A 246845-nucleotide genomic window follows, 5' to 3' on the forward strand; every position below is an offset into this window, starting at 1 on the left:
TTGCCTTCAAGGCACTAATAAAAGCCCGCATCAGTAATAAAACTGCCAATTTTCGTAATACATCACGCGGATACGTGTTGTGAGTTGGAGCGAAGAAGGCACGCAAGGCAAGAAAAAAGTAATCTCATTGCAATTGATTTGTTTTTCTTTACGCTCGAATGTTGTTTGTTCTTGGCTTTATGTCTCACATGTAAACTATATCATTGTTTATGGAGGTATTTTTTTGAACAACGACATTTTTTCTGCCAATGTATCATTATTATTATTACTGTTCGTTTTTTTTTTGCTGCGTGAATCGGTTATCGTTGTCTTTTTACTGTTTCAGGGAAGGAAAATTCCTTTCTTACCCCGTAAATGCTTTCATTTTTCGGTTGTTACCTTCTTTTCCTCCATTTTACGGTTGACAACACATTTATAAATATGTCTCTCTAGATAAAAAGTAAAACGAGTAACACATGAACGCCTCTTTTTACTTTTATTCGTTTTTATTACCGTTTCTCCTGAAGATAGATTTCTCATTCAGTTAGTTGATTGAAGGGTTTTGCACAAAAATTTTTTAAATTAAGGATCGTTAGTTGTTGGTAAACACACACAAAAACTCTACTAAATCAGAGAAAAAGGATTTGTTTCTGCTTGTTTGCATCTCAACAAATAAGAAGATTGGAACTATATTGAGTAACGAGATAAATGGATGCACAAAGGAAAACATAAATGTTTAAAGAGTCGACATCGAGCATCAAAGGAAGACTTTAAGTTTACCTTTTTTGTCCTTCGTCGTTGATATTGTTACTTATCACATCCAGTACATTTGCTAAACTGTCTGAAACAGAAGTCTGGATATCGATCTGATTTTTCGAGTTATTCTTCCAAATATATCAAACACATTATTTTTCAACCCATTAAGCACTTCAACTTCATTTAATCTCTCATACAATATTTCATACTTTTATCAATTGCAGTATTGTAATTTACTTGATTAAATTTTCCTTTGATAAATTTCCTTTTTATATTTTTTTTACCTTATATTTTCACATTTCACAAGAAAAATTATTTTATTTAATGTAAAAAGATGATAATGATGTCTTTACCGTATTAACAGAATTCAAAAAGCTTATTTCAACTTTCACCTTGTAATTATAATTTTATTTAATTAAAGACCTTTTTTTCGCACAGACAGATCCTCTTTAATCCTTTTTCACTTTTCTCTTTGAATTTTTATCAAGAAATTTTTTAAAAGTTTTTTTTTCTTTCACACCCTTTTAGATCCGTTTGCCTGAAAATCAACAATTTGTGCCGGCTCAACTTCGTAACAGAAGAAAGAACGACTTTTTCTTGTTCACGGACTGACGATAACTGAATGGTTGATCAAGCAGCATCCTGTTACTCATTTCACAGAAAAACAGAGGGGAAATGCAAAGAGTGACTTTTTCCTTGTTTTTCGCAAAAAGAGAAAGAGAGCGACGTGTCAAGAGAAGAAAAACATCAATTTTAATTTTGGTCTTTGACATGCAGCACGTACGATGTCGAAGTCGAACATCAGCCAGCAGGCAGTATGGGAAAAGAGATAAATAAATAAATAAGTGGATATTAAGTGCATGTTTTTATAAAAGCAAACAGGTGTTTTGAGGGGAGTTGTTGCATATTTGCTATTTTTGACATGTATACGTGATGTTCCATTGTTATCTACCGCGTGATGTGTAAAGAAAAAGGGATGTTTGTTAAAAGTATAAAGGAGTTCATTGAATGATGGTTTATGATTTAAACTCAAGATTCAAAATTAACAAAAGTTTTTTTTTTTCATTGAACTTTCAACTCTATTGAATTTTATAATAATTATTATTTTTTTTATTTAACGAATTACGTTGAAATTTTTAAACATTGTTGAACTTTATTGAATTATTACGAGAATTTTTTATTATTTTTTTTTAATATTTTTTGATTTTTTTTTATGAATTTTTGTTTTATTTTTTTTATTTAAACTTTTTTTAAATTTTTAAATCAATTAATGAACTAATGTTTTTAGATGTCTTGAATAACAATTTGTTCATAAAATATTGATAAATTTTTCTCTTTTTTTCTAAAATATGTAGGTTTAAACATCAATTTAAAAGTTTAAACCGTCACAAAAAAAGATACAATTTGAAAATTTTTGAATCAACACAATGAAGAACAAGTACGAGCGAATACACTATTGAGACGAATGAAAGTGATAATTGCAATTACCAATTGAAAACCAAAACAAAAAAAGACAATTCGTGCTCGTAAAAATCGATAAAAATTGCTGAAAAATTCGAGAAAAGCCGCGTAAAATTGTGAAATTCCTGTATACGAGACTCATTATCATGTGAACACAAAATATAAGGTATGAAAAAACATTTTAACATGAAAATTTATCGAATGTCCTACATTTAAAAAAATATCATTGAATCTTGTCACTCATCTGATTGATAGAGAATGTATCTTTTTTTTTTGTTATAAAACTAGTTTTTAAAATGGCATTCGATTCTTTCTCTTTCTTTTTATTTGTAGAGGAACGCAGAACACAGTAACAAATTGTACTAATAGTTGAATAAAATTAATTTTAAGCAAAAATAACTTTACATCACAATCAAATCACACACAAAAAGAAACACCCACAAATTAATAATTCGCATGAATCTAATTAGAATCCCACATCATTCATCATCGCAGCTGCTCGTATCTCGTCGACAAAACTGTTAATTAGTCTTTAGCAACAATAAAACGACAAGCGAGCGACAAGAAGGAAAAAAACAAGTTTCGAGCGAAAAAAAATTGAAGAAAGTGTTAGAAACACGAAACCTGAGGTCACACCTAAATATTTGTCCAATGCACATCCACGTATGAACGCGAGAATTCACTCATCATCAATTAAGTAGATAGGTAGTTAAAAATAACAAAAACAATAACTTTGTAAATATAGTCGTTGTGAAAGTGTGTAATGTTGTACTGTTGTGATTGTGTTAATAATCGTACTAATGGAAGTAAAATTTACTACTGATGATCCGTACGAAGAGCGATTATTTGAGCTGTTCAAAAACCATCAAAGTAAAGACGAACCGCAACAACAATTAGGTCTTGATCGCGATGGACTCGTTAAATTATGTCAAAGTTTGGAGTTGCGCGATCGCGGAGAAGCTCTCGTAAAGTTACTAACATCCAAGGCAAATGACGGAACCGAGAAAAAATGGTTGGTGAGTTTTCAGGACTTCCGTGCGGGACTCTTACAAATCCTCGGAGAGGAAATGAAAAGTAACGAAGGTAAGTTGTGTTTATGTCATGGCATTTCTCATCGAATTTAACCGTAACGCTAAATATAAAACACTCCTTTAACAATAAAATAACGGCTTTATGAGACAGTAGAGACATCGTGAAATACTGCAAAAGTCTTCGGAATTTCAATATTTCGTGACAAAAGTGTATTTAATTGCTCGGTTGTCCTTTAAAGCACTTTGCATGTTCATGAAATCAGTGAAATTTTTCAAACAAATGCATGATAAGCTAATTTTTACGACGTCGCTGTCTCGAGTAACCACAATAAATTGCTTTTTCATTTCATTTACTACTAAAAAAGCATAAACAAAAATAACATATTTATAATTAAAATTGATTTTTTACCTCTGCACTCCAATTTTCCGTGCTATGCGCTTATTGTTGTTTCTTGCAGCGAGACACACTCGTAAATTTTTGTGTACACGTAACGGAATGATTAATGATTTTCCATGCTATCGCGCTTTTCCATATTTACCGCGGTTTTTCTTTCACACATTGACGTTTCTCTTTTCCTTCATTCGTTTCAGGACAAGCAATGAGTACCGAGCTAAAAACGGAAAAGAAAAGCGATTCTGATGATCCCGAAATGTCAGATCGCGAAATCAAACCAAAATTTGTTGTTGGAAGAAAAAAGTATGGAAGACGATCTCGTCCCTTGGATGATGTTCAAACATTTGCGAGCGGAGGAACACAAAGCGAATCTGACGACGAAGCAGATGAAAGTAGTCTTTCGTTGTACGATAGTCCGAGTAGCGATCAAAAGTTACGGAATCAAAGTTCAACTGAAACATCGAGCAGCAAAAGTAGCAATAATAAGGTTAAACGTTCTGTGTCGCAAAGTGAAATGCAAGAATCGAAGCGACGAAGACCCATATCGGCAAATCATCGATTGAAGCGATGTGCTTCGTTACCGCCACAAAGCAGAAATATTCATGGAAGGCGATTTGTGAAAGCAGGTAAGAATTTCGCTTTTCTCTTATCAGTGTGGTTGGATCACAGATGCGACAGAAAGAGAGATTTATTGTACTTTTTTATGGTTTTCAAAGAAGAAAGAGGATTAATATGCAAATTTTACCTGAAAAAAGGCTCATTATCCGAACATTTTTCGTTTTTTGACCTGAATTCAGGTCAATTTAGAAATTCCTTTCGTAATTCGTGTCATTTAGAATATAATCTCTCACCTGCCAACACGTATCCTTCTTCCTAAAATTAACAAAAAAATAAATAAAAATGTGTTTCATTAAAATAAACGTTTTCTTGAAACTTGCAGGAAACCAAGCGAATGTCGAAAATTTGTCAATCAACTTGCAAGAAATTTGGAAAAGCATCAGTACAGATACAAATCGTGAAGAATTGAAAGTTACGTTAGATCAGCTCGAACAAGTTTGTGAAAAACTCGGTTTACACAGTATTGGAGCGAAACAAGCTGCTATCGAGGCATTTGACAAAATATCAATCCCATTGGAAAGTACGATAAGTTATCAACAATTTGTCGATTTGGTGCAAAATGATTCGAATGTGCTTTCATCGAGAGAAAATAGTATGGATACAGTTGCCATGATTGATCAAAAGACACCCACAGACGACGATTCGTACACATTGTCGACAATAACGCGAGAAGCGGGATCTGTTGGAAGCGACATCATCATCGAAATGTGGGAAAATGCAGGAGTTGTGAGTGCAAGTGCCTTATTAGTTGGATTAGGATTCTACGGAAACGAGATTCAAATTGCTGAGCTTATAACGACGCTCGAGGAAGAAATTCAACGAACGACGAACGAAAAGGAAATCTTACCGCTTGTCAAAGCTTCGTTAACGTTACACAAAGCAGAAGTCGGCGCATTGAGACACGCATTCAAACAAATTATCGAAGAGAACAAGAAATTGTACAGCAACAATAAGGAAATGAACAAACGAGCAGCTCTTTTGGCACAAGAAGTCGACGAACGACACATGAGTATGGAGAAAACCACAAAACGGGAGATTCAAACGATGGAAAGTCGACATTCGGAAACGATTAAACAACTAACTGATCAATTGCAACAAGAACGAGATCAATATACAGCCATAAATGTGCGTCTCGAGAATCGTATTAAAAATTTAGAATCAGAAGAAAACAAATTAAAAGCAGAATTGTCAGCAGCTTTGGAAGAAAATAGTGCATTAGATGCGGAAAAGTGCGATTTACAGAATCAAATTACAGATTTGTACGAACAAAATATAAAATTGAATCAGGAAGTTGCTGAATTGGAAGATCTGAAGGCTGTTGAACTCAAAAAAGAAAAGGAAAATGAAGAAATTCTCGAATTGATGGACAAAGTATCATCGTTACAGATCGAAAACTCAAATTTAAGAGACAAAAATGACGAGTTAACGACAGAAATTGAAGGTTTGAATATTGAACTCAACCGTAACAAGACATTACGAAAAGCTTTGAGTCGCGTAAATGATGCATCAAGTGAAATAGGCAGTCAAGATGAGATTTCGGGTACAATTGAGCAAGAAATGAATGGAACAGGAGCGATAAAACGTCGAGGAGATTCTCCAAGTAAAATTCGATTGCCTGAAGAAAGTCCTCGTCAAGGAAAATTACGCAAGTGTCATAATACCGAAGGCGGAAACGAATCTGAAACGAGCGGAGAATGGATGGCATTGAACTCTGAGCTGAATGCAAATTCAATGCCAAGTCAACAATCCACAAATGTTACAACAACTTCGGGATTTTCGCAAGAATCTGACAGTATGAGTGATACAGATACCGTAAAATTGTTAAAACAAAAAATCAGTGAGTTACAAAGTAAATTAGATGCAATCCCGAAAGACAAAGAAGAATGGATCAAAGAAAACGGAGCTCTTAAGCAGCGTTGTCAAGACTTGGAAGCAAGTCTTGAACAAATGCGCAAAGAGTACGAAGATTGTGAGGATTATTGGCAAAATAAACTTTCGGAGGAGCGTATTTTGTACGAAGAAGAGCAGCGACAAAGTGACGATAAATTCACAGAACTTTTGAGCAAAATGTCTGAATACGAAGAACAATTCGCAAGTGCCACAGAAAAAGACGGAAAACTCTCACCGATTGCGGAGAATTCGATGCTTGAACAACAATATACAGCACTGGAGGCTGAAATGGAAGAAATGATCGAAAAAGCACGCGCATCTTTGGATGAACGTGATAAAGAAATTGACGAACTGAAGGCAAAAATTAAACAAATGCGCTCAAAAGATTATAATACGCCTCCAACTCCGCCGCGTGTTGATACGCCAGATAGTCCTGCAAGCAGCACAATTAGTTATCTCTTCTGGAATCAAAGCTCAATTCATGGTCCGGCACGAGATTATCAAAATCCCGTGTACAAACAGAAACCCGCTGTGAAGGAAGGCATTTCGTTCAAAGAAGAAGAGGAAGCTAATATGCGGAAATCCATTTCTCCGATACAAAAACCTGTCAAACAAGGAGATGACGATGGAAAATCCGTTAAAAGTGTTGCGACAACTCACAGTGTGTAAGTTACATTTTTTCTTTTATTTTTTAAAAAATTCTAAAAAAAAATTTTTTTCAAATAGACATCATTCAACAAGAAGTTCAAGTCCTATTGATTACAATGACATCCAATTGAAAGAACGAAACTTGAAGGAAGAAGTACAAATGTTAGCATATCAAAGAGATTCACTTATCTCAGAATTGCAACAACTTCAAGAAGCAAAACCCATATTAGCTCAAGCTTATACTGTAAGTCAATTTTTTTTTACCTTGAAAAAAAATTTTTTAACATTGTTTTTTTGAAATTTTAGCACACACCGCATCCAAATCTCACGAATCGTATCCAATATTTGGAACAGAAGAACAAACAATTGCAAAATGTTCTCAAACAACAACAACAATACATGGAAACTGTCGTGCATCGTAAGTTCAATTCAATTCTTTCTCCTTGATTAATTTTCTAAATTATTTTTTTCACTTAACAGAAGCTTGGAATCAACAACGTCTCGAGATAATCGAACTGCGAAATCGTTTAGAGGCCCAAACTGTTGTTATCACAGAACAAGCACAACGTCTCGCAAACGCCGATTTGCTCGCAAAGGATCTTTTCGTGGAAAATTCGCATTTAACGTCAGCCATACAACGCTTGGAACAACAACGTACTCGTCAAGCCTTGCTACAACTAAGTCAACATTTACCCCATTTAAATCAGCAGGGACTTGGCCATTTGCCTTAAAAAAAAAGAAACATGAAAAAAACATTAAATTATATATAGAAAGACTTTAATTTATAATCTTAACTTCTTTATTATGTTTTATCTTTAGTTTAATTGTGTTAGAAAATTAACAAGAAAGGAAAGTTACCTAAGTATTTATTGAATGTCGATAAGTCACAAGCATTTTTTGTTAATGAAACTGTGAAGCAAAAGACACAAAAGCACGAAAACTCACTAAAATTGTTAAATATAAGCCTAAATGAAACTAATCTAAACTAATAAAAAAAAATAAATGTTAATAATATATTTTGAGTGAAAATAAGAAAAAAAAATCAAATAAAAATAATCAAGAAATAAGAAATTGAAGTTGCTTTAAAACAGTAAATCATCCTAAATTTATATGTCAAGTGTTCCAAAAATAAGTTGCCTTAAATATTTTTCTAAATACATAATTGCTCAATAAGCAAAATAACCTCGAATTTTCGAACCCTTGTTCCATTACAACATTCTCTCTTTTACCATTTCTCTCTCTCACGAAGGAAAAAAACGCGAAATAAAATATTCTGAATTTTAATTGTAATCATCAATAGAACATCCGAAAAAAAAAATAAAAACTGTCTCAAGGCTATAAGAATTTTGTTTGTACAATGTGACATAGATTAGAATTATTTGAAATGATAACAAAAAAAAATATTTTTATCGAAAAATTGTTCAGATGTTTTCTGAACGACAAAATATAGGTCGACTATGATCGATCAGCTGATATTTTACTAAATTTAATTTGACGACGTTGAACTGTTATGTCACCGAAAATATCAAAAATAATGTTGTACAAAAAGAAAAAAAATGAATAAACACACATTCAAAAAATAAATTAATTAAAGAAAAAATCTGATGCAATTTTCTTTTTTTATTTCCTCATTTAACTTTTTTTATTATTTTTTTTTGTTGATATCAAACACTTTTATCAATTATCTTATCTCTCGAGGAATTAATGAACTAATTAACGGTTAATAGCTTCAATTTTATCATCAGAACGATTTTAGAACGTATCTTGATCGTATTTACTCGAGTGTAAAAAAAAACAATTTCTCATTGTTGTTGTGTTAGATTTTTCACGCTGAAGGCCAATATCTACGTTGACATAACAACGTGACACTCCCCCGTTAGTTTTGTCGTCGGTAAACAGTATTCGCAATAATTTGAGGAATGAGACGATAAGTTGGTAAACAAGAAATTACGATGCAAATAAATGCAGTTGCATTTTTCGAAAACGAAATGAAAAAAAAAGATTGTGACGAATGAGTAAATAAGGCATGAAGGCGAACGACAACGACGAGCCAATAAATGAATGAATGAGTAATGGTTGTTTATGTCGGTAAGTAATATTTAATCAACAAGTTGTTATTGTCTTCCTTATTATTTTGAATTTAGTTGTAATGCACTGAACGCTGTAAGAAAGGTCAGGAACGAGTTTTTCATGTGTGCGAAAAATCAAAAGTTAAAAATTTCGTTCCCTGTTGCTGTTACAGAGTTCATTAGTATTTGCATACGTGATTGGGGGCCAATTACACAGTCTCGCCATCATCGCAAACATACGACGAAGTAGACAAGTGAGATTTTTTCTCGTACAGTTGTAGTAGTTTTTCAGTACATAAGACATAAATATTGTCAACAACAACAAAGAACGATCTCGTATGTGATGAAAAGCACGCACACTATTTTTTTTATTTCGTTCGTATATATTTTGAGTTTACGAAAACATCAATATTTATCAAGATTTTTTTGGCTTCTGTTTTCGATACTCGACGTATTTACCATGAAAATTGTTTCTTTTTTTTCTTCAGATCACGTAGAAACACTTCACAGGAAAACTGAAGAAGAACGTGAGACGACGTCATGTCATCAAAATCGTAAAAAAGTGATATCTTAAGTGCGAAATTGTTAAATGAGGGCGACACACGTGTATTTTTAACTATCAAATAGTATCACACAAGACGTGATTCTTGTTCTGACGTCAAAATTCTTCGAAATTGCGTCAGTCAAATAAATAACCAGACGTCTCCTTACACCTTTGAGTTTTATCTGCCTACATATCTCATCAAAAAGTGTCTGTAAAAGATAAGAAACATCTTTTTTATTGAATATTTTGTAAAAAAATTCTAATCTACCCTTCATCTCGTGTCCTTCCTGATATAAAACTCGCAAAAATCTTGAAGAATCAAGGTTGAAACAATAAAATTTCGTACGTCTTTTGCTGTTTAAAACAAGAATCACACGCGTCACAACAAGAATTGTTCCAAAGTAGGCGTTTAATACTTTATTATTTAATTCCGTAAAGTGATATGATCACGATGCGTATGGCAAGTTCAATGCCCATGCGAATAATTTTACATTAAGCAGTTCAACAACTGAATATTTCAAAGGAAATGTATTTCGAGACATAAATTTCATTGAAATTTTGCCAAAACACGAAGATTTAGATGTCACAAAGTTTACTGACTTTTGATAATGAATGAGGTTGTTATCAAATTAGAGTGCGAGCGATTTACGTCAATCAATTTTTGTTATTTTTTTTCTGAAAAAATTGACAAATTTTCATCAGCAAATTTTTTTTTATTATTCAAGGACGTTCAAATTGCACTCTTTTTAATCTCGATCGTTGACACTCGGCATTGTGTTTTTACAGTTGTTTCATCATCATCATTGACTTTATCAATTTTTCAGCAAATATTTTTTTTAAATAACGAAGTAGAATATTCTGACAAATTATTAAAATATTTTCGTTGTGTCTCATTCTTTTAATCTTGCGAACGAGACTTTATTCTTCTTCTAATGAAAACTTGTTCAAATAAATTTTCTGTACTTTCCGTTGTTGATACAATTGCATGCTCTCGATTTTTATTGTCGCTATGCTATGCTGAAAAAGTTGTAAGAAAAAAAAATAATAAACAAAGTCTTCGGGAAATCAACTTGTTATTTATGAGTCATTTAAAACTTTGAGGCGCAATTTTCTAAACAAGTGTGTTTTTATTATTTTCATTCTCGTGGAAAAATTTGTTTTCGATAACAAAGTAACGATACGATTTCGCAAGAGAATTAACGATAAATATTTTTCAAGTTTTTTTTTCAACAACAAGAACCTGTTTAGTCGTCATTCTGCCTTTAAAATTTAAGAGATGAGTAACGTCTCGAGATGTTACGAGCCCCCTTTTACGTGAAAACGTGATTAAAACAGGATTCTTGGAGGTCGTATATAAAGTTTATCTTTCTTTATGAGTCAAGATGCTTCAAAAAAATAAATTTATGACTCGATCATGGCGCTTAAATCTAGATATTCTAATTATTTTTTTTTACTTTTAACTTTTTCAGGTCCAATGATGAAAAAAAGATCACAAAAAGTAGAAACTACTTTTCTAACGATTAGCATATTTAACGTTTTTGTCATAAAATGGAATAAAAAATCGCCAACACATGTGTTTTTGCCGGTAAATAGGCAAAAGCGACGAATACATAATGACATGATACAAAACATAACAACCGGCATGACGAACAACGACGACGATGTTCATTCGCGAAATGAGTAAATAAACAAGAAATCTATTGTACTTGATTGTTTTTGGCAATCATTCCAGCAGGCAGGCAAATTTGTGATAAGAACGTGTTTTGTTTATTTATTTTGTAGTTGCGAGAACGACGCGACGTCAACAGCAAAAAAAAAGGTAAGCTTACTGCTACAAAGACATTTTTATATTCAAATTAATTTGAAAGACGCAATTCGAATGAACTGAGCCGAACGGAGGGATCGTATGTTGTTTTGTTTATTTATTTTATCTAACGAACTATTATCACACAACACATACTTGCGCATAATGTGTGCTACTATAAGAATTTAGTATGTAAAAAATTAAGGGTTTGAACTTTGTTCTTGCAAAATTATCTTAATTTTTTTAAAGAAAAGAAGAAAAATTTTAATATTTTTATTCAATAGCTTAAAAGTCAAATAAATAAAATTTCATAAAAAATTAGATTTTTCAAAATTAAAATAAGAAAAAAGATGAACTTGAAAAAAAAAATCTTCAAAAAAATGATTTTTTTTTTTATTTTTCAAGTTGATATGAACATTTCTTTAAAAATTTTAAATTTTTCTTAATTTTAATGAAGGAAAAAAAAAATAAAATTAAAAAATTTTTCGTAACAATCCAAAAATTTTCGTTGCCCCTAATGTCAAACATGGGTGTGCTCTGTGTACGAATCCCTCATATAGAATATCGAAGTAAATAACACAATTATGTATTACTACTACAACGATTTCTTTTCGTACGGTACAAGAATATGCGCCGCGAACACATCATACGTCGTCTCTGTTATTGTTTATTAAATTCACGTCGCTTTAAATATCGAAGAGCACATTATTTTCTTTTCAGTCCGTGCTTGAAAAACATTCAGAACGTTTGTTGCGCTCCTACAAGTCGTCAAGAAAAGAAGAAGCGGAAGTGATAAAAAAATCTTTTTTTTTCGAAAAGAATTTAAATCATCTTCAAACAACCGTCGAAGGACAAAAGTATTAAAAAAGCAGCAAATTGTTGTTAAATTGACTCATATCTAGTCTTACCAAAAAAATTGTAAAGAACACGTTTCTCTAAAACAAAAAAACACACAAAATCATGTCAGCATCACCAATTGCGAGACAAGCATGTTCTCATGCCCAAGCGATTCCCTCACGGAAAGTCCTGATCACAGATCCGTCGCAAATGCCCGACGTTTATTCGTCGACTCCCGGAGGAACTTTGTTCAGCACAACGCCCGGAGGTAAGTCATTCGAAAAATAAAAATATTACGCAACATTTTTTTTTTTTTATTTTGAGACACATTTGACCGAAAATGCCGCAACAATAAAAATATTACGCAGTTTAGTTTTCGTGGAAGAAATTATGTTGTTACTTCATCGGGAATAAATTGTGTGTGTGAACGTGACTCTGTGCACATACATCAACTTATTTATTCCCGATTCTCTTTTGATTCCTTTCTTTCTACACAAACCCGCAACTTTTCGACGAAACTTCGCAGGGCGCATGCCTGTGTGTGTTTGTTGCTCATGTTTCGGCATATGTTCGCGTAATCTAATCTCACATTGATTATCATAATTGCGACTTAATTTTCGAAAAAAATAACAACTTATTGAAATCAAGCAGCAGACGAAATTCGAGATGGTCAATTGAACTTTTTTTTTAATTTTTTTACACGTGTCATGTTCGTGGTTGCATTTGCGTTTCAGTTTCTTTAAGTTACGTGCGAACAAGTAGGCGTCAATTTATCACGCATTCATTATCGCATCTCAAAGCAACCTTACAAAGTTTACTTTTCATTTACCGGCTTCTTGAAAAATTTTTTTTGTGCAAAATCTACTACGTGTTTATTTAATTTACGAAAAAAAACCTTCGTTCTTATCGATAACGATAAAGCAAAATCGGCGAATGCCCTTCAAAAATCAAATAAATTTTCGTCGACGAATAAAACTCAGCAGAAATTTCGTATTTTTGGGTCAAGAATAACGCTGCGCATGATATCACTCAATTTTTGACGATTTTTATATATAATTTTTTTTTGTGAGGGACCAACGCGGAATGAACAGCATGATAAAGTTTATGTGTGTATTTATATTGGATGCGATGAAAAAATTCGCCTATTTTTAGACTCTCTTAATTTACGTTAATTTACAAATTGTTTATACATTTTTTTTCTCATGCTGTTTCGAGAAGATTTTTACAACAAAATTCTTAATTTTTTGCATTTTTTTTCGTTACAGGCACTCGCATTGTGTACGAACGCGCATTTTTGATGAATCTGAAGAATTCGCCTCTCAGCAGAACACCGCCAAATAACGTACCTCTCGGATTGTTGAAGGGACAACCGAATATTCCGATTAACCGCAAGACGCCTCCAAAGTCGAATCTTGCGACAATGAGCTCACCGCCAAAGCACCAAAATCATCTGAATAACAACAGCAGCAATAACGACGATCAGTTCGATATGGACATGTAAAAACAAAAATTTTAGACGCTTAATTTTCTTTGTTCTTTCCTAGTTTTAATGTTTAATGTTAAAAAATTAATGATTAATATGATTAATGTACTGATCAGTGATTTATAAAAAAAAAGATGAAAATTTTGACTTTCTTTTGTGAAAGTTTTATATTTTTTAAGAATCGACTTTTGTTTAAAGTTTACTATGAAATAAAAATTATAAATAATTTTTAAGATTATTTTATTTTTTTACTTAATTTTTCTTTTTAATTTACGTTGGTAAGTGAAAAATTACAAAATATTTTTTTTATATTTTTTTAAAAAAATTTTTTAAATTTTTTTTTTAATTTTTGCAAAAAAAAATTGATGTTAATGAATGTTATTTCAAACAAAAATATTGATAATCAAAGTTAATGAAGCTCAAAGCACATTTTTAGACCAAATAATTGATATTAAAAAAAATTGTTCAAAACATGTAATTTTTAATAATCAAGCAATATTGCAACATAATTTAATGCAAAATTGTCGCTTTTTATACTTTTTCAATCAAAATTTGAATGTTATAAGGTAAAATAATCTCACGAAATAAAGTTAAAAATTAATGAAAACAAAAAAAAATTTTTTTTTTTTATAAAAATTCGAATAAAAATTAAAAAAAAATCAAAATGTGTAAAATTTCAAAAAAAAAAAAAAACAACCGTTCAAGTTTCATTTTTCCATCGTTCCTGCGTTATGTGCGACATTATTATCAGTCCTTGAAAACATCTGATATTGCTCAGTTAGGTTGTCTCAGTATCTTTGCCCGTTTTTCAAGTTAAACTTATCAAACTGAATTCATAATAAATTTCTTATCTAAATTTGAGTTAAATAAAGAGACACAAATAAGCAAGAGATAAGAAAAATAAAGTAGAGACAATTTAGTTAGAGACGAAATTTACATAGAAACAAATGTCTTATTGCCGTAAGTACAAAAATTCTCGGTTATTTTCGTCGTACTATTTACATTCCATCGACTGAAATTCTCTTTTTTCCTCCGTAGAACATATCAGATGCAAGCAATCAGTATTATTTCATCTGTGAACAGTTCAAGGTTTGTCGCAACATTGTCTTGTTTCGCTCGCAAAATGTCGTCTTCCACGCAAAATTTGCAAAAACGCGTCCTTTCCATCCAAAGTCACGTCGTTCACGGATATGTTGGCAACAAATCAGCAACTTTTCCTCTTCAATTGCTCGGATTCGAAGTAGATGCCATAAATTCCGTGCAATTTAGCTGTCATACGGGTTACAAAGTCTTCAAAGGTCAAGTTTTGAATGAAACGCAATTGGATGACGTCTTTAATGGGCTCGTTGCGAACGATTTGCATTCCAAATACACGCATCTTCTTACCGGTTACGTCGGAAATGTCAACTTTTTGCAGAACATTGGAGCAATTATCAAGAAACTCCGCGAAACGAATCCAAATCTCGTTTATTTGTGTGATCCCGTGATGGGCGATGATGACTTTATGTATGTCCCAAAAGAACTTTTGCCTATTTATCGCGATGAAATTGTTCCTTTGTCGAATATTTCGACGCCGAATCAATTTGAGGCTGAATTACTCACCGATGTGAAGATCAAAGAAGAATCCGATGTTTGGAAAGCCTGTCAATGGTTTCATGAGAAGGGCGTTTCAACTGTTGTCTTATCCTCAACGACTTTGGGCAACGAAAAAGAGCTTTTGGCATATTTGAGTCATCGTACGAACAAAAACGAAAGTCAACAATACATTTTATCGATACCAAAAGTAGAAGGAATTCGATTCACGGGTACGGGAGATTTGTTCGCTGCATTGTTTATGGCTCATGCGAGCGAAAAAGACGTTGGAGAAGCATTTGAGAAGACAATTGCGAGTTTGCAAGCTGTCATTCGTCGTACATATGAAAGTGTCCCCGAAGAAGTGAAGAAACGCGAACGAAAAGCTCTTCCATGGGAACGAGAATTGAAAATTGTTCAAAGCAAACGAGATATTGAAGAACCAAAAGTAGAATTAAAAGCGAGAAAGTTGTAAAAAGTCACAAAAAACGGACAATAAATTATCACAAACGCGATTTTTAAGGGATTTCATTATTTATATTCATAGGGGAAACATTTATTTTCCACATTTTTTTTCATAATGTTCTGTTGTTAATATTTTTTTCTATAGAGATAGAATTAAATTAAACTAAAAAATATAATTCTTTCAAATAATTTGACTTTTCTGCAATCACTTGAACGATCGATTAACGATCATTCGCAATAAATTAATTGATTCTCCTTCGTTCCATTGTATTTTGATTGTAATTTTACATGTTTATCTTTGAAATTTGCAAATCAGCGTTAATTTTTTTCCGCAATTGAAGCATTTTTATCTACAGTTAAATTTCTTAAGATTTTTTTGTCAGTAGAAAATTCGATAGACGAGGATTTTTTGGGTATTGAATCCGTGATGATTGCTTTGAAACTGCTCTTTTTGTACTATTTTCAACTACTTTTGATGATTTTGACAGCTATTAGGTGGTTTTTGTGATTGGGTTCGGAATATCTACTGTGTGAGTGTCTTTTTGATTGAAAATCTGTGTGATGTGAGGTCCCGTTTTATACATATTTATAAAATTATAGTAACATTTAAAATAAAATTATTTTTTTTTTTTTGTAAATAAATTGCTCTTCTAGTCTTGTATAGTTTTAAGTTATAAACGATAATAATAATACAAAAAAGGAATCAACTTATAAGTATCGAAATATTCACACTTTTTTCGTTTGTTTGTTGTTTTCGTATAAAACCTATAAGATTTATAAAGCTAAACTAAATTGTTGCCTTAAGTTTAATATTTTTTTTAGCACGGAATTGTGGTAAATTGAGTGTTTTTGGTTTTCTTTTTCACAACTTGCACAACATATATATCGTCTTATGTAAATATCTTAGAATAGTGTTGAAAAATAGTTTAAATATCATGACTTAGCAATGGCGTATCTCGCATTTTGTGATAATGACTAACGGATGTGCATGGCAGCAACCACAGAAGCGGATGTCCTTTTCCACAGATTTCACGAAGTAGCAACAGCTTTTGGCGATTTGTGCGATACGGGCCCCGATTCTGAATTGCTTCGATCGCTGTCTCGTCTTGGAAGATGGCAGTTAATTGGTCAAACATTATTGCCATCACGAACAAGCCAAAGAGCGCCGATTCAAGTAACAACAAGATACTGTGAAGCATTCGTGCCTGTGTCTCGGGCGTTTCATTTCCGGGACACGTTTCGCAAGGCGTTATCCACGAAGAAACAACAAGACAAACGGAATACGTCGCAAGCCCGCCAACATAGATGAGAAATTGCAAAAAGTACTTTTGATTATTTTGTCCGACGCAATTGTTAATCCACGGACAATGATGATCCATTTTGCGAATGCAACGTTTACAAATCCGACAATGATGCGCTCGCGGCGGGCGATATGTTTCGCAGCGCGTACAAACAGTCCAATCTTCTCTCTCGTAATCTCCCTGTTCGTTCGCATGCAAATCCGAAAAGTCAATTTTGGTTTGTGGCAATGGAACTGTACCCGGATCGCTGAGAAACGCCTTCATGTGTGCCATTATCAACAGGAAAATGATGGTATTGAAACAGACGACATGAATTGGAGCCCAAATGCTGCAATGAAAGACAGGAAATTGTTATTCATTGTCGGATAAGAGTTGAAAAACTTACCTTGTCGCGAAAACTTGCATGATAATGTACCGCATCGTCACAAAATCCGCATAAAGGACAGCCAAGTACGTGATAATAACACAGATAATTCCGCAAGGATCCTTAACGAAAGTCATTTTCTACTCTATTTGGTGTTGTATTTTGGCAACGGAACACCATCAAGACATCAACGTTGCGCAAGTAGAAGCTAAATGCGATCCTTTTCACTTTTCCAAGCGAGATACTTTCATTTTCCTTGAACTTTTTTCCCTTTTCGATGGTCACCAAACTAACTTTTTTCTCTCTCTTTTTTTTTTTGCTTGACAGTCGCTTATGAAAATTGTCGCACATTTCATATCAGCTGTTCGCCGAATACGTGTATATGTTTACATTTTCCATCATCGACCTTTTTCGCTTCGACAAATTTTTTTTCTTTCTTAATAGTTTTTAAGTTTTTGGAAAATGACAAGTTCAGAAGAATCTTCAGATGTTGAAGATTTGTATGCGGGAAATGACGTTAGTTCGAAGAGCAATGTTATTCGACATCGACTAACGAAGAAAAAACGGGATTCAGAACGAAAACCCTTGATACAATTCAAAGGAAGTGACTTTCCCGAAACTGCTCTTGTGATAGAATTCAAGAAAGATGTTGACTACAAAGCGCTTGTCTTTCTCCTTGATAAAGCACGAGCAACTGTCGATGATGGAGGAGCAGAATTATTAATTGCAATGGAGCCAAATAAGGAGTAAGTTCCTAAAAAACTTTTTTAATCGAAATTTTTAACTTTTTTTTTCTTTTGACAGTCATTTGATTCTTCATGTAAGTGCAACGAACGATCGTCTTTTCCAACTTGCCGAAGAATTAGCGCTTATGAAACGCAACAAACGAGGCGATATGACAATCTTCAGTGTTGCTGCCTTATCAGATTTTTACGACAACTCGATGGATATCAATTCGTTACTTACTTTTGCTGAACGACAACTTCTTGTGAAACACGCTTTGGATTCCATCAAGCCACAATTAAGCGAAACAATCGTACCCGGATATCCCAAAATTGCTCTTTGCCAAACGAGGCCTTTGATTCAAACGTACATTCGTGAAGGATTGATTCGAGACTTTTATTCGTTGCACGATGTTGAATATTTGAAACTTTTGCAAGTTGATTGGTATAAACCGTATCGCAAACAGCCATTGGATAAAATTCGGTATTACTTTGGCGAAAGCATCGGGATGTATTTCGGGTTTTTAGGCTTTTACAGTCGTTCGTTGATACTTCCTGCCGTTCTTGGCGTCGTTCAATACATTTTTTCGTACGAAATGATGCCCTTTTTGTGTGCCTTTTATCTCATCTGGATCGCCGCCTTTTTGGAATTATGGAAACGAAAAAGTTCAACATTCGCATATCGATGGGGAACGATCTCATTGACGACTTTAGATGTTCCTCGTGCCGCTTTTGAAGGCGAATTAGGTCCTGATCCGATAACGGGAAGAATGACTCCTCAATTTCCGTATTGGAAAACTTTGCGTCAAATTTATTGTGTGTCCGTTCCCGTAATAATTTTGTGTTTAATTGCCGCAAGTACAATCACAATTAGCCAATTTTGGGTCGAAGATATTTTGAGAGAACTTTACGGGCCTGAATCTTACATCACACTCGTGCCATCGATTTGTAACTCAATTTGGATTGCCTTGTTACCGTTAGCGTATTCGAAATTTGCAACATATTTGACAGATTTGGAGAATCATCGTACACAATCTCAATACGATAGACATCGTGTGAATAAGTTAATTGTCTTGGAATTCGTTAATAACTTTTTGTCATTATTCTACGTTGCTTTTGTGAGACAAGATTTGAAGTTATTGAAGACTTATTTGTTGTGCCAACTGTTGATTGTTCAATTCGTACAGAATTTCATTGAGATTTTATGGCCTGTAATTGACAATAAGATCAGTAAAATTCTTGCAAAAGACGCAAAAGATGAAAAAAGTGACAAAAACAACGATTACCATGCCCTAAATTTGGCAGAACTCGACAATGATGATCCTCGAATCAATCAAGTAAGTAAAAAATTAAAATTTTAAAATAAAAATTTTCACAAAAATTTTTTTTCAGCGTATCAAAGAATCTCAAATGGATGCCTATCTGAGCACATATGAAGATTACCTCGAACTTTACATCCAATTTGGTTATGTTGTCCTTTTTGCAGCTGTTTCTCCGTTAACTGCTTTACTTGCTCTTGCAAACAATATTCTCGAAATTCGAATCGATGCATTTAAAGTAAGTTTTTATCTCTAAAAAAATAAAAAAAAAATATAAAAAAAAATTTTAAAATTTAAAAAAAAAAATTATAATTTAAAAAAAAAAGATTTTTAAAAATTTTGAAAATTAAAAAAAAATATAGGAAAATCATATTGGATTCCCGCGTGAAATTCACTTCAAATTCATTTAAAATGGACTTTGAAAAAATTTTGAAAATTAAAAAAAAAAATAAAAAAAAATAAATAAAAAAAATTAAAAAAAAATTTTAAATTTAAAAAAATTTTTTAAAATTAAAAAAAAAATTTTAAATTTGTAAATTTTTAAAAATAAATTTTTTTTTCAGCTTTGTAAAGCATACCGTCGTCCCTTTTCTCGTCGTGTCAAAAACATTGGCGCATGGCAACTTGCATTTGAATCTCTCGCTGTAATTTCCATCATGACGAATTGCGGCGTAATGTATTTGTCGCCTTCAACACAAGATTGGAGAGAACGTAATGGCGTCGAATACAGTTTGTTGATCTTCGTACTTGTTGAACATTTGTTACTCGGAGCTGTTTGGATAATTCATAAACTCGTGCCTGACAAACCACGAACGATTCGTTTGGCACTCGCAAAGTCTGATTATGAGTCGCGACAAGCGCTCAAACGAGAGGTATTTTCTCTAAAAAAGAGAAAGAAAAGCATTTAAAAATTAATTTTTTCTCTCGTGTTGTGTTTTTTCGTGTTACCTCGACTATTTTTTACTCGAATTATATTTTTCTATTGTTACTAACTTATTGTGTTATTTAATTTTATAAGACAAAAACTGTACTAATCCAAAAAAAAAGTGATAATCACAAAAATAATCAGGGAAAAAGGAATCGGGAATTCTGTGTTTGTATAAAAAAAATAATTAAAAAAAACAAAATTTTTGCACAATTTTTTGCTTTTTTTCTGCATGATCACGTTTGTCCAAAAAATGTGTTCAATGTCAAACTTTTAATGCATATCTCCTTTTCAGAACGCGAAACGAGTCAAATTAACGGGCATTTGGAAGAAGAGTTTCTAACATGGATCGTCAAAGTTTCAAAAAAAAATTATAGTCAAAGTTGTTTAAAAGACTTTTTTCTTGCTAGTCAGTGAATTAATCGAAGTTAAATTATTTTATGCTCAATAAATCTGAGGAATTTATTGTTTGTTTGAACATGAAAATCAATTTTCAAAAATTTTTGGCTTCAAAAAATTTTTTTAAACGTTTTTCTTATTTTTTAAATTTTAGGTGAGTATCTGAATGAACGTTTCTTTAATCAAATCAACACAAAATCTGGTAAGAAATGCTTAAGACAAATGAATGAACAACCGGTATTACAAGTCTATCGAACATCTGAACGAATGAACGGCACACAGGTACAAAGTTACCTACGAAGAATAGGAAGAAATCGTAAAAATAAACAAAAATGCGCAAACGCAATGTACTTAATACAACAAATGAATTAGTGTTCAACATTACCTTGTCAAAGAAACTCGGATTTTTCGTCGTTTAATATTAAAAATTTTTGTTTTGATCGCGAATATGATCAAACATTAGTCACTTACCACACAAAATAGGATATTTAAGTACTCGCAAAAGGTATTTTTCTTCTTGATTTCCTTCGAAACATGTCTAAAGGTGTAAAAATTCCGTTTTATGAGCAGACCTTTTGTCGTTCACTCTACAAATAGTGACTTATTGATGACGTAATAAAATATTTATACACTCTTGATCATATTTAAAATGAGACAAAAAGTGATTCTAAAGCAATTTGCATATAAAATGAGTTTTAATTAATGAATCGCTGCCCAATATGGAAAGCTTGCTTCCCTTAATTTATATTTTATTTTAAAAAAATGTATTTTTCAAAACTAAACTTAGCATTAGAAGTGCTTAATATTCAAAAAAGTATCGATACGAAAAATCTATCGAAGCGTACAATTAAAAACATTTGCAATATAACTCTATACGCTAATTTACGATCTATTTAATTTGTAAAAAAAGCTTCGTTGTGTCGATACTCATTAGAAGAGAAGGCTTTAACCAAATTAACTCTACGGGTGTGCCCACATCATTGACTTTGAAATTCTTTTTTGTGTTGTTAGTTTTGTGTCAGCTGTAACAACAACAACAAGTAACTCAAGGTTCTGCATTGTAAAAATTCTTCAATTTACCTTTTTTTTCCAAAATTAATCAAATCAGTCAGTAATCAATCGTCTTTCGGTAACAGCAGCTAAAACTGAGCCATGCGTGGATAATTTCTGAAACATAAACAAACATTGAGTAATTGGCACGTGTATAAATACAAGTTCCGTTCGAAAGTGAAAAAAAAACGAGTTACAAATTTTAATTATTATGTCGTCGTCGAGAAAACTCATGATGATGGAACGTGATCGCGACGAAGACGAAATTGAAATTTTACATCCAGATGGCTCGTATAGCACGTCGTACAATCCGTATGCCATCACGGATTATTATGGAGAAAAAGTTCACACAATTGTAAGAGATTTTATCAACTGCGACAAAATATTTTGTGTTAACGCAACGGAAATCAAGTCGTCTGCACAAACCAAAAAAATATTGCACAACGCGATTAATTTATTAATTCAACGCACCAAATGGAAATAAAACGGAAGCTAATCGCATGCCGAATCAAACGGAGGTTAATTAACTATAACGTATCATTAAATTCAGTATTTAATGAATGTTTAAAGCTTTTAACAAAATCTTTTGTGTCATTTTGAAGTTCAAAAAATGATCATTAACTTACTTTAACTCCCCAAACTGACCTTCAAAGTGCTCAATTGTAACAAAAATAACACGCATTGCACTCCAACTTGACAATATTTTGCATTCAATGCATCAGCTAAACACACAAAAAACGATATTACGCAAAAATATTAATAAAAACTTACCACACAAGCACCTTAAAAGGCATCCAACAACTTACCATACATTTTTTTCAATGTGACAAAAATTGAACTTGCTAATTTTTTTTTTTAATTTTTAGCATCTCAACGGAATGTCAAGAAAACTCCTGAAATTTTTGATTCTCTTCGACAACACATCTTTGTTGTATTTCCCCGGGCAGTTTTTATCTGGCAGAGTTTTGCTCGAATTACAGGATGAAACACCTGCATTAGGTAAGTAAATTGCCTTGAAGTTGGATTTGCTTCCTTCTTAATCTAAATTTAGCAATCTTGACCCAATTTTTTTTTTGACGTTGAACAATGACCAAAGATTATCTTTTCCAAAATTATTATATATTTTTTTTTGTTACATAACGATTTATTTATCAACCAAAATAGAATTAATTGCGTAGGTGAAAATGTTTTATTCATCGCTTCAACACGACGTTGAATGAATAAAATGTCAAAAAAATGGCAAATGTGATCAATTCTAATAATGTTGCAATTTTTTTTTCAGGTTTGCACTTTCATGTCGTCGGCGAGGGAGTGGTTCGTTCCAAATCTGTGCGTCAAGAACGCGTTTACGACAAAGAAAGTTACATTGACTTTCGCATGAAATTGCTCGGCGATGTCGATCAAGGTTCATTGTCTGTTTTGTCGCCGGGCATTCATAGTTTCCCCTTCAAATTGGGACTTCCTCATGGATTGCCATCAACTTTTCTCGGGCGTTACGGATGGATTCAATATTATTGCAAAGCGGCGTTGCGCGAACCAAGCGGATTGATTCACAAAAATCATCAAGTTTTCATCGTAATGAATCCCATCGATTTGCGACTCGAATTAGGACTTGCGAGTCCCTTCAAATGTCAAATTAAACACAAATTGGGAGTTGCGTGCTTCGATTATGGAACGATCGAATGCAATATTGTACTTGACAGAGCAGCGTATGTGCCGGGAGAGAATATTTTGGTTTCAGGCACTGTTGCGAATCGCAGTAGTATTGCGTGTAAAATGTCACGTGCCGTGTTAATTGAGACAATTCAATATTTTGCACGAGGAAAAGTCATCAAGGTTGAAAAAAGAGAATTAGCAGTTAAAACAAGACCCAAAATTCGCCCTCATTCGATCGATGAATGGATTGAAGAACCGTTATTTGTACCGCCGTTGCCTCCAACTAATTTAGCAGGATGCCATTTGATGAAAATTGACTATGATGTCTTCGTAAGTTTACCTTTTTTCATGAATTTCAAACAAAGAAGTAATTTTTTTATATTTTTTAGTTCATCGTCACGCCAAAATCCTTCGAAAAAGAGATAAAACTGCAAATTCCCATCACATTGGGTACATATCCCTTCGATCATCAATCTAACGACACAGGAAGTGAATTTCCCGAATCGATTCTCAAACCAGAGACTTATTATCCATCAAACTTGCCAATTATTCGACCGTGGATGCACGAAATGAAATCAGATCCATTCCATTAACACATTTTTTTTTACTCAAAAAAAGTGTGATTTGGTGCTCTTCTTATCAATGTGCCTTAAAACCTTATTAAATCTAATAACTTTTTTTTTATACAAAAACGATACGTTATCGAGTTATTGTTGTTTGCTTTTCACATGATATTGACAAATATTTGAATTTTTTATGATATTTTAATCGATAAGACGTAAATTTAAAGGAATTATCTCTGCGCACCTATTTTATTATCGAAAAATTCGTGTGTAATTTGATGAATTTTGTATTTCTTGCCTTATCATTCCAAAGCGAATAATTTCCGTGAATGATTTGTGTGACAGATATTGGTTTTTCCCTGAATTTGTTAACGTGATTACTTACTAACATCCCATTTTACTGCCTTTCTGTAAGATTTCACACTTTCCTTAATAATATACTGAAAAGAAATGTAGTACTAACATTGCTGTGTTAATTATAAAAAAAAATATAAAAATTAATTAAAAAGATGAAAAAATTTATAAAAATTATAATAAAGACAAAATTTAATGAAAAATATAAAAAAAAAATTTTTTCTTCAATATAACTTTAAAACACGTGTCAAGCAAAAATAGACTGATCCATTTTCAGGAAAAGGATTAAAACGAAAACAAAAATAGATGAACGACATGTTAAATTAGCAGAATGGGAAATCAGACAATATTCTATGAAAAATGATTCAATTAAATAAAAATTTCCGAGAATTGAGAAAGCAATGAATTTCAACAGAAACACTCAATAAAATTTTCATTGTTTGCTTAATTCTTATCATGAATTGAATTTTGCCTTATCTTCAGTGTTTCTGACAATCATCAATAAAATGTTGAAGTTTAATTGAAAGTCAAAAGGAATAAAATGGAATTTTTAATCGAAATTCTTACCGAATTTTAATGAATTTTTACAAAATCCCATTAAAAATTTTATTGTTGTTCAGTTTTCATGTAATAAGTCGGAGAAGTTGAATCTCACTTGTAAAAAATTGAAGCGATGAGACCACTACTCCACTTAGTACATTCAACTCAGATTTTTTTTTTCACATTTTTTCAATCACATTTTTTCTCTTCACAAAATTAATTTTTTAGATAACAAAAAAAACGCGTGACTTTTTTTATTGATGATGAAGCCTTTTTACAATGAGTGGGTATTATTTAGATCTGACAAATATTGAATTAATAATTAAATTCTTTTAAAATTTTTGGATGTCGAGGCCTAAAACACCCACGGATAGTAAAAAGCAGGTGTTTGAACTCAAAAAAAAAAAAATTAAAATTTCTCCGAATTCAATTTTTGACAATTTTTCTAAAGTTAATAAACGGCAGAATTATCGAACATGTCGTTTATATACAACTGATAATAAATTTCGTTGCTCGTCTATCTGATATCTGATCGGAAAAACTGACTGACTGATTGGCGCGCCCAAAAACAACTGCCCGATAACTGAGCACGTCGACGATGATCCAAAAAAAAACTGATGATATGCCTCATGTGTGCATTGTTTGACTGTAAGAGAGCTGATAAGGTCTGACGTGACACACTGCAACGAAAAAAATTCAACTTAAAAGGTAAGTTTTAACATGAATTTGAAGATTTTTGTCGCACTGTAACAATGGTACAATATTTGAAAATGCTTATCGCTATTTATTTACCTTTTGATATCACAAGTCGTTCATTCTCATTCTCGAACGCACACATGTAAAAACGTTGAAGATGCTTAAAACTTTAAATATTTATCATAAAATGTACGTTTTTATGACTTTTTACAGAAAAATGTAACAAAAATCAAGTTTCAAGCTTTCTTCAATGATTCAACTTTTTGCAAAAACGGGGCTTGACAACATGAAATATCGATAATTTCGTAATTTTTGAACAATTTTAACGCCGCTGATAAGATAAAACAGTGACGAAAATCAATCAATAGTAACAGGGAACGATCACAGGCTTCATGTCATTTTATACAGTTAACGTTTAATTTCATTCTTGAATGAATTTCAAATCTAATCAACAACGTGTCAAAGTTTTGTTGAAGTAAATATGAGTAGTTCACTTGCATATTTACTTTTAATCACAAAATTGATTAAATTTTAAAATACCGTAAAGTAGATAATTCTTATGGAAAAAAATAATCCGTTATTATCACGAAAGTAGGATTTAAAATTCGTTCTATTAAAATTTTTACATAAAATTTATTAATTTTTACAAAATTTTGAAATTTTTCAATATTTTTTACAAAATATTTGAGAATGAATTATTTTAATTAATTTTTATTAATTTTATTTTATTTTATTTTTTTGAAAAATAACTTAAAATTTGTCTAAAAAATATTCCATTAATTATTTTTTGAATTTGTTACGGATTTTTTCCATAAGAATTATCTACTTTACGTTAGTTTGGATTAAATGAGATAAAATTGTCATAAGAATTTGTAAAATACAAGACACTCCTTTATATGAATTTTGATAAAGTTTGAAGAAAAGAGGAAATGGTAGCCTAATTTCATGAAATTCAAAAAGAAAGAAAGAATTTCAAATGTCAACCGTCAAGTGAAATTTCCCTTGAATTTTTTCTTTTGTTCGTTGTCCAATGAGTTGCCGTGAATTTTGTGCTTTGTTTTCAAAAAGTACGAAAAATAAACACTTCAAGGGTAGTTTTGTTAGCGATTGTCATGCGCAGAAAACAGATGATATGCGTGTGGCACGAATATATGAACGTGTGAGTGACCCGAAAAAATTTCCCTTCATTTTTCCTCGAGTCCTTTGTGTGTTGGCTCGATTGCGTATCGTGTACAGGCACACGGAGTATTAATCAATAAGTAAGATGAAGACTCAGTAGCTCTTCTACACGCGTCTTGTACAGTCCTGTATGGGGTGTGTTTTGATTTGTCATTGAAATTGCCATAATTTCTGACATACATTTTCGGAAAAACGCTAAAAAGCCTCGGAAAATCCGCGAAAAACTGTAAAAATTAAACATTTAGTGATAGATTTAAGGTGTATGACGTAGGAAATAGCAAAAAGGATAACAATGCATTTGTGATAAGAGAATAATTTTAAGTTTAATGAAAAAAGAATCCATACACAAGTACATCGTACGTACATAGCAAAAAAAAAAAGAAAAGGGAAAATTTTTTCAATAAAGAAATGTGTTTGACATGATAAAATGATGAAAAAATGAAACAAATTGAGGCAAATTATTGAAGAATCTCCGAAGTAAAATGGATCTCAGTTGAAAGAAATTTTCGCGAAAAATATTTCTCACATACACACACACACGTCACACAATAAAACACACGCAAGAAGAGAAGGAGTTCGAGTATCGATCGAATCTTCGAAGATTTCAGCTCGCTGAGGAGATTCGAGAGCAAAGTTTTCGGGAAATCGCTCGTGTCAAATGTCTTCGGAGGATGGAGGAAACACGTACCAAAAGCAAACACAAACGGGAAGTTCGACACGTAAACGACATTACAGTTCGTCGTCGTCTTCGCATCATTCGTCGCAAAGTCAGAGTCAATCGCAGCAACAACAATCCTCTCATTACAAGGAAAATTTAGAACGCAATTCGAACGATTATCTCTCGAGCCACGATGACATCCATTCGCATCATTCGCATCCCCCGCATCAATTGGGCACAAATTACAACAGTAATGCATCGCCAAGTCGCTATTACAGCTCCGCTGACACGTACATTCTGGGCAACCGATTGTCGACAGTCTCGCAAGAAAAGTAAGTATCATGGAAAATCCCAAATTCGTCATTCCGATGCAAAAAGTTGTGATTGTGAAAAAAAATATGGCTGCTATCAGAAATATATTTCCCTTTAGTTGCTCTCCGCGTATGTACGAACGAGGAACGTGCACATTAAAATAGTACAGTGAATTTTGTGTTGTGTGCCGTTTTTTCGATGTTAGTGTGGGATCATGTGAAAGTGAAATATACATGGCATGAAGTATTTTTCGCAATAATAATAATAATAATATTCATAAAACACTCGTTCTTCGTTTTTCATACGGTACACAAAACATCTACACAATCGAAATATGAAGCGCATGATAAATGGAAAACTTATTTATTTGAATCAGTTCAATTATTTTATTAGCGTACCTGTATGAGAGGCTGTGTCTCGTGCGCCATGTAGAACGATCGGAAGAAATAATCAAATCACAATAACACGCAATTTATTTGTTGCAAGTTTCAATTAAAACTTAATTCTTTTCAGCTGATGCGTGTTTTCAAAATAATTATGAAAATAATTAATAAAAAGGTTTTTTTTTTTTTGAGAAAATTTAAGTAAACGGAAATTGTTTTTTTAAAAGAAAACTTGACTTGACGTCATCATTCGATGAAAATTGAACAATTTTTCATCTACAATAAAGTAAGTCAGCAGTTACAATGCAAAAATGTAGTGTTCCATTAATCATGAATTCTTGTTGTTTGTGAACAGAATCGAAAACAGCCCACACAGTTTGCTCATATTTTTGCATTTATTGTGATTTGTAGCTTCCGTGCATTTCGTGTGAAAATTCTTCGCTTTTCATCAGTTTAAAGTGTTTTCTTTGCTCATTCTTCTGAAAATTTGCCACAATACGAATACATGCGTCGCGAGAAATTAGCTCAATGTCGTTCATTCTCATTCCTATGTTTTCTTTTGATTTTTTGAGAGCGAGTGTTGTATTCAATTGTGAATAAATTAGCCAAACTGAACTTCAAAAGAAATTTTTTTTTTGTGTGAATAACACTTCACGTGTATGTTTTTTTTCGTGTAAGAAAAGTGCAAAAAAACTCACCTCTTTATTATCTTTTCTTTTCACAGATATGACGAAAACTTGACGTGTTGTTTGCCTCCTCCATCTCCTGCGCCGACAAGTGATCGTTTTATTCTCGGAATGCCATCGCCATCGCCCTCAAGTCACTATCAGGACCGTTATACGTTGCATCATCGCATAATGTCGCCGAGTTCTCGATATCGCACGAGTATTCCAGATCGTTATCGTGATATGCCGCCAAAATGTCCTGATCGACTCGTTACGCCCGTGCATTATTTGGCGAACAGTACTCCGATGGCTTCCAACGACAATTTCGCTTATCTCACTTCCACAGTTCATACGCCCGTAAAGCGTTACATTCCGACGCCTCCAACGCCCGAGCCGCCCGAAAGCGATAACATGTCGACGTGCAGCAGTGTTGGCGGATATCATTTGCCGGGACCCGGAACGCCGCACATTTCGATTCAACAATCCGCAAATTCGTCGCAGCAGCAACAACAAGTGCCCAAATTACTCTCGCAGCAACCCAATAATGCGAATGCTTATGCGTACAGATTAAAATGTTGTCCGAACCCGAATGAACAACCCGGAAATTCGATTTCTCCGCGAGCAACGCCGCCAATTGTGTCGTCTTTGGATCCGCAAGGAGATCATTACGCAACGCCTGCGTGTATAAAACACATGAAGACACCCGTAAATGGATCTGCGACCCTCGGAAGAATGCCGAGACAACAAATTTGTTCCGTAAATATGGCAAGAGCTCCAAGTGTTGAGTATATCGGGAATAATGGCTCGCGTGTTTTAACTCCTGTGAGTTTTGTGAGTGAACCGGCAAATTGTTTACATTGCAGTACATTGCGACGAACGACAGGAATTCATCAAACAACGCAAACAACAGGTCCAATTTCTCCAACTACTCAACCCTTATCGTTGCCTCCGCAATCGACGAATCATCCGCAAATGTCAAGCAACAACGAAGACTTGTGCGACGCAAAACAAATGATCCGTAACACTTTACCTCCCTCAAGTTCCCTCTCATTTCAATCGATTGCGTCGCAGCAAACGCAAAAATCGCAGCAAAGTCAACAGCAACAATCGCAAAGTCAACAAACTAACCAATTAGCGCAATTGCAACAACAAGTAGCTGCCCAAGCACAGCAATTGCAAGCTGTTCAACAATCGCAGCAGCAACAACAAGCTCCCTTATCTCCATTAACGACACAACAGAATCAACCGCAGATGTTACAAGCATCTCCGCAGCAGCCAAATACGCCATCGCCGCAAGATCAAGCTCCCATAATTCAACAACAGCACGGAAATCAACGTTCTCTCGTCATCCAGCATCAATATCGAGAATCGCCAAGCAGTACAATGAGCAGTATGACAACTTTACAACGGGCGGGCGTTCAGCAACGACAACCCGATCGTCAACGTTTGTTCCATAAACAGCAAATTAAGGATTATTTGAAACGAGAAATGCAACGCTTCTTTGGCGTTTATACAGCAGGCGAAGAAGATGAATTGATAAAATGGACAGGAAGATATAATCGCTTTGCATTACGTCGTTTTGGGCGAATGAAGGAAGACAACGAAGAAAATGTGAATCGTCAACAAAATCGACGTCAAAATCCAATCGATCGACCTGATATTCTGCCCGAACAGAGTAATGATGAGCAAACAAATTCGACGGATGATGTAAATGCACGAACAGGCACTTTGTTTTATCGCAAAGCATCTGTACCGAAAATGATGTGGAATGGATTGTCGTATGTCGTGCGGAGTTTGAGTACGAAACGTGTCAAAACTCCCAAACAGTATTCACGAAGCTTTGCTCCGGCTCAAATTCATTCGGCGAACGACGATAGCGATTTGTGCGAAGGTTTGACGCCAATTCAGGACGACGAAGTGTTCTTTGATATTCTAAATACGTCAAATGGCAGAGGAAATCAACAATCGCAACAATACATGAGCGAACGTGTTAACGGATGGCGGATAAAATCTACTGAAGCATCTCCGAGCGGGCGCCCCGGATTACGAGGAACACGAATTTCCTTCAGATTACTCGATGGCGTGTTAGATAATTCACGCAGACCTGTAGCGCATGAAATCAAGTATCATCGACATGTAATTTTAGACGATCGTTACGATCATCGACCATTTTTCACATATTGGATAAACACAGTGCATGTCTTGATCATGATTTTAACACTCGTTTGTTACGGAATTGGGCCCATTGGATTTGGTGTTGAACAGAAAACAGGTCAAGTGCTTGTTACAAGTTTGAGTTTGCAACAAGTAACGCATGCTGAATACAGAAACATGTGGATTGGACCTCGAGATTTGGATTTGGTGCATTTAGGAGCGAAATTTGCGGCGTGCATGCGAAAAGATCACAAAATTCTCCAAGTTATGGCAAAAACGCGAAGGCAGGAACGTGAAACGGCATGTTGTATCAGAAACGATGATTCGGGATGTGTTCAAAGCTCTCAAGCTGATTGTTCTGTGCGAGGTTTATGGCCAACGGTAATTTCTATTTATTGAAAATTTTGTGAAATTTTTTGTAATTTTTTTCGTTTTCAGTCAATTTCAACATGGAAAAAATGGTCTCCGGGCGATTCAGGTCCCGGAGGTCGAATCTCAGGTTCTGTCTGTGGATTAGATCCCAAATATTGCGATGCTCCTGCGTCGATAGCGCCGTATGAATGGCCCGATGATATCACAAAATGGCCTATTTGTCGCAAAACCAATTCATTTTCACAACGCTTCCGTTTTAAGGATCACACTGCCGAACATATGGTATGCGAAGTAATAGGGCATCCGTGTTGCATCAGCATTTATGGCGATTGTCGCATCACAACACGCGAATATTGTGATTTTGTGCATGGATATTTCCACGAAGAGGCGTCATTGTGTTCACAGGTATGGAAAAAATTTACATTTTCTGCGTGAAATTTATTTCTAAATGTTTGCTTGATGTTTCAGATCTCATGCTTGAATGACGTTTGCGGGATGTTTCCCTTCATAATAACGGATATTCCAGATCAGTTTTATCGTTTATTCACGTCCCTGTTATTACACGCCGGAATCTTGCATGTAGCTATCACTGTTGCCTTTCAACACATATTTTTAGCCGATTTGGAAAGACTCATAGGTCCATTGCGCACTGCAATCATCTATCTTGGTTCAGGAATTGCGGGAAATTTAACGAGTGCTCTTTTGGTTCCCTACAAAACAGAAGTAAGATTTTCCTTTTAAGTGTTTTCCAAAAATTTTTCTTGTTTCGAGTTTTTGTTCAATTTCAACCTTAAGAATGAACAAATAAGGCATTTGAAAAAAAAATTTTTTTTTTTCAATTTTCAAGCTTGAGACCCATCAAAAAGACATTCATATCAACCTTCATTAATTTTTAATGAATTTCAAGCTTCAAAATCATCAAATGGGCCTTCAAAATAAAAATTACGTATTTTTTATTTTTCAATTTTCAAGCTTAAGACCCATCAAAAAGACATTCATATCAACTTTCCATAATTTTTGATGAATTTCAAGCTTCAAAATCATCAAATGGGCCTTCAAAATAAAAATTACGTATTTTTTACGTATTTTTTATTTTTCAATTTTCAAGCTTAAGACCCATCAAAAAGACATTCATATCAACTTTCCATAATTTTTGATCAATTTCAAGCTTCAAAATCATCAAATGGGCCTTCAAAATAAAAATTACGTATTTTTTATTTTTCAATTTTCAAGCTTAAGACCCATCAAAAAGACATTCATATCAACTTTCTATAACTTTTGATGAATTTCAAGCTAAACAATCATCAAATGGGCCTTCAAAATAAAAATTACGTATTTTTACGTATTTTTAATTTTTCAATTTTCATGTTTGCAAGTCACAAATGAAACGCGAAACAGAAAAAAATTTCGAATACCCTCATTAAAATTGAAAAAAATTAACACAATTATTTTCAACAGGTTGGTCCGTTATCATCATTGGCTGGCGTAACGTCATCTTTGTGTGTCATGTTAACGTTCTACTATTGGAAAAAGTTGAAAAAACCACACATAGCACTTGTTAAACTCCTTATTGTTACGATTGCTCTCTTCGGCTTGGGCACACTTCCGTGGCAACAAAATTTCGCTTCTCTCATCGCAGGCTCGATATTTGGCATGATACTAACGTTAACGATAGTTCCATTCATGAGTATCACGAAATTCAATAGGAAGAGCAAGGTTCGTATTTTCAACTATTTCTCTCTTTCTAAAAATAAAATTTCTTAATATTTGTTTTTGTTTTTTTTTTCTTCCAGATCAACCTAATTTGGACATGCTTAATATTACATTTAACAATTTACACGACAATGTTGATAATATTCTACGTATTTCCGAATCTCTTTTCCTCATTAGAATTTACAGCAAGCGAAGATCTGAATGCCGATAACAACTTTAACATATTCGGGGGCGGCGGAACAGGCGGAGCAACCGCTATTGCTCGCAGTAGTAATGTAATTTCGTCATCCGCAACATCCTCATCTGTATCACTGTCGTCGGCAATCGCGAACGGCGGGGAAAAAGTCATGCAAGCTATAACAAATAATAATAATCATCATATTAATGGTAATTATAATCTTAACAATATTTACAATAAAATAAATTATAATAATTATTCACACTACATTAATAATAATAACAATATGATTAGTAACAACAACACAAATCCGCATAATCCAATGAGTGCGTTTTTTTATCGAAAGGACAGATATTAGTGAATAATTAAAATCTTACAATATTATTTAGAGGGATAAGAACGTGAAAAAAAACATGTAGGAATATAGTGAAAAGTCAGCGAAATTCGGAAAACTGTAAAACTAATAAAAAAAACATAAACATAGCATAAGGTGTGTCAATAAATAATAAATAAAAGCCAAAAGACGGCGTGTGGTATGGGATAAAAATGTGCAATATTAAGAATAATTTCAAATTTTTTACGGACTCAATTTTTTTAAGCATTAATTATTGAAGACTGTAATTTGTGTCATTTTACATATTTTCCATTTTACTTATACTATAAACTTTTATTAAAACTTTTCTTTTAATAAAAAGTTTAATTCACTTTTATGAACCCTCACACAACAAAAAGACACGCGCATATTTATAAAGAAAAAGAAATAATTGAAAAACTAAAAAAAAATATTAATTTAAATAATTAGAAAGTAAAATCTATAAATACTAAAGAAAAAGGAGAAAAATACTTTGTAACGGAAATAATGATAAAAAAAACTAATTATAATTATAACTAAAACTTAAAAAAATTATAATTATAAAAATTATACAATATATCTTTAAATTTACTATAAATATATTTAACATGCGATTTGTAATTGGATCGATTATTTGTATAGAATTGAAAAGAAAAGTGAGTTTTTAAAAAAAGTCATGTACATGAACAAAAAAATTGTATGATACGTTTGAGTAATAATATGAAAAGAAGTAATAAACAAAACATTTGTAACATAGAAAAGGGTATTCAGGATACAAGTTTTTTTAAAAACTAACTAAAAAAAGTTTAAATTTTTATTATCATTTTTAAAAGAAGAAGAAAAACTCGATTGATGACGATAATGAGAAGAATAGCTGAAGGATATTACAAGAGATAGTGACAGAAAGAAGTAAATTTTTTACTTTTTAATTTTTTTTTTCAATATAAAAGTTTTTATCTCTTCCTCTGATTATAACTTTTGTATTGAAAAGGAAATTAAAAAGTTAAAAATTATTGTGAAAAAAATGATTCAAAATCGCATACATAATCTTAAGTAATGTACTCTTAAAATATTAACTAAAAAAAGGTATATAAATTAATATAGTTGATTATTGATTGAATTATTTACATCTAAATACCTACTTAGCAAAATATGATGATGACACTTGTGAACAATTTTCTGAAAAACTTTAGAACGAAAGGAGCAATAATTGTTAAGTTTTTCGTTAATTTCTAATTTTAAGTTGAAATATTCTGTAATTGTTCTTTTTCTTGACAAAGAGACAATCAACTTACATTTAGTCAGATACTGCTTACGAATGCTATTAACTAGCCTCTATGAATAATTTGAATTAAAACTCGAAAAATCAAAATGTTAAACATTTTCTGTGATGATTTTTTTCATTTAAAACTTTAGTTATTAAGCTCTTAATAGATTCGCAAGTTTTTCAGAAAATTATTAAAAATTAGAATATCCAAGGAATGCATCAAACGCTTATTTATCGCGTCAAGAAAATCGAATCAAGAAAAGCATAGAAAAATATTTAACAAAAAAATCGCAACATTCGATTTTAATAAAAAAAAAATGTAAAACATGAATAAGGTTAATTTTCTATGTTTTAAGGGTACATAAGAAATAATGATAAATATACATAAAAAATTAACTTAAATTAATTGTTAAATAAATTTTTGTGTTATTTATTTGTTTAAGGATATCATAAAAATAAAAATGATGATAAAAATAAACATAAATAAAAAGTGAATTTTTTTTTTATTTTTTCAACGAATGACAGTTTTGAAAAAGTAGCGTTTGAGTTTGCGTTTCAAAAGTATCAATTTTCAATCCTTATTTTTGGTCCTTTTGTCGTACAGGAACGTTGGAAAAATCAAGTCGATATGGAAATGGAGGTTTTGAAGGATGCAGAAAAACTTGAGAGAAAGAAAAAAGTTCGCCCAACAGATGGAATCGAACCATTTCGACGCTAATCGACTACAGCTTTGAAGGCTGCACTCAGGACCACCCAAGCTCAGTTGGGCAAATGATGTTGGAAAACGACCTATATAAAGTGCTTACTAACATTTTTTTAATTTTTCGATTTTTTGACTGAAATATCGTATTACATTATATCTATTCCTCGTTCCTTTTGTAATTCATCAAAATCTTCATCTTCATCGTCTAAATCTTGTCTTTCCCATTCACGACGAAGCAATTCTTGAAAAACTTCATATTCTTCCAAAGTCACATAACATATTTTCGTTGCAAATTTTTTATCTGAGGTGTCAACGATTCTGTTGAGTCTTGGATTTGAATTTTTTTCTGATTTTCTCACATCAGCTCGTTTACTCTTCACTTTATACAGACCCAATCGTTGCATGAAAATATGTCGCATTTTGATGTGTTCCAAATCGTGCAAGAAAACATCCGAATCTACAATTTCTGAAACTTCAACTTGCATCGTTTCGATCAAATACTTGAATTTGGCTGCCAACGTTTCTTCAGATTGAATCGCAACTTCAGGACTACTCATCATTATTCGCCAAACATTTTTCGGGGTTTGAACGTAACCTTGCAAAAATGCCATGCGACGCGATAATTGCTTCTCATTTCCGTGTTGAATTAACGCTGGATGCTTGCAAATGAGATCCTGCAATCGTTTTTCGCCGAATTGACATCCGCGCCATGCTTCGAGTTGCTTGAATGTCGTATCGAGAGATGTTGTAAAGATTTGTGGATATGCCGAAACGATGTTGATACAAGATTCGTGCGGAAAATTCTGTTGATTTATCAAAAAACTAAAAGTCTTTTCCCATTGTAATGGTTGAAAATTCGTGAGATTTGGAAATTGATCCAATGCAGAGGAAATTGTTTCAATATTTATCTTTGGAGAGTGTTCCTTGAGAGTTTTTAGCTGAAAAAAATAAGAATTTTTAAAAGATTTTCATAAAAAACAAATTTTTTTCACTTACGATGTTTGCCTTATTCGAAGCAACGCAATAAAATCGAACAAAAGTTCGACGAAACATGATTTAAAATTAATTTTACAACAGTTTCGTAATGAAGGGCATGTCTTTTATTGACAAACAATGCGCCGGTTTGACATTCGTTTACTACATTCGTATCGTCGACGACTGTCAAAATAAAAAAAACATCTGTCTCCGTCAAATTTTTCAATCGAAATTGCAACTTTTTTGTAATTTACGCAAAAATGTCGAACAATTTGGCAGGATTGGGTCGTATTTTTCGTTACATCCGCGAAAATGGAGGAATTCGTGCTACTATATCCAAATTATATCGGTAAGAACTCGCATTTTATACCAAAAATCATCATAAAACGCAAATTATATAATCTTGTTTTGTTTCTTTCCAATCTTTTAGGATGGACGACGTCAGAACAGGTCGTTTAGTTGGAACCGACAAATACGGAAACAAATATTACGAAGATCCAAGCTACTTTTACAGCAGAAATCGTTGGGTTGAATATGCTCCTCATTTCCATTTGGATTACGATGGCAGTCAAATTCCCGCAGAATGGTTTGGATGGATGCATTACAAGGTAACAACAACTTTGAATTCATATTAAAATAAAAGAAAAATTATTTAAAATTATCATTTTTAGACCGATTTACCTCCAAATCGTGATGGCAACCGCCCTCATTATAAATGGATGCAAGATCATAGTCAAAATTTGTCAGGCACGAAGGATGCTTATTATCCATACTCAACAACTAAGGAAAAGATTGAAGCTTGGGATCCAAAGAAGGCAAAATCTGGTTAAATTTTACGTTTTCTCCTGTAAAATTATTGGAAATTAAAAAAAAGTTGTTTAGAAATGTAAAATATTTGTAGCTAATCTAATGGGAGTTGAATATTTTTCAAGGCAAAAAGGCTTCATATTGTCAAAAATTGTCGAAAAATGAAAGAAAGTGTTTGATTTTTATTTAATTTATTGACTTTATAACGGTTTTCTTTATAAAATCACATTCTATACAAATCTAAATTGTGTCCTTTATATTATTTATTATTTTTTTGTGAATTTTTTACAATGATAACTACAATCCTATCGTAAATAATATTTAGTATATAATTTTTCTTTATAATTTTTTTTTGCTCTTACATCTAAGTTTATCCGACATTTATATATAATTTTTATTTAATTTTAGTACAAATTCATTTATGGTATCAAAAATTTTCAAGGTAGCCTGATTTTTGTACATTTAAAAATTTTGATTGGCCAAAACTTTATTTAGGGGGAAACATTTGGAACTTGGTTCTGTTTTTTTTTTGTCTTATGTTAAATATAAACAAACAACAACATGGCTGTTATAGAAGTCAATTTTCAATTGATCGAGAGAAGAAATCTGATCGACTAGAAATTTCCTTCTCACAAACACTGAATTCTCTAATATCGAAAGAAAGTTGCGCATTTTGATATGACGTAAAATTGAATTATTATTTCTCTTAGCAATGATCCGACCAAACATTCTTCCTATAATTCCTCAATTCAAAATTATTTTCCGCGGAATCGAATGACGTTGGTTCAAAGGCTGGCGTGTACGTGTCTGCTTCAAGATCAGGTTCTTTAGGCAGCTTTTCCGCAGGTTTTCTACGTCGTCGAGAATTTGCGCTTGCACCTGCGGGATTTCGACTTCGACGAGGCGTACTTTCTCCCGAACCTGAAGCATCAGCTCGCGAACGTCGACTACTTCCTGCCCTGCTATTTGTCGTTCGTCGTCGATTGTTGCTCGTTTTTCTCTTGTATCCGTTGACGTTATACTCGAAATCTGAATCCGCATTATCAGCATCATCCATCCCGTCGATGTCGTTCATGTCAATTTCATCGTATAACCAATCTTTGGGCAAATCTTCGCTGTTTTTCGATGTTCCGCCATCCTTTGACATATCGCCTTCGTTCATTAAGCCGCTGTATGATGACGATAACGAGTCTTCAATTTGCATCGGATTTCCGCCTGAAACTTTTTCCGTAAACAACGAATCGCTCGGAAACCCTTCGGGACCATCAACACGCTTGAAACTTCGGAATGGACGAGCATTTTGCATCCGCATCAAGTATTGGCGTTTCGGTTTGCGCCATCGTTGCGACGGATAGCTGTAAATTTGACCTTCTCGCAGCGCTGGCATACGTTGACGTCTGTGGGCATACAGATGACAACTTCGCTGCGCTACGCCGGTTTGTGCATCAACAAAAGGCATTCGTGATTTGCGTTCCATGCAAAGTCTCGCATTGAAATTCGAACTGATCTCGATGGTTTCGCGGTACGACGAATCGTTGAGGAAACTCTCGATTTTCCGCAAATTCGGCACACTTACAATCTCAATATCGACAGACGACATTTTGAAAAAATAATAGTACACACTTCACACTACTTCTGTTTTTTCGCTATTCTCGGTCCCTTGCACGTAATATGTACGCAGCGACAGTGATTACAGCACCGTCTATGCACCGAACGTACGCTGCTCTCTCCTCTCTATGGAATCGTTATTAATTTATTATTATTATCGTCAAGTCTTTCGAATAGTCTTTTCACTATTTTACTAATTTCTGTTCTCGCAGCTTTTTACTTCATTTTGAAGCGCTTTCTCTTCCCTTTTTACTGAACCGCACAAAGACTCCCGCTTATCCGAACGAAAAGTAGCAAAATTTGCAAAAACTTTGAAACCATAAATTTGAAAAGTTTATTTTTTTCTGCATATACCCTACACAATTATTCCGACTGAATTACGATCGAACACTCGTATTCGAATGTCATCTTCTACTTTCCATTGTCGCCAACATTGTCGCTCATAATAGCTCGTTATATAATAAATTTCAAAGTATAAACATTTTTTTTTGACTTAATTTTTCCTTTCTAAAAACTATTTTGAAAAATTTTTCTATAAACATAATCTAATTTAAAAAAAGTTTTCAAAATGGCTTTGACACAGTTTTTGATTTAGTTTTGCTCTTGATTTAGTTTTCAAAACAAAACTATGTCAAAGAAAAAAAATTTTTTCAGTTTTAATTTTTTGGCAGTTTTGAGTTATAAAATGATTAAAAATGATAAATTAGAGCCCTCTGACAAATTTTTATCCATTTGGAGCAAGATTTAACAAAAATGACTTTGACACAGTTTTTGACATAGTTTTGCTCTTGATTTAGTTTTCAAAACAAAACTATGTCAAAGAAAAAATTTTTTTTCAGTTTTAATTTTTTGGCAGTTTTGAGTTATAAAATGATTAAAAATGATAAATTAGAGCCCTCTGACAAATTTTTATCCATTTGGAGCAAGATTTAACAAAAATGACTTTGACACAGTTTTTGACATAGTTTTGCTCTTGATTTAGTTTTCAAAACAAAACTATGTCAAAGAAAAAAATTTTTTTCAGTTTTAATTTTTTGGCAGTTTTGAGTTATAAAATGATTAAAAATGATAAGTTAGAGCCCTCTGACAAATTTTTATCCATTTGGAGCAAGATTTAACAAAAATGACTTTGACACAGTTTTTGACATAGTTTTGCTCTTGATTTAGTTTTCAAAACAAAACTATGTCAAAGAAAAAAATTTTTTCAGTTTTAATTTTTTGGCAGTTTTGAGTTATAAAATGATTAAATCAAGATAAGTTAGAGCCCTCTGACAAATTTTTATCCATTTGGAGCAAGATTTAACAAAAATGACTTTGACACAGTTTTTGACATAGTTTTGCTCTTGATTTGGTTTTCAAAACAAAACTATGTCAAAGAAAAAAATTTTTTTCAGTTTTAATTTTTTGGCAGTTTTGAGTTATAAAATGATTAAAAATGATAAATTAGAGCCCTCTGACAAATTTTTATCCATTTGGAGCAAGATTTAACAAAAATGACTTTGACACAGTTTTTGACATAGTTTTGCTCTTGATTTAGTTTTCAAAACAAAACTATGTCAAAGAAAAAATTTTTTTTCAGTTTTAATTTTTTGGCAGTTTTGAGTTATAAAATGATTAAAAATGATAAATTAGAGCCCTCTGACAAATTTTTATCCATTTGGAGCAAGATTTAACAAAAATGACTTTGACACAGTTTTTGACATAGTTTTGCTCTTGATTTAGTTTTCAAAACAAAACTATGTCAAAGAAAAAAATTTTTTTCAGTTTTAATTTTTTGGCAGTTTTGAGTTATAAAATGATTAAAAATGATAAGTTAGAGCCCTCTGACAAATTTTTATCCATTTGGAGCAAGATTTAACAAAAATGACTTTGACACAGTTTTTGACATAGTTTTGCTCTTGATTTAGTTTTCAAAACAAAACTATGTCAAAGAAAAAAATTTTTTCAGTTTTAATTTTTTGGCAGTTTTGAGTTATAAAATGATTAAATCAAGATAAGTTAGAGCCCTCTGACAAATTTTTATCCATTTGGAGCACGATTTAACAAAAATGACTTTGACACAGTTTTTGACATAGTTTTGCTCTTGATTTAGTTTTCAAAACAAAACTATGTCAAAGAAAAAAATTTTTTTTAGTTCCTTTTTTTTTGGCAGTTTTGAGTTTTAAAATGATTAAAAATGATAAATTAGAGTCCTCTGACAAATTTTTATCCATTTGTAACAAGATTTGACAAAAATTGCTTTGACACAGTTTTTGACATAGTTTTTGTCTTGATTTAGTTTTTAAAATAAAACTATGTCAAAGGAAAAAAATTTTTTCAGTTTCAATTTTTTGGCAGTTTTGAGTTATAAAATGATTAAAAATGATAAATTAGAGTCCTCTGACAAATTTTTATTCATTTGGAGCAAAATTTGACAAAAATGGCTTTGACACAGGATTTCTTAATCGAAATAACCTCTTTCAATTAATATTTTCTTTCAAATGTTTAGCCCAAATAATTTGAAAATTATTCAAAATTAATTAAATTTAAAAAAAATATTTATGAATGTCATTTCTTTTTTTTTATTTTCATTTAATTTTTTAAAATCCTTTAAATAATACTAATTTTTCGAAAGTTATATTTTGCATGGTTTTTCGAAGTGAAATTTTTTGTTGAAACAATTAAAATTTTGACATACAAATTTTGGTAAATTGTGTCGCAAGTCGCTCATTTTTACCTTTCCATTTGTTGGAAGTTATCCTAAAGCGAATTTGTAAAATTTTTGATATTCAAACACTTTAAACGTTTTTTTTAAATAAACATTTTTCATGTAAATACATAAGTTCATGATATATGAAATTTTATGTTTTCTATTTAATTTTAGAATACGAAGCAAGTTTTACAAGATGAAATTTTTAAATCAACAGCAAAACGATTCAGGTAAGTTCTAAAATATCTTGTTTGAGAGAAAAAACATTAAATTTTCACAATTTTCCTATTAAAGTAATTTAAAGTTTTCTTTTTCATCATAGTATAATTAATTTTAAATAGGGAATTTCGGATTAAAAAAATTTAACTCATAAAAAATAACATTTGAAAATATTTTTTTTTAAATTTTTGATAGAAGGAAAATTTTTAAAAAACTTTTTGTCTTCCTTATAGATTTCACACCTTTTTGTCATAACACCCGAATTTCCCTCAAATTCTCAATATTAAATGAATCCAATGGTTTTTTCAACCGCAGACAAATATTGAATACAGTAGTCAAGAATTATAATAATAACAGCTATTGACCGACATAAAGCAAACAGGATTCACCGCACACAGGAAAAAACACAGACAACAACAAAGCATCGTGCGTGTAAAATCAATTATTACAAATTCTTTTGCTATTTTCGTTCGTTCTACCCTTTCCTTCAACTTTGTGGATGTTTTTGTTGTCGTTGAACAAACGAGAGCAAGTCCATTGTACACATTTTTTCCTCTAAAATAATAACAACAAATAGAGAGAAAATAGACAAAACACGCAAATTAAAAAGTTAGCATTTTCCATAGAATTTTCCATACGTAGTGTGTTAACGTAAAACCACAAATTATTCACATCTTCATACAAACATGTGTGTGAGAGTAGGACGATGATGCACATAAGCGACACGACATATGCTGTTCATTTCTCGCAGAAGCAACGATTTTAAAACAAAACATTTAGAAGGGGCAGCTTGCAAGCAAATGATGTTATTTTGCATATATCTGGAAAATGTTTCAGCAATGGGAGAGATATCGGAATTGAAAAGAAAATTGTGCGGTATTGCAACATTATCTCCGTTTCTCTTCGTTTTGAATGAATTGAATGGCATTGGTTTAATGTGTTGTTGCATCATTATATCGCCCGTTTATTGTTACTTTGCATTTTAAATGAGCGGCGCAGAGATAAGAGGCATTTGTTCAAACCGCCAATAAATATTTTCGTGCATGGAAGGAAGAAAGAAGCTGAAAAAGAGACTTGGTTAAACAAAAAGTTGGTAAGAAACACTAAATTAATTACGTATCTGTCAAACCATCGCCTTTATTGCCCAAATTTCCGATTTTTCTCCTGCTCTTTAAATTGTTTCCGGAGATGACATCTGATTGATTTAGTCTCGCTCTCCTTCGATTCATTTTCTAAACAAACCTTTCAAATATCCTGACAATTTTTCACGTTTTTTTCTTCTGACGTCGTCGTACGATGGATGTTGCGATCTAATCATAACATTTGTCTCTTTTTTTTCGATCAACTCGAATGATATGTGACACGAATCAATAATGACCTCCAATTTAATGACAGACTTTTATCATTGTCACTTTATATTTTCAAAACAATTATTTACGTGAAGGAATTTCGAGCGGGACAACATTTTTTATTTTAAAGAATATCCAATTCAAGGATTGTCAAAATAAAAAAAAAAGTTTTTTTTCGTAAATAAAGTACCTCGATCGCATTATAGAGAACTTTGGAGCTTTCAGAAAAATAAATATAATAATAAATGAGAGAAAGAAGGAGATGTATTTTAGTAAAAGAATCATTCAACTGTAATGAAAAGGCTTTTCAGGTGAAATGAGAAAATAAAAGGACATTTTTCTCTACAGAAACGTTACTTTTAGTTACACATGACGTTCGTACAGTCGAAAAAATAGACAACGAGGTAAAAGAGCATCATCATGGACTCGCCTTATAGTCAAACCTATTCATTTTACTTATTTATAACATTTTTGTAGGTAAGTTGGTCGACACACGAACAGAGAGATGGCATTAGAGGAAATCCTTTTACGCGCGTATATGAGTGTGATGATGTGTATGGAATGGTCTCAAAGTGACCATTTGCAATGAAAAGGATTCGATAAAATGTACAGAGGAATTTTTAGATATTGAACTTTTTTGATGAAAACTAAAAATTTTTTCCCAAAAAAAATTTTTTCTAATTTTTTTCTAAAATTTATAAAAAGTTTTGACTTAAAATGAAAATTTTCAAAAGTCAAAAATTGAAAAATCCAATGGGGCAAAATAAAAAAAAGTAAAAATTTCATCAAAATTGACAATTTTTGGGTCTTTTTTATATTTTTCAAGGAATTTTTGAAATTTTCCATAAATATTTTAACATTAAAAATTCAATTTCAAAAATATTTCTAAAAATTTTTTGAAATTTTTTTTTATGAATCTTTAATTTAAAAAAATTATAAAACGCCCTGTTTCCGATTGCGAGACAATCTGGTTGGAAAAGCTTATGTCACATTTTGTGACACATAATTTACACGGGGATTTATGAGTAAAAGCTTGTAAAAATAAGACACATTCACACGATTTTCCTTCATCTTCGTTTTTTACGCCCATGTCCTTCTATCAATACTTATTGATAAAAAAACGTATTAAGACAACGAACTTCTGTGCTGTCCACATAATGACAGACATTTCTTTCGTAAATCAAGCATATCAATTTTCCTCGTTCACACATCTGTGCCGTTTGCAGAAAAATAATTTTAACATTAGGAAATGAAAAAAAAGTTCAGAACAAAAAAAAATTCATTTCAAATTGAAAATGTAATTTCATGTGACTCGGGGAGAGAATAAAAGGAAGACAAAAGATGTCAACGCTTGTACAAATATTTCATATATTTAAGGTCTCGTTTTTTTCATGCGAATTTGAACAACATTCATACATGAAATACTTATCATTATCTCACTCATCTTATCTTTGTTATTAGCATACGACGTCGTTGACAAACAACAGATGAAAAAAAATCTGGAGTACAGAGAAAAGCAGAAAGCAAGCAAAATATGCGCGTTCCTTCCATGTCAAAGACAAAAATTTTCCAACAGCAATTATGTTAAGCATTTTATGTGCAATGTGTATTGTATTATATTATTTGACAAGTTGTACAAGCAAGTAGCAAAAAAAAAAAAGTATTCTGCTTTTAAACAATTGCCTCGAAGCAATTTTTGCTATTGTTCGTTATTATTATTTACATATTTTTGGAAAAACTTATATTGTATTATGTGCTATTAGTATCACATTATCTCGTCTTTCTCGCTCTGTATGGAAAAACTCTCTTTAAGTGGTAGTTATGACAGGATGATAAGCCATTTTCCCGTACATACAAGCATTTTTGTCTTTGGGATGAAAAAAGGCAAGAACAAGAGAGGTACAGTAATTAACAAAAATCTGAAAATCTCACTTTCATGAATAATAATTTTTTATTATATATTCCATAGCTGTGAAATTTTCAATTTTTTTTTTTAATTTTCAATTTTAAATTTTTTAAAAATTGTTTAAAAATTTTTTAAAATTTCTTTTAATTTTTTTTTAATTGAAAATAAAAATTAAATTAAATAAAGTTAAAAATTAAATTGAATTAAAAATTTTATTTAAATTTAAAAACAAAACTTTTTTTTAAATTTAAAAATTTTTTTTTTTAAATTATTTAACAAAAATTTCAAAATTTTTGATGTATCAGTTTAGATTAAAATTCTAAAAATATTTAAATTTTTTTTTTGATAAAAGTTTAAAATTAATTGCGCATCAGTGTAAACATGTCGTCCTGTGAAAATAAAAGCTTAAGATTTATTTGAGTAAAATTCTGTGAACATGCATCCAAATTATTTTGCTGCAAAAATGTTCCTTTAACTAAAATTCCTCAAATAATTATCATCTCTTGTTGTTGTGATATTTTATGTGATGCGATGCGAGATGACGATGTTAAAAGATACCTTTTCACAAAATTTAACAGAAAAAATATTTTTGTTTCTTGCTACTTTTCGTGCACGAAGAAATATTTAACTTGCCTATAATAATTCGCTAACAAGAGTTAAATAAAGTTTGAAATGCAAGAAAAAGTCATACAAAACTTTTATTGCTCAACATTTTCTGAAGAAGAAGAAGAAGAAAAAAGAAGAAGTCACTTTCAGATTTTCAAAAAGATCAAAAGAAAATTTTTATCTCGATCATTCGCGATAAAAAAAACAAAAAAGTCACCTTTCACGTTGCGCGTGGCAATGACAAGGAACAATTTACAAACGGAAATACGCAAAATTCATTTCAAATTAGATTATCTGATGCTGACCGTGTCATGCCATACAAATACTGACCACAGCATTCAAAATAGTTTAAAGCCATCTTTTTGTGCGCCTAAATTGGTTGGGTACCGTTGTTGGTCAAGCTGCAGTTGCCACAAAAAAAGATAAATAAAAACATCATCGCTTTTGATCTATCCTCGGCATTTCGTGCACATTTATCACGAATTCATTCACTTGCACTTCAGTCGCTTGATTCTGTGTAATAATAAAACCATCATCAACAGAAACGAACGCAACTCATTCACACACACACACACGCGTACAGAGACAAAGAGAAGTCCTTTTCACACAAAAGTGGTAAAAAATTGATTGATGTATGTTGGTGTTAAAAAGGGCAACTGCAATCATCTCATCGCTATATACGTCTATTTATTATCAGCACAGCAAATATAAAGCCCAACAAAAAATTCGAGTGTGTGAAAAAAAAATAAAATGTGTGGATTGATATATAAATTTGCGTTTGAATGATGTGATAATAAAAAAATTCTTTTGGGTGCACAAAATATATATCCGCACTTTTTTTTTATTTTTTTAATACGTCACGCAAGCAGCTTATTCCATATTCATGGATGGATAGATTTTTATTTTATTTTATGATCACACGGCATGATTCGAGAAATATTATTTTATGATCGATGGTTTTTCCAACATTTTCGCCGAAAATAAAAAAAAACGTCGATAGAGGGCGCTTCAGACAATCGTTGCTAATTTGTGCCCTTTTGATCTGTAATTACTGTTGAATGTCTCTGATTAACAAGCATCCCTAAAATTCATTGCCAATATGACAAAGTTGAATTGCTTGGTCAACTACATGCAACAGATATAAAACAATTATCCGTATATCTTTTGTTTCTCTCTGGTCAAACTGTTTGGTCAATTGAATTTCATTGAGTTGGAATTAATTAACACATCTACGTTGTCCAAATATATCTATCCCGTATACGGAAAGTTTCAATTTTGGCACGTAGTTCCTCCTTTTGTACACGAATCTCGATGATGTATATTGTGGTTACTTATTATTAAGTCGAGTTTGTCTGATTTTATTGCCTTGCTGCTCGAGATAGTATCCAATTTTGTTGCTTTCTCTCGCTCGGAACTTTTCTATGGGGACATGTGAGCACAAATTTATCTGAATTATTCAAATAATTGGTTATGGTTATTGGGTTACACGCACCTACAGTCAAACACACGAACGGATTGAGGATTCTATTTATTGGTTTTCGTACATCGCTCGAGGCAATATTAATTTAAAGTCACGAAAAGCGGCGAAACATGAAAGAGGAATTGAAAGTTATCTTGTAAAAGTACATTACAAAGCCCATAAAAGTGTTAACTTTCCTGATAAATGTGGCTTGCAAGAAATTTATTATGTTAATGGATTGTGAATGTGCCTCTCCGTGTGTCGTCGACTGAAGGAATTTTTCATTTCTTTTAGAATTTTTATATTCATTTCATTTTATGTACTTTTAAAAAGTGATCCTGCTACTAATATGAACTCCGACGCCTACACACGACGAAAAAGAATTCACATTTACATATGTTTCCGAAGGAAGTCTGTCCCAAATATTCATATTTCTATCGTTTCCGTGTCTCATGCCGTGACAGTTATTGCTTGGAAAGCCTATCCATTCTGCAATAAAATAGAAAAATAGGATCTGGACATTTTGTATCTTGAATAAATGTCAACATTTCTTGTTTTTCACACATTATGCATATGCTTATTTGCTTTTTTGTGTGTCTTTTTGCCTGCATCGCATACTTACACTAACGTCGCAAAGTTAAAAGTGATAAAATTCTTTTGTGTTGAGATGCTGAAAATGAAAAATGCACGACATCCGAGCATTTACTTTGAGAATTTTTAATATCAGCAGCTAATATTGCTGCGAGATTCACAGTAATTTGCCCCTAAATGAACACTTAAAGACCTTTCGCAATGAAATTTGTTTATTTCATGCCCTGCGAACAAAAAATAATTACCGTGGTCTTTAATACTTTATTATGTTTAATTTCATTTTTATTCATTTTTTATGTCTGCCACAAAGAAACACGAGGAAATTAATTCCTTTCTAAACCCGCTGTGCTTCTCTTCACATTTTATCATATTTTATTACATGATCTCTTCTCTGGAATTCGGACAAATTATGTGGTTTTTAAAGGGGAGCATGATATATGAGAAACATCTTTCGTCAAGAGTTTAAAGTTGAAAATTTATTTGTTTTGAAGAAATTTCGAAAGAGCTTCTAATAAATGTCATATTTTCATCAAAACAAAACTTTTGCTAATTAAAAAGGATCTGAAAATTAAAGATAATTAAAAAAAAAGTTCTCTATAAATAAATTTCTACATAGTAAAATGTAATCAGTTATTACAAATTTTCTATTCAAAAACTTTTAAAATGTTAACTTTTCATGTGCTTTCCAAAACTATCATGATTCAGGCTCAGAAAAGAAACAAATTGAAACAAAAATAATATAATGTTTCTTTTTCTGTTGCTTGTTTTACAACATTTCTGTGTATTTTATACGTTTAATAGTAGAACAACAATCGTCTGTTTCATGTCACACACATGTCATAAGACACAAGAGACTTTTACATATGTATGTTTGGAGGAGAAAGGCATGAATAATATGAGAAATAATGAAAATTTTAATCCTTTAATCTATCTCACAGATTAATTTCTCGAGAAAACTATACACACATTTCCATAAATAAAATATAAAATATTGTCGGAGTTGTGTGTCTCCGAGAGATAAAGCGTGAGAGAGGGTTCGTTTTGAGTGATTTTTACTGTTTCGCTGTCACTTGTTCATTATTCTATTTCTATTTTCCCATCTTAATAATAATTTCATGTATGTATGATAAATAAATAATAATAAAACATATGATGTCAAACAAATTGAAGAGAGTTTCCTCTTTTATTTTTGTAACTTTGTGATGTTTTTGTCTCTCTTCATCATCACAAATAATAATCACATAAATAAAATTCATTTAAAAAAAAATTATAAAAAAAAATATTTTAAAAAGATGCTTTTTTATTTAGGGCCCTAAAAAGTTAAAAATAAAAAAGAAAATTTTGCAAAATTCAAGCAAAAGAAAAAAAAACATTCGAGTCCAATAATTTTATTTCAGAAAATTATCATTTATTTTTAAAGTTTTTAATGCTTTTTTCTTTTGCTTAAAATTTGCAAAAATTTTTTTTTAATTTTTAAGACCATTTTTTCATATAAAAGCATATTTGTAAAATATTTTTTTTTTATAATTTTTTTTTTAATTTTTTTTTATAATTTTTTTTTTATATTATTCATTTTAGTTATTACCTATAAAGAGTTACAGCGCCATCTGAATTCTCAGTATGTAACTAAAAGCGTGACACGATGACAGACAACATTGAAATTTCAATAAAAAAGCATATAAAAAAACTTTTGAGCATTGATAAAATATTGACGTCACAAACTTTTACATAAAACTTAACAAAAATCCCTTCAGCAATGCAGACAAGGAAACATGATGTTACAAAATAATAAAATTAGTAAGCTTAGATGAAAATACTTCAGAAAATAATTGACGAGTTTATTAAGTTAATACAGTAGAGCAACAAGAGATGCATTTTTAGAAGTAAATAATAAAATGAAAGTTGATGCATTTCGTACAAGAAAGGAATTTTTCATCAACTTTGAAGGAACATCCTGTACTTGAACAATGTAAATATTGTGTCAATTATAAGAAAGCATGACATTCTCGTTCATTTAACATCGTACTCAATCAATCTTCCGAATACCAAACCCGACAAAATTCCAAAGAAACTTTTCGTTTTGCCAAACAAAAGAAAGAAATTTCGAAACAAATTGTTTGCTCTAATAATAGCAAGCATCGTTAGTCATAAAAGTTAACGTCTTTACGACACAAAATGACAAGAAAGGGAAATAAATAGCAATAATCTGAAGTTTTATGTTAGTTTAAGTTCTAATCCCTCTTTAATTAAATAGATTTTCCTTAATTTTATTGCATTTTGATCACTTTTCAATGTGCCGATGGAAAAGTAGGACATTATTTCTGCATTGCTCGAACATTTTACAATAAAATAAAATAATTATCATAATTATAATCAAATAATTTATAAATAATAATAATAACACAATAAAAGTGTGTGTGCACAATGACCTCAAAACGGCAAATAATTAGAATGCGTTTATTTTGGTGTACTCACACTTCAACACTTGGGCAATTATTATGCCATTGTAGCATGGAAGCACGTGCTTACGAGATAAAACGGAACTCATAATAAACAGATTTTAATTTTGGAAAGCATTTGGGGAAAACCGAGCGATAAAAGCACGAAAATTTGTGTTAATTACATCGCCTGAAACGACGATCAATGAAGTTTGGACTTCAATAGCTGATAACGGAATGCAAATATTTGAACATCTTATAATCTAATTTCAATAAAATCGTTCATTAATCTAAAAAATTTGAAAAAATCTCAACTTCAGTGTCTTTTGATTCATAAAACTATCAAGAAGTATGAAGTTAAATCTCTTAATTTTTGTGATTTTTATAATTCATGCCTGTTTTTGTGCATCTCCTGTACAACAAGATGAACAATTTGTGCATGTACCTCCGGGAATTGTTTGTTACGGGTCTCAATTAATGAATTTCAGACAGTTATCCATCGATGATCAACTCACGATTTGCGATATTTGCGGATTTCCAATGACAAATTCTCATCAAAAGAGCTGAAAATAAAGCAAAAAGATTAAAATCAAAATTTTGTAATAAAGATATAATTTAATGTTACAAATAGCTGATGTTTCTTTGACAAATATATTGATTCGTTATCCCCTAAAGGCAAATATTTGTTCTGTAATTTGATACAAATACAAATTTTGTCCAGATATCCTCTTTAGATTGACGGAAGTGTATTAAATGCGACAAATATTTATCTAACTAATGGTCAATTATTACTTAAAGTACACAAGATTGAGTTACAATTAATACTTTCGTTCCCTTTTAGTTTCATGAAAAATCACTCGTTTGTGGTTTGTAACTTTAAAATTTCCGAAAAAAAATATTCAACTTTTTTATGTGTCTGACTCTGCATGAATGTGTGTAAAAATGAGGCGGTAAAAGTTTTTTAATAAATCATATCACGTACTTTATTTTATTTTTATGGATAAATGAAACCCTTGTTGAAGTGAGAAATGAAAAGATTTAATCATATTCTCACAGGGTTTCCCTTTTACGGCGAGTTATAAAAATTGTTTACATGCAAAAATGTTCAGTCTATTGAGTTTTTCGCCTGAATACCAAAATAATTGAATATAAAACGTTCAATCAAGAATCGCATTCAACGTAAATAATGCACTAAACAACAAAATTTGAACAATCAAAATTTTCACAAAGTATCAATAATAAATGTGACTGTTAAAATTATTATCGGGACATTACTACTTAATATTCGGGCTTTCTTGTATTCGTTATAAATTAGAAACACAGGAGATGTCGCATGTAATGTTTGTCAGGAACATGTTAAACTTGTTTCTCTTGCAATGGTACACAAAAGACAGACATAATTTACAACAAAACACGCACCGAAACATGTCTCTTCCAATTTCATAATAATAATAATAGGAGAAAGTCTGACCAGAAAAACAAAAACTCCTGAAAAAAAATAATGGAAAAGACAAAAAAATGTTGAATTAAAATATAAATGACATGTAGCAGGTGCTTCTTTTGTTCCAGCAGATTAGTTTAATGAAAATTAAAATTTATAAATGTATTTATTTCAATTATAAATATTACTTGCCTGTACGTGAGTACGAAATTTCCTGTTTTTCTTCGTACTTTGTAATATTTTTGTGCATGCGTGTTATCAAAAACTTTGGTTTTTAAAATGCACTTCGGTTTTTCGGCTTTTATAATTATTATTATTGCGGAGACACACAGAAAAGCTTCATTAATAAATTTTCCGCCAGCCAGCCAGCCTAAAAAAAGAAGAAGATACATTTAAGCACTCGTTTAAATTTATTATTAAGAGGAAACTTTTTATTGTCGTTTAATTTTATCATTTTTAAAGAACTTACCAGGCGTTTTGTCGTGCATTTCATGAACAAATGTTCAAAAGAAGAAGAGGAAAAAAAACAATTTGTCTTGAAGAAGATTGAACTGAAATTTTTTGCTTATTCATTTTGTTCCGTTTTCGTCTTTTCCATGTGAAATTATATTCACAGATTCGTGGCATCATTCACTCATGTCCAAACAATTTCCTCGTTTCGATTAAAAAAACGGCAATCTTTGAACAAATCCCATCGCTACTGCTGCTGCTGTTACTTTAAAGCCTGATCATTATTTTCATTTTCTCTCTCTCTCGTGTCTCGTAATCCACTCATTTCGTTCAAACTGCTGCAGCACAAAATGTAATAACAATACACTATCATTCACTCTCGCAAGCTCATTTTCTTCATTCATTCAATTTTCTTTTGTGTCTGCCGAGATGTGTTTCTAAACTTCTTCTTCTTCTTGTTCTCTTTCTTGGATACGTCAAGAGGATCAAGATAATGTTACAATTTATATGAGATGACTGTGTGTTGTGTGGAAGCAGCTTATGAGCAAATAAAGTGTACATTTTATTATTTTAGAGAAATAGAAAATAACGGATTATGAACAACAACACCGCCAATGTATAAGTTGGTCTCTGTTCGTGTCAAGTGAGTGTAATGAAATAAAGTCACATTGTGAGAAGAGAACTTACCTCGATGATTTTTCACGAATTCGTTTTGAAAAATTTACAGAACAATTTTCAAAAATTTGCTGCAAAAAAAAATTTATTAGTTTTTAATTAAAGAAAACTTACCAAATTTTTTTTGAAAAGTTTTTTATATTTTGAAAAAAATAATAATAAAATTAAAAAATAAATTAAAAAAAAAATTAAAATAATAAAAAAAATAAAAAATATATAAATTTGGTAGTAAAAATAAAAAAAATGTGAAATTTTTTCAGAGGAATTTTCGATCAAATTCGATGATTTTTTGAAAATAAAAATTTTGTAAAAAATTTTTAAATCATATGCTGCAAAAAAAATTAATAGAAAAAAGTTGTAATTGTAAAAATTTGAATGAAAGTACAATATAAATTTTGTAAAAATTAAATAAAATAAAATAAAAATGAAATTCATCAAAATTATTTTTTTTTTAAATTTTCTTAATTTTTTCGTTTTGTGACGAAAAAAAAATTCGATATTTTTTTTTTTATTTTTTTAAATCAAATTTTAAGCTTTGCAGAAAATTTTCTTCTCCATGTGCTTCAATTCTCTCCTCTAACAATCATATAAATCTAAATAGATATTGTTCTTTTCTCCTTTTTTGTGTCTTATGATACTTACTGATACATATTATAATCTATCAAGAGCACAGAACACATATCGCATCATCTAAAGAATATCTTCGATCTTTGATAACTTCTCTCGTATAATTTTTGATTACATTCTTTTCGTTGTGCAAACCTCGAGACATCTTACGAAACAAAGATTGCTAAAAAAAAGAAACAATTGAAATAAAAATACATTAATAAATACGAGAAGAGATACATAACAATGGCGTTTAAGGATTTGTTGAAGGATTTACTTGATGTCTGTTTATATGCGAGTGTGGATTATTCGTGTAATATATTGTTCAAATGATGAAAATGATAACACACACACACACACGACTCGAAAGTAGATCAGAAATGATTTTCTGCATCATGAATTTGACGTTTTATTGAAACTATTCTTCTTAACTGCCATCAAGCAGCGAGCAATGAACGAACGACGACGAAAATAACATAATTTTCATTCACATCGTCGAAGTGTACGAATTTCGAGAGAGAGATAACAAATTAATCCGACACTCTTATAATGTGTTTGTTTTCTGTTGTATTTAATAAAGTTTAAAGTGAAAGGCTTAAGATGCCACACAATATTCGGTTTGTTTGTTCTCTATTTAACTTTCTCCTCATCCAGTCAGAAAATACAGAAAACACAGTCGGAGAATTGTTATTTTATCTTCCAACACACATGATTGTTTGTTTGTTTTTGTGTCTCCTTCCACAGAATTTTCGAAATTTCGTACGAAAATTGGTTTTTCGTCTCTTGCAACATGGAACGCATCACAATTTTTAAATAAAGTAACTTCTTCTTGTAACTATCATGATTATTTTAATTCAAACTACATTTCTCGTCCTCTCTTCCACAGCAACGAAGAATGGAAGAAAATCCATTTATGTGTCTGTTTAGCAGGCAAGCCAACGGAGGATGGCATTACTACATGGATTAGTTGTTCCAATTCATTAGAATGACACTACTTAAAGACTCTGGCATATGGGTCCTAATTAAATTAATAGAGAGTAATAAGATGTGCGATTACGGCAAATGTGATTTCGCGTTATTTCTCTCGGTTTTATGGCTAACTTTTCGAAACCCTTTAAAATGAAGAAAAACGCGAACTTTAATTGTTTCCAGCTTTAACTTTGTTGCAAAAAGCGACATCATGATAAATTGCCTGTTTTTGCCTCGAAGGAAATTGTTAATCAAATTAAATTTCACAACATTGAATTAAAGACGGTTGATTGTTGATGCACCAACGAAACTCGACAGAAGCACGCACGCACGAAATTCTATTCATTCACTTGCCATCGTCGTCGTTGCATTTCCAGAGCTTTTCATTTTCTATTACATTACACAAATTTAATAATATTCTCCATAAATTCGTGCAACTGACGAGACATCATTGTCGACGACGACGCACGAAAATGACAACAGCGCGAAGAGAAGAGAGAATTTTTGGTCTGTCTCTACACTGATATCTGCGTTTGTGGTTTCCCGTGCATTTCATTGTTGGCAAATTTTAATAATATTATTAAGATTTTAATGGCGAACAATGAATGAAGGAAGTCGTCTGTGCCTCGAAGAAGAAAATTTCCTTCTCTTCAGAATCCGTGAAGTAATGTGATGAAAAGTCATACATAGATGAATTGTTTACGCGTCAAATAAACACATATTAATCATTCTAATGCATGTAGTCCATCATCAACATATCTCCTCGAGCAATAAAGCAGTGTGTGTGTTAAATTCCCTATTATCTTGTTTGTCATGCGATATAAGATGCACAACACAATGATGACCAACGGAAAGGCAAGTTTACATCGGTTTCGAGCTTGAATGTAAGCGTCGTTGTGATGAAAGATACAACATGAGAAAGATGATTTATTGCTGCAAAATAACATGCGTGTTCACCCCTTATGTATCGTTTTTGACCATCAGTCAAAGAGTAATTGGCCTGATCGAATGACATTGTTTGTTAACATTGTCGTTAAAATAGAGAAAAAAACAAGGCGCCTGAAAAAAAAAATGATTTTATCTTTTAGTAAAGTAATATGACAAACGAAGATTGAAGAGTTTTTTTATTTTTGAAAAATTTCATTTTAGACTTTTTCTTCATTTCACTATAAAAAATAATGTTTATTTTTATTATTTATATAGGTTTAATAATATTATATATAGTTTTATATTATACTTGTATAATATTAAAAATCTCCTTGATTTTTGAAGAAATAATAAAAACAACGATTTTATCATATGAGGAGCAAAAATCGTACTTTTTTTCTCAAGTCACTTTTCAACCAACTTTTGATGGGTTTCAAAGCTAAAATTTAATAAATATTCATTCTAAAGTTGATTTCCATTGATATCTGATCGATTTTTGATGAAATAAAAAAAAAGTACGATTTTATCATATGAGGAGCAAAAATCGTACTTTTTTTCTCAAGTCAATTTTCAACCAACTTTTGATGGGTTTCAAAGCTAAAATTTAATAAATATTCATTCTAAAGTTGATTTCCATTGCTATCTGATCGATTTTTGATGAAATAAAAAAAAAAGTACGATTTTATCATATGAGGAGCAAAAATCGTACTTTTTTTCTCAAGTCAATTTTCAACCAACTTTTGATGGGTTTCAACGCTAAAATTTAATAAATATGCATTCTAAAGTTGATTTCCATCGATATCTGATCGATTTTTGATGAAATAAAAAAAAGTACGATTTTATCATATGAGGAGCAAAAATCGTACTTTTTTTCTCAAGTCAATTTTCAACCAACTTTTGATGGGTTTCAAAGCTAAAATTTAATAAATATTCATTCTAAAGTTGATTTTCATTCATATCTGATCGATTTTTGATGAAATAAAAAAAAGTACGATTTTATCATATGAGGAGCAAAAATCGTACTTTTTTTCTCAAGTCAATTTTCAACCAACTTTTGATGGGTTTCAAAGCTAAAATTTAATAAATATTCATTCTAAAGTTGATTTCCATTGCTATCTGATCTTTTTTTGATGAAATAAAAAAAAGTACGATTTTATCATATGAGGAGCAAAAATCGTACTTTTTTTCTCAAGTCAATTTTCAACCAACTTTTGATGGGTTTCAAAGCTAAAATTTAATAAATATTCATTCTAAAGTTGATTTTCATTGATATCTGATCGATTTTTGATGAAATAAAAAAAAGTACGATTTTATCATATGAGGAGCAAAAATCGTACTTTTTTTCTCAAGTCAATTTTCAACCAACTTTTGATGGGTTTCAAAGCTAAAATTTAATAAATATTCATTCTAAAGTTGATTTTCATTGATATCTGATCGATTTTTGATGAAATAAAAAAAAGTACGATTTTATCATATGAGGAGCAAAAATCGTACTTTTTTTCTCAAGTCAATTTTCAACCAACTTTTGATGGGTTTCAAAGCTAAAATTTAATAAATATTCATTCTAAAGTTGATTTTCATTGATATCTGATCGATTTTTGATCAAATAAAAAAAAAACGATTTTATCATATGAGGAGCAAAAATCGTACTTTTTTTCTCAAGTCAATTTTCAACCAACTTTTGATGGGTTTCAAAGCTAAAATTTAATAAATATTCATTCTAAAGTTGATTTTCATTGATATCTGATCGATTTTTGATGAAATAAAAAAAAGTACGATTTTATCATATGAGGAGCAAAAATCGTACTTTTTTTCTCAAGTCAATTTTCAACCAACTTTTGATGGGTTTCAAAGCTAAAATTTAATAAATATTCATTCTAAAGTTGATTTCCATTGATATCTGATCGATTTTTGATGAAATAAAAAAAAAGTACGATTTTATCATATGAGGAGCAAAAATCGTACTTTTTTTCTCAAGTCAATTTTCAACCAACTTTTGATGGGTTTCAAAGCTAAAATTTAATAAATATTCATTCTAAAGTTGATTTTCATTGATATCTGATCGATTTTTGATGAAATAAAAAAAAGTACGATTTTATCATATGAGGAGCAAAAATCGTACTTTTTTTCTCAAGTCAATTTTCAACCAACTTTTGATGGGTTTCAAAGCTAAAATTTAATAAATATTCATTCTAAAGTTGATTTTCATTGATATCTGATAGATGAGGAGCAAAAATCGTTGCAACAACCCATTTTTGTTGGGTTTCAAAGCTAAAATTGAATAATTATTCATTCTAAAGTTGATTTTCATTGATATCTGATCGATTTTTGATGAAATAAAAAAAAGTACGATTTTATCATATGAGGAGCAAAAATCGTACTTTTTTTCTCAAGTCAATTTTCAACCAACTTTTGATGGGTTTCAAAGCTAAAATTTAATAAATATTCATTCTAAAGTTGATTTCCATTGCTATCTGATCGATTTTTGATGAAATAAAAAAAAGTACGATTTTATCATATGAGGAGCAAAAATCGTACTTTTTTTCTCAAGTCAATTTTCAACCAACTTTTGATGGGTTTCAAAGCTAAAATTTAATAAATATTCATTCTAAAGTCGATTTCCATTGCTATCTGATCGATTTTTGATGAAATAAAAAAAAGTACGATTTTATCATATGAGGAGCAAAAATCGTACTTTTTTTCTCAAGTCAATTTTCAACCAACTTTTGATGGGTTTCAAAGCTAAAATTTAATAAATATTCATTCTAAAGTTGATTTCCATTGCTATCTGATCGATTTTTGATGAAATAAAAAAAAGTACGATGAGGAGCAAAAATCGTACTTTTTTTCTCAAGTCAATTTTCAACCAACTTTTGATGGGTTTCAAAGCTAAAATTTAATAAATATTCATTCTAAAGTTGATTTTCATTGATATCTGATCGATTTTTGATGAAATAAAAAAAAGTACGATTTTATCATATGAGGAGCAAAAATCGTACTTTTTTTCTCAAGTCAATTTTCAACCAACTTTTGATGGGTTTCAAAGCTAAAATTTAATAAATATTCATTCTAAAGTTGATTTTCATTGATATCTGATCGATTTTTGATGAAATAAAAAAAAGTACGATTTTATCATATGAGGAGCAAAAATCGTACTTTTTTTCTCAAGTCAATTTTCAACCAACTTTTGATGGGTTTCAAAGCTAAAATTTAATAAATATTCATTCTAAAGTTGATTTTCATTGATATCTGATCGATTTTTGATGAAATAAAAAAAAAAAGTACGATTTTATCATATGAGGAGCAAAAATCGTACTTTTTTTCTCAAGTCAATTTTCAACCAATTTTTGATGGGTTTCAAAGCTAAAATTTAATAAATATTCATTCTAAAGTTGATTTTCATTGATATCTGATCGATTTTTGATGAAATAAAAAAAAGTACGATTTTATCATATGAGGAGCAAAAATCGTACTTTTTTTCTCAAGTCAATTTTCAACCAACTTTTGATGGGTTTCAAAGCTAAAAGTTAATAAATATTCATTCTAAAGTTGATTTTCATTGATATCTGATCGATTTTTGATGAAATAAAAAAAGTACGATTTTATCATATGAGGAGCAAAAATCGTACTTTTTTTCTCAAGTCACTTTTCAACCAACTTTTGATGGGTTTCAAAGCTAAAATTTAATAAATATTCATTCTAAAGTTGATTTTTCATTGATTTTTATCTAAAAAAAATCGATTTTTGAGCAAAAATAAAAAAAAACTTTTGATGGGTTTCAAAGCTTTAATAAATATTCATTCTAAAGGAGCAAAAATCGATCGATTTTTTTCATATGAGGAGCAAAAATCGTACTTGAAATAAAAAAAAGTACGATTTTATCATATGAGGAGCAAAAATCGTTGTTTTTTTCTCACATCAAGTTTCAACCCATTTTTGTTGGGTTTCAAAGCTAAAATTGAATAATTATTCATTCTAAAGTTGATTTTCATTGATATCTGATCGATTTTTGATCAAATAAAAAAAGTACGATTTTATCATATGAGGAGCAAAAATCGTACTTTTTTTCTCAAGTCACTTTTCAACCAACTTTTGATGGGTTTCAAAGCTAAAAGTTAATAAATATTCATTCTAAAGTTGATTTTCATTGATATCTGATCGATTTTTGATGAAATAAAAAAAAGTACGATTTTATCATATGAGGAGCAAAAATCGTACTTTTTTTCTCAAGTCAATTTTCAACCAACTTTTGATGGGTTTCAAAGCTAAAATTTAATAAATATTTCTAAAGTTGATTTTCATTGATATCTGATCGATTTTTGATGAAATAAAAAAAAGTACGATTTTATCATATGAGGAGCAAAAATCGTACTTTTTTTCTCAAGTCAATTTTCAACCAACTTTTGATGGGTTTCAAAGCTAAAAGTTAATAAATATTCATTCTAAAGTCGATTTCCATTGCTATCTGATCGATTTTTGATGAAATAAAAAAAAGTACGATTTTATCATATGAGATTTTATCTTTTTTCTCAAAAATCGTACTTTTTTTCTCAAGTCAATTTTCAACCAACTTTTGATGGGTTTCAAAGCTAAAATTTAATAAATATTCATTCTAAAGTTGATTTTCATTGATATCTGATCGATTTTTGATGAAATAAAAAAAAGTACGATTTTATCATATGAGGAGCAAAAATCGTACTTTTTTTCTCAAGTCAATTTTCAACCAACTTTTGATGGGTTTCAAAGCTAAAATTTAATAAATATTCATTCTAAAGTCGATTTCCATTGCTATCTGATCGATTTTTGAAAAAATAAAAAAAAACGATTTTTTCATATGAGGAGCAAAAATCGTTGTTTTTTTCTCAAGTCACTTTTCAACCAATTTTTGATGGGTTTCAAAGCTAAAATTGAATAATTATTCATTCTAAAGTTGATTTTCATTGATATCTGATCGATTTTTGATGAAATAAAAAAAAAAACGATTTTATCATATGAGGAGCAAAAATCCTACTTTTTTTCTCAAGTCAATTTTCAACCAACTTTTGATGGGTTTCAAAGCTAAAATTTAATAAATATTCATTCTAAAGTTGATTTCCATTGCTATCTGATCGATTTTTGATGAAATAAAAAAAAGTACGATTTTATCATATGAGGAGCAAAAATCGTACTTTTTTTCTCAAGTCACTTTTCAACCAACTTTTGATGGGTTTCAAAGCTAAAAGTTAATAAATATTCATTCTAAAGTTGATTTTCATTGATATCTGATCGATTTTTGATGAAATAAAAAAAAGTACGATTTTATCATATGAGGAGCAAAAATCGTACTTTTTTTCTCAAGTCACTTTTCAACCAACTTTTGATGGGTTTCAAAGCTAAAAGTTAATAAATATTCATTCTAAAGTTGATTTTCATTGATATCTGATCGATTTTTGATGAAATAAAAAAAAAGTACGATTTTATCATATGAGGAGCAAAAATCGTACTTTTTTTCTCAAGTCACTTTTCAACCAACTTTTGATGGGTTTCAAAGCTAAAAGTTAATAAATATTCATTCTAAAGTCGATTTCCATTGCTATCTGATCGATTTTTGATGAAATAAAAAAAAGTACGATTTTATCATATGAGGAGCAAAAATCGTACTTTTTTTCTCAAGTCAATTTTCAACCAACTTTTGATGGGTTTCAAAGCTAAAATTTAATAAATATTCATTCTAAAGTTGATTTTCATTGATATCTGATCGATTTTTGATGAAATAAAAAAAAGTACGATTTTATCATATGAGGAGCAAAAATCGTACTTTTTTTCTCAGGTCAATTTTCAACCAACTTTTGATGGGTTTCAAAGCTAAAATTTAATAAATATTCATTCTAAAGTCGATTTCCATTGCTATCTGATCGATTTTTGAAAAAATAAAAAAAAAACGATTTTTTCATATGAGGAGCAAAAATCGTTGTTTTTTTCTCAAGTCACTTTTCAACCAATTTTTGATGGGTTTCAAAGCTAAAATTGAATAATTATTCATTCTAAAGTTGATTTTCATTGATATCTGATCGATTTTTGATGAAATAAAAAAAAAACGATTTTATCATATGAGGAGCAAAAATCGTACTTTTTTTCTCAAGTCACTTTTCAACCAACTTTTGATGGGTTTCAAAGCTAAAAGTTAATAAATATTCATTCTAAAGTTGATTTTCATTGATATCTGATCGATTTTTGATGAAATAAAAAAAAGTACGATTTTATCATATGAGGAGCAAATATTGTACTTTTTTTCTCAAGTCACTTTTCAACCAACTTTTGATGGGTTTCAAAGCTAAAAGTTAATAAATATTCATTCTAAAGTTGATTTTCATTGATATCTGATCGATTTTTGATGAAATAAAAAAAAGTACGATTTTATCATATGAGGAGCAAAAATCGTACTTTTTTTCTCAAGTCACTTTTCAACCAACTTTTGATGGGTTTCAAAGCTAAAAGTTAATAAATATTCATTCTAAAGTTGATTTTCATTGATATCTGATCGATTTTTGATGAAATAAAAAAAAGTACGATTTTATCATATGAGGAGCAAAAATCGTACTTTTTTTCTCAAGTCAATTTTCAACCAACTTTTGATGGGTTTCAAAGCTAAAAGTTAATAAATATTCATTCTAAAGTCGATTTCCATTGCTATCTGATCGATTTTTGATGAAATAAAAAAAAGTACGATTTTATCATATGAGGAGCAAAAATCGTACTTTTTTTCTCAAGTCACTTTTCAACCAACTTTTGATGGGTTTCAAAGCTAAAAGTTAATAAATATTCATTCTAAAGTTGATTTTCATTGATATCTGATCGATTTTTGATGAAATAAAAAAAAGTACGATTTTATCATATGAGGAGCAAAAATCGTACTTTTTTTCTCAAGTCAATTTTCAACCAACTTTTGATGGGTTTCAAAGCTAAAATTTAATAAATATTCATTCTAAAGTTGATTTCCATCAAAACTTCCTTAATTTTTAAATAAATCTCGTTTTGAATTTTTCTAAAGGATAAAAATATTTTTAATACATATTCAGTAAAATACATTTTTTATTAATTATAATAATATTTGGGGTTACATAATATTGAAAAGTAATACAAATAAAAAATGTTCATCATATATCCTTATTTTTTACTTTGACACTCGGTTTTTAAATTACTTATCTGATTTTGAAGTTTTTCTTTCAATTGCTTCCATTTTATCATCTTTTTATCCTTTTTACTTTTTTTGAGACAGGCAATCCATTCCTTTGCATTTCCGTGACATTGTTCTTGACATTCTACAGCTATTGCATCAGATTCTGCATGTACATCCTTAAGTAGATCTATATAAAAACGAGCTCCCGAAATTATTTCGTCAAAAGTATACAAATTGCACTTTAATATATATTCAAGATTATCAAAAATTACGTCGCCAAAACCCTCTGCGAAGTCATGGAAAAAGGATGTGAAGGATTCGTCAGTACCAAATGTGAAAACCTTTTTAGCTACATCTTCATTGACCTTTTTATTGCCAAACAAATGGATTCCGAGATCGATTAGAGAATTTGCTGAATCAACGCCAATGAAAGTTACTGCGACAGTTACGAAAAATGTGAGTTTTTTCATTTTTTTTTATTTCACTAAATTTTTTTCTTTAATTTTTTACTGTTTTCTTTTTACGATTCACTTTTTTTCTGATATCTTTTTCAGTACTTACATCTTTTTTATACAAAATTTAAAATGCGTTTTTTTGATGAAATTCCTCAGTCATTACGAATATAAGTTGGAAGCAGTTTTGTAAACAATGATGTGTAATTGGAACAAAACGTTTAATGAACTTCAGAAAAAATGTCATCAAACTTTAAACAGCTTTGTACACAAGATGATAATTTTTTGGAACACGTAAGTTCATCGTGTTAATGATTCATCATAATCGAAAATTGAACTTTGAAACTTTTCTTGAGGTAAGAGACAAAAAATTCCATTCTCATAGACTTTCTCTTTATAAAATATCAAAATATCGCTTTTCCATGCACTCCGTTTGCCATTCGTGTCACTGAAACACTCGGAAATCTGTAAAACAGTAAAACATGAAATGCAGCAGTATCAAAACAACAACAACAACAAACAAGAGAATTGCGAGAGACACTATAAAAAGGGATAACAACAACGTCGAGAGTATCAATAGAAAAGTGTCTCTCTGGCTTGTATGGAAAAAAGGATTAGATTTATATGTCAAGTGGCGATACATTGCTAACGGCATTGCATTGTTATGACCGCAGAGATGGAATGCACTTCGTTGACTGTCACAGGAACGTTTGTGTATGTGTCTCACATCCCTGACACTCGTTTCGAGAGCTTATTATTACAACATCCAAAGTATATTTTCTGGCACACACAAAAAGACACGAAAACGAGAAAGAGAGTTGTTTGGCTTTAAATATGTCGTGCCAGTTGGAGAATTTCAGCAAGATTACTCTCGAAAAAATAAAATATCGGTTATTTTTTTGTGTTCAATTACATTAATACAACAATGTACTTCTTTTTTTTTGTTGCTTTTGTCTCGATATTGCATTACGGAAAATGCTTTTACGAGACTTTTTTTTAATGTCTTTCATAATATTTCGACTTCTCTTTCAATAAATCACCCTGGATGCCAAATTAATGTGAGGATTTAGATTGAAAATTGCATTTTCACGACGATCGAGACGAATCAACGTGATTGTCGAGACATGGAGAAAAATGCGACAAAGGTTGATGTCAGTCAAAGAGACTCGAAAGTAAATTAACTAAATTGGTTTACTCCGCCGCAGCTACAATATGACAGACAAAAGAAAGGGTAAAAACTAATTTTGAATTTCGTTAGAATAAAGGCAGCAGAGTTCAGTTGAATAATCACCAATAGCGGCGAATCGTGTGTTTGTCAGAAAAATACCTGAAAAGAGATCGAATTTATCTGATTCAAACAAAAGACATTTTTTTTTTTGTATATTTTTCATGAAAGGCTGTTCTTTTGTGCGGTTTTTAATTTACTCTTTTGCCTTTTTCTTTTCGTGTTGTTGTGTGATGACGACAAGGATTGTTTGTCTCTCACAGGATATTAAAAAACGGTTCAATATTACAAAATTGAGAAAAAAAGTAAATTTTTAAAATTTAAACATTCTTTCGTTTATACAATTTTTTTTAAAAGACCCTGTATTTTGTCTTTGTATGTGTAATATATACATAAAACAAGTCTATAAGTAATTCAAAAACAACTATGACGAAATTGAATGTGTATGTGAAATGTTTTGTTACTTAAAATAGAGTCATTTTTTGAAAATCAGTAGACGTCTAGCTTTGATAAGAAATCATCTGTTCCGTAATTTGACGCAATCGGTCGAACGATGTCAAAGTGTTAACAAGTACTTAACATAAAAAAAAGAGAAATTTAAGAATTAAAAAAATTTTGTGTAAAAAAAATCTTTAAAAAAAAAGTAAAAAAAATGAATTTATCGTTTGCTGGATGCGGATTTCTCGGAGTTTATCATGTTGGAGCTGCAGTTTGTTTCAGAACACATGCCCCTCATTTGTTGCGTGGCAAAATAACGGGAGCTTCTGCCGGAGCCTTGACTGCTGTTTGTCTACTTTGTGATTTGTCGATAGCTGAACTCACATCCGCATATTTTCATCTTGTCAACGGAGCAAATCCCTACACTTTTGGTTTGTTCAATCCATTGTTTGACCTTCAAAAGTGCATCAAAGAAGGCTTGCAAAAATTCCTTCCGGAAGATGCGCACGAACGATGCACGGGAAAGCTTCACATCTCCCTTACACGTGTTTATGACGGCAAAAACGTGATTGTTTCGCAGTACAATTCGCGAGACGAACTGATAAACGCGCTGCTTTGTGCATGTTTCATTCCCATGATTTCGGGAGTTTTGCCTCCGCGATTTTATGGCGTTCGATATATGGATAGCGGATTTTCGGATAATTTGCCGACACTTGACGAGCATACGGTAACTGTGAGTCCCTTTTGCGGCGAAAGTGATATTTGCCCGCGGGATGATAGTTGGAAAATGTTTCATTTGAATTGGACAAACACAAGTATTGAGATCTCGAAGAAGAATTTCAGCAGATTTCGGGGAATGTTTTTCGCGCCTGAACAGGATGTGATGATGAAAATGTGTCAATCTGGGTTTGATGATGCTTTGTGTTTCCTTCAACGAAATATTTTGATTAATTGTGAACGTTGTTTAACGATATCTTATGCAAATGATGATAATTTTATGTCTCAACATACTGAAGATGATCCCGAATGTGAAAAATGCATCGAAAAACGAAATGAAGCAAAAGAAGGATTCATGCCAGAATCCGTATTAAATGTATTTGAAACAAATTTCCGCATGCTCTCTCAGAAAAGTTACTTGTTGTCATCTTGTACGCCCGAAAATTTGTGGAAAAATCTCCAACGATTGTCTCCATGGTTTATTGCTTGATGTTATTTTATCCTTACTTACATGTAAAAATAAGAAAAAAAAAATAATTGTCAATGTAAAAATATTTAAAAAATATAAATATAAAAAGTAGAACGAATTTTCACATAAAATTTAAGCATTCTTCGGAAAATTATTGTAAAATTTTATTGACATTTAACATTTTCAAAATATTTACGGATGAATTATGTGCTGTGCTTTGCATTTATATCGTGAATAAACAGGCCGCATGAGAATGGGCGCTGAACTGAATGAAACAGGGATCGTCAAACGTGAACACTTTCATTCCATTACAACAAAATTCTTTTGAACCCCATAAAATTCAGTGAAACAGAATAAGTATATTCGACGCTTTTCGCTCTCCCGCTATGAAACACGCATAATTATTGGAAAATATAATAATAATGAACGAAATTGACATTTAAATGTGTGTGATTGTAAATAATGCTGCCCAACAGAAAAGAAAATATTTAAAAAAATATTTAAAAAAAATATTAAAAAAAATATTTAAAAAAAAAAATTAAAAAAATATTTAAAAAAAATTATTAAAAAAATATTTAAAAAAAATTATAAAAAAATAAATAGAAAAATTTTTTTTTTTTAAATATAAAAAAAAAATATTTAATGAAAAATATTTTTAATAAAATATTTACCTAAAAAAATATTAAAAAAGATATTTAAAAAAATATCAAAAAAGTATTTTTGAAGTTTTTAACTTCTGAAATCATTTTTATATTAAAACTTTTTATTTTTAAATCAGAAACAAATTTTGTAGGGCAAATTCAATATAAAAATTGTAAAAAAAAACTCACGAGTTATAAATCAGAGATGAATTGTTATTTAAAAAAGCCCCATGATTGTTGTGATTATCATATTTATATTGAATTGACTGCTTTTTTGTGTGGCTACGAGATATTTTTATGACAACGGAAAAATATTTATTAACAAAAGCTTTAAATAAAATAAAATGATTTTCAAATCCAATTGATTTATTTTCATGCTACCTCTGTGATGTCAGATTGCATTACTCACACATATGTTAATAAATTATTTATTCAAGCTAAAAGCAGTAAATAAAGTTTTTCTGCTAGATCAAAAAGTTTTTCCGAAAATGTACATTCAGTGTGTCGGATTTAACACAAATGGTATCAAACATGAGCAAAACATGAATTTCGCATCGATTAACACTTACTTGCAAATGTGTCACAGCAACAACAACAACGGAATATAGGCATATCGACTTGTCTACGATATTTTAATAAAATTTTATTTTCGCTCAAAACTCTCTTTAACATTTTGGTGAAATTGAGTTTGAGTTTGATTGGAGCTCGATAAACTTTTTAAAGCATAACTTTTAATAACTTACGAGTTAAAAGGACACAAAAGCGCATTTTCTATTAATCCGCAAAAAACGAAAAAAATATTATGGAAACAGATTGTGCTTAACTCCCGCATTTAATTTTTTTTTTGTCAAGTACACACAAAAAAAAATATGAATAAAAATAAAAGTTTTTTAATCGACACAGCAGAAAAAAAATTGAAAACGTACAAATGTGTGAAAACAATAATAATTCGATTAAATTATTTATTGCCAGCGTTTACTCCCTTTCGCGTTACTCTAACTGGTTATAACCATTTTTATTTTAATAATAAACTCCTATGAGTAAGCCGGATAAACATCTGAGCAAAGAGTAACAGACCTTTTCAATTTATATTTTATTAACTTTGTAATTACTTTCGAGAACCGAAAAATTTTAATACAAAAAAAAAGTATTTTATGCGACTTTAATATTGAACAAAAAAAATATAATTAAAATATTAAATGTAAATAAAAATAAGGGATGGAATCGAATTGTACTTACCATTCTTTTTTGTTCGATATAATACTATTAATTAATAATTAATTAATAAAAAGTTAAGTTTATCCTCTTTATTTTGCGATTAAATGATGATACGATAGTACAACGACTGAATGAATAAATAAAACAATTTTCGTGTAATAATTGATTTTTTAATAATAATTTATTTATTATATGTGTGTTTTTCATATATTTATATATACTTTTATATATTATTATTATTGTCATGTATTTATTACTCTTTTTTAATTATTTTTTTGTTATTTATTTATTATTATATTTATAATGTTTAATCATTATCATTTATATTTTCATTATATTAACCACTTTATTATTTTATTATCATTATCAATCAATAATAATGTTTATTTTAATCTAAATTATTTTATATTTTCATTATACATATTATAATATATATATTTTTTCTTTAATTCAAGGTTCTCTATTAAACTTCATTCCTCTTACAACTCTAAAAAAAGCTTTTATACAGCCCAAGTGTACACTTACTTTACTTTCCTTCGACTTTTTAATGTTGTAAGTGTTTTTGATGACGATGATGATGATAATTTCACAAAAAAAAAATTAAACCAGAAATTAAAACCACAACATTACGGTCGTTTTATTGCACAAAAAATCTTAATGTTGAATTTCTATGGAGATATTTTTTATTATTATTATTTTTTATCATGATAAATGTACAGATAAATGTTTACAGAACGAGTACAGGATAATTTGCAATGTAATGGAATGCATAATTAAATTCATTAGTGACGATACTTCTCCTCGAGCTTCAGAGTTGGAGTGAATACTATAACTTTGTTAGGAAAAAAAAGTTGCATTTATCTCATTTTATGCAGTTTCTGTATGATGATGATGACACAACAACTCATAAAAGTTGGAAAGTATATGTGTTATTTGAAAAAGAGGAAGAGAAAGAAAAAGTATGGAATGAAAAGACATTTGAGGACTAATGAATGCTTCTGGGCATTTCTCATTTATCATTATTTTAATTTAAAGTTGACTTCTGTTCTTGCGGTTTGAATGTTGCTAACTAAAGAGATTTTTGCCTGATGGAATGGAATGATTTTTTTTTACAAAATTCACGCATATAAAATACGGAAGACATCTATTACTTTCGCTTGCTTATAGTTACTTAGATTCATGTGTGTGTGCGGGTGTGAATAATCTCATCATATCTCATTTTCTCGTAAATTTCATTATTTTCTAATTATATTTCATCTATGATTATTCACATTCATATTTCCCTTATTACTTATTCAAATTTTCGCTATATGTACAAGTGTTGCTGCTAATACAATCCTTATCTTGTAGTTTTTGTCTTCGTCTCTGACAAATATTTCTTTCACATCATGTCGTCTTGCTCCGAATTAATTTCACATGAAATGGCACTAATTCTATTTATTATATTATATTATACTATTTTTGATATCTCTTGTACTTGCACGCATTTGACGTAGAAATTATTTACAATACAAACGAGAATGTTGCATCGCAGCGTCATTATAAGCATTGTTCTTGTTGTTGTTATTGTGCACAAATAATACGTCGACACAGAGAAACTTGTCACCCACATTTATATTCGAAAATGTCATACAAGTGTTTGTTTGTTTCGCTTGCTCTCTATGGAACATGTGTGACGCTGCGATAGGTATTCTATTTAAATATGCATTTATAATGATGAATATTTTATGTGTTATCAATAATAATAGTTTTGGGGTAAGAATTTTTCATGAGGATCAAATTTTAACTGATTTTGGATTTTAAAATTTTAATTTTTTCAATTAAAGCCGCTCCAAATTTTTTTGGAAATAATGGAACAAAATTCAGGAATTTTCAAAAAAACATAAATTAAAAATTTTGATTTTTTATAAACTTTTGTACTTAAACTTATATTTTTACAAGAATTTTCCTCTCTAAAAATATTTTTTTGAAAACTTTTGAACTTATAAAAAAATTTCAAAATTTTTATGAAAAATTGTTTTTCAATTTTATAGTTAAATTGCTCTGAAATCAATTTTAAATAAGAAATTGTATCAAACATTGAAAATAACGAAAATATTAAAAAATTCATTCAATATTTGTCATTTTGTATGAAAAAGTATTTCAAAAAAAATTTTTTTTTTAAAAAAAGTTTTTGGGACAAAAAGTTTGAAAAAAAATTGGAGCAGCCTTAATTTTCGTAAAAAAAAATTATTTTGTTAAAATTTCTGTGAACCATATTTTTGCATTGCTTCAATAACAAAAATTCTCACCCTCAGATTTTGGAATGCGTGTTCCGAGTGCACCGAACTCATCATGAGACACACACATATTCAATCATCGAACGTTTTGTCAAACACACCTATCAATTATCTGCATTTATTAATTTTAAATTTTCCAACTCTCCTCACTGTGATAAATAAATTTCATTTCCTCGAGTGTGTTTAACAATTAAGAAACATGCATAATTTATGCGGTTTGTCGCGCGATTATTATTTGATTTTACCGAATAAATATTTATTAATAACTCTCTTTTGGGATAAACTGCGGGGGATTATACGCCTTTACCTAATTATTATATTTTATACAAAATCTCTAATGATTTCTTAGAATTTACAATTATTTTTTAATGTAACAACAATCTCTTGTCTGTCTTTCTGTTTACTCTGATATACTTTTTTTTTTTCTCTAAATATTTATTCAACGATAACGATATTTTAAACACGATATGCCGATAACATTTTTTTTATGTCTTGACTAACAGGTATGTTGGATAAAATAATAAAAACGAGAATTCTATATGTTAAAGCTATAATAATTTTTACAATACATTTTTCTCATTTTTAGAAAAAAAAATCATTCGTAAATTAAACATTTTAAGCTCTCATGTATAAAATATCTCGACTATTTATAAAAACGTTCAATAATTATTTTATTTTGATTATTATACTTAAGGAATGTGTGGTATGGGATGTTTTTTTACTCAATTTTATCTAAATTACTTACGAACTCAGTGTTGTCCGAAACAAAAGAAACAGCTCTGTGAACACAACAACATATAAAATGCTGTGTACGATATTTCTTGATGAACTATTTTGACTTATCCACGTTTGTTGTGTTTTACTTGAGGGAACTGACGCAGGCATTTGCGAGTTTCTTCCCTTTTCCATATTGCCGTTAGAGCTTTTGGCGGAAGGAATTTGTGTCAAAACTGAAAAAAAAAATTTTTTTAGTTGAAAATCATGAAAAATTCGAGTTTCACACTTACCTTCCGATGAAATCCCCGACACAAGTTCGTTCTCCTGTATGACATTGATCAAGCCCGAATCTGATTTCGAAGCGCTTTTGCCTGTTTCGTGCCCTGCCTTGTTGTTGTGTTGCTTTCTGCGTGGTTTGGGAGTTGTATGAACATGAGGCGTCGGCGTTGTTGTTGCCTTCGGAGGTAATCTCAACTCTAAATACATAAAAGTTTACCGAAATTAATCGATAAGAGATAAAGATAAAATTTACCTTGTAATCGTACTCGCGCATCTGACTTGCCCAAGGCATTAACGCTTGAGCAAACATACGAACCGAAATCTGATTTTTGCAAATTATTAATCGTTAAATTCATTTGCCACGTATACGCATTAATTTGGGATTCTGTCATTGTGTATTTTTCGGTATGATAAATTTTTTGTCCTAAAAAAAGTTTTTAAGATAAGAAAATCTGTGGAAAGTGTTTTATCAGCAAAATTACCTTCGTTTTTGTACCATCCGTTCAATGGTTTGGGAAACGCTTCTACCATACATTGTAACAAGACATTCGCTTCGACGGGAGATCCAACTAAAACGTTTGGGGCTTTTACCGATGGCGAAACTGTAAAAAGGAAAAACATTGACAAAAGGTGAGGAATTTTCGTAAATTTTCTCTCAAGTCATCATTTATCATCACTTTTGTTTATTTATTTGTTTAATTACGCTCCGATTATGTTTTTATGTTTATGATAAATGGTTTCTTGTTGACTTGTGAGCATATTTTTAGTAAAATTGTTTGGTCAGCAATTAAAATGGAATATAATAAATATATAACTTTCGGACGAGATTAATGATGTGAGAGGAAAATAAACAAAAATCTTGAAAATCATTGAATTTCGCTTCACAAAAAAAAATCTTTTAAATTACATAAGCACATTATAAATTACTAATCACAGTATAATCTTCCTTTTCACCTACAATAACTTTAATTTTTCCCGCCTACAGTTGCTTTAACGCCACAATTACAAGTTGTCTGTATAATAGCGCCTTTAGGTATCTTTTAATTCTCGGAGTACTTGTCGAGCAATCTTCTATATTGTTGAGACACGTTTCTTATTGTCTCTATTTTCCTTTCTTTTCTTATAATAGGAAAGAAGGAACACGGGAGGAGAATTGATTATCTCTTTTTTCGTGTCTTTTTTTTATTTAGAAGAACGAAGATAGAAAAAGCAGCGATAATATGGCTTTCGCTTGTTGCTTGGTTGTTTATTTCACAAATAGCCAATTAAAAATGGATTAACCTTGTTAGTTTCTGATCTTTTCTCTTCGATTTTTTTTTCAAGATAATTTAAAGTACGACGGATTTAAAGAGCGCAGAACATCAATTTAACAAAATAATAATTATTTGTTTTTTAAAGGGACTTACAATTCACATTGACATCATATCGCTTGCTAACAGATGGCGGAACTCCATTCGAAGCAATACATAAATATCCTCCCATGTCAGATCTTTGAACTTGTGTCAACGTAAGGCGTTCGCCATCAACGTGTTTGTGAACTAAAAATAAAAAAAATATTTTTTGCAAATTTTCGGAGTTAAAACAATAAATTCTTACGTGTTTTTTCTCGTCCTTCGCCCCGCAAAACGATATCTTTTCCTCCTTCACGTCGCCATTGCACCGTTGGCTCGGGCACACCAGTTGCTTGACACAACAATGATACACTTCCTCCTTCGTTGGTTTCGCCCTCTATCATACTGCTATCTGTGTCAGCTTGATTTAAGATATCAGGTGGTACGACAACGTTTACATAGCCCGACTGCGTGTGCAAAAAGGAAGATAAATCAGTGTGTGTGTTAGTTAAATAACATTTTGTCTGTGATTTTGGCTTAAATTTTCACAAAAATATTTTTTTATGTGTCTTTTGCTTTAATAAAGAAGCAAGTTGCTTAAAAATTTATGAACGTTAAGATGATTATTGTGTTAGCTGTTCATTTGTCAACAAGACAGAAATGATACAAAAATATTTATTTTTTGGTCAAATAAAAAATTCATAAATAACGAACATTGAAGGTAAAAACCCTTGAAAAAAAAACGTTGAAGAAGATATTGAAACAAGATAAACGTGTGGTTTGCAAATGAAACCAACGTCAAGTACCTCAACATTTGTTTTCCATTTTTTCTCTTTCTCTATTTTATGTGACATTTTTAAAATGGAAAATCTCGAAAAAAATCTTTACTCAATAGGGTGTCTCAATGCTTTAGATTTATAAAAAAAAATAAATAAAAAATATTTTTAAAAATTAAAAAAATAAAAAAAAAATTCAATAAATATTTAAAAATATAAAAAAAATATGAAAATAAAAATTAAAAAAAATATTTACCTTCATAAAAATAAAATTTTAAAAAATAAATAAAATTTATAAAAAAAAAAATAAAAATTATTCAAAAAAAAAAAAAATAAAAAAAAATAATAAAAATAAAAAAAAATATAAAAATTTTTTTTTTTTAAATCTTGAATAATTTTTCGACCTTCGAATGAAATTCAAACTTTTTTGTCCTAAATAAAGCTCATCACACGTTAAAGTTGAAAATTCTCGTTGTGTCCTGTTCTAAATTGAACAACAATGCTCGACACCATTTTCTAATAATAACAAAACGTTCCGTCTATCTCCTTTCTCGAACGAATGAGGAACGAATTAATTGGAAAAGTTGAACACACAACACTTGAACACTTGAATATAAACACGACAGACATTCTTCTTTCAGACCAAGTGAATAGATAAATGCTTTGGTCTGTCTCACACTCGCCAACATACATAAAATACAAAAACAACAACAACAACTGAAAAAAGAACGGAAAGACATGTCTCTCCATTTGCAATTGTCAACCTTGATATGAACATCGGAACAAAGAAAATTTATTCGATGCGTGAAACAATCTGAACGGAAATAAAATCGAAAACTTTTTTTTTTGTATGTTCATCATGTGAGAGATACGGAAAAATATCAACAGGACACACGATCAAACATTTAAAATTTAATTGACTTTTTTTTCGCAGGTAATTGATACGAAAGAGAAAATTAATTCAGAAACTTACAATTGAACTCATTGGATCCGTGTTAACTTGACACATGTAACTGCCCGAGTCATCTAATTGCACGTGCGAAATGTGCAGTTTCCATGTGTTGTGCCCGTTATGCGTAACCGAAAGTCGCGGGTTTAGCGCTACCATGTGTGTGTGAATTGCCAAAATTGCTTTCGAATCGGATTTTATCCACGCTACCTGAAAATAAATAAAAATATTAAATTCGCATATTTGGAACGAACAAAATGAAAATAATGGGGTTTGATTTGTGGGTAGCATACGCAAAAAGATAAAACGCGAATTCAACACTCGAATGACTTCACGTAAAATTCAACCGAAAATTGTAAATTGTAATGCGGCACAACGAATTTTTTATGTGTGCATTTAATCTAATAATGACGAAATAAAATTCAATTTAAGGTTTAAATATTAATGAGAGTTTAACCCATTTTTGCGAGACGAAATTTCAATTAAATTGCAAAAAATGAGCGCGAAACGGGTTAAAAGTCAATTGAAATAAATAATTTATTTATTATCATGATTATGATGATGATTATTATTAAAATATTATTACAAACCCATGCAAATAAATTTTGCTATCCGGAAAAGCGATCGTGCGCGTTCTTTCATTTTTGTGCTATTTGCTTGTTTACTTGTGCCCTTCGCATCCATTTGCACAGGAAATGCAGATTTATTTGCATTTATAATAAATTTTTTGCTAAATCAACAAAAACGCGCGCAAAATAATTAAATTTCAATTTTAAGAGTACAGTAATTAACTTGCATGACGCATTGAATGGAAAATTAGGTTCGCCCAAAACCAAAATTAGATTATTATCAGAGAACTGTAAAAGGTAAATTTGATGCGGTTTAATGCATGAAGCGCCATTTAATGTCCTGTTCTCGTCTTACACACACACCAACTTTTCGCATAAATTTGTCGAACGCAAAAAACGCATCAGAAGCACAAACAAATTAAATTGCCATTAAAAACGATCAAATCGCTGCTCATGAATATGCTAATGAATACGTCTAATTCCCGCAGTGTTTTTCTTCGGCAGGACGACGACATTTAAGCAAAGTAGTAATAATGATGTTGTTGCGGAATGAATCCCCAAACTTCATTTATTATTCATACGATCTCTTAATTTTTCGTGCTCTGATGCGTTTTTTTATTGCTGTAAAATTATCATTGGGGAGACATCCTACCTTATATGGTCCCAAATTGTTCACCACACACGTAAATGATATGTCTCGTCCTTGCGTGACAGACATATTACCTAAAGCTGCTAAAAATTCGGGCTTTATGTCGTCTTGTTGATTATGTGCTGTGAAAAAAAAGCAAAAAAAAAATTAAAAATTGCTTGAAATAATCGATGAAAGTTAAAAGTGTCAAACTTTTTCAATAATTTCTTTGCCGGAAAACTTTCGTTAGAATTTTAAACAATTTTAAATGTTTGACAAGGTCGTAAACTTTTTTCGCCTTTGCTAAAAATTTGCTAAAAATACTAAAATGAGACTTTTTACCTTTAACTAACATGAATAATATTGATAAATGTATCAATGGATTGAACACGATACTCTTGAATTGTGCCATTTTTCTGTTGATATGCGCGCGTGTGATTTTCCTTTTGTGAATTTTCGCTTGATTCCTACATTCGCTGCTATAATAATGACACGTAATTTGACGCACTTTCCTGCAAAAAAAAAAGAGAAAAAAATGTTAACGAAAAAATGCAGACAAAATCGTTAAAAGTGTTTTTCAGACATAAACGAATCGATTTTCTCTTCTCACTCTTGAACACTAAATATATCGAATAACCGCAACAACAAGGCACCCAAAACAGGAAGAAAAGTAAAATTAGAGTTAATAAAATCAGGAAGTTTGTTGCTTCTTGTTAAAATGACTCCGATGTTGTTGATGTATGATGATGATAAAAATAATAATAATAAAAAGTTTTTTTTACGATATCTTTGGAATTCATTGCCCTTTCCTCTTACACCGCACTATTTGCTGTTTTATGGCATATCAATTTTATTGATGTTGTTATGATATGGAAAGCAAATCTCATCTTAAGAGAAAAAAGGTGTAAATTAGAAAAATATCGATGTTGGAAGACAAATTCATGAACTATCCTGTAATAAATGTGTCAGGATGTGAGAAATCATAAATTAAATTATTTATCGTAATGTAAATAATTCTCATGGAAAAAAAATAATTTGCTCTATTAACATTTTTATGTAAAATTTTTAAATTTTTAACGAAATCTCGAATTTTTTCAATATTTTTAACAAAATTTTAGAGAATTAATTATTTTAATGATTTTTCATTTATTTTTTTTTTTATGAAAAATACCTAATTTTAATTTTTTTCTCATTGAATCAAAAAATATATTTAAATAGTTCATTCTCGAAAATTTGTTAAAAATATTGAAAAAATTCGAAATTTCGCTAAAAATGTTAATAGAATGAATTTTAAAACTTATTTTCGTTAATAAAACGGATTATTTTTTCCATGAGAATTATATACATTACGGTAATCTCCGTTTTTGGTTTCTTTTGGTCACGTAAAGATGTTGATTGTAAAATATTAAAGATGAAAATTCTGCAGTATCGACTTGATTTGAGGCAATTTTCATTTCAATTGAAGTAAAAAGCTTGTTGTGAAGTCATGTCATGTCACTCTCCCCAAGCATGGCAAACAACAAATCCATGATAATTTTATCGCATCACTTTTCCACAATTTCCATAAATTGAAACCTAATAAATAGAAACATTTTACTTCGTATAATAAGGACGAGTCACAGATCTATATGCAAACAGACAGCAAAAACATGATCGGCTTTACCTTTCTCTTCAAATCCAATTCAAATATTTATTCTTGTCTTGTTTCATTTATTTCATTTCTCGACTCTGTTGTCGACTCTGTGGCGTTTTCAATTTTGTACGTATAAATTTTGCAAAATATTATTGTGTCAATATATTTTATTTGGAATGAAGGAACGAAAAAGAAGAGGGAAAGTGACTCGGTTATTACACCGTAACAGGCAATAAAATCAGGTCTTTGCGTCTTATTACGATGTTTAACATGAATCAACATCAATGTCTCTCTTTTGCTTTTTCGCAAAGAAATTGCTCACTTTAAAATTTTCCAATATAAATCAAAGAAGTTAAGTAAGTGTAAGTTGTGTGCGAGGCAATATGTGGGACGAATTTTATTACAAGATTGATATATTTTACCATTTATTTTGCAATATTTTTATCCAGATATCCAGAGCATGTCGGAGAATGATACGAACGACGACTACAGAGTGTAATGAAATAACTTTTATTTGAATATTGACTGGATTTCAATAAATCTTTTTCCAACATTGATTGCCGTTATTCATGCACACACACGTGTATTGATTCCATAATCTTTATTTGACTTTAACAAAGAAGTGTTAAAGTATCTCTCTCTCGACTTTTTCTCCTTCTTCACGTGCCTTCGACATTGGCGCCTTGCAAAAAAGGGAGAAATAATAAAAAATGATGGTTTAAATGAACGATAAGGATCATCTTTTTAAATAAATGAATGTGTGCCAATCTACTTAGCCGCTTCTTCTTCTTCTTTTCTTTGCCTTGTATCGAACAAGAAAATGTAAATAAATAATTTACCTTTGAAAAGCGATTTATTTATTTTTAACCTTCCTCAAGCAGTTGGGCGAGAGAACAATGGACCATTTTTCGACGAGACATCGCATCGATAGCCGAAGAATAATGAGACAATGTTAAAAATTGATTGAATATTTTTGTGTCTCTTTCCTCATCTTCACTCAAAAAAAAGTTTTATTTTACCATTCAACGAAAATGTAATCAATATTTAATTTGGGTCGTCATTGTCTGATACCGTTGTCATTTGGTTGTGATTGAATGCGATGGTACGATGGATATTATTTAAACTTGCTTGTAAATTGAATTTATTTTAATTTTGTAAATCCGTTTAAATTTTAATTTGATTCGATTATGTTTGTTTATTTACTGAAGTAATAATCGTTATTGGTTTAAAAAAATAAGCTTAAAAAATTGATTTCTTATTGAATTTCAAATAAAAAAAATTAAAGTAAAAAAAATAAATAAAAATTTTCATTATATTTTTTTAGTTCTTAAAACAATATTTTTTTTTTTAATTTAAAAAATTAATTATTTATTTTTTTTTTAATTTAAAAAAAATTATTTTTTGAAATTTTTTTTTTATAAATTAATTTTTTAATTAATTTAAAAAAAAAATAAAATATAAATTTTGATTAAATATTTTTTTTTCAAATTTTTTAAAAAATGTTTTTTTTTTTTGTTTCTCAAATATTATATTTTTTTAATTTTTTAAAATATTTTTAATAAATTAAATTTTAATTTTAAATTAATTTTAAAAAAATTTTTTTCATAAATTTTAAAATATTTTGTTATTTACCTTTTGCTCATTCAAACCTTTCGTCATTTAAATTGCATGAAGGATTGTTAAAATGATCTGATGGATTTATTACAACAATAATGATGAAAAATCTCGAGTTATATTCGAATCATTCTCATCATTAAATACTTCGTTCGATGAACTTTTTCCTTTCAGTTTTTGTCTTTCCCTCATGAGACCTCATAAAAATTTCAAATTCATGGAAAAACTTTTGTGACACAAATCTCTACCTAATTTACATCATCACTCGGCATCAGTAACTTTTTACTGTGAAAAATTTTTCGTGCAAACTTCCTGCCCAACTTAACTCAACTGCACCAGAAGGTTGCAAAAAAAAAAATAATATCTGTGAAACAAAACTGCTTACAAAATTTTTTGTTGCCATTTTGCATGACGAATGAGTACAAAAATTAGTCAAAGTTCAACACAACAACGAATTAAAAGTGACAATATAGTGACATTCATACAAAAATATAATCCGAATCAGATATAATATTTTGACAGACACACGTAGCCCTCAACGCAAGTAGAGCAAAAACTGTAAAAACTTTTCAAGTGAAAATATTTTAATTTTTTCTGCCACACGCTCGCATGTCGCCAACAATATTTTTATCGTCCAAAAAAAAATTTTTTTTTCTGCGTTTGTGGAAAAATTGTTAGTTCATGATAAAAGTGTAGCTAACGAAAAAAAAAATGCATCAGGAAATATTTTGCATGTCGACGACGATAAAGCGGCAAGTTTAAAGAGGATTCGCCGTTGTTGTTGGTTGTCGTCTCATTTCGCAGAGAGTTTTATCCCAAGTGCCATCTGACTAAAAGTATGTTTTAATTTTAACTTTTTCGTTTTATTTTTTTTTGTTTCTTTCTGGTCAGTCGAATTGCATTTCACGAGGATGATGATAGTTTTGTGTGTTGATTCGAGTGTTGAGTTAAAAATATGCTAAAAACGCATCAGAAACAAACAGGAAATTCCGCTGGAAAAGGATATTTCACGAAAAAAAAAATAAGAGACACTGTGTTTATTTTAAAATTAAGTATGTGTCGCTTCATAAAGATAAAAAGTTTAATTTAGTTTCATCTTAAGAATTTTTCTTTCCTTTTCTAATTAAACTTCTTGCATTTCCCTTAAAAAAAATGTCCCTTCTTGAATTTCTGTCAATGACCATTGTGATGAAAAAAAAAATCCGCAGCTGCTTCTAATTTATTCCAACCATTTATTGCAGGCAACTTTAAATTAAAATACAAGACAAATTAATGTCTCTTTTTTTCTCGCTCGCTTCATTAATTCACGGTCCAGACAAACAATTGCACGCATATAGAACGAAAAAAAAGAGTCAATTGAATTGCACGCCATAGTTTTACGACACAAATTAACCTAATTTTCCGTACAATAAAATCGAATCAGTGCAAAAAAAGTCTCGCATCGAATAGTAATGTAAATAACATTCATTTTTATTTTAAATTGAATGAAATTGAAAAAAAGCGGCAATTTGTATAAATTTTCCGGCACGATTTTCCCCTTTATTTCTGTTTTTTTTCGAGTTTGTGATTGTTTCTGCGAGAATGAAAGTGACGCTATGACAATATAAAGTTCTTTTGTTGCTATTTTACGACTCTCAACTGGAGATTGAATTATTTTCTTCTGTTCGAAAATTTTATGTAACGAGACATTGTGAGCCATAAAACAGATTATGCTCTTTTATGTTGAAAGCCAAGCTAAAAGCACACAATTTTATTTATTTATTATTTACATTTAAATAGAGAGACGTCTCTCTCTCTCGCTCTCGTACGGCAATTTTCCCTTGTGACATTTATTTTGTGCTGCAAAATTTGACAAAATTCCTTTGAACGCTCTCTGAGCGGCTTATATTTGATTACAGCTCTTTAAAATGGTTCGAACGCTGAACTATGCGGTATCTGTGCTCGAACATTTCCTTTAAATCCAATTAATAAATTATCTCTGTTCGCATTTTGATTCCGCCACATTAATTATTTCCCCATTAAAATCTCGTTTAAACCGAGTTTGCCGAGAATTTTCCCCCACATTTAACGTCAATCGCATTTTTATGTACTTTTTTCCGAAAATTGAGGAGTTATTTTGGAAAATTTTGCCTTTGTAGTGCGACTTGAGAGGGAAATCCATGCTTTTAGGGATAAGTATTTAAATACACAGAGAGAAAAAATGGAAAATCTAAAGACCACTCGAGATGTAAAGACAAAGAATTTTCCATTTTCATTAAATTATTCGCATTTCAGGGAACTTTCCCACACACAAAACAATTAAGACTCTTGTGAAATACACACAAAAGATAAAGGAGTGCCTCAAGTGTGCCGCATTCACAGAAAAGTGATCGTTTAAATCCTTCTCTGTGTGTGCGAATGACTGAATGGAAGATAATGACACACTTTGCCATTGAGAGACATTCATCACAAAAATGCATTATTCCTCGTTGTTGTTGGTTTTGTCGTAAAAATACAGAAGAAACTTACCGGAAAATCTAAATAAATCATTGTTTTTCTTCTCGTTGTAGTCATAACATTTTTTTTTGTTCTGCAAAAAAAGCCAACGACGTCATAAATATAAAAATTTATGTTTTTCTCCCGAAATATAACACCTAACGACGAAAACAACAACAAAAGAGCTCATCATCGTCGTGCACAATTTTCGCATTGAAAATCAGGACAAAAACAATGATTGTTTCATTTTTTGTTTCTTGCCCGTTTATCCGATCCGATCTATTTTGTGTAAAAATATGGAACAAAAGGAAAAATTTTAAAACAAAATAAATGTGAGAAAGTTTTTTTGCTGTAAAACATCCATTCACGACAGAATCAAACAACATCTACCGCAACACCTCGTTTTTTCTGTTAACTGAACACGGTTTATAGTCGTTTATGGAAGCTCTAACACGCAACAGGATACGGGAACAGAGAAGATTTGTACGAAAAAAGTTTAACAAGAGACAAAAAAGGTTGCTTAAGGAGCTATCAGCGAAGGTAAATGTTGTAATTTTGTGCTTAATCTTATTAATTTTTGTTAAATTCAACATTTTAGATGAACAGGAGCAATATGAATGATCTCCAATATTGCAAAGTTACTGATCTAAAAGCAAATTGATAAGAATCGCAAATATCATTTTGAATCTTTAAACTTAAAAAAAAAAAATTAAAAATTAAAATTTTTGTCAAATTATGCCAAATTTAAAAAAAAAATCATATTTGAAATTCATAAAATTTTAATTTTTTAAAAGTTGTATTTTTTTTAAATTAAAAAAATTTTGAAAGTTATATTTTTTTGTTAACGATCATGTTCATCAAAATTCAATACAAAAAATTTGAAAAATTAAAAATTTTTGATTTTTTTCTGTAAATTTTTTGATTTCGATTTTTAACATTTACTTTGCTCTTTACAAAAAATAAGATTTTTTGTAATTTTTCGTTACCTGACATCATAACTCAATTTCCAAAACAAACAATATCGCACCGATTTGTGATCTCGACTTCCGCAAAATACCTTCTAACTCTACATCTCACTTGTTTAAATAAAAAAACAACAAAAAAAAACAAAACGATGTACAAAAAAGAAAAGGTTCTTTCGCTTTTTTTCAATGTAAATCTTTTGATAAACTTTTTTTTCGTTTCTCGTCTCAAGTCTCTACCACAATATTAACATTCTGTCCCGTTCCTCGAGTTTCAACAACGAAACAAAAACAAATAAAAACAACAACTCTATGACGAAGACGGAGGAGAAACAGTAACAAAAAGAAGTAAAAACTGGGCTTATGTCTGTGTTTTATTTTATTTTATTTCACAGACAGTTCTTGACTCGACACTGACCAAAATCACGTAGAAATTTGTCTTCTCTTTAAATTGTTCCCTTTAAAAAAAAATGGAAGAGTTACATGACGACTTTGGAGAAAAAAAAGTAAAAATTTTTTAAATTCAAACGAGATTCATGTCCTCCCATGTTTGTGTGCCTTGAGGGGATGGATGGATGGATATTCTCTCTCTTTTCCCGTTCTTGGCCTTTTGTTGTAATTTATTGTGTGTTTTGTTTTTATATTTTTGTTTCGCATGTCACTTTTTTCGTGCTACTGAAAAAACCGGGGAGCAAGACAAACGTTACAAAAATAATAATAAGAAAATAAAATCTGATATTTTTGTGTGCGTTTCTGCCTTTAAGCGGTTTTTCATTTTATTTGTTGTTTAATGTGATGACATTTAGTGGAAAAATATGCGTTTCTACGAAGAAAAGGGTTGTCGATATAAAAACGCCTTGCATCCATGTATTTTTTTTTCGCTTCGTTTCTCGTCTGTTTGCAGAAACGTATAAACTTTTATTTGATTATCGCCCAGAAAATTCTTATCAAAAAAGTTTGTCTAAACAAGGAAACTTTCTTCGTCGAGCACGAGATAAAATTATAAAAATGAGTATGAAACATGAAATTAGATGCAATTATTTCCTCTTTTGCATCCATTTTCATGCCTCATGGAAAAGTTTCAGAAAAATGTCATCTATGCAAACAAGAAAATTCAAATGGTTTGGAAATGAGCAAACGGCAAATATCTTAGCAAATAATAATTAAGATAACTGGCAGAAATTCCTTTTTTGTGTGTGCTTTGATGCAGTTTGCGAAAAATTTTTGTGTGTACCTCTTTTTTTGCTTTGAAACCTCTTTTGCAGTTGCTTAGCAAAGACGAGAAAAAAAATTCAAGCAGAAAATATCGTAAAGGAAGAATTTTATAACAAATATTTTCTTTCATATTTTAGTTTATTATTTTTTTTTTCACAAAAAAGCAAAAAAAAAAGTTTTTGAGCTACTTTTTTATTAAAAATTAAAATATTTATATAATAAACGATTAAATGGTTAATTTTTCTTCTTCTTCATTTGTCTTCAGTTTAAACACTTAAAAATTGTGGAATTTCCTCATTTTCATTCCATTCGAAAAATTTCTCTCCTCTCATGGAAATGTAAGTTGTAAGACAACATAAATTAAATATAAAATTCAAAGCCAGTGCACTCGAAAGCCATAATAATAATTTATTTGAATATTATGCATCATAGCAGACGGTTTTATTGCATAATGTTCATGCTACTTATTATTTGAAATATGGAGCAAGGACGACTTATATTCTCTTCCTGCAACTTTAAAAGAAAAAATTTCGAATAAAAAAGTGATTTTTAAAGTGAATTTCGTACAATAGCTAATGAAGAAAGGACTTTTATCCCCTCATTATCCGAGAATTAGTCGACTTATTCATCATCGCATCATCTTACGCGCCCTCAAAATGTTCTTTTTATATCGTTGTTGTTGTAGTTTATTCTTGGGATTATTTTTTTTTCTTCAATTCTTTTCTTTTCTTGACTTTTCTTTAGATACCCTCAACGAAAAAATGTGGCATGTGTACGAAAAAAACTGCTTAAAGGCAAAAACAAGCAAGTAAGTGACACAATATATGTACAATCACAACCGAACATAGTAACAGAGTATTTTAGTAAATGTAAGAAAGTATCAAAAATGACGTAAATTTTATTTTATTTTTCTTTTTATTACGTTAAAAAGAGCGTAAGTCAAGAAAAAGGGGACTTATTCGTGTCTTATGTCACGAGAAAGAGAACCCTCTTTTCAGATTTATTTTTTATTTGAACCAAATTCGTCATGCAAATTTATTACAAATCACAAGATTGTCATTTAAAGACATCGATTGTGAATGCGGTTGTCGTCATATCACAAATTGTTTCAATTAAAGTGACATCAGCAAGTGCACGTCTTTGACACATTTGTATTGATTTGATTTAATTTTCTTGTTTTGCAGTGTTGATAATCGCAAAATAATTGAATTGTCATTTGCATTTCCTCTGGCAAGACAAGAAATTTACATCAAAAGCTGTTTAAAGTCATATTTCTTGTATTTTTTCATGCATGCTTGCACGCAATTTTTTTTTCGTGAAGAATCATAAATTCGGTGCATTAAAGAACCCGAAAAAATTGTACAGAAAAGCATTAAATCATATGCTTGTCTGTTTCTTAATATTAATATTTTATGTTATAACATATGTGAAGTGGCTTGTACATTGATATCTACTTAAACTATAACGAAAAAATATCGCAAAAGGCACTTTTCGACGAGAATTTCTTGCGGAAAAGGCAAAAAATGGCAAAGTACCTTGAGAAATTGGGGGAGTCAAGAACAATGATTTCCAATTTTATTTTTTTGCAATGTTCGTTTTTTGCTTCTGATACAAATAATGGTGTCTATTGCAGCATAAAATTGCGGTAAAATATGATGTGTTTGAATTTGAATCACATTACTCCTGCATTTATTCTCCGGTTTGAACATAACATATAACAACAGCTTTAATACTCGTTTTTTTTCACATAAAACATAAAAATTTGTGGAATATTATTGAATTTATGATTTCCTTTACCGTTCTGCACTTTTTTTTTGCACATCCAACGATATCACATTTTTTTCGTTCATTTTTTTTGCAAGCAAGAATTTTTTTATCAAGCTTTATGTTTTGTTCAACACAATCAGGTCGAAATTGTCAAATATTGTAAAGTAATTTGATTTTTACATGAATGATGGAATTTTTGTCGAAAACACACAGACAACATTTTTCTGGTTACAGACTTTTTTTTGCGCATTTTTCAATGTCTATTTCACATGAGTGCAAAATTCAATTGAATTGATCTCGTATTTGATACAAACAACAACAACAACAATAACGGCAGAGGAAAAAAATTGCAAATATCTCACGTTAACAAGCTCCTTATAACTCTCATGGTAATTTTGCACGGCGGCATTTGTTGTTACATTTCACTCCATGGTACTTGCGAAAATTTATTTTGTTCAATATCGAAGAGTAAGCGGGAAAAAAAGAATTACAGATAATCAGCTTATTGCTTGCTTGTTTGCATTTTTCTGTTGTTGTTGGTGTGCTTCTGCTGCGAATGTGGATTCTTTTTTTTATTATTAAATGCGATGATGATGATTTGCATGGAAACATGGAACGAAAATTGTTTATTTAAAGGTTTTTTTTTCATCTTTTGGTTTTATATTACAAAGTAATGGAATACAATAGATAATGTAATGACATGATACATTTTCTAAAAAAGAAGCGAAAAAAAAGGCAAATGATCAATATTTACATTTTTTTTCAACAGGAGCGAAAATTTCTTCAAATGATTTATTAAAGGATTTTTACATGGTTTTTAATACTTTTTCGAATTTTGGTAATTTTTTATTTTATTTTTAGTTTTGAGACATTCGAAAAAAACTACGGATTTTTTACGATTTTTTTACGTATTTTCATATTGACTAATTTTAAAGCTTAAGAATCAACATAATTTTCGTATTTCATTTTTAAATTTAAAAAAAAAGTTCAAGAAAATCATGAAAAATTAACTTTGAAATACTTTGCTAAAAAATATCATTTTTTTTAATTACTTCTTTAAAAGTATTTTTTTTAAAACATTTTTTTTTAAATGATACAAAAATTTTTTGAAAAAACTATTTTCTACATAAATTTAAACATAATTTAATTTTTTTTCTAATAAAATCATAAAGTTTTAGTTTTTGAAAGAAATTTTTATCGAAATTCACAAAAATTTACTTTTAAAGAATATTTTAGATGAAGTTCAAAATTTTTTGAAGAAAATTTAAATTTAATAAAAAATTTGTAAAAACTTCATATTTTTTTTTTTTAAGAAATCAGAATAAATTTTTCAATACTAATTGACAGTGATTAAAAAATTTGACGAATAAAAACTTTTTTTCTTCATGAAACTTCATTTCAAAACTTTCTCATATCAACCCGTGACAAAATTCCGACAAAGTTGGATGATGATACGCACACACATGTAAAATATCGTTAAAAAAGGGAAATACATACCTCTCGCTCTGTATCAACGTCGACTCTATGCGTGATACAATAGTAGCTATTTCCTTCCTTCTTTTGCCTCCTCTTCACAGTGATTTCCTTCGAAAAAGCACCAACCGCTCTGAAAATAAAAATTAAACAAAAAAGAGAGAGATGTGAATAAAATGCATTCAAGGGCTAAACAGAGGAAATGAAAGCGAAACGTTTTCACCGCTTGAGTCGCATCACAGTTCAGATAGGATAACAATATTTCCTCTCATAAATGTGTCACATACTCGACTTTTTTCGAGAGAAATAGAGTAAAATAATAAACAGTGATGATATGAGATTACTTTCTACTGTGTCGAGACAAAAAAAGTAGGACAAATAATAATAAGCCTTTTGCCCTGTATCCTAATCATCTTGACCATCAAAATTCCAACATTTTCGACATGACGTGAAAACGAGTCAGTTTTTGTGCTTTTTTCCTCTCTCTTTAAATAAAAAGTAATAATATCATAATAATGATAATAATAAAATATACTGGATAAATACCTTCACAATGTGTACGACATCAAATAAACAAGAGAAAAGGAAGAAAAATGAACAAGTATGGGCTACTACTGCGAGTTTCAAGCATCCTTCCATTGTATTAAATACACTGAACGAGTGAAATTGTTTGTCTCCTCTTTGTGTGTGTCTGCCATAGTTAAAGCAGTATTTATTATGGGGATTATGATTTTTTCCCTTTAAGGCATTTTATGTTTGCCTCCTTTTTTGTTGGTTCGTTTGTGTGAAAGATATTTGCTCATTTAATGTTTAACAATTTAATGTGCAAGAAGAAAAGTAGCTTTAATATGGGAAATTTTTCACACAAAAAAAAAATTCAATGGAGTTGACATCCCATTATTATTCAATTATTCGATAATAAATGTTTTTTCACTCAATAAATACTGATTATCATTAATAGCGCGGACAATTATTCGATTATGCAAAACAAAAATGACCATTATCGCGCATTGTTTTCCCATTTACGAACAAATAACGTGTAAAACTGGCACTTTTGGTCATTTTATCGTCACGATAGCACATAATTGGATTTATCAAGTGACTTTTTCGGGTGCAAAATTTTCCGAACCCTGAATACATGCAAAAAGTTAATGTAACGGTAAATAACTTTAATCATCCCCGTATACGTGACAACATAATCAGTAAACAATAGACTGGCAATAGACACAAAACTACCAACTATTGTTGCCGTTACTACTTGATTTTCCATGGCAGAACAATAAATATAAAAATAAAATAGAGACACACACAAATGTTGCTCGTTTTAAAAGCTTTATTGTGGGAAAATTATAATCTCATGTGTTTTTGTTCATTCTTTTGTTCTCCGCTCTTTCGTACACACACTTTTTGTAGTAGTTATTTTATTTTCCGGAAATGCATCGTAAAGCTTCACAAAAACAACAACAATAACAACTTTCTCGGCTTTTCCATGAAAATGACATGGAAAAAAATATTTATACCGAGTTTTGATTGTTTTTCCTTGTTTTGCTTTTTTTTTCAAATAAGGCCGCTCCAATTTTTTTTTCTTTGTTTTTGTTCCATGCTCCATTTCAAAAGCCAAATAAAAAAATAAAATATAAATAAAAATGAAAAATTTCATAAAAATTTACCGTTTTTTGGTATTTTTTCAAGAAATTTTATTTTATTTTCTTTATATTTTCAAGAATTTTTTCTTATTGAAGAATGAAAGCTTTTTTCTTCTCTAAAAATATTTTCAAAAAATTATTTTTCTAAATTTTTTGACAATTATTTTTATGAATTTTTTTTTAAATTTTTTAACTTGAAATACATTGTGATCAAATTAAAATTATCGAATCTCAATATAGATACCATAAAAACAAAAAAGTATTTCAAAACTTTTTTTTATTATTATTTTTTTTTTGAAAAAAAATCATTTGGAACAAAAATATCGTAAAAAATTTGTAACGGCCTAACTCGTTTTTTAAAGTGTGATTAAACGCGAGAGAGAGAAAGAGATTAACTTTTCATATTTGAAGGTGTTTGGCAATCGCTGAAGAAGAGCTTAAAATGCTTTATAAAAAAATCTATTGAACAAAATCTGACAGTGCGAAACAATGGGCATAACAAAAATCGTAAAAAATGAAAAAAAGGGAAATTGGGTGAAAAAAGGCAAGGCACTCGATGATATGTCGCTTCATATGATTTGAATACAAATTGCTTTATTAAGGTTTATTATTATTATCGTAAAAGGTCGTTCAAGCATGAAACTTCAAAGGTATTCAATTTTTCGATTTTTTAAAAAATTGTCTCAAATTATTGTCCATTTTTCAGTCTATTAGAAGCTTTTAACCTCACAAGACACGTGTTGGATCATAAAGTAGCTTTTTTCAAAACCCTAATCTGATGATAATGATGATGACAAAGAGCATATGAAGCATTTAATAAGGCACGACGACGACGATAATATCTCAAATATAATAAAAATAAAAATGGTAATCGCAAGGCAGTGACTTCCCTTCGCATGTTAACTTTGGTACGACACATAGTTTTATGTTATTATTATTATCATCATTTTTTCTGCTCTCTTTCTCTTCTATTCTGAAGCATTTTATATTTTATCCCATTATTAAATCTACAGAAGTTTCAACAAGTGTTCATATCGTCCTTCTTTTTTTTCCTCTCTCATATTTCGTCAGTATCTAAGGCTTGTATGCGCATTGAATAATGAATGAAGGAAGGCATATGATTTTATTTGGCACCGACAAACATTTCCTTTGCCATGCAACGACACATAAACTGTGATATTTATGAAGTGTTTTGGGGAAATTGGAAGAGTTGTTTAACAATTTCCGATTTTAAACACAGAAAAAAAATTAATTAAAATTGTATAAGTGGAAAATTTATGATCCCTCTGAAACTGTCACAACAGACGACGACTCGCTACATCTTAAAACTTTAACATATATACATTAAATTAATTTATGGCTTGATTAATGGGCACAATTTTGTCTCTATTTCTCTCTCTGTACGAACGTTGAAGTGAACGGAAAAACGTTAAGCCATAAATTAAATTAGTGGTAATATTTTGTATTATTAAGAGATCAACTGATTGGTTTTTTATCTATCCTTGTGTGTCTTTTCTTTGCAAATTGGGATTAAATGGGGATTTCGACAACGAGGAAGGAAAGTTCTCTAATGTTAATTAATGTACGAATTAATTTAACCTTCTTTTGATAAGGATCCCAAAACATATTGAAAGATTTCCTGCGAGTAAATCTTAATTATTTCGCTTTACAAGCTTTGATTTTTTTGCTGCCTTCACACGAAAGGTTACAAAACGTTAAAAAAATGCCCCGCAATAAAAGCAACATTTTTGATGACACTCAGTTATGTAAAATTTATGATCGCATTCCACGATTTAGCCACACACACACAAACACGCGAGAACATATATCATCTCCATAACACACCAAAAATTTTTGCATATTAATTTTATTACTGCCGGGCACAAAATATTATATTAATAATGTCTCTCCTAAAAACGGCTATTTATGCGAATATGATATAAATTTGTAGAACGCGTGATGCTCGACTCATGTTTATCCTTCGTGTATGTCAACGTCGGCGGCGTCGTTGACCGAATCATGCTCTATGAGAATTTTATTTTTATTTTATTTTATCAGCAGGATGCCATGAGAACATTCGAATGTTTGATTCGCTTTAACTTATCTGCAGGAAAAGCAAAAATGTTTAAAATTTTCAAATTTCTAATTTTTTACGAATTTTTTACTATTTTTTTTTTTAATTATTTAATTTTAACAAAAATTAATAAAAAAAATTAAATTTTTATTTTAATTTTTACACTCTTTAAAGTTTACCAAAAAATTCGTGTTTCAAATCTTTTGAAATTTTTTTTGATAAAAATTTTTTTTTAATTTTTACTGAAATTTTTTAAAATTTTTGTAACAGAATGCTAAAGTATCAAAAAAAAATTAAGTTTTTAAATTATAAATTTTTTAATTAAATTTTTACTTTTTTTCAAAAATTTTATATTTTCTTTATATTTTTTTTTTAATTAAAAAAATCTTTTATTATCAACCTTTTTGAATTTTTTACAATTACAAAAATAATAATTAATTTAATTTTTTCGAAAAAAAATTTTTTGAAATAATTTTTTACTTCAATTTTATCACATTGTTGAAAAAAAAATTTTTTTTTAAAGAATCTACTTTTTTTTTCTAAAATAATATTTAAAAAAATAAAATACATATGTATACCTATAATATTTTTTATATTTTGGATTTTAATTTTTAAAAAACAGTTTTTATGAATTTTTGTCATTAAATTTGAATTTCCCGAATTACATTGCTCATAGTCGAGAGTAACAATATTAGAAAAATGGGACAAAAAATTATTATCGTGTTTATTATGGACTTCAGTTACTTAGCTGCTTATGGAAAAATGTCAGAATTTTACTGACTCATCTCTTTTTATCTGTAATAATTTACATGTGTTATGTTCGGTCACCCTACTCTTCAGAAATATTTTCACTCTTTTTTTTTCTTTTGTAATATTAAAAAACGACTTTTCCCCTTTTTCCATCGATTCTCATCTTTTACACTTTTATTGTCTTCTTCTTAAACTGTGGCGCTCAGAAATCGCTCGTCGATGCCATCACATAACATTCAAAGGATGTTCGTTTGAATATGTCATGACATGGATGTTTTTTATTACATTTTATACACAAATATTTGTAGTTTATCACACAAAACAGAGGCATTTTACAACACCGCCGGATAAATTTGTAATAAATGTGGTTTAATAATGCTCTCTCTCATTCTTCGTTTCAGTTCGATATGTTGACATTAATGGAATCACTGTCGTATTAAAAGGTCAAGTCCCTCGAGAAAAGCAGCTTACAAGACGGAATTTATGATTTTCTGATACGCAAAAAGACTTTTAGCTGTTTCGAAGGTCATCGCAGCGTAAAAAACGTCATCTAGTTGAAATTATGCTTGAGTCCGTCATCTGTAGAAGTGAACAAAAAAGTCTCATTATTCACAAAAATTACCTTTTATGACACCGTGATGCTTAAACAAAGCGCGCCGTGTCAAGGTTCACACTTTGCTTGCCATATATGACGCCGACACACATACTACATCTGTTTATCACATCATCAGATTTTATAAATAATAAATTATATGTTAATTATTTCAATGTTTCTTGACTCGACTTGAGATATAATTGATCCATGTGTACGAGTACTTGTCATTATCATTACATGCAAATTATTCTTCGGTTAATTTACGTTTTTTCTACGTCTTAATTGCCGCCGCTTCCTCACTTGCTGACAAATTTCTGTATGGCGTCGTACGAGAACAGGTAAAAAATCGCGTATTGAACTCACGACTTTGTTGGTTTTATTGTAATTGTATTCATTATGTGTCTATCGTATATGTTCTTTGTTTTGTTTTTGTTTATTTGTAGTAGGGGTAAAAAATCGTCTTCTTTTAATTTATCGTATAAATAGAGGCACACAATTGCCGGCACACCGCAGTACAAATTGTTGTTTGTTTATCGAAGTTATTTGTAATCAACGGTAAAAATCATGAAATTCTTGCTTGTTTTGGCAATTTGTGTCGTTGCATCTGCGATGGCGAAACCACAAAACGGTCTCCAATTCTTGGATGAAGCTATCAAGAAGGCACAGAGCGAAGGCAAATTCGAAAATCAATACACAATTATCAGTGTAAGTCCTATTTTTCTTCCGTTTTAAAGCTCTTGACTTATAAAAAAATTTTTAGATGGTCCCAAGTAACGAAGTTTATGCGAAAGAAAACATTCCCGCCTCAGAACGCATCGATTTGCAACAAATCTTGTCGTCGCACGGCGTTCCAAGTGAGACAATTGCCGATTTACAATCTCGCATCGACGCCTTTCAACGAAGATAAACTTCCATCGATTTTTTTGTAACACTTGAAGATATTGATGTAATAAAAATTGCTACATTTTCACACAACTACGCGACTTTTTGAAGACTGAATTGCACAAATACCCCATTAATCTACTTTGACAAGTCAAAATGGAAGCTGAATGCGGAAATAGACAAATATATACAAAACGGGGGATTTGCATGAAAAATCTCCGTGAAAATCGATTTTAAAGCTTTTGTCGGAGGAACAAACAAAAAGTTGCTTTAATTGGTACAAATTTGTCGAAATTTATTGAATTTTCCTTCCGTTTTTGAAATATCCCCAAAATTAGTCTGTTATGTTCAACCTGAAAATTTTATCGCACTCTCAATAAATTATGAATGCAGCTTTACTAATAGAATTATTTTCAAAGTCATATATCAACCTAAAATGCTATTTGCATTCGACAGTCAGTCTATGCTGTTGAACATCGTTCGTTCTCCGAACAAATAATAATAAAATACTTCCAATTATGAGGATACAACAAGGTATTTAAAATATGAACCATGTTCCTACATTGATTTTGCACGATGCACGATGAGATAGATGCCGATGAGATATTTAATTTGGGAAAGCTAAATTTGCAGGGTGATCAGTTATTTGTCGGAAAATTTCGCAGGTGTCTCATTTTGGCTTGTCAAACCGAATTTGCGGTTTGTCACTCAGAGAATGATATTTGACAGACAGATCCAGCGAGACAGACAAAGAGCGGAAAGTAAACACATGGAATGCATCCTGTTTGTTTTAGTCTATCCTATCAATTTGTGTTATAGATTAGCTTTTTCTCATAGCAATGCTCACATGTAACAGAAAATTAAATAACATAGTCGCATATTTTTGCATGGATTTTATAACGCTCGTATGAAAGTTTCAACCGGAGGAAAGAGATCTATAAAAAAGTAAATATTTGATCGAAATGTGTTCAGTGCTTCTTCCCATCATTCACATGCCACGAGAATTACACGAAATTTCATCATTTTTCTAAAAATTTATGATGAATATTTTTCAAAAATATTGAATTTATTAAATTATTATTTTAGGGTCGAAAATACTTTCAGTCAAAAAAAACTAAAAGCTTTTGCTTAAGTAAAAGTTACAATTAAGTTGACTTTAAAGTAAAAGTTAAAGTCAATTAAGTCAATATTAAAAGCTTGATTTTAAAAAAAAAAAATTTTTTCATGAAAAATTGTTTCAAATTTCAAAAATTTTGGATTTTTTTGAAAAATAAAGTTTTTACTTAAACTTTTACTTAAGTAAAAGTAAATAAACTTAAGAAGCTTTTACTTTTGACTTTAAAGTCAACTTAATTTTAATTTTTACTTAAGCAAAAGCTTAAAGTTTTTTTTTTACTGAAAGTTTTTTGACCCTGGTTTTTTGTTAAAATTCGTCAAAAATAATAAAATTTTCAACATTTCATCTGTAAAAAAAATGTAAAATTTGATTTGAAAAAATTTTGACCTGAAATTTTTTTAAAATTTTTTATTTTTTTACAGATGAAATGTTGAAATTTTTTATTATTTTTGAAGAATTTCAACAAAAAACGTCAAAATCAGAAAAAAATAGTTACTTGTTCACTCCATCATCGTGTGCATGGAATTCGCCTTCACTCATGCAATATTCAAACAACAATATTTGCGTTCGTTGTGTTCGAACAAATGCGATTGCTGCCTGCTATCAGTAGTTGCAACTTGCTGAGAATGTGAGTTAATTAATTAAATAAAATGAGTGTAGTTTTCCGAGAACGATATGGAGAGATTGAACAAGCGATAGACAAGTATTTTCACATGAGAGATAGAAAGAGAATTATAAATGTTTTTGATCCTTTTTGCACAATCCTTCCCTTTTAACAAGTTTAAGGAATGTCTGAAAATGTAATTAAGAAATGGAATGTCTTTAAGGGATTTTTCGCAAAAAAAGATTTTTAACAAAGTGCATGAGCATGAAGAAGACGAAATCAAATCACCTCAAAGGTATACGTATTGATTTTGGCATTTTACGAATTGAACATCGTTTCTTCTCTTATCGCAAAAACATGACTTTTTATCGGTTTTACATGAAATTACTCAATGTATGTTCTTTTGCTCACATTGTTTGTGATTGCAACGTTAGTCGAAAAATGTTTTTTGTTCGAAAATGTTTGATTTTAACAACTTTGTTCTTCACTCCGAGCTTTACGAAGGACTTTGAATGTTTCTCGGCACCCACACAAAACGATTGTCTTCCGAATGAAATTCTCGTCGAAAACGCAGGATTGTTGGGAGTTTGCCCTGCATGCGTTTCGGGACTGACAAAGGGCAAAAATTGCCAAAATGCGACTTGTGCTCCCGGATTAATTTGCAAAAAACGATCATCAAGCGCTCCGTTGACGTGTCAAATGAAAACGGAAGGATGTTTCAGAACGAGACACATCAGTGACAAAATCACGCTTTTACCAATGTGTGACGCAGACGATACTTTTGCAGCAGTTCAATGTAAAGGCACGAAAGTAACGGGAAGATGTTTTTGCAGCACCGAAACGGGCGAAAGGATTTTCGGATGGGATTTTTGGCGAAATGCGGATAAAATGACGTGTGCATGTAGTCGATGGCGAAGGAAATTGGAAGAAAAAGGAATGTTGGGAGCTTTTTTGCATTGCACACAGAACGGGAATTACGAAGAGTTGCAATGTACAACGAAATTTTGTTGGTGTGCAAATGCTGAAACAGGAGAGTTGAAAGTTGGAACACGAATTGTACCGAGAGCTTTGTGGAAACATCTTCCTTGCTGTAAGTAAATGACTTTTTATGATCGAAAATTTGACTTTTTTGAAGAAATTTCACAAATAGACGATCAAAAATTGTATGGAAGCAACTATCAACGTCAATGTGAGAGCACGAATTTCATCGCAAGCATTTTAATTGAGGAATATCGGATACGAGGAACGACAGAAGTCACGTTAAGAAACACAATTTGTGAATATGACGGCGCTCATGGAAGTTATGTCGTTGAAAATGGATTGTAAGTCTTTTAAAACTTAAAATTTTTATGAAATTTTTTATATTTTTAAAAAATATCTTTCAAATTTTTACTAAAATGAACTTCAGAATTAATATTTATTCAATTTTTGGCTTGAAATTGGTTAAAAAATTACTTTAAACAAAAATCTATCAAATATTAACAGATTTTTTTTTACACAGGGTATATTGCTTATGGCGTGATGGCTCGAAAATTGATCCATATTCTGCAGTTTTGTCTGAATTAACAAAAATCGATTGCGGTAAGATTATTTTCTTATAAAATCAGAACATTTCTGTCAAAATATCTCATTTTAGGATGCGCTCGTGACAAACAAGCCTTTCAATATGCCGGAATTGAGTTCACATTGTCATGCACTTCGGGCGGAGCTTATCGCAGCGTTCAATCTGAACTCGATAAATACTATTGTGCAGATCGTGATGGCTATGCGGCGTCTCCATCGCTCGATTGGGTGACAGAAACTGATTGCGAATCTTACTTTTGGTACGCTGAGGATGATTAGATAAGCAAATTGTTGAACACGCTGCTTCGGATGCATGCCAGACAAATATCTCATATTTCAAATTATCGTCTATTAGTGTCGGTTGCATGCATACTGTCTCCACAAAATGCTCATCATCGTCGTCTTCGTTCATGTCTGTTCGTACGGAAAACAGGAGAAAAGGGAGACAAGACAAGACGTTCTTTGTTAATCAAATTATAAAGCATTTTAATTTAATCTGTGTAGATAATCTTCTGAAATATATCTCGTCTCTATCCGAAAATTTAGAAGGAAGTTGCAACGACCGTTTTTCGAACCATCGGTTCAGAATTCAAAACATTTCAGGTTCTCAAAAACTGAATTTCGCCCTCTGTTCGGATGAATCTTGGTATTTCAAGAAATTTCGAACAAATTAAATTATGATGAATTCCTTGGCAGTTGTATTAAAAAGGTGTTCATCCAGATCGATGAACTTAAATCAATTTTCCAAATCTCTTGTTTGACGAGAAACAGACAGAAATATGTACCTCTTATGTGTGTTTCAAAACAGGTGCCTACATAACTTGCGGGAATGTGTGCCATTTGTGTACAAACACGCACAAAACAAATTTATTTGCTTCAACTCAATCAATTTTCAATGAAATTATGTTTCGTGCATGTGCTCAACGTTTAAAATATTCGGCAAATATAAATAAAATATAAGTCAATTTGAAAATTGATACACCTTCGTCTGTTTCTTATCAGTCAATCGTGTCGTGTGCGCCGGAATCTTCAAAGAATTCGTCTATTTGAAGAAGATAAACAACACGCCAGACACCCGAAACTCGAACGGAACAGATGTTGACCGAAAATCATTTTACGGTCTTATTATTTTGATTGGGATTAAAGTGTTCTTCTTTATCATAAAAATTTTTCTTTCCTTGACTTCCGTAAACACAAAGAAAAAGTAGAAAATTGTAATAAATCAATCACTTTTCTCCGTCATTTTAGGTTCACTGAAAGGAAAAATTTAGATGTTTCGGAATGATTGAACAAAGTGTGCTTCAGATACTTCAAGTGACGAGCATAAAAAAGGAATTATGAATAAATTTTCAAGTAAGATGGATGAAATTGCCTCTTGACCATGAGTTGATGACATAATCACATTAGAGATATTACAGAAAAACTCACAGTTGGAGTTCTCGCTCGTTTAATTAATTAAAATTATCTTGATTTTTTCACCTGCGGCAATTTTTCAAGGATTCTTGGCTCGTTAATTAACTGAAAACGTGCACGAGATCGATAACCAATTCAGAAAACACTCTTTAATTAATATCATTAACTCTCCGTGTTCGAATACAAATTCAATTTATTAAAACGTAACGCAATAATAACAACAAACAACACCACAGACGACAACGATAACCGAAAAATCAGGCATATAATTGATTTTGTGGTGCACATCATCGTGTAATTGACTATTTTTTTTAAATTATTATTTTATTTTCCCGATTTTACGACAGCGGCATGAGAGACAGCAACGGGAAAAAAAACTTGTACTACCACAAAATAAATGCATTTAAATTAATTTTGCATGAAAAGTGCATGCAACATTGGCAATGGATGTCATTTTAAATTTTGTGTATCGCATCGAGCCAGCGCCATTCATTCATTATACATTTGTGCACAAAACATTTATTTATTGTAACAAGTATCATTATTTTATTTTATTATATTATTGTTGGGACAGCAGCGAAATTTTATTTTTATTTTTTTTGTGTTTTGACAAAAAACCGAAGAGGAAACATTTAATTTATCAATTTCCAAATTGGCTTTGATTGGCAGGCGATCGAACGTTTTTTCTTCATTGTTCGTCAGACAGCATTGTTGGTTGGTTGGTAAGCTAATTAAAGTATTTCATGCTTCTCAGATTACGGTATCGTCACATCGATGCTTCTTCGTTCAAGGGTAATTTAATTAAAGTTTCTCGATTGGAATTTAATCTTGGTTATCGTCTCGCTCATTTTATCGCACGCCAACAAAGAAAAAGAAGAAAAGGAGGAAAAAATAAACTTTTATATTCGTTCATTTTCCTATCAACACATTTTTTGTGCATTTTTTATGCAACAATACCTCTGCTCGTTCTCGAGAGTTGTCAAGAGAAAAGGAAAGGAACATCGAAAGGAAGAACAGCATCTTGATCTTTATAACACACTTCAGTAGTCATTTCATTCTAATTTTATTTTATTTTATTCAGATGAGTTGATTTTCCTCTTCGTCCTATCGTTCCGCTTTTTACTCTTCTCCATTTCTTCGATGATACTTTAATTCAAGTGCACTTCAGTGCATCATTTTATGGACTATTGCTTACATCTTTTACATACTATTTACTTAAAAATGTAGCAAAAAAGTTTCAATTCTTCGTCATCGTCTTCTTCTTTTAATATTATTACATAAATATTATCAGTAAACGTTGGAAAAATTTTCTCAGGACAATTTTTTGTGTTGTTGTACACGAAACGACAAGTAAGCGAGTGCATAATAATCGATGTTTGTTGAAAATTTTCTTTTTTTTTCTTCAATGTTTGTACAAAGTAAGAATGTTTTCCGGTTTAAACTTGAATTGCATTGAAAAGTAATATCTTTCTCACAAAAAGAGCAAAAAAGCTTAAAAATTGACTTTTGAACTTTAATTTTTTTTTTGCATTGCTCGAAAATTCAAAAAAATACAGAAAAATTTAATGATCGTCGTAATAATAATAAAATCATTGTCATTTAAAATTTATGGTCTCTATAGAGAATTCTGCTCGCGAAAAATCGATTAAAATATTCGATACGCGATGAAAACATATTTTCGCAGTCTGCTTAAAAAAAAATGTTAAAAAGAGCGGAAGTTCGATTTTTATTTTATTTAAAGATACTCTGAAAAAAAAACACTTTAATCAAATTGAATTTATATATCGACAAGGAATTTCAACCACTTACGATAATAAAGTGAAACAATTTCACATTTTCTGTATTGTTCTATCGATTTAACGCTAATACTTTCTTTATTTTATGGTTGCAGTGCTTTCGATATCCGATTTTGCCAATTCTTTCTTTAATTTACTTAAAATATGAGCAAGCAACAGAAATTCTTTTTCTCTCGTTTTTATATTGTTCGTATTAGTTTAATATTGCTTTAAACGGAAATTTATCGAGACATTTTTCTTCTGCAGAATCCCGAAGAGGAGATTACACTGCTCTTTCGTTACGGCGAACGACGAATAAGGGAAAATGTTTTTGTTTTTTCTTGCCTTTAATTTTATGCCTACACACGAGAAAATAGTTCAAGTATCATAATGTGAGGAACTGAAGTAATTAATTTAATATTTTCCACATCATTTGAGTCAAAATCAATTCCACATAAAATACAACACGACAACGTTCATTCTCTTGGCACATGGCATTGTCGATCCTTCCGTCGTGTGTGTGTGTGTCGGAGGAACGTAAAATGTGATGCCAATTGTGTTTAATCGCACATTATTATTATTTTGTTGTTGTTCGGGGCGGCAAACAATGCTCTGTTGCTGTTGAGATGCTTGCTATAATTTCCTGATTGTCCTATAATTTTGTGTGTGTGTGTGTGTGTTAGAGAGAAATGATTGTCGGAAACAAATATAAAAGCATTTAATAAAAATGAACATTAATGGTAATATTGCAGTGTAATATTTTATGTTATTGCTCTCGAATTCGAATAAAACTGCTAACGTTCATTTTTTTTAGCTTTCTCATAAAAAGTTGCATTTTTTTTTTTATTTTACCTTTTAAGTCAAAAATTTTACTACTTTTCTTATGATTTCAGCTAAAGTAAAATTTAAAAAAATATATAATTTTAGTCAAATTTTTTTTATTATTAACATTAAATATTATATAAATTATATTAAAATTAAATTAAACTATTATAAAAATTTTATTAAAAATATTATAAAAAATAAAATTAATAAAAAATATTAATTAAAATTCTTTAAATAGATTTTTAAAAAAAATTAATTAATAAAATTAGCTTTTATTAATAAAATTTATAAATTTTTATATTTTTTATTTAAAATGTAAAAAATTTTTTTTTAATAATTTAAAAATTACCTAATATTTTTTTTTATTAAAAAATTTTTAATTAAAAATTAATATTTTTTTTTTTTGTAAAATTAAATTAAATCAAAATTAATTTAAGTAAAAATTTAAAAAAATCAAAAGTCTTATAAACTTTAGTTCAAATCAAAAATTCATACAGCCCTGCTTTTCATGACAATTTTCAATCAGAAAATTATTTTAAGTACGAAAATTACTTATCAGCGGCACGTCATAAATTAACCAATTACTTCAGTTATCAAATCACTTTTCTGCTCGTTTTTTGCATGAGAACGCCTCATAAGACAATGGTAATCTTTTTTGTCTGTCGTCTCGGTTTTTATTATTTTCAGTAGACTTCATTTAAAGAGGTGTGATAAATATGCGATTAAATGCATTTCACCCTGAAAAAGTAAAAATGATGAAAATTCTACGACGACGACGACAAACAAACAAAGCTCGACATCAAGAGACAACAGTTGAAAAACTTTCGTGACAAACTATAATTTATTTGAAAAGTTTTTTACACCTGTTACTTTTATATTTTATGAACATGTGCCGAACAGCCCAGTTTTTTGTGTGTGAATTTCTGCCAAATATATGTAAGCTAATATTATATTTATACGAGTTGAGCAAGCAGCAGTGCGTCTTCTTCATTCAATGTAATATAATGGGTTTTTATGTCGGTTAACCGCTGAAAACTTTTCTAAACGATATTCGTGTTATCTGGTTCTGGCATTCGCATTGCATTGTCGCTGTTTACACTCGTTCCTTTTTGTTCTTATCTTTTATTTACGATTTTTCTGCACATTTTTGCGTCGCATTGAAAGGATTGCGCGAATTGAAAAGAGTTTTTCACAAGATTTTCATGTGAGAATGTGTGAAAGGCGATAAATTTACGAACATCAAGCTATTCTGTCGTCGCCAAACACGCGCAACTGTTAATAAATATAATAATTAATAACGCCAAGGACGCAGATGTTCACATTAATTATACAGTCATTTACGAGTCATCACTATTTTTTGTTCAGTTTGTGGCTTTCTCTCCCCCGTTACGGCGTCGTTTTCCCTCCAGACGACGAACAAACAAAAAATAAAGAGATGACAAGACATTCCCCGAAAAAGAAGAAGTGACGATGATGATGATACTAATAATAATAATATAATGAAGAAGTGTCTGTTAACAACATTATTATCATTAGTATTATGAAGACGGAGTTTGTCTGCAGTAATTTTATCTGTGTTAACACAAAGTAAAAGGTTGATTCAGCGCCTCCTCGTGTAAAGTTAAAGAGCGTGAAAATTTTGTGTGTACTTCGTGGCATATCATTTTGTAACGATTACGACGACGACGGTGTGCGAAGATGGAGGAATTAATAATAATCATAATATTTATGAAAATTTACAAATTTTCGCAAGGCATGAAAAAGGTAAACAGCATTTTAAAGTTTCGCTCTTTTATGAATGAAATTTCGTGTTGAAGAAGGAAGATAAAGTGTTCAGAACAAGCAATTTTGGATGTTACTTTACTCTTTAGACAAGTTAGTTCAAATAAAGACAACAAAGAATTTCTTGAGGAGCTCAAATGAAAACAAATCTTGACATTTAAGAGATAAAAATGTCAAATTTTGATCATTTACATAAATTTTGATTCAAATCTGATAGAAATTTGTTAAAATTGATCAGATTTTAATATTTTTATTTAAAATGTTCAAGAAATTCTAAAAAAAAATCATGTCAAAAAATGTTTTAAAAAAAATCATAAATTTATAGAATTGAATATTTTCTAAATAAACTTGCGATTATTTAAAAAAATATTTCAAAAAATGAAAAAAAATTTTTTTTTTGAAAAATAAAAATTTTAAAATGGGAAAAAAATATTTTAAAAAATAAAAAAAGTAAAAAAAAATATTTTTAAAAATGAAAAAAATATTTTTAAAAATAAAAAAAAAATATTTTAAAAATATTTAAGGAAATAACTTTAAAAATTTTCAAATTTTGACATGAAGTCTAAAATGAAAACACAAAAAGTTGAAAAATTTATAAGGTAAATTTTTACATTTTTTTTATATATATTTTTTTCCATTTTATTAGAATAGTTTTTTTTTTAATTTTTATCAAATTATTTTTAAATCTAATTAAATTTTTTTAATTAAAAAATTTTTCATAAGGAAATAGATTTCCCAAATGAGGTTCAAAACAAAAAAAAAAATAATCAAAAATTTCAATTTCATCAAATTAAGTTAAATTTTTTCAAATTAACCAAATATCTTGAAAAATTTATCAAAAAAGTACTTGAATAAAATAAGAACCAATAAAGCTTGTCGTCACTCTCTTTAAGCAGAACCGTGATTGTAATCTTTTCCTATGTGAGTGCGAATGTCGTCTCGGAAATCCATTGTCTCCGTTTCTTCCTTTTTTCTGCTCGCGTGTCATTGTCTGCTCTCATGAAATGACACACATAAACAATTTATTACGTATCATTGAACCTTCAATAAAAAGATCAATTTTTCCCATCTAACTGCTGTTAGCTTGTTCGGTTTCGTGTGATTTGATGTTACTCTCTTATTACTTTTTTTTTCTTCTGTCATCGTTGTGTGTATTTGTGACAATATGTTCCATTTTTTATTCAATTCTGTCTTCTGTTACAGAAGTATTCAATGAAAACGAAGAAAAAAGATGAACAAGAAACAAGGATATTATTACTATAATGTGACTCGTCAATTTTTTCCTCTCACACATGTTTTTTTCTATTGATGGTTAGTTGTTGTTGTTATGATGTGAAAATTCGTTGTTGTATGGGATAAAAGAGGATCATTATTATATGGGGCTGTTTCCTTTTGTCGTGCGATGTCAGACCTTTTTTGCACTCTATTTGACATGTCCTTTAACCTCATTCATTAGCTAGATGGAGTTGTCGGGCAATTTGTTCGAAAGTTATGATAACTGAGTGCTATTAATTACACGAAAATTTATAATAATGCAATTCCTGTAAATTATTCGTTTTCTTTCTCATTGCAAATCCCCGACAAAGCCTCAAGTTAAGCAAAGAACAAGAAAACTAAATGCACTACTGAGACTGTTGTTCTTCGTCTTCTTCTTGTGTGTTGTGTTTAATGAAAATATTTCAACTATTCAAATTATCTTGTTTTATCTTAATTTTCTTTGTTATGGCTTTCTGTACATATAATTTCTCTTCCCTTTTCTCCCGTTTTCTGCGTCGACTTTTTGTTCTGTGTTCATTTTCGTGCAGTAAACTTTCAAACCTTTTTAAGGCATTTCTGCTTTTCTCTCTACAGGCAAGTCGAAAAGTTTGCAGATATGCAAGAAATCCGTTCTTTTTGTGTTTTTGGGTGTTTTTTTCGTCGTCATAACATACGGAACAGTATCCGAGAGAAGAACAAAAACATGCCTATTAGAAGATTACACAACGATTATTACTATAAATGCCGTTTTCAGTCGCGTCTCGTGCACAGTCTCAAACAAAAAGAAAAAAAAATATGTAAAAAAAAATATTTAAAAAAATATTTAAAAAAATATTTAAAAAATATTTAAAAAAATATTTAAAAAAATATTTTAAAAAAATATATTAAAAAAATATTTTAAAAAATTTTAAAAAATATTTTAAAAAAATATTTTAAAAAATATTTTTTATTTAAAAAATATTTTAAAAAATTAAAAAAAAATAGAAAAAAAAACATTTTTTTAGTTTTCAACTTCTTCAAATTTTTTTCGCGAAAAACATCGGGCACATCATAACTAACATTTTTCTCCATGAAACATATGCTCTGAGACGTCTAGTTTTCGAGATTACCTCTCAGGAACAAATTTTGTAGGGCAAAATCAATATAAAAATTTTAAAAATGAACAAGCAAAAGTTTCTTTTTTTTCACCTACGTCGTCTACAGAAATTCTTATTCTTTTTGCAAAAGGCATAAAACGAGCACAAACACACAGGAACTTGTAAAATTTATGAAAACAATTTTAACTCTTATAGAAGCGATGTGTGCAAATATTCAACAAGAAGAGTAGAAGAACAGCTCTTGAGGGAGTCATGCTCGTTGTGTGGTTTGAACGTACAGAGCAAAAAACCACTTGTATGTTTCTTTGTGGATTTTCGGTATATTTTCCGAAAGAATGCTGTTTTTAATGCACATGGAATACGCGCAGGGATCGCAGGCGAGCAAATTACAAAAATAAACAAACAACAGGACATCCATCCATTGTCTGTAATTAAAGTTAATTGTGTCGTCACACACTCCCACAGACAAAATGTTTTCATGTCCCTGACATTCGTTCAACGGAATTCACATTTTTGCACAAATTTCCGTTGCACACGATGAACACAAGATAATAAAGCATCATCTTCTGTGCCTCTTTTTTGGCTTGCTTGTGTGCATTAGACAACTTTGTAAAATATGAGAGTTAAAATTATGATTATTATTGTATTATTTTTGTTTGGGTTGCTGCTGCATGCTTCACGAAACGCAACGTAGAGACGACGACGTCATAAAATTTAAAATATTTATTGTAATAATAATTTTTCGGCTGCATTTTATCATGTATGGTATGAGAAAGACACAAAAACAAACAAAAAACATTCATTTAATTATAATAAAAATCATGAAAAATAGTTCTGAATCTGCATTAAAGTATTATCGTAATATCTCCGTGTCTTTCTCTCCCATTTTTGGAGGATAATGGAGAAGCACTAATAAATATGAAAAAGTTTTTCCATCATTTCTTCTCTCGTTCCATCTCTCGGTTTGAACAAACTCATAGTTTTTTGGGGAAGAGAAGAACACAATTTAACATGAAAAAATTAAATTTATATTAGGTTCGTGATAAACATTTTAATTGCAGATAATAATGATAGTTAGTCAAACCTCTCTTGTTAGCAGAGAAAAATTGGTAGTTGAGTTCATTGAAGCATTCGTCTCGTATTCGTTCTTGTTGGGCGATTTGAATATTAAATAATGCGATATTTAAATATTATTGCGATTATTATGATCCCCTTTTAGAACGTAATTTAACAACGATTATATCTTCTTTATTTTATCTTTATTGTTATTCATGGGCGATACTTTGATTGTTGTTCCTTTTTTGTGTCTCATTTAAAAGGTTGTGACAGAGCAATATTTAAAAATATTAATGGGCAACATTGTAACTTTATACAAAGAAAGGGATAATAATGATAATTTTTAAGAAATATAATAAAAAATTTTTGAGTAAAAATAATAATTTTGTAAAATTTGTAAAAAAAAATAATATATTTATTATAAAAAAAAAAATTAATATTAATTTTTTATATTTTTTTATTTATAAATGTTTAAAAATATAAAAATATTTTATATTTTAAAATTAATTTTTAAATTCTACTAAAAATTTTTAATTTTATAATAATTTTTATTTTCATCAAATTTTTCCAAAATAAAAAAAAATTTCATTTTTGTCAAATTTTATAAATGATTTGAAAAAAAAAAATTTTAATTTTAATTTTAAGAAAATTATTTTTTTATTGAAACTTAATTTTATGAATAAAAATTTTAAATAAATTATTGTTTAAGAATTTAAATTTTTAAAGATAATAAAATATTTAATTTCATTAGATTTTTCAAAATAAATATAATTTTTATAATAATTTAAGAAAAAATTGTTTAAAATCATAACTTTAGTGAATAAATTTTTTATGAAAAAAAGTCTGGAATTTAAAAATTATTTATTTATTTTTTCAAAAAAATTATTCATTTTTTTTTAATTTTTTAATATTTTCATTTTTATAAAATTTTTCTAAAATAATGAAATAAAAAAATATTGTCAAATTTTAATAATTTTAATTTTCATCAATTATTTTTTTTTAAAACCAATTTTGTGAAAAAAAAAATTAGAAATAGAATTTTAATTTGAGAAATTAAAAAATTAAAAGAATTTTAATGCATTTCATCGCTTCACATTTAAATAGTTGAACAAAACAGATAAAATTCAATGAATTAAATATGAAATCGATTGAATTTCTTCACGCCTCGTGTTGTTGTAAAAGTAACAACAACAACTCGAGAAATTTTTTTATCTCTTTCTCTCACAGTACTTTATTATTAAAAAACTTTTCAAATAAAACTCAAATGAAAAGTAGAATAAAAATAGAAAAAAAGTGCATTTATCTGACATTTACCTAACATTTTCACTCATAAATACTTTTGTTATATTGCACGCCACTTTAACAACAACAAGTACTTATTTTTATATTGCAAATAATTTCTCAATCATTCACGAGCAGGTGCAGTCTCTTCATCGTCTTGCACAAAAGTAGAGCAAGATTTTTTTCTACTGTTCTTTTTTTTCTTAATAAAGAAGGAAAGTATCGTGATTGATTGTTTCTTTATAAATTGTTTATAACTTTTCTCTCCGACGATGCTAAAAAATGAAATTTTCCATGCGATTCAAGTTCAAACGAGTTCAGAGTAATTTTATAGTTTTTTCTTTTGTTTCTTTACAGGAAAATAATTGGAAGAAAAGAGTGACTTTCTGCAGAAGCGAAACGCCATCTGTTTCTCCGAAATGACAAGCATTTCCCACGAACTGCTTATAAATTACCGAAAAATTCTACCACTAACATATTTTTTAATGATGATTAATTGCCGTAACAGCACATCGCACCAAAGCAAGAAAATTCACAACGAACATAAATTTAACCAGATTAAGGCTTCGTTGCAATTTCTTGTCTTAAATGGTTTTTTTTTTTTCGTGCAATTTTCATACATATCACGTGCACTGAAAAGCATCAAGAACAAGAAAAATCACACAAAAAAATAAAATAAATTTGTTTGTTTACCCAAACAAGTCACTTTTGTCACTCGGAATACTCGGAAGATCTGTTTAGCAGAAAAATTGTACGCGAGAGACCAATGCATTTTGTTGTGTGCATTTCTGTGCAAAATACAAAGTTGCAACATATTTCAATTTCATTCATTCGTGCTGTGGGAAAATATAATTTCCTCAGCGAAAATTTAGAGATTTTCTTACACTTTTCTCAAAGTAAAGGCAAGAATTAAATTACTTCATAAATTTATGATTGCAACTTCTGTTTCTTGTTTCTGACTGTGACGGAAATTCCTTGATTTAATAACAACTTTGCGGTTAGAATTTTTTTGCAAAAAAAAAAAAAAAAAAAAATCTAAAAAATTTTACCATTTTTAAACAAAACAACACTTTTTGATTTATTTACCTTTTTCAGCTCAATTTAATTTCGGTTCTTTATTTACTGTTATTTCTTTGGTTTCCTTTTTCACTCACTTTCTGTGTACACATTTATCTTATTTGCATTTATTTAACACAGAGCGAAAATAAACTTGACCAAAAATTTGTACAAAATTAAATTATTTCAATTATTTATCATCATCACTTTACTTCAATTCACTTCATTTAATTGAGAGTGAGAGATAATCCGCATAATATGATAACTTTAATTTAAACTGCACTTTTATCTCGGTTTGTATTTATTTTTATAATTATTTTTTTTTAATTAATCGCTCGATTATTTATTTTTGATTTTTTTTTGTCATTATTTTTTTTTAATTTTTATTTTTTTTTAAGATTAAATTTTTTTGTGAATTTTTAAATTTTTTTCCGAAAATTTTTTTCAATGAAATTGTCATTAAATTATTTATTTTATCAAAAAATGCACAAAAACACGCCCGACCTGTGTTTACCGGATCAAGTTTCATCTAATACTGAATGCCGCAGAACAAAATAATGATGATAATAATTTTCGGAACATTTTTCTTTTTGCAGTAGTAAGTACTATGTGGTGTGTGATGTTCGTGAAAAATGCCGAGAGAAAAAGAGAGATTTTCCCGAAGATGTTCTCGCAAACGAAGCTCGTTCGTCTCGTAAGGGATATAAATAAAATTTTCCTTTGAATGAGGGGTGCGAAAGAGAACGATGCATGCACCGCACTATCCGCCCTCGTTAAAATTGAAAAGAATTTCATACGAGTGAACGAGACAACACGAGACGGTTTCCTGTTTACGTTTTGATTGGATCACATGCCTCTCTCACTCTCTTTTTTTGTATTTTTGTATTATTTAAGTTTCGACTGCTGTGTGTGCTAATTGATTAGATTTTTCAGGATCATAAATTTTCTTCGAAATGTCTGCACTTGAAATGGTACTTTCAATATTTTTCGTTTTTCGCTTCCTTTATTTATGTTGCAAATTATTGTTATGAGCCGGACAATAAATGATGAACGACGAGATTTGTACATTTTTTGTACGACATGCAATAAGTTTCTTTCCTTGTTTGTACTCAAATCTCTGGAAAATTGAAATATTTTTTTAATAAACAGAAATTTTTCACGCTTCATTGATTTTTAAGAGTTCATAGTTACCTTTGATTCAATTGTCAAAAAAATTTTTTTTTTGCAGAAAATGTCGATCAAGTCAATAATTCCGCCTCCAAACTCTGTTGAGACCTTAAATGATGCAGAATCTTTAACTGAAGAAGGCGCCGACGACTCAATTGGGACTTATGAAGGAGATCGAAACGAAGCAGGCGAACGACATGGAAAGGGATTCGCTGTACTTCCAAATGGCGATCAATACGACGGCGAATATCGCAATAATTTTCGGCATGGAAGCGGAATTTATTATTTTAAACGAGGATATCGCTATGAAGGATCATGGAAATTGGGTTTAAAACACGGAATTGGGAAGTTTTATTATCCAGATGGCTCAACGTATGAAGGCGAATGGAAAAGTGATCAAAAACAAGGATATGGAATTTATACATACCCGAATCTCGATCGATATGAAGGAAATTGGTACAAAAATAAGAAACACGGAACAGGAAATTACTTGTACAAAGAGCAAGATGTGAATTTTCATGGAACATGGCGCAACGGAGCAATGTTTGGACCTGTTGAAATCATCTACGATCGTCATCGCTTTCATGGGCATTATCAAGATGGAGCAGCAATTGGTCCGGGAGTTTATTCGTTCGATCATAAGTACATGACTGTTGGATATATGAAGCAGAGTGAGATGAAAAAAACGAACCCTGAAGAGATTTTGGATGAAAATGTTGAAGAACAGGTCGAAATGAAACCAAATTCGGAATGGATAGCAATTGAAACTAAATTGTATGACTTTCAAGAAATTCCTCAACATCCCGTTTCATTACCCATCATGGATTCAATGGAGTCGCTTTGTAAGTCAATGAGTGAAGAACCATCGTTGGAAAGTATTGCTGAAGTGTCTGAAAATGAAAATGATGAAATTGAAGTTAAAAATGAAGAAATTGAAATTAAAAATGAAGAAGTTGAAACTGAAGAAATTGAAGCAAAAAAAGACAAAATCGAGTCATCTAATGAAATTGAAATGGAAAATGACCCACAAAAAAGCACGCAATCAATTCCATTAGCAGCGACAAACACAAAAATTGATTAAATTTCGAAAAAAAAGTACTTTACGAAATTGATGACTTCCATCGAACGCCCGCCTGATACGATTTCGATACATTTTATTATATCATTTTTCCAATTTACTCGAGTAAATCTAATTTGAAATGTCATTTTTCTTACCGAATATGGGTTATTACAGAAATGAAAAGTTGCGTTGAATGAAAAATAAAACGGAAACGTTGACAAAAGAAATCCTTTTACACGCCCAGATAGACACATACGAGTCCCTTTTTTCTTGATGAATGACCATCGCTCAACGTTTCAAATGTCACAGATGTCAAATTTCATTCAAATGCGCTTTGGTTGAGAGTTTTTGTTTGTCCCTGAAAGATAAAAAAATATGGTATGAGTGGTTGTTTTTTCCGAATCATTCAATCAAACAGAGACGAAAACGAGAGAAAAACCTGAATAGACGTTCATTAGATAGATATATGATTAGATTGTTTTGTTCATATCTCTCCCTCGAGTCAATTCGATCATCGACATCGTGTTATTGGTGTCAATTTTCCATTACTTTCCTAATTTTTTGTGGTTCTATTAACTTTTTGGCCTTCGCAGGGAATTTATTATTATCCAAGGCTCGCATTTCTTTTATTCTCGTCTCGTGTGAACGGAAAAAACAGGCAAATAATCCATGTTGACAAGTAAATAAAGTCAATACAAGAATATTTTAATAAGATTTCCGATGATGACAGATGATGAATATTAAAGATTATGCGCCGTGTTTTTATGCCTAATACATAAAAATACCGAAGAAAGCAAGCAAGGACAATTTAATATAAAATGAAAGAATTTTTAAACGCCCAAATAAAAAATTTAGCAGAAAAGAAATAGACATCATAAAATTTTTCCTCTCTGTGACGCGCGTACAGAGCAAAGTAGAGTAGACAGAAAATAAATGGATATATATGGCAATAATAAGTACATGTGGATTGTGAGATGAATTTATGATGAGATGAGACGATTTTTTGATATGGATAAATAAAAAATTTAATACTTACTCGTCGTGTTTGAATGTGATTTACAAGCAAAGTGAATTAAAGTTTTTCCTTCTCTGTGACGACGTGTGTGGTTGTTTTTTCGTTAAATTTTCTGTTTTAGGAAGTGTTTTCAACAAAACGTTGCTTGATGACGGTATGAGGTATTACTTAAATTGCTTACAAATCGCTCAAGGACTTTTTCAAATTTTCAGTAAAAATGTCAATTTTTCATAAAATAAATCTTTAAACCGCAAAATCTTATTGAAAAAGTTATTTATAGCGTTACGTTACGAATAAAGCCTCAACAAACGAAAAGCTTATTCGTGCATGTTGCTTCTCACGCAGCTTTCTATTAAAAATTTTTCAGTTTGATTTGCTTCTACAATTCAATTTCGCCGGAGCATTTTATCATGTCTTCTCTTTGTCTTCGTTTCAAAAGCTGAAAAAAATAAAAAAAATCCATATTTCATTGCATGTCTCTCGAATATTGACTTTTTACATTACAGTATTTACCTTCGAAGATTTTTTTCAAATAAAATCTCGTTCGATGGATGAAAAGTCTTCGTTTGCTCCGAAAATTTTGTCATTCAGTGTAAATTTGAATAATGTTGAAAAACATGTTTTTCTCCTAAAAATCTATTTCAAAACAAAAATGTTTTACATGCATGTCGTGTGTGATCAAAATAAATCTGTGTGTGAACTTTTTCGTTTTTCAAAAAAAAAAAAAAAAAAAAAAAAAAAAATAAAAAAAAATATTAAAAAAAAAAATATTTTAAAAAAATAAAAAAAATTTTAAAAAATATTTAAAAAAAATATTAAAAAAAATTTAAAAAAAAATTTTTAAAAAAATATTAAAAAATTATTTTAAAAAAAATATTTAAAAAAATTTTTTAAAATAAATATAAAAAAAAATAAAAAAAAATATAAAAAAAAAAATTTAAAAAAATATTTAAAAAAATTTAAAAAAATATTTAAAAAAAAATATTTTAAAAAACGAAAAAATTGTACACCAAAAAATATGAAAATTTGGGCAAAAAAAATATGCTCTGAGACGTATAGTTTTCGAGATTACTTCTAAGGAACAAATTTTGTAGAGCAAAAACAATATAAAAATTGTAAAAATGATTACCATAATATAATACACTGCGAGGAGCAATCATGCATGGCTGAACTTAAATAATAGACTTTTTTTTTAGCTCGATCGACAACGAACGAAAGAGACGACTAATATTGATGTTTGTGTCATGGATTAAAAATTACTTGAAATTCCTTCATTTTTGATACCAAACACCTGATTTTCTCCTCCTTTAAGCGCTTTATAACCGGAAAAGTCATTTCATGCTTTGAATTGATATTTCCTTCCGTTTGGTTGAATAAATTTAATTGAATTAAAGAAGGAGCTGAAAAAAAAGCGAAAGTCATTTTTTTTACGAAATCTTACGTATAATAACATAATTTGCTCATCACAAACAATCACGATGACTTTCAAAAAAGAAGAGAGACAATCAAGTCAAATGGATTAAGAGATTTTTTTTCGCAGTCACCCTCTTGTTGTTCTTCTTCGTTACAACTTAATTATCGTCATTGAGGGAGATGATAAGTGCCTGAAACAAATAGAAAGTTAATCATAAGTCAAGCCGGAAAAAAGGGCAAAAACGTAATAAAGTGAAGTTTTAATCACATTTTACACTTGAACAACACTCTTCATAATAACTGACCACGTGGAAAATTAAAAGGTTACGAATCTTATCGACACATTCACAGACAGCAAGTCTTTTGTGATAAAAATTTATTGTCTTTTGGTCATTCATGGATTTTTTGTATCCAAAAATTATTGAATTGATTTTTAAAATATTTTTTTTTACGGGGAGATGTGAGCGAAATTCATTCAAAATTAATATAAAAGTAACCATTGTGTGGCAAACCTCGCAATTTATTGTTAATTTATGAATGTACGACACCCCATTTCAGCACGTGAAATGAAAATCTGCTTGAAAAGAGACACCTCAAGCACAACTGATATGAAAACAATAAAATCTCGAGTCCATGTGAGGAAAGCACACACACATAATTGTAATAAGTGTGCGTTTGGTTGACTTTCATCTGTCGCACTGTCTGATTGTAGAAAATAATCGGATATGTCAAGTGCTTGTCTAGACATGAATTGTTTTTGTGTCTGTGATCGCCTGAAAGTTGTCGTCGAATATCGAGAGAGTTAATGAAAAAAAGAATCTGTTGCGAAATTAGTTTTTTTCTTCATATATGCGAATCGTAAAATGAGACTTAAACACATGCAACAAAGGAAAAAGGTACTATTTGCATAACACTTACCGACAACCTTTCGCTAAACAAATCATTTTTATGTAAGAGAGTTCTTTTTCCATTCAATTTAATTTTTTCCTGTCTCAGTTCCATGCCGACAATGACGATCTCATCGCATAAAAGGGCGAAAAAAAGTCTCTTTTCAGTCGCTTTATGCCTCGTATCAACTATAATACCCGTAATTTTCTGAGAAAAGCTGCTTTTTGTTGGCTTTCGGCTGTTCGGTTTCATATGTTGTAATAATAATGCAACAAACTCCCTTCCCTGATTATGTATTCAAAAGGCGTTCGGAGAGAGTGTCTATTCATACCTTTCATTTCATTCATTCTTCGGGTTTTCATGATGATGTGTGTGTTTGTGCTGACTTTTAAAGTAAAAGTGGATGAATGGAGTAAATAAAGGCTTTTCTCTTGCATTAAAGCACACACTTCGCTCGTAATAAAAAGGTACTGAAAAGGTAAAAAGAGGTAAAAATTACGTTTTTCAAGCGCACTTTATAAGCTGTTGAATGGGCTCAACAAGAGATCTATTTACCTACTTTATGACTGCGATACTTTGTCTTGCTCTTGAGGTAGGAAAGTTTCTTGATGACTTATGGCGAAATAGTTTTTGAAGAGAAATTGTGTCAAAAATGGACTGACATCTTCAATGAGTTTAAGGAGGATTTGTAGATCAAAGAAAATGAACTTTGATTAATTTTCACAACGATTCATTTAAAGAACATTCACAGAACATTGAAAGATTGTTAAATCATTTTTTTCTTTAAATTCCTTTATAATTTTTAATTTAAATTTTTTGATTTTTTAATTTTTTTTAAACTTTTTTTTTATTTTTTTCCAAATTTAATTTTTTATTTTTAAATATATTTTTTAATATTTTGAATATACTTTTTAATTTTTTTTTAATATTTTTTAAATATTTTTCAATATTTTTTTAATTATATTTTTATTTTTTTTTAAATAATATTTTTTTTAATAATTTTTTTTTTTATTAAAAAAATATTTTTTTTTTATTTTTTTTTTAAATATATATCTTTTAATATTTTAAATATTTTTTTTCAAAAGTTAAAAAAAAAATTCAGTTCAAAGCTTAAGATGTTAAAATTCTCCAAAAATAAATTTAAAATACTTACAAGAAATCCAAAACAAATCTAAATTTTGACTTCAATTCGCAAAAACGGTAAAAAATTCAATAAAAGCCCAATCAATTGTATTAAACATCTTGTAATCACATAAACTTGATTGTTTCTTTCATTTACAAAACTTTTACTGCTACTCGTTCGTCTTCGCAGCAATATACTTTATCATCAATATTTCAATTTATTTTATACGATGTCTGAAAAATTGAATTTCGAACTATTCTTCATCGTCATAAGGCATATCAAATGTGAATGAGAGCCAAGAAAATGCATCCATCACACAACAATAAAAAAAATGTTTGATTCAATTTTACCGCAACCGCACACATCGCTTGCCATAATATAATGTTTAGCACAAAATAGCCTGTTTGATGTTTGATGAGATTGTTTGCTGAGATGATGTGGTTGTGTGTGTGTGTGTGTGTGCAATATTATTTGATATTTTATAAATGAAAAAATAAATAATTTTATATAAAAGTACTTTACTGCAGGCATCGTTTCTTCGTGTGTTTCTCGAGAAGAAGCGTAATAAGCATGGGGAAGGATATTGTGTGGTAGATGTTATTTAGGAAAGTTAAATAATGTTGTGTGTTATTTACGAACAATAAAATCAAGTCGAGAAAAGTTTAGCTGAGTGACGACGAGTTTCGCTCACGGCGAACGAAAAATCCTCTTTGCTTCGTGTCAAAAAGTACGATCACACAGAAATCGAAATGTCCGATGGATTTTCTCCTTATCGTGTCTTGTATCATAAAATGTTAACTAATTTTGAATTGCTTGCGGCATTTCTCACAACAAGAAAATTTATTGGATGTTTTGGTTTTTTTCTATACTTTTGAGAGACCAAAAACGAGAGAAACAAACAAAATTCCGAAACTCAAGTGAATTCCCGTAGCTTTACTTGGAGTTGTTGAAACAGTTGGATCAGTTGTCACAGAAGTTGATTCTGATGTCGACGAAGAAGGATTAACGGGATTTTCAGTACTTGGATCGACATATTGGCATTGCGACAAAACAGTAGGCTCAGCATCCGCAGCAGCAGAAATCCATTCACTGAAATAATTGACGTCGGTATAAATTCCCGGATAGTTTGGCTCTGCACATTTATTTCCCCATGAAACGACGCCCGTAAGTAATCCGTCACAAATGAGAGGACCTCCGGAATCGCCTTGACACGAATCTTTTCCGCCATCTAAGGCTCCAACGCATAACATTCCGTCGTAAATTTCGCCGCCATAACTTTCGGTGCCGTTACAAACGCTCGGATCGATTGTTGAAATGTTCACGGATTGAAGCTCGTTCGCTAATTCTCCTCCCTGTGAATGAAAATTTCAGTTAAAATCGTTTTTTGAGTGTTTTTTAAGTTTTTACATAAGCAAGTCTTCCCCATCCATGTGCTTGACAGTCAACTTTTGATTCGACTTCGCGATCATTTAAAGAAATTGTCTCGATTACTCCTTCTTGCAATGGAACAGATTCATTCAAAAATATTAGAGCAATATCATTTTCCATCGAATTGTCGTCGTAACCATCATGAACTGTTAATCCTTCAATTGAACGAATGATTGTCGTTGTTTCCTTCGTTGTGCGATCATAAACTCCCAAAACGATTGTCCAATCACACGGATCTCGAAGCTCTTTACTGAAAATTTTTAACATTAATTTTAAATTTTTTTTAAAAAAATTTAAATTCTTACTCAAAAGGTCCATTCAGGTACACGAAGAAACAATGTGCTGCCGAAATTAAAATATTTTCCGTAATTAACGATGCTCCGCATTTATGTCCAGCTCCAAAATCGAAATATTCTTCTTCAATTGTGAGTCTTAATGACGCAATAAATCTCGTACTTGATAGATCCGCATTAAATCCTCCCACAATTTTTGGCTCATTTTTGTAACTGTACGAACTTTTGATGTGTTTGCCGTGAATTGAAGCAGGAACAGTGAAAAGTAGCAATAAAATAAATCTAAACTCCATCGTTAAATAATAAAAAACTTCCGTATTCAATTAGAACTCGATCGACAAACGCGTCAAATGTTGTCGCGTCAGCTAATATGATAAAATGAAAGCATTTTCCATATCGTCGCCTATCTTTATAACAACTAACGCCATATATCAAGCACTTGAACACGTTAAAAATATTGACTTTATTGTAAGTGTACCAATAATAATTACGAGTGTTTGTCATTGGACTTGATTTTTATGACTCAAAATATGATAACACGGGAAATTTTTACATTAAAGTGACAAAAAAAACCAAATGAGGTTCATTTCTTGAAGTTTTATGCGTTTACATAAATTTTTAATAAGCAAAAAATTAAAAAAAAATATATTAAAAAAATATATTAAAAAATTTTTATATTTTTTTGTAAAATTTTATACTTTTTTAATATATATGTTTAAATATATTTTTTTTAAATATATTTTTTTATTAAATATTTTTTTAATAAATTTATTTTTTTAAGTATTTCACGCCGTAATGGTCAATTTTGTGATTTTTATTATATGGGTTTATATGGGAGGTTTCATATGATGGATGAGAGTTGAAAATCTAATGATTGGACTACCTTCTGTGAAAAATTGTATTATGTTTTGACCCTACTTTGAGCCCTTTATCTCTTAAAATAAAAAAAAGTTGGCTGCGACGGACAAAAATTACGGTAGTGAGTTGTAAAAAAATGTATAAAAAATTTATTTTAGAAAATTTTTAGACCTAATTTTGAATTTAAATTTAGTTTTATCGTTTTATTTGCTTTGAAATAGTTATAGGTAGAAAGTTATCTGCACTTGAAATCGATAAGAAATGGCGTTATACATGCTCTTGAAGTCTTGAGTGTTGATAAATATTTTACTATCGGAAAACGTGTGTGATCAAATATCATCAAAATTTATAATCGGACAATATTAAATCATAAACGGGAGTTTTTACAACGATTTTTAATTAAAAATTGTATTTTATTAGAATATAGCTTTGATGAAAAATCACAAAATACTAAAAACACTTCAAATTTCAGAATGACACATTGAAAACTTTATATGCTGATAAGACACAAACTCTGTGATTCACAAAATTTTTCGCTTATGTCACGAGTCAACTCAACTTTAACAAAAACACACGTTTGACATCTCCTTTTGGGATTAAATCTCGCTTCTTTCTGCATCTTTTTGTTTGTTATTATTAGTTTTGAACTTTTCGCGGTAAAAATGGAGTTGATAGCACGAAAACAAAGTTCAGGTAAATTTATGAAATAATCTTGTTCAATAAGCGACGTACGTTGTCCTCTTCTGCTCTGAAGCAAATGTCAAGAAGAAACAACAGAAAAAGTTTTTCTTTCGTGCGGTAAATAGTTGACTTGAAATCTCAGAAGCATCGTCATGAGAAACACGTTCAGGTCTAATAAGGTATCGTATTGAGAAATTGTTAAACTAGTTATCAACACTTTTTTTCATGCGACCGACGAAAGAAAATTTTCATACAAAAGAAGAAAAAGTTTGAAAAAAGTTTTTTTTTGTAAATGGAAACGTCAGGTAATTTACTTTTTATATTTTGAAATTTAACGATAAAAAATTTTGAATCAATTTCAGGGTTGAATTTTTCAAGTGAATGTCATTTGAAGGGCATTTCATGTAAAAAATGCTCTTTAATGGCTTAAATTGTCTGTCTGTGAAAAAATTACTTAAAAAATTAAAAATTTTGAAAAATTTAACAAAAATAAACTTAAAAAAGTTTTTAAAAAATCTCATTAAAGAAAAAATGCGATCAAGTCAATTTCGACTCGTTAAGTTGACTTTGACAGAAAGTCATATCTAACCATAACATAATAAAAATAAACTTTCATAAGCAGAAATTCTAAACAAATCCATTTTCAAGGCATCTAGAAACTTCAGCAAAAGCAAAAAAGTGTCTAAAATGGACCTTTTTAAGAAGATTCTCGGTTTAGAGGAAAAAGGATGCGATGGTAGTTGCAAAAACAACAAAACAGACAACAAAAAGTAAGTCGTCATCAGAAATGAAGAAAAAACTTTTTCTATAAATATGTTTCTACGTTTCATTTCAGATCGATTGAAGACAAATTCGGTTTCGGATTGTTTGGCGACGCCGAAGATTTCAGCGAATTAGATAAACATATCGAAGAACACATGAAACAAGTGCTCAAAGCGTTAGATGATCAAGGACTAAAATCTCATATGGATAAATTGCACGAGGAAATGTTCAAGCTAAACATCAGAGGACAAATCAACAACGACGATTATCAGGAAAGTATGGCAAATGAGCTAAATTCGTTCTTTGATTCGATGGTTCCTGCAACGGAAGTCCCGAAAAAAGAAGTTCCTCGAACAGACGAAGAGAAATTTATGGATTTAATTCACGATACTGTTCAAACGCCTCCAATTGCAGCGCCTCGTCAACCTCGTTCGTTACAACCTCGAGTAAATACGCCCTTTGGCATGCCCAAATCCGGAGTCTTCGATGGAATGTCGTCGCCAAATGTTTTCAGACAACGTACGATCGTCACAACAATTCGTCAACCCGATGGAAGTTACGAAATCAAGAAAGCAGTAACGGGTCAAGATGGAGTAACGCATGTAACGATAACAAAATCGGAAAATGGGAAAGAAATTACGATGAATTCATTGTTGCCACACACAGATCCGGATGAAGGAAACATCAAACCAATTGTCGAGCTTGATCGCACGCTTTATGTCAACAAAGACGGATACACATTGCCACGAAACTTATTTTGAGAAGAAAAACTGACGTGATAAGGAGTTAAGGAAAATATTGCGTGCTTTAGTCCTCGATCTTTAGTGTAATTAGAAAGTTTTGACAAAAACAATTAAATTCCAAAATAACAACATTTTTTGACCTTTTTACAATTCTCCAACTTATTTATTTGCAAAAGTTGAATTTTTCTCTAACATTAACACAAAAATCCATGAATTTAGTGATGATGATCTTTCTTTTGGAATCGTAAGCCGCAATATCCGCATGAATGAGCTCCTGGTTTGTCCTAAAAATGAAAAAAATCATCAAATTTCTTTACTTTTCGAATAAAATCGAAATTTTTTACCAAATTAATGTACACTTTTGGATGCCCGAGAGGACCTCCGCCTCCATTGCACGAAACAACGCGTTGTGTACTTTCGATAATTGGCTGTTCTTCGATCAATTTGATGCCCCAATTGGGATTTACGATACGGGCAGCATTTTGGAAACGTGCGTTGCGATAATCTTCCGGCTCGAACACCTAAAATAGCAAAAGAGAAACAATAACAAGGTACTTGCGTAATCAATCTCGCTTTCAAAAACACTTGAAGAGATACGGAAAGATGCTTACTTGTCCTGTATGTGTAACATCACGAGTTTGACAAAGAGCCCGAGAGCTTGTACTGAGCAAACGAGTGCTCAAATGGCAATTTTTTAGCTGTTGCAAAATGTTAATCGACTTCATGCAAGCCATTTTCTGCGATTTATGGAAAATTAAACGTCAAATATGAACAGCTGAGAATGAAAAGTAAGAGAAAAATGTGCATTGAGGAACAAACCCAGATGAAAATTCGAATTTGAATTGAAAATTTCGTACTTGTCAGTTAAAAATTTGTTCAAGAAAGAATTAAAAATGCAATTTTATGTCCATTACTAACTTTTTATTAATAATTTTTCATTCAATCGATCAAATGGAGATCAATTTTCTTTCATTTCAATTTGATTTCTTTCTCATAATGCTTTCTTTTACATTTTTACACATTTTTTCATACAGAATAGTATAATCTTTATTGAAGAAAGATCGTTTGAAATTCAATTTATGTACTTTAAATTTGTGAAAATCATAAAATTTTGTTAAAAATGACAAAAAATGATTTTTCTGAATTTCAAAGTACATGAATTGAATTTCAAACGATATTCTAAAAGTGCTTTTCTCTATCCTTACTCACTAAATCCTTATTTAAAACATTTTTCTTGGTCTATCGTTAAAACTTTTTGTACAAAAATAAATAAAAGAAGCATTCTATTCACTCTTATTCTACAAAAATTTCATCATTTATGACTAGATTACTTATATTTAAGGAAAAAAGAACAAAAAACTCTTAAATTAATAAAATCATGAGAAGAATTGCACTAAATTTTAATTTTGTTCATCGTTTTTTTCTAATAAATATTTTTTTTTTCAATTTTTTTAAACTAAAAATTCGTTAAAAATAGGATAACAACAAAAACTTTCAAAGGGTACGTTCATCAAGGCTCTAATAACGAAGCGTATGTTTAAAATTCATTATATCTAAACCTTAATTGCTTAATTCTTACGATATATCTTACTTATGCTGCATAACAACTTCTTATTCATCTACTTTATAAATACTTGTCTACACTTTATATCGACTTCTTGTCGCTTCAACTCTTTTATTTTCGTCAATGTACTGCACTTCGTCATCCATATCGTCAACATCATCCGCAAATTGAATGTCAGACAATCCGTAATAATCGGCAATGCGATTGTCTGTTGTTGCTTTTATCATTACGGTTTCCTTTTGCACATCGATTTCTTTGATAAGTCGTTTCGGCGTCAAATCTGTCATTTGAATACTTTCTCCGGAAGATCCTTTTTTCGAGTCTTCGCTTTCGTGTTTTTCGGGTGACTTTGATAAAAGTGCCTTGATTTCTTGGTTCGTTTGATGCGTGTTTGTAATACTGCGACGCGGAGGCTTTGGAGGAACTTTCGGAGATCCTTCGTCGTCATCTTCTTCTTCAGGAGTTTTTGGATTTGTTGGTCTTTCAATAATTTCTTCGTAATGAGGCTCGTTAGCATCCATTTCGTTAATTATATTGCCTTCGTCGATCGGAGGGATCCAAACGAGAAAAGCAGGATCCATTCCTAAAATAAAAAAAAAATTTTTCAAACATTCGAGATAACGAAAAAAGATAATGACCCTCACCCAAATAACTTCCGGGAGCAGCAGCTGAATTTATGACATTATAATCGTAATAATCCATTTCGAGTTCTTCTGGATTTGACAATGAAAATTCTGATCCTGTAGTTGCCATCAATTTTTCACGATTTTTCTTCTCTTTACTTTCTTTTATGTTGCTCGTACGAATTACGACTCTTCCATTACTCATGTTAAATGCAGGAGAATAACATCCCTAAAAGCAAAAAAATAAAAAAATATAATTTTATAAAAAATCAAAAATTATTAAAATTTTCTAAACTCACATTCGTTAAAGTTGAATTACTTCCCATGGATGTCGATGTCGTAATACTTCGTTCTTCGTCTTTTTTCTCTGTATCGTCACTCGCAAAGGAATCTCTCTCATTCGGCGATGGAGTTGAACTTTTTCCTGCTTTTCCCTTTAAGCTTGACTCTAAATTTCCGACACTTTTTCCGCTTTCAGGTAACGTTAAATCTACATTCTTTTTCCTCAGAAGCGGCGTTTCAATAGGCAACTCAGGTAAACTTGCTGTTTCATTCTGAGGACTCAATCCAAGTTTTTCCAAACGTTTATTGACGAGTTTGAATGTTTTACTGATATTCACTTTGGAGTTCAAGTCATCATGCGACGTTGTTGCTTTTAAAGTTGATGAGCTATGGAAAAGAGGGAAATTTTGAAAAATTTAAGGCGTTGCCTTATTAATGAATTTTTTCGTTATTTTTACCTTGGAGATTTTAAAACTTCCATTTCTTGTGAATCTTGATTTTCTAAATTGTCGACATCTACACTCTCTCGCAATCTTGCATGTTTCACACTCGGTTTCGGGCGTAATTTGACCATAGCAACAACTTCGGATAAAAGTGTCGTTGTCGACATGGCTCGTGATGCGGGATGTGAATTTGTTGGAGTATGTGCCGGCGAATCGGGTTCTCTGCTCGTTTTCTCATATTTATGATATCGGAAAATGTATTGAATGCCTACAAAAAGGGAATTTCGGTCAAAAAATGCAATCAAACAGAGTGTTTTTCGGGGACTTACCCAACAGGAGACTAATTAAACTGATGAAACACACGAACACAATGGCAGCAATATGCGCTAACGTAAGTTTAAAATCAATTATTTTTATTTTATGAGATTGAATTGAATTTTTAATGACGGCTGAGATGGTAATATTCGCAATGGATGTTGCTTCTGCAATACAATATTTTTAATTGAAAAAAGTCTCGAATTAATTTTTTTTTGCTCGTGTGAAACTTACTGATTTGCGTTGCATGACCCAAAAATCCGCCGCCACACAATCCGTGATCCGTATGCGATAAGTCTTCCGAAAAAAATTCAATTAAAATTTGTGATGCACTTGACTCGAGCACATCCAATTTATTTTCCATGCCGCCGACATATCGTCCGATTAAATCAGCTTGCAACGTGTCGCCATCACGAACGCGCAAATATTGATTCGAGCACGGGAGTCGGAAGAAATCCAGCTTGAATTGAATGTGATGCCCATCTTCTGCTTGAATTAACCAAAAAGTTCTTCCGGGACAGGCTTGAGCTGATGAAGCAACGACACGTTTTGGTTTGACTGCTCCAACATGAATTCTAAAAAAAAAATATTTTTGTAAAATAAAAAAAAAATCTTGAAGAAATGAAATCTTACATGCATCCACAGCGACAAGCAGGACCAATTTCTGCCATAACATCCGTTCGATCAGCAGGCAATACTTTATCGTATTCGCCGTACAAACATTCCCAACTATCCTGATTTTTACTGCCATAACACACTTCTGTCTCAACAGATGGTCCCTGCGAATGTAAAAACGACAAAAAAAAGTTAATCAAAATTCAAAAATTTTATCAATAAAAGAAAATTGCGAGAGACAGACGTAAAAAATTTAAATAAATCCAACGACAATGAACGGAGTTATTGCAAAAATTTTCACTTTCATCTCTTTTTTGTTCGCCGTTGAATTCATAAATCCCATTAATTACATCTGTGTGAATGACTGACAATCGTCCTTTTTTTAAACACACACAATTTTTTTTAATATTAAATTCCAGACAATTTTTTTCATATAATATTAATCGTTTGCTTACCTCGCAAAATTTGGCACCATATCTCGGCGGCGGAGAATCACAAAAGCGATAGCGATAACGAACACCTTTGCCGCAATTTGTTGAACATGCACTCCAGTTGCTGAATGGACTCCATCCGCCGGTATCTGAATCTACGATGCACATGAAATGAGAGAAAAAGTCATCGTTAGTGAAAAAATTTCCATGAAAGCGACATCAAAAGCTATTTTTCACAGATTTTTCCCGAGGAAACGCACAAAAACAAGGGAACAAAGGAGATAAAGGCGGTTTTAAGTACATATGTTATTAATCATTGTGATAATTTTTTCCGTAATTCCCTTTTTTGCGATGCTTTCTCGCACACAGAAGTCCATTGTTTCCGTCATTCATTCAGGTTGAAGAAATACAGCAACAAAAAAAAGGTAGACAAAGAAGATACTGACATGAATGGCACTTTAATCTACATATTTTTTCAAAAAAAAAGCAAACAACTTTTTAAACGTTTGCTTTGCCTTGTTGGAAGTACATTCTCTTGTTGCCATTTTACTCGAAGGATCATTCACATTTTAATGCGAAGTATACGCTAATCACTGCAATAATGTTCATTTTTTCCGATTCTTTGTCTCAGCTCTATTTTTTTCCACACAAAACTTGTGCTTTAGGGAAATAATAATAGCTTCTTTTACCTGAAATGCGTCTCATTGAAAAAATCTTCTCTCTTTATATGTTTTGTTTCTCGTCCTCTAATCCTTATATTCAGACTTTTTTATATGATTTAGAAGTCGTTGTTTGTTTTTAAGCTTTTTTTCCTTCTAAAAGAAAAGAAGCTCAATATTTCGTTCTCTTTTGTTAAATTTTTTGCTCTCGAACTCTTTGTTTTATCAAAAAAAAATTTTTTTTGGAGAAAATTTAATTTTAAAGTTTAACTTGAACGAACTTTTGTACCTACAAATCATATTTATTATTAAAAATTGTTGTAAAAATGTTTGTCAAAAACGAATCATCATCACTTTTTGAGTAAAAAATATTGTAACGAAACGTGCAGCAATTTTGTACCGAGATACGAAAATTTTTCAGATGCAACAGTTTTATTACTCTTGCCTTTTTTCATATTTTCCGCAAAATTTATACTTGAAAAAACTGTTAAGGTAAGAAAACGTCGCCGACGAAAAGCTGTCTCTTGCACAAATTGACGGTACGTGTTGCTTTTTATTGCATCGTTTAAACTTTTTTCATTCCCTCTTCTCAAAAAAAAAAAATATTTATGAAAAGATTTTTTTTATGATTCAAGTTTCCGCGTGAGATTCGCTCGATTTAATTACCAACGTCATTAACAACACAACGTCACTCATCTGTCACATCATCTCTTGGTACATTCATCTAATTACTTTTGCGTTGAATATGAATGGAATTTTTCAAACATCCCCTGAACATAACTATTGTAATATTTTTTTCCATTTTTTTCAAAGTAACAACGATTTTGCTCATTAAACATATTTTTTACACAAACACACACGTTGTGTTACAAAAAAATATAGGATGCGAAAACATGAATTTTTTTTACGACGAGAATTTTCACATTTTACAATTTGCATTAGTATGAGCTTGTTTTTCGTTGTGTCGAAGGATGTTAAAGCACTGAATGAATGGCGAGTAGAAAAATATTAAGTAAAAGCTGATTTTCCGTGAAAATGCTCTTATAAAGAAATTGTCAAGCAGTATGGAAGAAAATCATCGGACTCTTGCAGATTATTTTTAAAATGATCAACTGAAATGCTAACAAGTTTCCTTCTTGATGATAATTATTTTTTTAATCGTTTTTTTTTAATGTTAAAAGTAATTAAAGTTTAGAAGCGATATGTAAAAAAAGTATCTTGAATTAGCAAGCAAATTCGAATTGTAGTATATGTTCTCCCTATGGGCAAAAAAATTGTGAAATTAACCCCTTAAGAGTTAAATTTATCTCCTAAGGCGTTAATTTGACAACTTAAGGGATTAATTTTACAGGGTAAGTTATTATACCTACATCAAAAAAAAAAAATTTGAAAATTTTTATATTTTTGAATTTTTAAGCTTTACTACCAACAAAAAGACATTTGAAAAAATTCTATATTTTTTTACGTTTTTTTTACGTATTTTTTTACGTAAAAAATACGTAAATTTTATATTTTTGAATGTTCAAAATTTAAAGCTGTCATTCAAAGAGAATTTCCGTATTTTCAAGAAAATTATGTAAAATCAAAAATTTTACTCAACATTTGTAACTTTCATTCTGGATGTCAAAATTAAACAAATGAAGACTTAAATTTATGCTGAAGGTCTAAATATTCTCAAAATTCGAATTCTGAACAGATACTTGAAAAATTTTGAAAAAATATTAAAATAAAAAATTTTTAAATTAGGTATATTTTTTAACGATCAATTGAAAACAAAAATTAAAAGATTATATTTTTTTGTCATTTTCATCAAATTCGATGAAAAACAAAGTAGTATATGGATCATATACCAAAAAAGTAAATGACTATCATATAAAAAATATTTTTTTCTTCAAAAACAAGAAAAAAAACTTAAATGAATGTAATTACTTTCGCAAAAAAAAAAACGAGTGTCGATGACGGCAAATGTCTAATATAGGAAAAGATTGTAAAAATTGTGGTTTACGTTTAGAAGAGTTTTTACGCTAAAATAGTCAAAGACATCCAAGGAAATGAGACTTTTTGTGCGTTTCAGTACGAGAGGTGAAATGTCTTGTTTGGTTACAAAGCAGAAAAAATCATCATCATAAATATGTCATAAAACATAAAAGGACAACAACAAATGACATATTCATGTAACAGAGCAAAGCAATGTTCAAATACAGAAAGAAAGGGGTTTTCATTTATTTTTTTCTCTTTTCTTCAGAGAAAAAGTTCTGCTTTGTTGACTTTACAAGAGAGCAATAGTTTTGAGATGTCAAGTTTTCTTCCGTCTTATGATAAAAAAAAATTTCTTTCAGATTTTTGCAAAGTTTTCATTTACCTGATACGGGCAACGTTGGAACGCAATCCATTCGAACGTCAGCAACAGCTCCGCTTATCGCTTGACTGACGTAAACGAAGCAATATTCGATGTACTTTTCCGTGAAAAACTCACAATCAAAGTGCAACGAGTGCTGTCCTTTGATGACTCTTTGCTCCGTTATATAATGCAACGACGTTGGCGGCGAAAGAGAAGCAACATCAGCTCTCAATTTTGCGTACAGTCGAATTCGATCGGATTGATCCAAAATGCACGAAGGATATTCAAACAACACGCCAATGCCTCCGCTATGCGGTTCACACGGAAAAATGCTTCTCGCATGCACGTTAAATACGAATTTTTCGCTCCAATCCGCACGAATCATGACAGCTGCTTTCACGTAACTCGGCGTTGGGTTAATTGGTTTCAACTGAAAGATGTAATTTCCGGCAAGACCAAATAATTCGCATCCCAGTTCGATGATTTTGCTTGCAACAAGTCCCCGAAGCGGTTCTGTGTATAAAATTTGTGATTTTGTTGTGACATTTGCACTGTCGCACATTGTTTCTTGCCCACAGTAGACAAGCTCCAACCAAAATTCGGGCAAACCAGCTATCGTTGGATCGATGCGTTGACATTCGACGCCCTCAAATTCCAAATGAACTTTAACCGAATGCCCCGGATATGTAGCAATTGTGTTTTTCGTCGCCATCATATTCGCAACGGGCCATCTCACATCCAAATATTGCCGTAAACGGTCGGTGCTGCGATTGTCTAACGTGCTATTTATATCATTACCTACAATTTCTAACTCATAAGTGCCGCCTCGAATGAAATATTGACAAGATATCGTGATTTGCGTGACATTGAGAAACGGATCGGGAAACACATCGATGACGCCTACTGTTATTCTGCCGCTTGGCTCCATACGAGAGATTTGCAAACGCAAATCCTGATCGTATTTCGTGAGACTCCCATACGAGACAAGTTGGATTTGTAAATCGGCGGATTGCGCAACATATGAAACAGGTACGATGAGACGTCCTCGCTGAGCTGCCAACACACTGTTGGAAATATCTAAAAAAAGAAAAAGCGAAAAAAGTAAGAAAATTAATTGAAAATTTAAATAAATGACCTAAATAATAATTAAGAGGCAGAACCTTTCGACAATTAATTTCCAAGAGCAACGCAAATAAATTTCAACATACATCACACGAAGAGATGGAAGCAAACACACGTAAGAAATAATAGAGGTAATTTATGTCGTTAGTGCCAAATTAATTTTGTTTGTACAACGAAATGCATTAAATACTATTGTGTCAACAGCTCAAACGTAAGAAGAGGTGTAAGCATTTTAATAATAATAATTATTATTATAATTAAAGTCTAACATAAACACTTCCTTCAGAAATTCCTTGCGAAAAATGAGCCGTAAAATTATTTCTCAACACTTGGTCAAATCTATAGAGCAACATTCTTGCATGTAATTCCTTTTATCACACGTTTATCATGCATAAACACGTCGTACTAAAACGTTTTAACGCGAGTTACGAAGAAATAGTTGCAAACATTCCCTTAATTAGTGTAATAATTTTAATTAAAGCATCTTTCGTTCTTCTTTCTTTCAGACACACACACGATTTTCGTATGAAATCCCCGAAATTGTATCACGACTTGTTGTGAGCAAACAAAGGAAAATTATTTGGCATGAATTCTTTTTAAAATGTGATAGCTGGAAAAGTTTTAGTCGCACATGTTCTAACGATAAAGTGCTCATCTCGTTTTAAATTGTCTCTCGCTTCTATTTTCGCAATAAATGTCGTTAAATGTTATGAACTATGAAGAAAATTGCCAGTTAAAATATTAAATAAGGATAACTCGGGAGAATTTAACGTTGAACTTACACGAAAAATTTCCGAGATTCGTATTTCTGCCTAACAACATTTACTTTCGCAAAACAAAGTGCAACAATATCTAACAAACCATCGTTTGTTGTTTGCTTTTCCTAAACACATTCTTAATTGTTATATTATAACATTCCATTTTGCGTTATGAGAGACAACGTCGTTCGATAGTTGCGCCTCGCAACGCTCTGATTATGATTGCTTGTGGGTGTCATTACACAACGATAACAGCATTAGCAGGGAAATGTTTTGCTAAAATCTAAACTTTGTTAACAATAACATGCAAAATCTATTCAAAAAGTCTTTGTGCGGATGTCTAAGCACGCAACTCTCAATTCAATTAAAAATTGTTTTTGGAAATGTTTCGCTGTTGAACTCATCTCATCTCTGACAAATGCAATTACAAGCGAAATTTTAAATCCTTTTACCTAACTACCGAAAAACTTTTGTGGAGTAAATTTTCGCCAGAGGCACGCGACAGACGAACGTTAAAACTCAATTACAAAACTCTTGAGATTCGGGAGAAAATTAAAAAAAGCTACTTACCAACACATTTATATACAAAAAATATCAACAAGACGTTTAAAAGTTTGGAAAATGTAATGTTTCCTAAACAATTAAGTTGTCTAACGAACGGGAGTTGTCCATTTTTGTCCCTTTTTCGTCGTCGCTTGCATTTGTCATTGTTGTCTGTGCTCGTGCATTCTCGCAGATAACGCTTGCAAAGATGATGATTGTGAATTTGTACAAATGACAAAAATGACACAAGCAATAGTAAGAACAATATCACCATCATTTCCAACAGAATCCAATTACATTAAATCTAAATGATGATAATTCCATGACTACAATTCTGTTGTTTTTTTCGTTACTTTTACAACATCCAATTACTGCTGCCTCCGTTGTCCGTTGACGATGCAGTCATTTTAACGCCTGTGAATTTTTTGATTCGTATCGCTTAACGTTCTTTTTCACACTTGAAAATATTTTTTTAATGGCTCTGAAAATAAACAAATGAAAAGGAAATGTTTGTTAGTAAAAAATAATTTTTTACATTTTTAAAAGTTTTATATTGATTTTGCCCTGCAAAATTTGTTCATGAGAGGTAATCTCGAAAAATATACGTCTCAGAGCATAAGTTTCATGGAGAAAAATGTTAGTTATGACGTGCTCGATGTTATACGATGCAAATATATTTTTAAAAAAATATTTAAAATTAAACAAAAATTAATAAAAATTAAATAAAAATGAATTAAAAATTTAATAAAAATTAATTAAAAATTAAATAAAAATTAATTAAAAATTAAATTAATATTAATTTTAAATTAAATTAAATTAAAAAAAAAATAATAAAAAAAAATATTAAAAAAAATATTTAAAAAAAATTGAAAAATTTTTATAATATGAAGTTATTTTTTAACCAAAACATTTTAACTATAGTCATTTTAGTTTTTAATTTAAAAAAAAAAATACTTCAAATCAACAATTTTTGCTCAATTTTTTATTTATTTATTTTTTTTATTTTTTAACTATGAATATTTTTTTTAATATTTTTTTTAAATATTTTTTTTTCAGTTTTTTTCGAAACTTCAACACTTCAAAGACCTGAAATGAACGTCGAGTAATAAAGACATAAAAAACAAAATGAAAAAGACAATTTTATGATGTTTCATTTACATGACTGTTGTTCAGAGAGAGAAGCAGAGACGAAAGCTTTACGACTCCAGACGCCATTAAAATATCCCTCGTGAGCGAGCCATCATCACACATCGACGCAGGTATTGTTTGTTAAGCAGGCTTTTGAATTAAAAAAGCAAACTGAGCGAATGAACAAAAGGATTAAACATTCACGATTCGACATTGAGTGAATGAATGCCCGAAAAACCCGTCAAAAGGATTATGAAAGCCATTAACGTATGAAAAGGATCATTTACGAAAATAAATCATAAAATGTCAGGCAACGTATTGCCATCAATAACTCGCAAATTCGATCGATTTATGCATAAAATTGCATTTTGAATTTGAATTTCATCCGAATGACAAATCTTGAGGTGTTTTGAAATGTGTCTCAATTTCGTTTCGAGCTCATGCGGAAAATTCAGAAGTTGTTAAACCATCCGAGCTCGACCATAAATCAAATTTTCCGATTCATTGATTAAAATGGACATTTCATTTTAACATAGAAAACACATCAAAATATCGACATCAAAGATATTTATCTCTTTTTATGTGTCTTACAAGGGAGGAGCTCCAATGACATAGAATGACAATTTTTTGGTTTGTAACAAGATATGACATCGACTTTCAGGGGAGTTTCTCAATTCAATTTCATTCAAAAAAAAAAGTTGATGAGCAAAATGATTTTTTCAAAAACTGAATGAAAAATCATCAAAATTGTAATCATTAGCAAGTCTCAAGAGCACGTGAAACTCTTCATCAGTGTCAATTGTACGAGATTTACATTCAATTGAAGTGCATTTCAGACGAGACTTTCACATTTACCTGACATCCGCCTGCGAAATCCCCATAACACATCAAATTTGACAACATTTTTCCATAAATTTTTCGCCGCTAAACGATAACCGCATCGCATTTTATGCATTTTTACACCAAATCGTACGCGTAAATCCTATCCCATATTCATTCATGTCCTGCTGTGTCTCTTCTTAACTCTCCTACATGTCTATCGCAATATTTTTTTTTATTTTTTAAACACACAGAGTCCCATAAATATACGTCGCCTCGAGCTGAATTAATGTCTGAATTTGACAAGTTATTTAAATTATGGGTGAAAAGTGCACATTTATTCAGAAAATTTTAATTCTGAAAGTTTTTTTTTTATTTTATTCATCACACATGGCTTTTAGTGACAAAAAAGTACGTTTTATGAAATAAAATATAAAATCAAACATGTTTTTTTTTTGAAAATAAAGTTTTTCGTTTCAGTAAAAAATTACACAAAAATCCAGAGAAGTCATTGGGGAATTCATTCGAATGCAGCTTAATGAATGTTTGCGGTAAGGAACATCATCATTGCTCAATGCATAAAGTTATTTACAATTTTCTACTACATTTAGGGAGACGGAGAAGTAGAAAAACATGATTAAATTTTGTGTTTTTTGAACCACAGGCACTCTCGAAAAGTCATTACAGGTGGTTTTTTGGTACTTACTTGTTACATTTTTCTCGGAAATGAAATTTGACTATCCCAATGGAATCAAATACTGCATCGAATAGCAAAAAAAACTGTCATTCATCAATCAAAATCATTCAAATATGAAAATAAATTCATACGTTCTCAATTTTCCATCAACACCCGCATCATTGCACATTGATTGTCGCACAATTTTGGAGCACAATTCGATTCTAATCTGTTTGTTATTTTTTGGTGAGTATGTTCCATATACCAAAATGTTTTTTTACTCTCCATCCTAAAAATATTAAAAAATTGTCGAAATAATTAACGATTTGATACTAACATTATTTTTTCAATCTTCAATTTTGTTAAAAGAATTTTTAAAAAAATTATTTTTTTTTCAAAATTTTTAATTTTTTTTTAAGTTTAATTTTTTCTTAAACTTTTATTTTTTAAAAATATTTACCTTTTTTTAAAAATATTTGATTTTTATTTTTTCAATTTTTTTTTAATTTTCAATTTTTTTTAAAAGGCTTAAGTTTTTTATAAAGTTTCAATTATTTAAAAAATTTTCAATTGTTTTAATTTTTTTTTCATTTCTTAATTTTTTCAAAATTTTAATTTTTTTTTAAATTTTAAATTTTTTTATTTTTTTTTTAATTTTTAAATTTTTTAAATTTTCTATCAAAAACCATCGAAGAAATGTTTTTTAAAAAGTTTTTTGAAAAAAATGTTTCATAAAAATTTTTTTAGCAAACATATCACAAATGAACTTGCCTGTTAATTCAAAGAATATTTTAGTTGTCAGCTTTTTGCATTCAATTCAAATCCAAAGCGCCATAGACAATTGGAGAAATTTGATATACTTCGATCGATGTCTGTCATCGGCATCCATCCAGCATCCATTTTCAATCAACCAACCACATGAACGTCGAGAATGAATTAAAATTAGCATTTATTAATATTCATCAGAGCACGGAACAACAAATGATGGCGGCAAAATCTTCTATTTCTGTCAAAATCATGCGAGATTATTATCGATGTCGCATAATTTCATGCAGCAACCGAAACATAACGGCACACAGCAATGCGAATTGTCTGATTTTTCGATGGATGATGATTCGATAACAATAAAAAACAATTCGGTGTCTCTGTCGCTCTCTAATGGTTTTTGGCTTTTCCTTACATTTCCCTTGTCGCACATCCGTGTGGCGTCACATCACACATGTCTTGCATAAATTTGTGTTTATGCTCTTCTCGCATCTCGTGTTTGAGCGAAAATTGATGTCTTAACGTATAATTGTGCATTTGCATGAACGATTTTCTGATATAAATTCAATGATAATGATAAGATTGCGACAGGGACAAGGAACAATCTTGTTGGACATGCAACAAAAAAAAAGGTTCTCGCCACGAAATCCTCTTACGATGAATGATTGGTCTCGAACGAATGATAAATTACGACAATTACTTATCAAAATGTATCTAAATGAGGAGAACATCACCTTTAATGACGGGATTTATCACGAAAATATAGCGTGTGAAATGCTTTTTTCTCATACCTTTTTTTCTTTTTTAGGTTTCCGCTTCGGAAAAAAAACGTTGGAATTTCAATATTGAAGAGGAGGATTGGAAAGATCATCATTAAGTACACAGCTCAGAGACAAAACACGCGCCTAAAATAATATTTATCGTACAAATAAGAGCGAGTTCTTCAAACTTACCAACATTTTTCACATTCCAATCGTCGATTGCCGAGAAAAAAATGTTCGACACAAAAAAGGGTATGTACGAAAAATCGTTTCCATTCCCATTTCGTCACTTACTATGCTTCCGACTGTCGATATTTGCTGTTGCTTTAAACTCTTTATTTATCATTTTCTAATAATGTTCGTCGTTTGCATTAATTTATGAGCTTAAGTCAGTTCATAAAGAGGATAATATCGAATTTCACTCTTGTTTTGTCTTTTGTGCAAATATTTTAATTAAAATCGTTTAGGATTAACATTTTGAGTGATAATGAATAGTCTCTTGGATAGTAAATGAAAGAGAATCCATAAAAATATCCTCTTTAAGACTTCACTTTTGCAGACAAAACAAAAGTTTCTCACCCTCGACATGCGACATGACTTCCGAACTTCTTGTGAAACGAAAGAAGATAGACAGATCCTCCCATAATACTTGCGTTATGACAAAAACACAACACACTCTGCATGCGATTTCTGCCCTTGTTTCTGTCATTTGAACAGAGAGCCATTTATTTGGCTTCCGCTCGCTTTTTTCCTTGTTATTTTTCCATTCATCGTTCCTTTTTAGCAAATAATTTTATTTATTATTATTTCAATACTCCTGTTCCATTTTTTTTGTATAATGTCGTCGTAAGTACTTTATAAGTACACGTACTATAAAAGGGAATTGGGGGGCGGATCGTGTTGTAAGAGACAGACGAGACGTCGTTCGTTTCGTGATTTGATTAATGCCCTTTGAATTTAATGTACGACGATTTTATTTTTATTTACTCTGAATCGCATTTTTTTACGCTTTCTTCCAAAAACGAGACAAAGTCTGTTATTTCTAAGGCGACAGAGACAGTTAATCAAAGACTGTCGCGATTTCGCCTTAAATAAATTCTACGTGTTGAAACGCAAATCCGTGTGGGAATTTGAGTTGTAAAAAAATTCTTCTACGAAAATTATGCGAATTATCTTTTTTTTTTATATTTTATGACAGGATCGTCAAATGTTTTTATTGACATTCAAGGCAAAAAATCAACGTCAATAAATGTTATTACGTCTTCGAGGCAATTTCTCATCCCAAAAAAAAAAAAATTTTTTTTGGCGAAAATTCTTAATTAGCAAAGTCGATACAGTTGATCGGTTTATAAATTTTCTTTCATTAAGGATATCAAGTGTGTTATCTGATCAAAAAACAAACTTTCGCTTGATTGACAAATGGATATCCATTAAGTTCATGCGCTGACAACGAATTTACGGCTCATTCAATCATCACTTCATTAATTTATTCTTCAAGCGAAAAGCAACATTTTAGCATAAATAATGTCATGGTTTACATTTTACTACTGCGAGACTTTCTTTCGTTGACGTACACGATGGCATGTCGGAAAATTAGCTCGTCTCATGTAATAATGAACAACGTTGTTGCGTGGTTGGCGTGTTATTTAAATTTATTTTTCGGCGAAAAACGTAGCAAATGTGGTTCATTTAACTCGCTCGGGCTTAAATGATGTTGTTGATAGTATACGATGAACAAACAAGGTGAGTTACTGTCATAACATAACAAACAGTTTCTATTCCTCGTTCGTTTCAAGGACACACGATCTCGCAAGTTATGTTTCATTTTTGAATGTCACCCAACCCTCCGCTAAAGTCTTATCATGTGCCGCCGCATGAAAAATGCGTATCAGATATATGCCATAATTTTATTTGTTTTTACGATCTTCCGTGTTTTCTTTCCGCATTTACGACTCTTTATGTTGCTCGCATGGTATTTTACGGCAAATTTTTTCAGCAAAGTCACGATATTGCTCGAGTAATTGAACGTAAACGATGTTTTTGTTTGTATATTATTTGTAAGACGTTGTAATCGTTTTATTTCAATAGCGCACAGGATCAAAGAATTCACTCAGTTAAGCTCAAGTACACGTGTAATGTGAGAGATTTGCTGAAAAAAAAAAACATTTAAAACATGAAGTTGGAAAAAAAAGTTAAAAAAAAACTTTTTTTTTTCATTTAAAAAGCAAATATTTTCAATATTTTTCTTTGATTCCGTGTCTCGCAGAAAGTTTTTCTTACAAGTTGCATATCATTTCGCAACTCAAACAAAACAAAACACGAAAAATTTGTCTCTTCGTCGGAAAAATCGCACGGCAACAACCTTTTAATAATCATGATTGGATGGATTTTAAAAAGCCTCAGAAGTTATTCATGTGAAATTTTTGTGTCTCGCTCGCCAAGTAGGCCAAACACATTGAAAAAGATCCAAAAAGCAATATCTCTAATGGGAATTTGTTCTTTTTTCCCGTCGTATGTGTGTCATAATCCGAAACAAGGGATAAGGGATAATAATTTACATCATTCCAAAAGTTATTAAATTTTTTAAAGACAATTTTCAACATATATTTTAAGCAGGTACAAAAAGGGACTTTTTAGCCAAAAAACAAAAAATATATGAATGAATGATAATTATGGTAATTTGTTTGTGTTTTCGTGCTGCGTAGCCATTAATTGCCCGTTTTTCGTGAAAATCTCATTTCCGTCTTACATAAACTTCGTTCTTTCGGAATTTTTATTATTTTAGAAATTTGAGCAATTCGTGGAATGCGAGATTGAGAGAGTTTATTTATGAAAATGTCCTTGAAAGGAGTTTTTTCACCTTTTAACGCGCTAATTTATGATCCATAATAGACCATTTTGTGTAGTTTTATGATACTAATTGCTGTAATCGCGTTATTAGCGGTGATTTTTTGCAATAAAAATTCCTTCAAGTGACTTTGGAATGTAAAATTTTTGGATTTGCTATTTTTGGGTCAACAAAAAATCGATTTACTTGTTAAACATCCGAAAGACATTTAAAATTTATTCGATTTTGCGACCTTTCAATCTATTTGCGTCTCGTATATCAAGTAGGAACAATAAAATTATGTCAAGTCATTTGTATTCCAGACATGGATTTGTGTTGTTTTTTGCAAGTACTTCAGTAAGAACACTTTTCTTTTGCGAAAATTTAGGGTGAGAGCTATTGAATTGATACAGCTTATTTAATTATCACCCTCTTGTACTTAATGCTTTTGTTTTGTTTGTTTGAGTAACTTTGATTTGTTTTTTTTTTCTCTATTTTCAGAAAGAAATCTGTCTGCTCATGACACAACTTGATAAATTCCGTCGATTTGTAAAAATGACATCGAGAATCGTCAATGTAACCGAAACAAATCCACAAATAGATAATTATCACGATTTGCGGGCGTAATAAAATCAGTACAAACACAAATACGGAAGAAATGGAGAAAAAAGTGTCATTATTGGTTGGTTGCGGTTTTTTCTTCGTTCCTTCGTAACTTTTTTTCGTATCAGAGATCGAAAAAAAGAGAAATGACGTCGTCGAAGGAAACCAAACCATAAGAAATAATTGGTGAATCGTTAAAAGTAAACCAAAAAATGAGATAAAATAGGAATACCGACACAAATAATTATTACCGGCAGGCAAAAATATGACCCAAGAGACTATTTTACCAACAATTTTTTTGTATTGTGTGTGCTTTGTTGTGTTTTGCCTCCAACAAACAATGAAAAATCGTTTGTTTTTCCTTCTTACACTCTGTTGAGAGAATTTGACAAACGAAACTTCAGCTCTTAAAGGAGAAATTGCTTTGGGATGGTTAATGTCTCTTTAGTGACTCTCACACTAAACATTCCGAAAGTGTTGCGATATCATGAACTCGAACGTGCGACGATAAGGAGCGAGCGATAAATGTGAAACACATGTTTTGTTCCCGTCATTCACTCCGTTTTCATTCTGTCTGGGCAGTTCTCATGCATATAAAAGCTGTTAAAGGAAAAAAAAGCCATAAAATATCCTTTTAAAGGAATTTCAAGAATTTTGAAAATTTTTGACAAATCGAAATTCTTTAAAAGATAATCTCGTCTCGGAATGAACTTCAAAAGTTACTGAAGCAAAAACACGAGAATCGTCATAAAATTTCCATTTGCATGCGTATGTGCCTCGAAAGATAAACAAAAGTAGGACATTTTGATATATGTTCTTGTTTTTCTGTTTCTTTTTTTTTACCTTTCCTCCTCGTAGTCTATCCGTGAAGTAAACTTGGTAAATATAATACAGCTAATGCATTTCCTGTTCATAGTTTTTTGCATGAAATCCTCGAAATTGATGTAAAATAATCTTTCAGGGAACGTTTTCCATTAAATATAGTGCAAGAGGATCGAATTACAGCGCACTCCATTCTGGTTTTTTAAGAGAAAAGGAGAAAATTTCAAGCAACAGATAAATTTTTCATCTCATAGCTCATAAATTCTTGTTAAATATATCAAAACAAGACTCATCATCATAATCTTACGTCATCTCGAGCTCCAACCATAACAAAAGATTTTCTTGAAATAAATTTTTTATGCAAAAATGTGGATTTGCGGGTGAAGGAGAGACAACATTGTCACCTCTTCTTCAATGTAAAATATTACCGCTGTTTTCTTTGACTTTTCTTACGCCCAATAATCATACATCATCATCTTTTTTGCGTTTTTTTTTTCAGGAAAAATTTCAACTCTTTTAATATTTATTTATATTTTGGCGTGAATTTTGCTCGAAACACGCGCCAACGAGTATGGGCAACATCAAAGCACGAACATCGTCAACTACACACCTGAATGTGTTCCTTTTCATGCTGTTTCGTTGTAAATATAATTTCATTTGTTATTCACGTGGCGTGTAAAAACTCACTTGCTTTTTTGTGGTTTGACATTTGTTGTTACCCAAAAGTTGTCAACACCGACAAAATATTTTCTTACGATTATTAGCAGCGTGTTTTACAACAACAAAATATAAAATAAATGGAAAAGCAGGATAAATTCGTTCTTTGTCTTGTTTGCTTCAATGGTCTCTTGCTACTACACACTTTTTATGGTTCAATTACTTGCTTGCCTCGGAAATTCAGTAACAAAGGTGCAATTTGTGTCTCGAACGCATAAATTCCAAAGGAACAAATCGCTGTTAATTAATATCTCGCAACAAAACAACTTTTACTGCCGAAGCAAAAGTTTCTTTTAAAAACTTTTGTAATCATTCTTTTCTGCATGCAGCTTAAAAATCGGTGTCGATGAACCAAATTTTGCCATAAATCGTTGAAATTTCTCCCTAAAAACAAGAAGAAAATCATTTTAATATACAACTTGTAAGCACATGTGTCGTTGCCTGAACTTACTCGATGTTATTGGAGTTTTATAAGGTCGTTCGTTGGAGCCGACATCAGTTCAGTTTTCGATAAAAATGTCACTCGTTGAACTGTTTTGGCAAGATCTATCACTTTTTCACGCACGCACGCAAGACTTTCGGTGCCTGAGTATATTTAAAAAGATTAAGGATAAAGTTTTCGCATGAATTTTCTCGTACAAAAGTAAATATTTTAAGACATTATATTAAACACATTAGGACTGTATCGAACTTTTCCATCGTCGAACGGGAGATATTTTGTGTGTGAAAAGACTTTTCTCCTTTTTATGTATCGTTATTTGTTGCTTTTTTAATGTTTTTTTCTCCGCACATACGGAACGGAAGTGTGTTACAACAAACCATAATATTGTTATTTGCTTCTCGTAGCTACCGAAACTTGTAGTTAGGGCATCCAAAGCTTACTTGCTTGAAGCTCGAGATTTTCAGTTTCAACTTTTTAGCAATGATTGTAATGATTAAAAATGATAAATTAGAGCCCTTTGACAAATTTTTATCCATTTGGAGCAAGATTTGACAAAAATTGCTTTGACACAGTTTTTGACACAGTTTTTTTTGCTCTTGATTTAGTTTTTAAAACAAAACTATGTCAAAGAAAAATTTTTTTTTCAGTTTCAATTTTTTGGCAGTTTTGAGTTGAAAAATGATTAAAAATGATAAATTAGAGCCCTCTGACAAATTTTTATGCATTTTGGAGCAAAATTTGACAAAAATTGCTTTGACACAGTTTTTGACACAGTTTTTTTTGCTCTTGATTTAGTTTTCAAAACAAAACTATGTCAAAGAAAAAATTTTTTTTCAATTTCAATTTTTTGGCAGTTTTGAGTTGAAAAATGATTAAAAATGATAAATTAGAGCCCTCTGACAAATTTTTATCCATTTGGAGCAAGATTTGACAAAAATTGCTTTGACACAGTTTTTTTTGCTCTTGATTTAGTTTTTAAAACAAAACTATGTCAAAGAAAAAATTTTTTTTCAGTTTCAATTTTTTGGCAGTTTTGAGTTGAAAAATGATTAAAAATGATAAATTAGAGCCCTCTGACAAATTTTTATCCATTTGGAGCAAGATTTGACAAAAATTGCTTTGACACAGTTTTTGACACAGTTTTTTTGCTCTTGATTTAGTTTTTAAAACAAAACTATGTCAAAGAAAAATTTTTTTTTCAGTTTCAATTTTTTGGCAGTTTTGAGTTGAAAAATGATTAAAAATGATAAATTAGAGCCCTCTGACAAATTTTTATCCATTTGGAGCAAAATTTGACAAAAATTGCTTTGACACAGTTTTTGACACAGTTTTTTTTGCTCTTGATTTAGTTTTTAAAACAAAACTATGTCAAAGAAAAAATTTTTTTTCAGTTTCAATTTTTTGGCAGTTTTGAGTTGAAAAATGATTAAAAATGATAAATTAGAGCCCTCTGACAAATTTTTATCCATTTGGAGCAAAATTTGACAAAAATTGCTTTGACACAGTTTTTGACACAGTTTTTTTTGCTCTTGATTTAGTTTTCAAAACAAAACTATGTCAAAGAAAAAATTTTTTTTCAGTTTCAATTTTTTGGCAGTTTTGAGTTGAAAAATGATTAAAAATGATAAATTAGAGCCCTCTGACAAATTTTTATCCATTTGGAGCAAAATTTGACAAAAATTGCTTTGACACAGTTTTTGACACAGTTTTTTTTGCTCTTGATTTAGTTTTTAAAACAAAACTATGTCAAAGAAAAAATTTTTTTTCAGTTTCAATTTTTTGGCAGTTTTGAGTTGAAAAATGATTAAAAATGATAAATTAGAGCCCTCTGATTAATTTTTATCCATTTGGAGCAAGATTTGACAAAAATTGCTTTGACACAGTTTTTTTTGCTCTTGATTTAGTTTTTAAAACAAAACTATGTCAAAGAAAAAAATTTTTTTCAGTTTCAATTTTTTGGCAGTTTTGAGTTGAAAAATGATTAAAAATGATAAATTAGAGCCCTCTGACAAATTTTTATCCATTTGGAGCAAGATTTGACAAAAATTGCTTTGACACAGTTTTTGACACAGTTTTTTTTGCTCTTGATTTAGTTTTTAAAACAAAACTATGTCAAAGAAAAAAATTTTTTTCAGTTTCAATTTTTTGGCAGTTTTGAGTTGAAAAATGATTAAAAATGATAAATTAGAGCCCTCTGACAAATTTTTATCCATTTGGAGCAAGATTTGACAAAAATTGCTTTGACACAGTTTTTGACACAGTTTTTTTGCTCTTGATTTAGTTTTTAAAACAAAACTATGTCAAAGAAAAAATTTTTTTTCAGTTTCAATTTTTTGGCAGTTTTGAGTTGAAAAATGATTAAAAATGATAAATTAGAGCCCTCTGACAAATTTTTATCCATTTGGAGCAAAATTTGACAAAAATTGCTTTGACACAGTTTTTGACACAGTTTTTTTTGCTCTTGATTTAGTTTTCAAAACAAAACTATGTCAAAGAAAAAAATTTTTTTCAGTTTCAATTTTTTGGCAGTTTTGAGTTGAAAAATGATTAAAAATGATAAATTAGAGCCCTCTGATAAATTTTTATCTATAATTATATAAAGGTTTGAGCTCGAGCCTCAAAAAGCTCGAGATTTTGGAAACCCCATCTTGTGGGCAGAACGAAGACATAATAATAGAAAAACTTTCAAGGAAGCAAATTTGTTATTTTTATTTGGATTTTCGGACCATTCTGGGAAAAAAGTGTCAAGAAGTGGTTGGAAAATGTGTTGTTTACAAGAAAAAAAGGAAAAAAAAGAAAGAGAAACGATTAAAGTAAATTAAGTTATCTCTGTTCTTCATCAAGTTTTTCCTCAACAAATGTTACTCGAGGTCGTTTTTTCGAAACCATATCTTCCCGAACGAACTTAAAATTGTCTATAATTAAGGACAATCAAAAGGTCATTCACTCCCGTTGCGTGATAAATTTCCATTTTGATCGGGAATCAGGATTTATGACATGCAAGCTGAAATTTGATAGGCGATGCATGAAAAAAAAGTGCAATTCACATTAAACAAGGAAAATGCAACGAGGAGTGTGAGAAGTACACACCTTATTATGATTATTTATTGCAGTCACATCATCAGTTTCCTTCCCTTTTTTTTACGTTTCCTTGATATTTTTAAAAGTTTCCTTGTTTGTTCACATAAAAAATTGTACATACATATCAATTAAGGAGCACTTTTCGCATCCACGCACGTAACGCGATCTAAATTAATAGCAATTTATGCAGAAATCGTCGAGATATTCGTTCGTCGTCGTCATTATTTATTACACACGACATTACACGCACAAGTATTTAACGTTGATTTGATAACATAGCGTTCTGAAGGAGAGCGTCAGATAGAGAATGAGAGTTTGAAGTGGTTCGCGCTTCGCAATGTAAAGTATAAAAAGGCAGTTTTTGATGTAATTAAATTTGATACGATGGAAAAAAAGTTAATGAATGGAAAAAATGTGCCTTCAACAACCTTTTTCATGTAAAAAAAATTTCTATTTTTTATATTTAGGTGACGAATGAAGGAAGGCAAGTCGAGTGTGTAATGATAATGATGTTGATGAAAATGATGTTAGGTGTCATGATACTTAATTGAAGGATTCTTTCTGCCTTTCCCTGTAGGTTACGAGTTCAAATAGTAATTAAAAAGAACGTTTAAAAAGCTTTAACATGCAATAAAAATGCGACGTTAGCGTCACGCGACGATTTCAATTCAAATCAGACAGGAAAACATCATCCCATCAAACGAGCAAGTTGAATTTTCGAGCAAAGTCAAGGTAGACTCGTTTATTGATCGCCATCCAATGTTTCGTCTAACAACGAACGAACAAATTTTTATCAAATGGGCATATCTATAAAACAACACCAGACAGAAAATTACATTAAAGCGAGCAATTCACCCTCTACGTTTTTGTTAGAAACAATGTATGTGCATTTACTTCATATGGCGTCATTCATTTACGACGTCGAAAGTTTGAGATGGGGCAGGATCGAATAACTTTCAATCAAAAAACAACTTAAAGCTTTTTCACAATTAAGTTGACTTTTGACTTCAAAGTCAAAGGTAAAAGCTTCTTAAGTCAACATTAAAAGCTTAATTTTTCAAAAAAAAAAAATTCAATTTTTTCATGAAAAATTGTTTGAAATTCAAAAAATTTTGAATTTATTGGAGTGTTGACTTAAACTTTTACTTAAGTAAAAATAAATAAGTCTCAATTTAAATTCACTTGACTTTAAATTTTTTAAAACTTAATGAATGGCTTTTAGTTTTTTTTGACTCAAAAAAATTTCATTTTTTATCTGACGTCGTAAATGGATGGCGCCATATTAGAATATTCAGTGCTTTTACAAAAATTTGTTCAAAATGAGGAAATTTACTTAAATTCACTTTTCTCGTGTGTTTTTTAAAAAATGAAAGTAGGGAATAACCATTTAACTCCTTAACGTTTTGCCGCTTTTTTGCTTACTTTACGTGGTTGGTCATAATTTTCCTCGAAAAAGTGAAATAACGAAGGGGGAGACATGAAACTCTCTTGAGCAGCAACTTCATTCGATATTAAATTTTTAATATATCTTCAACTTTTTTAGGTTTCAAACATTTTTTTACTCACCTGATGTGCACGAAGACTCCAAAATGTTGAAAATTCTTCCCGTTGTCTGAAACGAAAGCAAAAAAAGGAGACATTGAAAACATAAATTCTAATCATAAAGCGTTACCCTTCCTCGTTACTTATCTCACATGTACATTTACTTCCACACAATCACACAGTGCTCATTCACTTTGGATCATCTAATTCAATCCCTTGTTTCAACATGCAATGCGAAAAATGTTAAAAACTCATATTTAACGAATTTCCCCATTTTTCGTCGCTCGTCTCTCGAGCATCGAACATGAAAAGAGGAAAAGTGAAAAAGAAAAAGCAATTTAAGAGATTTAAAGTTATTTTAAACACAGCCTAGACACCGTTTTCGAAAATCAAGATCAATGCGTTAGAGAGGTTTGTTGTTTTTTTCGATTACAAATGACGCGAATTAGAGATAAAAACCGAAAAAATGGTCCCTCTCTAATCGGCTTTCCTCCGTTTGAGAGACATTGAAGCCGCGAGCGCACGTCGGGTGTATATTAAATTAAGATTTTATCATCATTTTTTATCTGGTGTGGCAAATTTTTGCACACTCCCTTAATAATAATTTCGTTTTTACACATTTTTTAATACTCTTGAGTCACTTCTTCTTTAATTTGCTTTTACTTTCACTTTTTTTTCCTTTGAGTATGAGTAATATGAGTCGGAAAAGTTTAAAAGATATCAATGTATCGTAACTTTCTATCAAGAAATTGCCGACTCTCGTATTTGATATTTATTTGATTTATGAATTTAAATCGTTTTTTAAATCTTTTGATGTGTTTCGAGTCACAAATTGGCAAAAGAACCCCTTTTAAAAATAAAATTGGATCAATATCTTATGGAAGGGGAGTCAATTTCTTACCTGAAAGTCACTTTCAAGTCTATTTTTGCCTCAAATTCCAAGATTCAAAAATTTGCGTAATCCGAAATCGATAAAACTCATTAACCAACAACAACCTCCCATGCAAATATCGTTAGCATCATATTAATAAGCAACAACAAAGACATTAAAAAAGATATTAATTCACAATGTAATTGTAATGTACATACATAGTTAAAGGGGTTCTGTGGCATAATTTATGAAAGGGATGACAAAATGACGCCATTTGCCAACCACTTTGTCCATTCTACCAACATTTTCATTCAATTTTCCTTTTATATGTGAGCGCTTTGCGTTTCCAACGATATAGAAAAAAACTTAATTGGACGTAATAAAATTATTTAATTTTATTTTGATAGATTTTTAAATTGTCAAAGAAACCATATTCTCTCGTTTGCTGTGTGAAAAGAGAGAAACAAACCCCTTTTTTAATTTACAAAGCAGTTTTTAGCGATTTTAAAGTGTCATTTTTGTCCCTTGCCACTCAATATAAAACGTAACTTTGCAACAGAAGACGTTTAAGAGATTTAAATTGCTTTTTAATTTTATTAGAATCGGACCTTTTCTTGTCGTAACTTGTCGTTTCCGTGTTGATGTGATGATGCTCGTAAGTCAATATAACCAAAGTCAAGTGTCATAACCGAAAAATATCATCTCTCCATCAAAATGATGTTGAAAGAAGGACTGTGTGATACCACAAAAGCATCATTAATTAAAAAGGTCACACGAAAGATTTCTCCTCTTCAACTTTTAATTATTCCTTTCATTTTAGTATTCTCTCTCCGATTCGAAACAAGATGAAACACACAAAAAACGCAAGAATTTAATTCTGAAAATCCATTAGTATTACGATCCATTCTTCGACCTATAAAATTCTAGGTGTGCCATTGCCTGCATTTTTCATTAGTGCTTCAATCTAACACAAACTGCTTACTTACTGCAGAAAGGTAAATAGCATTCATCATAATCATCAACCTACCTCACCCCGCAACGCAGGCGAATCATAATCATCATAATGAAAAATTACGTTGTGCAAGTAGATGAATGAATGAGGAGGATATAAAAAACGCTAAATTATAATGATGATGATTAACTGAAGAGAAAGAGCGTGAATAGCAAAAAAAAAATTGTGAAAACAAAGAAAAGCATCGAATTGCATATTATAAAGTTTTATATCTGTCTGAAAAGGTAATGAAATATTCAAGGTTGATAAAATAATAAAAAAATTATATAAAAAGTTCAGTTCAAAAACTTAAAATTTATCCAAAAATTTAATTTTAAAAACTTAAAAAAATATCAAAAAATTGTTTAAAAATTTATCTAAAAATTAATTTTCAAAAATTAAAATTTGTTTTAAAATTTTATTTCAAAAACTTAAATTTTTCTAAAAAAAATATTTAAAAATTTAACTTGTAATTTAATTTCATAAAATTAAAATTTATTTAAAAACTTTATTTCAAAAAATAAAAATTTTTTCAAAAATTTAATTTCCGAAAATTTAAAGTTATTTTGATAAACAAAAGAAAAAACATTTTCGATGATTGTATCGACCAATCTCACAAAATTCGTTAACGCGAATCGATTTATTTCATTTGCTATCGAAAACCCATCGGAAAAACAAATCTCTCGTTAGCACGTTGTAACAACAAAATCCAAACTCCATCCATCGAAAGATGAAACGAGGATCAAACATCAATATGTACTTTAACTGACAAACCAAACAAACAATCCTTTCCCGTTTAAGAACCAACCGACAACAAGAACTACTCAAATAAAAGGACAAAATTGTTTTGCCATTCCCTTATCTTTCCAACACTACGTCGTATAAAATACTGAATGAATTAGGAGTCAAGCATTTTATCTATCGTAAGCAAAAAAAAATCTTTATTAGATAATTTATCCCATTTACTCTTTTCTGTACTTCCAGCATTTTCCGCACGAAGATAAAGCGATGGAATGAAGAAGCCACAATTTGTTGAATCAATACCGACAGAAAATTATGTCTTTGTCGTCTCTTGGAGGGTGACTTGAAAGATTAAACCCGAAAATTCAATTTCGTTTATTACTTTGTTTCGACTATATTTCCGTTGTTGTCTCCTGCTCGCCATCATTCTCCCAACTACATGCGAAGGATTTAATCAAAAGGCAAGAAAGAGGTATCACATCTTTTCCTTTTTTTTCTGCAAATTTTTTGCCTATCAAGATATCATCCGGTTTATTTTATTTTATATAGATACACGCGAATGTGATAAGGCAACGTTTAGCAACGATTAGAATTAGATCGGATCTTTTTCAGTCAACTTTCTATAATTTGATTGCTTTGCCGAGTTGGAACATATCTCTCAAGTACATCGGGGGAAAGAATCGTATCCTTTAAATTATGCAAGGTTTGTGGCTTTTTTCTGTTTTTTTTTTCGTTCTGAGAGAACTCTCGAGTGTCTGTCATGTATTGGTCATAAAATGTATTTTCATTCACTCGCCAACGCTTGTTTAGATATTGTGAATAATTTATTTCTCCGTAGGTACATGCGAGACGACCGCTATAGTCGACACAAAAGTAATAATAATAAAGAAAACATGGCAATTGCGGGAAAACACCGACAAAATGAAAACAGGGGGGAAAATGCATTCCAAATGGATTGGTTACTTCAAATGACTTTAACGAAATGAAGAGCCATGAACAAAGAGCCCTCAATAAATGTCAGTGCAAAAGGTGAAAAATGTAATGTTTTGGAAAAAAATAACAAATTTCTCTCCATGGAGTGTCGAGGATAATTTTGCAAAAAAAAAAAATAGGGAGCAATGAACTATAAGTCAGAGTAATCTAATGATAGTTTATGGCATCGTTGGATGGTTGTCTGAGACACTTTACGACTGTCTTGATGGATCAATTCCAATAGTAGGTACCTGTTAAACATCACGTCAAAAACGTACAAAATCGAACAAACTTGGGCATCATCCAAAAATTTTCGTACTTACGGAAAATGATTGTTAACGCGAATAAAGGCTTCTAATTTTGTGCATGGGTTGATGACCCAAAGAACTTTTGTTAAAAAGTCACACCCCGTTTTCCTCTCCTTCCTTTCGTCGAGTCATTAATAAAGCAGACTAATTACACTGTATCTCTCATAATTACTATTATTTATTGCCACTCTTTGTGAGTATTATTCATTAACCGCTTCTTTCGTACGAGCCTCGTTGAACATTGCCAAACAGTCTGTAAATCAAGCGAGACGCCAAAACAACAGCAAATAGCTGTTCAAAATGCAAAACACGCTGCTGACCATCACCATCTGGAAAATCATTAATCTTGGCTAAAAATTTAACGCACAGCACTCGTGTATAAACGAACAAAATTTAGAGTTGTTTTGTTCCATAATCCTCAATATAAACATTTATATTTATTATTAATAAATTATTCAAATGCAAAAAGGACTTGGCTTCGCTCTTAATTGATTTCCATGGCAAAACGAACGGAAAACGAACGACGTATCTCAATTTTGCCAATTAAATTCGTAATTCAATGTGAAATATTTTGCGACCATTCTCTTATTGTGAGTGTGCTTAAAATATATAATTGCTTTTAAAAAGTGTGCGCAAAATACAGTTCAGTTCATTGAAAGTGATAATTATAATAGACACGATGCGACGATGATGATGGCTGAAGGTAATTTACTTCGCAACAATTATTATTAGAAATAAGTAATTAAATTTTGTCACTTAAGATAATCATTTAATGGAGTTTAGCTTTTAAGAGACTCCCATCTCCTCCTATATCGAAAGTAATTAACGCAAAGCTTTAACACGCAAATGTGGTTTTTTCAAACATTTAGATTTTCCGCAAATCCAGCTGAAAATTTAGTTCACAGGCATTTCGCCGCAAAATTATTTCACGATGTCACAGAGAGAGAGGTATTCATAAATTTCATGTTAATTGAATTATTTTGTGAATAAATATTTGTGAACTAAAATTTAGAAGCAACTACAAAAATTCCATCGAATATTTTTGAAAAAAAAAAAAATAATAATGAAAAAATAGTGAGAAACTAATTAAATCAAGGAGGCAATTAACACAATTTTATTTGTGGTCACAGAATTTATAAAATTTTTACAGCAAGACTCAAACAAACAAACAATTGGATTGCTTCCAAATAGTACAAATTTTCAAAATGGAATTCTTCGCATCTTTTTTGTTTTTGGGTCGAATGCTCGTTTTCCTCTCGTTCAAAAAGCAATTAAACAATGTGTTGCAGTTAGTATGGGATACAAATGACAAGACCATAAATTGTCATAAATCATTTTTTTCTCGAGTTTTTCTTTCGTGTGGTTTAATTTTCATCTCGCCACACGAACGAACGGAAGCAAACATGTGTGAGTACATAAAATATTTTTTTTTTTTAATAAAGATTCCTTTTTCTTATTTCATGTCATTGACACGCATGAACTTTACATATTTCATACAGCACGAAAAAAATCGAAGCCTCAAAGGGTGTTCCTTTTTTATGATATTTTTTTTAATTAAAGAACAAAGTTTGCAGAGAATTTAATCAATTTCAAATTGAATTGACCCAAACTTTCAATTGATTTTAATCTACTTTGGAAACTTAATCTTTCTTCTTGTACTTGTACAATTTTGTGAAATTTTCTCATAAAATACAATTTTAGAAAACGTACATATATTAAATTACATTTGGCATGTAAATAGAGATATTCTTGACTTTTATCTACTTTTTTGTCGATTTTTACCTGAACAGACTTTTGTCAAAGTAGCAAATTCCGCAAGGTTCTTCAACTCTATTCAGCCTATTTTTGTTTGAAAAAGTGACCTAAATAAGATTTTGTGCCCGCGAGCGAACCTCCTTGCTTCATCCACAGGAAAAAATCCATTATGTATATTGAAAATGCATGTAAATATTGTCTATGTTACATTACGCTCTTCTGTCGTCGTCGTTGTTTTTGCTGTTGATATTATATTGTCTTCACGTTTCTTTCAAAAAAAACAAAAAAAAAACTATAATATTGCATAGACAAAGGCAAAACAACCAAAGCGTAGTAAAGAGAAGTGAAGAGGGGAGTTATGATGTTGTTATTTATGAAAAAATAGTTTTTTCAACGATTTTCCTTCGTGGTATGGAAATGTAGTCGAAGTACATTTATCGCTGTTGTTGTTTTTATATTTTTGTGTATTTTTTCATCCCCGTGTTCGCGCGAAGATACGCGTTGCAGCAATGTTTCTGATATGCTTGCTGTTCTTACTTTAAATAATAATAGGAGTTACTGTTGCTTTGCTGCGTATTGTTTAGTAAAAATAGCAAAATGAAGTTGATATCAACGTCACGCCGCAAAAAATTGAAAAAAAACCCACAAATGGGGTTGAAAATCTTCGATGTCAAAGAATTTTTCTTCTTCAGAAAACGGGCAATTGATGATTTTTAAAGTTGAAAAGCGTCAAAGACTTCTTATGCTCGTTTTTTTTACTTTGTATTGTTTGCGTCTGTTGTTGTTGTCTTTCGTCTCTATGAATGAAAACGACAAGAAAATAACAAAGTCGAACAAAGACTTTTCATCAGTCATTCATTCTCATTTTTTTGATCACATGAAAAATGAGCGTGATTTGTCGCTTTGTTTGCTTTCTCTCTCTCTTTAGGATTTTCTTAAATAAAAATTTTAATCAGAGATACAGATTGACAACGACGACGATCATCAGCAAAAAAACATCATAATAATCAAATTATCCCGTCTTTTATTTACTTTTAAGCGATACGCAAATCTTTTGTGCGAAATTTCCGTAAAATATTATTATTATGAAATTGGAGACAACCCCCCATTGTGAACGTCTCATTAACCTAAATTTCGCCAATTTTTTATTTATTTTTTTTTTATTTATCTTTTTAGCAAAAAAAAAGGGGCTACATAATTTTTTATGATTCGCAATCAAGGATCAACGCATGCCGCGAGAGATACCGACAACATCGATAATGATGGTGATTGACGACAACTCACAGCGTGAAAACAGCTATAATTATGCTCCATTCGGGATTTGTTCGAGCAGAAGAAGAAAAAAACTTGTCTCGTTGACTTTTTTCTAATTGAATCGATTTCGGCTCATATTTTGACGAGTTTCCTGATGATCTTGAGCGATGAGAAACACAAGGCAGAAAAAGTAAACAAACTTTTTTTCAACGTGTCATGCGAGTTGGGAACAAAAAAAAAGACACAATTCATAAACCGTGTGACATATTATGATTGATGTGAAAATGTTTCCTGACAAACGATTTTATTTTTTGTTGTGCTGCGCTGTTTTGATGGATTTGTTCGCAAATACGAGTTTACTTTAAAAAAAGTGAGAGAGAGAAATTAAGTCAAGTCATGTCTTGTTTATTTAGCGTTTTTCGTTGTGCAAGGTGTGTGTGACAAACATACTGAAATCGCGAACTTAATTGTAACTGTCTTCAGTGCTAAATATTTACAAGGAAGGATAAAGAAAATAAGGAAAAATGTTCCCCTGATAGAATTTTCAATTTTTAGTTTGAATCATCAAGCAAGCGATTTTCAAATTTTTTAACGAATTTTTTGACATTTTCGAAAAGTTTTTGAAAGAGTTTATCCTCACTCTTGATTTTTTTGCTCTGATATTTTTTTGTGTCTTATTTTTACCGTATTTGAAAATTATTTTGAAAAAATGCGAAATTGTGCCCATGTTTGTCCGTTTGCCCGTGTGTCGTGTCTTTTTGCCATTTTGCTAATTCAAACTTTTCATTGTGAAATATGAATAAGCTGTGAATTCAAAATTTTTATAATAACCAGAAGCCGAATTCAATATTTTTTTTAAATTTAAACGTTAAAAAATTTTAAATTTAAACTTCGGAAAAATCGGAAAAATTTAACAAAAAAATTAAAATGTTCAGCAGAGTCTCGTAATTGAAAAATTGAGATTCAAAAAAGTTAAAAAGCATTAATTTAAAATATTTTCGTTGATTGCATCAACTTAAAAAGGTGAAAATTTCCGGCATTCATTTCATTTACTATTCATTATTTGAATAACTCTATCAATTTTCCGTGCATGACTGCTTCTTAACTTAACTTCACTTCACTGTCTTTACTTCATCGTCAGAGTTCGCTCAAATGCAGGCGAAACAAAAAAAAAAGTAAAGAAAATAAAATGAGCGATGAATAAAAAATAACAAGTTTTTCGCAAGAAACGATGAAAGAAGAAAAAGACAAGAGCTGTTGTTCCATTAAATATAACACGGAGAAAAGTATGACACAATCGAATGAGAAAACAGTCAAGAATGGAACATCTGAAATGGAATAAAACATTTTGAAATGTCGAAAGATGTCGTTTTGTCAGACAGAGGCAAGGGCAGATGGAAAAATGATAAAAATAAAAACAAAAAACTATCCTTTCAGTCTATTTTAACTTGTAAAATAGAAACCTTTTATCATAAACTGTTCTCGGAGGAACGATAACTGAGGCAGAGAGACAGAGAGAAGATGTAAATTAGATGAAGTTGTCGTCTCGTTTGTTGCTTCCTTGTTCAAAAGAGACACAAACAAGAAGAATTTTTCATTTTTTGCAAAGAACTGACGACTAAAGAGCATTTTTCAAGCTATTCATTTAACTGCAAAAGGACACAAAAGTCAACTTTTCTCATTTTCACGAATTTTTTTTCGTTCTCACACTAAATTTTGCTTTTATAATCCTTTTAATTTCCCGTGTATACAAATTTGTGTCGACAGAAGAAAAGCAACAACTGCAAAGTCGAACTTTTATTCCGATACACAACTAACTAACATGTAGCAAAAATATCAGATTTCACATTTCTCTAACACATTTCTACTAATTTTCATCATCATCGTATTCCGGATATAAACTAACAACACACACAATAGGCAAAATCCAAATTAAATAATGCCTTTTCGAGTTAATTCTGTGCGTCGAGTGTATGCGATGTGTGATAACCCGAAGCAAGCTACGAGCTCATAAGCCACCCTTGAAAGAGATTCCCTCTACGCTACTTATAAATTTCTATTAAAAAGCCGAAAAACAAAGTTTTGTGTGCGGTGTTCCGTGCGTTTTTCGCTTTTTCGTCTCGTACTACGTGTACCTGTAGATCGCATTTTTATTGAAAGTAAACACACATATTGCGCACCCATATTAAAACCAACAAAGCTAAATCTAATTAAAACCCTGACTGACGTTTTTTTCACAGTGCAACATACGTTGTGCAACTTTTGTGTCTCTCTCCCAATACATGGCACGGATAATAAAAGTTAATTCCTTTTTATGGTCACATGCGTGTTTTTACGTGAAAAAAAGGAATTCATGAAAAAAAAATCTCGAAAAAATGCTTCTATTTATTTATAAATAAATATTTTTTTTAAGTAAATTAAATTAAAACTCGTGAAAACATACAAAGCTCTTTTTCTTTTGTGAGTCGATTCCCGCTTCGCTTCCCGTTTTAGTCACTGCCTAAACTGAAAAACGTAAATAAATGGAAAAATGATGATAGAACGTTTCTTTAGAAGTAATATTTTCCGAAATGCGAGAACAAAAGATGGAATTATAAAGGATTAATTTGTTGTGATAAACATTCATTCACAAAAAACACGCATAAAGACACACAAGATTATTTTTTAACTCAATTTTAGCAAGAAAATCATTTTAAATCCATTTTTTTCTTCTCCCTTAAGGTTGCTCCAAATGAAAATCAAAAATAAAGTTCGATGCCTATTTTAAAAGTCGAAAATCCAATGAGACAAAATAAAAAAAAAACTAACAAAAATTACCATTTACACAAAAATTTTCATAATTTTTAATTTTTTTTTTAACTTTTACTAATTTTTGTTTTAAAAATCTATTTTAGTATAAATTTTCTGTCTCAAAAATATTTTTCATAAACTCATTTAAAATTTATATTTTAAATTTTTTTGATAATTATTTTTCTTTTATTTTTTTCTTAAAATTTCAATTTTAAAATATTCTAAAATCAATTTTAAATTAAATAGCAAATCTCAAAGTAAAAAAAATTAAAAATTTTATTAACCGCTCAAAAATTGTTAAAATTTTGTCATTTTGTATAAAAAAAGTATTTAAAAACTTTTTTTTTAATTATTTTTATTTTTTTAAAGAAAAATTTTTTGGGACAAAAACATCGACAAAATTTTGGAACGGTCTGATTTTCAGATTTTTATGAGGAATCGTTCGAAAAAATATCAAATGCATGTAATGAAATCCACAGAGAGAAAGAGGAAAGGTCCAAATCAATTGTAAACGATGATATACAGGTGTCGCCAGCAGAAACTCGAGAAAGATGAAGTGAGTGATCAATTGTTCGATCCGAACGCATACTATTACAACATGAATTACATCAGCTATACATCATGTCAATCTAACGAACAATTTTTTTTATTCTTTTAGGTCGTGTGTTGTTCCATATTTGTGGTTTTTTCATTGTTTTGACATCAAACGAGTGACACATTTATTGTTCTGAACTACCAACCGTTTTATTTTTGGATCAAATGTCTTGTGCATGAGGAAGGTAAGAATTTATTGGTAATAGATATTTTTAGAAAATGATTGTTTTCGTTTTGAAGGCACGAATTTTGACAAAATTCGATACTTTCTTGCACGAAAGGAATCTTTTTTAATGACACTTTTTCTTTTAATTGACTCTTTCTCCCCTTCTCGAATCAAATTTACTCCTTTTTAATCAAATTCAAGTCTCTTCTTTCGAAAAACTTTTGAAATATTTTACCTCCGTGCGATTTCATGCCATTCCTCTGCGCCAAGAAGCGTGAAAATTATGAAAAATTATCCGCAATAAATTAAACATGAAATAACAACAAAACATTACAGTTCTTCTTCAGGTCGGTAATGGAATGTACGACACGAGAGCGCGCAAAAACAACGAAAAACACTACAACGAACAAGCAAGACAAAGTGTTTATAATCCGATACCCAGCCGAGAGATTAATAAAAAGTATTTTTCTGCAACGCAACGTGGATAGTGCGAGATAAAGTTACAATGGCATCGAGTGTGGACAGGGAACGAGATGAAACCAGAGACAGATATCTTGTGATTAGTAGAGCGGAAAAAGGTAACTGTTCGTCAAATGCAGTGTCAAGTCGTTTTGTTTGTCTTCGGAGAGAGAGACAGAGCACCCGCAGGATTTAATTACGTGAACTTTCCACGCCTTTCTTCAAGATTTCAGTTGAATTTTGTCTCTTGACGTCGTTTATTTGCTCATTTTCCGCAATAAACACGTGTCTCTTTGCACTTTAAGTCAATAACTTATACTTTTAATGTATTTTTTCACATCATTATTGACAATATCGTTACTATTAATGTACTTTTTTTTGCAACTGACACCCTTTATTAATGCAAAAGTCAATATTTAACGTTACAAATGTGCACCTTCCTTCCGATTTCCGCAGCGACAGACATCATGAATATTTTCGGGGTGAAATTTTTGTAATAAAAGGGCAAAATTTCGGCGTGTGTGAACTCTTGACTCTTTTTCAACACTTTTTATGTCTAACAATGGCTCGTCAACTAAAAAAAATCATTATTTCTTGAGTTTATTTGACAAAGACCCCTTTTTGGTCATTTTTAAGTAACTTTAATCACGACAAACAAACAAATATCAACAAAATGTCCAAAAAGTCAAGTGACAAACACACAACAAAAGGTCCTTTAATTTTTTTTTTTTTTTTTGCAGAGATTGCACCTTTTTATTGTCCCACAAACGTTCATTTCTCCAAAAAACAGTAAGTTCAGTGAAGGAGTAAGTATGACAATAACAAAGGAGAACGATAGCGACAGGTATCAAGGGACCCGTTTTTTAATCAACATCATTTTTTTGTGTGTTCATGCTTTAAATAATGCGAAAAAAAGAGAAGAAAATCCCCCGAAAAAAAGGAAAACCTCATTAAAATATTCTACGTAAATATTGAACTGTTCTTTGAATCTTTTGTACCAAAAAAAAAAAAGCAAACGATGCAATTGTCATGTCAAACGAACGTTTATATTTTTTTCCCGTCCCCAATGTCGTAACACCATGCAACAACAAATTTATCACTATCAAGTAATTTTATTTACACAAATTTGAATTTATTCAGTAAGTCTTCCATAAAAAAAAAAAATATATTCGAAAGCATTGCACTTTGAAGCTTTTTATTGAACCATCGTCCTCGATGAAAATCTACAAAAAAAACGAGTAAAATAAATAAACCAATAAAAAATGTGAAACAACAACAAATTTTGATAAAAACGTAGCACGCTGAAGGAATTGAAAATATTTTACACAGGATTTTCTTTATTTTCGTGCTTACAGAGGCAAACAAAAAACAAACAGTTTGACGCATAAGTAATAATAATATTGTTAAATAACGATAAAAAGTGATGATAACAATAAAATATTGTGAGGACTTTATTCGTCGGATTGAATTTGCACCGATAAAATGCCCAAATTTTTTACTAATTTGAAACATTTTTTTATTTTATAAAACAATAAAATTTTTGTTCATTTGTTTTCTGACTTTTGATATTTTTTTTTTATTTCATATTTATTTTATTTTTTTTTTCAGGTTGAAAATTTTGAGTACGGTAATAAATAAATAAAAGGCGAGCAATCCGCAAAAAAACATACGTGTGAAAATACACATAATCCAGTCATTTTTATCGGGATTTTATCAGGACATGGCTTGGTTGGTGTTTGTGACATATAATATGGGAAAAAAATGAAAAAAAAAAATAAGTGAAAAAACATACTAAATATTTTATAATCACTTTTTCCTATCTATTGCCCCTTCGTCTATGTTGCCATCATGGTAGTAGAGTTTTATTTGTTTATAAATTTATTTAAACGTACGTGATATTTCTGTCAATGTTTGCCGAGATGTAGCTACATTTTTGGTTGTGCAATGGAAAATTTAACATGAGATTATAAAAAAAGCAAAAGAAATTGTATTGAAAAGAAAATTTTGTAAGCGCATTATTTTTTTTATTTTTTTTAAATTAAAAATTTTTTTAAATTTTTTTTAGATTTTACAAACAAAATTAAAGTCTTTTCCAACTGATGCAATTTTTTTTATTTTTTTTTTTTTAATTTAAAAATTTTTATTTTTTTTTTTTTTAGATTTTACAAACAAAATTGAAGTATTTTCCAATTGATTAAATTAAGTGATATTAAACGATGAAAAACAAGGAGAAATAGGTTTTGAAGAAATTTTCCAAAAAACTTTACTCAAATAAATTAAATGCATAAAACTGGAAAAATTCTCGTGGCTAAAATCGAATTTCATTGCACTTTCCAACTGAACGCAATTCTGAAATCCATCGTTTGCAGCAACTTTTATTTAAAAAAAAAGCAATTCTCTTTGCTACAAACAAATAACATAACACCATTGCATGGCGAGTTTTCGACATTGGTAGGTTCGAACCGTCTCGCGTTGCGTTTGCATGTTTTTCACAAGGCTCACACAACTATTTCAGTGCATTTTGTGTTTTTTTAAAATCTATATTTTATTCATTTTTATGTGTTATAGCCTTAAATCCTTTTAAAATAACATCATCGTTTTATATATATTCATACAATTTTTTATAATTTAATTTTTTTTAACCCCTAAACACTCTTCTACAGCAAACACACACACATTTTGGTATGATGGCATGACATTTAAAAAAAAAGAGCTTGACATGCCTCGCGCGATTTTTTTTCCAACATCATGCATGGGGATCAACATCACGCAAAGGAGCGAATAGTTTATACCTAAATGAAGAGTGATATCAAATAAAATTAACTGACCTGTGTAATATTATTATTAACTACGGGACAATCCAATCAATGGTTACACGCTGCTTCTATCCATTCCAATTTTCGGTTTAATATATAATTATTTATTATTATTCGAGATTAATTTTCATTATATTTTATGTTGATTGATAAGCGGTAACGAGATTTATATTTTTATTTGCGTTAAATTTTTTTTTTAATAATATTTATTATATGAAGTGTGAAAAGAATTATCCCGAACAAATTTTCATGTAACAATATTTTGTTTTTTTTTATTGTATTTTATTATTATCGAATTTTTTTTGTCACTTTTTCATTTTTATTTATTTATTTTTACAATGGAAATGAATTGATTTCACCCACACACTTATTTTTCTCTCTATTTCTATATTTTTGTATTCTTTTGTATTTAAATTAAATTCACCCTTCTTCACGTTAGCAAAAATTTTATTTTGGATGGTCCTCGTTCGTTGTCTATTTCCGATAGAATTCTTGAAGAAATTATTTACGAAACATTAAAAAATGGATTTTCATAATTTTAGTGCTTTTCTTGCTTCTTTACCGCCAATAATAATATTTTTACTTGTCGTTGACGCGACAAACGAATAAAGGGGGATTTTCCCAAAATTTCACAATGAAATTGAATTTAACTGAATGGAAATTCCCTCCGTTTACGGCAAAACTGGCAATCTCGTGTGTTGCACGTTCAAAAGCCGACAGTAGACTAACAACAGAGATTTAAAACAGTCTGTGTGTGTGTGTTGGATATTTTTGTTTAATGAATGAGGGAGGAAAAACAAACGTAAAGACGTCGCGTGCCGTCTCTCGTTGTACGGAGTCACTCATTTTCAGCACATGCATGTATGGAAAGTACCTGTTTCTGCTTCGTCGTGTAGAAGGTATTGCGCACACACCGAATTTACCCTCTTTTTATGATGTTTTGGATTTATCACATGTTTTGTGAGTTTTCCTGTACGAAGGTTTTTCGCTTTACTTAAGTTGCGCTCGTCGATTTTGGCGCAGACAGTAACTCACGAGAGATGCTGTTGTTGGTAATTGCTAAAATAAACATGAAATTTAGATTTATAATGTCTGTCTCGGCGATATGTGAGGTAAATAATAGTGCGGAATTCACCCTCCGTTATTTCTATTCAATTTTTTCATCATATATGGGTTGTATCGTTGAATAACTTTAAAATTGCTCCTCTCTCTATATGTTTGTTCCGCAAGACATATCGAAGAATGTAGATTATTATGATGATGAACTCGAAGACGATGATGAGCATTTGTTGTTGTTGTTTTGTTTATCACGCATTTTCCATTCATTCATGGTACGAGACCCTTATTTATGTTATTTTTGCGTATATAGGCCGTATCAAATATGCATGAAGGAGCGTTTATTGTGCAATAAATTTTTGAAACTTTTTATCTCCGTATCGGTTGTAAGAACACGATATGTAGGTTACAATTTTTGTTTTGCATCCAAGACTTAAGAAGATTTATGAAGCGTTGTCACTCCCTTCTCCCGAATTTTCATCAACGGCACTCACGATGTAATAAGAGTTCCTAAAAAACATAGAAATTGATAAAAATTGAAGCATGTACGAAAATTTTGGGTACATACGTGAATGAAAAGCGGTGTCATTGAACGCCGTAAGTGTGTCGAAGTCTTCGTCCATACAAAAAAAAATTAGGGAGCGGGTGTATGATACACTTGTGTGCGTATAATAGATCAAAAATTAGGGAAAAATTTGACATGCATGCAATTATTAAGTATTGTAGACCATAGAGACGACGAAAATGCACTTTGAATGTCATGCGATGAGGGTGATTATCAAGGACGCCCGTCGCATCGATCGGATCTCACAAAACAAGTCTGTTGTTTATTACACCCGTACTTCATGCTGTTTCTGCCCTCTTGTTGAAAATCTGTCGGAGAGAAAAAAATAATAAATTAATGAATACTCAAAAATTAATCCACAAAATGAGAAATCCATTGCGTCTGAATTATTTTTTAAAAACATTTTTAATCATAATTTATTGTATTTGAAACGATTGTTCAAGTGTCTGTTTCAGCAGTAGGTACCTACTGCAATTCGTCTCGATGATATTTTTATTGCTCTTTGAGCAAGTTGGGCGGAAAATTTCATTCAGTCTTTTTATTACAATTACAAGACAAGTCAACAAATTTGAAAGAAAATTCAAGAGGGGAGAGAAGATTTTGACTTTTTTCTCTCTTTCTCCTTGAAGCTTTTATGATGAAAATATTTACTTTACCAAATTACTGTTCGACATGATGTAATATATTTTAATAATACACGAAATGGGGTTCCTCCAAAAAAATAAAAATTGAACGAAGAAGGTACGTCATCATAAAACAGTTGGATTCCGTTCCTTTACTATTTTGTTGAAAAAAAAAATTATTTTAATTTAATTGGGTGCGTTATGACTTACAGAGAAATAATACGCATTATTACGGAATGACTGTTACTTTTCACAAAAGTCATGAAAGTCATTAAAGCTGTCTTTCACGAAAATGTACGAAGAAAGAGAAGAGAGAGGTGAAAAGGTGTCATACAATTAAAATGATACCCTTTTTCTTATCAGCAAGGACCTTTTGCGCTATTGTCTGAGTTTTTATGCATTTTCTTCCTTCAAACGATCCATGCCCATGACAGAGACATAAAAGTTCACTTTCTACAAACAAACAAACAATGGAATGTAATAAAGCGACACAATTTATCTAGATTTAAATTTACCTCATTTTTTCCTTCAACTTTAATGTGAGACTTTTTTTCCATTTTTTTATGAACTGTCGATGATGATGAGTTCAATGTATCCTTCGATATTTATAAATACATATTAGAATATATTGAAATAGCGTGCCCGTGAACCATCAGACGTCTATTTAAAACCACTTTATTTTATACAATTATAGCACACTTGAATTTTCCGTATGTAGAAACATGCGAGAGATTGTAGTAGAAACCAACAACTAACAATAAATGCTCCCCATTCACCGGTCTTAATAAATTATTCACATTGGTCTTCTACTATACGCGTCGTCTGCAACAATAATATTATTAGAAGCAACATACATTGCTTTTTTTTCTATAAAATATATTACAGACATTTAATAATGCACCGTGTGTGTGTGTGTGTTTTCGTGTTTATGCGGAGTGTCACAAAGCCATGACTATCATAAATTTTCTTCATTCTTGCATGAGTGAAATTTTTCGTTGCGTTTCCTCGGACTTTGGCTTTTTGTTTGCATTTCTGAACTGTTGACGAAGAAAAAAAGATAAATAAATAATTAATCAAATTCAGTTACATGTGTGACCAAGCAACAAAGTCGACTCAACAAACAGAAAATCTCATCATCAAAAAAAATTTTTTTAAAAATTTTATGTGAAAATGTTCTAATGAAGATTTTAAACTCACGAACATGCTTCATAAAAAAATTTATTTTAAAAAATTTTATAGTTTGAGTAACATTATGTCAAAAAAAAAAAAATGATGAAAATTTAAAATATTTTTTCAATAAAACAAAAAAAAAAAAAATAAAATATTTTTTTAAATTAAAAAAAAAAATAAATATTTTTTTAAATTAGGTACCTATATTTATTTATTTTTTTGATTTAAAATAAAATTTATTATTACATATTTTTTTTAATTTTAAATTTAATTTTAAAAATAAAGCAAAATTTAAGAAAAATGTTTAAATTAATTTTAAAGGAATTAATGATTTGATAAAAAAAATCTATTAAAAAAGAAACCATGTGAAGAAAATTCAAATAACCCGCCATGAATTTTGTGTTGAAGGCAAATTTCTATTGGGACTCGATCCCATGTCAAATTCGAAAAAAATCAAAACAAACAGCTTTTCAAATAAAATGCAGAATCTCAAAAAATCCAAAATTTAAAGGAAATTACCTCAAAAATGGATGAATGTTGCATCGCATGTCTCAGCGAGAATCGTCAAAGCTTCGCCGGAGTACAGGAAAAGGAAAGAATTGAAGAATTTATTGCTGAAAAGGTAAAAATTTCATTTGTTTACAAATTTTTCTTTTCATTGCATAAAATTTCATTTTTAGTTACCTCCTGTTTTTGCGAATTTTCCTGTAATTTTGTGTAATGGATGCTCGTTTCAATTGGAAAAGTATCGCAACTTCCGTCAAAATGTCCTGAATTCCATCAATACACTCACAGCTCAGTTGAACAAGATTTACGGATGTCGTGTATTTGTTGAACCTCTGCCAATTACGATCGATCCAATAATTAAAGAAGAAAATTCTGAAACATTTGTCAATGAATTTGTCGAGAATGAAATCGTTAATGAGCCTATAGACGATGATTTTGACAATTACGAACCGGAAAACGATTTCGATGCAGAAGATTCTGATGCTTCGTATGAACCAGAGATCGAAAAATCAACAAAAGAAGCGAAAACAAATTCTTCTGTGCCAAAAACGAAGGAGAAATACAGAGTAATTAAACCCAAAGAACGCAAATCTCGTGAAAATATCGATCCGTATTGCAATTTTTGTAAAATTATGATAAAAGATGAGCCATTTTTGTTTCATCTGAAGCGAGAACACTTTACGAAACTCAAATCTGGCTTTCATAAGTGCAAAATTTGTGATCAAGAGTTCAAAGCAGGATCGAACAGCGGAGTAACTTATCATTTTGATATGCATCGAGAATTCAAAACGACTCGAAAGTGTTCAGAATGCAAAGATTCGTTCAAAAAAGTCGGCGAATGGCGAAAACACATAAGAAATAGACACACAACGACAACTTACGAATGTTTATGTTGCGAAGAAAGACACACTTTTGTCAGTAAAAGAGAGTTAATGGACCATTTGAGGGAGTTTGGAAGTGATACGGAAGAGGAAAAGACAGAAAATGAAGAGATAATTAACGAATCAATCACTGAACAAACAATCAAAAGCGAAAACACGCAACTTGATGACTTTCAAGACAAAACTCTCGACGAATGGGGTGAAACATGGCAAGATTCTTTCATCCCTGATCATACAAATGTTCCTAAAAACGACTCAAAAGTCGATTATCGTGTACAAGTCTATGGAGGTCGAACACGTGTTCATACAGTATCAAAGGGAAAAACCACAAAATGGCATCAATACATCCGAATGTTCAAAGATAAACTTCCAAGTCGTCATTTGGAGTCGAAAAAACGAGCTTTTATAGGTCTCGATGTCGATTGCAGTATATGTGGTTTGGAGAAACTCGCTCGAAATTATCGCGCTCATGTAATTTCAACACATGCCATTTTGGAAAATGACAAAGTTTTCTGCAAAATTTGCAATACGGAGTGTACAAGTCAACAATCGTTCGTTTATCATTTTGATACTCATCGAATTTTGGATCCTCCAAAGAAATGCGAAGAAAAAGGATGCGACGAAGTCATGAACAACATGAAAGATTTCAAACGTCATACCGAAGCACATCGTTACAAAAAGGAATTTCAATGCCCCGATTGCGACAATCAGTATTTCCGTATCGCTTCTTTGCAATTTCACTACATGACAGTACATACAGGAGCTCTGATGTGTCGTTTCTGTCAACTTGTGTTCGAGCTAAAAGAGGATTATGATCGCCATATAAAAGCTGAATATGCAGCACGAAAGGAAAGGAAAAGTTTGATGCGTTACACGAAAATTCGATTAGCTCGTGAAAAAGAAAAGGAGCAAAAATTGAAGGATGGCGTGTTGGAAGATGAAGATGAAGAGGATGAAATGAACGAATTACCGATGGTTTTTGGGCGTACAATGACGATAGTTAATGCGAAAAAACGCACAGAACCATTAACAGTGAAATCCACAAAATTCTCGCAGAAAAGTTATTGTCACATTTGTCGAATTAACGTTGCGAATTTCAAAAGTCACGTCACGGATGCGCATTCGACGAGACTTCCAACGGGCGGTTACAAATGCAACGTGTGTCATTCGTGCCTTAAAGACAACTTTTCGATCCATTTTTATCAAAACCATCGTGAATATCCGGAAGTTCAACAATGCGAACATTGCGATTTCAGTTCCATCCGTTACGAAGTTTTCCGAAAACATCAAATGCTCCACAAACGAGGACTTTTCGAGTGTCATTATTGCGGATTATCGTACACGGAGAAAACTAGTTTGCGTTATCATATGTTCTTCAAGCACACGGAGCTCTTCATTTGTAATTATTGCATGAAAACTTTCGACGACGAAGCAACTTTCAAAGATCACATGGTCGAAGAAAAGGGAAAACGTCGTCGAAAAACCAACGTTTGTGATATTTGTGGATTTACGACGACACATTCGCTAAAAAGTCACATGACACGAAAACATGGAGATCAAACAGAAGCTCAATGCGAGGTGTGTGGCAAAAAATGCAAAAGTGCGACAAATTTGAGGGATCACATGTTGAATGTTCATACCGAAAGAACTGTTGCTTGCCCGCAATGTGATAAAAAATTCCGAAATCACGCTTATATGAGGGAACATGTTAAGATAACACACACCACGGAGACCGTTCAATGTCAAATGTGCGAAAAAGTAGGAACGCCTTTCCAGATAAAACGACATTTTAACTTTATTCATGAGACAACGAAGCCTTTTCAGTGCAAAATTTGCCATATAACGTTCAAGATGAAATCCGGGTTGCAAAAACATTTGCATTCTCATGCGGGAACGAGACCTTTTAATTGTCATGTGTGCTCCCAAGGCTTCTACAATCGAAATTTGGTACAGAAACATTTGTTGGATCGACATAATATGACGTTGACACACGAGGAAATTCGAGCTATTTATCGGAGGATGCCTTCGACATATGAACATGAGCATTTTGGGCAGAAAAATGATGAAGATTATGATTAAAAATTTAAAAAATAATAAATTTAGGCCGTTCTAAACTTTTTTTTGATGTTTTTGTCCCAAAATATTTTTTTTTAAAATTTTTTTTTTAATTTTTAGAGAAAAAAATTCCCGTTAATTTCTTTTTTCAATACAAAAATTCTTAAAAATTGAAATTCTTTTTTTTTATTTTTGAAAATTTTTTGAAACTCTTTTTTTGCCCCATTGGATTTTCGGCTTTCGACAAAATCATAGAAAAACATTTAGACCGGCCTTAACTGTTATAAAATTTAAATTTGAAGATTTTTTTTGTCGAACATGCTCGATGAACATAAAAAAATGAGGAGTAACAAAAAAAATCTCAAGCTTTGTTTACGTTTTTTGTTCCTGATAAAACAATTCGACACTCTCCGACAATTTTTTGACAAAAACTCACGAAACTCTTCAATTAAAAGAACAAATTTACCAAAACTGACTATTTAAGCGTAGCTGTAAGATATTTTTCTGTCAAAAGTGCCGTCAATATAATTAAGGTCGATAAATTAAGGGGATTTTCATTGTCAACAAAGAAAGTAAGTGAGTGACTCATCTTTTGCTCAAATCTTTTGTGTTTAAATGAATCACACTAATTGAATCAAAGTTCATTACAGTGCATCCAGCAGTCATAAAGTCGCATCATCACGACGAATCTGACGAAGATTTGCCACGAGAAGCAATGGAAACTGAAGTGCCATCAAACACGGAAGAGCTTGGGGTCGAAGTAACATCTAACGAAAGCAATAACGTCGAAGAAACGACAATTTTTCGGCGTACGGATCGTCGTCCCGTGAAAAAAGATGCCTTCAATACGATTTTTGAAGTTTTATCTGCACGAATTTTGCCACAAGCGGAAGGCAGCAAAAAATTCGTGTTGTACATGATTCACGTACGAATGGAATGCACAGAGCCCGAATCGAAAGACACGGCAACCATTGAGCGTCGTTACACGGATTTACTGAATTTGTATGAAAACCTGAAGAAAGATCACGCCGCACTTTTAAACGACGTGACATTCCCCAAGAAAAAGTTAATTGGAAATTTCTCACCTGATCTCATCGCGGAGCGTGGAAAAGCGTTTGAAACATTCCTCGATTATATCGTTACAGTGTCAGCGCTTCGTGATTCCCCGTATTTCTTGGAATTCATTCAAGGAGACGAACTTAAACGAGCTTGTGCGTTGCTCGATGAACGTCGAAATGAACAAGCTGTGACAATTCTCGAGAATTGCTTCCGTATTTTGAACAAAATTTATCTTGACAAATCCAAACAGGTGCTTTTACTGTTGTGTCGTCTCGTTGCGGCATGCACATCATCGCCAATTGTCTTGGCTTCGGCAGAACAATGGGCAACTTTGGCATTGCGACGCTTCGAACATGTATCGGATGTTGAAACGCTCGTTTTGTATATCCCCCTGTTACAAACGTGCGTTGCTTTGTACAATCAAATGGGCAAAGATAGTGCCGTTTTGGAAGAAAGACTTGCTGAAATGGGCAAAAGAGGTATTAAAATTAAGGGAACTTTGACGTTACAACAAACTATTCATGCGATGGACCCACGAAGCGAAACTGCCTAACAAATTTTCATCGCTGTTACATGAATTTTTCGTTATACAAACAAAAATAAAACATGACAAAGATGCTTCTAACTAATAATATTAAGTTTTACCCAATAAAGTCTTTATTATCTTATTATAAATATCGTAAATCGATTTTTATTTTTCTTTCTAACTTTATCGATGACCTAAATAATCTTTTACATGCTTACCTGTGGCTTTTTGAAAATCATTCATATTTAATTTTTTTTTTTGCACTTCATAAGAACTTTTTTAATTTTCAAGAGTAATTTAATTATAAATTTTTTTTTTTTTGCTAATTTTGTCATTTTTTAAAAATTTTATATTTTGTCATTAAAAAAAATATTTTTGTTAATTTTTTTAAATTTTAAATATTAGTGTTCTCCCTATATACATGTCGGCATGCATGCATGCAGCATATATGTCGACATACATGTAGCCTAAAATTTACATGTCGACATGTAAAATATGAAAATAAAATTATTTTTGATGAAAAAATTTTTTTTAAAAGAAAAAAAAATAAAATATTTTTACTTTTTTAGTAGCTATTAAAGACCGATACAATAAAAGTCAAATGTTTTGGGTTAAATAGCTTTTAAAAACATTACGACAAATTGAATTTTTTAAGATTTTTCTTATTTTTGAACAAAAGTTTTGAGATTTTAAAAAGAGCTTGACTATATTTTTCTATCAATAATGGAAAAGTTTCAATGAAAATAGATAGAGTTTAACGAAAATAGATATTTTTCAGATTGGTTAAGCTACATAATGGTTAAAAATTACTTAGAAAAAATCGGTATTCGACATCACGATATGATATTTTTAAAATTATTAATTTTTTTTCATCAATTTTGAAAATTATTTTATTCAATTCTTTATTTAATTATTAATTCATTTTTTATTTAGTGTGAAAAAAAAATAATTTTTTCTTTAAAAAACTGAAATTTGGACTATTGAAATTTGTGAGTATTTTGCATGCATGCAGCATGCATGTCGACATTTATGCTGCATGCATGCATGGTTGTTTTACATGCAGCATGTGCCGAACACTATTAAATATGTATATAAAAAATTTCTTTTTTTTCACAAATTTTTGCTTTTTATAAAAATTTTATTTATTTTTCCAATGATATTCAATTCTTAAAAATTTAATTTTTTTTGACTCCTAAATTGCATTGAATAATTTTTTTGAAGTTATTCATATCTTTGTTAAAATTTTATATTTTGACGCTTGCAAAAATATTTTTGTATTTTTTTTTTTATTTTTTGGCTTGGACTAAGTCCATTTTTTTATTTTTAAAAGACTGTGTAAATAAAATTTAAATATTAAAAAATTCTTTTTTTCAAAAATTTTTGCTTTTTAATTTTTTTAATATTTTTAAGAATAATTCAATTTTTTAAAAATAATATTTTTAGTAAAAATAAAATGTTTTGAGATTTGAAAAATATTTAAAAAAAAAAATAATTTGTTAAAAAAAATATTTTTTAAATCTTAAACTTCATTGAAAATTGAAAAAAAGAAAATTTGTCATAAAATTGCAATTTTTTTTTTTTGTTTGAAAACGTGAAAAGCAATTTCAAACAAACATCGCAAAAAATATTACCCTTGAAAAAAAGAAAACTGAAAGTTTGTCTAATATGTACTTACATGTCTTGTCCTTTTCTTCAGTTTTCAGTCACGCAAATGGAAGCCTTTGAAATTCTCCCTTCCGTTGTCAATGTTATCCCGTTAATTAGATTACCTTGTTCCGCATGTATAAAAACGAGCTTTTCACACAAATTTCTCGCAGTCAACGATCAATTTCCATCAACGAAATAGCTGAATAATAAATTAAAAGAAAATTTTTGAACAGGGAATTAACTTGAAACCAAAAAAGTTTTGATTCCCTCATTAAAAAAAAACGAAAAAAAATTTATATTCACGCTTCAAATTTTTCAAAGAGAAAAGTACCTCAATTCACGATGGTTTACAACTTCAAGGTATTCAAAAAGGCATCGCCCAATGGAAAAGTCAATCTTTACATGGGAAAACGTGATTTTGTCGATCACGTAACGGGTGTCGAACCAATTGACGGCATCGTTGTTCTCGACGACGAATACGTTCGTGATCGTCGCAAGATCTTCGGGCAACTTGTGTGCAGCTTCCGTTATGGGCGCGAAGAAGACGAAGTCATGGGTTTGAATTTCCAAAAAGAACTTTATTTGGCGTCGGAGCAAATTTATCCGGCTGCCGAGAAATCAGATCGTGAACCAACGAAACTGCAAGAACGACTTCTCAAGAAATTGGGTCCAAATGCCTTCCCTTTTACGTTTAACATTCCCGCAAGTGCTCCTGCTTCTGTTACGTTGCAACAAAAGGCAAGCGCCGAAGGAGAACCCTGTGGCGTTCAATATTTCGTGAAAATCTTTCAAGGCGAATCCGATACTGATCGTACACATCGTCGATCAACTGTTGCTTTGGGCATTCGCAAAATTCAATTTGCTCCGTCGAAGCAAGGAGCTCAACCTTGCACGATTGTTCGAAAGGATTTCATGTTGAGTCCCGGCGAACTCGAGTTGGAAGTAACGCTCGACAAGCAATTGTACTTCCATGGCGAGAAAATTGCTGCGAATTTGTGTATTCGTAATAACTCGAACAAGGTTGTGAAGAAAATCAAGGCGATGGTACAACAAGGCGTTGATGTGTGTCTTTTCCAAAATGGGCAATATCGCAACACAATTACGAGCATGGAAACTGTCGAAGGATGCCCTTTGCAACCGGGATCAAGTCTGCAAAAGACAATTTATCTCGTGCCAACTCTCTATTCGGTGCAAAATAAACAAGGAATTGCTTTGGATGGACAACTCAAGCGACAAGATACTAATTTGGCATCAACTACTCTGTAAGTTTTCTTTGAAAAAATCATTTTTTCATCAAAAAAAAAATAATTTTTGCTTAATTTTAGCCTTTCATCTCCTGAACAACGTGACGCTTTCGGAATTATCGTCTCATATGCCGTCAAAGTCAAACTTTTCTTGGGCGCATTAGGCGGAGAAGTTTCTGCAGAACTTCCTTAAAAAAAAAAAAAAAAAAAAAAAAATATGTAAAAATGTTGAAAAATTCTTAAAAATGTAAAAAATGTTGGAAAATTTATAAAAAATAGGAAAGAATAACAGCTAGCTGAACTACGATTTTCTCTTATATTTTTTTCAGTTCGTTCGTTTCAAACAATGATCATTGTCTTAATTTAATTCTCAACTTGTGTATTATTTTATTATATGACCAAAATCAATATTTCTGCCTTTACAATGACACTGCACTGATGCAATGATTAAAAAAATACATTTTAAGAAGAAAACGATCAACAAAAATGGTAAAAATTATGTTTGACCCAACCTTAAAATGTTTCGACTCGGCATTAAAATCGCGTGCATGCACAATAAAATTTTATATAAAATGTGTGACTTTATGAACTCTCGCTTTATGAATGGCAAATAATGCATTTTTGTGCTACAATTATATGATTTATTTGTCAAAAAGGTGCATTTTATGGTGTGTCGGTATCATAGCTTAGCATGACTAACGTTATTAAAAATGTTTCAATAAATAAACATAAATCGATGCGATGATGGAGGCGGATTCGATATTCACTCGCAGCGATGATGATTGAATTCAATTATTGATATTTTGAATGGATTTTTGCATAATTTTATTTTTACTTTTTAATTTTTTTGTTTCAACCTGAAGTTTCATGCATTAATTGTCACCAAAATAATTTTTTGAAGGTTAAAATTATTTTTCACAAAAAAAAAAATGTTACAATTATTGTATTACAAGAAAAATGCTGCAATTAGAAGCATCATAGAGCATGTCAGACGTATTCGCAATTTTCAGTTCGTGATAAAAAATTTCTTTAAAAAAAAATTTAACTCACAGATAAAAAATTATTTGAGCGCATTTACTTATTATTTATTTCTAACGTTTTTCAACAAAAAAAATTTTTTTGAAAATTTGGAGAAAAAAAATTTATCTCTTCGTAAAACGCCTTCCCATGAAACTTGCCCTGAACAAGTTTTGACATCAAAAAAAAAAAAAAAATGTTAATTTTGTAAAATTTTTTAAAATTTTTAAGTTTAGTAAAAATTTTAAAATTTTATTTTATTTATTTTGTATATTATTTCTGAAAACTTGTATTTTTTTTCTGATATTAAAAAAAATAAATTAAAATTATTCTTTAAAAAATGAAATTTTCAAACACAATAATTTTAATATTTATTTTTTTTCATAACATTAAGGACAGACTCTTCAAAAACTAAAATTTTTTCGAAAATTCCTAAATTTCAAGTAATGCACTATGACATCAATTCTCTCTTAAATATTTCACTTCTTTCATTTAATAACTCGCTATTTTTTTTTTCGTGTAAACCTTCATAAATTACAATATGCAGCAGTTAACAGCCTAATAGTAACAAAAATCTGCACAGAAAAAAATTGTATGTAACATTCGCGAAAGATATCACAAGACATATTAAAGACACAAACTGCCATAGAAGTATTTACACACGATATAAAAGTAAAATTGTAGCCTGATTCTGTTTTAGTACAAATTTGTACCTCAAATCGTTTAGTTCGAAAAAAAAATTGGAGATCGTGAACAAAAAGAGGTGTTTGTTGTGAACGGCGAATTAAAGCGAAAAATAAATAAAAGGGAATAAATAATCAGCAAGGTACATGAAAAAGACATCAAAAAATTAATTAGACAAAAAATAAAATATGACACGAAGTTGAAATATTACATGTTTTGTTTATATTTTGCTAAAAAGAAGCTTGACAGTACCAATCCCTTTTAAAATTTGACATCGTCGTGCAGTAGCTTTATTGTTAAATAATTAAAAAAAAGTTGGAATATTATCGACAAGATGATTTTTCAGGTAAGTTCTTGAAAAGCTGTTAATTAAGAGTTATTTGAAAATTCTGTCATCGCCTGTCAATCAATTGCTCACACGCCATAAACAGTAAAAATTGCATAATTCCATCTTTCTAAAGTGCATTGATCTCGTGTTACACCGCCGACGACAAAAAATTAGCAAAATGTATTGAAATGAAATCGAAAGTAAATCCAGTATTCCTTCAAATTCAACTTTTTTTTCTGTTGTTGTTATTACTTACCTATAAACCTACATCTTTCTTACACATTGCATTACCAACAACATTTCTCGCGTTACTCACAGAGTAATCTAATACTACGAGTCAATAAATAATTTCTTCTTGTCGATTTTTTTTTTGCGAATTAATTTAATACTGTCCCACATTTCATTTTTTTTTTTAATTTTTCACTATGTACTTTATTAGTCGGCTTTATTTTTCCTGTTTTTTTTTAACTTTTATTTATTTACTATCGGCATTAGCAAAAATTTATGAAAAAAATGCATGTGTTTTGCGGTTGTTTGATTAATGCTATCTTTCTGGGTGCAACTATTGCGATATATCATATTCACTTCATGCGTGCAACATTTCTTCGATGTAAATATTTACATACTGATGCATTTACTCGTTAAAAATTGCGTTTTCGATGTCTTCTTGTCGCCTGAATGGAGTTCATTGAACCACGTTATCATGAGAAAAAGACTAAAAATACGCTCAAATGCGTGTCGCAGACAAGAAAATTAATAATTTCTGCAGTAATATTAATAAATTGTGTCTAAGCATGTAAATGGCACTTGAAATTGTGCAAAATTGAAGTTTATGTAAATTAAAAGTGTCTTTTTTTTCAACTTATATATCGGTAACCATATGATTTAAACCATTTCATATATTTATTTTAATGAATGCGAATGCATTTTTCTTTAATTTATGAGTAATTTATGATATTTAAAAAAAATTAACGCAAATATCTTCAAAAACATGCTTTTTAATTACTGCAAAATGCTTCAAATTAATTAACTTACATTTTTTTGTATGCATTACGAGGCGTGTGATTATTCACAATTGCGTCAATTTCGTCATTTTTGTCACCTAACGAGCTGTTGATTGTATAACAGAGTGATTAGGACTGATAAAAGTTCGTTTTTCCCTGTGATTTGCAGCCAATTTATGACATTCACGTTTTTGTGCAAGCCATTCAAGTAATATTGCACCAATTATACAACAGTCGTTGGACACATGCAATTTGACAAATATGGCATTCATATCCTCGGGGCGTTTTCATTCTTCATTCATTCACATATTTTTGAGCTGTTTTTAATCATTTTTAAAACGTTGGCTAAAATGAAGAGATGAATGGCAATATACAGAGTGATTTGTTAATTTTTCATCATATTTTATTGAATTTAATTGAACTTTTTTAAAAAAATTAAATTTAAAAAATAAATTATTTTTTTTATAAAAAAATAATAAAAAAAAATTAATTTTATGTAAAATTTTAAAAAAAATAAAAAAAAAATTTAAAAAATTTTTTATTTTAAATTTTAAAAATTTTTTAATTAAATTTTATAAATTATTTAATTTAAAATTTAAAAAAATTATTTTTTCCTATCAAAAAAATTTAAAAAAAAAAATAAAAAAAAATTATTTTTTTTTAAATTGAACTTTAATAAAAAAAAATTTCAGTCAAAAAATTAAAAAAAAAAAAATTTAAAAATATTTTTTAAAATTTCAAAAAATTTAATAAAATTTTTTTTGGAAAAGTTCAATGTAGTTCAACATGTATGATGAAAAACTCACAAAACATTCTGTATATGAGGTTAATATGATGCAAGGCAAATTTTAGTGTCAAACTATTGTTATTAGAGTAACACAACAACATCGACATTAACTTTTATTTTTTTACAGGCCACACAACTTTTGCTAATAATTATCTCGCTGCTTTGCAAAGTGAATGGAATTAGTTTCCGTCATTCTGCACCATCAACGCCATCAGGATTTGTCACGACACAATCCATCACGGATGCTTTGTTCGCGCCGTTGCCTACGAGAGAAGCGCCATTCTCGACAATCGATCACACTTTAGCTTATGGATTGTTGGGAAACAGTATCGATCCATTAGAAGCTTATATCAGCGGAAAAGACGGAAGAATTTTGAAACAATATGAGGTCTTTGAGAATCATGGCGAACCTGATATTTACAATCTTGACACGAATTTACAACAAACGAGTCTTTCTCCGTTTTTTTATTCGACAATCGCAAATCAGCTACTCGATCCATACATTTTCAATGGTAAAGGAATAGGATATGGACCTTCGATATCGAACTTACCTACAATTAAAAGTCAATTAACGAAAAGTCATGGACCAATAGCATTAGGTAAGAATAATTTTTTCGAAAAATCTTACGAAATTTAATTTTTTCATTGAAGGTTCGGGCGCTTTGGGATACATTCGTTTGCCATCAGGAGCTGTTTATCTTGGATCAGGATCTCTTGGCTACATAAGTCACAAAGAACATCATGATTCGCTCACTTCCATTCATGAAAGACGAAAAATTGCATCCATTCCGGGTCCATTGTCGTTTGGGCATCGCCATCACGATTGAAGATGCAAAGTTTGTTGACTATTTTTTATAATTTTTTCTTGTTTTTCACGTTTTTATGCAGAATTATTTATAGACTCATTAAATAAAAAGTTTTAATTGAAGCCTCTTGAGTTGAAAAAAGTTTTTCTAATGGTAAACTTTAATTTTTCTGTTTAAAATAACACTTTTCATTTCATTTTTCATCTAAATTTAAATCAATTGTAACATTTAATATATATTCCTTTCATGTTTCTTGTACTCTACTTTCCTGTTTTTCGCGTGGAAGCTCTATTCTATCAATCAGTTAAAAAGACTGCAATACAAAAATATGTCTCCAGCACATAAAATGTTGTCAAAACATCAATTTTTCGTACAAATATAGGCTTTAGATTTCTTGTAGATTAGAAGATGAAGGGACTTGCATATCGACGGAGTGTCTTTCGTCTTCGTCGCTTACGTACATGCGTGTGAGATCGGATGCCACGGAAGCTGTATCACAAATACTGACAATTTCCTGTTCTTCGGATACCGTTTCGAGCGATTGTTTGAGCGGCGACGCAATTAACGCGGGCATGTCAATTATCTCGACACTCTTGTGAGACTCGATATCGGCTGTCTGCTCGTCGATTATGTCGTTAATGTTGCCGCATTCGACAACCATGGGAAAATCTGTCTTTACTGTGGTCAACACAGTTGTCGCTTGTTTCAAGGCATCACAATTTGTTGTGCTCGTGATTCGATCAGTGGTTGTTGTTTCGGTATTTCCGCTGCATACAGGCGTATCGCCTCGAACGAGCATTCTGCAAATGAAAAAAATGAAAGATTTAAATACGTTTTTAATGTGCATCGACGAAAATAAACATATGTAACGCCCGCAGGCAGTTTGCTATCAAAATATTTATTAATGTGACTGACAGACATATTAGAAATGATCGCGATACATGCATTTGATAAGTTTTTTTTTTATTTACAAAATTTATATTGAATTTGCCATACAAGATCTGTTGTGACCTTATAACTCGAGAACGATGCGTTTTCGAGCATATCTTTCACGAAGAAAAATTATCTACTCGAGTCAGCGCAGAATTTTAGCGAAAAAAATTAAATAAAAAATATTTAAAAAAAATAATTAAAAAAAAATTTAAAAATAAAATAAAAAAAAATATTAAAAAAAATTTAAAAAAATATATTTAATGAAGTTTTTGTATATTGAGCAAAAAGTAAAAAAATTCATTAAATAATTTTTTTTTTTTTTTTTTTTTTTTTTTTATTTTTTTTTATATTTTTTTAAATGTTTTTTTTTATAAATATTTTTTTAAATATTTTTCTTAATATTTTTTTAATATATTTTTTTTTATTTTTTTTTAATATTTTTTTTTAAATTTGTGTGGCAAGTTAATTTAGTAAGTGCAAACATGCACATGCACGAAGAAAAGTGACCCAAATTGAATGTGTGCAAATTCGAACGAACGTTTTTTTTTCGTAAATCTTGATAAAAGCAAACAGTGCTAATGACTGGCAATTTTGTATCACATTTCAAACATGAGCAAAGTACTTACAAGAGTTGTTCGGAGTTCAAAATGTGTCCGTTTGGTGTGGCGAAATCGCGAGGCATTAATCTATAACGAAATCGGAGGTAATTAAATTTCGAGTTACTCAACTCCAATAAAAAAAATGTGTTCTTACCCATCTGACGTGCCAGCTTTTGCGCGCATAATGTCTTGAATCCAAATCGGATTAGCGGGCGATGTTGTTGCATAAGGAACTTGAATGCAAAGTTGTTTCATTTTTCCCGCAGTTTCGATATTCTGAGCGTCGTCGTCAATGTTAATACTTAATGCATTGCTACTACTTCCCGATTGCAATGCGATTATGTTAATTGGCGGTACTTGATTTGTCGCCCATGGAGGAGTATTGTGCCTGTAATGTTTTGTAACTTCGTCATCCTTTGATAAAATGCCTAAAATTGTTCTACAAATGCTATGTGCTAATTTACTACTGCTAGATGACTTGCTGTTAGTACTATTTTTGTGAACGAATGAATGACTTTATATCTAAAAAAGTGCAATTTTTTTAGTTTTGAAAATGTAACTTACTCATCATCAAGCATAATTTCATCTGAATCCGGGACAAGTTCGCGCATCCATTTCGGATGACTCGGAGTTGATAAGTCAGGCGTGTATCTTATTAGAGACTTGACTTTATGAGGGCGTGGAACACTAAATTGCGAAGATGAGGAGGAATGCGTATCGTGAATGCATTCAGATTCCAAATTTGCTTTGCTCATTTGACTAAAACGACCCATGTTGAATTTTATCGCGCTTTCGTCGATGGGTCCTAATTTATCAGCAACTTGAAATAAGATGTCGGCAGTCCAGAAATTTGGGATACAAGCCCAAATTTTGTTTGTATCGTCGGGTAAATGGAAGCCGAGTTTATGTAGAAGGAGAACAAAAGGTTGATATACCAAACTGAGATGTTGTTCAGAATTCCATGGAACAAGAGGAATAGATTGATTTTTTACTGCAAAGAAAAAAAAATTAAATGAGAAGATAAAGGTAATTTTTTTTCACAAAAAATTTTGACAAAAAAATTTAAAAATTTTTTTTTGCAAAACATCTTTTTTGTACATTTAAAAAATTTCGAAAAAAAATTTAAATAATTTTTGCAAAATAAAAAATCTTAAAAAAATTTTTAACTTTTTGTATCAAAAAAAAAAAAATTTTATGAAATTTTTTTTCCGAAAATTTTATTATTTTTTTTCCGAAAATTTTATGAAATTTTTTTTTTCCAAAAATTTTATGAAATTTTCTTTTTCAAAAATTTTATGATTTTTTTTTTCAAAAATATAAATTTCTTTTAAAACTCACAGATACAATGATGCGGTACAGGCTCCATAATAAATTCATCATTTTGCATCATCGGAATGACTTGAGGCTCCAATCTCAGCTTTATGAAGCAACATTCCATGAGAACTCTTTGTAACCATTGCACTAATTTGCCTTTATCTTGTTTCAGCAATCGATCTGTGAGTACTTTAATATCATCAATTGGCTTCGATTCGTCTTTGCTATCGACGTTGCTTTCATTTGTCGTTGTAGGTGCAGGCGATCTCGTATTTTGCTCATACTCCGAATCCTCGAGAGTCATCAGTTTATCGAATTCCGCCGACGTAATGATATCCTGTTTCAACAATTGCTGAATGACGTCGATGCGAGAACGTTGCTTCGAGAGATTCGTTTTGAACAAACTTATGATATTTCCGATGATATCGGTGCAAAATTTGCTTTGAATGTAATACCAATACAACGAATCCATCTCTTCTTTTGTCCAAATTGAAGGCTCGGCAATACTTGGAGCAGGCTTTACGAGAATTGGACCGTGCGGTAATAATGTAGGGGTTTGCTGAGGCGTATTTATGAACTTATGGATGACAAATTCAATCAAATCAGACCAATCCTGTTTGAGAAAATGATAAAAAATGGAAATTTTGAACGAAAAAAGAACTTACATCACATATTGAGTACTCAGACTCCCAAATGCGGGAATAAGTTTTGAGGATATTTGGCTGAAAAAGTATAGAAGCTTGACCTAAATCGCCTCCTACGTGATGCATCATCGTAAAAATACAATCGTTAACGAACTCTCCGTTGTCTTTGAAGTTTTCCAACAATAAGCCGTAATGATACATGACGTCAACTGTTGCAAATCTACATGAAAAAGTTCAAATTAGTATAAAAAGACATGAAAATCAGGTAAAAACTCACTGTTTAATATGTTCCAACATTTTATCATCCTTTTGCTTATCTTTCGCTCCCATCTTGTAATCCGGCATTTTCGTTACATCATCCAAGAGTAACAATAACTGATGATTTGTTGTCACCAAATCTTGTAAATATTGCCGATTATGCAACGTAGGCACATATAATCTCAACAAAAGCACAAACATATTCTTCAAGTCACTCGTATTGGCGATTTTTATCCGTAAAATCTTCAAATATTCCTTATCTTCGTTCGTGAGATGTGTTGATTTGTTATAAACTTCCAACGAGTAAATGAATTCTCGTATTGCGGTAATGACTAAATGCATTCGACGTAGAGACGGTTTCAAATCTGTGCCCGCAACTTTTGAGTCACATTGAATCTGCTCGCACAAATTGACGCCCTCATACGTGAGATAACTCAAAACTTCGTAAGAAAGCACGGAATTGATGTGATCAATATCGAGCTCGAGTTGTGCAGCAAATTTCAAGAAATAAGTAACGAGCCAGAAAAAATGAGAAGTATCGATTTGAAGTTCAACGTTGTTTAGAAGTTGAATGTGAAGTTCTTTGACGAGAAAACGGTAACCTTTGAGAAGAAAGTCGACGGTAAATTCTTTGAGAACGTTCGAAATATCATCTTCTGTTGGATTGTAATCTGCCATGCCTTTCATGTTAATACTGAAAAAACATAAAATTTAGAAAAATTGACCTACAAAAATTTTTAAAGGTAATTTACATGCTACTTCGAGAACGTTTAACCAACTTTTTTCTCCGAATCTCTTTTTTGTCTTGAATTGTTTTAGGATTGCGTTGTTTGTTGGCAGCATTGTACCGTTGTTTCTGATTTGGAGGCGGTTTTTGATGGATTTTTTGGTTAATGAACTCATCTTCGTTACTTGATGTCGAAATGGATTCTTGATTCTCGATTTGTGTTCCATATCCGCAATCGGAGAGTTCTAAAATAAAAAAAAAATAAGGTAAGTAATTTTTATTGACAAAAATTTAAGTCAAAAATTACGAGACATGTTTATTTTTTGCAAGTTTTATAATTTTTATTTTTTTTTTGTATTATATAAATTTTCACCTTTTTTATAATTCAATTTTAGCTTTGAAATCCATCAAAAGTTGATTAAATTTTTTTTTTATTTGTTTAAAAATCAAGGAGATTTTGATAAATTTCATAAATTTTTAATTTTTTTTTAATAATCTGATATAAATTGTCGCATTTTTGTTTTCATGATTCAACTTCTTCAATTTCTTATGAGTTTTTAAATTTTTTTTTTATATTTTTTTCACAATATTTTTTTTATACCTAAAAATTTTTTTTTTAAAATTAAAATTTTTTTTTTCATATTTTTTTTTTTATAATTTTTTTTTTTTATATAAAAGGTTTTTTTTTTATTTTTATTATTATTTTGAAAGATTTTCAATTTTATAACTTTTTTTATGATAATTTTTTTTTAAATGATTTTTTTCAGTTTTTAATTTTTTTCTTTAACATTTTTAAACTTTTGAATTTTCAAAAAAATCTTTAATTGCTTACCTTGTTTAATTTGTGTCTTTTTGTTGTTCTTCAGTATCATCTGAGAGCTTTGTTGATACTTTTTCGTTTTAGATGTTTGTGACGAATTCGAAGATTCGATGCCGCTGCTTGTACTCATACACATTTGATGCGTATTTGTCGTGTTTGTAGAAGTCGATGTCGTTACAATTGGTGCAGCTGATACGACGGGATTCGTTGCAGTCGTCGTCGTTTCTCCAATATTTGTCTAAAAACGGGGGTTGGAGAGCAGTTGAAAAAGCCCTGTAACGAGACGCCGATTAGTAGTAATTAACTTACCTTGTCTTCGGTACTGAAAACACTCTGATCGTCAATCGATCCGAAGCCTGAACTGCGTCGCCTGTCATTCGACGAAACCCCATCAATACTGTCATCCGTGCAGAGTGACAGTTGTGATGGCTTTTTCACGAACGGTTTGATGCGAATCACGCTGTTTTGGAAATCCATGCTCGTAATTTCGTCGGAATTCTGTGAACCGCCGCTCGATTTTCCGCCTCCGCCATGACCACCTGCAATAAATCGTTTACTCATGAAACAATTCTTAGCCTGAGGCAAGTTATTAGATGATTGACCCGTGTCTGAGGAATCGGAAGTTGGATCTGACGTTAGCATGGGACTGCTATCGCCGCTACTGGGTTTCGGCGGCGACGTATTACTCTCATTGTCTTCCGAGCTTTCGCTCAACGATGTTTCGAACCAAACGTTCAGGAGTTTTTGCAACGTACTGAATTGCTGATCTTTGTACAGCAACGCGATCATTTGCACAACCGTGACACTCCAATACGCTCTTTGCGCGCACGTCATCAAATGCAAAAGCAACTTATCGAAACTCTGCGTGAACAAATTCCAAATTATCCGACTTTGTAAGTTAACGGAGCCCGTGTAGTTTGTTTCGGAAATGTGCAAGACATTCCGTAACAGCAAGAGACAATTGTTGATGTTGTCACACTGTTCGAGCGACAACTTTGTATCACTCTCGAGGATGTTTGTCATCCGTTCGATGACAGCTTTTGTGCTATGAGGCTCAGCAAACGCCTGTTTTGCCGAGATCAAAAGATGATTCAACTCGAAAATTGTGTGACGCCCAACTTCTGAACGAGACATCACATCGACGGAAAGTACACATTCAATGGGTACTGTGAGATTGACCAGCAAACGTATCGTCAAATCGACAATGTCGCCATCGTAGGCATTAATTAGCAACGGAATTAGATCATTTTTGATATTATGCCCGAATCCGATGGCTCGACGATATGTGCGTAAAGTATGATCTTCGACGGAAAGTTTGTAAATTATTTCGCGCAAAACATCTGAAACACAAAAAAAATATTTTTTTCTTTTTTTTACAGAAAGTTTTTTAGAAGAAACTTACTTGAACAATCTTCATTAACAACATAACGATCATTTTGCATCTCCCCGAGGGAAGCAAATGTGCTGCGAATTTGCGGATTTGCAAGTAACCACTGCATTTTGTGCTTTTAATAGGTTTCTTCTTGTGTTATTTTTACTTTTCAATATAGAGCAAATTCAGGATAACGCACAAAAATATAATAAGTTTTACAATGGATGAACGTTTGTTGTCCGGCTTGTATAGTTTCTCCATTTAACACATAACTGAAACGAGAAAAGGAGCAAACAGGTGACTTGATTGTATAAAAAAATTCTCGTCTAAAAATATCCTGCGAAAGTTTTTTTTTTCATCTTACAATGTTCACACGGATCACGTTTGTGGTAAGATATTTTTATTATTTTATGAAAGTTTTTATTTTTTTTTTATTTTTAGTTCGCCACGTGACACTTTTTAATGAAAAATATTTAATTGCAGGGAGAAATTGTGAAAATTTTTATTTTCTTCCAAAAAGTTGATGCAAAGGGGAAAAAGATTGCATAACATTTATATAACGAAACTCATATCCACACGTCGAACAGTTGTCGTGAACAACAGGTAAGCAAAAACATGTGAGTTGTGAATAATTTCAAAGGCATACATATGTTTGCTTCAAAGGACATAAGTAGTGAAAGCGTGGATCGGATTCAAGCAACGTGTTTTGTACTGCGATATCTTTTGTTGTGCTTGAATTTGAAGTTCACAATCGATGATTTATAGATTACGACGGAGATATGGAGATGAGAGGGCGTGTAAATTTCGTTTCATTGTCGCGATATTATTTAGAGATGGGGCGTGAAAAATTATGGAAACAAAGAAATGTTTTTATGGAAGCGACAGAAATTTAATCTGAATGTTATTCAGAATAGATTTTAAAAATTTTTTTCACGCAAATTACACAAAGAACGCCAACAATTAAAAAAAATAGAATTAGGCCGCTCCAATTTTTTTTTTCGAACTTTTTATCTCAAGAACTTTTTTTCAAACGCAAAATCAAAACGAATTGATTTTTCATACAAAGTGACAAAAAACTAACAGTTGTTGTAAAAGTCAATACTTTAGTTGATTTTAAGGTATCTTCATTTGACAATTTAAAATTGATCTTAAAATATTTCAAGTTAAAAATTTTAACAAAAAAAATTTCATAAAATAACTATCAAAAAATTTAAAAAAATAACTTTTTTTTGAAAAAAATTTTAAAGAATAAAATTCTTGTAAAATTTTTTTGAAAAATTAAAATTTTTTAAAAAAATTTGTTGTAAGTTAAAAAAAAAATTGGAGCGGCCTTATTTAAAAATAACATTAAAAATCTAAATGAATTCAAAATAACAGTGAAAATGTAAAAAAAATCAACTGAAATGAGAGTACATTAAACAAACAAAAGGAGTTTCCTGTCACATTTAAAGCTAAATGCACCCGATATTACAAAGAAACTAGCTAATTTAACCAAATTTAGTTATTATTCTGTCACCAAAGGCATATATCGCTGTTACACAACATAATTTAAAATATTTATTACGAATGATTTTCCATAACCAATTTTTTCGATGACGTCCAAACGCTCTCAATTTACAATTTTTTCAAATGTATCATCTACAAATACATGTGAATATTGCAAATTAACTTTTCCATCGTTCACTCGTACATACTCAGGTTGAATAAAACGTGAATAGAACTTTAAATCGGACGTTCAATCATATTTATACAAATACGGAGAAAGAAGATATATGTATTGAAAACCCTCAACTGTGAAATCGATTGCACGTTGAACTTACACACTTTAAAATTAATTATCTGTTGACATCATTTTTTTGATAATCAACTTACCTTTAATCTGTTGAAGTTATAAGATGACGATGAATTTTTTTTTATAAATATTCCTTTATTTGTACTTTCGTTCGTTTTTCAAGCTTTTTATTGGGTTTTGTTGATTATTGAAACAAACATTGCACTTGAATTTTTTCAATAACGTAAATAATTTTTTTTTATTATTATTTTATGTTATCAACATTTTTTTTATAATTTTTTTAAATTATTTTTTTTTCACAGGTATTTTAATCAATTTATTAATTTTTTTAATCTTTTTAGGTAACAATATTTTATTTTTTTAACCGGTTCTGCGGAGCAGTAATAAAAAGTACGTTTGATTACTTTGCCGATACAATTACAAATGAAAATAATCCGAAGATGGAATTACATGCCAAGACCTGCTTGCGATATACAGAATTGTGTACGAGAGTCACGTGGATCTCAAACGTGCATTTAATAGTACGAACGATAAGGCAGTCGTACATGGCACGTTGCGTATCTATTTGCACTCTACTTCTGCATTCATGAGAGTAGTAGTGAATCGGCGCAGCAGTCAATGGATGGATGTGCAAGCTGTATTGTTTTTGTTTATTTGGCATTTGTAACGGGGCTTCGTGTTTGCGAAGGAGGAACAATGGAATTATGTTCAGGATGAAGCTATTTTTAGCACAAATTACGGATATTGGGTGACTTTAATTAACAATTCAAATTTACAACTTCATTCAAGTTTCGTTCAAGTTTCGAAAATTAAATGAAAATTTGCATGAGACATCGTGATATAACCCATTTGTAAGTTAAATTCAACTCAAAACTTTAATCATTCATAGGTTTTCAGTTAACGACTATTTCTTGTTCTTTTAGCTTTGCAAATTTTTCTCACGTTTATTTTTACAACTTTGTCTAATTTTAGAATTTCTTTTCCACGAACTCAACTTTTATAGTTAAAGAAGAAAATTTTCTTTTGTCTGAAAACTTTTTGTTGCAATTAATGCGTAATCACGTGTTTTCAACAATTATTTGTAATTGGAAAACATTTATACGAGAAAAAAAATGGAAAATGTCATAACGGCGTAATAATTGAATGTCGAGCAACTTCACGTGACGTTTCTGAGGAAAATGTTATCCATCCATGGGAAAAGCCAAATAAGAAATTTGAGAAAATGAAAGAAGGAAATTTGATACAAACAATGAGCGGGAGTAATTTATTTATAGCACAAAATGGATTTACTGAGAAGAAATCCTATAAATGTGGGAGTGAACACGATTTTATTTTATTTTGACGGAAAAGGTAAAAAAAATAATTGAATGTTATGCAATGATACATTTTTTGCAGATTCATGATGCCTCCAAAATTAAATAAAAAAATAATTTTAAAAAGAAATCAAAAAATTCAAAAAAATTTGTATAAATTTTCCATATGAATCCTCATGTATGTACCTAAAAAATATTTTTTTTTAAATATTGAAAAATTAAAAAAAAAAATTATTAAAAAAAAGGTAAAAATTAGTGAAAATTTATCGTTTTTCGTACAATATTTTTTGAAAGAAAAACTTTAGAAAATTTCTTAAAAAAATTATTCTTAATGATTTGAAAAAATCAAATTGAGATTTAAATTTATTTAAAAAAAAAATTAAAAAAAAATTTAATTAGTTTTAAAATTTTTAATTTAACATTTTTTGATTTGAAAAGTAAATTTTTTTCAGTTTTAAAATTATTTAAATTTTTTTTTCGATTTTTAATTTTGAAAAATTAATTTTAATTTAATAAAATTTTAGGTAAATTTTTCATGATGCTTAAAAAAAATAACTTAAAATAATAAAAAATTTAAAAATAAAATTAAAATTTTTAACACTTTAAAAAAGAATTTTTTTTTTTCATTTTTTGTATTGAAAAAAATCAAACAAAAAAAATTGTTAAAAAAGTTAAATATGTAATAGAGATCATTGAATAACTGACCATCGTAACAATAATTCTTGATAACAATATTAATCAAAAAATTGATATAACTCTCTCTTCAACATTTCAGATTCATAATAAAAATCATGGAAGAGGCATCAACTGCGTCAAAAACGTGCAAAAAGGATCAAGCTTGGTAAGAAATTACTATGAATGAAATTTTATACAAGTTTCTTGTACAAGTTATGTTTTCAATAACTCTCCAATGATGTCACTTTTCGTTTTTGCTTCATATTCAAGACACATTTTCAACATTCTAATAAGAATTTATTTTTATTTTTCTTTAATTTAAAACGCTTCTTACATTTATGAGCGCTTCATACTTAAAAAACTTCGTTTTTAACAATTACTAAATTAAATTAAATAAACAAACTCCAATACAAGAAAAAAATCTTACAAATACCAAAAAATCTGTCTAAATTTAGACTTTGGTCTAATCATATCTGATCTCTTTCAAAACAAACGTATGTTCGGTTTTACATTATTTTTTCCATTTCTATCTACACTGAGTTTTTTTCTAAATTTATGATATGATTCGTATGTCAACACATCAGGAGAGATAATGATATTTATAATTCTAAACAAAAGACGTTTTACATTTTTTTTTTCGTTTCAGTAGCAATTCAAAATTCAAAGATAGTTGTTGGAAAGTGTGGCGCCAATTTAGTTTTTTTTAAATAAAAAAAGGACGTGAAGTGCGCATGCCATAGTTTCGTGTCGCATACTTACTTATTAATGTGATATAGTTAAACATAATTGTGTTCACGTTTCACAGGAAGAAGAAAAAAGAAACTATTTTTTCGTCTTTGATTCGCAGTTGAACGGATGTTTGATGGTTTTTCGGAGCATTTTCGTCTGTTTGAGTGACTATCATGGAAATGTCAGAAGCAATTATTTCTAAAAAAAAGCAATAATGTAGTTCGATTAGATAGATGTAAAGAAAAAAAATGAAAAAAAATATTTTTTTTAAAAAAAAAGTGAAAATATTAAAAATAGAATAAAAAGTGAAGTTGAAAAGTTTTAAAATACGAAAAAAAATGGGAAATCAACACGGAACCGAGAATGTCGAGAATATCTCGGAAAGTAATCCGTCGCATCACAATTCACTTCGTGCCTCAAAGACAATCAAAGACAAAGGCAAAAATTTCATTCGTTTGAGCAAAAAACGCCTTTCCGGCAATTGGGACATATCTTCATCATCATCCTCGAAAAATTCCCATCACGATAGTCATCTGCATGGAAATGAGTTTTCCAACGTATTTCCATCGTCGTCGTTGGAACGTCATAGCATTGCATCAGCTGATGTGTGTTGCCGGCAATCCAGCATGGAAGGTAATATTTCTTGAAGATTTCGATCTTTTTGAGCGTCACGTGACTTAACGTGATAGATGCACGTTTTGTTACTACTTTCATTCTTTTTTTCCGGTATTTCATTGACATCGACACACATTGGTTGCCAGACATTCGTTTAATTGTTGCCCATTCAACAGGTCTGGTTTGTCAAATGTGTGTCTGTTTCAGAAAGAGTTACGCTCAAATGCGTTTCCATTCAAAACTTTACTAATACAAGTTCAATTTTTATTTCATTTTCGTTGTTTTGTCGTTGTTTACATCATATGATCATAGACCATGACCCTTCATACACGAAAAGTAGTAACAGTATCAATAACAACAACAACAAAGAAGACAACGAAAGTAAAGAAGAGAAGACAAAAAACAACAGGTTCGTTAGTTCGTTGACCGCTACCGGCACACATACACAAACAACAGGCAGCAATCGAGAGAGAGCAATGCGAGTTGTTGTCAGTAATGAACGAGCTGCGTTACAAAATGAAAGCAACATTGGCACGGTAAACAATTTTAATTGTCGCACTCCGAAAAAACATCAAAATACTTTTAATTGTGATACAACTGATAAGAAAACATCGACTTCGGTGCCAGCAGATGCGATTATTGTGCAAACAGAGTCGTGGAAAACAGCAAAAACGTACACGGAAGCCATCAAATATCGGAGAAATTCAACATTGTTAGGTACGTTGAATGTCACTCGATGTCGTAATCGCCAAATTTTTCGAATTCCAATGCAAACGCCTGCATAAAAAGCTTACTTTGTTGTAACTTGATTTGTTTATGTGCGGTTTTCGTTATCTAATCGCGTGTTTATGAAGTAATAATTCGACTGAGATGCCATCAAACCGTTATATGGGTCAAATATCGCTTATGGAAGATACTTAATGACTTTCGTCTCGACATGAAAATGAATTTTATCAAAAAATAAACATTGCGATTTCTCGCAGAAAGTCAATTTTGGACTTTTTTCGTGAGTGAATGTCGAAAAAACAGTAACAAAGCACGTCATTGTTCTACTAAAAGTTTCTCTCGCGCAATTTCGCACGATCAAGTTCTTCAAAAAAAGCTTAGAAACGTAACAATCAACATCGTTAATCGACCTTCATGCTCATTAAATCGCTCTTATGAGTTTCGCACTCGATTAAATGCATTAACAATGCTTTGTGTTTCAGATAAAACCAAGTCGCCATCGCGTGAAAGCATCGTAATCCGTCCTCCTGTGAATTCATCGAGCTCTGAGTCAAATTTTACGGATCCCGCAACATTACTGAGTCCCGATCCGGATAGTTTTATAACGGAAATCAACGAATGTTATTACTCGGATTCGAGTGAAGCGGAAAATTTGTTTGAAAAATTGAGTATTACACGAAATGAGAGTATCAACATTGCATCAGAGTGTGTTGGGTTTCAGGATAAAACATTAAATTTGAGCGTTGAAACACTTCATCAGATAAATATTCGGGATACTTCGCCGTTGACGGTTGAAAAACTCGATCCAATTAGTATTTCGAGTGATGATCCGAGTTCTGATGAGGAAACAATGAAAAGCAATAAAATTACGCCCGTTTCGTTGTCGGCAAATCGAACGCCTACATCGAGAGCAGGAACAACACCAAGATTCAATTCAACAACTTCGGGATCTTTGTTCAATGTTGCTCGTGTCAAAAAGGTAGAATTGTCGGATTTGAACAAAAATGGCACAGAACGACTTTCGAAGAGCGCCACAAATAGCGGGAATGTTTTACGAAAAGTTGCTTCGATCACAGCGACAGCAAATACAGAAGGAAAGCGAAAAACGAATGAAGAAGTTACAAAGCCCGCAGTACCTGAAAAACTAAATTTTGCTGCGTTTGAAAAGTTTGAAGGTAAGAAATTCAATTAATTAACGACAAAAATTTTTTGATAAGATAATAATTATCAAATTTTTCAATAAGGCCGCTCCAAATATTTTTTCGATTTTTTTTCCCAATAAAATTTCATAAAAAAATCTTTGAAAAAAAATTAAAATTAAAAAAAAAAAAAATTAAAAATTTGAAAAAAAATTAAAATTTAAAAATAATAAATTTTTTTAAAAAAATTAAAATTTTCAAAAAAAAATTAAAATTAAAATTTAAAAAACAAAGATTAAAATTTAACAAAAAAATAAAAATTTTTTCAAAAATTTTTTTTAAATTTTTTATAAATTTCTTTTAAAAAAATATGATGGGACAAAAAATTCAAAAAAAAAAATTTGGATCGACCTAATCATCAAAATTTTCAATAAATAACCATTGAAATGTTACTTTACAGGTCAAATGCTCATTAATTGGTTTCAATCGACATTAGGGGATGGAGCTCCGAATCGTTTAGTGCTGCAATGTTGTACAAATTTGCTCGTGGCTGGCGTTATAAAACAAATTCCGGGCGAACAACAAGTTTCAGAGCTGTTTAAGGTAAGTTACGTTCAAACACATAAAAAATAATGAGATTATAAATAGCGACAATACGCCTTCAAATCCTCATTCCTCGAACAAACATGTGATTCATGCAATTTATTTAGTACGATTACGAAACCAACATTCATAAAACCGCAAAAATATGTTTAGTTGCAATGCATTTTTTATCGTGAACAGTTCTAACGTGTTCTAATTCGCTTCATTTCAGCCAAATTTGATGTATCAATGGACTCATACGGAACAAATAACGCCAAAAACTGATTCGCCTATCTTGCCGGGAAAATTGAATTCGTCAGATGTATGGTCTCAAGTCGTTGCAAGTCCCCCAACAACGTTGAAAATCATGCCTGCCATCAACTTTAGTTCAACGCCGAAAATCGAAAAGTTCGAAGACGTGAAAACGCAAATAAATGAATGCAAAACAATGGATGAGCTGAGCAATACGGTGCAAAGACTTCTGTTGCACGATAGTGCTAATAGCTCGATGATAATCAAAGACGAAAGTCAAAATAATTTGAGTAGTGCTTTAAATATAAATAACAACTCAGTGATTTGTGATATGAGTCAGTTGTATGTAACAACAAGTGCCTCGATGTATCAAAGTGCGCTCGATAGCACGACATTAGATGCAAAAAGTGAAAATTTATCAAAGAAAGTACAAAATTCCGCAACGCAAACGGAAAAATCGGAAATCGCCCATAAAGAAGTGCAAACATCTTCGACGTCAGAAGAGGAAAAATCAACAAAAACTGTTCCAATTCCCCCAATTCCGCCGCCTTTACCTCCAATAATGAACTCGTCAATTCCTAAACCTCCCCCCATGGCTCCCGCAATGAACGCTGCGATAAAACCTCCGCCGCCATTGCCTCCTGTAGGAGTTCCAAGTGCTCCCATGCCTCCGCCTATCATCAATAACGCGAATGGAATGCCTGTTCCTCCTCCCCCGCCGCCCGCAGGTAAACAATTGGGCATCAATATTCCGCCATTGCCGTTACCAAAACAGACAGATTGGCAAACAACGATCAGTGAGTCGAGAAAATGTAATGTGCTCGTGTTTTTGTTATAATTGTTTTATCCTTTCCTCCTTTTTTTTATTTTTTAACTTACAAAAATTATTTCCTTTTTTTAGTTGATTTGAGATTTTTAGCCGATTTAGCACTCAAAGTAGATTAGATTCACGTAAATTTTGACATACCTTTTATCCTTTTACAATTTCCTTTGCTTTTATTTAACTGCACACAATTCTTTTTGGTAACAAGGTGATTGTGGTAACTATTTTATGTTTTCTGTGTCTTGTCTTTCAATGTTTTCTATCCCTTTTTTGTCAAATTTTAATATTTTTTTTTTGTTAATAGCTCTCAGAAAATCTCCGAAGAATCCTCCGAAGCCCATGAAACCTCTTTTTTGGACAAGAATCGTAACAAAAGCTGCAACTCCAACGCCAACTGTCGAAAGTCCCGTTGATACGGTCGATTCGCCCGTCGAAATGGAAAAAACTCCCGAACTTTGGCAAGAAATCGATGAAACGTCGCTCGACAATCTCGATGAATTCACGGAACTTTTTTCGCGTCAAGTCGTAATTCCAAAGCAAAAATCCCGCGATGACAAAGAACGTCCCTCAAAAGTTGAAACTCTCAAAGTTTTGGATAGCAAACGATCGCAATCCGTTGGCATTTTCGCACGCAGCTTACACGTTGGATTCGAGGAAATTGAACATGCAATTTATCATTGTGATACATCCGTTGTTTCGTTGGAAACTTTGCAACATATCATGGCGATTAAAGCAACACCCGATGAACTTGCGCAAATTAAGGAAGTATCAAATGGCGACGTTCCCTTAGATACGCCGGAAAAGTTCCTCTATCAGATATCGAAAATCAGCTGTTTCAGTGAACGCATTTCGTGCATCGTTCTGCAGGCAGAATTTGACGAAGCAGTTTCTACGGTATCGAGAAAACTTGAGACAGTTATTCGTGTGTGCACGTTCATGATGGAAAGCGAAAACTTGAAGATCATATTTTCGATAATTCTCACGTTGGGCAACTACATGAATGGAGGAAATCGAACGAGAGGACAAGCAGATGGCTTTGGGCTCGAAATTCTCGGCAAACTGAAGGATGTCAAGTCAAAAGACTCGAAAATCACATTGTTACATTTTATCGTGAAAACTTTCATCCAACAAGCAAGAAAAAATGGAACGTTAATAACGGAACTCGTTTTGCCGATTCCCGATCCCACCGATATCGACAAGTCGATTAATGTTGATTTTGAGGATTGTAAGCAGCAGTTGAACATTTTGCAGACAAAATTGAATTGTAAGTCATGATTTTTCATTTTTTGATAAAAATTTGAATTTTTCATATTTTTTTTTAGCTTGTCGCAAGACAATTGATGTCGTTGTAAATGCATCTGGAAATAGCGCAAGCCCTTTTAAGGAGAAAATGGATGCCTTTTTGGAAGAAGCCACAACGCGCCTTGAAAATAAAGTCGAAAAACTCGACAAAAGCAAGAAAATTTTCGTGCAAGCACTCGCTTTTTACAAATTCAATCCAAAGTCAGGTACATTGGATGAATGCACGCCTAGTCAATTCTTCGAGTTATGGACACCTTTCACACACGATTTTCGTGATATTTGGATCAAGGAAATCGATACACTAACAAACGAAATGTAAGTTTTTTTTTAATTTCAAATTTTCATTTTCATATTTTTCAATTTTCACCATTAAGATGGAAAACATTCAAAGGAAATTTTCATAATTTTTGGTCCATTTCAAGCTTAAAAATCATCAAATGAGCTCTCAAAATGAAAATTACGTATTTTTTACGTATTTTTTATTTTTCAATATTCAAGCTTAAGACATCCAAAGGCATCATAACTTTTGATCAATTTCAAGCTTACAAACCATCAAATGGGCTCTCAAAATGAAAATTACGTATTTTTTACGTATTTTTTATTTTTCAATATTCAAGCTTAAGAACCATCCAAAAGACATCCAAAGGCATTTTTCATAACTTTTGATCAATTTCAAGCTTACAAACCATCAAATGGGCTCTCAAAATGAAAATTACGTATTTTTTATTTTTCAATATTCAAGCTTAAGATCCATCCAAAAGACATCCAAAGGCATTTTTCATAACTTTTGATCAATTTCAAGCTTACAAACCATCAAATGGGCTCTCAAAATGAAAATTACGTATTTTTTACGTATTTTTTATTTTTCAATATTCAAGCTTAAGAACCTTCAAAAAGACAAAAAAAAAATTCTCCGTAATTTTAATATTTTTTTTTTCATTTTCAGACTTAAAAAAACAAAAAGACCGAAGGAAGCTGTCAAATTTGTCAAGAAAGATGCTTCATCGTCACAATCCTCGGGAAAAGCGCCAAGCAAACTCAAACAGCGCATGATGCAGCTACGGAACAAAGATAATAATTAATAACTAAGTAGAAATCTCACAAATTTTTATATAAATTTCAACACACAACCACTAAAAACACACAAAGAAAGAAAGAAAAGCAATAAAATCGAATACTTGAAAATTTGAAAGTTTCTTCTCTAACTTTTGTGCAAAAGAGAAACTTGCTCATTATAACAATAAACAATCCATCTGCTGTTGTTCCTTCCGTTTTTTGCCATTCCGCTTGAATTTCCAAACAAAACTATTTTTCTTTTGAAATGATGATAGACAAAAAATTCTTTAATAACAAGATAAACTTTTGCTTTGTTTTCAACTCATTCAACGGAAAATAGTGGAAAAACTTTATATAAACTCCTCTTGTTGTTTGATTGTTTTTTTTTGTGTCTATCTATTTATTGGGATAATAAGGAATTGCAAAAGTCATGAATTTTTTTTTATAAACCATTAAAAGCAGTTCTCTCGATCCATCGCATGTAAGGACGAACATCCGTGAAAACGACAGGCGATTGCGTAAATCCACAAGTTTTAGCGAATGACGAGAATCCAAGCAACAAATACGAGCAATAAGTGTGCGGATGATTGACGAGTAACGGACCTCCGAGATTCGATTGACAATTGTTGTTGTTGTTGTTATTTCCCGATGACGAGTCTGTTGTGCAAATTTGTCTGATATTGTCAATGCCTTCATACAAAGCATCAATATTCGCATATTCTGCTTGACATTTGGCACGATCCATTTTCTGAAGACGCACTTTCATGAATTGAATTCCTGTGTCGCCGACAATCTCCCATGTTGAATGAACAAAAGCGTTTAATGGCTCCGTTAAATTCACATTTTGAAAGGGAAGGCATGCGGGTCTCGTATATGATGATAACGAAACGGGCCGATTAAGACGTAACAAGCCAATGTCATGGTAGAAGGAAGTGTTTGAGTATTGCGGATGTACGATGAACTCAGAAACGGTAAAATATTGTTCTTGTATGCCTTGAACTCCTGTTATTTTGACGTATTTTGCCCTAAAAATGATTTTTTTTTTGAAAATTTTCAATTTTAGAGACGAAAAATGAAAATTTTTACCCTGTATTTTGAATGCAATGAGCTGAAGTCAACACAAAATGATCAGAAATCAACGCTCCTGCACAAAAATAGCGCGCTTCTTGATTTCTGTCTGTGCCAATCAAGACCATATGCGGAAATTCCCGTAAATCAGCACGAACTGTTCCCGCAAAAAGTTCATTTGGTTTGACAGAACAGCGATTTTCCTTGAAGAAGTTTGTTTCTCCCGGAATTGTAATGTTTTCGTACACAAATTGACCGAAACGCTCACAATCTGAATAAAAAATGACATCAGCATGGCAAAAATAAGAGAAATTATACTTACAATTAACGTCACGTGACTCAGTTCGTGATGGAATAGCAGCTTCAGGCTTACTTTGAGATGTTATAGCGTTCGTTGGTAATGGAGTATCTGTCGTTGAAGCAACAACCGCATCTGAACAACAAACAATCGGCTTTGTTCCATGAAATCCACACAATTTAGGACGCTTTTTGTGCTTTTCACGATCTTGATACACCGAAGGACATGCATCTATTAGACGACAAATGCCGGATTGGGTTTCTGTGAGAGAGCATCTGTCTCCTAAAAGATAAAATTTTAATTTATTTCAATTTTAGGTGAAAATTTTTAAAAAATTTCTTACCAATAACGGAATTTTCTTGACAAAATCCTTCGTTCATCGAACAAACAAACAGAAAAACAATCAAAATTGGTCTCATATTGTCCAAAAATGCGTCTTATCTCCCTTTGTTTATTTTTATTTTTAAAAATTTCAAACAAATTTCATGTAGATGTTACCTTGACAAGTCATCAGAACTCACTGATGACTTTTTTTGTTGTTGACTTGTGTGCGAAACGAGTTGTAAATAAAGAAAACATAAATGAAGAAGCAACGAAGAGGAGAGAATAGAGATAGAAGACCACTTAATTGATAATAAATGAAGGTAACTCAAGAGACATTGTGTGTTGACATACTTAAATTTACATACGCGTGAAGAAGGGAATTCCAAAGAGATTCGAAGAAGAGAGTCAACTACGTCAATTATGATCATGAACAACAAAAACCGGTATGATTTTGCGGATTTTTTTTTGTTTGTATAAAATTTCCATATGAATGAGAGGAAAAAAAGATTCACATTACATTTTGAATATTCAAAGAGAATATTGCACCCTCATGTACGAAATTCGTGTCATAAAAGTGCAAAAGTATGAATATTGTTACAAAACGTATTTTTGAAAGGCTTTTAATTTAAAATAAATTTTGAGCGCTTTTAATTTAATTTTTTTTTATTTTTAATTTTTTTAAATTTTTTTAAAAAAAAAATTTAAAAAAAATCAATAAAAAATATATTATAAGGCCATTTAGTTTAATTTTTTTAAAATGTAATTTTAAAAATTAATAAAAAAAAAAATAATATTCAATTGAAATTAATTTTAAAAAATAATAAATTTTGACCGCCTATTTAATTAATCAATTAAAAAAATTAATTTCAAATTAAAATTAATTTCATAAAAAAAAATATTTTTTTCTTAAATTTAATTTGAAAAAAATTAATTTTTAATTAAAAAAAAATTTAAAAAAATTAAAAAAAATATTATAAAAAAAATTTAAAATTAAAAAAAACTTTTTTTTGTTCATGAAAGCGCAAATTTTTCTTTTTCATGAAATGCCAAAAAACGAAATGAACCAAAAAAAAAATTTCCATATGACCTGACTTGCATGCACCATCATTTCATTATCCGTGGTTTGTGCATTTCTAACAAAAAAATATTAAATATTTAAATTGCCATACTTTTAATTTGAACGAACCACAACAAAATGAATGCTACAAGTTTTATTCGATCGATGAAAATATATTATTTCAACTAAAAATTATCATTTTTCGTGAAAAGTAATTCATTCATGTGTGTGATAATAATAATAATATAATTTTTAAATAAACATATCAAAAAACGAGACATAGATAATTATTATTCAAATATTCCTGCACGTTATTCGACACTCGTTTTTTCGTACATTTATTGTTAGGCATGAAACCAGACACATCACGAGCAACATATGGAGAATAATAAATGACATAATGAAATGAAAATTAAATATTTGACACCTCGAGTTGATCATTATTATTATTTTATGTGAACAAAAAAGTATGAAAATTTAATTGGATGAGGACGAAGGATTAAGCTAGTTTTCATTTTATGAACGCAAAAAATTTGTGTTTTCAGTGAAAAATATAAAATGCAACAAAAACGTAAAGCTCTGTTAATAAAAGAAGGAACAAGAGACTTTTTGTGTGATGTAAAGGGATGAGAATGAAATAAACAAAGTTAATAGCCAGACAGGCGACACACGTTATGTTGTTTTGACTGAAGGAGAAAATGATTTTTCAAGATAATTTTGTGATTTTCAATTTTTTTTTCTTCTAAAAAATTTCAAAAAAAATTTTTTTAATTGTTTAAAAATAAAAATTCAAATTTTGAATCAAGAATTTTAAAAATTAAAAAAAAATTCCAAAAATTTAATGTAAATTCATCATGAAATCCAATATGCTCGTTATACTGAAACAGTAGCATGCCGGGTTTACACTAAATTTCATTCACAAAATTCCATCACAAGTAGAAAATCGTGCAAATACAACAAAAACAAGCCATTGAACGGTAGAAAGGAAAACATTTTCAACATTAATGCCAGTTGTTTGTGAAAAGTCTAACGGTTTAGACGTCGGCGCGCGTGTTTTAAATAATTTATTCGAGAAAATATTTAAAAATTTGAATTTTTTCGATAATTAACACAAAAAAAAAAATTTCAAAAAAATTCACTTCTTCATAAATATTTGTAATAAAATAATTTTTGCAATATTATCAAAAAGTTTGATCAGCAAAATATTAGTTTTGTAACGAAATAAAATGCAAACAATATTTTGCGAACATCAACAAAATAGAATTTTTAGTGTACAATGATGTTCAGTTGATGATTCATGTCAAAATTTGTGCGAATTTCTATTATTATTTATGTTTGTGTGTGGTTTCCGTACAAAGAGTCAAAATAAACATACGAAAAAAACAACAGAAAAAGAGGAATTAGAACAAAATAGCTGATTCAAAGTGCAAAGAGGTTGTTTTTGATGAATATTTTATGTGTGTGTGTGTTTGTGTACTTTTCTGACTAATGTAAAAGGAGGACATTTTTTTACAAGAGACATGTCACATTTGCACACACAGCGTGTCCTTTTATTATGTTTGACAAATTCTGTTATGCTTTAATTAATTGAGACTACCGAAAGGCTTACATATGTAAATAGGAGTGTGCAATGCTGGACAAAAGCCCATGGAAAGAAACACATGCGAAGGAGGCGACTTCAACAATGAATAGAGACAGGGGCAATTTGTCATGTTGTCTTATATATGTGGGACAGAAGTTATTTAATTTAGTTTCTTGCTTGTCTCGTTGCTGCTGTTTGTGCAATGGATAATAAAAGAGCTTTATAGGTATAATATTTAATAAAAACGAAAGGAAATGAAAGATTTTTTTGTATGAAAGTGACATGAAAAGACTCAAATGGAGAATAGAATAGAGTTTGATTGTCTCAAATAGTTTTGAATTACCTGAAAATTATGCAAAAAGTGCATTTTGTGGGTTTTTGATGACCTCAGTGTTTTGAAAAGTTTTTGTGAAATCACTCGTTGAACTCGAAATCAGTAGAAAATTATACTGTTGTGAACGAATTTCATCAATAAATAAAAATTTGTACGAAAATTGCTGAAAATGAGAAATTTGAGTGAAAAATTAACTAAACATTATTTAATTTTTAAGAAAAAATATTTTTTAATACTTTTTTTTAAATATTTAAAACATATTATTTAATATGTTAAAAAAATAAAATTAAAAATTAAAAAAATTGTACAAATTAAAATTTTAATATTTGGTTGGTCAAAAATATTTTAAATGCTATTTTATTGTCTTAAAATTAAAAAAAAAAAATAAAAAAGACATAAAAAAAACTCATGTAAAATTAAAACGTAATTTGTAAGAATCCTTTCCTTAACACTCAAAAAAAGAGTCAATAAAACCATCGCGAACCCGTCTTTTTGTCGTTTTTGTTGACTTCTTTTCCCTTTTTGTGCTAATTAAAATTTTAATTTTTCAAAAAAACGTCAAATTTCCATCTCGTAACGTACATTCTACAACACAAACCACAAAATACTCGTAATATTCAAAACACGGCAAATTAGTGAAGAGGAAAGTAAACATCAATTAGGAATCTAATTAAATATACGGCACAATCAATTCGGGTTAAATTAACAAAGTTCCTGCGATAACAAACAAGCGATAAAACGACAAGCGTCAAACAAGCGACATTGATGAAACGATGACACTTACAAAGCTCATCAATTTAATTTCGAATTGTTTTATTACAAATATTTGTGAAAAAAATAAAAACACAGTGAAATTAATAACTCGCACAGATATGCGTGTCGGTAAAATATAAAATCAATACAAATAACCCGAAAAATAACGTAAATCCACACAGCAGAAGGATGAGGGGCAAATAGACAAATTTTATAATAATAATAAAAAGGCTTGCAAATTATATTCAATTATGCATTTAAATATTATGATAATCGGTTTTGTGTTGGTATTTGTTGTTATTTTAATAAATTGTTGCTGTTATTCGGTTATTGCTGCCACCGGTAAGTATTTTGCCATTTATATTTGTCTGTCTGTCGGTTATTGTTGTGTTATTCCGTAATGTACAAATTTCCCTCTGTGTGTGTGTGCGACATAAATTGTGGATAATAATACGGGATATAAAACAAACCCGAATGAATATAAATTAAAGAGAAAGAGACTCGACTGTTTATTTTATCATCATCATGGGCATGTGTTGAAAATTTTAGTTGCAAAATGTAATAATAACACTCTGGTGAATTAAACAATAAATTATTTAGAGAGAGAACGAGAGCGAGAGCGTGGAAATACACTTCCTGAGGGTAATTAATTGTCTTTGTGTCTATTATTGTGCGTTTAAATATTTATAAGTGTTTAGTTAATCGGATTACTATTAGTTCTGATGATGAGTCGCTTGTTTTGTAAATTGGGAAGCATTTCAACAGTTCGTGTCATCATATCGTAATGATGATTTATTTGTGTTTGTGTTTATTGGAGATGGGCAATGGAGACGCCTGATGGTTTTGAATTAACTATTTTAACGGATTATAATTAAAAGCAGACAAATTTTATGAGTGTATTTAAATATTTTATGACAATTTGTAAAAGTTTAAATTTTTTAAAAAATTTTAATACAAATTTTATTTTTTTTATTCATAACAAAAAATAATTTTTTAATATTTTTCATGAAATTTGTCAATTTTAAAATTTTTCAATTTTTAAAAATTTATTTTTATCATTTTTTTTTTTTAAAGTAAAATATTTGTTTTTTTTCTAAATAATTTTAGCTTTTTAAGTTTTTATATTTATTTAACAAATTTCAGATTTTGAATTTTATGACGAATCAAAAAAAAAATTATAACAATTTTATAAAAAAATGTTATTTTTATTTAAAAAAAAAATCATAAAAAAATCTATTTTAACAAAAATTTCATGAAAAAAAAAATTAGTTTTTAAAATTTTTATGAAAAATTTTATTTTTTTAAAAAAATCTTATTTAAAAATTGTTTTTTAAAAATTTAAATTTTTTATAAATTTAATATTATTTTTATAAAAATTTATTTTTTTTAAAATTTTTGAAAAATTTATTTTTTTTATAAAATTCATAAAAAATTCTATTTTTAATAAAATTTAAATTTTCGAAAAGTAATTATTTCACAATTTTCATCATCAACAACAACATCGCCTTCTTTGCGGAGACACAATAAAATTTTAAACATGAAAAAGTATTACACAGCAAGTTTTATCATTCGTTCCATTATTTTTCCTTCATATGTTGATGTTGCGCGTCACATACAAGAAAACACGTCGAGAGCTACTAAAACTAGACATAATAATAAATAAATACTTTCCTTATTTTATTTTCCGAAAGAGCCAAAAATTTTCATCATATTTTCAAATGTGTGTGTCGTTGCACTTGAAACAAGCGAATGTTGTCTTTTTCGTACGGAAAATAAATTGCTGTGTTCCCACTTTAAGCTGCTGAATAATTAGTTTAAACAACAATAATAATAAAAGCATGATAAATGTTTCAAACATGATGCAAAAATATTTTATTTTCTGCTACTCTCGCATCATCAATGGACTTGCTCGACTCCAATGTGACGAAAAAGGAACGATAGAAAATTTATTGTTGTTATAACTTTTGTCATCACACACAAAAGAATTTTGAGTTTTTCGGAAAAGTTTATGAATTTTCCATGCAAAAAGTCGAGCAGAAAGCATCCCCGCCTAATAAAAGAGTGTTGAAATTCCTATTTTGCCGAGACTGGCAAAGTTTTCCACATAAATTACTGGATGCTTACCACACAACATGAATAAATATGAAAAAAGGAGAGAGCTATTTACTGCACAACAACACAAAAAAAAAACGAGAGAGAAGCAAACAGTCAAAAAAGTTGTTTTTCATGCCGTATGTGATGCTATGACGCGCTTTGCTTTGCATTTTATTTATTTTCCGTGTTTCCGTTTGAAAAAATTTCTCAGTAATTTTGCTACACAAATGAGTTTCGACCCTCAAATGGCCCAAAAATGTTTCGCAAAGACAAATAATGGACCATTATTCAGGTTTTTATTGCCTTGATTGCCACTTAAATGCGATTTTATGATTTAAATGAGGTGCTTATCTGTAGAGACTTGTTTTTCCTCGCTAATATTTAAACTGAAGATATAACAATAGAAAAAATTTTTTTTTCCATTTTTTTTGTTTGTTCATTATTTGACCTTTTTTAAACATTTTTTTTCAGTCGAAATAACAAGAGCTCCAATTTATTTATTTATTTGTGTTTTTATGAAAGCCTTATGGAAAACGTTTTTTATGCATTTTAAAGAAAAATAAAAAAAAAATATGAAAATAAAAATTAAAAAAAAAAAAATTAATAAAATGTCAAAATTTTTAATAGAAATTAATAGGAAAATTTATTTTTTTTTTTAATAAAATTTAATATTCATTCATAAATTTAATATTCGTTTAAAAATTCATTTTTTTTTAATTCTAATTTTTTTCATTAATTTTTTTAAGATTTTATTTTTTTTATTATTTTGGAGATTTTAATTTTTTTTGTCATAAAATTTTATCATTTTTAATTTTTTTTTTACATTTTCAAATTTAATTATTTAATTTTTTGGAAAAAAATAATTTTTAATAGAATTCAATAGAACATTTAAAAAAATGCGTTTTTGTCAAAAATTTTCTCATAACTTTTAAATTTTTCCTTTTTTTCAGTTCAGAACCATTATTATTAGTAGGTATTGTTGTTAAAGTGGAATATGTATTTTGATAATAACAATAGCCCAATGGGAGTAGTTAAGCCAGTTTTGCTCTTGTTCCTGTTTCTGTAAATACGAAAAAATTTCAATGAATGCCAATACTGCTGCAGCTGAACAACGATATATTTATTTCAGAAGTAGTTACACGGACAATTTATTTTTTATTTAAATATTTGGACGATGATATTTTTTTGTTTTTTTTTCAGCTGTTGAATATTCAATTTGTTTCCGGTTAAATAGTTCCATAAATTTTTGCAAGAAGTTCAATTCAGTAAATTTCAGGATCAAAATGTTGATTCTAACAACAATTGCAAATATGTGACATGAATAATTTTATTGGTTTTACAGAAGTTTTTCGTTCTGTAATCCTACGACAAATCCGGATTTGTATCATTTATTTTTTGTTATTGTTGTTGTTGTATTGAACGTAATGCGTAATCTGTGCAAATAATAATAATTCAACATTTTTGTAAATTCTTCCGTTTTCCATACGGAAAATGTTCGTACGAACGACAAATAAATCATCGATTACGGGAATATTTATGGCAAATACTTTTTTTTTCGTTTTTCGAGCTCAAATAACTCGGATAAGAAAAAAATTATTAAAAATGTATGAAATTTTTTTTCTCTTGTGACAAAAAAGACAAACTTTGACACTAATTTTTGAAAATTTGACTCAGAATTTCATTTTTCTGGTTTCTTAATGTCTCGTCTTTCACGTGAAAAAAAAATCAAAAATGATGGGAGACAACTTTTACTTTTATTTCCCTCCATCGAGAAACCGCGACGCGACAGACACAAAAAAAAAGTTCCTCACGCACGCAGAATTTTTAATCAAATTATGGATCGTACGCCATGCAAGAGACACATGTGCCTTTCTCTCACTGAACACTGAACGGAATATAATGTATTTTTGATTTGATTATTTTGTCGTTTCATTTTCGGAAAATTCACGAAAAATTTTTAAAGTTATAAATTTTTGATTTTTTTGTGCTGTGTGCAAGTTCAATCAGCACATAATGCGGCACAACATATTAAAGTTGAAATGTTCGTTGATGCGTGCAAATGTTTTTTCCCAAAAATTATTGTAGGTACTTTTTAACTAAACTAACGAAGGAACCGCAAACCACAACGCCATGCCGCGTAACAACACGAAAACCGCACCGATAATGTATTAAAAAACAATGAGTCTATAAGGAGAAGATTAAAATAATTTGCATGAGAGATAAGGCGGTAATGCTACCGAACGAGCAACAACAGAAAAAAAGAACATAAGAAACTTATTAAAGTTTTATCTGTTCAATTTTCAGACATTCAGTTGAAATGGTGTGAATTTGAAGCAGTAGAAAACACCTTTGCGATAAGAATCTGTAATAAAGAACTCTTATAAGTGAATGCCAATTTTCATTTTTCTCGTACTTTTTTCATGCTCTTTAAAATATATTCAAATATATTGATGGAAAAATCGGATGAGATAGAAAGAAGAAGAAATCTCTTGTGGCTTTTCTATTATTATTGTTATTATTTTTCACTTTTAATCTTCTTTTTCTTCATTCCATTCCCGTTTTGCGTCTTTAAACTCCGTATGAAGTGAAAGAACGTGTCTATTTCTGGAAGAAAGAAAACTTATGGAGCGAGTCGACCAATATTGAAGAGAAATTGAAGCTTTTGTGAAATGAAAAACTTGAGCGCGTTTAAATTTTTGTTCGTTTGATTTTTTTTTTAATTTTTGAACATTTTTAATAATTTTAAAAAATTTTATATTTTTGACATTTACCTAACATAAAAATTTAGTAAAATTTTAAATTTGAAAAAAAAAATTTTAAACTTCAAATTTTTTTTTAATTTTTTTACCTAATTTATATTAACCTAATATAAGATTTTTTTATTTTTTTTTTCTTAAATTTTTAATTTTTTGAGATTTATTTTTTTTTAAATAGCTCATTAAAAAATATTTTTTTTTTAAATTCTTATTTTCGTTTTCTTTTAATTTTTTTCTTCAATTTTTAATAATTTGAGATTTTATTTTTTTTTATAAAATTTTAACATTTTTTAATTTTTTTTTTATATATTAAAATTTAATTTAAAACAAAAAAAATAATTTAACAAAAATAATTTTTTTTTTGATAAAACTTTGATTTTTTTAATAAAATTTTATATGTATATATTTTTTTTAATTTTTCATATAATTTATTTTTTTTTAATTTTTAGATGAAATTTTAAATTTTTGAAGATTCATTTTTTAAATTTTTATTTTATAAAATTAAGATTTTCCTTTAAAGCTTATTTTTATTATTTTTGCAAATTCAGTTTTTCTGAATATTTTTTATAATTTTTAAAACCAAGTAAATAAAATGTTTAAATTAAAAAAAATTTTTGAACCATTTTTTTAAATAAATGCAAATAACACATTTTCGCGTTATTCTCTAAAAGGTTGTAAAAAGCATATCGAGCACGTCTTTCGTTGATATTTGTGTGCGTGCATGACATTTCCTGATCTCTTCCTCTCATATTTCTCATAAGAAAATGCATTTTGCAACGAACGACGTTCTAATCTCAATATATTTAAATATATTTACTTCCTTATGTTATTTTCGCAGGAGTAGTTTTTCCGTCGTCTTCCGCAACTAACACATCTTTAACACAACTGGACGAGATAATATTTTTGGTCTTAAGCCAAGAAAATAAATATCACAGGGGAATTGCAGAGTCGTTAAGGCGGAATATTTTAAGGCAATCACAAGAGTTGGTAAGAAAAAATTTAAATATTATTTTTTTGAATTAATTCTCGCTCTCTTGAACTTTTTATTATTGAGAGTAAATGCAAAAAGGCACACAATTATTTTAAAACTTTTTTTTTTGTGATGAATGTCGAGCGATTTTCACAAAGCCAAATACGAATTCAATAGAGGCGAAATTTTCACGCCGCGCTACGTGAAACAGGTATAATTAATCATTTCATTTTCGTCTGCGGTACATAAACATCTGAAAAACGAGAGAAGTGAAAACCACGTCTGTCATGCTTTTAGTGCCTCCAAAACGGTAACAAGGTGATGAAAATAATGCGAAGCACCATAAATTGGGGAAAAACGACTTTTAGTACTACAAACTCGCAAAATTGCCTCTTTGAGGGCGTTGTTTAGCATTTTAAAGTCATATATTATTGTGAAAAGCGCATTTACTTAACAGAAGTTGTTCAACACGGTATTTTATGTAAATTATACAAGACCGCAATGTTTGCAAGCAATCGCATCGTGAAGCACAGAAGAGAACGCTTAGTTGGCATTAGGATGATTTATCTTTTAACCAAACAATTCTAATGAGTTCAAGCGTGTTTCGTACAGATTTTTTTAAAAAATGAGACGAAGAAGGCGAAATGAAAAACTTTAAGATTAAAAGGCGAAAAATAAAAAAAATCACAATAGAAAAGTAATATTACCTCGGAAAATAAAACTTGAAAAGAACATAAAAAGAAATAAACATGAAAAACCACTTCAAGTTCAGTTCGTTGTTGTGCCTTATTGTTTTTCAGAAAAAAAATTTTTTTACCATTTCTGTCAAAAGTTAAAGACGGCAACGACGTTGGAGAAATGGATCGGTATTGTTTTCGCAAAATTTTTACCTTTTCTTATTGTTTTTCTTTTCTCATCCTTCATTGCCGTTGACGGAGACCATGAAATAAATAAGAAATAAACCCATTTTTTGCGGCTTAACTCATCATTTCATTGCCATAGTTGATATTTTTTCACAATGAGACGAAAAATTTTCGACTTTTCTCTCATTTTTCATCTCCTGTAGTTTTTCGAAGAAATTTTTCTTTTCATTGAACGAAAATCTTTGATGGCATTGTTTATTACATTGACTTTTTTTTTATATCTTTGTCACTATTCATTTATTATTGTCACGCCACAAAAAGAAAAAAAGGGGATTTAAGGATTAACAAACACAGGAAAAAATATCAACATGCCAATATCCATAAAAACAAACATGATCCTTTACTTAATCTCGTCCATTCCAAGCCTCATGCAGCAAAGTTCTTCGTTGCATTTACCCAAAAATAAATAGAGAGACACGCAAAAATCGATTCCCAATTTACACAAAAAAAATTATTCAAAATTTTCCGCATAATCCGCTTTTATGATCAATTTCTTCCGAATTTCATGATTTTCTTTTGTTTACAGAACCTCACAAAGCCGTATGTTTATTTGACGCACGAGACATTTCGACATCGGAACGGCGCTTGGGCGATTATTCCAATAATAGAGGATGTTTATCGGGATCTCGTGCAACCGCAAAAGACAAAGTTTGTGATACTTCTCGAACCAAATACTCATGTAAATATTTCTGTGTTATTAAAATATCTAAGTAAGGAGGATTATCAAAAGGTAAGCAAGTAACAAAGCAGTAGATGGAACGAATAAATTAAAATTTATACCTTTAATGCTTTTTAGGAGCAATATTTTGGTTATCCAGTGTACGATAAGGAAGCAACGATTACCCATCATTTTTCATTCTTCAAAAATCCATCACAATTTAAGTATCCGCTGTTGAGTGCGGGCATCGTGTTGACGGTATCGCTATGGAAAAGGTATGTTTTTTGATTTGTTGGTCAGTTGGAGCACTTCATTTGTTGCCATAGAGCGAAAAAGGGGCACTTTGTTTAATGAAATGCTTTTTGCGAGAAATATTCATTTCAAACGGAAAAAAGTTTGTTATTATTTACATAAGAGAGTTCATTTCATTCCATTTTTTCATGTCCTTGATGGTTTTTTTTACCGTTTGTGATGCTAATGTTCAGTTACATCTTCATCAAATATTTTCTTTGAATAGTTTTAAAGTACACTCGTGTTCGTATTCTCAAAGGGAATTTTAAATTTTTTTCTGCTTATTTGCCATATTGATATATTTTCTCTCTTTTTTTTCTTTTCCTCTTCAAGATTGGTAGAAACGTTGCCTAATACGACATTTCCGTCGGAGTTTTCCATTGATCCGGCACACGAGTTGGCGTTATTTATTCTGAACAGCGTCAATGGAACACGATTGACATCAGCTTCTTCGTATCACTGCATCCGTGCACCGAATTCAATAATGAAGGCGACGCGAAAGGGAAACATACAAGCAGGAGCGAAAGAATGTGCGATTTATCGAAAAGAGTTCACGCCATGCACAAAGGTGAGTTAAATTTGATTTAACGGGAGAATTTCAATCAAATTCTTACTTCAAATCAAATATTTATCAAGGATTTTCTCTTGTTTCAGTTGAAATACAACGGAATGTTTGACGAGCAACCACTTGTTGGAATCTACAATCGACTTATCGTCGCTGTGAAAACATGCAAAAAATTTCACGATGAACGACTTTCGGTTGTTCTGAACACTTGGGGGCGTTTAATACCGCATTTGAGGATTTTTAGTGATACAAAAGGTATGAAATTCTTTTTTTTATGCGAATAAATTTAATATATTTAATTTTTTTCGATTTAAAAAAAAATTGTTAAAAATAGAAAATTTTTAAAATTTTTGGTAATTTTTTGAATAAAAAATATAATGAAAAAATTACAATTTTTAATAAAATTATAAAAAATACGAAATAAAATGACTAAAATAAAAAATTCTCTTAAAATTTACGTGAAAAATATTTTTAAGTCTCATAAGCAAAAAATAATTTTTCACGAAAATTTTTTCAATTTTGAGTTCAAAACGAAAATATTAAATTTATTCGCATTAATTATCTTCAATTTTTAAAATAAATTGAATATTTTCATTTTTTTTTATTTTTTTGAAAAAAAAAAATTTTAACATTTTTGGTAATTTTTTATTATTATGAAAATTTTCGGTTTTTAATAAAATTTCAAAATTTTTAAAGAAAAGTTTTTTTCAAAAAAAAAAAAAAAAAAACAAATAAAATTTAATAAAAAATCATTTCCTATTGAAATTTATATGAAACATTTTTTAAGTTTCATGAGCAAAAATTAATTTTTCCCAAAAATTTCTCCAATTTTGAGTTCAAAACGAAAGTATTAAATTTTATTCACCTTTAGTTATTCAATAATTAATTGAGTTTTAATTTTTGGTTAATATTCAACAGATAAAAGACTCGGAACTGTCGCAACAGGTGTGCCAAACACAGAAATGGGTCATTGTGCAAAAACAATTAAAATTTTAAAACTTCTCGACGCAGAATTAACGCGAAATGCGAGTTTATCCGACATTCAGTGGGTTGTGTTAGCGGATGACGATACGATTCTGAGGTAAATAATTCTATTTTTTGTTCAATTCTGAAATAAATTCAAAAATTTTTCTATTTTTTTCATGTCATTCATTCATTCAGTGTCAGTGCATTAGTTCGTCATTTGGCTTGTTATTCGCCGTACGAAGATCTGTATTTGGGCGAGCGATATGGATATTTTCTCTTGAATGATGCCGGTTACAATTATATCACGGGAGGAGGAGGAATTGTCTTCACACGGACAACATTGAAAAAATTAGCGACAAATTGCACGTGCCCAACGAGCCACAGCCCCGACGACATGATCGTTTCAACGTGTCTAAGCCAATTTCGTATTCCCGCAACACACTCGTCAAATTTTCATCAGGCACGTCCCATTGATTATCCCGCTGCCGTTGTAGCTGCCGACAGAACAAACACAATTTCATTTCATAAATATTGGCAAATAGACCCGTATGCCGTGTATGAAAAATGGTTCAAAGAAAATGATGAAAATTTTTTATTCCGTAATTCAATTAAAATCGCATCTAATGAACATCCCCGAACAGCAGCGGATGATGTTGATGAAGTACAAATAATGAATGCGGTAGATGTCGATGGCAATGCGAACAATGCCAATGTTATCTTCAACGCGAAAAAACACTCGGATTACGAGATGAACCACACAGATTTATAACGTTGTTGTTAATAAACTGAGCGCCGCTCGTTAAATTATTACAGGAGACACACAAAAAATGTTTTTTTTTTTAAATTAATTGATTGATGAACGTAATTACTCACAACAGATGGGCGCAAAAAAACCACAATTTATCTTCAAAATATATTTCAAACACTTTTTTACGTATAAATTTCTATTAGAATTTTCTCAGAGAAGTTTAAATGCATAAAGCCCTCATTTATAACGAGAACTTTTTGTGACTTAGGGAGTTCTATCCCATTTAATGTAACCATTGGCCAATTTCTTGTGCAAATCGAAAAGACTTGTAAACACGTGATAATCCTCAATATTTGGTCCGTATTGTTTACGAAGCGTTTCGGGACTCTTTTCATGAACAATTAACGAGTACATGCCTAAAAAATGAAAAATAATTTTTTTTATCAAAACAAAAAAAAAAAAATTAAAACAAACCAGCTTTTTGTGCTCCAAAATAATCCGGAATGATGCTATGCCCAATATGGAGACACTCTTTTGGTTTCAAACCTTCAATTTCACTTTCTTTCATCGCTTTTTTGAAAATATCAATATTGGGTTTCTCGATTCCAGCATCATAGGAATTGATGATAAAGTCGAAGTAATGGGCGATTTTCATGTTTTTCAACAAAATATCCAATCTAAAAAAAATTTTTTTTTGAGAAATGTTTTAAAATTGGTTGAAATTCATGTAAAAAGTACCTTGGATCAAAATTACTAACGACTCCAAGCTTGAAAGGCTCTCCATCGATCTGTCGTTGCAACTTGAGGTAGTTCAAGAAGTCGATTGTACCGTAACACAATCCCCAACATGAGGAAGTTTTGTATTCTTCGAGCAAATGTTCGCACAATTTGTTAAGTTTATCCGTTGGGATGTGAATGTCGCTCAGACTAGATTCTCTAAATGTTCCTAAAAGATAAAAAAGAAGACAAAATGTGAGTATTAATACACAAAATACGTCTGACCTTCAAATTTTTGCATTACTTGATAATTATCGTGTCACAATAAGACAAAAATTAGAAGGAAATCTCGCCATCTGTGAAATATTTTGTCATAAAAATCATCATTTCAGACAATTTTTTTCTTCACACGAATGAATATTGCTTATAAATGAGGTTATTTGCCTTATACTGAATCTTCACAATCTATACACGCGCATACGATATCTCCAAAATGTTTATTTTAAGCCAAACAAGAATTGAATAATAAACGCTCTACAATAAAAATTGTTTATCTCATTGATAAGAAGTCCATTTCGCATCTGATTAGAAAAAGGTTAATGAGCTTCTTCTCGCTACAATTTGTCAAGAGATCATCAATACGTGATAAGAATTCGAGCCTCGAGACAAAAAATCATTCAAATAAGCAATAAAAGGTCTCTCTAATTCAAGTTCACAAATAATAAATTGCATTTCATGACGTTCTATTGCCATGCAATGATTGATATTTCGATGTCATTTGTGCAAAATATTAATTACATTCGCATGTTTCAATAACAAATGTCACGAAATGAATGAATTGTTCCGTCTTTAGAATAAAACCGGTAAGTAAATAAATGTTCAACGAAACAGGTAGGACGAACGACGATTTCTATACAAGAATTTCGGTTTACGGATGACGTCGTCATCACTTTTGCTTTTATGTTCTTTGTTTTTTTCTATTTTTTTTTTTCAGAAACTTACCCATAACAACACGTCGCCACCATTCTTTGTATCCGATCTTCGTGTTGAGGCCAAAATTGGGATGTGCGCGATTCATGTGATTCCAATTACTCTTGAAATTCGCAACGAGTTTGTTGTTGTCCGCCAACACGCCAAACATGGCTCCTAACTCGCCGTATTTCTTGCCAGGAGCAGTTCGGAATTGGATTAAAGTGTCGACGACGTCGAAAGTGATGAGGCGGAATGGGATGTTTGCACGAGAGATGCACGGCATTGTTACGACCTTTCGAGAGTTGATTTCAAAGTTTCAAAAGTTATGTAATTTTTTTTATTTTTTTCTATAATTCTTCGACAATCTTCTCTTCAATACTTTTTCGATGGTTTATTTTTCGAACACGGGTCTGGAATATTTTGTACGAATGTTATCGCGCTCTCACAACATATTCAAGACTGTTGTTTATACTGGATTACTACTAAAATTGTGTGTTAGTAACGAGTCTACAGACGAAAAAAGTAATAATGGTTTAAGTGTGTTAAGTTAATGTTGAAGTGAATTAAGGTATGTTGCTTACTTCCAAACAAGTTTCTGCCAAAAATTTCACTTTTTTAAGCCTTTTCAAAAAAATTCTCAATTTAAAAAAACTTTTTCATTGAAATTTAAAAAAAAAATTGTACCGTTATTACCAAAAATTTTCAAAAAAATTAAAATTTTTCGTTGAAAATCCGTGACGAACACAATAATAAAAGCACAGACACGAAAAAAATTTAATGTCCCGTACACTACAACGAAATTTAATACAAGCCCCTCATGTCTGGAGGAATTTCTGATTGTGTGTGTGTGAGAGAGCGATTGAGTTGTAAACAAATTTACTCAACCGGTATTCGTTGCCTTCGTTTTCTCACGTACACACGAGGAAGATGATGTTAAAGGGCTTCTTCATTTGCATTACGAACCCTTGAAACTTCATCTTTTGATGAAAAAATTACCTTTTTTACGATTAATAGCCCTTTTTAACATTGCCCCGTGTTAAATTTTGACTCGTAGCTCCGTTCCTGTTTTTAAATTTGTTTGAATTAGCAAGAAGGCAAATTTTGAAGTTTCGTCATTTTTCTTATTTTATGATTTTTCGTTAATTTTTGTATGTAAAAATATGAAAAAAATATAATTTTCAACAAAAAAAATTTTTTGAAAAATTTTGAAAAAAATTGAAATTCGAATTTTTCCCAAAATTGACTAAATTTGAAAACGTAAACATCATGAATGAAACTACATTCATATTTACCGTATGCTGTATTTATAGAACGTGACGTGCATGAAGGTAGTAAATGTACGAAGACAGCTGATAACATAAAAATAATAACAAACGCAAATAAAAGTCTCGCGAAAATCTTTGCTCTTGAAAATCTCGCGTTACATTCAAAAGTAAATTTGCGGAATTTTTCTGTCACAGTAAAAATCTGAAGGTGAATGTTAAACTACGCGAGAAATTAGTAAGATTTTGTCTTGATTTGGAAACGAATACCATAAATGACCTTTGAATCTTTTGCAGTGTGTGGGGAACAAACCAATTATGCTGCCTCAGAAATGGAATTGTCACGCGATTCATTACGACACAAGAAGTTGCAACAGCTTTGAGACCTTTTTACTTTGTCGTTCATCCAGATTTGTTTGGAAAGTTTCCCGAACAAAGAGTAAATTTCATTTTTTCTCATTAAAATTGAAAATTTTAACTTTTTATTCACTTTTAGAGCACAAATGAAGACTCGCTACAAAGGTTAAGTGCTCATTTAGAAGCTCTAACAAAACATCGACTGCTTGATACAACCCCAAAAACGCTTCCATTCTACGTTCGTGCTCAAAATACAGAAAATACTCTCGTGAATGTCCCGTTGGAACGAACTCTCGACACGAAAAAGGTCATAAAAGGGATTTTGGAAGCTTGTAAACTCGCAACTGATCAAGTCGACAAACTCCAAACGGATTTCGAGAGTATCTATTATGCTCAGGAAGCACAACGTTCAAAGAAATCCCGAAAAAACACAAGCGGCTTTGAGAAATATGACGAATTCTATGGGACAGGAGATGAATTTCAGTTTTTTTGGTATCAAGCATCGAAGAAACGCGAAGAAACAACACTTTTGCCATGGATACGAAAAAATCGTATTGAAGCAATTAAACGGTCTGATGCAAAAATGCTCCTAACTGTCGAAGTAAACAAATTACGAGACGAACTAAGTGATCGACTAAAGCTAAAAAATCTCATTTACGATTGCGGATGGAATTTAGAACATTTTCGAGGATGTCTGAAAGCACTTGAACGACTCCATGAACTTCATTCATCCGAAATGCACAATCTCACGGGACGAACAGTTGTTTTTGCGAGTTTCACAGGCGTGAGTTTGGAAGGTAATGTGATGCTTTTTACGGGTGATGTGCCAACAAATTGGCTCGAGTTGATCAAAAATCTTCCGAAACACGATATGTACCTGATGAAAATCCCCGCTTATGAATATGCTTTGTCGCAAGTTTTGTTGAAGATACGCGTTGCGAGAAGGAAATTCATGCCAAAAGCACAAGCGAATGCTTATACGAGTCATTTGAGGAAAGTTACGACAAGTTTGTTGGATTACTTGAGTATGAGAAAATATCCGAAAACGTGGCCTGAAACACTCGAAGATTACGAATTGGTTGTCGAATCAGAAGCAGGACCTTTAATGATATCGCCAACGGGACAAATTGTTGTTCCTGCAACGCATCCGGGATCGTTACTCGTTGATTTTATCACAAATCATTTGGATGAGGCAAAACAAAAGCAACTTGTCTATCAAAGGTAATTTTCTTGAAAATTTTCAATTTTTTTAAAAAATTCATTTTTTTTCAATTTTTTAGTAATAAACATCTTGAACGTGATTTGGAAGAAAAATGCATCCAAAACATGCGTTTGTTATCTCTCACAAAAGATGACTCCGTAACGCCTGACAAAATGATAGAGTGCCTTACACGTTTGCTCGAACTCGACCCAGATAACGTCAATTTAACGAATGTTCATCTCCATATCACGAATTACTTCTCCGTACTCGCAGATGGCACAGTTTGTATCCCCTTCGACTTCAAAATGTAAATAAAGAAAAAAAAAGTTTTATTTTTTTGACATTTATTTTATTATTTTTTATTAATATTTTTTTACTCATTCCATTTTTAGGTAGTATTTTTCTTAAAAGTTCCTTAAATCAATCGTTTTTTCAGAGAAAGTCTTTAAAAAAAATTTCCTCTGAACATTTAAAGGTAAAAATTAAAATTAATTCTGATCGTTTTTAATAATTATTAATCGATCAGCGATTTGATTTTTTTTATCTGTACAAACCTGAATTATAATAAACTAACTAAGTAGCTCTAAACTAAAGAATACGCAAAACAAAAAAGAAATAGGAAATCAGGAATTCAGACTTTAAAAAAATTTAAATAAATTTGTGTATACTCGACTATCACATCTCTCAAATTGGATCTTTTTGAAAGACTTGAGAATTTTTTTTCCGCTGAAACTCCTTTTCTTTTCGTTAATTAATTACTTTTTTTTATCAGTTTAAATTTTGTCTTATCTCATTTTTTTTGTATCTTATCTTTTTTTTTAGGCAAACATTTTCATATCAAAAACTCAGAAAAATTCCAAAAATCAATTACTAATAGGACTCTGACATCACCTGAGATTCGTTCCTTTACGTTGTTTCCAAATAATTTTTTTTTATAATTTTTTCTTAAATTATATATATTTTTTTTATTCACTACTAAACAAAAAAAAGTTGAATGAAGTAATTAACTATGGAAAAAAATGAACTTTATACAAAGAAAAATAATGTAGAAATAATTAGACCGTCATTCATTTCAAATTTATGTCATTCACAAATCAATTTTCTGTATCATTCTTAGATGATTGTTAAATTTTTCAATATTTTTCTCATATTTTTTTATGATTGATGGAAGTCCGGTTAGCTTTTTTTACTTCATTTTTTTTTTCGTTACACTAAATATTTTGTGAGTGAGTGAGCTTAATTTACGAACGTTGATGAATAATTGGTTAGATATAGTTGAATTTTACGTTTATGCGTATTTTCGATGAGTTTCCGGGGGATGAGAGGATGATAAATGAGGGTGCTGCTGCGTTTTTAACGAGTTTTTGTTGTTGCGAGTAAATCACGTTGCGTAACTGAAAAACATAAAAAAAAATTTTGAAAAAAAATTGAAAAAATTTATAAAAAAAATTTTTGAAAAAATTTATAAAAAAAATTATAAAAAAAAATTATAAAAAATTTAAAAAAAAAATTATGAAAAAAATGTATGTATAAAAAATTTTTTTTTTAAAAAAAATTATAAAAAAATATATATAATTTGTTAAAATAATATTTTACCGTTTAGTCCAAAGACGAGCAATTCTGTCGTGCTCTTCACGATTCTGCAGATATTGTGTTGCGATGCTTCCAACCAACGGATCAGCTGTGAAAATGATTTTAATGAAAATTTTGTATCAAATCACATTTTAAAGAAAATTTACCTGGATTGCAATCCGTCAATAGTGAACAAATGGAAAGAAGAACTTTTGAAATTGTCAAAGCAGGAGACCAATTATCCTTGAGAATGTCTAAACAAATGACACCTTGACTGTTAATATTGCAATGATAAATTCGAGTCTTGAATGTGACCTGAAAAAAATTTTTTTTTGAAAATTTTTTGTTTTTCATGAAAAAAAATTTAATTTTTCTTACCTTGGGTGGTTTGAATGGATATTCAGGCGTAAAGTGAATATCAAGGAAAAACACGCCGCCTTCGTAAACGCTTCCGGGAGGCCCGAGAATTGTCGAAACCCATTCGTACAAGTTGTCTCCTTTGGGTCCTGCGGAGCAATTTGGCGGCGGATCTAAGGTAATCTCTGCGAGTTCTTTCTGAATGCGTTTCGCCGATGTACCGAGTGCCTTTGAAATTTTCGGATTCGGTTTGGATTCTTTTGTATCTGGCTTTGGAGCACTTGCTGCTGTCGAATCTGATGAATTTCCGCTTCCTCCTCGTCGTCCGCCGGCGCCGCTGCTACTTGATCCAGCACTTGATGACATCTTGTGTGTTGCGAGTTGCCTTATTGATGATCAATCTACTCTGCAAAATACAAAAAAAACGAAATTTTATTCAATTGCGTAGGAATTGTCGTGTGTCTTGCATAAGTGAACGACGACGACAGACAGACAAAGGGTTGAGGGAATGATGATGAAAAGTAGCCATTTTGCACAAAAGTTTTTCCCATTTTTGCACATTTCTCATGAATTTTTCACATTTTTTCAGATTCCAATGAATTTTCACAAACACAAAGAAACACAAAAAATCTCTTGTATGCGGGAGATATGATCGAAAATCATCGAAAATTGCCCGTCAATTGAAATCGATCGACGGCAACCATTTTGAACTTTACTTTTTTTCTCCGCTCGATGGTCAAAAATTTTCACAATTTCGCAAAATTGCCCGTTTTACTGCATCACAAATCCAAATTCCCGTTTTTTTCGTTGCTCCGTACCGAAAGAATTCCACGAATCACTGAATCAAGAATTCAAGAAAATAATTAAACAAAAACCACACACACACATACAGACACAAAAGGGATCAATGTACTTGTATTGCAACCAGCGACAGACGAAAAAAGAAGAAAATGAAAAGCTTCTCTCGAATTTTGATGGAAATATCACAGTTTATCACGAATTTTCATCATTTTCCATTACAAGACACTTTTGTTTGTGATTTTCGTACCTTTTCTACACTAAATTCACCGTAAATTTTAAAGAAATTACAATTAAACTACGAGCTCGAGGCTCCGGTTGCCTTACGTTTGAGAATATTTAACAGCATCACTTTCATTCGTCTCGCATGAGGTCACTTTGGATTTCGACATGAAATTCAGTTACGAACTTACAGTTTTCCTTCGACTCGAAACCCTCAAAACATTCACAGAGATGGAAATGAAAAGTTGATGGATCCCTTAAACGAACATTTATTGAGAAAATTAAATTTTTGACGAAACTTCGAAGATTTTTGAACACAAATTAATAGAATTTTGAAAAAAAATTCGTTTCAATTCGATAAAAAATAATTTTTCATTCAACTTTTTGAATTTTAAAATAATTTATTTTCTTTTCAGGGCCTTTTTTATGGGAAAAACTTCATGAACGGGACTGTTTTATTGACAGAACTGTCAAACTTGAATTTTTCAGAAGAGAAAAAAACACAAAAATCGTAATCTAATCTAATCGTACTCGAGTTATTTCTCATCAAGAAGTACTTGGAAATACAAAAGTTATCTGGCTGTTCAATTGGACCATGAAACAATTGTTGGGCATTGATAAATTGTGAAGCAGAGCAAAAACAATGAAAAAATTTGGATGATCTCATACATTACAATACACAGACGCAAACAAGGGGTGGTTTTGCAATTTATCACAGCAATTATTATTCACAACTAAAGTTATCAATTACACGGGAAAGACTTTGATTTGCACGACACTGCAATTCAAGTATGTCGAGTCGCTGAAGTTGCAAAGTGTGAAGTGTAGAGAATCGCAAAAGGTCGTGAAAAAAATTAAATTCCTGTACAGCAGTGTATATTTACGCGTATATTACGTCGGAGAGGAAGGTCGATGAATTTATTTTTGTAGAGGAATTCGGAGGTATTTGTGCTTGAAAAGTACATACGACGTCGTCGGCTCGCAGCATCGAGCATCATGAGGAAGCAGTTTCAGAAATTCAAAGAAAAAGCGGACAATCTCGTGCGGTAAGTTCGATAATAGCGCAAAGTGTGTGGGCGTTGTCATTTGAACTTGAAATGATTCATAATAATTTTTTCGTCTCTCTCTCATTCTCGTAGACCCCGTGGCACGGATCGCGATACCGAATTACGAGATGTCGAAGCACGCGTCGATCGTTTCAAGAAAGTTTTGCGAACGCTCGAGAAGAAAATTTTGCCGCCATACTCGATGGGACTTTCGGGCGATTCAAATGCACGCAAAACTCGATGTGCAAAGCTCCAAGAGTACAATTTGGGCGTCACAATGGAAGAATTAGTCAAAGAATTGCCTGAAACGTGCTCGTTGCGAAACAGTTTGGATTTGTGTGGTAAGAAAATTTCAAAATTTTTCAAAGAAATTTTCTCTAAAATCATTTTTTTTAGGAAAAGCCCAAAAAATCTTGGCTGAAACCAAAGTCAATAACGACGTTGATATCGAAGAAGCCGTTTATAAAGAACTTGCCCGCATTTCGGAACATATCGCGACGATACAGAAGCAAAAGTCTGTAGAAAACAAGTGCGCCAGTGATTTCGAACAAGCCAAAAATAAATACAGCGTAAGTGCAATAAATCGTACATTAACATTGAAATGTGAAAAATTAATAATAATTTTTTCCTTCTCGTAGAATGCCAAAAAAGCTCAAGAGAGCAGTAGCAAAGACAAAAATGCCGAACAAGCGGCGAAAATCGATTCGTACAAGGATGAAATGGATGAATGCGAAACGCGTCTCGACAAGGAACGGGATATTTATGCGTGTTGCATGTACGATTTGCTCGCTGAAGAGGAGGCTATTATCAAATCCCTCATAAATTTCGTGCATTTACAAGAAATTTATTATGCTAAATCTCTGCAACATGCGACTCATGTTTTGGGCGAGATGAAGCATGTTAAAGGTAAGCTTTTTTAAAAACTTTTCTTGTTTCGCATTTTCTTTTACATAAAATTTATCAAAATTTTTTTAATTTTTTTTTGACATTTAAAATTATTGCAAAATTCGTTATGAACATTTTGATTTATTAAAATATTAATAATATTTTTTTTTTCAAAAAATAGCGACAAAAAAATTTAAAATTATTTTTTAGAAAATTTTTTCAAAAATTTTCAATTCAATTATTATTTTTTTTTTTCAAAAATGTAACGCGAAACAGAAAAGTTTTTGGAATACTCTAATTGCATTTTCAAAACATTTTCTAATGATTTTTTTTCCATTTTTAGTTCATAAAAAGGTATTCGGTGTGAATTTACAAGAACATCTCAACGCTCTCATCTCCATGATGGATGATAACGAGCCCGGAAGCGATATTGCCTTCGTAATCGAGTATTGCGTGTGTTTCCTGTTGGAAAAGGGATTCCAAGAAGAAGGATTATTCCGTGTCGGGCATACAGCGCACAAGTTATCTCGTCTAAAAAGTGCCATCGATGCAGGAATCGTAAATGCGAAAAATCTGCCAGATATCCAAGATCCGCATGTAATTGCGGCTCTCTTGAAAAACTATCTGCGAAGTCTTCCGGAGCCTCTGTTAACGTATGACCTGTATAAGGACTTTATTGCTGTTGCGAATTTGATGCCCGAACAAGGTTTGAAACAGGAAATTTTACGTGTTTTGAAGAAGTTACCAAAAGCAAACTATGACAACCTTCGATACCTCATGGCATTCTTCTCGGATTTGAAAGAGCAAATCAGCAAGACACGAATGACAACGCAAAATATCGCCATTGTGATTTCGCCGAATCTGTTATGGTCGCAAAACGAAAAGGATCAAAGTTATTCGGAGCAAGTTAGTTCCACAGCGGCTGTTAATACGATTGTCGAGCAATTGGTGAGCGATTATTCGTACTTTTTCGGAACAGAACCCGTTTGTTTTTACAAAAGTTTGAAGAAACCCGTTTGTAAGGCGACAAATCGTCAATTGTCGGATAGCACGACGACAGATGACAACGGAGGGTTTATTAGCGATGGAGATCGTGATAATCCTTTGACAGCTGCTGTTATGTCACAAAGTATGGGACCTACAACGGGATTTGCGAAAACTCATACGCCCCGAAGCAGCGATGGGACAAACCAAATTCAGATTCAAAACGCCATGCCACGTACGGGATCGAATAATTCAATGTCTGATAGTTCAAGCCCGCCGCAAAGAAGTCCTCGACCCTTGCGACGAAACAAAAATAAAGCTCCTGCGCCAACGCCAACGCATGATAATCGACACGAGGCGGAAACTCAAACAAAAACTGTGTTTCGTACCTCGAGTGATGCCACGCCAATAGAAAAACACAAAATCAAACGTACAACAAGCATCGAGGATATGCGAAGAAATGACGAGAACAACGTCGCCAACAATCCGCTGTACGGATATCACACAATAAGTCGTTCTTCGGTGCGTGAAAAGCCTTCTCGACCTTCGCCTGCGCCGCGAAACAGCATGAGATTCGACGATGCAAAAATTTATGCGAATTTCGATCCTCAAGTAACGATTCGGGAGAAACCTGCAATCCCTGAACGTCCCGCAAATCTACCTGTACGCCCATCAAGCATTTCACGATCGCTCGTTGATCATTTCAAGGCAGAATCTTCGCCGCCTGCCGAGTCAAAACGTTCACATTCGGATAACGATTATCCCCCGACGACATCCGCATCACACGAAACCCAACTCGAGCGAATCCAATCTTTCAGTATTGACAAGCAACAAGTTGCCATAATCGATATCGGAGGCAGTAACGGCGAGAAACAACAACAACGCAGAACACGCAAGTCAAGTAGTCAAGAACGCAGTTTAGAATTGCCCGAAAATGCTGGCATGACGGAAAGCAATAACAATTCGAACAACTTTGATCATGCTACGTTGCAACAAGTTCCTCCGTCGCCGCGCGAAGGCAAAAATGTTAAACGACCTCAAGTTCCTGCGCCTCCGCCGCCTACAATCATCAATCCAGGTAATTTTTTTTTTAATTAACATTTTTTTTTGCTAATTTTTTTTTATCATTTTAGCCAAGCAAGAATGTGCACAGAACATTACCTCAGACTCGACCAACTTATAACAGAAAGAGGAAATGCTAATATAATACAAATAAAAATTATCGCATTTTAGTTGTTATTCAAAGAAAAAAATATGAGTGCTATGAGCTCACTTAAATGCTCTCGTGATTTTGTTGCGTTGTGTTAAAATAGTAATTCAACATATATTTAGAATTATTTTTAAGATTTGTCATTTTTTTTTTGCATTTTGGAGATTTATACGTACAAGAAATATTTTTTCATTAAAAATTTTCAATAGTCATTTATATTTTTTTAAAAAATTATTACAGGAAAATATTTTTATAAATTTTTTTTTTTGTTATTTTACGTACTAAAGCATTCACGTGAGAGTCGACTCTCATATCAACAAAAATATATATCACACATAAACACGTTGCATTATTAATTAATTATTATTAATAAAAAAAATATTATTAAAAAAATTGAGTCATTAAACATAAAAAAAAATATTTGTTAGTAAAAAATAGTATAAATTGTATTAATTTTGTGCTCAATGTGCTTTATAAGACCAGCTTATATACAAAAAAAAAAAACAAACAAATAATAATTAATTAATTAATTAATTAATAACATATTAATATTAAACGAATTTTGATATTCCAAGACCCCATTACATTATAAATTTGATGAAAAGCATATCTTAACTATTAATTATCTCTTTCTTATATCATTATGAGATATTAACTTTATATATGAAGAAAAAAACCCTTTTTATGATGATTATAAATATTTAGATAAATACAATAATCTCTAAATAAATCTATCTATAAATTCCCTTCTATAGTTAAAAATATAAAAACTATCTAAATATTAGATGCAAATTATTTTTCTTCCTTGTTGAAACGTTTGTCAGCTTTTATTTTGTTCATTGAATTGTTTTAGGTAAAAAAAAAGATGGAAAAAATTATTATTAGATAAATTTTGTTAAATATTAATTAGACTCTTTCTCCTTTGCCTCTATTTAAAAAAAATCGTTATCAATAAAATATAACTTAATTGAAGAGAAAACAAGAACAGTTGTCATACAATATGATGAAACCTAATATTATTATATAAATAAATTGATTTGAAACAAAAAATAAAATATTGATATATAAATAGAAGAAATTGATAAAATTATAGCAAAAAAGTTGTTTTATTTAAAATTTTCCAAAATACTTGACAATGTGTCAAAATCCAAATTTAAAAAGCATTTAAACCCTCAGCATTAATTTAAACATTTATTTGCTTAATTTCAACATCGGGAACAAAAGTTACAATTATCAAGTCAAATTTTTGATTTTGCATGATTTTTCTTATAGAATATTGAAGGGCTAATGTGATAAATCGCACATATGCATACAAATGGTCTAAAAGCTAAATTTTTAAATTTCGCCAAAAACTAAATTTCTTATATTTTCGAGTTCTTTATGCTTTATTAATCCAAAAAAAAATTAGTTGGAGTCAAAAATTGAATTAAAATATAAAATTAGAAGACTTTAAAAATTACGTTTTTGTATGAAATATGATGCATATGTGCGATTTATCACATTAGCCCTTCAAATGATTTTTTACGTATTTTTTACGTATTTTTTTTACGTATTTTTTACGTATTTTTTTTTTTATTTTTTTTTTTCAATTTTTTAAATTAAAAATTTTTAAACTTAAGAATCATCAAATAAACATTCAAAGAAAATTTCGAAAATTATCGAAAATACTTTAAAATTTTTTCTTTCAATTGAACTTTTTAAGTTTTATAATATAGTTTTTGGGCCAAATTCTTGTATATGTTAAGTTTCTCCTCTTCAATGAGTGACTTTTTGAACGACGAACGTTTTTTCACTCTTAAAGTTCATAAAAAAATATTTATTTTTAAAACAAAAAAAATTAATTGAATATTAAAATTTCTTTAAAATTTTTTTGAAACACTCAAATCAAAGTAAAAAAATAATTGATTTTTTTTCTTAAATTTTTCTCTTAAAGTAATTTTATGAGTTCCTCTTTCAAATTTCCCCTCTTTTTCGAAAATCATCGAGCTCTATTCGCGCCAACGTAAAAATCACACAGAAAATCCTGTAAAAAGCAAAACATATTGGCAGTTCGTGATTTGAATCAGAATATTGAGTGTTCCGTAGGTTTCGTTCTACACTGCTGCGAAGGATATTTATCGAAAATTATCAGTTTCGTTCGTCAGTCGTGTGTTACTTGTCGATGCGAATGGAAGGAAACACGTTTGCGCCTTAAATTTTTTTGTCTTTTTACGAAAATTTTCTCTTGTGTGTTGGAAAGATGACTCATGTTACTAAATAGACAACGCATAGCACAAAGAGATATTTTAAGAGGATAAGGGATAAATCTGTTGTTGTTCTCTTTTTTCTCTGCTGGTATTTTATTTCAGTTCATTGCTTTTCCTGTTATTTTCTTCAAGATCACAGAAAATGATGATGATAATTTTTATCCCATCGATGATATTTCCGATGTTTTTACAACGACGATGACACAATCGATGAGATTAATTGGTTTATGGGAAAATTTTCTCCGTTTTCTGTCTCTGGAAGAAAAAAAAAATATTAGCGATAATTTTTCACAAAAGTCAAGAGCCATTTACGGCACGACAGGACAAAACAGAAGTCTCGCATGAAAAATTATTACGATTATTGCACGACGAACCAACACGTCGACTGAAGTTGATGATGATGTGCAATAAAAATGCACATTGCCGTTTTTAAAGCCCGTACCGACACACAAAATAATAATAATAATGATACAAATGGTAAGCAGAAGACAAGGCGACATGCAAGAGAGAGAAAAATATGAACATCTAGAATTATTATTATAAAATGTGAAGATTAAATTGTGTGCACATGACACAATTTTCTCTACCGTCACTCTGTATTTTTTTTCACTGCATTCAGAAGTCTTCAAATGTTGTATTTTTTTTATTGTTACTCGCGTGTATTGTGAATAATAATAAAGCAGGTGGCTTTATTTTAATGCACGTTGCCTCTATTCTCCGCGAACGCGAGTGTAAAATGTCACAATAAAGAGTAATTTTTCCATATTTCACACGAAACGTCGCCCGCGATCTGCTCCTGATGATAATAATGATGATGATGAGGAAGATAAATGAAAAGTTGTAACTTTTTGTCACAATCTTTTGATGGGTTTGAATTATTTTTTGAAATCGTGATTGTCATGGAGACGCCTTGTCATTCACGATAATTGACAGAATTTGTCTAATTATTGTCTGTCGATCAACCGACAGACAGGGGATGATCTAATTATCGCACAAAAAGGCAAAAAAAATCTTAAAAGGTGTGATTTTATGAAAAACGAAGAAACTCATGCAGAAAATAGAGGAAGTTCGCACAAGTTGTCGTGTATACGCCAAATGACAAAAAAGAAAAGAGATAAAGTTATCTCGTGTGTCAAAGTAAAAGTTTTCTGTTTAAAATTAAATTTTAACTTATTTCAGACTTATTTTGTATGAATAATAAAATTAGTTTTAATTTACCCGCAGAAGAATATACAGAAAGTTTCGTATGCCTTTTTGTGTGTTGACGTGACGCTGATGCCATAAAATGATGTCAAAAAGTGTTGTGTGCGAAAATGATACAATGCTAACTTTTCCGTGTGAGCAAATCTTCTGTAATAATAATGCAACTTGTGACTCTTGTCGTTCAAAGAGTGTCAATTTTCCGCCTAAAAGATGAAAGTTAATTAAAAAAATTTAAAAAAAATAATTTTTAAAAAAAGTTACCTTAAAATTTTCATCAATTTTCGAGATTTTCAAGCTTTTTGTTAAAAAAAATTTTTTTTTTCTTACAAAACTCTTTCAGAACAAAACAATTTAACAATTTTAACTGATTTAAAACGTTCCCTGTGCAATAAAATTGCCTTGCTTCACGTCTATCAACCATAAACTTTCCTCCGAACTCCATAAAAAAAAACTTTTGAAGCGCATTCAATAAATTTCATCTCGCTGAATTTTATTTTTCCTCCTCGAGAGTTGTTCCGCAAACATGTCGGATGTGTAATGGTAAAATTTTAAGGCAATAATCAAGTTTCTTTCTCTCCTCTTTGATTTGTTTTCCTTTCATTATTGCAACCATCGCGCGCCGCGGATGGAAAAACTTATATCAATTGAAAATTTTCCGAGTCACAAAAAGTTTCAAAATGTTTTGAAAATTAATTTAATTCGAGACACTTGTAATTCATTCGTTTTTCATTGAACGAGAAAAAAAGTTATTGATTGGAATTTTTTATTATTTTGCGCATAAGTGCGTCAGAGTAAATAATTAGCTTGAAATTTTTAATTAGAAATTAGCGACGTAACATTAGCGAACGTAAATTTTGAGGCAGTCACGCCTCGAAATAAACTAAAATATTATTTCCGACGCCGAAATGAGACTAAAATTATGCAAATCTACGTGAAAAGAGATAAGAAATGCAAATTTAATGTGTGTGTGCAACGACGCAATGTGATTGTAAGTACCCTTCTTTATGGCACACATGTACCATAAGGACATCAGACATGCATGCCGCCTTTTAATGATAATGGCAAAAGGATTTGCTGATTACGTCTCTCTCATCTTCTGTGGAAAAATGCACGCGTTTTAGTTGCAATTAGTAATTTTTAATGAGCTCCGTTCTTATCACACTAACAACGTTATAAGCACAAAAATGTTTAAAAAAATAAAAACAACAACCAGGAAATGAATTCTAATGGAACGTCGTATAAAGACAGCTTTTTTTTTGCTTTTAGACACACACTCTATTATAAGAGGATAATGACACGTTGCAACTACTCATTACTGTACTATCTCTCTCCGCTGTCCCTGCTGCACACAGCTGAAAATGGTTGAAAACAGCGACAACCGCAATATTTATTTATACAACTTTAGTCGACATGCCAACGAGAAGCGACGATTTTTCACATAAATAAATTATTATTTTAATCCGATTACGAAATGCAAAAAAGGAAGTTTTCTCTAAAGTTGCTTATGATGTAAAATTTTGTGCGAAATATGACAAATTTCTTCTATTTAACTTTGGCACGAAATATTCTGACCCAAAAATCACAGAAAATTCCTTCGTTTCGTTTCCAAGAAGGATCGTTGGTAATTTGGGAGGAAAACTTTTTGCTAAAAGCAACGAAAGAGAAAAACCTCAAAAACCAACAAATATCACAAAACAAAAAACAAAACAATATATTTCATTACGAAAAACGTATAAAAGCTTTTTTTACCTCCATTTTTGCCTCAAATGATAATAATAATGTTGATGATGATACAAAACTATGAGTGCACACACACTCCGGGCCGATTAAAACTTTTTGAATAATTGTAATAATCTGTCAACAACTTTTAATATAAATTATCGTTTATTATTGTTTTTATCAGTTGTGAATTTCGTGCAGTGAATGAATGTTTGTTGTTTTGCCATTTGCTCTCGCACGAGTTTATTCTCTCCGCACTGTTAAAAGCCATAATAATTGTGAGTTTTTCGGGCAAAATGGAACGTAATTCAAATGGAAGTTTGATGTTTTTGGTAAAATTGGCAAAAATTTAACTTTTTTTTGCTTGAAGGTCAATAAACTTTTGCTTGATTTGGATTAATTGGAATATGAATTTCTTCAAAACCTGCAAAATAAAAAATATATTTGATTATTTTTGCAGTAGAAATACTTTTTTTGATAAATTTTGCAACTTACTTGTTTGTAAAAAAGGTCCAACAATTTATTTTTATGCGTTATCGATGTCAAAAACGAGAAGAATCACAGATGTTGACCTAATTCTCGTCAAATGTTTTATTAAAACGGTACCAAAAGCCAAACGCATTACGCTCAAACGCCTGCAAAACCCATCATTACCAACTGTCCCAACGACGTAATTGTTGAGGTAATTCTTACAACGTTACACGAAATGGGTGTCAATATATCGCTTACGAAAACGTATCAATTTTCACTTAATTTCGGTTGAACCTTTCTTTCTCTCACACTTGCATTCACGAAACCAATTGTCGTCACGAGTATTTCATTACAATTATTTATTTATGCAAGAATGTTGTTACCGCACTCCTCGTCGCCATCACAAAACCACATTTTGAGCTACTTGCCTGAGGTAAACAGGTGTTACATGACTTTCCTTGTCAAACATCATCAAATTTTAATGAATTGAGACAATACACGACGTACGTTATCCATTTTCGGAAACTAAATATTATTGTGACGACAGCCTATTCGGTAAATGTTTGGAAATGCATTAGTTACATTTTATTGACAGTTATTCGTGTTGCTGGATTATGTTTTTGTGAAAAGGAAAATATTTACAGCTTATTGTCTCTCTCGTTGTAATTTTATATGAAAATTATGTCGATTGTTTGTAATTATGTTAAGAGGGCAGGAGAGTTGTTGCGGTTTATGTTTGAATGTTGAATGGATGATCATTTAATGTCTCTCTTGGCAATCCTTTGCGCTGAAAATATTCGAAAAATTAATAAAGAATTAAATTTTTACATGAAAAAATTAAATAAATATAAAAGTCTGAAATTTTTTATTTCAATTATAAAAAATGTATTCTTCTTTTTATGTTTTATTTTTATGTTTTATGATAATAATTTCTTTTAAATTAAACATATTTTTTTTTAAATTTATGAAAATTTTGAAAATTGTCCAAAATTTTTCTTTAATATAACTAATAGCTTCTGATGATGTATACTGAAAAAAGTTCTTTTTTAAACATATTTTTTTAAAAAAAAAATGTTTAATTTTTTTTTAAATCACAAAATTTTTTATTAAAATAAAATTATTTGAAAAATGAAAGAAAAAAATTCTTAATAATAAAAATTATTAATTTTGAAACATAAAAAATTTTTTTTCTACAAAAAATAATATTTATTTTAAGATTAAATAATTTTTTTTTTAGAAAAAAATATTTTATAATTTTTTTTTTTAAATTTTTAATAAAATAAGAAAATTTTAAAGAAATAGATAAAAAATCAAATCTTGAAAATTGTCAGGAAAAAATTCTTAAATAAATAGAAATTGGCTTCTTAATGATACATATTGATTGAGTGATAACTGAGACCCAAATAACAACTTCACTAAAGAAACATTTTACATGCATAAGCACTTTGCGAAAAACAAAATCTTCTGTAAAACAGAAGAAACTACAAATTTTCTGATCGGATGCACATAATTCTAGTTACAATAATTTCCAAAATAAACATCCTTCAACAACGCAACGTCTCACAGCAAACGTATGCAACAACAATTTGTCTATTTCTTTCCGATCACCTTAAATTTATTTCCTGAACAAGCAAGTTGCTTCGATGTGCATATCATGCAAGGTAACAATTGAACTCGTAAAATTTATATCTTCTTACAGAAAAAGCATCATCTTGGAATTCACTTGAATGCATTCTGCCATAATAGGATGATACTTAAAATCGGAGAAAACCCTCAGTTGAGACGTGTTTGTTACCGAAGAAGCTGTTCCTATTCGAATATTTGCTGCAAATCACCCCACTTTTCGTCTGGCTTGATTGTTTGTTACACAAATAAATGCAGTGCCATGAGCATCATCATCATCATCAGGAAAGTTTTGTTGTGTTGTCGAATCACAAATAAATGTTAGATATTTTACATCTTTCGTACCTAAATGTTATTCCGACAGACATTTTAATGTTGTTGCGGTGAATTATTTGTCAGGTAAGAGTGTTATTTGTATTTATTTATCATGAACTCGATTTATGTGAATTCTTTCTCTTTTCCGGCAGGAACTGAAAAAAAAAACAAAAAAAAAATAATGAGATGAAAAATTAACAATGAACCATCATTATGTGCAAAAAAAAAAATTTTTTTTAATTATGACACACGAAAATGATCAACTTATCAATCAAAAAATTCTTGCATTGTTCATCAATAAGTACGCGTGAGCGGGTGAAAATGTAAAATAATACAATATATAAAATAATAATTTATGAACATAAGCTGCTTTGATTGCATTCATGTGAAGCGATATGCAACGGCAATTAATTATTTTTGATTCAATTGACGTAAATGTGAATGTAGCTACTTTTTTACCTGATTGATATCGATATTTTTTAAAGCTTCAATTTGATGAAAAAACATATTTTTGCTCAATTTTTCTATTTTTAGCCAATTTTTTGATGCTCGGGAAAAAATCTTAATGTTCAGGAGCACTTTAAATGACCAACAAACTGCTAAAATGAAGTATTATTAAGGTCTGCACATTTATGAAAACGACGTCTGATGTTTATCTGAAGGTTCAACGTGAAGTTTTTTCTTATTTGGTAAGCGCTTTTATTTTTATAAACCTAAAATTTTGAAAATTTAAAAAAAAAAAAATATTAAAATTTAATTTTTTTTTCTTTCAGAGAAAAGTCATTAAAAATTTTTTGAATGTAAAATAATCATTTTTTACAAACCTGAATGAACTGACAGACAATTTTTCGTTTATTTTTCTCCAAAAGCGCATTCTGAAAGTAGAAATAAATATAAAAAGAAGGCAAAATCAACATCCGAAGATATATATCATTTCCCATTTATTTCATTAACTTGAATAATGTTTACTCATAAATATCAATTAATTACCATCAGCTCTTCTCGTGCACAGTGCAAGAATAGACACATAAACAACCAAAAGCGTTCTTTAGCACCATTAAATTTCGCACCGAATGAGATCGCGCCACTGTTGGGACAAAGGACTTTTGGGAAAGTTTTTGCTGTACGAACACAACACGAGTCATAATAATAATAGAAGGTATCTAGCAAGCCATTTCCTGAAGTTAATAAATGAATACACCAAATTTCTCTTTTTCTCTCCAACGTAGAATATTTGGAATGGAATGGAGATGCGGACCGCATCATTATTATTATTACTACTATTATCACAGAATTGTCAAGGGCGTAAATGGAAAAATTGTGTAAGGAGGGCAAATTGCATTATTTGATAATTTTTCAAAAAAAGAAATAATTTTTATTAATTTTAATTTTTTATAAATATTTTTTTTAAATAATTTTTTATTTTAAATATTAATTAATGTTTAACTTTTTAATTAATTATTTTTTTGTTAATTATTAAATATTGAATTAATTCAAGAGTTTAAAATTAATCAATAATTAAAAATAATAAATTATTCAAAAATAAAAAAAAAATAATAATGAAAAATAGATTTTTTTTTTTGTAATTTTTTAAAATTAATTTTAACTTTTTTTAATTATTTTTTTATTAATCAATGTTTTTTTATACATTAATATTTATTTTTTATATTTTTGTTTTATTTATGTGTTCATAAAAATTTTATTAAAATTAAAAAGTTAAAAAAAAATATGTAATAAATAATTTAAAAAAAATAATCATCAAAAATTAAAATTAATATTAATTTTAAATAAATTAGGAAAAAAATTAAAAAAATTTTTTTTTTGCCTTTCAGACTTAACATCACTGAATGACAAGAAAGTACTTGTTGTTGAATTTTGAATGCGAGATGTGAATCATTTTACATGACTCCCCAAAGTCTCTTCGCATCGCAGTATTTATCAGTCTGTATGGCAATATTTTGATTGTTTGACACACAGAAGCAAACATAGAAGACAATAAGAGACGAACACAATGAATAATTGTTCGAACTATGTAGCAACAACTCAAAAGTCATCATCGGGGGGCGTTTTAGTCTCCAAGTAATTTAAGAAGTGAGTGAAAATTAATTTTGAGTGAGCTTTAAGTGAATATCTTTTGTCTTTCTGCATGTGACACGAATGAAAGAAATCAATAGAGAACGGAGCTTCGGGCGATAAACTTTACTCGCACACAGAGTAAAATTCAAATGAGATTGAAATAATGTAATAAAATGAACTTTTTCACCATTCATACACACACCCGAAACGAGAGAATCAACTTACAACAGACGCATATTAAATTACTTGAACTTTCGCAGACAGAAATGCATGTCTAAGAGTTGTAATATTCCATAAAAGTTTATTCAATGTTGCATTTCCGAGCGTTACGAGCACACAAAATACGATAAAAATGAAGGCAAAATACGAAGGAATTGAATTGATTCTGGAAACATTCCAAGAAAAGCGATTTTTTCTGTGTTAGTTTAAACAAAAACACAACTTTGATGGAGAAAAGATGGCAGCAAATGACGAAAACCAGAAAATTTAAGGAAAGAACTTGATTACTCATCGTTTGTCTGCTTCGTTTTTTTTTTCTTTCATCCGTCACCGTAACCTTCCTTTACTTTATTAGTAATGCGACGACGGCGCCAAATCACAGAGATTCATTGGTTTTTCATGCCGCAGACAAATATTTTACGTTCTCCATTAAATTGTGTGCGGCAAAAACTTTTCCTATGACGGAGAGTTCATAGATCACGAGTTTTTACGAGACACATAAAAGAGTTTGCGAACGTTTATTAGCTGAGATACAGACGAAAAATAATTATTTAATGAGACGTTTGATGATTCATCTGCATCAGCCAAATTAAGAAATACCATAAATTGTCATTTTTCTAACTTCGAAAAAAAAAATTGGGGTGAAAAAATTGGTCAATGCACTTTTTTTTTGATACGATGCCAATAAAGCAGCGTTACTATTGTTTCCGTTGCCAAAAGATGATAGAAAATGAATTTTTAATGTGTCTTTCTTGTCTTTTGTGATCTACTTTTCCAATTTCTTCTGCCATGCAACTCCATAAATACTAATTTTTATTTGTATTTCATAATCTTTGGAACGGAGAAGAAGCAATGTTGGCACAAAATTCCTCATGATGAAATATTTTTACATTGATGGTCTTCTGTTTGTCATGAAATAATGCAGAAAACCACTTTCACACAACAAAGGAAGAAAATTTAATTTCAGACAAACTTTAATTTTGCAAGAAATTTGACATTTTTAAAACTTTTCAATTCCTTCACATTCCTCGGAAGCACTGTGTTTGTGTTTAACTTCTCCCACATTCAGCATCAAGCCATTTTGGACCTTCATATGGAAAGCACACAACAATTCAAGTTGATTTGGAGACGAATATTTGTACGTGCAGAATTTTTTTCCATCGACAGCGATCACAAAATGAGTTTTGGTAAAGCCGATTGTCAGTTTGAACTCTTTATCCATCGTGAAGGGGAAACCGCCGTCTTGTTCAACGCGAGTTACTCTAAAAAAAAAGTTTTTATTAATTTTTTTTTAAATTTTTTAGGAAATTCTTACTTCATGTTGTCATCCATCGAATCACGAACAACAGTTTTCTTGTCGAAATCTGCCGTAAATGTCAACGCATGTTTCTTCGAGGCTCCTTCATAGAAACACATCGTGAAACTTCCTTTTGGATTTTCCAAAGCCATGCCTTTGAGGATCATCACATCGCCCGCAATGAACTTTTGCGGCACATTATGCGAGAAAATCCAATTTTTGTCGTCATACCATTGCAAATACGGATATGCCGTCGGATAAACCATGCGATGATCGAATTGTGTGACATAACGGATGTCTTTGCAAACGCGAATTGCCTTGATATCGTTCAAACTTGCTTTATATTTGTACACGGCATGAACCGCATTATCGAAGGAAATGTGAAATTCATCACGCATCGCCAAGACATAGACGCGAAATTTGCCTCCTGATTCCAAGCCATGATCCCAACGTTCTCCCGTGCCCCATGCTTTGTCCAGTTTCGTGTTGTTAATGATGATGCACTCGTCAAATCGGATGCTGACGTGGAAGATACGTGTCTCATAATCATCCGACGATGTCAAAAAATCAATATCTAATCTAAAAAAAAATCGAAAAAAAGTGAAATTTTACACTTGTCAACGTGTCGCAAAAAAAAAGTTACCTTTGAGCAAATTCTTTTGTTACGCCGGAAATAACAAAAACATGCCCCGGCTTTGGAGGACAAACTAAATTGCCCACAAATTCTTTGAACATGATAGTTTTTGACTCGGGAGACAATTTCATCATTTTTGAGGAGTTTTTTTTGAAGCGTTTTTATTGAACGAACGATCGCGAACAACTGCGCTCTTCAATCAACCTTGATACGGAACTTACTAGATTTTTTGTTTTACTAACACAAAAAAATACTTTTTCGGTATTCTTCGTTCTAAACTTCGCGCGTGTTTGCATAAAAATGGCACATAAGTCGATATTCGCATGTTTTATTAATGATTGTTTATCTGCCGGTTTGTTGTGTTTTCGCTTATCTCCATTTGTTGCGTAATCATTTTTTGCGATTCTCACGTACGCCACGCAACACTTTCGGAACAGATGATTTCTCACAATTAAAACCACACATAATTTAATCATTTCCATGTCAACGGATTCTCTTCGTACTTGTACTTGACCAAATATTGAATAAACAAAATTCTCCGTATCTCAAAGGCTAATAGCACAAAGTTACGTTATCAAATATTTATTCGTCTTTAACACTTGAGTTGGCAAGTAAATATGTACGGAAAGGATACAAATGTATGGTTAATAGTTGTAATCATTATCGCCCATCAATTGCCATTCATTCAGTCAAGTTTCCTTTTGGAGATAAAGTGCGGATGAAATGAAGGAGATGTATTATTTACAATGTTTTATACACTTGATTGAGTGCAACATCTCACTCTCTGTCGATTTTCTCGGAAGTATTTAATTATTTAACAGTTTTTGCCTCGTGCTTGCTCAATTGGAAGGGAAATCAGATGGAAATTGAATTCACGAGAAAAATGCTGAACGGTTTTCGATGCAAAATGTAACTTTAAACGTTCGTTTTAAGCAGTTTAAGTTCCTAAATGCGCTTTAAAAATTGATCTGATGATTTTTTTTGTCTATTTAAAGTATTTTTTTTATAAAATTTCCTTAAGATTAAATTTTTAGAGATAAGATAAAAAATTTAATTTGATAAAAAAAATTATCATAAAAAAATATTTAAAAAAAAAATTAAAACATATTTAAAAAAAAAGAAAAAAAAATTTTTTTAAAAATATTATAAAATAAAATAAAAAACAAAAATAAATAAATAAAATAAAATAAAATATAATAAAATAAATAAAAAATATTTGAAAAAATACATTTTTGAAGTTTTGAAAATTTTTTTTTAAATTTTTTTTTCAATTTTTTGATATTTAAAGAAAATTAAAGAGACAAAAAATTTAAAATAAATAAATAAAAAAAAAATGATAAAAAGTCTAAAAAAAGAATTTCTTACCTCAAAAAATTTTTTTCAGTACAGAAAAACCTTCAAAAGTCATTTTCATAATATTTTTAAGCTTTTACGTCAAGATACAGACATTTTTTAAAATAAATTTCAAAAATTCATACGACGCAAAACCGTTTAAAAAGCAATTTCCTGTTAAATCCACACATCGTCTTGTTTAGCATTCGCTCGTCGAGATTGATTACTTTGAATAACAAATTCCGCAAATTCATTTTAATTTATTTATCATTTACCACTAAATACGGGACAGACCAACAATTTGTTTGTAAACGCCTTTTCTCTCATGAACCGAACATAGCCACGCTAATTTGTTGCTTCGTTGTCTCGTCTCGTAATGATCATGATGGAAAATAAGCCTTGTTGCAAAATTCAAATGCGGTTGGAAATGAAAAACAGACAAAAAAAAAATTCGGGAGTTTTTGAACAGCAAATACATCCTGACTGACTTGAAGATAAATTTCCTTCAACGAACATGAATAAATTATGTGTGTGTTGGTTGGCTTGGCAGCTACTGAGAAAACAATAGGTTTGATGATGATAAATTTGTTGCTCCTCTCTGCTAATGTACGTCGCTCGTCTGCGTTTGTGAAATGTTGGGGAGAAAGAAATTCAACGTAGTAGGCTGGTTAATAAATTCATGATGATAACCGGAATGGAGTGTCTGGGGAGCAATTTTCGTATTAATTTTCATGCCTTCTCACATGTTCCGAGCAAAATTTTGTTAGACCTATATCAACATTTTTTTTTGCTGTTATGATGACCGATGATGGATTTATGAGGATTTGGGTTTTTAATTAAATCCGCTAAAAATAAATAAATAAAATTAAGATAAAAATAATCAATCATCAGCTAAATCCAAGCTCAGCGTGGTTTTCATCTTAAAAAAAGGAGATAAGAAATTTTCAGTAAATCTTAAAAAAAAAAATAAAAAAAAAACTAATCAATCATTTATTAAGTCATGCAAAAAAAAATAATTTAGAAAAAAAAACAAATATTTGAATTCAATTTTTTACCTGAAATTGAAGTCATTAACGAGTACAAGAACAATCTTTGTTTGAATAAGTTTCAAAAATCCTCCAATCCTCTTCGTCAAGTTGATATTTTTCAATTTTTGACACTTTTGTATGAAGCTCGGGTGAAGTTTTTATAGAGAGATTATGAAATACGAAAAATTGATCTTCATTGAGAGGAGTTATTTGAAGAAAACGTTCGCCATTAACTGCAATTAACACATTTTTGTCACAAATTCCAATTGCGAGTTTAAATTCTTCGTTCAATGTGAGAGGAAAGTCATTTGTACCTTCTTGAAAGCTGAAAAAATGTAAGTTTAAATTTTTTTATAAGATAATTTCGTTTCTTACCATTGAACTTTTCCATCATAAACTAATTTTTTCTCATCAAAATTGAATTTTAGGTAAAAATTGTCACACAATTGTATTGAAAAATTTCCAGAATCTCCTGAAATTGATGCTTTCAGTAAAATCATGTGTCCCGATTTCAATGGAGGATTAAATTTTGTTGTAAATAAAGCATTCTTTGCAAGATTTTCTTCAGTAACTTCATTTGAAAGAGCTTCAACCGACGGCATTGTTGTGCAAATTGTGCCAAACTGAAATATTTTGCTGAAATTATATCATTTCTTATCACGTTGATATGAAAAATTGTCTTATCAGGTATGATAAAAGGCATTTTTTGTGTCTGTCTGAGTTTTATTAGGTCTCATAACTCATTACTACTATTACAATTAACGGTTTTTACTTTTCTACGACGACAACAACAACAATACTGAATCATTAAAACCGCAAATGGCCTCACTAATGAAGACAAATAATGCGTTAATGTTAACGAAATTGCAATAAAATTGTTCTCGACATGTGGATACTTGAATTGCGTGAATGGCTTATTAATGCCCGTCGAAGTTATTTGTTTTGCACTGTAAATTTCGAAGAGTAACGACCCAAAAGTGCGCTGTAATGAGCAAATAACGACGATAATTGAGAGTGTGAGGGCAATTTTAATTGGATTTTCCAAAATTTCGTCTTCTATTCGTTGATATTTCACAAAAAGTGTGAAAGTTGTGCATATCAAAAGCATTGTCGGCAACAAAATCCTCACAAAAATGACTAAAACAGCAATAACAGTATTGAATATTGGATCATTCAAGCCTCGCATCACGCAAATTGACGAATCCATGCCCGCTAAAGGATCTTTTTGGGCGTACAGGAAGAATGGAAAGGCAACTGATACAGCGAGAATCATCACAAGCACGAAAAATACTGTAAAAGAGCTCCTTTTCGGATAGTAAACGGGCTTTTCAGTTGAAGTTGCTTCATAATTGCCGAGTATTTGATATCCATGTTCATCAAGTTCATCGCCATCGTCGAATGAATCACTTTTTACGAGTTGATGCACGTTGATCGACGCTATCACTTGAAGATTTGTCATTATTGTGACGTACAAGATGGATATATTGATAATGCATTCGACTCCAAGATACACAGTGCAAAGTTTTTCAGAAAATTTCCAATTGCGATGGTTCACATAGAGGATTTCCGGAAGCAGTAACATGAGATTCAGGATGTCGAGGAAAGCAAGAGTGACGAAATTCGAGGTAACACCTGTTTTTAAGGTAATTTTTATTAAATGAACTTCTCAAATTAATTTATTTTCTTACCTTCTCCGACGCGATTCACAGACAAGAAAATCAGCGTGACATTCAACACGACGCCAACAATGAGAAAAATCCCGGTAATCACTTGCAAATCCGTTTCCGTGAAAATTGTCTCCTTGAAAGTGTCTCGCAACAACAGCATTTCATCTCCTTCTGATAAATTCATCTTTCAAATTAAATTTGTTAAGAAAAAAAAAACAACTGTTTGAAACTGTTGTTCCAACACGAACAACATCTGAGATCCAACTGTCTCATAAACTGTTCTTCAACTTCCTGCTACTTCTTCTGTACTTTGTTTTGTTTTTTATTTCGATTTCTGCAAAAAAAGAAAAAAAAGCAGATACGAACCTTTGTGCCAGACACGTACATTTCTGATTCATTTCGTTTCAGTCGAAACTTCTGCAATAATTTCTCGTCGTACATCGTTCGACACGATAAATTGTCGATTCTTCGTCGTTTAATGCACGAAATAAATGTCTTTATATGCATCAAGTCTCTCCGCGTCTTCGTTCCCTTTTAAAAGCGCATGTAATTTAATTATAGAATGTCTTTTGCTGGAACATGTGTGACTTTTAATAATAATAACGTTCGTCATACACACACTTGTCGACACAGAAATTCTAATAAATGTTAATGCCAAAGTGAAGGTCTTTTTGTTTTTGATGTTCTCTCAACTAAAATTTATCAGTAATTCAATATTTTCCACAAAGGTGAACTTTAAAATTCAGTTTATGGGGAAAATGCACTACTCTAAATCTCGTGTCATGTCGTGTCTCTTTGTTTAAAACAAAAAAAAAAAAAGTTCGATACCTCGTTCGATGTATCGTGAATGATTGTTCAGCAAATAACACAGAACAGAGCACTAATATCACTGAAACATGGACGAAACGTGATTAGAATGGAACTTGCTTGTACAATTTTTGTCAATTTCAATTCAACCAAGTATCAGTTACGTTTACGTTTCAATTCATCTGTAATGGACTGAATCATCTACCGATATTTTTTTCACGTGTGTACTTTAAATGAGGCCCGGGTGCAACATTGTCTCGTTTTTATTTCATTTCTCCGCCAAATTTTAACCAAAGTTTATTTTTGTTGATTGTCAGTCTAAAAAAAAAATTAAAATTTTTTAAATTTAAATTTGTGAAAAATTTTCAAAAAAAAAAAAATTAAAAAAAAATTTAAATTTATAAAAATTTTTAAAAAATTAAATTTGTGAAAAATTTTTCAAGAAAATTGACATTTGTGAAAAATTTTAAAAAAATTGAAATTTGTAAATTTATAAAAAATTTAAAAAAAATTAAAATTTGTGAAAAATTTATTAAAAAATTAAAATTTGTGAAAATTATTCAAATAATTTAAATTTGTAAAAAAAATTGAAAAAATCAAAGAAAATGGACTTACATTGAATTTTTTTCGCATAAAACTTACCTTTAGTTGATAGCCTTTTTTGTGAAAAACTTGAATTGTCACACACGCGACAAATTGGATCATCAAGAAATCGATTTTTTTCACAAAAAGTGAACATCTTTCCATGAAATTCTCTAACAATAAGCCTTCGCGGGTGTTTCGTGTGCTCCAATAAACGCAAGCTAATTATTGTCCTGCATATTTTCTGTCAACAAAAAGATAATATCATTTAAAAATTGTTTATTTTTCACCCAGATCCTCTTATAATTCTGTTTTTTCTCGTTAAATATTATAATATGATCATTGCGTTTGCATTTTATTCATTGTGTCAAACAAAAGGATAAATATATGCACATGCATTTCATTTCCGATACAAAATTTATTCACACACATGGAAAATTGTCGAAAATGTGGCTAGCTGGCGTTTAACACGCACACACTGACAGTAAATCTGCTTGCTGCAATTTTTCCCCGAATTAATTTGTCAACAAATAGGTAAAAATAATTAAAAGCTTTACTGTCATGATATGAGGGATTTATGTAAATAAAATAAACGGGAAATCGAGCTATTGCATGACAATCGGGATAATTATTTAAAATCTGTCGATTTTTTTTTGCGTTGCGTGTTTCATGATTTTTTTTTCGTTTTTCGAAGAAAAAGTTTTGAAAGTTGAGAAGAAACACGAAAAAAAGTTGACATCGTCTCTAATTTAAATGAAGATTTATCCCGTTGGGAAATCAACAAATGAAAAATAAATTATTCATTTATTTACTGGATTCCGCTTAACATTCACCTTGTTGTGTTTGTTTACCCCGAAAATCTACATTACACTCTCAAGTAGTCTGACAAACTCGGCAAACACTCGAGCCCATCACGATACAAAAACAACATGATATTGTAAAACCAAATAAGACGGAAATGTGCGTGTAACACACACGGAGCAACCTTTGCTGCTGCTAACCAACTTTCTAACACACACACTCGACACAATTTTGTAATGTTTTTACCTTTTGTTGTGCTTGCTTTACCACATCCTTTTCTCATTATTTGTTGCTCTCTCGTATTATTACATTTATATTTTGTTTTGTGGCGAATACAGTTCCAAGAGTTTGTTTTTGTTTTTTTTTGTGCAGGTTTTTGTGCGTCACGAGAGACGTCGACAGCGAAAACGACTGACATGCAAGGCGATACATTGTTGTGACTTTCATTGTTGCGGGAAAGCTAATAAAGCATCATGTCAAAACATGCGGAGGGTTAATTGAAAAGGCGCCAATCATCTCGTAACTTGATATTAGGTAATCAATTTTTTTGCCTTCTGTTCTAGAGATGAGAATCTGCAAAATAAAAGGAAAATGTAAGTAAGAAATTTTTTCAATAATTTTTTAAAATTAATTTGTTTTTATAAAAAAGTAATTCATATTAATAATTATATTTAAAAAAATATAATAATAATGATTTTTAAAAATTTCAAAATAGATATAAAATTCGTTTTTTTTTTCATATTTTTTCCAAAACTTAAAATTTTCGTAACATTTTTATTAAATTGTTCTTTATTTCATTAATTTTGGATCTTAAGTACATATATTTTTCAAAATTTGTTAAAAAATTTATCAAGATCGACTTAAATTATTTGAAGCGCCTCTAACGGAAAGAATTGTTATTAATGTAAATATATACATATAAGGTAATTTATTTATTTATTTAATATTTGTATATTAAAGTATAATAAATAAACTAATTAATATATATAATTATTATATATATATAAAATATAATATAAATATACATTCGATTAGTTACTAATTTTATCCGTTAGAGGCGCTTCAAGCAATTTCAAGCGATCAACTGATCTTGATCAAATTTTTAACAATTTCGATCCAAAAAGAGCTGAAATATTTTTTCTCTTCGAAAATTTCGCATCGGATTTCATTATTTTAAATAAACTTGTGGTAAATGTCATGCAAAACAAAAAAAAAATAAATGAAATTTGCTTCTCAAGTTTCGAGTGAAGCCATTAAAATACCATCAGAAATCCAAACAAAAATGTTTTATTTTAGTTGTCATTTCATTTTCACACATTATTTTGTGGAAACTTTTGCTGCTGCACATTCGAGAGCGAGCAAATGACATGAAAGAACTTTTGTAAATGTTTGTGTTTTTGATACAACTTTATGTTAATAATGCATGGATAAACATTTGATTATAATTATTGTCACTCACTTTTAATTTGACAGTCCCGACTTTGTTCAAGAAAGCTTTCAATGCTCCATAAATTTAGTTTAGACAACTATTCCTATTACTTTTTTTCTTTGTAAGAGACACTTTTTTGTTGTTTGAGAAAGAGAACAACATTGTTTGCGACAAAAATTTTGCCTTAACTTTTGGCATCATCCTTGTTGTTTGGTATTTTGCAACACTCACGTACGAGATATTTGGAAAAAGATTTTCCGAATTTAATGCAGATTTGAGATAGTTTTAATTTGTGTCTCTTATGCAAAATGGAAAATGAGAAAAGTTTTGCAGCCAACACAAAACTGTCAAGGATGTGAAATAAATTGCGCACAGTAAAAAATTGAGTAAAAACGGGGATTTTCGTATTTTGGACACCAAAAAGTTCGTGACGTGATTCAATTTGTGTCAATCAAGGCTTGTTAAGAACTGTGTTAATGTGCTAATAACAATTAAAAAAGCAACGTTTACCCCATTTTTCTCTACGCTTTTTTGTGTCGTATTGTCAAGGCGACGTGAATTAAGAGACGAGAACAAAAAGGAGGAAAAAAGTAAAAATTACAACATTTTAAATGCTCAAACATCTGTTTCTTTGTGTTGTCGACTTGTTTTGTGCTGTGAAAAGTAAGTAAGTGAATGAAAGAATGAATTAGAGACTCAACATGTACAATGTGAAAACATTTCGAGTCATCATCATCGTCATGATTGCCTTTATCGTTCTCGTTCTCTTTGTCGTCATAAAATGGGTGTATTAAAATAATTATGTTGTGAAATTATGTTGTAAGTGATACACGGAGAAGAAAATTTCAGGATTTTTCACTCGATTTTTTTTTTGTTCAAAAATATATTTTTTTTTAAATTTTTTCTTTAGAAAATTTTTTAAATTTTTTTTATAATTTTTTCAAATTTTATTTAATTTTTATTATTAATAATTTTTTAATTTTTACTTTATTTAATATTTATTCATTTTTTTTTAATTAAATTTTTAATTTATTTATTTCAATTTTTTTCAATTCAATTTTTTTTAGAATTGTTTTTTCTAAAAATTTTTTTCTTTACAAAAACTTTATTTTTTTAAATTTTATTATTATTTGTTTTTTGTCAATTAATTTTTTTTAAATTTAATTTTTATTTCATTTATTTTAATTTTTTTTAGAATTTTTTTTCAAAGAAAAAATTTAAAATATAATTTGAGATTTTCTTCTCTTTGTGAGATATTTAACATTGACAAACAAAAGAAGACAATTAAATTCCTTATTTAACCGGATATCGTCACTTTTCTTGCAAATTTGATCCGATTTGAACAATTTTTAAGTAACACCTCCTCTTTTTCTTGCAGATTATTTATTTTAATAAAGTTGATCGTCGGCATCATCATCATCACGACGATATGGTGTGAACTAAAACTTTGCTTTGACTTCATTATTTCATCATCATCACCATCATATTTTTATCGTATACTTTATTCATGAGATGTTTGTTCTCCTCCATGTGCGGTAATCACACAACACAGCACACAAGGAACTCTTCTAACGGAGGAGGAAGCGTAAACTTTGTACCGTCTGTGAGTAATAATAATGATTTTAAAAACATGGTTCATATTGTTTTTTACTTTATTACAGAGGCACGAACGAGAGGAAAAATTTCTACATGACTTTTGCCAACACTTTCGCACGAAAAAACGGCAGAACGGTAGTTAAGATAATAAAAAGAGTTAATTTCTGTGAAATAATGAAGAGAAACAATGAACGAAAATTAGCAGAAGGGAAGCAAGGGAAAAGTTGTTTGTTTGTTTTTCTCAGTGCGTTCACTCGTCGGAAGTCCCTTCTGTAGTAATAATAACAACAACAACAACAACTTTCGCATAAAACCCACTTGAGCTTGCATGATATGAATTTTTAAAGTGAACCGAGATGACAACAAACAGTCAACAACACAATAGTAAATGATTAACTCATGCATAATGATTTGTCGATTTGCTCGGGCCACAATGCAAAACCTTATCGATGATGACAATTTATAATGGCAAACAACTGAGAGACAAAAATAAACAGAGAATTATGAATTTTTATTGCCTATTCAATAGTTTACCCGGCTTGTATATCTCTTTCATCCGTTTCCGATATACTTTTTTTTTAATACGCATCCATTGAAAATGCAAAAAAAAAACGCAATGACATCCCTTGAGGGAATTTACTGCTTTCAATGGCTTGTTGTGTGATTCTATGTGTATGGAAATTAGGGATAAAAAGAATTTTTCATCGTAAAAAAAAATTGTAAGTCGAAAATTTAAAAGAAAATGAATGAAAATTTTAATTAATTTTAATTTTTTTTTTCATTTTTCTTCGCAGAATAATTTTTTCATCAATTCGCATACCCCTAATACTGCAATCCATCGGAGGAAAACGCATTCATGAGGAAAAACTGCAATAATATTCAAAAAATGCATTTTTTGTTCAAGTGTACTCAATCTGTGCAATATTAAAAAAAATCAGGGCTATTATTATTGCTATATCAATCGTACCTAAATGAGTATCTTCCATCGCTAATACTTGGTTCAGGCAAATTATTACAAAAAAAAAAAAATAGTTTACAAACAAAAATCTGAATTGTTTGTTTATTGATGCTGACTGTTGAACTTTTTGCATCCACGCGAAACAAAATTACGAAGCAAGCGTTAAATTGAGCTATTTTACGCCCTGTTCCGTGCCTTAACTCATGCAACTTTATGGAATATCTGTTCAAAACGAATAAATTCAGACACGAACTTGCTTTTCTTCTTTTAATCCTCCTGGAATAACAGATATTTGGACAGGTGAAGCTCTATTTTACAAACAGAAAGTTTTAAAAAACAATTTTCCTCTCTTGCTCGCTTGTATGTTGGTTGGGCGGCTTTGTAAACATTCATTTTGAAAATATTGCTATTTAAAATTCAAGTAAAAATTTACAACGAAGGGAAAAAAACTAAAGTTTATCTCTGTAGAATTTAGTATCCACTTATTTAATCTCAATTGGTCAATAAATCTTTCATGTTAGAGGCAAGTAGAGCATAAAATCTTCAATTTTATTGTTAATGCAAAACAATAAAGTAAAAGAGTTGCCTTGCTTTGAGCAAAAAATCCTCACTCAGGTCAGTTCTTCGCCCACAGAGATTCTCGGATTCTTTTTTTTTGAACACACAAATAATAATAATAACAACCCGTCTCATCCAATTTATCCCCAATGCTATTGTGTTGTAATTTTATTGCAAATTATCAGTAATAAATTTTAATATTGGGGCGTGTGTGAAAAATTTTTGCATTATTTGCCTATGAAACATATTTTCTCAATTTACAATAAATAAAGTCAATTGTGTACGGATTTTATAAATAAAACTTGTTGTTGTTGTATGAAACTTTTTTTTCGCTTGCACGTTACGAGAAACAAACAACAGCGAAGAGTATGTTAGGTTATAAATCATCAAACAATAGATTGAAATGGGAATAAATATAAATAAATGTTTAAATAATTTTTCATCACGAACAATAAGGCGATAATATGTTAGCAGCTTTGGATTTTTTTTTCAAAAAATTTCACGTTTTTCGTTTCGTTTTGAGTTTTGAATGACGCAAATGACCATCGTTCGATTTTTTTTCTCTTGTTTCATGACGTACGTTTTGAATTTGAAGCTGTAAAATTTTTCTCCGAAATTTATGATTTAAATTTTTGCTTTCCATCATACATTTAAATATCCTGAAATGAAAAAATATATTAGATTAAATTTTTAAAGATTTTTTTTTCTTTAAAATCGAAAAACAAATTCAAATTTAGTACAAAAAAAAATATTTTAATTAAAATTATTTAAAATTTAATTTTTTTTTAATTAATAAAAATTAAAATTAATTTTTATCTACATTCAAAATATTAATTATTTGAATTTATATTTAATTATTTTTTCTATTAAAAAAATTATAATTTTATGTCAAGCTTTAAAATTTTAATTAATAAAATTTATCAATAGATTCGAATAATTAACTCTTCGAGATCTGATCAAACATTTCTAAACTCTATTTGTCATAAAGTAACAGAAAATCGTAAATTTTGAAGCGAATTTCAATGAAAATGCAAGAAATATCTTTGGCTATTGTCCAATAAACAGACAATAAATTGCTTGCTCTGTGCAATATTATTTGCAGACGTGCAAATAAATATCATCAAATATTTTAAATTCATTGAAATGTGTCTCTGTTTATTGTATTTAAATACAATTTCAAACAAATAAAGGAAAACCAAAAAAAAACGAGTAAAAAATGTAGGCTTTCCACAATCATGTCGTGTCGACTCATTTTATTGAAAAAACAAAAAAACGAAAAAAATAAAACAATGTGGGTACAAAATAAATTTTGGAAATAATTTTGGCCTGTATTTGCCTTGTGAGGCATTTTTCCGTACGGAGAACGAGTTAAAACAAACAAAATTATTTATTTATTTGTCGAAAATAATAACAATAATGGTGAATCATAATTGCCCACATGTTGGAACATTTTCAACAACTCAAATTTCTCTGCTCTGCTCGTCACTCAAACGAAGAGGAAGAAAATTCATGAAAAAATAGGGAAACAAGATTTAAAGATGAAACATGGATAAAAACGATAGACGGATGATGATAGATCAAAATATTTATAAACCAAACCAAATAACAACAACAACAACATTTTCAACATAAAATACAATGAAATCTATCATCTTTTTGTCTCGAGTTTAAAACGAAGCTTTCATAATGTGGTAACGTTTCCAACAATGCATACAAACAGAGATCGGATCAAAAAATTTGTGAAAGCAAAATCATGTTATCAGGTTTTTCTTCTGTTTTCTGTTTATGTTCTCTCTCTCTCTCTTTTTCGCTCTGTGACGTTGCTCGATGATGCCGTGTTAGTGTATTGTTTAAATTTACTTACAACTACGTAAATAGGATATTCAATCAAGTACAAGCGCTTTGCATTGTCGATAAAATGAAAAGATGATGAACATGTCATCATTAAAGTTTGTGTGAAATTTGATCGATTTTTGTGGGAATGTAGATGGCGCTGTGAATTTTTTTCATATTTTATTCAATTTTACCCAAAATAACTCAAATAATGAAGATTTTTTATATTTTAATGAAAATTTTTATCATTTTATTTTGAAATCTAAAGTTTTTTTTACTGTTTTCGATTAAAAAAAAGATTTTTTTAACATAGAGGGCGCTTTAGTAAATTTTGATCTAAAAATTGATCTTTAAGTTCAACTCAAGTTAATTTTTTTTTATATTTTTTTCAAAAAATCAAAAAATGTTTTAGATTAAAAAAAAAATCTTTTTTTTAAAGATTTTTTTTACTTTTTATGATAAAGAAAAAAAAATTTAACATAGAGGGCGCTTCAGTAACTTTTGATCTAAAAATTGATCTTAAAGTTCAAGTTACATAAACAGCAAAAAATCTCTACAGTAACTTTAAAATTTATGACACACATTGTTCATTTTATTCTTCTTACTTCTGCGTTGATGGGTATCAATAGAAGTACAACGTACGATGGGAAAACAAAGCATGAAAAAAACATGGCATTGAGAGAAAATTATGTTAAGAATTTTTGATCGATTTTTGATTTATTGTATTGTGCGGCATGAACTTCTTCAGTAAAAGTACTGAAAGCATTTTGTGCGAAAACATGAAAAAGGGAAAAGAAAAAAAAAGTGTGAAGCTTAAATTGTTATTGGAAAGATTTATGGCGAGGGATCGCTTGCTTTCTATAAGTACATATTTATGAATTTTTAAAAAGACAAGAGAGATTAAAAATTTACAAGCACCAATAAATGGAAAAGTTTCACACAAACAATCTGAAAAAGTTTTGAATGCCTTATTGGTCTCTTTTTTTTATAGTAGAACGAATCAACATGGATGGATAGATGCTGTTAATAATTGGCAACGGACGTTGTTGTGAGACAAAAAAGGAAGGAAAAGCAATGAAGAGGGTGATGTTTTTTTTTATATAAATTAATTTTTAATTAACAACAACAACAAATATAAAATGAAAAAAATAAAAAGAAATAAGTCAGCAATCTGTTTGTCGTTGAAAATGTGCAAAAAAGCGTAAAATTCGTGATTTATGTTGTTCCATTGAAGCGAATGATTAACATGGCATGGAAATTTATTAATAAAAAATATGACAAAGTGTCATTTTTTGCAACTCATTTCAATATAGTAAAAATAATAAATTTTAATCCTTTTTACTGTCGACGACGAAGACGAAGAGTTCACGTGAAAAACCAAATTTGACAGAAAACAGAGAACTTTCATCTATGCAAACTGTCAATTGGATGATTTCTTCGTTTTATTTTTATTTTTTTCGAAGAAGTCGAACACGATCGATTCGAAACACGAAAAGAATTTTAAGAGATTAACATTGTCGAATGGTAAGGCAGTTATATAAAGATGTCAAAAGCGATACACAAGGGTATTGAAATTGAATATTGCAAAAGCTTTTATCTCGATTGACTACTTTTGTTGGATTTTACGACGCTGTGTGATCTGATTTTGTATTCTTCGTGGGAACTGTCAATTATTTTATTGTTTGCAAGGAACCTGGCTACTCCATTTCATTATTTATTAACGCCCAATATTGGAATTTTTATGCTTGGTTTGGATTTACTTAAAAAATCTTTAATTTTTTTCATTTTAAATAATTTTTTTCTCAGGATCTGAAGTCAAACCTCTCATTTTTGGTGAATCTGAAAGAAAAAAGTTAATTATTCGAAAGGAATTTAATTACGTTGTAAAAATAAACAACAAAAAGGACCTTTGAATACCAAATGAAATAAACACAAAAATAAAATTTATTATTATTGTCGTGTCGTTTGTATTAAAATAAAATAACTACGAAGAAATAAACAACCCACAGGTATTTTTGTCCTTTTTACTCTTTCTCTTTTCCTCATTGTTCCCGAGAAAATCTTAGCAGCAATTAAACTCGATTCGCAAGCGAGATAAACTTAAAACTTAACCTCTTTCTTATTTTTTTTTGCATGATTTGTCTTGAAGCGTGATAATAAAATAAAAGAAAATTGCATTTTATTACTTTTTCTTCTGCTTTGTTCCGTTTCACGGTTTTCCTTGTCGTGACTATTCTTCGAATTAACTTAATTAATTATGTGGAATAATATTCTGTTCTGTCGTAATAATCCTTTTTTTCGCTCAAAACTTGAGAATATTAATTTTTTCCTTGTTGGCGAAATTAAGAGGAAAAAGAAGCTGCCTGCGGCGTTATTTAATTTCCTTTTTTATTTACAAAATTAGAGACGAGGACCGACAAAGGAGAAAGTTGAGCTCAAATAATCAAAAGGATCTCTAAAAAGAAAAAACTTAATTGAAAAAAGGGATTTTTGTGTCATAATTAACTCGTTGACATTTTTTTTTTCGTTCAATTCTCGTGACTGCATTTGAATTTTTTCAATTTAGCACAGAACATTTTTCTCGCAGAAAAGTCATAAATATGGTAAATAAGATGTCTGTGGCGATAAAATTGATGCGGTTGAGATATTTTTCCATGGCATGGCATGACGTCTTTTTTAATGGCAAGAGGATTGATGACGCCCGATCAATCATAAAATACTTGAAAAAAAAATTTAAATGCATTGAATAATGAAGAAAATAATAAAGTTAATGTAGATAACTTGCGTGGCACGGATAAGCAAGCAATTTATCAAATCAATGAAAAATGAGACGAGTTGAGCGCATTTTTACTACTTTCGAGACGGAAAATGGCGATTTTCTCGATAAAAATGATAAATAAATAAAATTTTATAATAAGTCGAGCGATGTACAGATAGAGATTGATGAGCAACTGATGAATTGCCTGCCCTTCCATCACAAATGGGGTCCTTCAACTTTTTTCCATTATCTCGGGGTTCATCCGCATTCCATCAAATGCAAAATGTACGAGAAGCAGGTGCATCGAAGCCATGGGAAACTATTAATAATAAAATCAATTTTCAATATTTCATTCATGTTTCGGATTTATTGAGGCGTTCACTTACGTCGAATTGCTAAAAGTACGTTTTTCTTGTTCTTCCTCATTTATTTCGGTCTTTATTTCACAAAAATTCCGGCGTGACATGAATTTGTAATGCGCTCGTCATGTCGTCTCTCGATCACGCTCGTCGTGTAATGCTGTAACAAATATCGTTAAAGGACATTTTTGTTGGAGTGTTGCGAGGAACAATAAAATAAAATAAACGTGAAAATCTTATAATAGAAGCTTTGCAAGGAAAAACGTGCGATTTTCTCTCTCACAAGTATTTTTTTTTTTATTTTTTGTTGTAAAATATCTTGAAATAATATAAAATAGAAGTAGGCGGAAAAAACGAAACTCATTCAATAAACGCGAGATGCTGATGCAATTTTAGGTTGTCTCGCAATTTGGCAAAAAATTCACAAAATCAAATTCATTTAAACTGTACTTTGTTATTTTGCTGCCAAACAAGAATTTGTAACGAATTCCATACAAGAAATGAGCAAAAAAAAATTTTTTTGTGTAAAATCTTGAAAAGAAAAGGTGACACATTATTTTTAAATGGTATTAAAGAGTTTTCCATTTCGTTACGAGACGAAAAGAAAAGCGTACGAGACACACAAACAACAATTTTCTCCAATTTTCTCACTTAAAACAGGTATTTTACACCAATTTACTTCTTGTCTTGACCATTTTTACGACGTGAACGACAAACTGGACCGTCTTACATGCTTTCAAATGGCTCTATTATATAATTCTTTGCCTTTTTTTGCTCCTTTTTATGTTACATTGTGAACGGAACGTTCAGAGGAGTGTTAAAATTCCTCTTAAAATTCTCCGAGTGGGTAAGAACAGGTGTCCTTTGAATATAATAGCCATTTAAAGACGATACTTGAATTAATAAATAATAATAATGATGATGATGATGAGGAAAAAAGGTCGTTTGTTTGAAATTTTAATTGAGTGTACGGGCAATTTAGGACGCAAAATCACATTAAATTAGAGTTGATTGATTTCGATTAAATTTTAACAAGCAAAAAGGGTGTTAGGGCAATGTTAAATTGCGTGGTTATGATTTAATTATCGGAAATACGTGGGAATTTTTTTTTTTTTTTTTTTTTTGTAAATATTGGTTTCAAATTAATTCATTTTTTTTTGTTTTGCTTACAGGGATTACATTTTTTTAAAGAAATGAAAATTAAAGAAAATTTTTCATTAAATTTTTTTTTATAATTTAAAAAAAAATCATTTAATTTTTTTTAATAATTTTTTAAGAAAAATTTTTCTTTAATTTTTTAAGAAAAATTTTCATTGAATTTTTTTTTAATAATTTTTTAAGAAAAATTTTCATTGAATTTTTTTTTATAATTTTTTAAGAATAATTTTTATTTAATTTTTTAATAATTTTTTAAGAAAAATTTTCATTTAATTTTTTTTTATAATTTTTTAAGAAAAATTTTCATTTAATTTTTTTTTATAATTTTTTAAGAAAAATTTTCATTTAATTTTTTTTATAATTTTTTAAGAAAAATTTTCATTTATTTTTTTTTTATAATTTTTTAAGAAAAATTTTTTTTATAATTTTGTAAGAAAAATTTTCATTTAATTTTCTTTTAAATAATTTAAACAAGAAAGTTGATTTTTTTAAACATTTTTTTTTTAAAAGCTGAGTTAAAATTCTTGTTAAGAAAGAAATTTTTCTCACTTTAAAAATTCTCAAATAACAAAATGAAACTATAACAAAACAGTAACTCAGTAAATATCACGACAAACTTTTCGCAATGAATTTTTCTTTCTTTCTACAGATTTTGACAAATGTTTCCTCTCTACTTCTTTACTTTTTCCGTCTTACAGATAGAAATCCATCTTTGTGACGCATTTGACTCTAAAATATGAAAAATTTGTCCTTCAATGTCTTCACGAATGTAATCCAAGGCACAACTTTCACACAAATAAAATAAGCTAAAAAACCAATAAAAAAGTTTTGATAATCAGAATTAGCGTCTCAAGAATCCTCATGGCAGGGAACAAAGAAATCTCATTGAATTTATTGAATTGAGTGATTTGTGAGACGAAATTAAATTAAAAGAACTCGATCATTTGTGACAATAAAAAGAACGAAACAAATAAAAAGTTTCTTGTTCTTCTGCTTTTCTTCTTGAGTAAATTAAAAGATTGACGTTATAAAGTTTTTTTTTGTGTGTGAGTGAATTGTAATTGATGACCGAGAGTTTGTTTGTTTGTTGGCTTACTTTGCGCTGCTCTTCAATTAAGGTAAGAAGGAAAGTTTGTTCACTACTTTTACGGAGTCACAACTAAATCAATAATGGATGTGGTTTTCACTTATTTTTTTTTTTTTTTAATTAAACAACTTTTCTTCTTTCAAGAGAAAGAGAGGGAAAAACAGAAGAAAATGGGCACACAATGAATTTTAATGAGTTTTCACTTTTATTTGATTGTCAACTAACCGAGAGGCAACCTTGAATGTCATTGTCCTTGTTAGCTGTTGTGCCTTGCGGTGCGACAAAAAATTAGAAATTTTCGCTTGAATTTTTTGAACAAATGCCAGATGCTCCAAATTCTCTACCAACTATTGGAAGGTGTCGAATTTTTACCTCATTTTGTGCCCGAATCGACGCCGAAAAATCTTTTGAGAGGCAATAAAATTTTGAAATATGAAAAAAATAACATAACAATAACATTTTATTAACTTGGCTCGCAGCCAAAAAAGTCTACAACAAACTTGAAATTACATTCGCTCTGTAGCGATGCACACTGCATTAAAGGAAGACGAAGGAGTAAAACAACAAATAACAACAAAACAGACATAAAAATCTTGTATACACACACAATAC

At 30.5% G+C, this 246845-nt stretch overlaps 31 protein-coding genes, 1 long non-coding RNA gene and 1 other non-coding gene across 46 annotated transcripts; 18 read left to right on the top strand and 15 right to left on the bottom strand.

The window, feature by feature from the left end:
- Positions 1 to 2226: 2226 nt before the first annotated feature.
- LOC134829663 (ninein) lies at positions 2227 to 7831 on the top strand. Of its 2 annotated transcripts, XM_063842866.1 has the most exons (7): positions 2232 to 2362; positions 2530 to 3279; positions 3819 to 4247; positions 4562 to 6794; positions 6856 to 7021; positions 7084 to 7195; positions 7258 to 7831. In XM_063842866.1, the coding sequence occupies exons 2-7, from the start codon at positions 2997 to 2999 to the stop codon at positions 7506 to 7508; spliced, it is 3474 nt and encodes a 1157-aa protein (XP_063698936.1). In that variant the 5' UTR covers positions 2232 to 2362; positions 2530 to 2996; the 3' UTR covers positions 7509 to 7831. The 2 variants fall into 2 exon arrangements, with proteins under 2 accessions (XP_063698937.1, XP_063698936.1); XM_063842867.1 differs by lacking the exon at positions 2530 to 3279 and having other exon boundaries at positions 2227 to 2362.
- A 4070-nt stretch (positions 7832 to 11901) lies between these two features.
- On the top strand, positions 11902 to 13752 carry LOC134829374 (eukaryotic translation initiation factor 4E-binding protein). Its single transcript, XM_063842425.1, has 2 exons — positions 11902 to 12299; positions 13297 to 13752. Exons 1-2 carry the CDS (start codon positions 12155 to 12157, stop codon positions 13530 to 13532), a joined length of 381 nt encoding a protein of 126 aa, XP_063698495.1. The 5' UTR covers positions 11902 to 12154; the 3' UTR covers positions 13533 to 13752.
- Positions 13753 to 14313: 561 nt separating this feature from the next.
- LOC134830336 (pyridoxal kinase) lies at positions 14314 to 15601 on the top strand. The gene is made up of 2 exons (XM_063843782.1): positions 14314 to 14474; positions 14553 to 15601. The coding sequence occupies exon 2, from the start codon at positions 14563 to 14565 to the stop codon at positions 15559 to 15561; it is 999 nt and encodes a 332-aa protein (XP_063699852.1). The 5' UTR covers positions 14314 to 14474; positions 14553 to 14562; the 3' UTR covers positions 15562 to 15601.
- An 11-nt stretch (positions 15602 to 15612) lies between these two features.
- LOC134830337 (palmitoyltransferase ZDHHC3) lies at positions 15613 to 17511 on the bottom strand. The gene is made up of 2 exons (XM_063843783.1): positions 17238 to 17511; positions 15613 to 17180 (listed from the first exon to the last, which is right to left on the bottom strand). The coding sequence occupies exons 1-2, from the start codon at positions 17351 to 17353 to the stop codon at positions 16478 to 16480; spliced, it is 819 nt and encodes a 272-aa protein (XP_063699853.1). The 5' UTR covers positions 17354 to 17511; the 3' UTR covers positions 15613 to 16477.
- Positions 17512 to 17623: 112 nt separating this feature from the next.
- Positions 17624 to 20659, top strand: LOC134829821 (anoctamin-10). The gene is made up of 5 exons (XM_063843094.1): positions 17624 to 17962; positions 18021 to 19275; positions 19331 to 19495; positions 19821 to 20129; positions 20478 to 20659. The coding sequence occupies exons 1-5, from the start codon at positions 17679 to 17681 to the stop codon at positions 20523 to 20525; spliced, it is 2061 nt and encodes a 686-aa protein (XP_063699164.1). The 5' UTR covers positions 17624 to 17678; the 3' UTR covers positions 20526 to 20659.
- Positions 20660 to 20960: 301 nt separating this feature from the next.
- LOC134830537 (arrestin domain-containing protein 17) lies at positions 20961 to 24386 on the top strand. 4 transcript variants are annotated; one of them, XM_063844049.1, is made up of 5 exons: positions 20961 to 21086; positions 21718 to 21986; positions 22498 to 22630; positions 22914 to 23617; positions 23677 to 24386. In XM_063844049.1, the coding sequence occupies exons 2-5, from the start codon at positions 21843 to 21845 to the stop codon at positions 23878 to 23880; spliced, it is 1185 nt and encodes a 394-aa protein (XP_063700119.1). In that variant the 5' UTR covers positions 20961 to 21086; positions 21718 to 21842; the 3' UTR covers positions 23881 to 24386. The 4 variants fall into 4 exon arrangements, with proteins under 4 accessions (XP_063700119.1, XP_063700120.1, XP_063700117.1 ...); XM_063844047.1 differs by having other exon boundaries at positions 21014 to 21086; positions 21593 to 21986; XM_063844048.1 differs by lacking the exon at positions 20961 to 21086 and adding an exon at positions 21603 to 21621 and having other exon boundaries at positions 21690 to 21986.
- A 2532-nt stretch (positions 24387 to 26918) lies between these two features.
- LOC134832506 (inactive rhomboid protein 1) lies at positions 26919 to 33414 on the top strand. Its single transcript, XM_063846558.1, has 6 exons — positions 26919 to 27609; positions 28697 to 31172; positions 31230 to 31568; positions 31632 to 31886; positions 32622 to 32879; positions 32957 to 33414. Exons 1-6 carry the CDS (start codon positions 27278 to 27280, stop codon positions 33410 to 33412), a joined length of 4116 nt encoding a protein of 1371 aa, XP_063702628.1. The 5' UTR covers positions 26919 to 27277; the 3' UTR covers positions 33413 to 33414.
- Positions 33415 to 35194: 1780 nt separating this feature from the next.
- Positions 35195 to 36492, bottom strand: LOC134830624 (transcription termination factor 4, mitochondrial). The gene is made up of 2 exons (XM_063844168.1): positions 36373 to 36492; positions 35195 to 36314 (listed from the first exon to the last, which is right to left on the bottom strand). The coding sequence occupies exons 1-2, from the start codon at positions 36427 to 36429 to the stop codon at positions 35523 to 35525; spliced, it is 849 nt and encodes a 282-aa protein (XP_063700238.1). The 5' UTR covers positions 36430 to 36492; the 3' UTR covers positions 35195 to 35522.
- Trnastop-uca (transfer RNA opal suppressor (anticodon UCA)) lies at positions 35356 to 35442 on the bottom strand. The gene has a single exon. It is a non-coding gene; the product is annotated as a tRNA-Sec (tRNA).
- Positions 36493 to 36537: 45 nt separating the features above from the next.
- LOC134830619 (probable NADH dehydrogenase [ubiquinone] 1 alpha subcomplex subunit 12) lies at positions 36538 to 37256 on the top strand. Its single transcript, XM_063844161.1, has 3 exons — positions 36538 to 36700; positions 36782 to 36959; positions 37023 to 37256. The coding sequence occupies exons 1-3, from the start codon at positions 36612 to 36614 to the stop codon at positions 37179 to 37181; spliced, it is 426 nt and encodes a 141-aa protein (XP_063700231.1). The 5' UTR covers positions 36538 to 36611; the 3' UTR covers positions 37182 to 37256.
- A 240-nt stretch (positions 37257 to 37496) lies between these two features.
- Positions 37497 to 39119, bottom strand: LOC134831687 (zinc finger protein ubi-d4). The gene has a single exon (XM_063845483.1). It carries the CDS (start codon positions 38756 to 38758, stop codon positions 37865 to 37867), a length of 894 nt encoding a protein of 297 aa, XP_063701553.1. The 5' UTR covers positions 38759 to 39119; the 3' UTR covers positions 37497 to 37864.
- A 25317-nt stretch (positions 39120 to 64436) lies between these two features.
- Positions 64437 to 65669, top strand: LOC134830628 (1-acylglycerol-3-phosphate O-acyltransferase Pnpla3-like). The gene has a single exon (XM_063844173.1). It carries the CDS (start codon positions 64580 to 64582, stop codon positions 65570 to 65572), a length of 993 nt encoding a protein of 330 aa, XP_063700243.1. The 5' UTR covers positions 64437 to 64579; the 3' UTR covers positions 65573 to 65669.
- Positions 65670 to 70395: 4726 nt separating this feature from the next.
- On the bottom strand, positions 70396 to 106973 carry LOC134831900 (lachesin). Its single transcript, XM_063845736.1, has 11 exons — positions 106881 to 106973; positions 86102 to 86210; positions 75281 to 75450; positions 74963 to 75081; positions 73766 to 73951; positions 72282 to 72483; positions 72092 to 72223; positions 71168 to 71287; positions 70939 to 71109; positions 70697 to 70882; positions 70396 to 70639 (listed from the first exon to the last, which is right to left on the bottom strand). The coding sequence occupies exons 3-11, from the start codon at positions 75348 to 75350 to the stop codon at positions 70431 to 70433; spliced, it is 1395 nt and encodes a 464-aa protein (XP_063701806.1). The 5' UTR covers positions 75351 to 75450; positions 86102 to 86210; positions 106881 to 106973; the 3' UTR covers positions 70396 to 70430.
- Positions 106974 to 108081: 1108 nt separating this feature from the next.
- On the top strand, positions 108082 to 109098 carry LOC134832512 (radial spoke head 1 homolog). The gene has a single exon (XM_063846563.1). The coding sequence runs from the start codon at positions 108082 to 108084 to the stop codon at positions 109096 to 109098; it is 1017 nt and encodes a 338-aa protein (XP_063702633.1).
- A 5217-nt stretch (positions 109099 to 114315) lies between these two features.
- LOC134829773 (trypsin-1-like) lies at positions 114316 to 115617 on the bottom strand. The gene is made up of 3 exons (XM_063843024.1): positions 115250 to 115617; positions 114924 to 115194; positions 114316 to 114868 (listed from the first exon to the last, which is right to left on the bottom strand). Exons 1-3 carry the CDS (start codon positions 115528 to 115530, stop codon positions 114380 to 114382), a joined length of 1041 nt encoding a protein of 346 aa, XP_063699094.1. The 5' UTR covers positions 115531 to 115617; the 3' UTR covers positions 114316 to 114379.
- Positions 115618 to 117370: 1753 nt separating this feature from the next.
- LOC134829508 (uncharacterized) lies at positions 117371 to 118415 on the top strand. The gene is made up of 2 exons (XM_063842595.1): positions 117371 to 117546; positions 117612 to 118415. The coding sequence occupies exons 1-2, from the start codon at positions 117464 to 117466 to the stop codon at positions 118297 to 118299; spliced, it is 771 nt and encodes a 256-aa protein (XP_063698665.1). The 5' UTR covers positions 117371 to 117463; the 3' UTR covers positions 118300 to 118415.
- On the bottom strand, positions 118405 to 119051 carry LOC134829509 (NADH dehydrogenase [ubiquinone] iron-sulfur protein 6, mitochondrial). Its single transcript, XM_063842596.1, has 3 exons — positions 118893 to 119051; positions 118626 to 118802; positions 118405 to 118565 (listed from the first exon to the last, which is right to left on the bottom strand). The coding sequence occupies exons 1-3, from the start codon at positions 119013 to 119015 to the stop codon at positions 118497 to 118499; spliced, it is 369 nt and encodes a 122-aa protein (XP_063698666.1). The 5' UTR covers positions 119016 to 119051; the 3' UTR covers positions 118405 to 118496.
- Positions 119052 to 119919: 868 nt separating this feature from the next.
- Positions 119920 to 127569, bottom strand: LOC134832514 (uncharacterized). Its single transcript, XM_063846572.1, has 10 exons — positions 127503 to 127569; positions 125576 to 126631; positions 122579 to 122709; positions 122142 to 122287; positions 121743 to 122083; positions 121523 to 121675; positions 121209 to 121461; positions 120768 to 121137; positions 120490 to 120697; positions 119920 to 120428 (listed from the first exon to the last, which is right to left on the bottom strand). The coding sequence occupies exons 1-10, from the start codon at positions 127567 to 127569 to the stop codon at positions 119920 to 119922; spliced, it is 3234 nt and encodes a 1077-aa protein (XP_063702642.1).
- A 792-nt stretch (positions 127570 to 128361) lies between these two features.
- On the bottom strand, positions 128362 to 156058 carry LOC134832369 (uncharacterized). The gene is made up of 3 exons (XR_010162062.1): positions 155890 to 156058; positions 142185 to 142230; positions 128362 to 128458 (listed from the first exon to the last, which is right to left on the bottom strand). It is a non-coding gene; the product is annotated as an uncharacterized LOC134832369 (long non-coding RNA).
- A 3730-nt stretch (positions 156059 to 159788) lies between these two features.
- On the top strand, positions 159789 to 162758 carry LOC134832515 (zinc finger protein 91-like). The gene is made up of 2 exons (XM_063846573.1): positions 159789 to 159913; positions 159972 to 162758. The coding sequence occupies exons 1-2, from the start codon at positions 159818 to 159820 to the stop codon at positions 162756 to 162758; spliced, it is 2883 nt and encodes a 960-aa protein (XP_063702643.1). The 5' UTR covers positions 159789 to 159817.
- A 339-nt stretch (positions 162759 to 163097) lies between these two features.
- Positions 163098 to 164471, top strand: LOC134830231 (sorting nexin-20). Of its 4 annotated transcripts, none has more exons than XM_063843642.1 (2): positions 163098 to 163310; positions 163385 to 164471. In XM_063843642.1, coding segments are annotated over exons 1-2 (963 nt in total). In that variant the 5' UTR covers positions 163098 to 163309; the 3' UTR covers positions 164347 to 164471. The 4 variants fall into 4 exon arrangements, with proteins under 4 accessions (XP_063699712.1, XP_063699711.1, XP_063699715.1 ...); XM_063843641.1 differs by having other exon boundaries at positions 163098 to 163306; XM_063843645.1 differs by having other exon boundaries at positions 163099 to 163310; positions 163375 to 164471.
- A 1672-nt stretch (positions 164472 to 166143) lies between these two features.
- Positions 166144 to 167420, top strand: LOC134831543 (phosrestin-2). Its single transcript, XM_063845296.1, has 2 exons — positions 166144 to 167228; positions 167292 to 167420. Exons 1-2 carry the CDS (start codon positions 166309 to 166311, stop codon positions 167401 to 167403), a joined length of 1032 nt encoding a protein of 343 aa, XP_063701366.1. The 5' UTR covers positions 166144 to 166308; the 3' UTR covers positions 167404 to 167420.
- Positions 167421 to 169167: 1747 nt separating this feature from the next.
- Positions 169168 to 171857, top strand: LOC134831545 (uncharacterized). Its single transcript, XM_063845297.1, has 3 exons — positions 169168 to 169257; positions 171158 to 171629; positions 171682 to 171857. Exons 1-3 carry the CDS (start codon positions 169246 to 169248, stop codon positions 171855 to 171857), a joined length of 660 nt encoding a protein of 219 aa, XP_063701367.1. The 5' UTR covers positions 169168 to 169245.
- A 125-nt stretch (positions 171858 to 171982) lies between these two features.
- On the bottom strand, positions 171983 to 180702 carry LOC134831542 (protein timeless). 4 transcript variants are annotated; one of them, XM_063845294.1, is made up of 13 exons: positions 180376 to 180702; positions 178534 to 178775; positions 177734 to 178471; positions 177441 to 177670; positions 177144 to 177369; positions 176337 to 176556; positions 175604 to 176278; positions 175348 to 175546; positions 174707 to 175295; positions 173933 to 174359; positions 173523 to 173858; positions 173396 to 173455; positions 171983 to 172636 (listed from the first exon to the last, which is right to left on the bottom strand). In XM_063845294.1, the coding sequence occupies exons 2-13, from the start codon at positions 178628 to 178630 to the stop codon at positions 172222 to 172224; spliced, it is 4212 nt and encodes a 1403-aa protein (XP_063701364.1). In that variant the 5' UTR covers positions 178631 to 178775; positions 180376 to 180702; the 3' UTR covers positions 171983 to 172221. The 4 variants fall into 4 exon arrangements, with proteins under 4 accessions (XP_063701364.1, XP_063701365.1, XP_063701363.1 ...); XM_063845295.1 differs by having other exon boundaries at positions 173523 to 173756; positions 177441 to 178471; XM_063845293.1 differs by having other exon boundaries at positions 173523 to 173807; positions 177441 to 178471.
- A 3373-nt stretch (positions 180703 to 184075) lies between these two features.
- Positions 184076 to 189621, top strand: LOC134830173 (protein cappuccino-like). Of its 2 annotated transcripts, none has more exons than XM_063843564.1 (7): positions 184076 to 184344; positions 184836 to 185528; positions 185953 to 186095; positions 186307 to 187123; positions 187454 to 188413; positions 188472 to 188766; positions 189398 to 189621. In XM_063843564.1, exons 1-7 carry the CDS (start codon positions 184104 to 184106, stop codon positions 189531 to 189533), a joined length of 3285 nt encoding a protein of 1094 aa, XP_063699634.1. In that variant the 5' UTR covers positions 184076 to 184103; the 3' UTR covers positions 189534 to 189621. The 2 variants fall into 2 exon arrangements, with proteins under 2 accessions (XP_063699634.1, XP_063699635.1); XM_063843565.1 differs by having other exon boundaries at positions 186307 to 187054.
- Positions 189622 to 189918: 297 nt separating this feature from the next.
- On the bottom strand, positions 189919 to 191384 carry LOC134832425 (putative serine protease 45). The gene is made up of 4 exons (XM_063846438.1): positions 191217 to 191384; positions 190898 to 191155; positions 190594 to 190846; positions 189919 to 190532 (listed from the first exon to the last, which is right to left on the bottom strand). The coding sequence occupies exons 1-4, from the start codon at positions 191290 to 191292 to the stop codon at positions 189950 to 189952; spliced, it is 1170 nt and encodes a 389-aa protein (XP_063702508.1). The 5' UTR covers positions 191293 to 191384; the 3' UTR covers positions 189919 to 189949.
- Positions 191385 to 193293: 1909 nt separating this feature from the next.
- On the top strand, positions 193294 to 205046 carry LOC134832422 (beta-1,3-glucosyltransferase). Its single transcript, XM_063846436.1, has 9 exons — positions 193294 to 193409; positions 195106 to 195265; positions 200612 to 200760; positions 202193 to 202396; positions 202463 to 202599; positions 202949 to 203183; positions 203270 to 203435; positions 204099 to 204261; positions 204342 to 205046. The coding sequence occupies exons 2-9, from the start codon at positions 195175 to 195177 to the stop codon at positions 204913 to 204915; spliced, it is 1719 nt and encodes a 572-aa protein (XP_063702506.1). The 5' UTR covers positions 193294 to 193409; positions 195106 to 195174; the 3' UTR covers positions 204916 to 205046.
- On the bottom strand, positions 205039 to 207054 carry LOC134832426 (rhythmically expressed gene 2 protein). Its single transcript, XM_063846439.1, has 4 exons — positions 206614 to 207054; positions 205633 to 205840; positions 205369 to 205571; positions 205039 to 205310 (listed from the first exon to the last, which is right to left on the bottom strand). Exons 1-4 carry the CDS (start codon positions 206864 to 206866, stop codon positions 205159 to 205161), a joined length of 816 nt encoding a protein of 271 aa, XP_063702509.1. The 5' UTR covers positions 206867 to 207054; the 3' UTR covers positions 205039 to 205158.
- An 891-nt stretch (positions 207055 to 207945) lies between these two features.
- Positions 207946 to 209818, top strand: LOC134832424 (T-cell activation inhibitor, mitochondrial). The gene is made up of 5 exons (XM_063846437.1): positions 207946 to 208083; positions 208143 to 208284; positions 208342 to 209423; positions 209483 to 209710; positions 209796 to 209818. The coding sequence occupies exons 1-5, from the start codon at positions 208061 to 208063 to the stop codon at positions 209797 to 209799; spliced, it is 1479 nt and encodes a 492-aa protein (XP_063702507.1). The 5' UTR covers positions 207946 to 208060; the 3' UTR covers positions 209800 to 209818.
- LOC134832427 (ubiquitin-conjugating enzyme E2-24 kDa) lies at positions 209788 to 212471 on the bottom strand. 3 transcript variants are annotated; one of them, XM_063846442.1, is made up of 5 exons: positions 212381 to 212447; positions 211354 to 211733; positions 211143 to 211290; positions 211000 to 211084; positions 209788 to 210797 (listed from the first exon to the last, which is right to left on the bottom strand). In XM_063846442.1, exons 2-5 carry the CDS (start codon positions 211696 to 211698, stop codon positions 210785 to 210787), a joined length of 591 nt encoding a protein of 196 aa, XP_063702512.1. In that variant the 5' UTR covers positions 211699 to 211733; positions 212381 to 212447; the 3' UTR covers positions 209788 to 210784. The 3 variants fall into 3 exon arrangements, with proteins under 3 accessions (XP_063702512.1, XP_063702511.1, XP_063702513.1); XM_063846441.1 differs by having other exon boundaries at positions 209789 to 210797; positions 211354 to 211738; positions 212381 to 212471; XM_063846443.1 differs by lacking the exon at positions 209788 to 210797 and having other exon boundaries at positions 210996 to 211084; positions 211354 to 211738; positions 212381 to 212471.
- A 356-nt stretch (positions 212472 to 212827) lies between these two features.
- On the top strand, positions 212828 to 217167 carry LOC134830215 (rho GTPase-activating protein 92B-like). The gene is made up of 6 exons (XM_063843622.1): positions 212828 to 213398; positions 213492 to 213739; positions 213795 to 213967; positions 214037 to 214304; positions 214627 to 216345; positions 216401 to 217167. The coding sequence occupies exons 1-6, from the start codon at positions 213349 to 213351 to the stop codon at positions 216448 to 216450; spliced, it is 2508 nt and encodes an 835-aa protein (XP_063699692.1). The 5' UTR covers positions 212828 to 213348; the 3' UTR covers positions 216451 to 217167.
- Positions 217168 to 227349: 10182 nt separating this feature from the next.
- LOC134832517 (32 kDa beta-galactoside-binding lectin-like) lies at positions 227350 to 228414 on the bottom strand. The gene is made up of 3 exons (XM_063846574.1): positions 228290 to 228414; positions 227665 to 228225; positions 227350 to 227611 (listed from the first exon to the last, which is right to left on the bottom strand). The coding sequence occupies exons 1-3, from the start codon at positions 228412 to 228414 to the stop codon at positions 227350 to 227352; spliced, it is 948 nt and encodes a 315-aa protein (XP_063702644.1).
- Positions 228415 to 229826: 1412 nt separating this feature from the next.
- On the bottom strand, positions 229827 to 232595 carry LOC134830394 (uncharacterized). Its single transcript, XM_063843859.1, has 4 exons — positions 232329 to 232595; positions 231016 to 232272; positions 230668 to 230965; positions 229827 to 230457 (listed from the first exon to the last, which is right to left on the bottom strand). Exons 1-2 carry the CDS (start codon positions 232489 to 232491, stop codon positions 231374 to 231376), a joined length of 1062 nt encoding a protein of 353 aa, XP_063699929.1. The 5' UTR covers positions 232492 to 232595; the 3' UTR covers positions 229827 to 230457; positions 230668 to 230965; positions 231016 to 231373.
- Between the last annotated feature and the right edge of the window lie 14250 nt (positions 232596 to 246845).

This window comes from Culicoides brevitarsis, chromosome 2, assembly GCF_036172545.1.
Source record: "Culicoides brevitarsis isolate CSIRO-B50_1 chromosome 2, AGI_CSIRO_Cbre_v1, whole genome shotgun sequence".
NCBI classification, from domain to species: domain Eukaryota; kingdom Metazoa; phylum Arthropoda; class Insecta; order Diptera; family Ceratopogonidae; genus Culicoides; species Culicoides brevitarsis.

Coding starts and splice junctions, on each gene's coding strand:
- LOC134829663 (XM_063842866.1), top strand. CDS start 2,997: ATGGAAGTAAAATTTACTACTGATGATCCGTACGAAGAGCGATTATTT. Junction 3,280..3,818: donor GGAAATGAAAAGTAACGAAG/GTAAGTTGTGTT, acceptor CATTCGTTTCAG/GACAAGCAATGAGTACCGAG. Junction 6,795..6,855: donor GTTGCGACAACTCACAGTGT/GTAAGTTACATT, acceptor TTTTTCAAATAG/ACATCATTCAACAAGAAGTT.
- LOC134829374 (XM_063842425.1), top strand. CDS start 12,155: ATGTCAGCATCACCAATTGCGAGACAAGCATGTTCTCATGCCCAAGCG. Junction 12,300..13,296: donor GTTCAGCACAACGCCCGGAG/GTAAGTCATTCG, acceptor TTTTCGTTACAG/GCACTCGCATTGTGTACGAA.
- LOC134830336 (XM_063843782.1), top strand. CDS start 14,563: ATGCAAGCAATCAGTATTATTTCATCTGTGAACAGTTCAAGGTTTGTC.
- LOC134830337 (XM_063843783.1), bottom strand. CDS start 17,353: ATGACTTTCGTTAAGGATCCTTGCGGAATTATCTGTGTTATTATCACG. Junction 17,181..17,237: donor ATGCAAGTTTTCGCGACAAG/GTAAGTTTTTCA, acceptor CTTTCATTGCAG/CATTTGGGCTCCAATTCATG.
- LOC134829821 (XM_063843094.1), top strand. CDS start 17,679: ATGACAAGTTCAGAAGAATCTTCAGATGTTGAAGATTTGTATGCGGGA. Junction 17,963..18,020: donor GCAATGGAGCCAAATAAGGA/GTAAGTTCCTAA, acceptor TTCTTTTGACAG/TCATTTGATTCTTCATGTAA. Junction 19,276..19,330: donor ATGATCCTCGAATCAATCAA/GTAAGTAAAAAA, acceptor ATTTTTTTTCAG/CGTATCAAAGAATCTCAAAT.
- LOC134830537 (XM_063844049.1), top strand. CDS start 21,843: ATGTCGTCGTCGAGAAAACTCATGATGATGGAACGTGATCGCGACGAA. Junction 21,987..22,497: donor GAGAAAAAGTTCACACAATT/GTAAGAGATTTT, acceptor TTTAATTTTTAG/CATCTCAACGGAATGTCAAG. Junction 23,618..23,676: donor AAATTGACTATGATGTCTTC/GTAAGTTTACCT, acceptor TATATTTTTTAG/TTCATCGTCACGCCAAAATC.
- LOC134832506 (XM_063846558.1), top strand. CDS start 27,278: ATGTCTTCGGAGGATGGAGGAAACACGTACCAAAAGCAAACACAAACG. Junction 27,610..28,696: donor TCGACAGTCTCGCAAGAAAA/GTAAGTATCATG, acceptor TTCTTTTCACAG/ATATGACGAAAACTTGACGT. Junction 31,173..31,229: donor TGCGAGGTTTATGGCCAACG/GTAATTTCTATT, acceptor TTTCGTTTTCAG/TCAATTTCAACATGGAAAAA.
- LOC134830624 (XM_063844168.1), bottom strand. CDS start 36,429: ATGTTTCGTCGAACTTTTGTTCGATTTTATTGCGTTGCTTCGAATAAG. Junction 36,315..36,372: donor CTTCGAATAAGGCAAACATC/GTAAGTGAAAAA, acceptor TATTTTTTTCAG/CTAAAAACTCTCAAGGAACA.
- LOC134830619 (XM_063844161.1), top strand. CDS start 36,612: ATGTCGAACAATTTGGCAGGATTGGGTCGTATTTTTCGTTACATCCGC. Junction 36,701..36,781: donor ACTATATCCAAATTATATCG/GTAAGAACTCGC, acceptor CCAATCTTTTAG/GATGGACGACGTCAGAACAG. Junction 36,960..37,022: donor TTGGATGGATGCATTACAAG/GTAACAACAACT, acceptor TATCATTTTTAG/ACCGATTTACCTCCAAATCG.
- LOC134831687 (XM_063845483.1), bottom strand. CDS start 38,758: ATGTCGTCTGTCGATATTGAGATTGTAAGTGTGCCGAATTTGCGGAAA.
- LOC134830628 (XM_063844173.1), top strand. CDS start 64,580: ATGAATTTATCGTTTGCTGGATGCGGATTTCTCGGAGTTTATCATGTT.
- LOC134831900 (XM_063845736.1), bottom strand. CDS start 75,350: ATGGCACAATTCAAGAGTATCGTGTTCAATCCATTGATACATTTATCA. Junction 72,224..72,281: donor CGAAGGACGAGAAAAAACAC/GTAAGAATTTAT, acceptor TTTTATTTTTAG/TTCACAAACACGTTGATGGC. Junction 71,288..72,091: donor ATATGATGTCAATGTGAATT/GTAAGTCCCTTT, acceptor TCCTTTTTACAG/TTTCGCCATCGGTAAAAGCC.
- LOC134832512 (XM_063846563.1), top strand. CDS start 108,082: ATGTCGATCAAGTCAATAATTCCGCCTCCAAACTCTGTTGAGACCTTA.
- LOC134829773 (XM_063843024.1), bottom strand. CDS start 115,530: ATGGAGTTTAGATTTATTTTATTGCTACTTTTCACTGTTCCTGCTTCA. Junction 115,195..115,249: donor TACCTGAATGGACCTTTTGA/GTAAGAATTTAA, acceptor AAAAATTTTCAG/TAAAGAGCTTCGAGATCCGT. Junction 114,869..114,923: donor GATGGGGAAGACTTGCTTAT/GTAAAAACTTAA, acceptor TTTCATTCACAG/GGAGGAGAATTAGCGAACGA.
- LOC134829508 (XM_063842595.1), top strand. CDS start 117,464: ATGGACCTTTTTAAGAAGATTCTCGGTTTAGAGGAAAAAGGATGCGAT. Junction 117,547..117,611: donor AACAAAACAGACAACAAAAA/GTAAGTCGTCAT, acceptor GTTTCATTTCAG/ATCGATTGAAGACAAATTCG.
- LOC134829509 (XM_063842596.1), bottom strand. CDS start 119,015: ATGGCTTGCATGAAGTCGATTAACATTTTGCAACAGCTAAAAAATTGC. Junction 118,803..118,892: donor ATGTTACACATACAGGACAA/GTAAGCATCTTT, acceptor TTGCTATTTTAG/GTGTTCGAGCCGGAAGATTA. Junction 118,566..118,625: donor CAAAAGTGTACATTAATTTG/GTAAAAAATTTC, acceptor TTTCATTTTTAG/GACAAACCAGGAGCTCATTC.
- LOC134832514 (XM_063846572.1), bottom strand. CDS start 127,569: ATGTGTTTAGGAAAAGCAAACAACAAACGATGGTTTGTTAGATATTGT. Junction 122,710..125,575: donor TCCAACGTTGCCCGTATCAG/GTAAATGAAAAC, acceptor TGTGCATCGTAG/ATTCAGATACCGGCGGATGG. Junction 120,429..120,489: donor TGCTCCCGGAAGTTATTTGG/GTGAGGGTCATT, acceptor TTTTTATTTTAG/GAATGGATCCTGCTTTTCTC.
- LOC134832515 (XM_063846573.1), top strand. CDS start 159,818: ATGGATGAATGTTGCATCGCATGTCTCAGCGAGAATCGTCAAAGCTTC. Junction 159,914..159,971: donor AAGAATTTATTGCTGAAAAG/GTAAAAATTTCA, acceptor TTTCATTTTTAG/TTACCTCCTGTTTTTGCGAA.
- LOC134831543 (XM_063845296.1), top strand. CDS start 166,309: ATGGTTTACAACTTCAAGGTATTCAAAAAGGCATCGCCCAATGGAAAA. Junction 167,229..167,291: donor AATTTGGCATCAACTACTCT/GTAAGTTTTCTT, acceptor GCTTAATTTTAG/CCTTTCATCTCCTGAACAAC.
- LOC134831545 (XM_063845297.1), top strand. Junction 171,630..171,681: donor TCATGGACCAATAGCATTAG/GTAAGAATAATT, acceptor TTTTCATTGAAG/GTTCGGGCGCTTTGGGATAC.
- LOC134831542 (XM_063845292.1), bottom strand. CDS start 178,630: ATGCAGTGGTTACTTGCAAATCCGCAAATTCGCAGCACATTTGCTTCC. Junction 175,547..175,603: donor ATGTTGGAACATATTAAACA/GTGAGTTTTTAC, acceptor TTTTTCATGTAG/ATTTGCAACAGTTGACGTCA. Junction 174,360..174,706: donor TGTACCGCATCATTGTATCT/GTGAGTTTTAAA, acceptor TTTTCTTTGCAG/TAAAAAATCAATCTATTCCT.
- LOC134830173 (XM_063843564.1), top strand. CDS start 184,104: ATGCGAGTTGTTGTCAGTAATGAACGAGCTGCGTTACAAAATGAAAGC. Junction 185,529..185,952: donor TGCGTTTGAAAAGTTTGAAG/GTAAGAAATTCA, acceptor GTTACTTTACAG/GTCAAATGCTCATTAATTGG. Junction 187,124..187,453: donor AGATTGGCAAACAACGATCA/GTGAGTCGAGAA, acceptor TTTTGTTAATAG/CTCTCAGAAAATCTCCGAAG.
- LOC134832425 (XM_063846438.1), bottom strand. CDS start 191,292: ATGAGACCAATTTTGATTGTTTTTCTGTTTGTTTGTTCGATGAACGAA. Junction 191,156..191,216: donor TCAAGAAAATTCCGTTATTG/GTAAGAAATTTT, acceptor TTTATCTTTTAG/GAGACAGATGCTCTCTCACA. Junction 190,847..190,897: donor TGAGTCACGTGACGTTAATT/GTAAGTATAATT, acceptor TTTTTTATTCAG/ATTGTGAGCGTTTCGGTCAA.
- LOC134832422 (XM_063846436.1), top strand. CDS start 195,175: ATGCATTTAAATATTATGATAATCGGTTTTGTGTTGGTATTTGTTGTT. Junction 203,436..204,098: donor GATTTTTAGTGATACAAAAG/GTATGAAATTCT, acceptor AATATTCAACAG/ATAAAAGACTCGGAACTGTC. Junction 204,262..204,341: donor GATGACGATACGATTCTGAG/GTAAATAATTCT, acceptor TCATTCATTCAG/TGTCAGTGCATTAGTTCGTC.
- LOC134832426 (XM_063846439.1), bottom strand. CDS start 206,866: ATGCCGTGCATCTCTCGTGCAAACATCCCATTCCGCCTCATCACTTTC. Junction 205,572..205,632: donor GTTAGTAATTTTGATCCAAG/GTACTTTTTACA, acceptor AATTTTTTTTAG/ATTGGATATTTTGTTGAAAA. Junction 205,311..205,368: donor TTTTGGAGCACAAAAAGCTG/GTTTGTTTTAAT, acceptor TTCATTTTTTAG/GCATGTACTCGTTAATTGTT.
- LOC134832424 (XM_063846437.1), top strand. CDS start 208,061: ATGTTAAACTACGCGAGAAATTA. Junction 208,285..208,341: donor GAAAGTTTCCCGAACAAAGA/GTAAATTTCATT, acceptor ATTCACTTTTAG/AGCACAAATGAAGACTCGCT. Junction 209,424..209,482: donor AAGCAACTTGTCTATCAAAG/GTAATTTTCTTG, acceptor TCAATTTTTTAG/TAATAAACATCTTGAACGTG.
- LOC134832427 (XM_063846442.1), bottom strand. CDS start 211,698: ATGTCATCAAGTGCTGGATCAAGTAGCAGCGGCGCCGGCGGACGACGA. Junction 211,291..211,353: donor ATCCATTCAAACCACCCAAG/GTAAGAAAAATT, acceptor AATTTTTTTCAG/GTCACATTCAAGACTCGAAT. Junction 211,085..211,142: donor ATTGACGGATTGCAATCCAG/GTAAATTTTCTT, acceptor TCATTTTCACAG/CTGATCCGTTGGTTGGAAGC.
- LOC134830215 (XM_063843622.1), top strand. CDS start 213,349: ATGAGGAAGCAGTTTCAGAAATTCAAAGAAAAAGCGGACAATCTCGTG. Junction 213,968..214,036: donor AAGCCAAAAATAAATACAGC/GTAAGTGCAATA, acceptor TCCTTCTCGTAG/AATGCCAAAAAAGCTCAAGA. Junction 216,346..216,400: donor GCCTACAATCATCAATCCAG/GTAATTTTTTTT, acceptor TTATCATTTTAG/CCAAGCAAGAATGTGCACAG.
- LOC134832517 (XM_063846574.1), bottom strand. CDS start 228,414: ATGATGAAATTGTCTCCCGAGTCAAAAACTATCATGTTCAAAGAATTT. Junction 228,226..228,289: donor ACAAAAGAATTTGCTCAAAG/GTAACTTTTTTT, acceptor ATTTTTTTTTAG/ATTAGATATTGATTTTTTGA. Junction 227,612..227,664: donor TCGATGGATGACAACATGAA/GTAAGAATTTCC, acceptor CTTTTTTTTTAG/AGTAACTCGCGTTGAACAAG.
- LOC134830394 (XM_063843859.1), bottom strand. CDS start 232,491: ATGAATTTATCAGAAGGAGATGAAATGCTGTTGTTGCGAGACACTTTC. Junction 232,273..232,328: donor TGTGAATCGCGTCGGAGAAG/GTAAGAAAATAA, acceptor CCTTAAAAACAG/GTGTTACCTCGAATTTCGTC.